The sequence below is a fragment of the Anabrus simplex genome, chromosome 5 (assembly GCF_040414725.1).
Source record: "Anabrus simplex isolate iqAnaSimp1 chromosome 5, ASM4041472v1, whole genome shotgun sequence".
Taxonomy (NCBI): Eukaryota; Metazoa; Arthropoda; class Insecta; order Orthoptera; family Tettigoniidae; genus Anabrus; species Anabrus simplex.
The window spans coordinates 231,274,640-231,562,997 of record NC_090269.1 but is presented as its reverse complement, the minus strand read 5'-3'; the positions used below and the strand labels follow the sequence as shown (position 1 = coordinate 231,562,997).

General features: G+C 40.2%; 1 protein-coding gene across 1 annotated transcript; it reads right to left on the bottom strand.

Annotated features, from left to right (window-relative positions):
- Positions 1-47,820: 47,820 nt before the first annotated feature.
- LOC136874790 (MICOS complex subunit Mic10) lies at positions 47,821-253,493 on the bottom strand. Its single transcript, XM_067148462.2, has 5 exons — positions 253,337-253,493; positions 78,831-78,921; positions 54,708-54,755; positions 48,187-48,371; positions 47,821-48,098 (listed from the first exon to the last, which is right to left on the bottom strand). The coding sequence occupies exons 1-5, from the start codon at positions 253,343-253,345 to the stop codon at positions 48,093-48,095; spliced, it is 339 nt and encodes a 112-aa protein (XP_067004563.2). The 5' UTR covers positions 253,346-253,493; the 3' UTR covers positions 47,821-48,092.
- Between the last annotated feature and the right edge of the window lie 34,865 nt (positions 253,494-288,358).

The following is a 288,358-nucleotide window of genomic DNA, read 5'->3' as shown; positions in this document are numbered from 1 at the left end:
TTCGTTTAATATATATATTACTATTACGTACTTTATGATTCAGTTATCATGAAGATTATAAAGCAGCAAGACACGCTACCTGTTACCGACATTGTACCACATCTCTTACCTAGTTCTAGTACAACTACAAGAAAACGTCATGGAACGTTGTTTCCTTTTACTGTCCGATGTATTATATCAGGTCCGTCGGGATGCGGTAAAACAAATCTTTTACTCACACTTATTACTTCTGTAAATGGTGTACGCTTCGAGAATATTTACGTTTTCGCAAAGTCACTCTATCAGCCGCTATATACTATTCTACAAACTGTAATGCACGATCTAGTTAAAGATGGAATAAGATATTTTAAATTTAATTCACATGAGCAAGTACCATCACCAGACGATGTGCTTCCTAATTCTCTAATGATCTTTGATGATGTCGCAACAGAACAGCAAAACGTTATTCGTGCATTCTTTAGTATGGGTCGACATAAATATGTTGATTGCATCTATTTGTGCCAAACCTATTCTCGTGTGCCCAAGCAGTTGATACGCGACAACGCAAATGTTATTGTGCTTTTTCGGCAAGATGAGCGCAACATGCGACATGTGTATAACGATCATGTTAACACTGATATGACATTCGATGACTTTAAACGTATGTGTGCTAAATGTTGGTCATTACACCGTTACAGCTTTTTAGTTATTGATAAAGAAAGTGATGTACAGCATGGACGATATCGCATGGGTTTCGATCATTTTATATGCATTAACACAGAATTACAGTAACTACTTGATTAAAAACCACCATCATGTTAACATCTAGCAAGGAGATCACAAAACATATCATCCAAGCTCGAAACAATATTCGACGGAAATTTAAAGAGCTTAAACGTATTCAAGCAGACACGGATTTATTTTTAAAAACACAGCTAAGTACACCACTCAAAGAAATTTTTAATTCTACTTCATTACCGCAGCCTACTTCAAGTTTTGCTTCTATGCAAACATCATATCATAAAGAGAAGCATGAAGAAGAAAAGCATGAAGAAGATACGGAAGAGAAGAAGCAGGATGTAGATCAAGAAGAGGAAGATAAGGAAGAAGAAGAAGAAGAACTTAATGATGCATCACCATCTAAGCGTGTTGAGTTTTTAACTACAGATGTTATTGCAGAAACACCTACTACATCGACGCAAAATCTACCATCTTTGTCTGAGGTTATGATTACACCAGAGTATCGCAATCAGTTTAGAACTTTTATTCAAGATACCTATGGATCTCTCTTTGCACCTTATATAGAAAAACTTTTTACAGGACAAACTGACACTACCTATGGTATTCGCTACGAAGATGACTGTTTCCGGATAGGAAATTCAAATGTTAAGATTAATAGCAACAAACTCATTGTAAAAGGTGTTACCTATAAACCTACGAAAGGACTCTTAGAACTTCTTTTCTCACGAATACCTGACAAGGATATAATTTTACAAGATGATCTTAAAAAGTATAAAGCAATACTTTTTGCTACCGATGCAACACGACGTAATTACAAGAGAACAGAAGCTGTAAATGCGAATAAGAGTTACAAGTATCGTGAGTTTATTTCTAAGCTGTTTCCGACTGCACGTAGTCTAGACGTTATCTACAAGCCTTTGTTGCCGTATGTGGATGTAAGATACTGGAATGACCCAAACTTACTCGTTGAACGATTACAACTTTTAAGAGCATCGCAAGAGGCTGGTCACACTGGTCACGGATCAGAAATTCTAGAAATAGAAAGAGAACTACGTTATGCCGGTATTATTTTGTAATGGCTCGTCAAGAGAAGATCTCACCTGTAAAGGTAAACATCGCACATGAGTTACATAAACCAGCACGTCGCACCTACTGTCGCAGACGCGTTATTACACGAGGAAAAGATGATCTCTGGCAAGCAGACTTAGTAGAAATGATTCCATATGCTTCTAGTAATAAGGGCTATAAGTATCTACTTACTGTTATCGATGTGTACTCAAAGTTTGCTTTTGCACAACCCGTGCGTTCTAAAACAGCAGCTCAAGTTAAAGAAGCATTTAAACATATTGTTGAAGAATCGAAACGCTGCCCAAGGCTTCTTCAAACTGATCAAGGTAAAGAGTTTTACAACAAGGATTTTTCTTCTTACCTCAAGTTACTTGGCATTCAACACTACTCTACGTTCAGTAATCTCAAGGCAAGTGTTGTAGAACGCTTTAATCGTACACTCAAAACAATGATGTGGCGAGAATTTACAGCGCAAGGTTCATATCGTTGGATTGATCTGCTACCTAGACTTTTATCTACCTACAACGATACACCTCATCGCACTATCGGAACAAAGCCACGTCTTGTTACAAAGAATACACCTCGTCTAGATGCTATTCATCTTGTAATCAAAACAGCTGATCCACGTCGTCATCGCTTTAAAGAAGGTGATTTCGTTCGCATCAGCAAACACAAGTCTATCTTTGCAAAAGGATACACACCTAACTGGAGCACTGAAATTTTTCAAATCAGAAGTGTTAAGCTTACTAATCCAGTTACGTATTTACTTCGCGATCTCAGAGGACAGCCTATTGAAGGAGGATTCTACATCGAAGAACTGCAGAAAACAAAATATCCTGATCACTATTTAGTTGAACGTGTTATTCGACGTCGTGGTAATAAACTGTATGTTAAATGGCTTGGTTTTAATAACAGCTTTAATTCATGGATTAATAAAGAGGATATACTTTAAATCTTATGTGTGTTTTCTTTTAATCCTCTACGTTTCCTTTCTTCTAAGTCACTAGGACATGCTGTAGGATTAAACAACACCTGTAATATGTTTTGACAATTCATATTTATTTTAGACTATATACATACATTTTTATCCTTTGTTTATTTTACGGTCTTTGTCACTCAGTTTTTCGTTTTATTGCACCAACAACGACAAGTGCTGCTATATTCTTCTGAGCAGCTAAAGCACTAGGTAATAACACACACACACACACACACACACACACAGCATAACTTTACGAAGCAGATTTTAACAGCTACACTCTATGCAGGCAGCATGTAACTACGTATCAGGCGAATGTGTTCTAGGGCCGCAGGGGAGATGAAGCACGAAGAAAAGAAGATCAATCACTCTATTGATGAGCCCACGCCCAACATGCTTCCTCATCTTTCTCCCAGCACGTTTCTTCACCTTTTCCTTGTTTACTCTCTCCACAGCCATGATAAGTGTTTATAAGCGAAGACAACTCGTTAGTTTTAGGTCCGTGATACAGTTTAATTAGTTGACATGTACGGCACTGTCTCACAGAAGGTCTTCTAGCTAAACTCACGTGTTCATGATGTAAACTACACGTTTGAAGCTCTGACAAAACAGGATCTTGAGTCCACTCACGGGGCACCTTTTCCCAAATCTTCTTTACAGCATTCGCAGCTACATTAACCAAAAATGCCTTTGGTAATGCATTTAACTCTTCTTCAGTAAAAGTGTTTAGTTTCTTCTTGCATGCATAGAACTTTACGATCGCCTTTTCAACTGCGTTACACTTAGTATCTGTTAGAAATGACATGATGTCTTTACTCTACAAATGTTTCTTTTACACTAAGGTTATTTCGACACTGCACTTTACATATGTTGTTCACTTCCCGGCATGCACTGCGACACAACCAATCAAAGAGCATACCTACATGTTGTAAAGACTGTTTACTTGTTTCTCTGCTATGCTCTTTCGGAAGAGTTTTAAATGATGGGCACCCCAATTCATGCATGTCGATAACTTCACATGATGATGGTAGAAAATCACGCAACCATTCTTTCTTTTCACAACCCTTTAAAAGAACAAGATCTGCTCTTGACAAATGTGCATTCATCATTAAAGGTAGAAAACGATAAGGTATTCCTTTTTCTTCCCACTTCAAACCTAAATTGTTTTCAATCCACTGAGTCTGCTTTTTATCTTCATCTGTTTGCAAACAGTAAGGGAACGGTGGACTAAATACTAAACTAACAAGTTTTGGAGCCCACAACACACTGCAATCTAACACAGCCACCTCCTTAAACACAAATTTGTTTCCATTTACTTTAAAGCCTTGCACATCAACTATTAATGTTTTCGTCATGTTTGCACTCTACACTCTATCACTGTTTCTCGAAGACTAAACCTTTTAGTCAACGAACGGGTTTAAACATGCACAATGACGTCATCACAACAGCACGTGCTTACTCTAGCTTGCCTGATGCGTGATTAAACTTGTTCGAATTAGCCGCCACCACATAGAGTGCAGCAGCGAGGTAAACGATGTAAGATGGCGGTAGCTAAAGATGGCAGCACTGTTCTCTCTGTTGATTAAAGATGGCTGCTTGTCAAAAAGATTTTTTCAAATTATCCGCCACCACATAGAGTGCAGCACTGTTCTCTCTGGATTAAAGATGGCGGATGACAGCTCGTCAAAGGTAAGTAGCTAAAGAGGGCAGCACTAAGGTTAGCAATGCAAGATGGTGGATGACAGCTGTGACGTAAAATATTACCCGCAAGATAGCACCACGATGCTGTTTTCATTAAAGATGGCAGCTAGAATATTTCAAATTAACCGCCTCGAAGGTAAGTAGCTAAAGAGGGCAGCACTGTTCTCTCTGGATTAAAGATGGCAGCTTGTCGAAAAGAATTTTTCAAATTAACCGCCTCAAAGGTAAGTAGCTAAAGAGGGCAGCACTGTTCTCTCTGGATTAAAGATGGCTGCTTGTCGAAAAGAATTTTTTCAAATTATCCGCCACCACAAAGAGGGCAGCACGGTGCTCTCTTGATTAAAGATGGTGGATGACAGCTGAAGAGCGAGTAGAATTTGTTTCCAAATAAGAGCACGTAGAATTTGCCGCCACCACATAGAGTGCAGCACTGTTCTCTCTAGATTAAAGATGGTGGATGACAGAAAAGCGCATAGGTTTGTAAAGCACGTGGAATTTGCCGCCCCCGCATAGAGTGCAGCACTGTTCTCTCTAGATTAAAGATGGTGGATGACAGAAAAGCGCATAGGTTTGTAAAGCACGTGGAATTTGCCGCCACCACATAGAGTGCAGCACTGTTCTCTCTAGATTAAAGATGGCGGATGACAGCTGTCAGAAAAGCACATGGGTTTGTAAAGCACGTGGAATTTACCGCCACCACATAGAGTGCAGCACTGTTCTCTCTGGATTAAAGATGGCGGATGACAGCTGACGAAATTGCCCGCATGATAGCAGCACAGCGCTCTATTGATTAAAGATGGCGGATGACAGCTGTCAAAAAAGCACGTGGCTTTGTTTCCCAACAAGAGCACATAGAATTTTTCAAATTGCCGCCACCACATTTCAAAGGTATCTAGCTAAAGAGTACAGCACTGTGCTCTGTTGATTAAAGATGGCGGATGACGGCTGTCAAAAAAGCGCGTGAGTTTGTTTCCAAACAAGAGCATGTAGAATTTTTCAATTTGCCGCCACCACATAGAGGGCAGCACGGTGCTCTCTTGATTAAAGATGACTGCTGTCATGTGGAATTGCCTGCCACCACATTTCAAAGGTAACTAGCTAAAGAGTGTAGCACGGCGCTCAAAGATGGCTGCTGTCAAAAAAGCATTTTTTCAAATTATCCGCCACCACATTTCAAAGGTTAGTAGCTAAAGAGGGCAGCACTGTGCTCAAAGATGGCGGATGACAGCTGTCAAAAAAGCACGTAGCTGTCAAAAAGCACGTGGATTTGTTTATCTCGAGCTAGTGAGGTTAAGTTGGTAGCACTAAGGTTTAGGCCCGCCAAGATGGCAGCACTGCCGATGACAGGTGACGAAAGAGGGCAGCACAGCGCTCTGTAGTTTAAAGATGGCGGATGACAGCTGTCAAAAAGCACGTGGCTGTCAAAAAGCACGTGGATTTGTTTATCTCGAGCTAGTTAGGTTAAGTTGGTACCACCGAGGTTTATTCCCGTCAAGATGGCAGTACTGAGGTTAGCGATGCGTTGTTGTCTGTCAAAAAGCACGTGGCTTTGTTTACAAATCTGTCAAAAAGCACGTGGCTGTCAAAAAACACGTGGCTTTGTTTACCTCATGCTAGTTAGGTTAAGTTGGCACTACTGAGGTTTAGGCCCGTCAAGATGGTAGTACTGAGGTTTGCGATGCGTTGTTGTCGATGACAGCTGTCAAAAAGCACGTGGCTTTGTTTACAAATCTGTCAAAAAGCACGTGGTTGTCAAAAAGCACGTAGCTTTGTTTACCTCGCGCTAGTTAGGTTAAGTTGGCACTACTGAGGTTTAGGCCCGTCAAGATGGCAGTACTGAGGTTAGCGATGCGTTGTTGTCTGTCAAAAAGCACGTGGCTGTCAAAAAACACGTGGCTTTGTTTACCTCATGCTAGTGAGGTTAAGTTGGCACTAGTGAGGTTTAGGCCCGTCAAGATGGCAGCAGTGAGGTTAGCGTTGCGTTGTTGTCGATGACAGCTGTCAAAAAGCACGTGGCTTTGTTTACAAATTCAAATCTCGCGCCAAAATTCAAATTTCCCGCCAAAATTCAAATTTCCCGCGGGCGGCGGTGGCGGAGGCGGCGGCGGCGGAGGAGGAGGCGGAGGAGGCGGCGGGAGGAGGAGGAGGCGGCCGAACTCTCCCATTATACTACTACCGCGGTAAAATGTCGGTAAACTCGAAACCGAGCTTGGTGCAACAGAAATACGACTTTACCCTGGTAAAATTGTGAAGTTTACCGCGGTATTCTCTTTACCGAGGTTGGTGCACTCGGGCATAAATTTTCCACGCATCTTTGTGAGACAAAGAAACCTGAGATGTGCAATAAGGAAAGAGGATAGCCGAAATCGTTTGAATTAGATGTGTAGACACCGTAGTAAATGTTTCAGCCAATCAAATTGCTCCATTTTTAAGTGTCGAAATTTCCCGCTGACAATATTTAGTCTATCGCGGGAGTTTGTGTGATGTTGCACTTCAACTGGGCTTCTAAAGACTGTATCACAGTGTATATAATTTTTGGAGGACTCATTTAAATTAATTACAACTAAATTGAAATACAGCCTTCGTGTGCGACTGATCACGTACATAGCCAAGATAAAAGTAGCCAGTTTGTTTTAAAAACCGTTGAGTTGGACAGGCTAAATCTAGCAGAGACAAGCAGGTAGTAGAATAAATATTTTGGTAAATAACAACTTCTTGTGTATTCACCAGTCTCCAAAGTTCGCTAGCCTGTCCTTGAGCTCATTAAGAACATTCCATTAATCCGACAGGCAGACGACAATGAACGAGAGGGGAAGATTGTAAACAACTGCTAGCCAGTCTGCTAGAACAGGTGTCCCGATGACGAGATTTTAAAGGACCACTTCTTTTCCCCCAAAGCTGACCAGCTGATAGGAAATTATGTAACTGCAGGTCAAGTTCACACCACCATGGTAGAGTGAGATTACCGCGAGTGTGTTAAGTGAACAATTAGTATTACAGCATAGAATTAATTTGAAGAAGAGTGTTACGCAGGTGCAAAAATAAGGCGTGTGTTATCAGTGTATGAATAATGTAAATTCGTTATACACCAATCTTCACCATAAAAACGCCCCTATTTAACATGGCTTAAAACCCTAAAGGTGCCGACAGGACAGATTTGATGATGTGAGCACTAGATTATTCAAATGTTGTTTTAATTAATGTGTAAAACATAACTATATCCGCGACCAAGCTGTCATCCGACAGATATAATTATGCCAATTTTTAATCTTATAATTTAGAAAGAATAGCTAAATTTGCCTTAAATATAAATGTTATGTCACATACCATAAATTACGTGCATGTCATGAATTAATGTTGAGGGCCCGGGATTAAGTCATTATCTGCTTAACGTGATGATTTCAATATATTCGCGTTTTGGAACTAATGTGTCACTTAATAATCTAAAATTATATTTACCGTGTCCCTAGTTTCTAAGTCATATGAGAATTATAATAATAAGAAGTAAAATAATAATAATAATAATAATAATAATAATAATAATAATAATAATAATAATAATAATAATAATAATAATAATAATAATAATAATAATATGTTTTGGTTTGAATGAAATTTTAGTAGTGATGGGTCATGATGATAATAATAATTGTCATTATATTTTTGATGATGTGATTAACAATAACTATTTACGAAATTTTGTGACGTCAGATCAACGTAACAATAATTGTTACCGTATTTTTGTGGTAGGTAGAGGTGAAAGAAGGTGCGGGGGTGAACGGGTCTCAAACTACGAAATTAAAGTTAATGTAAAATTTAAAAAGGTTATATTCTCTTTACAAAATCAAGAAATAACAAGCATGCAAGGTACAGAGTAGCAAGGCAACAAAAGAGCAACAACAGTATTTACAGGCTTTGGGCTTCGAGCCCCGAACTCACAATTCTTGAGCAGTTAGCCCAAGCTTACATGTACATAAGGTTTAACAAAGGGGCAGAAAAACCCCAATCATGCCCAGGAGCACTTGCTCCAAATTACACAGTAAGACCTCCTAGAGGCACGCAGAAACAAATTTCAAAAGAGCGATCCGCTCGTTAAGTTTTAAGCCTATCAAAAGGCCACACCTAACTCGACCTTCAAGCTGTCCTCTAAGGACGTAAACACAGGGGTAAAATACCCAACCTACTGAGGCCTATTAAGCGAGAAAAGGATAATTACATGGCCTCTAAAATACCAATGTGATAGGAGGCGAACTGCACTCCTAATACATTTTGTTTTTTAAAACCTAATCTGGCTCTAGGCCACAAATGCAAGGGCTAATCCCATACTAACGAGGTGACTTTAGAAGGAAACAATTTACATTACGTTAAAGAAGAATTGGTTGTGAAAAGGTAAGTTCACCTCAAAACAATATGAGTGGGAGCTCGAGAGGGTTCAGCACTCTCTATCCCAATATGTAGCATAAAAGAGAATAGATACTAAGAGTCTTTACATTTTAGGGAAAGTTACATGGTGGAAAAGCTTCGGACCCGCCCCGAGAGTTAAACTGCTGAGCTAGCAAGAAAAGAAGTTATTATACGGCCATTACCTGGTAGTTGAACTGCTGTCCGAAGAAAGAGGCGCTTCCCGCCCCCTGCTATGTACTTTACACACTGAAAGATGGTACAGAAGTGGCGCAGAGACCCTAAAATCAGCAGTTTATATACTCTCGCGGAAAGTTCGAGGCGTTTCAGGTAAGAGAACACCCGCCCACAATCATTTATTGGTTAGGGTTAAGCAGCATATCCAATTTGAAGAAGAAACACCTTATTGGTCATAAATTAATTAAAGAAATTCGGGATTGGCTAAATTCAAAACAAGGGGAAAGAAAGGGGTATACAGCCAACTTAAACAATACCAGAAAGAAATTTAACAAGAAACAAACTTTTGAAATAAAAATTTCTCCAAAAAAAAACAAACAGTTATTTCACCTTGCACTAGGGTGCACTATAGTAATTCTTCAGTAGTGTCCTCTAGAAGAGAAAGTTCACACTTCTTACTACAAGCAAAACAAAAATACGTCGAAAACGACCCAGTTCAGAAACTTCAAAATTTCCAAGTAGTGACATCTTCTGGGTAACTAGAAAATTAATACATTAGATAAAGTTCGGACTTCCTCCAGCAGAGGATTTTCAACTGGCGCAAAGTCTGAATTAGCGGCGTGGAGGTGTACCGCCCGGTACAGACCTCCCCCCCCCCCCAAAAGTCCCTCCAGGGGTGACACATGAAATTTGTTTGAAAATAAGGTCCAGGTTATGATGTTGATATGGAGATTAATTGCAGAAGCATTTATAAAATTTTTCTAAATTTGGTTTGATCCAGTTTCAAAATTCTTGTAGTAACCGTTGAAGTAATGTCTTTATGTTTGTAGGAATTGAATACAGAAGAAAATCTTTTAATACTTGAAGGTGAAGAAAAATTTTCAAAGTCCACCAAATATTGCAGTAGAATTCCCAAGTGTAGTCATTGCTTATAGTAACTGTTCATGTAGTTGATGTTGATGAAGTTGGATGGCCAGACCGGCCGTTGCAGCTTGCGTCCAAAGGAGGCCGCTCGGACCCCTCAAGTACCCTGAGATACCGCTCGCCCGCACTATGAGAGGAGTAGTGGAGTTGAGGCACGCCGCGCCCGCGGTGAACATATACAGGCTGCGGGCCGGTAGCAGATCGTGCGCCGCACATCAGCCTTGGCCGGGAGGAGGGCTCCGGCTCGCCGTACACAGGTTGGCCTCACTGGGGAAGGGCGGGCCCATACCCTGCCTCAGGAACGGTACGGCGCCGCGCTGCTGCGGGGGTACTGATACATTAAAGCTCGGCGGCAGAATTTTGTTTGACCAGAATGATTTTTAGGGTACAGTTTCAGTGGAGGAGATGAGTGGCCAGCGGCGTGGTGATATTTATTTCATTCCTCTAAGCCACTGTGTGTTGGGGAGCAGGAGACGGGAGCGTGGTAATGGCCGTGGCAAGGACAGGATGGCAGTTTAACTAATCGGGGAAGGTTTACAATCAATGGTTACAGACAAAGTAAACAGATTCCAAGGGCGGAAGGCCTTAAAGGTGAAAACATTAAAAAAAATAACCTTCATATTCCTTTCAAATTATATGAAGCAACTTAACACAAAAATTACACCGGTTTCACCTGGGACAGGTGAACCCTAAATATCCTCTCGGTGGCTGGATTACTTAATAATAAGGTAACGGGAGTAAGGAAATCGAGAATGATACACGGCCCATGAAATCTGGGGGCAAGCTTGCCCGCGGAACAAAATTCTTGACCATCACCTGGTCACCTACCTTCAAATTGGTGGGTCTCCGTCCACGATCATATCTTTCCCTAACCTTTTCATGAGACACCTTAAGATTGGCTTTAGCTTTCTTCCAAAGATCTTTAATATTATCCGGATCTATTGTCTCGGGCAGAATGTCACTCAGAGACCAGAGGTTAGAGAGCGGCGTGTTGGGAACGAACTTGAACATCAACGAAGCTGGGGTAAACTTGTGAGATTCATGAACCGCCGAATTCAAAGCAAAAGCTAACCAATGCAGGGACGTGTCCCACCTAGAATGATCTTCATGATGATAGGCAATAAGCGCGGGCCTGAGATTACGATTAACCCGTTCAGCCAGAGATGGTTGAGGGTAATAAGCAGAAGTCGTCACATGAGAGATGGACAAGTCAAAACAGAATTTACGAAAAAGATTTGATGTGAACGCCTTAGCATTATCAGACACAATATATTGGCATGGACCAAAAGAAGCAAAAATAGAATTTAGGCAAGTAATGGTGGACTGAGCGGTAGCCAGCTTAGTCGGAAATAACCAGGAAAATCCTGTAAAACCATCTACGCATACAAAGATGAACTTGTTGGCATTTCCCTTTGACTGGGGGAAGGGTCCTACATAATCAATATACAGGCGTTCCATGGGGCGCGAAGCCTGATGCGAAGACAAAAGTCCTACCTTGGTGGACATGGTGGGTTCACTAAGCAAACAAGATTTACAAGCTTTTACTAGTTCACGGATTTCACCGTCCATACCCTTCCAGATGAACCTTCCACGAATCTTTTCACGAGTTTTAAAGATTCCAAGATGCCCCCCTAATGGGGTCTCATGGTAGTACTTGAAGATCATAGGCACAAGAACAGCTGGAACGACAACCTTCATCATCTTATCATGCCTCGAAGGGCAACATAGAACACCATTCCTCAGTACATAAGGGACAACATGTTCCCCAGAAGAAAGGGTTTCCATTATCGGAGCCAGCGTCGGATCTTCACGTTGGTATTTCTCGATATCCCTAAAGAGCATGGGAGCATCTGTTAAGATGGCATTAACATCAGATAGTATGGACTCGGGAGGTGATGAACTGTCGACCGGTTCATGGGTCTCGACGTCGTTGGAAAACATACGGCTGAGTCCATCGGCAACAACATTTTCGGTCCCTCTGATATGCCTGACATCCAATTGGAAGGCAGAAATTCGGATGGCCCAACGGGCTATACGACCAGTACGACGCGGCCTACCTAAGACCCAGCTTAAGGCTTGATTATCTGTCTCCAGGTCGAATTTGACATGTTCCAGATAGAGACGGAACTTTTCTAAGGCAAATAAGACTGCCAAACCTTCGAGCTCATAGATGGAATACTTGGCTTCTTGAGCTGATAGAGTCCTAGATGCATAGCCGATGGGTCGCCTCCCTAATTCAGTCTCTTGAAGAAGGACTGCTGCTACTGCTGACGACGACGCGTCGGTTTGGACGATGAATTTCTTTGAGAAATCAGGCATAGCAAGGACAGGGGCATTACAGAGAGCTAATTTAAGATCTTCAAAAGCGGCTTGTTGAGAAGGTCCCCACTCGAATTTGATGCCTTTCCTACGAAGAAGGTTTAAGGGCGCCGCTCTATTAGCGAAGTTAGGAATAAACTTCCTGAAGAAATTCACCATACCAATGAACCTGGCGATACCTTTAATGTCCTTGGGAGGTTTAAAATCACGGATGGCCTGTGTTCTAGAATGATCGACTGCCACACCATCAGGTGACACAATATGCCCTAGGAATGACATGGAGGGTTTAGCGAAGGCAAACTTGGACAATCTAACAGTTAACCCAGCCTTACGCAGGCGATTGAGAACTTCTCGCAGATGATCTAGATGTTCTTCAAAGGTCTCCGAAAATACGACATCATCCAAGTAGTGATACAAGTACTCAAATTTGATGTCGGAGAAGACCCTATCTAGCAGCCTAGTGAGTACAGCTGCTCCCCTGGGGAGCCCGAAAGGCACGCGGTTGTATTCATACAAATTCCAATCCGTGGCAAACGCTGTAAGATGTTTAGACTCTTCGGCAAGGGGAATTTGATTATAGGCCTGATTCAAGTCCAAGATAGTAAAGAACTTGGCCTTACGAAACCATGAAAAACAAGAATGAAGGTCAGGAAGGGGCACAGATTGTAACACCACCTTCCGATTGAGAACCCTATAATCAATGACAGGCCTGAAGCCCCCTTGGGGTTCGGGACTAGAAAAATAGGCGAAAAATACGCCGACTTAGAGGGCCTAATAATACCATCCTTCAACATCTGATCGATAATTTCTTTCAGAGCCTTCATTTTTGGTGGAGATATCCTATAAGGTGGAAAACGGACAGGAATCGAATCCGTGACCTCAATTTTGTATTCAATAAGGTCAGTAACACCAAGAGTATCAGAGAACACCTCTGGAAACGACTGACACAACTTACGAATACTATCAGCCTGCTCCTCAGGTAGATGTCTAAGGTCTAACAACATCTCATCCTGGGTAGGCGAAATAGATGAACATGATGCAGAATTACATTTTAACAAGGGGATTTTACAATTGGAAGCAAATTTGAATGTGCACGACTTACTCTGAAGATCGAGCACAAGACCAGTGTGAGAAATGAAGTCAGCTCCCAATATGATGGGGCAAGACAAGTGCTTAGCCACAAACAATTTGATTTTCCATGTAAATTTAAAAATACGAATTTTGACCTGTAAAGAACCTAGAATTTCTAATGGGGATGAATTAGCCGAAATATATTGGATCGAAGAGGAACAATAGTCAGGAAGTTTACAAACAGATTTCAATTTTGCATACCATTCAGCCGAAATAATAGAACAAACACTGCCTGAATCTAATAGAGCTGTTATAGGCTCATTATTTAACTCAATTTTGAGAAAGGGGACCGGTGCGGGGGTATCCGCCGCAATCCTAAGACACTCTTTGGGGCATTCAAAAGATGGATTTGCAGATTGAACGTTCCCTGAATTTTCGATCTGTTTACCAGGGGCTGAGCCTCGGAAAGATGGATTAGTCGACTCAGCCGAAGCCACTAGTCACTTTTTATTATTGGCATTGGTGGAATTTGCACCAGAGGTTGAGTAGGAGGGGGTGCTATTTGAATTTGGGCAATTCTTGGCGATATGTGAGAAAGCCCCACATTTAAAACAGCCTTGTGATGAACCAGCTCCATTATTTGCCCTACTAGTTTTGACCAATGGACATTTATTGCGAAGATGGTCAGGCGACCCGCAAGCATAACATTTACGGGGTGTGACTGGTCGGCGAGGTGGAGGCCGAGTATTACTAAACGAAGGAGGGGGTTCTTTCGCGACACGCAAGGAATCGGCGTATCTAACTCCTTCCGCTGAGACGGCCAATGCTTGAAGTTCAGAGAAGGTTTGCGGGCACGCCGCGAAACACAAATATGACCTATAAGATGGTGAAATGCCTTCCACAATAGCTTGTACAATCTGATCCTCAGGGAAGTGAAGAGCAAACACCCTAGTATAGAACTTAATGTCTTGTATGAAATCAGCCAGATTTTCATCCAGTCCCTGTACTCGATAATAGTACTTCTGGATCAGAGATGACCTCGCGCGAGCAGGAATAAAATTTGCAAGCAGATGTGCATGAAAATCTTCAATAGATGACTGTTCGACAATGGCTCTTACTATTTTATCTGAGTGAATACCAATTGCATAAGGATAAATTATCTGTAAAATTTGACACGGAGAAGGAGAAAAAACAAGGGCATGATCCTGAAATTCAACTAAAAACCTTAAGAATGAAATAACTTCACTGGTGGTATTAACAGAAAACTTAGAGATATCTCTGAGCAACATTGCTAATGGATGAGGCAAGCTGCTGAACCCAGGTGACATAGTAGGTAAAGGTTTCAGTGGCAAAGAAGTTAGTTCAGAACGTACATTATTCAACGACGTACGGCGTTCAGACTCGTTGTCCAATAGGGCAGAGATAGTTTGAGCTCCAACGGTTTTCCTATTGACTTCTCCCGTAGGAGGCTCTTCCTCGCTACCTACATTCACCGTAGCGGGTTGATCAGTTTTGGGAGGAACTTCCCCAGTTAACAATTGAGTGACCTTACTAGATAATTCAGAAATATTTTCAAGCACCGTACTAGCTTCCTTCCTCTGAACGTCATTCAACTTCAGAGACAACAGATCGTTAACTCTATTTGAAAAATGAAATAGCCTGGCTTGCACACGCTTAATTTGATTAGGAGAAGGATCATTTTCGTCGAAAAAACTAACTACAGATGCTAGCCCAGTAATATTCTCGATGATCGTGGAAAGAGAGTCGTCAATTTCTTTCTCTCCCAAAGTGGGGATGGAAATGGGCAAATCAAGGGACTCTCTAAGCTTGTTTGTGTCTACCGCAACCGTGCCTCCAGATTGCACATTTCTAATAGTCAATTCATAGATCAACTCCTCCTTGCGCAAATAGTTAAGATGGAGAACATCGCGAGGGCCGGGCATGATGACAGAACAATTTTGAAACAGGAAAAATCAAAAATTCCAGCAACTGAGAAAATTGTTAGAGTTCGGATCAAAGCAATGTTTAGCCGTCAAAAGGGGCTAAATTGAGACCCATTCAACCACGCTCTGCTACCACTTGTTACCGTATTTTTGTGGTAGGTAGAGGTGAAAGAAGGTGCGGGGGTGAACGGGTCTCAAACTACGAAATTAAAGTTAATGTAAAATTTAAAAAGGTTATATTCTCTTTACAAAATCAAGAAATAACAAGCATGGAAGGTACAGAGTAGCAAGGCAACAAAAGAGCAACAACAGTAATTACAGGCTTTGGGCTTCGAGCCCCGAACTCACAATTCTTGAGCAGTTAGCCCAAGCTTACATGCACATAAGGTTTAACAAAGGGGCAGAAAAACCCCAATCATGCCCAGGAGCACTTGCTCCAAATTACACAGTAAGACCTCCTAGAGGCACGCAGAAACAAATTTCAAAAGAGCGATCCGCTCTTTAAGTTTTAAGCCTATCAAAAGGTCACACCTAACTCGACCTTCAAGCTGTCCTCTAAGGACGTAAACACAGGGGTAAAATACCCAACCTACTGAGGCCTATTAAGCGAGAAAAGGATAATTACATGGCCTCTAAAATACCAATGTGAGAGGAAGCGAACTGCACTCCTAATACATTTTGTTTTTTAAAACCTAATCTGGCTCTAGGCCACAAATGCAAGGGCTAATCCCATACTAACGAGGTGACTTTAGAAGGAAACAATTTACATTACGTTAAAGAAGAATTGGTTGTGAAAAGGTAAGTTCACCTCAAAACAATATGAGTGGGAGCTCGAGAGGTTTCAGCACTCTCTATCCCAATATGTAGCATAAAAGAGAATAGATACTAAGAGTCTTTACATTTTAGGGAAAGTTACATGGTGGAAAAGCTTCGGACCCGCCCCGAGAGTTAAACTGCTGAGCTAGCAAGAAAAGAAGTTATTATACGGCCATTACCTGGTAGTTGAACTGCTGTCCGAAGAAAGAGGCGCTTCCCGCCCCCTGCTATGTACTTTACACACTGAAAGATGGTACAGAAGTGGCGCAGAGACCCTAAAATCAGCAATTTATATACTCTCGCGGAAAGTTCGAGGCGTTTCAGGAAAGAAAACACCCGCCCACAATCATTTATTGGTTAGGGTTAAGCAGCATATCCAATTTGAAGAAGAAACACCTTATTGGTCATAAATTAATTAAAGAAATTCGGGATTGGCTAAATTCAAAACAAGGGGAAAGAAAGGGGTATACAGCCAACTTAAACAATACCAGAAAGAAATTTAACAAGAAACAAACTTTTGAAATAAAAATTTCTCCAAAAAAAAAACAACAGTTATTTCACCTTGCACTAGGGTGCACTATAGTAGTTCTTCAGTAGTGTCCTCTAGAAGAGAAAGTTCACACTTCTTACTACAAGCAAAACAAAAATACGTCGAAAACGACCCAGTTCAGAAACTTCAAAATTTCCAAGTAGTGACATCTTCTGGGTAACTAGAAAATTAATACATTAGATAAAGTTCGGACTTCCTCCAGCAGAGGATTTTCAACTGGCGCAAAGTTTGAATTAGCGGCGTGGAGGTGTACCGCCCGGTACAATAGTAATAATAATAATAATAATAATAATAATAATAATAATAATAATAATAATAATAATAATAATAATAATAATAATAATAATAATAATAATAATAATACTGTTGCGGTTTGCCTGAGTTATTTATCCAGCCCTAAATTATGGAGTTTACAAACTTTTCAACTTAACGTCAGAATATGAGGATATTGATCTCCATGGAAGGATCTATTTTTGATGGCCATACAGTAATAAAATAATTGGGAACTTATAAGAAATAAATGATAAAGGTTTTGTATTGTTTACGTAAACAGTGAGTTAATTATTACAGTGCTGACAGAATGGGTAGAAGTGAGTCGAGGTTTGATATAAATATAAATATCGATCAATAAGAAAATCTTGTCTCACAATGAGAAACTAATAAAACCTCGCAAAAGAAGGAAAATGTTGCGTTGAGGTACCAGTTAAAAAATTCTGGTTAATAAGTGACGTGTTACGCACCGTTACCAGAGCGAATGTCTACGAGTAAGAATGAAAATATAAATAAAGCTCCGAGGAAGTAATAAGAGAAGTAGAAATTAGAATCTACGTTGAAAAATAGACATAAAATAAATAGGGAGAAGACGCTTTGTCATAGAAACAAGGCAGATGCCTGCTTATAAAATGCTCAGACACAGGATATAAAGACCATCATAATCAGAACATCCACACGTACTCGGAATAGTTAGTTGATATTTAGTTGATTCCAGATTGTGTCCTCTGATGTGAAGCAGAGTTAAATTGATACCCAGTTATTCTATACTTTAAAATTACGCCTGTGAATAATAATAATAACAATAATAATAATGATAATAAATAATAATCAAATTATAAATACCTGGCACGGAAACCTTTTGCTACGAAGGTTAGATAATACTTATGTCTATGATTTTGCTTGTCCATTCATTCGTAATTTAATCTAGGAAGAATAATTATAGGATATTTTGCGAGGATCTTACAGCCGAATGCATTTTCGGGATGTAGGTTACATGCCTATTTATTTCGGTCTGACCTTTTAATGATAAAATTAACGACATTTCAAACTAAAACTTAGTTATATTGTTACGGTGACTATGATATAAGATAATTGGACTTGGTCACACACCGTCCACAGTGAGATTACCATAGCCACTGTGACGAGTGAAATCATCAAAACATGAAGTAATATTCAGTCATATGAATGATAGGTGCCGTCAGCATCTTAGAAGTAAATAACAATCAGATTGGTACGTGATTGTATTGCTCTGTGTAAATAGTATAGGTTAGATATGATAGGGCGTCATCTCTTTCAGGAGTGTATTCAGATGGTAGAATCAGGAAAAAAGATGCTTAGTGATTCATTCACCTGTCATTTAGTTTGTTTCCTGGTCAACGTGGGAGGATTCGCCCACACCGTAATTTAAATATGAGATCAGTAACCTTAGGGAAAGAATATAGCTTGGTTACTCTTTATAAAACAACATTTCGCTTACAGTATGCAAGCAAATTGCAACTGAATAATTAAATCACTGAACAGACCTCTGTAAAATGTAAATAAATAACACTGCAAATGTAAAAGCTTAGACTTTAAGGCATCTCCTTAGTAACTGGGGAAAATTTCTGCGAATCATACCGACACGATCGGGTTAAGAATTTGAGTGTGTAAAATGCTAATGCGTAAACGTTACGCAGGTCCGTTCAGCTGATCTAAAGGAGTAGTTAATAACAAACTGACCCACAGAATCCATGATACAACACAGTGATCACATGTGCTCTTAAGTGTTTAGAACTTGCTCATATACAAATCATACAGGCTATAGTTAGCTTGTATTCGGTTTATATCTAACTCAGGTCGATTATCTAATGTAATAAGTTGCTGTAATTGCTTGCTGTATTTGAGTATCCATTCGATACCAGTTCATGAAAGGCCAGCTGGGATCATATGTATTTTATACTAATTTAAATAACGGTAATATAACAGGGAGTAGTAAACTCCCAAATTGAGGTGTGCCAGTTATCGGAGTAGTCTTAATTTGTATATTTCAGTGTAAATTTTATTATTTTAATTTTGATAACTTTCAATGCAATTAAAGATAACATTAACACTGCTCAGAGTTACCTTATGTAGAGATAACTCTTTTTAACATTTAAAAATGAAATACAACTAAGATTACGTCAAATCATGTTATCTATATTGCACTCCTTTGGTTTCATCAATCAGTTTCAAATTAGTTTATCATTTTAATTGATGGTGATCTGGTAAATGTGATTAGTTAATATATTTTAGGAGAATTGTTGCTTGCGGTGTAACCTAACTATTGGTTGTTGTCCTACAATTTGAGTAAATTTAATGGTTTTTGTTGTCCACTTAAACTTTTTGAAATTTAATTAATTTCCCGATTATAATAAATTAATTAGTTAAAATTTAATCCGGCTCCATGGCTAAATGGTTACCGTGCTGGCCTTTGGCTGCAGGGGTCACGGGTTCTATTCCTGGCAGGGTCGGGAATTTTAACCATCATTTGTTAACTTTGCTGGCACGGGGGCTAGGTGTATGTGTCGTCTTCATCAGCATTTCATCCTCATCACGACGCGTAGGTCGCCTACGGACGTCAAATCAAAAGACCTGCATCTGGCGAGCCGAACTTGTCCTCGGACACTCCCGGTACTAAAAAACGCCATACGATATTTCAGTTAAAATTTAGTCTGGCCCATTCTCATTTAGTAGCGATAGAGCCCGTAGTATTTAATTCCCTTATGTACGAACTTGTGAAGATGGATCCCGAACTGATCACGCCCAGCGCAGATTAGTCTCCGAGAGGTTTATTACAGAGCGCCGTGGCAGAACCCACGAGCACATTACCGCCTCTTCAACGTTTCCAAGGGTACAATATGTGTGCTGCGGGTCAGTATTTCATCCAAACTATTATCATATAGCGGTTTTCGTAGGCGCAACGACGATGTGTTAATGTATGAGTGGCCACTCACCCTGAGGATGGCCACGGCGAACGGTTCTTGGTTATTATTATTATTATTATTATTATTATTATTATTATTATTATTATTATTATTATTATTATTATTATTATTATTTGCAAGTTGCTTTACGTCGCACCAATACAAGGTCTTATGGCGACGATGGGACAGGAAAGGGCTAGAAGTTGGAAGGAAGCGACCGTGGCCTTACTTAAGGTACAGCCTCAGCATTTGCCTAGTGTGAAATGGAAAACCACCTTCAGGGCTGCCGACAGTGTGTCTTGAACACACTATCTCCCGAATACTGGATACTGGCCGCACTGAAGTGACTGCAGCTATCGAGCTCGGTGGTTCTTGGTTATGAATTTGTGTTTCTGTTTTCTAGTACAGCGCTTGTGTTGTAGAGTCTGAGGTCACTATCACCGAACGTTTATTTATGTGTGTGTAGATACTCTCACACAGTACCAGTGTTAGATGTTTGTGGCGTCGCCTATCCAAGAAGTGGCCGCGACGAGATTATAGAAGTTTGAAGATTTGACGTATACAGTAATTCATTACCACGAATATCTAAAGCTCAGTGCCCAACTACACTCTCTTGAGGGCCTATACAGTCTCTTGCCAGGGTTGGTGAAGCTACTGAAAACTCTGCTGGAAGTCATCTTTCACATTCTTCCAAAACGTCTCTCGCGATTGTGCTCTGGCCTAAGCTGCTGATGTAAAAAGGACATTCTCCCAGTTGTTATATCATCCTGGGAAAGAGGAATCAGTTGCAAGGGCTGAGACGGAATAAATAGGTCGGATAATGAAAGACATTCCATGTTTGGCTAGAAACTCTAACAACAACCAGTAGGAACTGACGTGCAGACACGTTATCATGGAACAGGTACCATTGTTCACTTCCCCCTCGCGCGATAACGTGCCCCAGGAGTGCTACCACGTCTGGCTGGCGCTCCGTCTATCGCTCACCGCTGCGCTACTCGGTGAAAGAGGTCGAATGTATGATGTCTGTCTCGGCAGGTAGGAACAAACGGGAGAAGTGTTTCTGGTGGAATCGGACCTATGAAGCAAAATTCACGATCACAGCCTTCTTGATCAAACATAATATGATGACAAAAATAATATGTATTTTATAATAACAACACTTTGTATCCAGGTACATGTACAGACACACTTTTAAGCAAAACAAAGAATACTATGCCCTCAGTTGGGACGTTTATTTACGTTCGGACTGTACAATGTGTTCTATATTAGGAACAAGGGATCGTGATACTGTCAACCGCGCGGAGTTGCACTGGTTTAATTTCGTTAAACCTGCACGTTGCTGGGACTTGTCAACTTCAAATCCGCTCGCATATATGAAAGGAACCAAACACTGAAAGAACTTCAGCATCTTGCCCGTATAGTTGAGGTTAGAGCCGTGGGCGAAATGCTCTTTTTTTAATACAAAAATGTTAAGAACTTGCTTCCTTATTCGGACTCATTTACATACCCTCTTTGATTTAAAATTTGTTTCCATTTACCGAACTATTGTCAGAGTAACGACTTGATGTTGCTTCATTTGGAAATATTACTAACTGTCACTGTGCTTAAATCGTTCAATCACATACTCTCTTAATAACTTTACATTATTTTCCGTTTGTAGCTTGTGGCCTTAGGTAACTTCCTGGAGATTTCTAGCTTGAAGGCTGCGTAACGAAATAACTGGGTTACTCACGTACGTCAAATGACCTACACGCTGTCTGACTTAAATCGTATATACAAAATATAGATACAACAACAAATAATAATATTAACCTATTTACAATTTGTTACTTAATTCAACATAAATGTGCCTGAAATTAATTGTGGCTTCGTAAATTAGCCATTATTATAATGTGCCACATAATTAAATAGAAATAGAAGCTGAGTCAATTGTTACGTGTTTTACGTTTTACACAGATGTAACAAAGTACAACACTGTGCTCGGTGGAAGAGCTCACGCCTGAGAAGCGCTATCAGACCAGGCCTGCTTTAACTCTTTATATACTGGGCAACATCATCATCATCATCATCTGTTTACCCTCCAGGTTCGGCTTTTCCCTCGGACTGAGCGAGGGATCCCACCTCTACCGCCTCAAGGGCAGTGTCCTGGAGCTTCAGACTCTTGGTCGGGGATACAACTGGGGAGTATGACCAGTACCTCGCCCAGGCGGCCTCACCTGCTATAGTGAACAGGGGCCTAGTAGGGGGATGGGAAGATTGGAAGGGATAGGCAAGGATGAGGGAAGGAAGCGGCCGTGGCCTTAAGATAGGTACCATCCCGGCATTTGCCTGGAGGTGAAGTGGAAAACCACGGAAAACCACTTCGAGGATGGCTGAGGTGGGAATCGAACCCGCCTCTACTCAGTTGACCTCCCGAGGCTGAGTGGACCCCGTTCCAGCCCTCGTACCACTTTTCAAATTTCGTGGCAGAGCCGGGAATCGAACCCGGACCTCCGGGGGTGGCAGCTAATCACGCTAACCACTACACCACAGAGGCGGCTACTGGGCAACATACTGTAGATTAATATGTTGAGAAGCATTGGCATTTCTTGTGTGTCGAGATCTCCGATGTTGTTCAAACTTCAAGTCCAGAACTACAATAAACCGAGCGAGTTGGCCATGCGGTTAGGCTCGTGCAGCTGTTAGCTTGCATTCGGAAGATAGTGGGTTCAAATCCTACTGTTGGCAGCCCTGAAGATGGCTTTCCGTGGTTTACCATTTTCACACCAGAAAAATGCCAGGATGTACCTTAATTAAGACCACAGCTCTTTCCTTCCCACTCCTGGTATTTTCCTATCCCGTCGTCGCCATAAGACCTATCTGTAACGGTGCGATGTAAAGCGAATTGTAAAAAAAAACCCTACACTTTCAGAGAACTCTGTGTTATTTAACTTACATGACTCATAAAGTCAAATACTACAAAATATGCATTTAAATATACGTCCTAGACAAAAAATCAGCGAATCAAGTTACCCTGAAATGAGCTCCATTGCTCTCACGTTAAGGCTCCAGGGCGACCGTCAGCTATGATAAATAATAGCAACAGTATTATTTGTTTAACATCCCTTCAGATGATAATAATAATAATAATAATAATAATAATAATAACAATAATAATAATAAACTGTACCGGAGGTACACCTACTTCGTACATTTAAACCGAGCGTCTTTTAGAAGGTCATCTCTAATACGAACGGTGAACTGCCTATCAGAATAAGTTTCGAACTTCATCTTCAGATTTCACTACTATCGACTTATGTCGATGAACAATTAATTTTCAAGGAAATTTGTAGCTTCTAGATTTACAGAACTGAAATGTTTGTAAATTGTTTTTTTTTTTTTTTTTTGTGTTCTAAGGTTACTACCACTGATATCCCTTCCTTCTTCATCTAATGTATGAGCCAATCAGGAATTTTGGATATTTATTAAATTAGCCAATCAACATTGAGGGTGTGTACAGGGCGGCCCAGAGAGTTCTGGAACCTTTCTCTACGCTATAAAAGCTGGGACCTTTCTGGGCCATGTTGTCTTTTCCATCGCTCCAGTTAAGAGATTTAAAGTGTGTTCTTAGCGGAAGCAGGGGGAAAGCTTTGCCCGTCGTCAGAAGGCTCACCAGCTCAAGGTAATGGCAGACATCTATTAATCATGTAATAGTCTCAGAAAGCTGACTTGAGGGAAAGGTTTCAAAATTATTTCTTAATGTATATCTGTCATCTTATCAATGTAAATATTTAATCAAGTCTAAGAACGTTATTCGAACTTGGGGAATAAGGAGTGTTAACCCTCGTTTAATTCCCATTCAACTTGGTATTGGGCTGACTACGATTTCGTGAAATTTAAACTTTATCTCTTCTTTTGGAACTTCACTTTTCTCCATCTAGTCACCTCTGTAGCATAGGCTTAGCCTCTGTAACCGGCCCGCATGCACATAGGGTTTTAAGTGTTTCAAAGTGTATTTTCAAAGGAGTACAAGTGTTCGCCTCCTAGCATTTTGAATTATGGCCAGTAGGGCCTACCTTAAACCTTTCCTTTTTCACAAAGGCCAGATAGAATAGGCAATTTTGTCTCTGTTAAAAGTATAACTACTTCTATTTAAGTGTAAATCAGACTGTCGAGCGGGGAAGACAGTGAAAATGTTTGTAATAATCTAGTGGTAAATGTTAGATTGTGCCTTGGAGAGGCTTGATTGTAGTAAGTTTGGAGAGTAGTCTCCTAGAGGATCAACTGAATGGAGCAGTGGTGCTCTTTTGAACTTTTGTAACTTTGGAGCTTCAAGCTCACTCTGTAAATTCTTGTGTACCTGATTGTTTTAGGGTTTTTCAAATCATTATTGTTACTAGAGCTGACGAGCTCACCTTTGTCTATCCAACTGTTATTTGGTGTTGTACATCGAGATTTGAATTTCGAAAGAGAAAAAAAAACGGAGAAAGAAATACAATTTAAATTTTAGAGTTTTAAATTAAGATTTGACCTTTTCTCTGTCCACCCATTTACGCCCGCACCTTCTTACACATCTATGCTCCACGGAAAAACCGTAACAATATTAATAATGTTATAGTGTTTAAGTCCAACTAACTACTTTTACCATTTTCGGAGAAGCCGGGGTGCCGGAATCTGGTCCCGCAGCAGTTCCTTTACGTGCCAGTAAATCTACCGACACGAGGCTGACGTATTTGAGCACTTTCAAATACCATCGGAATGGGCGAAGTTCGAACCTGCCAAGCTGGGGTCAGAAAGCCAGCGCCTCAACCGTCTGAGCCACTCAACCGGGCTCCCTTCAGATATAATGAGACACCAGGGTGACAGAATTTTATCCCACAATCAAAATCAAACCGCTATCTTGAGAGCAGAAGGCCAGCAACTAACTGATAGTGCAACTAATCGTGGCCTGGAATAAATAATAATACTAATAATAATAATAATAATAATAATAATAATAATAATAATAATAATAGACCCATAATTATAGTGAGCGAGAGAGTTGGCCGTGCGGATAGGGTCGTGCAACTGTGAGCTTGCACTCGGGAGATGGTAGGTCGGCAGCCCTGAAGACGATTCTCCGTGGTTTCCCATTTTCACACCAGGCTGTACCTCAGTTAAAGCTATGGCCACTGCCTTGCCAATCCTAGTAGCTCTTTCCCACCCTTCCGTCACCGGAAACTGTCGATGAGTTCTTTAAATTTGTTTTACGTCGCACCGACACAGATAGGTCTCATGGCGACGACATGATAGGAACGGTCAAGGAGTGGGAAGGAAGCGGCCGTGGCTTTAGTTTAGATACAGTCCCAACATTTGCCTGGTGTGAAAATGGGAAACCACGTAAAACCATCTTCAGGGCTGCCATCACCTGGATGCAAGCTCACAGCTGCGCGCCCCTAACCGCAAAGCCAACGCGCCCGGTCGTCGATGAGTTAGTGCGACGTTAAACCACTAGCAAATAAACAATGATAAGAAGAAGAAGAAAAAGAAGAAAAGAGGTAATTGCAGAGTGAAAGGACGAAGGAGTACTAGGCGAGGATTGAACCCTGAATCAGATGAAGCTGAATTCGAATTAACGTGGTCCATAGTCAACCAAAACAAAAGAAGAATAGGGGATAACTGAGATATTTTTAACAAACCAAAAATGTTATCCGGAAAAGGTTTCCTCAAACGCTATGAAATCTAATGACACGGATCCCTCGCATTTATGCACTCTAAATTCCCAACCGATTCCGCGGGGAATCGAATTCGCTACCTTCAATTGAGAACGTGAAAGCATAACCAATTACATTACATAAACAATCAATTATAATGCGATATATAATTCCATTATATCTGGCTCCTTGGCTGAATGATCAGCGTGGAGAGCTTCTGTTTAGGTGGTCCTGGGTTCGATTCGCGGTGGAGTCTGAGAATTTAACTGTATTTGATTAATTCCTTTGACTCGGGGATATGGAAGTTTGTGTTTATCCCAATAAATTCTTCTTTATGTATTTAAATCATACTTCACTACCAACCACCACAGAAACCCGCAATAGTGAATATACCAGACACTGCTTCCGCTTACTGTGTCAGGCTCGCACCTTTCTTCCTCCTCCTCCCCACCCCCGTTCGATCTTCTTTGGTCAATCTAATGACACGGATCCCTCGCATTTATGCACTCTAAATTCCCAACCGATTCCGCGGGGAATCGAATTCGCTACCTTCAATTGAGAACGTGAAAGCATAACCAATTACATTACATAAACAATCAATTATAATGCGATCTATAATTCCATTATATCTGGCTCCTTGGCTGAATGATCAGCGTGGAGAGCTTCTGTTTAGGTGGTCCTGGGTTCGATTCGCGGTGGAGTCTGAGAATTTAACTGTGTCTGATTAATTCCTTTGACTCGGGGATATGGAAGTTTGTGTTTATCCCAATACATTCTTCTTTATATATTTAAATCATACTTCACTACCAACCACCACAGAAACCCGCAATAGTGAATATACCAGACACTGCTTCCGCTTACTGTGTCAGGCTCGCACCTTTCTTCCTCCTCCTCCCCACCCCCCGTTCGATCTTCTTTGGTCAACTCTTGTTCCCTTCTGACATTGCTAGCTTCGTGCCAAGGGAGTCTTTCAGTTTCAGATTTCTACAGCCGACAGCTTCACTGTTTGGATTCTGCATTTCTTTCTTATAATTAGTGTAATATTCCTCGCGTTGTTCCCTTAAAGCAACGAAGACGCCCATGCGCCTTAAGGTCCTCAAATCAGCCTTATTTCCCAGGACGTCCGGTATTCGAAAGGTCAACTATCTCGGAAGTTGCAATTTAATTCCCTCGGCAAGAATGGATTTGCCGCTTTATTGGGTGCGAACTTGAGTTATCTAAGCATCAGTTGAATCTGACACAAGGAAATTTGGAGGCGAGGGCTGACAACGCCATGCACCGCATTCTATCGAACCAAACGAGGCAAGAGCAATATGTTAATATCCAATGAGTGTATTATGAAGGAAGAGGAGGGGGGCCTCTGCATTCCAGATGAAGTGCGACGAAGGAATGCTCCATGTCGAGGGACCTCTGGGAGATGGACCAAACTATACTGATCACTTTGGATTCAAGTGTAATTACATGGTCAGATCTAAGTTGCTCTTCTAGAACCTTGTATGGGGACTGAACTACTGAATGTATTAATGAATGGCTGGGCACAGAGTGACAGGAGGTTTGGGAAGTACTTGTGTTTCTGGAGAACGTGGCAGTATAACAAGCAAACCTACAGTAAAATATACAGGTAATGTAAGTGTTCAAGCTTTTGAGGACGACAATATCGTTTACACAGAACAAGTCAGGTTCATTTGATAGCCCGATAATTTATTTTTTCTTGCTATCTTTTACGTCGCATCGACTCATACAGGTGTTATGGCAACGATGGGATAAAACAGACTGGGAAGGAAGCGGTCGCGACCTTAATTAAGGAATAGCTCAAGCATTTTACTGGGGTTAAAATGGGAAACCTCGGAAAACCAACATCAGGGCGCTGCCAACAGTGTGTTTCGAGCCCACTAACTCCTGAATGCAAGCTTACAGCTACCCGAACCGTACCGCGTGGCCAACTCGTTGGTAACCAAACTCGATCCGTCTTTAAGCTATACATTCTTTATAATAATAATAATAATAATAATAATAATAATAATAATAATAATAATAATAATAATAATAATAATAATAATAATGTTATTGATTTTGCGTCCCAAGAACTACTTTTTTGACGATTTTTGGAGACGCTGAGGTGCCGGAATTTATTCCCGCAGGAGTTATTTTATGTGCCAGCAAATCTACCTACACGAGGCTGACGTATTTGAGCACCTTCAAATACCAACGGAACCTGCCAAGTTGGGGTCAGAAGGCCAGCGCCTCAACCGTCTGAGCCACTTAACCTGGCGTGTGTAAATTCTTCCCTGGTCTAGAAAGCCAAGAATAACGTCCTAGAGGATTCGTCGTGCTGACCACAGGACACCTCCTAATCTGCAGGCCTTAGGGCTGAGCAGCGGTCGCTTGGTAGTTCAAGGCCCTTCAAGGGCTGTCGTGCCATGGGTTATTTTGTGTGTGTAAATTCTTCATTAGTAAAATAATCTAGTGATCATGTGTCTTCATTTGTTCTTATTCTCTGGCCAGTACATGAAGACAGTGTGGTCATCATTGCACCTTCGCTGGGTTTAATCCGACATGGAGTTCTTTGATTGTCAAAATGTCTCCAGCAACCATTCGTACAAGACTAAACCGATGATTATGGTTGTGGTGTTGATTATTGTTTTATTTTCGTGGAAGTCGTCGAAGGATAAAAATAAGAGGGAGGTCCACGAAGGTCGTGAACACGAAGCACCCTCAAGATTTCGCAGACCTAATACCAACGCGTTGGGAAGAGAATGAGAATTGACCAAGGGAGTGATGATTGTTGTTTTAAGGGTAAGTACAACTAGGCAATCATTCTCTGATAACACTAATCAGAATAAGGAAGAAATCTGGCCTTCGAAGAATGAAGATATCGGCTAAGGAAAGGGAAGGGCCACGAAAGAATGAAATTGAAAGACTCCCTTAGACTCGCAAATCTCACACTGTCGGGTTCGGCAGTAAACCATGGAGGTCGGGTAGGACAAATCAAAGTACACACTCCGAGCTCGACAGGTGCAGTCGCACAAGTGCGGCCAGTATCTAGTATTCGGGAGATAGTGGGTTCGAACCCCACTGTCGGCAGCCCTGAAGATGGTTTTCTGTGGTTTTCCGTTTTCACACCAGGCCAGGGCCACTTTCTTCCCTTTCCTAGCCCTTTCCTGTCCCATCGTCGCTATAAGACGTGTTTGTGTCGGTGAGACGTAAAGCAACTTGTAAAAAAAAAAAAAAAAAAAAAAAAGGATCAAAGCACAGAGGCTAGCACAGGTAGGTGGAAGCATTGCCAGACTCAACCAAGGTTCCTGTGGTTATCAACCCACGCTCATAGAGGGGTCCTCTTACGACAGGCAGGGGAGACTGCAGATGTACTCTACGCTCCCATCCGCAGGTAAACCGACCAAAGGAGTTCGCATAAGAATGACGAGGAGCCTGGCGCAGGTAAGTTTAAATCAAAGTCAGCCTCAGTCAGAGGTGGTCACCAACTCACACTTCCAAAGCTGAGATCTTGGTTTTATTCACCTCCTACCTTGAATATCTAGATATGCTCCATTCCCCCTTCCACAGCGGTGAGTATCGAACCGTTTTGCCTCGGCCCAATGAGCACGGATCTATTACTACTTAGGACAGCGTGGTCGAAAACAGCCACTGGTAGCTTTTGCTCTCGTTTTGCCACAAGTCTTTCCCACAGCTCATTGTGCCCCGATCTTGACGGCTAGTCCTCTCACCACGCCAGTTGTAAGATGACAGTGTGATTTCCAGTGGTCACAAATACATGTAACGATATATGAATGAAATGAAATAAAATATTCAATCGTCGGACTATGTACTCACACTTAGTACTTACCTGATCACTTACACATACATTTGTCGATAGGCGCCAGCTATAAATAGATGTAACGATAATAGAATGAGAGTCTTGAATATCTCTAGGGTGTGAGGTAATAAGCTTACTTTGACAGCATAACATATAGGTTCTGGGAAAAGGAGATTGGCGTTCGGTTTCCCCATTAAAATGTGAGGTTATCTGATCTACTTATTGAAGTGAAACAATTAGTTTATTTGATACTGAACAAAATACATTCTGTAAATGCCGATTTTAACCAGTGAAATTTACTGCTATAATTCAAAAGATAATATAAAACTGACATTACAACTGAAGGAAACTGTTTTTTTTTTTTTTTGCTAGTTGCTTTACGTCGCACCGACACAGATAGGTCTTATGGCGACGATGGGACAGGAAGGGGCTAGGAGTGGGAAGGAAGCGGCCGTGGCCTTAATTAAGGTACAGCCCCAGCATTTGCCTGGTGTGAAAATGGGGAACCACGGAAAACCATTTTCAGGGCTGCCGACAGTGGGGTTCGAACCTACTATCTCCGGAATTTTGGATACTGGCCGCACTTAAGCGACTGCAGCTATCGAGCTCGGTAAGAAGGAAACTGTAGGCATTACATTTGAAATCCTTTTGACCGGACATTTAAAAGTTGTACAAGAAATTTATCCCTCACTGGTTCACTTAATCGTACCTTGAACACATTGAGTGTTATTACGACGTATTCCTTTGAATTGGTATCAGCTGTAGGTATCTCAAGCCTAATATGGTGATATATCTTTTTAGTTTCACAAACGAGATATAGTATGGCTTGAAATTATATTCACACTTCACAATCAACTTTACAAGTAATTCGCTGATAATTGCTAGTCTGCATTACGACGACTCAATATTCGGCTGTCACCGAACTGGCACAAGAACTGTACCCCTGCCGTTGTTACGCCTACACTTCCCTCAAAAACCAACTGAATAAGTCCTGAGTTTCATAAGATGTCTCCTGTCATTCTATCTCTCCTTCTAGTCAAATTTAGCCAAATCGATCTCCTCTCACCAATTCGTTTCAGTATCTCTTCATTCGCGGTTCGATCCATCCACCTCCCTTCAGCATTTTTCTGTAACAATACATTTAAAACGCTTCATTTCTCTTTCTTTCTGCACTAATTATCGTTCATGTTTCACTTCCATACAATGCCACGCGCCAGACAAAAGTCTTCAAAAACATCTAGATGTTCGTGCGACACCACTCCATTACCTTTCTTTCAGACATATATTTTCATCTTGAACTCCTTATCCAAGATTTCGTCCATGTCATTCAGTAATTTCTCTAGATCTTCATTATTATTATTATTATTATTATTATTATTATTATTATTATTATTATTATTATTATTATTATTATTATTGTTGTTGTTGTTGTTGTTGTACCGGGAGGTACACCTCATCCCCGTGCCCCGTGCATTTAAATGAAGTGCCTTAAGGAACGCTATCTATCATACAAAACATGAAACAGCTAGTGCATGAAGTTGGGATATTGAACGGAAAATGTCACTACTAAATGACAGAGTAATATGTTATTTTGAAGTTTCCTAAACTGACTGTATTTCCTTGTTTTGCTTTGGTGTATAACGTGAACTTCGCACTTTTCCCATAGATGTCTCTACTAAAAAACTGAGGTCATGCACTCTGGTGCAAAGTGGAATAATTAGTGATTGGAAGATATTTTGTGTTTATAGGTTTTCTCAACTGAATTAACTTTCATTATTTTTGATACTTCAAGGTTTGCAACACTTCCTTCTCATCCCGCCAGCTGTGGAGCCTGGCCAATCGCAAATTTTCTGTATTTATTTTTCAGCCAATCAAATGTTTCTTGTACCTATTTTATCTGCCAATGAAAATGAGAGGGTATGTCAGGATTTAGTCCAGAGCCTTCTCGAAGCTTCCCGTCGGGTATAAAAGCTGTAGCTTTTTCAAGCTAACTTGTCTTAATGATCGTCAAATTACTGTGTGTGTGTTAAGGCAGGAGGCGGAGGCCTCTATCTTCGGCAGGCAGAACATCAGCTAAGGTAACGGCCAACAGTTTTTCTATCTAAGTAGTTATCTCCGCAAACTGACCCGAGGGGAAGGTTCGAATCCTTAACTATGCAACCGTCTGTTTTCTAAAATGTAAAATATCATAAAGACCATCTCGAATTCCCCTTCAATTTATCTTGAGGTAACTACGATTTTGTAAGTGTTTTTCTCCTGTAAATTACACATTAACTTGTTCTTCTAATCACCCCGGTAGTGTGGGATTAGCCTCTGCATCATCGGGCCTCAAGCCCAAGTAGGGTTTTTAACTTGGTTTTCAAGGAACGCAAGTGTACGCCTCCATACATTTTTGAGTTGGGCCAGTAATTTAGCCTTTTCCTTTTCACGAAGGCCCAGTAGCATGGGTACTAGATACCCCTGTGTAAACTAAAACGTAATTAATATGGTATTGTAAATTGTAGGTTGTGCCTAGAGAGACCAGAAATTGTAAGGTATTGTGCAAAGTGCCTTGAGTAGGCCGTAAGGATTTGGGAGCGCAGCCTCCTTGGTAGAATTTGTAGAGCATGTAAGCTCTTTTCTGATATTTGTGTAACATTGAGTGGTGCCTTGGGAAGGCCGTAAATTTGTAACTGTTGGAGCGAAGTTCTCTTGAAAATTGTGTTTTGGGAGATTCATCTCCTTATCTATCTAAACGCAACTTTTAGTGATTTTGTAAACTTGTAACTTAAGAGCTTGAAGCTCAAAATTGGTAAATTACCAATCTTTGGGTTTTCTATTTTTGTACCTGAAACTTTGTTTTTTCACCAAGTGAAGAATTTTGTTAAAATTTGAGATCTGAAAAGAAATATAACCTTTATTTTAAAGTTTTAAATGAATCTTTGACTTTCGTAGATAGACCCATTCCAGCCCACACCTTCTTTCACCTCTGTGATCCACGAAACATTGGTAACTATTATTATTATTATTATTATTATTATTATTATTATTATTATTATTATTATTATTATTATTATTATTATTATTAACTAAATAATTACAATCATATTATAGAAGTAATCAGAACTTACTTTTGCGTTTCGGTTTCAGTGCAACAGATGGCGTGGTTTACGTGTATTATTATTATTGTTGTTGTTATTATTCACCACTGATTTGAATTTAGGACTCTCGTCCAAATGGCATATTCCCTATCAATTGCTTATCTAGTCTTTCTTTGAATTATTTTAATGATTTCGAAGCCACCACAATTTTACAAAAAAACGTGATGTAGTTTATTTTGTAACTAAATAACTCATTTATTAATAGACCTACTTTCATAACCTTCCTTATAATTCAAAAGATAATATAAAACTGACATTACAACTGAAGGAAACTGGTTTTTTTTGCTAGTGGCTTTACGTCGCACCGGCACAGATAGGTCTTATGGCGACGATGGGATAGGAAAGGCCTAGGAGTTGGAAGGAAGCAGCCGTGGCCTAATTAAGGTATAGCTCCAGCATTTGCCTGGTGTGAAAATGGGAAACCACGCAAAACAATCTTCAGCGCTGCCGACAGTGGGATTTGAACCACTATCTCCCAGGTGCAAGCTCACAGCCGCGCGCCCCTAACCGCACGGCCAACTCACCCGGTACATTTATTAATTTTTTATAGGGGCTTTACGTCGCACCGACACAGATAGGTCTTATGGCGACGATGGGATAGGACAGGCCTAGGAGTTGGAAGGAAGCGGCCGTGGCCTTAATTAAGGTACAGCCCCAGCATTTGCCTGGTGTGAAAATGGGAAACCACGGAAAACCATCTTCAGGGCTGCCGATAGTGGGATTCGAACCTACTATCTCCCGGATGCAAGCTCACAGCCGCGCGCCTCTACGCGGACGGCTAACTCGCCCGGTACATTTTTTTTTAAACTACGGCTAGAATAGTTTTGTGATCTTTTATACCACCTATCGCTTCAGTTTCTCTACAGAGTTCATCTGGTTTTATCAGCACCAGTACATTCCCTGTAGTTGGTCTCATCACTTTCTGATTCAAGTGTCCTTCATAGATAAACTTACCATTTGTTGGTCATGCTTTGTCATTCGCATTTCCTTCCCGGTTAACATTTGATGAACTGATATCACCCGTAACAATCATGTTTCTTTCCGTACAATTTCCGATATAACCAATTATCCTATTAAATTCTTCCGCATCATTATCACCTCTTCCAAATATATCAAGTTGCCTATTATTTTTATAGCTGAACCTTATACGTAGAGTTTCATGTTTCTCATCCTTAACCTTTTCAGGCGAAGGCCTTCTGAACGAAGAACCCTATTTCTTAACAACCCATTAGCATCTACAAATCTCACTCTCAGCTGCTCCTGGTTTAAATTCCCCATCACCCTCCAGCCAGTATCCCACCTATAACAATCTCCGCTTCCTTAGCCTTTCCCCGCGCTATCATAACCAGATCCCACACATCCCCAGTTATGTTGGTACCTATTCCTGCTTGCCAACGAGAAAAGCTACTACCTTCACCTCCTCCTTTCCTTCTTTCATCACCTGCCTTAACCTAATTCCTGAATGACATTCTATCCTGATTCCATTTCCTCCACATACTTTCCCAACGTCGTAAACAGTACCCCCTCATGATCAGAGTCTCGAAACCAACCACCTCATTTGATCCCCCCGCCTCCCCTACTGGTCTCCTTATTTTCCCTGACAGCTGCCGAATTACTTCCTCCTCCTTTTTCTTCCTCTCATGACCCTATTCCACATCCCTCTGCCTATCCTCTACTCTATGCTTTTTCTTTCTCTTACCTCCCCTACCTCCGTAACACTCCCCTGTTTCTTTTCTTTTATTATTCAGCTTATGCGTAAGTATATCAAATACTAGTTTTCAGCCTTTAGCTCGTTATCCTACGATTATATTTTTTGAAAATATCGGATTTAGCGATGTGGACGTTAGCCTAAACCGTACCTGCTGCACAACTATACTCGCTGAACCTGCTGGTATTGCGTCATCTGTCCTCAGCTTGCACGCTTGCCCTTATGTGCCGAAGTAATTAAAACTCTATCAAACGTGAAGTGAGTGAAATAAATGTTAAACTTCAATGCTCCGCTCTCTTCAGACCTTGACGCCACAGTAAAGAACTCTGTCTGGCAGACAATTCCACGCATTACCTTATTAAATTACAAACTAAGCTACATTTCTGACAGTGAAGATTTAGAAGACAGTGTATTATGTTAATGCCACAGAACCTGAACATTTATGAGAGGATATACGATACATTATTCAGCTCTCGCAAAGGAAATGGCGCGTGATAAAGAGGTAAACTATTATGCTGTTCGGTATCTAATGGCATTCTTTATGTAGCAGCTAAATGACGGAGCAAGGCTCGTGTCATTCGCAGAAAGGACAAGTATCTCACTTCCGGCTGCCGCCCTGAATGGCACAGAGGGTAGAACGCTGACCTTTTGAGCCCAAGTTAATGGGCTCCATTCCGATGGTATTTGAAGATGCTCAAATACGCAAGCTTCGTGTCGGTAGATTTACCAGCACTTTAAAGAACCTTTTGCGGGACAAAATTCTGGCACCCCGGCGCCTCAGAAAATAGCAGTTAGCTGGACATATAATAATAATAATAATAATAATAATAATAATAATAATAATAATAATAATAATAATTGTACCGGGCGGTACACCTCCACTCCGCTAATTTAAAATGTGCGCCAGTTGAAACTCCTCTGCTGGAGGAAGTCTGAACTTTATCTACGCTATTAATTCTCTACTTTCTCAGAAGATGTCACCACGTGGAAAATTTTGAGTTTTTGAACTGTGTCATTTTTGGATGTGGTTTTGTTTCACTTGAAGTAAGAAGTGTGAACTTTCTCTTCTAGAGGACACTACTGAAGATCAACAATAGTGCAACCTAGTGCGGAGTCAAAGAACTATTTTGTTGGAGAAATTTTTATTTCAAATGTTTGTCTTTGCTAATTTTTTTTTCAGTTATTGTTTAAGTTGGCTGTATACCCCTCTCTTTCCCCTTGTTTTGCATTTAACCAATCCTGAATTTCTTTGAGTTATTTCCGACCAATCCGATGTATCTTCCCCCAACTTGGATATGTTTCTGTACCCGAGCCAATAAAAAGTTTGTGGGAGGGTGTTTTCATTCCCCTAACGCCTAGAACCTTCCGCGAGAGGATATAAACTGCTGATTTTAGGGTCTCCGGGCCACTTCTGTTCCATCTTTCAGTGTATAAAGTACATAGCAGGAGGCGGGAAGCGCCTCTTTCCTCGGCAGCGGTCATCAATAAGGTAATGGCCGATTAATAAATTCTTTCTTTGCTAGCTCAGCAGTTTAACTCTCGGGGCGGGTGCGAAGCGTTCCTCCATGTAACCTTTTCCTAAAATGTAACGATCTTTTCTTCTATTCTCTTTTAAGCTACATACTGGGATAGAGAGTGCTAACCCTCTCGAGCTCCCACTCTTATTGTTTTGAGGTGAACTTATTTTTCTCAACCTATTCTTCGATAACGTAAAACAAATTGTTCTTTTCTTAAGTCACCTCTTTAGCATGGGATTAGCCCTTGTATTAACGGCCTAGTGCCAAGTAGGTCTTAATCGAAGTGTATTAGGAGTGCAAGCTCGCCTCCTCTCAAATTGTTATTTTAGAGGTCATTTAATTAACCTGCTTTTCATTTAATAGACCTCAGTAGATTGGGTATTTTACCCCTGTGTTTATGTCCGTTGAGGACAACTTGAAGGTGGAGTTTGGTTTAAATTTTGAGAGCGAGTGGCTCTTTTGAAAATTGAATGTTGTATGCCTCGTGGAGGCTTTTCTGTGTAATTTGGAGCAAAGGCTCCTAGGTATGAATGGGGTTTTCTGCCCCTCTGTTAAAACTCGTGTTTGGGGTAAAACTGAGCTGATTGCCCAAGCAGTGTAAAATCTGGGCGCGAAGCCCAATCCCTGTAAATATTGTAACTACCCTTTTTGATTTGCTACTTTGTACCTGCCATGCTTGTTATTTCTTTGTTTTTGAAAAGAAAATATAACCTTGTTAAATTTTAAATTAATTTTGCTTTCGTAGCTGGAGACCTATTCACACCCGCACCTTCTTTCACCTCTACCTACCACGGAAAACTCCGTAACAATAATAATAATAATAATAATAATATAACATCATCCCTCTGCTGGCAAGTTACGACTTTAGAAATGAGACTGTTAAATATTAACATAATTTACTAGAGAGGAACTAAATATTGAGCTGGTTAGGTGCCCACCTTCCATGTTCAAGAAGAGAGGGATCGAAACTCCACTTAGCCGATCAACATAAGAATTTAAGGCGCGTGGTAGTCGATTTCTTCGTCGATGACCTGACTCGGATATTGTTAAATCATGGACTAATCTGTATTGACAGGCCCACAAATAACAGCCATTCTCATACACTTCTGGAGAGGAAAATCAGCTGTTTATTTTTAAAATAATTAGATCCTCTTGAGTCTTCAACAATGCCCCGTAAGATCACTTTTACTAGGCCACTTCTGACGGTGTGATCAAAGTATTTGGCAATTCGCTGTTTTACTGTCAGTCACAGACTAGCAGCTTTAACGTTGACTGATGAGCTCCCTTGGCAGTCCATGGGATTCTCAGTGTTCTACTCCTTCAGAATATTTACAAGACGTCGATGTGGTGCAGGCCACTCTTCTTTTGTGTCCAACATTCGGACTCGTAGAAACATATGGGGAACGCTGATGTTTTGACGAGGGGCATTTTTTTTCTAATGTCTTTTCGTCGCACCGACACAGATAGGTCTTATGGCGACGATAGAATAGGAAAGGCCTAGGAGTTGGAAGGAAGCGGTCGTGGCCTTAATTAAGGTACATTAAGGCGGGATTCAAACCCACTATCTCCCGGATGCAAGCTCACAGCCGCGCGCCCCTAACCGCACGGCCAACTTGCCCGGTAAGGCGCATTTTAGTGGCGACTAAGGGTACGAACATGCCGAGTGGATTACTCCTCGCTCAGCGCTCATAGCAGTGCTCTGCGCTCATCACTCATCATTCAAAGGTGCACATGCCGAGCGGGGGACCCTCGCTCTTCCTTCATTAACGAGGAAACATTTTCCATCCAGTTAAGATTGTGCAGCATTAACGAGAAGATCGCATTGTGTTCTTTAAATTTAATTTTGTTTTAATGCAACTGATTGTAGTTATCTGTGTGCATAATGATTAATTATAGTAGCAGCAGTGATGATGAACTTACGGTAGCAAGCAAATTGTACTTGATTTCAAGTTCTGACAGAAGGTACAGCGCACATCCAATTAATGAGAGAAGGCAGAAATTCGGTGAATTTCACCATTTATACCAGGAGGTGAAGAAAGATCCACAGAAATTCCACGAATATTTAAGAATGTCAATGCAGACATTTCAGTACTTGCTAATTGGAATTGAAGGCAATATGAAACCACGGAAGTACAGCAACTATCATGTCAACCCTATTTCCATCGAAGAAAAACTGGTTATTACTATAAGGTAAGCGGTTGTAATGTAATATTATTCTCTATTTCAATAAAGTAATCCGTACTTTATCAAAAGATTAAATTTGTAGAGTATAAAGGTAATATTAAACAAGCATCCTACTAATTTAGTACTGATACTGTACTTTCTCTGAACACAGGTACATAATCCATTTACTTATTTGTCACTTTCTTCTTTAAAAGAGACATGTTTCAGTTATCTTGACCACCTTCGTTTTCAAAGATTAGTAATAATTATACCTTCCTTTTAAAATTGATATTAACAAAAAAGTATTGACTACACAACAGTGTTAATTTTAATTGAAAACAAAGCACAATTAAATATTAAAAATTTCATGAAAACATCATAAGCCATTATAGGTACTTACAATAAAGTGAACATACAACGATTAAGGGTAGGCCTAAGTAATTTAATCCACTTTAAAAGTACCGTAATTCATTCTGCTTTTAATTCATCCTACTTACAAGGTGATAACGTTTTTCTGACATGTTTGATTTGAAATTTCACAGAATAAAATAAAAATTACACTATGAAGTACTCATTTAAAGTTTCACTTTTAAACTGGACTGTCACTGATATTGGAAGCTGGAGAACCTGAAGAAGATTGTTTAGGAATAGACTGCTGGTGTTGGAGAGCACTGAGAGATTGTGGAGGGAGATATGTGGGATTATTAAGACTGTAGGATTGTTGCATGTGATGTGATACTGGTAGTTGTTGTGAGGTGGATTGAACAGGGAAGGAAACATTCTGTGCAGCACATGGGTTCAACATATTTGGTAAGGATTGCGGAACAAATTGACAAATATTTGAATGTACTTCAGGGGGCTGATTTTGGCAAAACGACAAGTCGTACAGGCATTTTTGTACTTGCATTCTGAATATCATCTTTTTCTGTGAATCAAGTTTCTTGACAAATGGCATAATAGAGTTGAAAAATCCAATGTCATCGTCATTGGGGTCCACAGAAGACTGCCTTTTTCTTAATTCCAGTCTCTCTCGTTCGATTGATAACAGAGATTGTCCCAACGCAATTTGCGGGCTGATTCTTCTCCTGTAGCCAGTTTTGGTACGGGTACTTGTGGTTGATTCTTCGGAAATATTCGGATTGGGTATCGAGGATGTTGAACGGTGGTCACTTTTGCTGCTCGCAGGGTCTGTAACAGCCTCAGAATATGGTGATTGTGAGTTCACTTCCTCGTTGTAAGGATCCTCTTCCCCGTATGTAGAATCGTCAACATCAATATTTTGACTTGCTGTTTCACTTACATGATCAGCTTCTTGTGTCAGGGAGGTTATTAGATTGCTTTCACTGTCTCGTGGAGTAAAATGATCTTTTAGGAAAAGCAAACTATCAAAATAGGGCCAAGAATGTGGTGCTTCCTCTGGACCAGGGTCACCACTCGTTCGTTTCCTCAGCTTCCTACTAAACTCCTGCCTCAGTAGTTTCCATTGTTTGCTTGCTAAGTCACCTGTTAATGAAAATAAATGTATGTCACTTCAAAGTCACCGACTACCTACAAATATTTAAAAAAAGAAATAAAAGTCGTGTAATATAATCGGTTTTATTTGTATTTTAAAAACTAAGTATAATTTTGAAACTATTTCTCCTTAAGAAAGGCATACATTTATACTTGTACTGACGTTATGTAAAACACTTTATAGGTATTTCATTTGCAGGTTTCTGGCGACGGGGACAAGTTTCAGGAGCCTGGCATTTAGTTTTCGAATGGGAAGTTCTACAGTATCCCAGATTGTAAGAGAGGTTTGCCAGTGCCTGTGGATTGTCTTGCAGCCAGAGCATATGAAAACTCCAACTATTGAGGACTTCAAGCGAATTGCAGAGAGGTTCGAGACTGTGTGGGGTTTTCCAAATTGCATTGGGTCTTTGGACGGCAAACATGTCCGCATTAAATGTCCAGCACAATCCGGCTCAATGTATTTTAATTACAAACATTATTTTTCAATCGTTCTGCAAGCATTAGCAGACGATCATTACAGATTTACTGCAGTTGATATAGGTGGCTATGGGCAACAGAGTGATGGAGGAACCTTCAAGGCGTCTGCTTTAGGCCAACTGTTGGAGAACAATAAACTAAATTTTCCGCCTGATTCAGTATTACCCAACAGTGATGTATCTGTCCCGTTTGTAATCATTGCTGATGAAGCCTATCCCTTAAAAGAAAACCTTATGAAACCGTTTTCCGGAAAAACTTCAAGTGAAAAGGAGGATAACTTTAACAAGGTTCTGTCAAGAGCTCGGAAGACGGTTGAATGTGCTTTTGGTATTATATATTCTAAATGGAGAGTTCTTAGTACTACCATTGAAACCTGTGAATCATTTACTGATGATATAATAAAAGCCATTTGCATTCTACATAATACTATAATTGATAAGGAAGGGTATAGTATGTCTATCTCTGATCTTCCTCCTATTGAGGACAGGACAGCTCTGCCTGCCCGCGGTAGATCATTAAATCCCTCAACGAAAAAAGCCAGGGAAGTCAGAGAAAAATTTAAGGAGTATTTTAGCTTAGTAAAGCAGTAACTGGTGAACTTTTGAAAACATTCAGTTTCTATATTGTTCCTTTATGGTGAATTTTGTTTTTAGCACAATGTAGTCAAACTATTAATTGTAATTGCTATTGGTAAATTAGAAGGCTATTTTAAAAATATTTTTGTGACCTGTTTCTCTTTCATTGAATACTGTTTAATCTCCTATTTAGGATTTACGTACCACTGCTCGGAGGGAAGGAAAAATTATTCTGTTATCACACTAGACATGGGCAGTGGAGGGATTTATCCTAGTGAGGGATCAGCCGAACGCAGAGCTCACCTTCTAAAGACACCGCAAACACATACAGACAACGCATAGAAAGTTTAAGGTACATGGAAAGTAGATTATAATCGAGCCATTCGACTTTGCACGAAACAAAAATCTTACTCAGATTGGTGGGCCTCGGGACCTTCAAAATGCGAGTCCGTGACGTTCCCGCCTCGACCACCGCATCCGGTGTATTTGGTCTTATTATTGCATTAATTCAATTAAATTTGTTCAATAAGAAATTAAATGTCAACTTACCCGACATGCCCATCTCCTTTCCAATATTAATCCATAAATTCTTCAGCACATAACGGTTGTGATGATTTTTATGCCTTTTGTCCCATATTGGAGTACTGTCCCTAACCAATTCAATAAGTTTCTCTTTTAAATCACTCATGTTTTACGGAGCACGGAACCATACAAAGATACAAACGGAGTTCGTATCAGGCTTCCTAGCGATAATATTATGAGTAGGCGGCTGTGGCCTTGAACCAACCAATCACAGAACAGCGCTCAAGAAGCACATCGCTCCAAAATCAAACTGATTTGATTCTTGAGGGAGGAGCGGAGAGAAGAGGGATGAGTGAAGTGCCGGCATGAACGCTACTATTGAAATGTATGGGTTTGTTTTGCATCTCTCAGCTTCCTGTGTGAAGAGAAAGGAGTGATGAGCACTGAGCGAGGAGTAATCCACTCGGCATGTTCGTACCCTAAGATGTCGTGGATCTTCTATGTTTTGGGCTACTGTGTCATTGCGGTATTTTTGTAATTGCAATTCTTCTGATGTCTACAGTACATCCATCTTTACTTGTAACCCGTGACCGTAAGTAGACAAACGTATCCACCACATGCAGATCACCCGCAGATATAGATTTACTGGCACTTAAAAGAACGCTTTTCAGGACAAAAAAAATGAGCGACTCGGTGTCTCTTAAAACTAACTGTACTGGAGATACACTCAGCAGTAGTAGTATTTAATATTATATTTTCAAATTTAATTTCGTTACTAATATTTTTTGATTACTATAGCTAAACATTGTCCTTGTGGCAATCAAGAATGTCTGAAAAGTTGTTGAGTTTTCCAATAAATATATAAAAGTAGTTTGGTGGGTATATTGGAAAATTTCACTCCCCATTTTCTTGTAACAGACATAATCAGAAGCTTCTGAGCTACGCGACCACGCTTCAAAACCTGACCAGGGTTCGCGAGATTATAGGAGTGGAATGTCACAAAAAATTGGCTTTTTAATCAATTGAATGGATGAAAACCATAACGGTATAAGTAGCATTTTGGTAATTCAGAGAAAAACGCATTTAAACATCTTAACACTCATATAAAGCATGGTATTTGCAGTTATACCACCCATCACTAGAGCGCAGAATATTACCGCTATCACTCGTATCTCTTTGCTGGTGAAAAGATACATCCTCCCGGAGTTACATGGTTTTCATCCATTCAATTTACACTGCAAGGTTGCTTTTAAATTCTCTTTCTTCAGCAAAACACAATACAAGAGAAGATAGTTTCGTCCATTTTATACTAATAAAACAAGCCGCTTCTCTGCCTGGTATCAAAGTTGTTTAATACATCCAATCACCACCTATTTATAGATCATGATATTTATAAAAATCCACCTAACATGCTGTTTCCAGGAGGTGGGCATTACTAATATGTGTGTCAGTGTATGCATAAACGATTGACCCATAACTGAGTGTAGTGTAAGTCCATTTAACGACTCGTCTCAAAAAATTAAAAATTAGTATATCTGCAAGTATTTTTAAAATATCACTTTCTAATTAGATCATAGTATTTAGAGTGCGCTATGTCTTTTGGTGTGGAATAGAACAAATTTGTTACCTTCACTGACCCGCCTCAGACTCATCCTTGGCTTTGACGATATGTGACTGAAGTATAATCATTGAACCAGGAGTACGCCTTCTCAGTCCAATTGAACTGCGCGCCTTCTAGCGGGCCATCTGTGGCGTGAATCATAAAACGTATCTGAAGATACTTGGACCTTTAATCTGTAGATATCTCTACTATCGGCCTATGTGCCCCTTCTGGCGGGAGGACGGACAATTACTTTTTTAAGGGAATTTGCTATTGTCTATGTTGGTAAAACTTCAGTGTTTGTAAAAAAAAAATTTTTAATATGCTGAGATTGTCAGCACTACTACGACTTCCTTCTTCCTTAGGTTATGAACCCAATCAGAAATTCTTGTATATATTTTTGTAGCCAATTAAAAACTGGGGGTGTGTACATGCATTCTGCCCAGGTCAAGAGAGTTCCGGAATTTTCCCCTCTGAGTTGCTATAAGAGCTGGGCGCTTTAGGGCCTATTGTCATCTTCATCGCTCCGGTCTGAGTGTGTGTACGGCATAGTAGGGGGCAGGGCAGCCTTGCCGTCGACGGAAGGCCCAAGAGTTCAAGATAATAGCAGACATCTTTTAATATGTGATACTTCCAGGCAGATAACTGGAGGGGAAGATGTAAAACTTCTTTCTCAATGTAAAATTCTAAAGTTTAATATCACCTTTTAAATGTAAATTTTCGGCCAAGTCTGAAGACTTTGTTAAAATCCTGCTGGGAAATATGCAACTAGGGAATAAAGAGGAGTTCACCCTGTATTTATTCCCATTCAACTTGGTATGGGGTGACTATGATTTTCTAGCACTCTAAATTCGTCTAAACTATTTTGGTACTTAATATATCGCCATCTACTCACCCCTCTGTAGTATAGGTTTAACCTCTGTAACTTCGGGCCATAAGCCCATGTAGGACTTTAGATGCAATTCAAAAGGAGTGCAAGCGTTTCGACTCCTAGCATTTTGTTTACGGCCAATAGTCTTAAACCTTTTCTTTTGTACTCGTAGGCCATTCCGAATGGGCACTCATTGCTTCTCTTAAATTCTCATAATTTATAGTCGGGTGTGTAATAGACTGTCGAGCAGAAATGACCGTAAACATAGTTTTTGAAGTTTACAGCGTGTAAATTTGGATAAGAAATTGGTGCCTCTAAGAGGCTGGTTTGTATTAATGTTTAAAGCTCGAAGTACTATACGATGTGAGTGGAGCGAATATGCTCTGTGAAATACGGTACCTTTAGAGCTACAGTGCTCATTCCTTTGTAAACTATTGTGTCTATGGTCTTCTCCCTTGTACCTGAATTTTGACCTTAAGTCATTGTTATCAGAGCTGACGAGCTCATCGTAATTACATTTAACTGTTATTTGCTGTTGTTTATTTAGATTATCTATCAAATTTTAAAATCAGAAAAAAAGAGGAAAGAAAGGAAATGTCAAAATTTATTTTAAATTATGCTTTGATCTTGTCTTTGTCTACTCATTCACCCCAGCACCTTCTTATACCTCTGCAAACCACGGAAATCCCGTAACAATAATAATAGGCTTTACGCCCCATTAACTACTTTGACGGTTTTTGAAGACGCCGAGGTGCCGGAATTTAGTCCCGCAGGAGTTCTTTTACGTGCCGGTAAATCTACTGACACGAGGCTGACGTATTTGAGCACCTTCAAATATCACAGGACTGAGCCAGGAACGAACCTGCAAAGTTGGGGTCAGAAAGCCAACGCCAACCGTCTGAACCATTCAGCCCAGCTGTGACTATAGTGTGAGGGAGGAGGCAGTTTCTGTCAATAACAGTTCGAAAGTGTCTCTAATACGGTCAGTTGGTGTACTCGTTTCAGTTGGTTAGGCAAACTGATGTGTAATAGCCCCTTCTGATGATGATGGTGATGATGATGATTGTTGTTTAAAGTTAAAAGTCCAAAACTCATTCGCTGACCAGAATTCAAGATGATGGATGAATTGATGAATATGAATTTAAACTAATCAGCAGATCCAGCTCACAATATTGAAAGTTAAAAATAATTCCAAAATTAATCCAGAGAATAGAATTTAAAAAATAGACGATGAGCAATTATTATGAACTTAAAACAATGAGTGAATTCGACCTGCAATGCCCCATCTCCCCAGAATCTACCTTAGAACAATAGTATATACGGACCAATGGGCTGCTTCCAAAGGACAAGCCTGAATCGATGATGCTTGTTGTCTAAACGGGCCCGAAATGCAGGTCAACGGCCCCTCATAATAGTACTTATCACTAGGAAAGTAAGAACCATACTATTTCTCATGTAGCGGTACTAATCATGAGTATCGTAGGCTCGTAGGCAACGCAAACCAATGGTGTTCCTCATAGTAATAAGTAATAATGTTATTGGCTTTACGTCTCACTAACTACTTTTTCGGTTTTCGGAGACGCTTATGTGCCGGAATTTTGTACCGCAGGAGTTCTTTTACGTACCAGTAAATCTACCGACACGAGACTGACGTATCTGAGCACCTTCAAATACCACCGGACTGTGCCAGGATGGAACCTGCCAAATTGGGGTGAGAAGGACAGAGCCTCAACCGTCTGAGCCATTCAGCGCGCCGTGGTGTTCCGCATGTAGTGGTTCACGGGTACTGTAAAACGCACACTGATTCACACTCTGTTGCTACTAATCACAAACCTATTGTGTAGGCCTACCTAACATAGTGGTACATATTCGCAAGTAAGGGCGACGACGCATGGTGGTCCTCGTGTGATGGTACTACAAGTAGTCACATGGTTCTAATTCAATTATCTCTGGATCGCCCCTTTTAGTCGCCTCTTACTTTTAAAGTTTTTTACGTCGCACCAACACAGGTAGGTCTTATGGCGACGATGGGATAAGAAAGGGCTAGGAGTGGGAAGTAAGCGGGCGTGACCTAACCCCAGCATTTTCCTGGTGTGAAAATGGGAAACTACGGAAAACCATCTTCACGGCTGCCGACAGTGGGGTTCGAACCCACTATCCCCCGAATGCAAGCTCATAGTAGTCATTTTTTACACATAGAAAATCATGTGTGTTAGCAAGTTTGGTTGAGAGCTATGCTGGTACGTACGAACATTCGTCAATAATCTCGGTCATTTTGGACGTTTTCCCGTTCACCCCTTCTCCCTCCCTGTACCTATGGGGGCTTAACTCTCACTTAAACGGCATTCGGAGTGTCAGCGATCTCAGAGATCTCAACCGCACCATATCATTTTGTGGTACGTTTGCCTTTTCTGAAGTCTTCACGTTCCTAGCGAACTCTTGTACCTATGAACTATTACTCTTTCCCATCATGTATTGTTACGACTATGTAATATTTCCTTATTCCGGTAGATGGCATCTCATACGTTAGCATGGGTTAAAGCATTTCTTTTCTGTCCCGTCTTGTTGGGTTATCTTTTTGATGGGTGGTGTGGAGAGTTTTGACTTCAGAAGATGGAAGGATTGGATTTCCAAGTCGCCTTTGTGGCATATAAAAGATATTTTAACAGATTCAAGATGTCTTTGTACATATCTTGGCCTTTCGAGAATGTGAATTGCTCATATAATTGAGGTATTTAGTTTTCTTTAATCTTCTCTTGGTTTTATTATTGCTTCGTTTTGTGCTCACCATGGTTGGGTTAGAAAGGTTTCCCTCATTACATGTGTTTCTAATTTATTTGTGTGTTAACTTTACTTTTACACGCTTCTTTCGGTATTTTCTTTTACCGATCCATTAGGTTTATTTTGAGAACAGAAGGTGACACAGATTCATGTGTGTGTGTGTGTGTGTGTGTGTGTGTATGAGATTGTTTGCTGTGTGCGGCCGAGACCTTTTACTCATGTCGCTTCATTAACATTCCGCTTGAGCTCATGTTGTATTATTTTATCGCATGTTCTGTATAATTCATGTCCGCTTCATAGACATGGTATGAATACAAGCTAACAACGCGATTGGCCTGCTTCTGTGTGTTTTGGTGTTGGACACACTCCGTCTCTCTAAAATGGACCACTTTCTGGTTCATATTGTCTGAGCTCGAGAGCGGTTGTTTATTTTGTTATGTGCTGTGCGTTGACGTTTTTATACGTCCCCCTATTCAGCGACCTAACCCCTTGGTCTCTGTGTGAGGGTGTGTGGTTCTGACGGTTGGGTCCGTGATACCTTTTGAGTTTAATTTATTTATTGTTCGTTTCACATTGCCGTCATTGACATTTTTTTTACCTATTTTCTATTTTAATTTGTTTTATTCTTTGCTGGGCGCCTTCTGTTTTATCTATGTTGTTTGGCGTGACACCATGGCAACTTCCCCTTTTTCTCTCTGCTTGAAGTTTATGAGCTCGGTGCACCCTTCCCTCTTCTCCCATTTTAAGCTCTTTTACTTAATGATATTGCATTCTGGGGGGACATAATATTTATTGTTGAGAGTCTTATGTCTGATCTGAGGAATTGAAAGGGAGAATGTTATGATTAGGTGCTGTTACTCCCTAAACTTATGGCTGTTTAAACCTGATTATTATAGATGTCAAGTCCAAATACCATACTTTTCATCACGTCTTTTATGAAGGTAAGCGTGTGTGAAGGTGATATAATCAATGAATCTGGTGTATTTTGATTATGGGCCACATATTATTAATATTATCTATTTGATTTTTGGCCCCCTTGTTTTACTTATGCAACCGTTTATTTCTCCATAATACATTTAAGTTCTTGCCCTTATTACTGTTATATTTTTATTTCTTAGCGTCTCATATGTTTGTTATCTGTAAGAGGCCCGGGTCCAGTTCCTGGCAGTTTTTTGCTAGTTTTGACCGAATCCACCACAATGGGTCTTCGTCGTGTTCTTAGTATCAGTTCAGATCCCAGAAACGATGATACTGATCTTGGTCATTTTCGATTATTTTTTCATGTCGCCCCTTGGGCTGTCATACCTCCACAGTAATTTTTTTCCAGATAAGTTATTTATGTACCAAGTTTAGTTGAGATTGCTCCAGTGTTTTAGGAGATGTGAAAAAAAACACACATACATCCATTCTTTTTTTGCTATTGGCTTTACGTCGCACCGACCCAGATAAGTCTTATGGAGGCGATACATCCATTTTTAGATAGAAAAATAGATATTGCAGATAAGATTACTCCCTGTAAAATGTTGTTTTCTGACTTGATCGATTTCAACACAAGGAACTGGGAAGGGTAACATAATCAAAAATCAATTTCCAGTGTAGAGGAAATTGTTTATGCTTCCAACTGACAACAATACATTTATTGGTTTTTCATGTTACAAACACAACTGAAATCCACCATTATGCTTTCTGTACTCTTCAAACACAACAATGCACAAATGTAAAAATGTACACCAGCTCCACTCACTATATTATATTACTTGACTACACGAACCGTTTCACAACGAAGAGACTAACAAGGTGCCTGAAAGTTCCTTTTTTTCCACCACACATGAACAATGACTCAAAGACGATTCCATACTTCATTCCTGTAAACAAAGAACATTTAAAAGAATTACGTATGGTAATCAGACAATTCTAATCCACATAACGCAGTTTATACATGTTCTTTTTTACCTGTAGCTGTCTAGCTTTATGAGCACCCGCAGCAGCAGCAGCAGCAGCAGCAGCACCACCACCACCTCTTTGTTTTGGTTGGCACTCTTTGTCGGTTCTAAGAACGTCATTCAATTCTCTTTCACAGTTATTGTAAGCTACACCCAGAGAGAATCCTCCTCCTAAAATAATGGGCCACGAACGTCCTGTAATAAGAAATAATGAAAACAGAATAATTCGGAACACATTTTTCTCTCAATTTAAATACAATATTGAAAGTGAAATATATTTAATCTTTATTTTGCAGGTAAACTACCACAATAAGCTGCAAGGGGAGGTGAAATACTTCTTAATTTCCGATTAGACAAAATTATGCGCAACTAAGAAATCACTACATTTTGGATATGGTATAATGAAATGAAATGGCGTATGGCTTTTTGTGCCGGGAGTTTCCGAGAACATGTTCGGCTCGCCAGGTGCAGGTCTTTAGATTTGTCTCCTGTAGGCAACCTGCGCATTGTGATGAGGATGAAATGATGATCAAGACGACCCATACACCCAGCCCTCATGCCAGCGGAATTAACCAATGATTCCCTGCCGGGAATCGAACCCGGGATCCCTGTGACGAAAGGCCAGCACGCTAACCATTTAGGCATGGAGGCGGACTTGGATATGGTAATCTTGTATCATCAAAATTAGCACTACTGTATTTGTTCTTTTTTGTTGTCAGAAATACATTTTCTGAATCCCGAGCAGGGAAATAATAACCCCGACAACGCTTAGCAGGGGTACACGAAAGGTTCACTTTTTCCAGAAACAACTGAACCTGAAATGTTTGTTGTGAGTATCCACATGGTTTGTGTCTGCACCGTAGGTACAATATATTTTGACAATTAAAATTAAGTCTGATAAAATATTAAATGCGAGGATCGTACAATACCATGTACTCATTTCTGAGTGATTATTCATAAAGTAAACCCCTGTTTTTTGTAAAAATATTTTGCCTATGTAGTCCGAAAAATATTTTTATAATTGTACTAATTTGGCCCAACTCGAGCGAGCTTGCCAATGAGACAAAGAAAAATATTATTTTTGATTTTCAATCAATTATTCGGAACATTTTATTGCTTCTAGTTTGTTCGAAAGCCGCATAACTAATTTATAATACAAAAACCGAGTCCTTTATAATGACTAGCTACCTGCTTCGCACCGGAGCAGGTATGAATTTTAAGGCGATAGGTTACCTTTAACCGGGAACTTACAAGATTTTCTATAATAATGAACACTAAAAGATTTAGTTTTGATGTAACACGCGAAAAGGACACTAAAGCTGTCCATGAGAAAAAACATTCTCCACTGAGATCAACTTCAGCCACGCTAAGGGTCTGAAACTGTGGTTTGTTTATTGTCATGCTAAAACAGACTCTAACCTGGAACTGGACTCGTTTGAAATTAAAAGGCAAATCTGAAGGAATCATAGGGATTACCTGTATTAAGACCGCTTCTCCTGTGCCACAGCCAGTTAAATTAGTAGTTTTAATCAAACAGGTTTTCAAAAATTTAATTACCAATCGCGTTTCACTGCATAATTTCGGCGGGTATAGATTAAGTAACAATATAATAGGCACCCCCTACTTTCAAATTGAACTTGTGTGGTGGCAAGTCGGAAGGATGTAAATAATTTAGAAATTCTGTACGGAAATAAAACAGCTTTACTATCGACTACTGTGTATACTGCGAAGTATACTTAAACCTGTACAGTGAATTTGGAGAAATATGACATTCGAGAATCCCTTTGCTAGACAGTTTCATTGTTACGTGATAAACGCACTTCTTCCGAATGCAATGTATATTCGCTTTCCATCTCTGCAGGATTATCATGTATTTGATACAGGTAACGAAATATCACTGGAAAACTATTAATTATTGTATCGGAGCATGTTCAAAAATGCCGGCCAAAGTCATTGATAGATCGCACTTTGGCTCGTAATCAACTCGGTCGTTCTGAAGGCTAGTCATTTATTTACATTTCCATATTTCAGAATGGACATTGTGCGAAAAAATGAAAACGACGATATCTCCGAAAGTACACATGAAAATAACATTCAGTAAATTACATTTCATTCTATATTAGTTACTTGAGGGGAATAAACAATTTATTTGGATAAGGATTAGCTCTCCTCTCTCTCTCCCTCTTTTCTGGCGCTTTCCCCATCAAATGGGGTCCGCCATTCGGCTACATTTTCGCCATTTGGCCCTGTCTAGGATGTCTCGAGAGTTAAGGCCCACAACACGCATATCTTCCATAGTGTTGTCAGCCCAGTGCTTCGGCGGTCTCCCTCGTGGTCGGCGTCCACTTGGGTCAAGTTGGAGGGTCGTTTTAATAACTGAATCGTCTTTGCTTCGCATGACATGGCCACACCACCGGAGTCGTGCCTATAGCTGGGAGCGGAGCGAATAGTACTGCTGAGTAATCCGGTTGTAGCGGTAGAGTGCACCACCGATCCCCTCCGCATACAACTGCAAAGTACTCGCGGAGGACCAGAGCATCGTGTTGCGCAAGACTTGTTTAATAAGGGGAGGTCACGACGTTGTGCCACACCTAATTACCTTCATATTTTACTTTCTGATATCGCATTCTTTACGATGTCATGGCACCTCATGTAATGAAGGATTGCCGACGCATTTCTAAGTTACCTTTGATTCGTTTGCACTCTGATTTGGGAACAAGAATGGCTTGGTTTAAAAAGATGGAGACGCTGGGCTACGAGATGGTTCTCATCTCTTTCAACTGGTATTTTAAAAAGATTCATAATTTACCCAGTATGACTCTCTGTTTTGAGACAATGTATATGATTACTTAGAATCTATGGATTCTATTCCTTCAAGCTTCAGGTATTTATCTTATTTTCCTTTCCTTGGCTTGCCATAGTTACGCTGGTTTAGTGAGCTGAGGGATCCCTGTTCTATATATTATTATTATATTTATTTGCTGCAGACTTATTTCTGTGTCTTTCCTTTCCTTCATGTCTGCTTGTTATGTATTCGTTCCCACGTAGGGGCGGAAGGTAACACTGATCCATTTGATCCGTGTGTGGGATGAGTTAGTTTGTGGTTTTTGATTGGATACTTTTTTTATATTCTCTTCGGCTTCGACGCCTGGCTTGAGCTTATGTTCTGCCATATGGTTTAACGCTCATGCTGTACGATTCAATGTTCGCTTTTATATGCGATATGAATATGCCATGTAGCGCGTGTGTTATTTGGTTATCGTGTTGGCTGGGTGAGCCTGACCCATATTGCGGCGACCCAGATATCTGATCTGTGCTCTCAGATCAACTCATGTTGATTTGCTTCCGTAACTATGGCAACTCCTCCTAACCACCTTATGTTCCATACCTGTTCTTTCTTCTGCCAGCTTTGCTTCACTGACGTTTAGATTTCTGGGGGATACAGTCTCTTTGGAGCTTGTTGGGAGCCATGTTCCTTTTAAAATAATTGATTTAAGCCTTGTCTTATCTGGGGAGCTGTAATAATATTCTTTTTCTTGTGTGAAAGCTGCTACTTTCACCTCTTACTAACGTCTTGTCCTTAAGAAAGAAATGCGTTGCATCGAATTTTAATTAGCACTAACTGGAATTAATTGAATATAACTGTCACTTTTCATGATACCTCTGTTGCGACAGTGTAAAATTTCATGAGACTGAGTTTAACGAGTCAAACGACTCGATTGTGATTAAGATACCCTAAGGGACTATGTACGTGTAGCTCCCAATTTTGCTTGTTTTGTGCCCACAGTTTTATTCTTTTGCCACTGTTAATAAACCTTATTAATCTTTTATTAATCTCTGCTTTGGGTACATGCCTTTTATATTTTATTTCTCTAGTCTATGAGGCCCGGATTCAGCCCCTGGCAGTTTCTAGCCAGTTTCGTCCGGTCTACAGAATATTAATTTTCCGAGGGGTGGTGTAATGTTCGGATCACGGATTATCTTCGAAGTTTGTACACTTTTAGTAGTCCAGGACAACGTAATGTGCAAGTAGTAAGGCGTACTATTTAGCCGTTCTGGAGAAAGTCACAAGAGGAGTTTTCTCGTCGAATATGCACCGGTGCGTTGCGCTCATGAGCAGGAGATATACGGGTACGTATATTTTGCTATCTTTTGTGTAAATGGCCAGAACTTTCTGCATAATTCTGTCCAAAGACCGAAAATATTCTCTCTCGTACGAAGCGAATGAGCGAGATTTTAGGCCTAAAAGCGTTGGCGAGATTTTGGGGCAAACTAGACAAAATATTATTATCGCTGTCTTTTAAACGTGGTTAAAAGTGGAAATATGACAACGATTGTGGTTTCAGTCTAATGCGATTTTTTTTATTTAGCTTTTGCTGAAATCTTTGATTTGCTTTAAGATTTTCAGCTGTAAATTGACTTTCCTATGATGGAAATTTAGTGAAAAAGGAGTTTGGTAAATTATATTATTGAAAAAATCTGAAAAATGATTTAAAATAATGTATTGTGCTTGTATATAGCCCAATATGGCATTTAAAGGAAGAATAATTATGTTGATTAGGGAACTGTTAAGCCACGTGCTGTTCACCTCTTGCTCGGAGGACCTGCTTTTGATTCCTAGCTGGGTAGCAGTCGTCTTGGCAGGCCAAGGCCCTTAATTGTATGTACATGCCTTTGGTTCGTTTCTTGGTTACGAAGTGATACACATTAGCACATTAGCTATATGTAATCTAGGTATGCTCTTTTCCAGCCGTCCTCGCGGTGCAGGGGTAGTGTGCCTGCCTCTTACCCGGAAGCCCCGGGTTCAAATTCCTGCCCGGTAGGGAATTTTTACCTGGGTCTGAGGGCTGGTTCGAGGTCAACTCAGCATACGTGAATACAACTGAGGATATACCTGGCGGTGAGATAGAGTCCCCGGTCTAGAAAGCCAAGAATAACGGCCGAGAGAATTCGTCGTGCTGACAACATGACACCTCGTAATCTGCAGGCCTGTCCGGCCCCGCGGTGTAGGGGGCAAAGCGTCCACCTATCACCCGGCGGCCCCGGGTTCGATTTCCGGTCGGGTCAGGAGTTTTTAATTGTAAATGATTAATATCCCTGGCCTGGAGAATGGGTGTTTGTGTCGTCCTTAACGTTCCTTTCCTCACATTCAACACTTTACACTTCCGCCATTTATAAAATACACGCAGGTTCCTCACATATGGTGCAAGTAGGGGCAAGAGATCTTTCTAGGTAGACGCCCCGAACAAATAGCATTACTTTTTTTTTTTTTTTTTTTGCAGGCCTTCGGGCTGAACAGCGGTCGTTTGGAAGGCCATGGCTCTTCGGGACTGTTGCGCCATGTGGTTTGGTTTGATTTTTCTGCCCTTTTTCAAATGGTATCACTTTCTGGCAAAGACCTTTGGCATGCGTGTAAAGGTCATACATAGTCATAGATAGCATTTAACTCCACCTGAAGTGTTTTGTTTATTTCATTCAAATGAAGAGCAATACCAGCCAGAAAAGCTAGTTTCCACAGCCATTCGTTGTCGAACAAGAAGTCCACAGGCTTTCGTTTCTCATCTACAAACATTTCAATCTCTACTCAAAAAACAGAGCATGACATAATTTTACCACAGCTCATCCACCTAAGCGCTGTGTGGTACGGGATATCAGATGCCAGATGTTTTGTCCTCTTCCTCTCATCATCAGATTGTTCCTCAAACTAACTGCCTGGGAATCAAAATACGATTTTAATGTTTAGAATTTATGTTCACGCACCTTGCCCTTAAATTTATCGTCGTAGTTTATACCATGCATTGTTTTGTAGTGGCGACAAATATTGTTCTTACGAACAGCGAAGAATGCATTACAGACCATGCATATTGCTTTTGTTGTTGTTCTCTATAACGAAATATTCCACCAACCATTTAGCATCGTAGATACGACATTCACAGTCCACTTTTTCCAGTGTTTAAATTGATCGGACATAGTGCACACGTAGGCCTTTTCCTGCAAAAACAGTCAGCCGTAATCTCAAATAGATAGTGGAACACGGCCTCCTGGATAACTCGGTAAAAGCCCAGTGATCAGAGTAAGAAAAAGCACTCCATCACAACGCTCTATTCTTCTTCTTCTTTTTTTCTTTTTGCAAATGGGGAACCTAATTGAACTCCTTCGCGGAGAGGATTGATCCCTGCTTTAAAGCACCCGTCGCTTGAGTTGGTTAAAGGACCGTAGACGACACCGGCCTCACGTTGGCATGTATGTACCGTTCGCCTGGTATGTGACTGCCACATCTAGCGTGGGGAACTTTGGACTACCAGTAATTTTATCCAGAAAAAAAAATACCTATACATTAACTTAATATAGCCGTAATTATTTGAGACTAACAATGGGATGTATGTCCTGAGACTTGAAATGACTTACTGTCCCAGCCACGAAGGCGGGTACCGGCTAATGTAGGTAAGGTGATGAATATTGTAGCTCAGGTGTGGAGGAATGTTAATACATCATAAACCTCACAAACCAGAAAAGTAATCGTATACTTACTTTTAAAGAATAGAAGGGAGAAGACTGATCCTACGATCACACCAGCTCCTGCAACAAAGACGCAGACTTGTGAATATTTATAGGACCCAAATATGGAGGGAGAATGAGAAAAGTTGCCCGTCGGTCGCACATAACTAATAATATAAAGGAAAAGTGAAGACATAAGAGCTGAAACAAAAACACTATTAAACACAAGACGATGTCCCATCAACTGGACAAAGTCATCTTCTTCGAATATCATTCAAAATAAAAACCACATTGGAAATATATAAATACCGTGACCGAACGAAATGGAGAAAGCATGTTGAGCGCCAGGAAGATAAACTTCGAATAATATAAAAAATGAATATTATACAATATTACAGTTAATTACTACAGGTCGTAGCCTGTGATTTACAAGTCAAACTGTGATAGGTAGGCCTTCAAGATTTTCAAAGCCACACAATACTTCCCATTCTAACAACTTCTTGTTTGTACATTCTCCTTTTGCTTGTTTTTACTTTTTTTTTTAAGGAGGAGGGTACAGGTACTGTACCTACGTATAACATACTACTTGCAGGAAATGTACCTGCATGTAAAATGCAATCTTCAGGTGCCATACCGACATCAATGGTATCGTTATATAAAATAAATAAAAATTTTATTGTATTAAAATTACCACCATTCTCCGTAATTCAGATGGAGTGACGTTAGAAAGAACATGGAGCCAGGGAACTGCCGCTGACTTTAGGGTTCCAATATTATTCTCATCGGTTCTGGGTGTCTATCTGGTTAACATGACGGCTGTTCTGGCAGAGTACACTAGTCAGTGCTGTTGTCCGCACAGTAGTAGTCTGTGCTCCCCATGTTGTTCCAGCCAGTTTCCTGATCAGGTTGTTCCTGCTGTTACGTTCTCGCGCTACTCCTTTATGGTATTTCTTGTGGGTCAGAGAGCGGTCTAGAGTAACCCTTAAGTACTTGGGAGGTAAATTATGTTTGACTCTGTTCTGAGAGAAGGTGACGACGCTATGCTGGTGATCTGCCTGAGCGTTGTGCAAGTAGAAAGCCCACACTTCTATCTCTCAAGGTTTCAGTCATAGCCTCCATTTTCTGTAGTATTCGTCTAATATCTCGAGGTCTCCAGTGAGAATTTTGTCACCCTCTTGCTTTGGTAGGCAATGGCTGAACCTATGACAGATGGTTTCACGCATCTTGCTGATGCTTACGTTGAACATAAGTGGAGATAATAGGGATTTCTGGGCCAGTCCATTCTGCTCTCTGCTTCTTCGGAATGACGCTGATGGAGCGGCCTCTGGAGTTTCAGTAGTTGTGAGCAGTGTACGGCACATCTCCAGCAGATTTCCTTATTCAGAAATATAATAATAATAATAATAATAATAATAATAATAATAATAATAATAATAATAATAATAATAATAATAATAATAATAATATTGCTTTTACGTCCCACTAACTCCTTTTACGGTCCCCCTGTGGGTGGGGGCGGTAGAATAACACTCACGGTATCCCCTGCCTGTCGTGAGAGGCGACTTAAAGGGGCCTCAGGGCTCTGAACTTAGGAGCGTGGGCTGGCGACCACGGGGCCCTCAGCTGAGTCCTGGCATTGCTTCCACTTACTTGTGCCAGGCTCCTCACTTTCATCTATCCTATCCGACCTCCCTTGGTCAACTCTTGTTTTTTTCCGACCCCGACGGTGTTATTGTATTGAAAAGTTGGAACATTTTTCTCTTGTCACGGAATTCGGACGAGTATTGTAGTGTGCCTGGAGACTTGCCAAGTTGCCTTTTCATCAAGGCTAAATTTGATAATTATTTCGACTCATGGAAATTGATCTTGGAGTGTCTTATGTCTTGAGATAATAGTTACGCTGTCCGCCACTGTAGCGCCGGCTTTCGGTAGGCATGCTGTGGAGTCTGTGCTGCCACCTAGGAGCAACCACGGAACTAGACTCACTTTTACTCCTTGCACGCACGATAATAGGCGACTGGTTTTGTTTTGAAAAGTGAAGACACGACGGAGCTGCTTCTGTGTTTACTGTTGGATTTTGACCGGTTTTAAGTGAAGAAAGAAGAAAGGATGTGGGTTGTAATTGACCCTGGGTGATCACATTGCCAAGGGGCGATGTCCTTGTCGCCGTTCTATTTCCTTTAATTATTTTTTTTTTCTCTACGACCTTAGTACAATCTGTAAGTAAGCATCCACTTTTGTTACCAGGAAATCTAACGATGTGAGAAGGGAACCAGATAAACCCAAGTTAAATTCGTTTGCCTTAATGAAGTACTTAAAAGGATAATATTCTACTGTCTAAAACATATTCGTGCACAAGAAAGGTATTCTGCCGTTACCAATGAAAGACTGTGATCTAGATCTTTTTAATTGTAAATTAATTATCAATTATTTGGGGCTTTGTGTAACTGGTTGTAATGTTGTTCAACGTGTTAATTCCTTACAATCTGAAAATCCCCATCAGGGAAGTCATTATGAGTTGGAAATTGTTTCTTGTCACCATTCGGCTGCGTGTTTTTTTTTTCCTTTCTGGGTGGGTAGCCATTTTGTGGTCCTTCGTCACGCGACCCCGTTGCCATGACAGCAGTGTTTACATGAGTGTGGGCGTTGCCCCTGTTATTTTGACATTTGCCGTCTCTGCTCTTTGTTACGTGCAGACAGCTGACGGGCGTTTTACGGAGAGATTGTTGAATTCGGCTCTTGGGATGAGACGTGATTCTGTAATGCGTCTATTATTTCTCCGTATGCTTGGCTGTCGTGATTTACTAAAATTTTAATGCGGATAATTTTGGTCCTTGACGACTTGTTTTAACTGTGGATCACTTAAATATTTTATCTGTTTACTCCTTCCTAAAGTTTTTGGTGGAATTTATTTATTGTGGATTTCACATGTTACTGCTCGGGTTCTGCAGTTGAAGTGGTTATTAAGGAACATTTTTCACTCTGAAAAATTTTGTTGTGTGAAAACCTGGTTTGGAAAAAGTGATCAATTAAGTACCCCTTTCTTGGGTTCATTTCTTTGGGTTGTTTCCTATTCCCAGTTTACCCTCTCTGAAGATTTCTTGAAAGTACTGGTTTGTGAGCTCAGATTATTTTCATTTTAATTGGTTTCCATGTTTTTAATTTTAAAGAACCAGAAGGTCGTATAATTAATTTAATTCCTTTCAATTTTACTCCATGGAATTTGAAATTAATCTTTAATTACGATTTATTAATTTTATTTCCCTTTATTTTCCTCTCTTAATTTGAGGTTAAGCTTTAATTACCATCTTTTAATTTTATCCCTTTTATTTGCCTGACTGAAATTGAAATTTAATTACTATTATTTAACCTTCTCTCAATAAAGTTGTTGTAATCCGAAAATGAATTCTGATTTTAGTCAGTAAGCATTATTTCTCTTTCTATCCACTTGACCTCTGTTTAGCCTAGCTGTTTCCACGCTTGCTACGATCTTCCTTTGGGAAAATTAGTACTGATTTATTTAATTTGTTTCCCTGGATCGTGCAACTACTGTTGTGAAATACCTAGCTTGTAAGTTCGCGACAGTATTTTGGTATCAGTTCGCGTGGTTCTTTTGTTTTGTTTGAATTTTAATTTTCTCTGTGATTCTATTTCCCTTTTAGTAAACTGTTGGTGGTTTTTTTTACTTATCTTGAGAATTACTGAATACTGACTAAAATAATAACAAGGCACATTTTGAAAGTGCTTAATTGTAAAGAGGAAGGCAAGATTCGACTTGTGTTAATGCAAATATATTTCTGTTCCATGTGCATTTTGTCATCTTGGGGGAGCCCATCGCTGCTGTGTGAGGTATCTGAGGGTTATGTATTCCTGATTCTTTGGCTTGGGAGCTTGGTATGCTAGCTTGCTGCTGGAAATTTGCTTTGATCTAATCATAAGGCTGACAACCGGTGAGTTATTTTATTTGATTTTCTCTTAGTAATTTCTCAGTCTTGTAACTGAGAATTTTATTTGCATGAAGAAAGGTGAAAACATCTCACACTATTATTTGTCTTGGCGTGCATCTGTGTCTTCCTGTCTTGTGTTTGATGATTCTATGGGTTTGGCATACCCTAAATTAACCGGGAAGTAAAGGTTACTGGATCTCTTATTGTTTTCTCGGTACCTGAAGGCTCTTATGCGTCACTCATAACCTTTCTTTGGGGGTGTTGATCGGCCTGTTCTTTAGTGGAAATAAGCTTAGCGAAGGAAGTGTGTATTGGGCGTAATCTTTGTTTCAGTGTTCCTTACCCAAAAACTATGTCTCGTACTGTGATTTTTCCCTATCAGCTTCGAAAGGCTGAGTTGATATATGAACTATCAATCCGGAATTTAGAGGTACCTAGTACCATAGGAGATTGTGCTGCCTTACTGACAGCAAATGTTCATGTTCCCATTGACCTGTCTATTATTGATCGAACTAAGTGTGGGGAATTTTTAAGTGTGATATGTGACTCGTTGCAAGAAATTAACGTCATTAGGGAAGAATTTTCTGAATTACCTCCCTCAAGAGCTCAAGTGAACAGGTTAAAGGCCAGAGCTCATCACTATCTTGGGCGCATTCAGGACATTCTTGCTGTTAAGCCTGAGGACGAAATAATGACAGAATGTATCAAGTTAATAACTATTGTTTCGGGCATTTCAGCCGAACTTGACCTTTTGTTGATCAACAAAGATGTTAGTAATATGGGAATTTCTGAGAAAGTTAACTCCATCACGCCTTCGTCTGAACCTTCTCCAAATACTATTGTATCCTCTCCTTATAACCCATGTAACTGTGGTATCACAACTTCTGTTCTGGAAATTTTGCTAACTCGAGTTAATTCTGCGTCATCTCCTAATTGTTTGAAGGAGATTTTTAAAGGAGTGAATAATTTTTCTGTTAACTCTATTGAGGAAAGCATCAGGTTTTTAAGATTTCTTGTGGAGCTGACAAGAGTCAGCTAATGTTTATTCTGTGGACGACTTGGGTATCTTTCGTGCTCTATTCCCTCACTGTGAAGGGATTTTGAAAAGAGAGATTTCCGAGGCTATATCTCGGAGCCTATCCATCAATGCTTTCCATGAGCTGGTACTAGGGAAGTTCATTCCATCTCTTGCTCTCCAAAGCTTAATTCCCAAACACTGTTTCAGAACTCAGTTTTTACATGAAAACTTGTTGTCTTATGTGTTGGACTTGAGATTTTACTGCAAGGTATTTATGATCTCTGTTCAGGAAAGTGAGATGGTGGCTAGGATTTTAAAAGGCATATCACCCTCGTATCGGTCCTACCTCTCTTTAACCCGATGTCCCACCAATTTCCGAGAACTGGAAGAGGCATGCTCATTCGCTGAGGACGTCAAACATGGTGACTCTACCAGACCTGTCAACCTCCCTCCTCCTGTTAGACCTGAGAAACCTACTGTCTCTTCAGTTGCTAAGGATGGAAATGTTCGGAAATGTTTTAACTGTGGTTCTAGGGGTCATTTGAGGAACACCTGTCCAGTTGTCAAACGTCATTCTGGTGGTTGCTATTCCTGTGGATCCAAACAACATGTGAAGAAAAACTGCCCTTTGTCAGTTCAGAGTAATAATCAATGACTAGAAGACAACGAATGTAACAGGCCTAGCGTTGAAAATCCTTGGACGTCTGAAAAATTTATTTGCCCGCATCAGTGTAACAAGATTTCTGTTCATGTTCCCTCCCAAGGTACTTGTACTCCCGTAGAAATCAATAATGAACCGGTAAACGCTTTACTTGATACCGGAAGTGTGGTGTGCCTAATTAATTCGACATGGTACTATAAAATGAAATCTCCATGTAAATTGCCGGAATTGGAATCTACGAAAGTCAAATGCGTCACTGCTAACTCTCAGTTTTTGAAAATTTTAGGTTCAGTCAAGGTTAAGTTGAGGATTGGCAGATTTACCTGGAAGGTCAGATGTTTAGTAACGCCTAATTTGTCTTGTAACGTAATTCTTGGTTCGAATTTTCTGTCTAGCGTAGGTCTAGTGTTAGACTTACAGAGTAGGAATTTCTTTTTTAAATTTTCTCCAGACGTTAAGTTTGCTTTGGTTGATGCTCCATTGAAGATACCCATTTCTTCGTGTGTAGGTTATCCGTCTCCTGTCGAGGTTAGTGATCTGAATTGCCTTGATCTGGGACATCTAGGGGAAATTGAAGCTGAACAAGTGCGAAACCTCTGTAAAGAATTTCCGGAAGTCTTAACAAGTAAATTAGGATTGACTGATGTCCTAGAATATGACATTGAGTTGTTAGATCATCAACCGGTCAGATCTCCTCCGTATCGTCTGTCTCCACCACGTATGCTAGAATTGAAGAAGATTGTGGAACAGATGGAAAAGGATGGTGTTATCAGACCTTCTACCTCTCCATATGCCTCTCCGGTGTTCTTAGTGCCCAAGTCCTCTGGCGGCTTCCGTGCTGTAATAGACTATCGAGTCCTAAATAGTAAGATAGTACTCCATTCGATTCCTTTGCCTGATCTCCACACTTGTTTCGGTTGGTTTTCTGGGGCGAAGTTTTTCACCGTTCTGGACTTGAACCAAGCGTACTACCAGGTCCCCCTTTCTAAGAGATCCATTCCCCTAACTGCCTTTATTACCGACTGGAACCTGTATGAGTTCCTGAGACTGCCGTTCGGTCTGAGCTGTGGAGCAGCTGTGTTGTCGAGGCTGTTAAATTCCATTCTGTCGGACATAAAGTTCAAGTTTGTGTATAATTATTTGGACGATGTCGTAATTTTTTCAAACACCTTCGAAGAACATCTAGAACATATTAGGGAAGTTTTGGTACGCCTGAAGAAGGCTGGACTTACTGTCAAGCTATCTAAGGTTGCCTTCGCAAAGCCTAGCATGTCCTTCCTGGGGCATGTAGTTTCCTCAGTTGGTGTCTCCATAGATCAGTCTAGAACTCAAGGTATCAGGGATTTCAAACCTCCTAGGAACGTTAAAGGTGTTGCCCGCTTCATTGGTATGGTCAATTTTTTTCGGAAATTCATTCCAAATTTTGCAGAAATTGCTGCTCCCTTGAATTGTCTTAGACGCAAAGGTGTGAAGTTCACCTGGGGTACCGCCCAACAAGTAGCCTTCGATTCTCTGAAAGCTGCCTTGACCAATGCTCCGGTGTTGGCAATTCCTGACTTTAACAAGGGATTTGTTGTGCAAACCGATGCTTCCAATAAGGCTATTGCCGGGGTACTCTTGCAGGAGTATGATGGTGAGCGTAGACCTATTGCCTATGTATCTAGAACTCTTAATAGTTTGGAAAGTAAGTACTCTGTCTATGAACTAGAATGTCTTGCAGTCTTGTTCGCTCTTGAAAAGTTTAGACCATTCATTGGGCATGTGAACTTCGAGTTGGAAACAGACAATCAGGCTCTTTCTTGGGTGCTAAATAGGCCCAAAAGAACCGGAAGGATAACCAGGTGGGCGCTCCGTATTTCTTCTTTCAAGTTCAACGTTCGTCATATTAGGGGTTCTGAGAATGTCATTGCAGATTGCTTAAGTAGAATGTTCGAAGGGAATGACGAGTCTGAACTGAATCCTAATGTGGGAGAACTTGAAGTCAATGCTGTTGGTGTCGGCGCAATCCTTTCAGATTTTCCTCTACTGTATCATGAGTTCGAAGATCATCAGAAGTCGGATCCTGAATTGAAGAAGATCATAGACGCAATTAATGATGGTACGGAAGTAAAACCCTATTCTTTGTCTAAAGGTGTCCTTTGTTGTAAGGGTCGAAAGGACCGTAACCTAAAAATCGTTGTTCCAAAGGTTCTTGTACCCATCATTTTTAAGTACTTTCACTCTTCACCCATTGGTGGTCATCTAGGTACTTACAAAACCAGGCAAAAGATCCGGCAGTTTTTCATTTGGAAGAAAATGGATCATGACATTAGAACGATGATCAAATCTTGCCAATCTTGTGGTATTAGTAAGCCTAACTTGAACAACAGAATTGGATTGCTGTCATCTTCCCAAGCCTCTCGCCCCATGGAACGGTTGTTTATAGACTACGTAGGACCTTTCCCTCGCTCTTCCCTTGGAAACACCCATATCTTTGTATGTATTGATGCTTTCTCTAGATTTTGCTGGATTTTCCCTACCCAATCCACCAACTCCCGTACTTCTATTAACTGCCTAAATTCCATCTTCTCATCCTTCGGTCCTCCCAAGTTTCTGGTTTCGGACAATGCTAGTTCCTTCACTAGTAATTCTTTCAGGAAATATCTATTTGAGTTGTCCATCTCCCACGTTACTACCACCCCCTATTATCCGAACCCTTCATATGCTGAAAGGTTAAATAGAAATTTAAGATCTGCTCTGATCGCATATCATCACGACAACCAATGCAAATGGGATTCTTGTTTGCATTGGCTGGCCCACGCCTTCAACTGTGCTACTCATGAATCTCACCGGAAGACACCTATGGATCTTATGTTCTGTTATACTCCATATTCTCCTATGTCTAATCAGTTGTCTATTGAAGATCTGTTGCCTGAATTCTCTAAACCTAAAGATGTCCAAAAAATTTGGGATGAGGCTAAGAAAAATTTGGCTGTGTCCTACGAAAAGGTTAAAAATAGGTATGATAAAGACAGAAAGTCATCAGATTTGAAAGTTGGTGATCAGGTCTATGTAAAGTGTTACCCCATCAGCAAGGCTGTCCATAAGTTTTCTGCTAAACTTGCCCCCAGGTATCAAGGGCCCTGTACCTTGTTGCAGTTTCTAACTCCGGTATCCGTCTTAGTCAGTGATCCAATTGCTAAACGTATTAGGCGTGTTCACCTTTCTCAAATTAAACCTGGTTAACTGGTAATTTTTCTTGTTGAAACCTTTTGTTAAGTGTAACGTGGGTGGAGAATTAACACCCTCTGTTGAAGTTGTTGTGCATACTACTGATTGGTGAGTGAATTTATTATTTGCCTTGTGTTAAGTATTTTCGGATGGTTCATTTGGTAACTTATTGATGATTTTCTGATTGGAACTTGTTACTTGTGAAATTTTGGTAATCTTTTCTGTTTTAGTGTTCTTGTGTTATTTCCCAAATTATCGTCATTATTTACTTGAAAACTGATGCTTGTGTGGTGTACTTCCGAATTACCATTTTGGTAATTTATGGTGTTTACCTTGCTAGTTGTACTTCTCAGATAGTTTCTATCCATTAGGTGGGTAATTTAACCTAAGGAATCATGTCCTGGTTGTTTCCGCATTGAATGTTGAACACCAGATTAATTTATCGCGATGTGACTTGATCATTGCTATCCTGAAGAGTAGTTGTGGTGATATGAATCGTGTGTGTTTACTGTGTGAAAGATTTCCATCTGTCATCTTTTCATTGTGTGGGTGTGAGTGTGTGGGATTGGTAGTGATTCGAGTGACGTCGTATGCTGTTTATTTTGGAGTGGTTATTAGCTTTGATGTTGTATGGTCGGTTAGTGGTGGAGATAATGGTTCGTTTGTCTAGTGCATGGACTCTGTGTCTTAATCGAGCTTCATTTCCTACATACTGATCCTTGTACTTATCTATAGCTCAATGACCTTGTGTTCTCTCCTTGGTTAGCCTTGTGAACCACTTCTGGGTTTGTTCTAAGCGTGAAACTTACCCTAATTTTTTTAATCTGGTAAATGTATTTACATTGCTTACTTGGATGGAAACTATATTGGAATTCTAATATCTACTTCTGGTGTAATGGAATTGGGTTGTGCACTACTTGAGTATGGTTGTTGAATTTCCTTAACTTTCAACCTTAGTGGTATCTAGAGTTTGTTTTCATTCTTGAGTTGCAGATCACTGCTGGTGTTATGTAATTTACCTATCTTCTGGTTGTTAGTGTTATTTTGGTTTGCTAATGGGATCTTTTCCGAAGCATGTATCTTCTTGGACCTAATCGGTATGCCTAAGGGCATTGATTTATGATGTTTTGGTGGAGTAATTCTAATTTAATGTTTATTGAGATGGAATTATGGCGGAAGATCATGGTGTGAAGGATGTTTACCTTTTAAACTCTAATGAGTTAACCCATGTGTCTTATCTGTGGTCGTTCCTATGGGTATCGTGTCAAGTATTTAGTAGATATGGCACTTTGGTATGGGAATGTGTTTCTTTTAATTGTACCTCTGTGTCTCAGTAGATTTTGGGAGGAATTAAGAGGTGTATCTGCAACTCATAGTGAATTAACTTGTCTTGCTATTTATTTCTTCTTGGTATCGTGTACTTGGTTGCTTCATCTCACGTTTCTCTGCGTTACCTGCTAATCCGACGTAATTTTGAGTTTGTTTTTTTACTACATGGTTCTATTTATGTTATGTGCAACTCTATGGCGTTTTCTTTTCCCCAGTGGTTCTGTAAGGGACATCCGGTAGTGTGCGTTGTGTAAGGTATCGCTCCTTATCTTCCTTCTTGGTTATCTAATCTGAGGTCTCACCTTTGCCTTTTGATTTGATTGGATGTACCATTGTAGGATGAATTATTTAGTGATGCCGTATAATAGGTTGGTTATTAGATTCCGGATTGTATTCCCTCCTGAGTTTTTTTCGCTCCGTTTCTGTCCTGTTAATTCCATTCTTTATTATGCTCAGAGGAGTGTTTGCTGTTGATCTGTAAACTATTCTTGCTTGGTATTTCTTGGGTGATCTGTTGTCGAGGACCGATTATGCGCAGCCCTACCATCTTGATTTGAAAAAGATCTCCAACCGATCGGCTCAGAGCTACTCTTGCTTGAAAATGGTTTATCTGATAGTCATGGAATAGGCTTTGATCTGAATTCTGTGCTTTCTGTGTTTTTCTCTTATTGGTTGACTTGTATCCTTTTCTCCTTTCCCTTCCTGTTTGTGATGCTTTGAATCCGTGAGATGTTGATCCAAGTTTTGAAATGATTCTGTAGTGTTGGTTGTACAACGAAGATTTTGAAATATTGACCATTTAACTCACTGATTGGTAGTGCTTGTGCTATTATGCTCAAAGTATATTAACATTCTTTGTTTTCTATTTAATTGAATTTGTTTGAGACCTGTCCTTGGTCTATGTATTATTTTCTGGGGTAATTTTTTCTTGGTTTCCTATGTAACTCCTTTCTTTGGGGTTTATTTTGAATCTCTTTGTTTCTTCTGTTGGTAACTTGCGTGGAGTGGTTGGATGCCTCATGATGTAGCGATGGCCATGATGCTTCTTGTTTCCCTTTGGTTAAATGATTTTTATGCACTAATTTCTCGGGTTACTTGTTTACTATTTCTTCCTGGGTGTATGTAAATGTTTTTTTTAATGTGAATCGTGCCTTTCTCTATAGTAAAAGCCCCAAATTTTCATTTAGAAAGATTAATTTCTTAGTATTGTTCAAAGATTTTTGAAACCTGGTTCTCGCCGTCGGGAATTTAGTATGAAAACTCGTGCAAATATCAGAAGTGACTATAACGGTTGGTGTATTACTTCTTCAAAATAGACTGTTTCTGTGTTAACAGATCATTATCGTATGGAGTGATGTGAAGTTGTTCTACAAATCTAATTATGGACTTCGACGCACGTTGATCTGCTTCAACTGCCTGTTGAGTTATCACCTTATCATGTAAGCTCAACGATCTGGTTCTAACCGGTAACCTCGCTTCTCCTAGAAACGTCAAGTAAGAAATTTTATTGCATGTATATTTGAAGTGCTCCTTATCTCCGATCATCTTCGTTTCGTCCTACCCCATGTTAGTCTTTCGGGGGAGGAGGAACTGTCACGGAATTCGGACGCGTATTGTAGTGTGCCTGGAGACTTGCCAAGTTGCCTTTTCATCAAGGCTAAATTTGATAATTATTTCGACTCATGGAAATTGATCTTGGAGTGTCTTATGTCTTGAGATAATAGTTACGCTGTCCGCCACTGTAGCGCCGGCTTTCGGTAGGCATGCTGTGGAGTCTGTGCTGCCACCTAGGAGCAACCACGGAACTAGACTCACTTTTACTCCTTGCACGCACGATAATAGGCGACTGGTTTTGTTTTGAAAAGTGAAGACACGACGGAGCTGCTTCTGTGTTTACTGTTGGATTTTGACCGGTTTTAAGTGAAGAAAGAAGAAAGGATGTGGGTTGTAATTGACCCTGGGTGATCACATTGCCAAGGGGCGATGTCCTTGTCGCCGTTCTATTTCCTTTAATTATTTTTTTTTTCTCTACGACCTTAGTACAATCTGTAAGTAAGCATCCACTTTTGTTACCAGGAAATCTAACGATGTGAGAAGGGAACCAGATAAACCCAAGTTAAATTCGTTTGCCTTAATGAAGTACTTAAAAGGATAATATTCTACTGTCTAAAACATATTCGTGCACAAGAAAGGTATTCTGCCGTTACCAATGAAAGACTGTGATCTAGATCTTTTTAATTGTAAATTAATTATCAATTATTTGGGGCTTTGTGTAACTGGTTGTAATGTTGTTCAACGTGTTAATTCCTTACAATCTGAAAATCCCCATCAGGGAAGTCATTATGAGTTGGAAATTGTTTCTTGTCACCATTCGGCTGCGTGTTTTTTTTTTCCTTTCTGGGTGGGTAGCCATTTTGTGGTCCTTCGTCACGTGACCCCGTTGCCATGACAGCAGAGTTTACATGAGTGTGGGCGTTGCCCCTGTTATTTTGACATTTGCCGTCTCTGCTCTTTGTTACGTGCAGACAGCTGACGGGCGTTTTACGGAGAGATTGTTGAATTCGGCTCTTGGGATGAGACGTGATTCTGTAATGCGTCTATTATTTCTCCGTATGCTTGGCTGTCGTGATTTACTAAAATTTTAATGCGGATAATTTTGGTCCTTGACGACTTGTTTTAACTGTGGATCACTTAAATATTTTATCTGTTTACTCCTTCCTAAAGTTTTTGGTGGAATTTATTTATTGTGGATTTCACATGTTACTGCTCGGGTTCTGCAGTTGAAGTGGTTATTAAGGAACATTTTTCACTCTGAAAAATTTTGTTGTGTGAAAACCTGGTTTGGAAAAAGTGATCAATTAAGTACCCCTTTCTTGGGTTCATTTCTTTGGGTTGTTTCCTATTCCCAGTTTACCCTCTCTGAAGATTTCTTGAAAGTACTGGTTTGTGAGCTCAGATTATTTTCATTTTAATTGGTTTCCATGTTTTTAATTTTAAAGAACCAGAAGGTCGTATAATTAATTTAATTCCTTTCAATTTTACTCCATGGAATTTGAAATTAATCTTTAATTACGATTTATTAATTTTATTTCCCTTTATTTTCCTCTCTTAATTTGAGGTTAAGCTTTAATTACCATCTTTTAATTTTATCCCTTTTATTTGCCTGACTGAAATTGAAATTTAATTACTATTATTTAACCTTCTCTCAATAAAGTTGTTGTAATCCGAAAATGAATTCTGATTTTAGTCAGTAAGTATTATTTCTCTTTCTATCCACTTGACCTCTGTTTAGCCTAGCTGTTTCCACGCTTGCTACGATCTTCCTTTGGGAAAATTAGTACTGATTTATTTAATTTGTTTCCCTGGATCGTGCAACTACTGTTGTGAAATACCTAGCTTGTAAGTTCGCGACACTCTTTTTAGCTATTATTAGTTCAATACGGATCAGTGATGAAGTTTTTAACGTTAAATTACGTATGGAGGTCTAGGGAGTCTTTCATTTTCACGCCCTTCGTGGCCCTTGTCTTCCTTTGGCCGATATCTTCATTTTTCGAAGTGTCGGATCCCTTCCTTTTTTCTCTCTGATTAGTGTTATATAGAGGATGGTTGCCTAGTTGTACTCCCTCTTAAAACAATAATCACCACCACCACCAACACCACCTCCTTTTACGGTTTTCGGAGACGCCAAGGTGCCGGATTTTAATCCATGAGGAGCCCTTTTACGTGCCAGTAAATCTATCGAGGCCGGCGTATTGGAACATCTTCAAATACTGTATCACCGGACTGAGCCAGGATCGAACCTGCCAAGTTGGGGGGAAGGGTAGCGCCTCAACCGTCTGAGACACTTAGCCCAGCACTGAGAAATCGTGGAAGGAGAAATGGTCATCTGTTTCCTTCACACAGGTCGTGCACAAGGATCCTACACAACCTACGCCTGGAATGAAGCTCTCTCAAGGAATATTTGACCCAGACTAAATCGCGTTTGAAGCGGTGTTGGGAATGTAAGTAGGAAATCTCGGACTCGGTGCGAAAGTGGAGCTGCTAAAGAGACAGTGTACCACACTGTAAAAGAGTGTCCTTGTACACGCTTCGCAAGAGAGTGGGAAGAGATATAGAATGCCACCCCTAGTGGCCCATGCTTTACATGAACGTACTCGCAGTTTGATGATAAATTTATATTCACATTTTTTAAATCTCAGTACCTCTCGTTTTTTTTATCAATTTCGTTATTTACTGATGTTAATATTACCTTGAACTTGCTCCCAATTCAAGTAGCTCTTCAATCTGGAAGAGTGTAAATCCCCCCTTGGCCTGTGTTCATGTCACAGGTTTTTAATGAAAACTACTTTCTGTGATTTCTTGGCCTGTGGTCATTAATTCATGATTTTCTTATTGGCTACTATCACCTGGACATGCTGCTCACATCATCGGCAACTTTTACGCTGATTGGTACCGATGATGTAACCTTTCGCCGCTGTCTTCCCTTTGATTGGTTATTCTTTTTAATTTATTATTTAATCCTTTCTAAATTATTTATTGAATATTCTTACTAAAATTCCTTCAGGACCTCTTATCGGATTTTTTTTGTTTTTGTATTCTACTAGTATTCTCCGTAGTAGCTTGTTAGTTTTCCCGCGTTACTTTTCGTCTTCCGCTTCTAGAACATTCCATATTTCTACATAATGCTAGCAGGAAACTAGCTAGCTTGCGTTTTCAGCCACATTAGCCATCAGAAGGTCAACCACTCGCCAGCGCATACAGTACTGGTGCTCTCGCTGCAGCCCTGAGACACGCGTACATGTCAAGCGTAAACTTCAGTCGCCACAGTCGCGACAGAGCTTTTCGTGTTCACCGCAGAAACACATCAGATGGCAGTTGGAATTCGTCATTTAACGACGATTTATTCGTCTGCCTTTCTTCGCATTCGCCAGTGGCATTCAGTTCTCATAACTCTTGCATTTAAAATATTGCTGACGACTGGTTCGTTTAGCCGCCGGTGAAGATCTGTTCACCCGGTTTCTTTTCTTCTGCTAGTCATCGAAATTTTATGGCTCAAAGATCTAAATGCTGCTATTTGGTTTTTCAACCATATTATTGGACTTTAACATTTTTCTTGAAGGAGCGCTACAAATTACGGACAAATTTCTTCTTTCAAGATCCTGCCATCTAGTGTTTTTGAACTTTTGTCAACCATTTTTTCTCTATTTATATTTAACTTTTTCTTGTAATCTTGAATTCACTTTAATATTTTCTTGTTATTAAAACTTTTGTAACTTAAATCATGGTTTGACACTGGTCAACCTGCAATGTAGTTTACATGACTTTTTTTTGTTGCTTATGCTGAATGTTTTCTAGTTTCAATAACACATCAGTCTTATTTACGTTTAATATTCAATGTGAAGTACCCGTGGCTGTTTAGCTCAAGGTCTCGCATTTTATTTCTTTGTAAGATTGTACTCAAGGTCACGCACTTAATTTCCATTCAAGATAGTAAAATTTTTACTTCTTTTAATGTGATTATTTATTCTTAATAGGCCTACTGACTGGAATGAAAACCTCCCAGTGGAGTATTAAATGTATGCATTTGTTCACGTAAATATGTAGTTAAACCATTCGATAAATAAATAGTAGTGAATTAACTGTATGTAATGTATAAAGTAAATGTAAATAAATATATGTAAAAATTACCAGGAAATAAACCGGAAAACAGTAATAGCGATAGACATGTTTAAGCTCATATCTTCTTAAGCTGGATTCTAAGACTCTAGGTTCCCTAACTATGTTCAGTAGAGCATCACCTATTCCTGCACGCTTTTTCTGAAACACCTTGTATAGGCTACTGGATTATACCTGTATACCGGGTGGTCTACCAGCCCCCATCCTTCGTCGTGCAGCCACCTACAGAGCACGTCGGAGAGAGCTAACCCCGACGCCCGATACTGGGAACCCAGACTTCCAGCTCACCGCCCGCCAAGAGGACAGTATCGCCGTTTAGCAACCGCTAACCCCGCACAACCAAGGAGACTACCGCCAAGAAGACAGCTTCGCCGCTAGCACCCGCTAGCTGCGCACAGTCAAGGAGACTACTGCAGCCACTAGCCACCCTGGTGGCTCCAGAGCAATTTGTCAGATCAGTTTGGTGTACTGAGATCGTGCCTTGCCCGTGGCGTAATCCACGTACAAAACTAGCCTGACCTGACACGACTCCTCATCTGCCTGCCAGAATCGAACCTGCTCAAACCGAGATAAGTCTCGCCCACAATCCACACTAATCTTCATGTGCTATAACTGTCTACAGTTAAACTGCTCAGCCGCAAGCTGCACAAATCAGACCCGCTGCAACAGATGTGACCACCACCACCACCACCACCACCACCACACCGTCTGCCCAGTCCCACAATACCAGGTCAAACGCGCTAACTGCACAGGAAAACATGCCGTTTCATATCCAGGCTGCCCAATCCTCAAAAAAGCAATAATTCTCACCACATCGCAAACAAACACCTCCGCCAACTACAACCAACTAACCAACAACTTCCATCCCTACTAAACCTTAATCCCCTCCCACACACTATTTAAACCGCACACCACAAACCATCCCAACCATACAACTTCTTAAAAATCTCCTCTCTCTACTAACCAGCACTACATAACCCAAGTATCCCAACCCAAGACCTTTTCCTACCCAGAAACACTGCATGCCCCAACAACCGACAACGCACCTCTAAACAAATCCCTTCTAAACCTCTCAATGAGCCCAACTGATGGCAGCACCTTCCAAAGTGCAAATAAGTCACCTATTCCTAAGTCCCAAACAATGGCAAACAACTGCCACCACCACATTTCAATACCTCCACATTCGTCACTCCACCATTTCCTTGAAATACTGGAAATTAACTACCAAATAAACCCACCAGTCAACGCTCTTAAGAGCCATACGTCAAATTGAGATTAAGGACCCAATCGGTCGGGAATCTCAAACAAATTCACGGCTGCCGCTCCAGTCGCTACGCGAGACTCAGGCTCCGGCAACAAGTTGTAATTATCCAGCCCAGTCCGCGAGTGCGTTTGACCTTTCCAGTATTTCATTCCCACTCCTTTCAACCCTACCCAATTTATTCCCGTCAAGAATATGCCTTATAAACTCAGAAATAAGAACAAGCCCGGTGAATCGAGTAACCGGGCCCCTGTTTATTTCCCAAGCCTATAGAGCGTTCCAACCTTAAATTGCAGTACAGCGTAGATGGAGCGCGCTGTTGCGAAATCGACTCGTGAAGATCACGCTCGAGTGTGACTCAAACAGGGCGTCACAGTTCCACATTTTTCGTTTGTAATTTTGTAATGTTAAGTTCATTCATTCATAAATTAATATTTGTAGGATGGTAAAATAAATACAACATACCTTAATCACTGGCGTTGCTCTCAGACATTGGACGTACACCTTCTATCCTTTCTGCAAGGCCTGATGTTCCCACTTTGGATGAACTGGGTTCGAGAGATTAACTTGAGGATGATCCGGACGATGAAGAAAGTCATATTAAAAACTTTTCATCGTCGACATCGTCCTGCAATTCGTCTGCTTTCCACAAAACTTTTTCATTTTTCTTTACTTCGTTCACGTAATTTGCCCAATTGTCTTATGTTTTTTTGCATAACAATTTTAGTTCAGCATTTGGAACAAAACCATGTTCATTACCCGCGTGGACTAAGGCAAATCACGGTCCTCGGATTTTCGGTGGCCTAAGTCCCGAACTCGCCCCTTCAAAAGCGGCCTGCCGTGCACTTTTCACTGTCGTATCCTTCCATTCTTTTGTCATTGTCTGCCCAATATTTACCCACGATTCATCTGTGTAAATTATAGCTTTATTTTGTGCCCTCAAACGTTTTATCCCCCTGAGATATCTGTGCCTCCAATTAATAATTTCATCGGTTTCAGTGAAAGCTGCTTTATTACCCCGTCTTAAATATCGGAATCCTATATCATGTAAGAAGCGATACAACGTAGTTTTGGAAAATCGTGGCAAAGAATCCTCACCATTTACGCGACTAAAAATCACGTTCAATGTCGGTGGTATGTTAGCAAATAAAAGAGAGTGAACCGCCCGACGCATCCACTTCTAACAATTTCATCATATTTAATTTTTCTGTCGTCCTTCTATTTTTTTTCGAGAGTTCGCAAAGGACCATGTGTGTGTTCCTTCCTTACAGCATAGATTGTTCTTTCGGAACAACCTGTAGCTTTAGCTGTTTACTGATTGCGCTGCTCATATTCATAGTCTTTAAAAAATAATCCAGGACACTCATTATAATATTGCGTTCTTTTCCCCTGAGTTTACCTACGGAACGTTTCTTTTTTATTTGACGATCCATTATACATCCTTCTGCACTTTTTCTTCGAACTAAGAACTATACATACGAGCACGAACTGACAACTACACAGACTACACAAACACAATCCACTTGTCCTCAAGAACTATACATTTATCACTGATCTTGTCCGGCTCCATTGCTAAATGGTTAGCGTGCTGGCCTTTGGTCCAGAGGGCCTCGGGTTCGATTCCCGGCTGGGTCGGGGATTTTAACCTTCATTGGTTAATTCCAATGGCTCGGGGGCTGGCTGTGTGTGTGCCGCCTTCAGCATTAGAATTCATCACAGGTAGGAGCCCCATTCTTATAGACGCGTAGGTCGCCTATGCGGCGTCAACACTGGAAAGACCTGCATTCGGCCTCTTCGGAGGCCACACGCCATTAAATATTATATATATATATCACTGATCTGTATTTAATCAATCTTATAATACTGATTAAATCACCATTGCACACGGCTGCCAGTATATTTAAAAGCTGAGCCAGCCGAGTCACTCGTGAAACGTAAACAAACGAGACGTTCTCCCTGTCGTAAATTAAGAGATAACGAGATAGGGACTTGAGGTATGATTTAAAAATAACTTCCATATTCGAAGAGCGTTTGCTTTGCTTTAACCACGCCATGATCCTTCTGCACATTTTCTTCGAAATTAGATCCCCACGCACGAGCATGAACTCATGAACCACACAAACGAAATACACTTTCCCTCAAGAATTGTACATATGTCACTGATATGTATTTAATCACTATTATACATACTGCTGACAAAATGAGCACTGCACTGCATGCGACTGTCTGGAAATGTTAAAAGCGCATGTTTGGGAGATCACTACCGGTACTTCAGCCAGTCAGCCAGACAGCCAGCCGAGTCACGCGCGAAACCAAAATTCAAGGAGATATTCTTCCTGTCACAAATTAATAACTAAGCAAGATAGGAACTCCGGGATTGTTTTAAAAATAACTTCCAAATCTGAAGACCATTTGCCTCGCTTTGACCCCCCATGCAAATTCAATAGGAAAGACGCTGGCCAGCGACTGACGTTTTCGTGCCTACATATAAAATTCCCTGAACATGACTGAAAATAAACGCATATACTGCTTATTGTTATCATTTAAATTTAAAAATAAACTTATCTACATCGAGCTGAAATGTTTCTTTACCAGCAGTGAAAAAATTCGGAAAATAATGAATATAAAATAGGAGTTATGGCATGATAAGTTCTATGCAATGAAGATTTTGCATTTGGAGAAACTTTCCATTATATTACCATTTTCACACTAAATTATTGTTTTACATTTTTTTTGTTAACGGCATCATATGCGCCTTGAAATTCTGTACATAACACGATATTCAACCATTTTAACCGATAACATTCTTATTCACGGATATTTGGCAAACCCGCTGCATTAGAGTAAGGCAGCGCTACCCGCAAAACATGGGAGAAGGAAAGAGACGGAATTATCCCATTACTGATGTACTGCAATTTAAGGTTGGAACGCTCTATAGATACTGCAGCCATCGATGAAATTTCCAAGACAGTTACCCAGTTTCTTACCTCCCCAAGCTCATCTCCCTCTTACTCCATTCGATCCACGTTGCCCGCACTCTCACAAGTCCACCTCCACAACTCACCCTCACCATGACTTGGAAGACAAACTTTCAAAATCCCTTCAGATACGACAAGAATAAGTCCGTATTCCCTGCCTCACCTAAATGCAGTATAGCCACGATCCCTCTTGGTATCCAATGATCTGTGCTCCTGAACCGGTGCATAATACTTGGCGCCATTTCAAATATCCTTCCAACCCATGTTGCAGTGATAGATGAATCCCACAATAACATATTAATGATTACCCCTATCCGAGACTTTCTTTTGAAAGACATACTTCAGAGACTCACTCCACTCCGAGATATCCGCCACCCTATAATTACACACCCTTCAGACTCCCTCAAGACCCTGAACCAGTAGTATCCGAAGAAGAAGAAGAAGAAGAAGAATAACAATCAGAAGACTATCCTACATTCTGGAAATGCGGCACTCAAACTGACCCTAACATCACTCAACCTGCAGCCACAAAACCTACCCAAACCAATCTTTTTCAGTCAGAAACTTCTCCAGCAACACCCATGTACCAGTCTGAAATAGCCCCCTCCCCTATCAGCAAACCTGCACCCATCCCAAATCGAACCCGCACCACTCTCACCAAACCTCGCCCACAGTCTTCTCTAATATTCATGTGGTACAACTGTCTCCAACTAAATCACTCCGCTTCAAGCTGCCCTAATGAGACCCGCTGTAATCGATGCGGCGATCATCATCAACATCATCACACCGTCTGACCAGTCCCACGAGAACAGGTCAAGTGTGCCAACTGTAAAGGCAATCATGTCGCTTGTGACTCAGGCTGCCCATTCTTTTAAAAGGCAATCAAAGCTCACTACATTGCGAGCAAACACCTGCGCTACCCTTAACCACCCACTAGCCAGGCAGACGGCAATCGCTCCCAACGCAAGTTCTCACACACCCCTCGTCAACAAATCAATGGTCGCCACCACCACATTTCAAACACTCCTATTCTCACCTGCTCCTACCTTCCCTGAAGTACTGGAAGTTAGGGCATAAATGCTCCAATCGCCCGGAGCAACCAAACTTCGCCACAACTCGCTAGATGAGGAAAAGTTGCTCTTGAAAACCAGTTGCAACAGGCAAAGAAATATCTCCAGTTGTATTGGGACAAAGAACTTAAGGAAGGTCGACGCCGGCGGTCGTCCGCTACGCACTCGGATCCACCAGCCCCTTGCGATCCAGTTTCATGCATCCCTTCACATTTACAACAATTCTGAAGGACATAGGTCTCTCTCCCTAAACCGGAGTAATATAACGAGATGTGTGTTTACGGGCTAAAAGACAGCAGAAATCGTGAGCGCCACTATTAATTCATTAGGAGTACCTCGAATGAACCCATAAAACGAGTAAAGATCCGCAGAACACGTACTTTAAAACAGGAGGTGGACGCACAGACCGAGAGAACGGTACTGTATAGACTGGGAAGTGGGCGCCATTGGTCAAGTGTCGCAATAGCACACATGGCAAGCAGGCGGGGAGATATGTCACAGTGAACAGCACTCGAAGTAGGAGGTTCGAATCCCACATACATTTAACTTTTTTTTAACAGCCAGTTGCCTGGGATGTGGTAAGGCTGCATACTTGATAACTTCCAAGGACTGATTTGTTTAATTGACCCTGTTTTTTTGCTAGGGGCTTTACGTCGCACCGACACAGATAGGTCTTATGGCGACGATTAATTGACCCTGTAAAAGACCATATGTGTCGTTGCATTGGGTGTGGTGCCGGGTTGGACGAGGATGAAAAGATGATGGTCTGTGGCCAGTTAGCTACGTCGTACACATTCCAAGCTTTGTAGACTACAGGTACGGCAAAGTATACCCCATCTGAACGATGACAACGTGCGATGGCAGGTAAATATGTAGCTGCACGAATTCACAACACAAAGTTTATTCACTGCCTCGAGAAGTAGGCCTATTTCAGCGACGAGTATGTGGATATGTTACTTATCTATGGAGAAGTTAGACAATGCATACCAGGCACAACGCCTGGACGAAGAACGCTATCCGGATAGACAACCGACGGGCATGACATTTCTGGAGTGTGGAAGGACACCTGCGGGATACTGCATCCCTGGGAAGGACACGGCCTGTTCGAGATCATCCCGTGACGTCTGCTGACAATGAACGGGTCGTGTTTGACGCTATGCGGCGTAACCCTCATACTAGCACACGGGCCATTGCACTGGAGACGAACATCAGCCGAGTGTCTGTTACGCAGATATTGCATACCCACCGGTTTCACCCGTACCATCTACACTTACACCAGGAGCTCTATGGTCATGATTTCGATGCCCGTATGGCGTTCTGTCAATGAATCCTACAGCATGTGGACACTGATCCTGCTTTTCTAGCGACACTTATTTACGGAAGAAGCACGATTCCACAACAATGGAACCGCTAATCGCCATAATATGCATTACTGGAGTATGGATAATCCCCATTGGTGCGACAGACAGCTTTTCAGGTACAGTGGGGCGTGAATGTATGGTGTGGAATTATGGGTGATCACCTCATCGGTCCCCACTTCTTTGAGGGCCATCTGACCAGCCAACGCTATCTGCGGTCCCTCCAAGATGAACTACCACCGTTTTTGGAGTATGTGCCACTCCTTGATCGCTGCAGGATATGGTTTCAACATGACGAAGCTCCACCGAACGCGGCGGTGGTCGTCCGGAACCATCTCCATGCGACGTATCCTGATAAATGGATAGGAAGGAAAGGACCTGTCCCCTGGCCCGCTAGATCGCCCGATCTTTCGCCCTTGGATTTTTTCTGTGGGGCTATGTAAAACAACTGGTGTATGCACAGGAACCGACCAGTCCTTGTCACTTTAGACAGTCCATCACTGAGGCATGCCGACCCGTTTCGCCAGAGATGTTGCAACAGGCCAGACGGTTCTTACATCACGCACACTTCTGTATCGACCACGGAGGTCGTCAGTTCGAGCAGATGCTGCGTTAAACGACGTGGATAACTGAAATCCTTTCACATGTCTCCTAGCTTCTATCAACCCAGCTCCATGCCAACGGGCCTTTTCAGGGCCAATAAACAAACCAGTCTGTGAAAAATACCGGTATTTAGTATACAACCTTGCCACATCCCATGCAACTGGCTTAAAAAAATATTTCCATGGGACTTTAACCTTCTAACCCTCGAGCACTGTCAACTATCACACTACCGCGCGCTAGCTAGGTGAGCTACAGCGACACTTACGTACAGCGCCCACTTCCCAGCCTATACTGGCCACCGACCATCATCTCCATATCCTCGTCCAACCCAGCACCATACCCAATGCAACAACACATACAGTCTTTTACAGGGTCAAATAAACAAATCAGTCCTTGGAAGCTATCAAGTATGCAACCTTACCACATCCCAGGCAACTGGCTGTTAAAAAAATGTTAAATGTATGTGGGATTCAAACCTTCTACCTCGAGCATTGTCCACTGTGACATATCTCCCCGCCCGCGTGCCATGTGTGCTATTGCGACACTTGACCAATGGCGCCCACTTCCCAGTCTATACAGTACCGTTCTCTCGGTCTGTGCGTCCACCTCCTGTTTTAAAGTACGTGTTCTGCGGATCTTTACTCGTTTTATGGGTTCATTCGAGGTACTCCTAATGAATTAATAGTGGCGCTCACGATTTCTGCTGTCTTTTAGCCCGTAAACACACATCTCGTTATATTACTCCGGTTTAGGGAGAGAGACCTATGCCCTTCAGAATTGTTGTAAATGTGAAGGGATGCATAAAACTGGATGGCAAGGGGCTGGTGGACCACCCAGCATTTATATAAGCTACTCGAGAAGTATATAGCCTACTGCCCAAACAGGAACACTTGAAAATGATACAATATAGTACCAAAGTGACCTATGAAAACATCGTTCAGTATTTGTCTGGAGATGCAATGAGAAAACGCAGAACATTCCAGGATAATAAGCGAAAAGAAGTTGAAAGAGTGGTAAATTTAGACAGTCCAAAGGTTATACGTACCGAGTTTGATGGCAGCATCTGCGAAGCACCGATCGTAAATCTGGCCCACAGAGTCTTCTTTCGGCAATTGAGCTCCGGCCATAATTTGATTCTGTGAACAAAAGAAAGGTAGGTTGAATGTAATAACCGAGGAAGAACCCACTTCGTAAAGTCTCGCAAAAATGTTGCGGAATATTTACGGGGGTGAAAAATAAAATATTTTAGAAATGCCTAGTTAACAATCTATTAGAAGACATATATACGTCTTACATACGGTGCTCTAAAATATTTAAGAAACAAATAGTTAAAACTGCCCTTCATAACTCTCCGTAAAGCGTTATGGACTAAATGCAAAAGAACAAAATCTGCTTTGGAGAATGAAAGGGAAATGAGTTCTTGCGATCGACCATGAAGTTACATGTTAATAAATTATTATTACAACTTGCTTTACGTCGCACCAACACAGACAGGTCTTTTGGCGTCGATGGGATAGGACAAGCCTAGGAGGGAGGAGGAAGCGGCCGTAGCCTTAATTATGGTACAGCTCCAGTATTCCCCTGGTGTGAAAATGGGAATCAACGGAAAACCATCCTCAAGGCTGCCGACAGTGGAGTTCGAACCCACTATCTGTCGGATGCAAGCTCACAGCTGAGCGACGCTAACCGCACGGCCGACTCGCCCAGTATATGTTAATAAATGGTCAATATTTCATGTTGTTTCAAATTGTATTTAAAATCAAACTGTCACCAAACCTTCGGTAGGGAGACAAAAAGCACTAAACGACGTAATTCTCTCATGTGCCCTACTTAAAATACCTTTTACAGCGTTTGTGAGATAAAATTATGCAGTTCAAAAATATGACGTCAAAGCTAAGATAATTTTACAAGCTTAGATAGAAGACCTGAGACCATCGTGGTTTCTGATGTGCACCTTCTGGCACAAGAAGTGAAGGGTTGAAAATCTCGAGGTTCACCGAAAGAAAGGTGTAGGTATAATTTTTAGGCTAACTGATATACAGAGGTTTATCTACAATTTGACAAATAAAGGATGCCCTTCTGCTTTCCTAGAATGAGTTTAAATGATAACATTCGCTATACATTGTCCTAAACACTTCCTACCAGCATAATAGAACTAACTTATGAGAGTTTATAGCTAAGTACATATTGGACAAACCAAACCCCATGGCGCAATAGTCCCGAAGGGCCACGGTCCGCCAAGCGACCTCTTCCCAGCCTGAAGGCCTGCAGATTACGAGGTGTCGCGTGGTCGGCACGACGAATCCTCTCGGCCGTCACTCTTGGCGTATTGGACAAATTTAAGAGAAAGCCCCTTGCACGGGAAGAGGTAAACACGTTTGACTCTGATTCTTCCGAACAGGAGTCCGCTCAGTTTCTGTGTAGAAAGTGTAAAGAAAGAATCCTCAGAATTTCTCAAGAATACTAAAAGTCTTTAAAAACATTTCACCCGAGCCACAGTAAGAATCTCTTCATTTCGAATATTGCTCAGCCACTTTTGAGCTGCCTAGCGTGGCAGAAGAAACAAGAAAATGCCCGATAAAAGACAAAACACAATAAATGAAAATTAGTGCATATATGGACTTGGTAATGCTTTCATTAACTTGTCAGGTTCATCCCATCTTTGGACACAAAGGGTCGTAGGCAGGGCTCACCCATTCCTTATCCATCTATCATCCCATCTTTTCCGACATAATTCTCTCGACCAAGTCTGGTTCTTTCTGTACTCCTGCGATATTAGATATCGATAACTAAAACGATTTTTTTCCTATGGATATGCCAATTTCTAAACATTTATTAGAGTTATTAAAATGCCTGATCAGCTCCGTATCCGTGAAATATGGATCCCGATCGAATCAGGGTATCTAAGATCTGCAGTAGCAAATTACGTGTCGCGGTGGTAGTAGTAGAGGTTTTAAGAAACACAGAAGGGCCATACAAGGAGCGAAAGATTCATCAAATTCAGGAAATATCACGAGTTCCACAACGAGATCGGACAGAAATGAAGAAGAAGAGAAGCCCAGTAAGAACAAGTAGAAGCAATCAGAGTCTTAGCTTAGGCCCAGTGATTGCCACACATGTTGATATATTTTACGGGTGTTAATTGAAAGCGTGTTTATTACAAAACTAACAGATCGTGATTTTTTCATTACGTCTCGTGAACATACAATACAATAATCTACTGTCAACTGTTTCGTCATTATCTATATCAACTATCAACATCCAAAAGTAAAATTCTCTAATTTGTACATGGTCATAATCTTCAACACATGTCTCACAAGTTGCGAGTCTCTGGATAAAAAGCAAAGTTGAGTAGCTTAGACGGTAGAGTTCAAAATGGTGAGTTCGATTCTGGCTCAGTCAGTCCGGTGTATTTGAAGATGTTCAAACAGTCAGCCTCCTGTCGGCAGATTTACCAACACGTACAAACTCCTGCGGGACACAAAGTTCTGGCATCTCGGTGTCACAGAAATCGTAAAAATAGTTAGTGGGACGTAAAACGATTATTATTATTATTATTATTATCATTATTATTATTATTATTATTATTACTCTGGAGGCAAATATTATAATTAGTATTACGTCCCTTTAATGATTTTCGCAGCCACCGAGGTGCCGGAAATTTGTCCCGCACGAGTTCTATCGACACGAGGATGATGTCCTTCAACACCTTGAAACACCACTGGACTGAGTCGGGATCCAACGGCCACATTAGACACAGAAACTAGCGGTGCTCTACCGAGTGAACCACTCATCCAGGTGGGAGGCAACTACTGTATGTGTAACGTGTGTACTAGATCCGCACCTGTCACGAACAAGACAGCAGACCAATGTTGTAATAAGCTGTGTCTATATCATTAATCCTAAAGAAAACATTGTACCAAAACTTTCTCCACTTAAGCCAGAGGACGATGGAACGTGGCACTTCTTTTCTAGTTGGACATACAACTCAAGCATGACACAGTGCTTCACAGTCTGAAGGTAAATGGACTGCTTATGACGGATTACGATAAATTATCCTAAAGTAAAATTCATTAAGGTAGAGAATTAACACATCTATGAGTGCTTTTCCAGTTACACCACGTTAAGGGTCTGCGTGCAGACAGAAGCTACACGTGCAATCAATTCCCAACTTTTATTGACGCGAAACGTCATTCAAATTTATGTCAAGAGTCTCTCCGGCGCTTTTCGTGTAACACAGAAAGTTATTATAGCTCAAAAATTGTTACATATACGGGAATGATTTATATATTTTATAGCAGAAGGATGAATGCACATGTGACTGCGGTAGCTGACATGACGTCATCATAAGACGCCCATTAAAGGTATGGTTTTTGTACAGTAACAACTGATAAAAATGGTGAAAAAATAAAAGAGTATGTAAATATTTCAACTTGTTTATTTTATAATGAAATGACATATGGCTTTTAGTGCCGGGAATGTCCGAGGGCAAGTTCGGTTCTCCAGATGCAGGTCTCTTGATTTGAAACCCGTAGGCGACGACGCGTCATGATGAGGATGAAATTATCATGAAGACGAAACATACACTCAGGCCCCGTGCCAGCGGAATTAACCAATTATCGTTAAAATTTCCGACCCTGCCGGGAAACGAACCCGGGACCCCTCTGATCAAAGGCCACCACGCTAACGATTTAGCCATGGAACCGGATATTACGTAATTGTAATACACGACAGACACTTCACGTAAATAACTCCAGTACATCCTCCCATGTCTTTGTCGGCTTTACAAGGATAAACAATGTGTCAATAATAATGCCATTAGTTTTACGTGCCACTATGTTTAGAGTTTTCGGGGTCGTCGAGGTGCCGGAATATGGTCCCGCAGGAGATCTTTTACGTGTCAACAAATCTATCGATACAAGACTGATTTATCGGAAAATCTTCAAATAACAATGGACACAGCCAGGATCGAACGCTTCAATTTGAGCTCAGACGGCCAGCGCCCAAACGTCCTTACTCGTCCATGATGGAATTCCCAATACAATTTGAATTTGTATGCTGGGTAATTATGGACGAATTAATGGCAAAGCCGTACCAAGGTTGCTTCCACGCGTAAAGAAACACAACACTTTCCGACGATACCAGCTTCTTCCTGACATACGCATGTGTTGCCGACGCAACACGACTATCGTTCGGAAGTTTCAGTTTCATTTGGGCAACCTTACACATGTATTTCTCTGAGGAAGAAACTTGTGCTTGTAAATCTGTTTTATCCAACACATACTTATGAAAGCCCTTACATTCAAACAGCAAACCTTTAAGTGATTCAATGTTTAGCTTATTTCTATCTGTCCACTGAGAAAGATAATTGGCTTTATATCCAGGTACTAAAAATAAGATTTAGAAATCCAGAATATATGGTTGCGAGCTCCGTTTATTAAAAGTCCATTTCTCCTGACATGCCATGTTGTAAAAATCTATAGAATATTTAAAATACACACATTTTATGTCTTTCCCCCGACTCCCGGACATAGGGCCAGGGTAGGACATGTCCAGGAAATGTAGGACGTTTGGTCATCCTAGTATTAGGTAGATGTTCAATATTACTTAGTGTTTAAGGTCATCAGTGACGTAGACGGTTTATGAACAATTTCGGAGATCCTAACCATTAGTTCGGTTATAACCAGAAAGAAAAGGAAAGAAAACATATTTCTTTCTAAGGGAATCCATACTCTGTTAAGTAGGCGTGAGATGAAATGCCATTTAATTGAAATAGCCTAAATGTATAAACTAACGCAGTTAATTCGATTAAAGGCAAATGGAAGTTCCGGGGCCCATTCAAGATCATTATTTTCTTCTTCCTAGAAGTTTTCTCTTGCTTTTACGTCGCACCGACATAGGTCTAATGGCGACGATGGGATAGGACGGGGCTAGGACCGGGAAGGAAGCGATTGTGGTCTTAATTAAGGTACAGCCCAACATCTGCCTGGTGTGAAAATAGGAAACAACGGAAAATTATCTTTAGCGCTTCCGATGGAGGGTTTCTAATCCACGATATCCCGAACTGAAACAGCTACACGACCCGTATCGTGCAAACAACTCAATCGTTAAGAAAAATTAAAAATAAAATTACCGTAATTCTCTACAAAAGCGTTTCCCTACTGCGCATAAGTTTACTAGAGGTTACTCAACTAGAGATGCCGATCCAGTTCGGATAAGTCACTTTGGAAAGACCTGGCGGGGCTCTCTGCGCACATGCCACTCCCAACAAAGTAATTTTCGTGTGGCCGTGGGCCATGTATACACAATAGCAGCTGAACTAGGCCGATGTGAGCACCAGAGGGACTTGTTACACCACGCCGAGGAGCACACGACACAATATTCAGATCACACACATGAAACATTTTTTCCTTCTCCTTTAACACTTTTTCGAAGTTTGCATAGGAGATAGCGGAAACATTCTCAAACCTAAATTATTTCCAATGTCAAAAAATCACGAGTGGTTTGCCGTTACTGGGTATGGTTATTTTGAAATGTCTCAATCTGCTAACCTAAATCCTATTCCGCAATATGCTAGTAGCGTACTGAGGACCCGGGCAGAGCAGAAAAAAACAAACAAACTATATCATCATCATCAACATCATCATCATCATTACAATCTGTCGGTTACGGATCCTCCAGTTTTCTGGAACATACTATGATAAAGTAAAATTACCGCTAAAACACACAAGGAATGCTTCCTGTATTCACGGAACCGGTCACATGCGTAAACGGCACCCTGCGTTGGTATGTATGACGGGAAATATAGTACAATGCAGCTTCAAGAGTGTACTGAAGGAAATAACCTTCATGAAACTCCTTATGGCCAGGAAGGGAAGGGGGGAGGGGAGGGGGCGTGATAGTCGAATACTATCGTCACTGACTCCTCACCAAGGCGGCTGTGGTTCGAAATGCCTATGGTCAGGATATCAACCTCCACAGAGAACTACAAGTTGTCTTGCTTGCTTAATTTTTTTTTACAACGTGCAATTCCGAATGCCTTCGAGGTTCCCGATAATGAGATCGGGGAAGGGAAAGATGTGAGAATTTCGTGTTCAGGTCATTACGTCTAAGGACAGAAGGTATAGTGTACAGGTCTAGCAAACCATGAAGTCAATGAAAAAATGTCCAACAGTAACTCATGTCTAAAAGGATAAAGTTTAATGACTGAATATCTAATTTTTTTCATAATACTAAGCTGTTGAACGGACATTTTGATAATACATAACGAAACATTTACTTAGTAATACGGTACCCTTGTCAGGTCCAGAATTTTTAGCAACATAAATACATACACTATTATTTCGCCTAAAGAAAAAAATTATTCAAAATGATTTCGACTACTACTAAGATTGAGAAGTAGAACCTCCAAAAAGATCTACTGGAGATGCTCACTCAGAGACGTTTCTTATGCTACTTGTGCCACAAATTAGGATTTGGATAATATTCAAGTGTACGAAGTCGGTACATAAACTCATCAGAGTAGAGGAACTCAGATTCTTGTCAGGATCAATATAAATACTCGTATAAAAGAACGAACTGATAATTATCCGAACATCGCCACGCAGGAATTGTTCTAGAAGGAACCAATATTGTCAGAAATGAAAAGACTGCGGTTTTGATGCCCGAGAGGCAGGTTATGAAGTAAATCGAGAGCAGAACCGAGCAAGACCACGAGATAAATACAGCCATACAACTGGACTCTAAATGGACAGCAGTTTTCAAGATATGACTCGGATATTGAAGATCCAGACCGAATACTAATATTCACCACATATGAAGCCTTTAGATTTTATCACTTAATCGAGTTATATTTAGAGATAGAGCATTCAGACGATACCGAGTATGTTCTTCCAACTGTACACCTTCCATGGAATCATTGCTCTCCTTTAAAACTTCCGAGGTTTGCATAGGAGACAGAAGAAGAAATGTCAGAATTATAATGAATGGATTGCCGTAGGCTACTGGGTATGATTATTTTGAAATGTCTCAATCTGGTAATCTAAATCCTATAGATGTATAGATACTGAATGGAACATACATGCTGGAGGAACCTAGACTCAATAACGGATCGAATAACACCAAAAGTACAACTGCAGAACGCAAGAGACGGCTAACGGAATGTCACAAACTTGAGTCTGCAGTGCTGGCCTCTTGTAAGAACGAACGACAAAACAAACAAACAAACAAACAAACAAACAAACAAACAAACAAACAAACAAACAAACAAACAAACAAACAGGTATGTACTGCAGTCGGAAATCAGGGGTTCGTGATTTTGACAATTGCTAAATATTATGCAAATGAAAATTTAAATGAACAAAATGTGAAATGTTCAACTCGTTTATTATTTCTAACTGCAACACACGCTTTGAGGTCTCCCGTACATAACTCTAGCGGCCATACCTGGTAGAGCTTACCACGTCTTGTTCTCAGAAGGATACTTCAGAATAACACACAATAAATGAGAGGATCTTACCATTTACAGTAGTAATGTAACTTATTTTAACAACAACAAAAACTAGAATGTATGACTGAACGAGAATTAAAATGAAGTAATCCTATTTAAAAATAAATTATACATCGACCAAGCATCAATATCAAGCTCCTGCTTCAAATCCAAAGAGTTGGTCTGAAGAGAACATTAATTATTTCACAATTTACCTGAAAATTAAAACAAGAATTTGCCTTTAAAAACCGAACCGGTGCTTCAGCGCACAGGCACTCAGAAACAAAACTGGAAGATATATGAAAGAATACCGAAACAAACCCTACAATATGTGCCCACTGGGAAAATATTTACGGGACGTTCGATAAAATTATAGAGTGAGACACATGGACAACATGGTCTGCTACTTGGCAAGACGACGTTGAATACGAATACACAGGGACAACTCTTTTCATCCTCAGCAGCCATTTCCTTTTCTTGCTTTGTTTTAAGAACACAGACCATCAACGGGATGGATCACAAATTTAAATGCCGCACTATATTAATTTCTCTATTTATCAAGTCACATGTTTCTTCTTAGTTGTCTGTGTCCCCATTGTAAATCTCTCACGCCGCCCTGGGGGAACGTCTCCTACTTTGGGAACTAATGACTAACGACTTATCCACTTGCGAAACGTCAGGTATTGTATAGCTGGTCGTGAAAGTACCGACAAAGAGGATGATTATCTAGTTTGTCCAATAATCTCCACTACTAATGCATCTTAGAATACCTGTATCTGACGGTAACATCAGCGCAATGGTAGTAAAAAATGGTACCATGTGATACCATAATAATCTTGATAATAACTAACGATGGCAGAAGTAAGGGCATAAAATATAAACTAGGACAAGCAAGGAAGGCATTTCTTTAAATTTGCTCTCTTCGAACTTTAATATAATAAAATTAGAAAAATGTTTTGAAGACTTTCGTCTGGAGCCTGGCATTGTATGGAAGTGAAACACGGCGATAACTAGCTCAGAAACAAGGACTTACTCTTGTAGCCATCCCTAACGATGGAACGTAAACAAATAGCTTAATTGTTTTCTGTTCTAAGTTAAAATCCCACTTTGCTGATTCCTACTGTTAACCTCATAACTTTAGTTAATATTCTAGTTTCTAGTTATACCATCTAGCTCATCATCATTATTATCTTCGATAACATCACTACCATCATGTATAATTACAGTACTAATGCAGCTTTAAAGTAGTTCGTAAATCATTTTAATTGTAATATTTTAAATACCTTGTTATAATATGTGCATATGTAACTGACTATTTGTAATACTATGTTACTGAAGAAAAGTGTATTTTTTATTTCATTTATGACTTTATTTTACAAGGACTTCCATAAGAGGTATTATAATTTTAATTTAATATTTGTTTTTATCTAATGTAATAGTATATGTATATATGTTTCACATCATTAGGTTTGTACCTGTCTGAAGCACAATGAATAAATATATAAATAGAATTCTGCTGTTGAAAGGAGATGGGAAGATCGAATCACGAATGCAGAGATACTGCATTGAACTGGTGAGAGGAGAACGATTTGACAAAATTTGACCAGAAGAAGAGATAGACACCCTGAAGACACCCAGAACTTTTTCCGTTGGTTTTTGAGGGAATTGTAGGGTAGGGACGGCAGGAGTAGACCAAGGTATGAATATGACAGTGTAGTCGCAGTAGTTATGTAACAATTAAAAAAATATGAGATCCTTCTATGGTAAGGAAACATTATTGCTGTTATCATAACATGGTTGTCATTTCGAACGGCTCTGCTCAACAGCACCACGGGAAGACGGCTGCACGTGAATTTGTGAAAATCAGTATTTAAGTTCAAGATACACGTGGGAAGAAGTTAGGCTGAACATTATTTTTATGAACTCAAGGGGACTGGGGGTTTAGAGGGGGCTCATTCTGGTGTTTACAGCATGGGAAAATAGCGGCGTATACATTGGACAATCAATATTTGGGATCAAGATAAGTACGCACTATTATACCAACTAAAGAAATACCATCTTTTTTCTTTCTTTCATAATACAATATAAATTACATTATAATATTCCTTAATCATGAGGAATTATGGGTGTCTAAGATGGGGTGTGTTCGCTCCTTTTAGGCCCATAAGAGCAATATTTTTTTATTTAACGTGGAATGATCTTACAGCAAAGGATAGGGTGGCATGGAGAGCTCCAGCAAAACCAGTCTATGGACCGATGACCCAAACAAGTTATAAGAAGGAATCGACAGTACCAAAACTAATCAACGTAGGAGCTTGGGATAATTTTGGCTCGTAACTAAGTGTTATTTAGGATAGCTGCTGCAAGACTTAAAATGAATTACTATCCTAGCATTTTCCAGGAGTGGGAAACAGGCAAATTGTCAGTTTCACGATTCGAACCTCGTATCTTTTAATGGTGCAACTTTCCATTGAGCCTATTTGCTCAGCTTCTTACAATAAGTGAATAATGTAATCACTTTAGGCTTCAACGTCCTATTTGTGACAATCTGCTGTTGAGGCCAACGTCACCCATATCGTACATAATGTTACGAACTATTTATACCTACTATTGGTTTCTTGTTACTTCCTTACTTTCAATGTAATACAATAATAATAATAATAATAATAATAATAATATCTGCCATCCTAAAGTTACGATTACTAATACAAGAAGTTTGGACTTTTCTCTACAGGTGTCTCTACCAAAAACTTATGTTATGCCCTCTGGTGTGAAGAGGGACTATTAAGATTGCAAAGTAATTTGTTATGTTAAGGTTTACTACACTGAATTGTTTATTCCTTGTTTTTGGTATGTTAAAGTCTACAACACAGCTATCTCTGTCCGCCAACTTCAACTACTGACCAACAGGAAATTTTGCATACTTATTTTTCCACCAATAACATATATCTTGTATCTATTTAATTACCCAATGGGAATTGTGGGTTGTGCCGGGCCTTAGTCCAGAGTGTTCTGGATCTTTCCTCTCGGGTATAAAAGCTGGCACATTTTTCGACCAGGTGAACTTATTCATCGCTCCAGTCTAGTGTGTGTGTTTATGAAGGAGGCGGGGAGCCTCGTCCATCGCAGAGTAGGCCTAATTCATCAGCTCAAGGTAATGACAGTCCTATAGAAGTGATAGTCTTTGAAGGCTAGCTCGAGAGGAAGATTTCCAAACTTTACTACTGTAAATTTAATTTTCTAAAATGTAACTTTCAAACCAGTCAAAATAACTCAGCCGAAATTCGGAAATAGAGAGTGTGATACCCTCTCGAGTTCCCTATCAACTTGACTTTGAGGTGACTATGACCTCGTAACTTAAATTTTCTCCATCTATTCCCCTCTGTAACCCCGGTCCAGAAGCCCAAATAGGGCTTTAATGGGTTAATTGCAAATTTCAAGGAATGCAAGTGTCCGCCTCCACATCATTTTGATTTTTGGGCCAGTAATTTTAACCTGTTGTTTTCCACAAAGGCCCGGTAGAATGGATATTTGATACCCCTGTGAAATTCAACTTCATTCTTTTACGTTAAGAGGTTAGACTTGAGTGTCTAAGACAGTGAATGCTGTAAAATATAGGTTGAGCCTTTGATAGCTCTGGAAATTTCCGGAAATAGATTTCCAAGTGTAAATTTTATAGAGCATAGATGCTCCTTCTGTTCATGCGGAGTTGTTAGTGTAAATATTGAATGGTGCATTTGGAAGGCCGTAACATTGTTATGTTTGGAGAGTAGTCTCCTAGATAATTTTGTGGAGCAAAAGGTGCTCTTGAAACATTGTATATTTTGAATACTCTGTCTCCTTGGGAAGTAAAAGAAATTGGGAGGTCCGTCTCCTTGTCTGTTTTTTGAAAGGAGCCACAGCGCTCATGGAGAATGTACTGTATAATTACGGAGCTTCAAGCTCAAGGTTGTTAATCAATTGTTTATTTAATTGTTATTCGATATTCTAAATTGTTACCCCATCTTGCGAACTTCTGTACCTGAACTGTAAAGTTATTTTTGAAAAGAAACCAAAAGATAACCGAAAAAAGAAACTCTAATTTTAAAGTTTTTAATTAATCTTTTGACTGTCTTAGATAGACCCATTCATGCCCGCACATTCTTTCACCTCAAACCATGTAATAATAATAATAATAATAATAATAATAATAATAATAATAATAATAATAATAATAATAATAATAATAATAATAATTGTAACCAATCTGCAAGGCATATCACAATTGATTTTCACACTTCAGACAGAGATGATGTTTCCCCTCAGGTCTTCACACTCGTTTTATGATTAAAATCTGCTGCCATTCGGTTAGTGATCATTTGCATACTGTTGCGATGTTGCACTAATTCGGACTAATTTCTAGCAATTTCATGCACCAGCTGTCTGTATCTCGTTTAATTTTTTAATGCTTCACAACCATACTGTCTGTAATGTCTGGATATCATGCAGCATCAGGACATAGGATGTGCAACTTCACGCTATGATTATCTTATTATTCCGTAGGTATGTTCTCACGCCAAGAAGGGATTCGAGCCACGACTCTTCTAAGAGTTCCCAATGATGCAACAAAGGAAGTAGCGGTGAAAGTAATGATATACTGGAAACAAGGGAGTTGGCTGATATTAGGCCGTACATCTACGGTGTCATATATTATTCAACAAAATGTTATTATTATTATAGTAGTCACTTATTCTCCACATGAATCTGGAACTATTGTAAATTGATCGATTAGTTGTAGAGGCAGCATCAACGCGGTTTTCTTTTTTGGTCGTGACTGAGTAAGACTTCCATTCCAAAGGCTAATGAGACTACTGTGTAGAAAAAAACGGATTGGACAGATATCTTTCTGGTGCGAGAGTGGGAATCGGCAGAAAACCAGCATATGCCAGTCGGGTTCGAACCCATTATCTCCCAAATGCAAGTATATAGCTAGTGTGCATGGCTTTCATTGTTAAGAGGGGTTCATCTGGCTGCAAAAGTGGAAAATAAAAGTACATTCTGGGCCTATCAAACTACTGTCGGAGTCCGAGCATTTACAAGATGAGACCCTCCTCCAGGGCAAAAAGCGCGGAGGTAACTAGAGCAATGACGAGGAGGACAGCAAGTCAACATGTATGACGAAATTGAAATATTCATTTATGTAGCATGGTTAAAATGGCGCCCAATACATTATGTTTTGGACTTCAGGTAAATAATCCTCGATGCGAGTTTGATTAAGAATTCCTTCTAAATTAATTAACTATATTAAAAGTGAAGGCATTGGCGTCAAGGTATGCTAAATTAACAGAGTTCGTCGAATTACAACTGACACCCAACAGTTGACGTAGTCTAATTCATATTACATATAATAGCGTTAAAAGCAGATGGCATTCCTCTATTCTGGAAACATAACCAAAGCTATAATACCTCCGCCTTTGATTACAGTTTGTTCAGAGTGTCCCTCCGAAGGACTTGCTCTTGTAGCTATCCCTAATGATGGAACAGGATTTACTCCACTATAGAATTCAAACTTATGAAGAAAGCTGCGGTATATTCAGGAATCAAAACGCATCAAACCCATCCTTCCTACACCACTAATATACCGTGATGATTTTTAAGGAGGCAAATTAAACGGTTGTTCGTTCAAAATAGGAAAATTAAAAATGATCAGATTTTTCTTTATGAGAAGTTCCACAAATGCCATCCACATCCAACGAAGAATAAACGTTTAGAAGCTTGAATATTTTGATACCGAGAGAGGAAAACATAAAGGAAACAGATTGGCGAGTCCGCATTTCAATACCCGAAAAAGACGGAGCAGGGGAATCCCCTACTATCAGGGACTTTGGAACTGCTAAGACGACAGAATAACATGCAAATATATACTGACATGCCAAAAGTTATAGGATAACAGCATTTAAAGATAGTCGGCGCCACGGTACCGTGACGTCTTGGAAGAGCCCAGACCTGTATCAGATGAGATATGACATCTCCAGAGTGAATGTACACACCGTCTGTGCTGGTCGTAGCAAGGTATTTGTTGATATACATGATAGAGGGGGCCAGATGAACGGAACATTCACTGTCGATCGACGGCGTCACGCGTGTATCGGGAATACCTCGAAACATAACAAAAGCTATAATACTTCTGCCTTTGATTACAGTTTGTTCACAGTGTCCCTCCGAAGGACTTGCTCTTGTAGCTATCCCTAATGATGGAACAGGATCTATTCCACTATAGAATTCAAACTTGTGAAGAAAGCTGCTGTATATTCAGGAATCAAAACGCATCAAACCCATCCTTCCTACAGCACTAATATACCGTGATGATTTTTAAGGAGGCCTGAGACGGGGTGGATGTTGGAGGTGTTACGAAGTGAAGAGAAATTCTCTAACGGTGCATCACGTCAAGGTGAACTACTCACGTCATTCATAACCAATCCTTCCTGCGACTTCTTACAACACGCAAGTAATACTGTACCTTGCGTCTGCTCCCACCTCAATACAATGGGAGCTCCTCATTCCTTCATTGTTACGCAGATGACAATTTATTTTCATCACCCGTCTCCAAGAACGTATCAGGCCATACACGTTTCGCTCAGTGCCACGTGTTCTTGACTCGCCTTAATGATTATGTTACACATTCAACCGAATGTCAGTTAATCTGCTCTGCTGCACATGCCACTGTTGGCAAGAATACTGGCTATCACGTGCCAGCCAACTTTCCTTTTCTCCCTAAGTCATAATTCAGCAAGACAATGACCTTAGTTTGGACAGACTAGAAAAAGTGATGGCAATGATCTTGATACGAGGGGACTGAAGGAAATTCTACTGTAGCACATTTCTAAATATAGAAGCGCAGTTTACTCCATTGGGCAGACCACTGACTGACTCTGTAAGAACCGGTGCGTCGTACCGAGAAAGATGACGAGCATTTAAAGTGTGTACTGCCAAAATTTCACAAATAACCGTATACGAGTTCCAGCACTACTCTTCACTATGACGGTCCATGACCTTGAGATTTGGCCTCCTCTTAAACAGCAATATTCATCCACATCATCACCTGCACGGTGTTATACGATCTCGCAAGCTCCTTCCATTGTTCCCCGAAGCTAACAATTTGCTATAAAAACGAGAAGATATCAGCCAAGTTTCTATTATTATTATTATTATTATTATTATTATTATTATTATTATTATTATTATTATTATTACTTTATAACTTGCTTTACGTCGCACAGACACAGACAGGTCTTATTGCGACGATGGGAAGGAAAGGACTAGGAGTGGGAAGGAAGCGGCCGTGGCCTTAACTGCCTGGTGTGAAAATGGGATACCACGGAAAACCATCTTCAGATCTTCCGAGAGGGGGGTTCGAACCCATTATCTCCCGGATGCAAGCTAACAGCTGCGCGCCCCCAACAGCACGGCCTACTCGCCCGGTTTATTATTATTATTATTATTATTATTATTATTATTATTATTGTTATTATAGTTAGTCGCCGGCGCCGTGGACTAGAGGTAACATGCCTCCTTACCAGAAGGCCCCAGATTCGATTCCCGTCCAGGTCCGGGTTTTTTATCTGTATCTGAGGGGCTGGTTCGAGGTTCACTCAGCCTACGTGATTACAACGAGCAGCTATCTGACTGTAAGAAAGCGGCCCCAGTCTAGAAAGCCAAAAAGAACGGCCGAGAGGGTACGTCGCGTTGATCATTAGGCACCTCAATCTGCACGCCTTCAGGCTGAACAGTGGCCACTTGGTAGCCAAGGTCCTTTAGGCCTATTGTGCCATGGGGGTTTGTTTATTTGAGAATTATGATATTAAGGATTACGAGGTCTTGGCGGTCCACTTTCCAGCCTTTTATAGTAGTTTCCATTCTTAAAAATATGCTTTCAATCATCAAAGGTTCCAGCCCCTCCAAATTCTTTCTTCTCCGGTAAATAGTAAGAAGGATTAAATATTTCGTCATTTTGGTCCTAAAAACATCCACCACTATAACCAGAACCTAGATGTTAATTGATGTTCTTGAATGAATCAAGAATAATGAATTTTTTATACACGGTAAGACAAGCTTCTCATCACTTGAATTTATAGGAGAGTGAAACAACCCATTGCACTTATAAACTCTGGGGTATGAAACGATATAAAATATTTGAGTACGGCATATCAGATGGCCTCGTAAATACCAACATTAAAGTGTACATTTACAGAAGAGCGGACTCGTTCAACCACATTCAAAATACTGGGAAAAATAATTGAGTACCCATTACCACACAGAACAGGTTCAACACATATCTACGAAACAAAATTCTATCAGAAAAGTGTAACTTCTTTTTTTTAAAGTCATGGAATTTGCTCTTCTCAGCAACATGAACAGAAAATTCTCTCGCCCGCCTTTTCTGTTAGGTAATGCAATCTGTAATAAATGTGTAATAAATGAACTAGTCCGATTATGGGATTGGCCTGTTGATGAAACGATAGCTAACAGCTTTCGAATTACTCTCATGAACAGAGCATAAACGAGCGAAGCAGAAAAGCTTTATTCAATGATGTTGCCGACAAGGGATTACTCAAGTGCTCTGCATAGAAAGGGAAAGCGAACCGCAGATTACAGATAGAGCAAACCAGCGAATTTCAATAATGAAATAGAAATGAAGTGGAGGAATATGATGATGATGATCTTTGTTGTTTAAAGGGGCCTAACATTAAGGTCATCGGCCTCTAATGGCACGAGATGGACGACATGATATGATGATTAAAATTTTAAAATGTATCCGCTGACTAGAATTTAAAACAAATGATGAACAATGATTGTGAGTTTAAAATAGTCAGTGGATCTAATTCGCTATGCCTTATTTTCGGTAAAATGCTAGATGATAGATTATAGTAGTATAAGACAATGCCGGGCTGAGTGGCTCAGATGGTTGAGGCGCTGGCCTTCTCACCCCAACTTGGCAGGTTCGATCCTGGCCCAGTCCGGTGGTTGTTGAAGGTGCTCAGATACGTTAGCCTCGTGTCGGTAGATTTACTGGCACGTAAAATAACTTCTGCGGGACTAAATTCCGGCACCTCGGCGTCTCCGAAAACCGTAAAAAAATTAGTGAGATGTAAAGCCAATAACATTATTATTAATAAGACAATGCCTTAAAATGCAATAATATATCATGCAAATTATTATTTTAAAAACATTAAAATATACAAACACAAACTAAAACAGAGTCAATTTAATAAAACGTAGTTAACAATAATACAAAGACCAATACGAAACATTACGTTTATATGCGATAAAACAAACTACTACGCCTCATAAAACGGATGACTAGGTTTGCTGACTGCTCGTCATCTCGCAGTAAGAGGGAGATGGTACTCGGGAGTTTTTTAAGGCGCGTACACACTTACGAGCATCTTGCACAAAATTAAATGAACTAGGAAGTTAGGTACAATAGTCAATTTGTCGAATTTTGTACACGTGACACGTATTTCGTGACACCGTTAGATCCTTGCACCAGTCTAACACGCGAGTACTACTATTAGACCCAGATTCTTCATTGTTTACTATTCTGGATATTTCAATATATAAAAGATTAGAGAACTAGAGATTGAGTTTCTCCGCCTTGCAACATGTGAATGGACTCTAGAAAAGAACTCCAGAGGATCAAAGGTTCATGCTGAAACTCCGTATACATTACTTTTCTCTTTATACTGGAGCATAATTTCATATTCACAAGTGTAGACGAAATATAGTCAATGCAGATCACATCGCGTAACATTTCGCAGATAGGAGAGGCTCTGGGAAATATGATCCTGAATTTCTGCCTATAAAGAGAGAGGCAGAGGCTCACCTCCATTGGCGTGAGGGAGTTGTGATACCAGTTCCCAAGCCAGGAGAAGATCCTAAAGCTACTGAACAGCTACCCTAGGGTAGGGTGCCTAACAAATGACTTATGTAAGCTATTCGAAAGGATGATGAACGTAAGACTTGCGTGGGCCATGGAAGACAGAAGTCTCCTGACTAACTGCCAGTGTGGTTTACAGTCGCATCAGTCTGCCACCGATCACCTCCTCAGACTGAAGAGCGCCAGGCAGGAGGCATTTCTTCGGATGGGTCATTTGATCGCTGTTTTTTTTTTTTTTTTGCTACTTGCTTTACGTCGCACCGACACAGATATGTCTTATGGCGACGATGGGATAGGAAAGGGCTAGGAAGTGGCAGGAAGCGGCCGTGGCCTTAATTAAGGTACAGCCCCGGCATTTGCCTGGTGTGAAAATGGGAAACCACGGAAAACCATCTTCAGGGCTGCCGACAGTGGGGCTCGAACCCACGATCTCCCGATTACTGGATACTGGCCGCATTAAGCGACTGTAGCTATCGAGCTCGGTGATCGCTGTGTTTTTTGATCTGGAAAAGGCTTTCGATACTACCTGGTTATCTCCAACCTGCACAAGTGGGGATCCGGGGAAGTTTGCCGACGTTTAGAGAACTTCATGTTCCTGCGACTATTTCGAGTCCAAGAAAGGGTGAGGGGGCAACAAATGTTGAAAATACAGTTCTACATGCCAGCTCAAAAAGGATGGCTGTTGCCGAAACAGCCACAGCTAGCTATTAATCGAGCTTCAAATTATTTTTCATAACGTAAGAAAATGTAAAGGGAAATTGTGTCTCACCACCAAATATTTGCATGCACTTTTACCTGGGAATATCCATTTGCAAAGCCATCTCCGTAGAAGTCTTGGAAGACCCTTGGGGGAGTAGAAGGTAAAGGCTTCCACTATTCTCGACACTAACAAGGAAACTTCACGAAAGTGTCAATTTAGTTTGCAGTTCAGACCGAGACCTTTCAGTAAAGCATTTTAAGGAATATACGTTCCACACACTGCCCGTCCACTTCTTTGATCCCATAACTTAACATGGTACACAAGTTTGGTGCAGGCTGGGTAAACTCCAGAAATCGAAATCACGGTGGGGGTTCATCCCTCCCCCCCCCCCCCTGACTTCCTGACATGAACTCGATACCCCTGTCCTTTCGGATGAACCAAATACACCTCTAAGAGAAAAACAGCCCGCCGCCACCGCCGCCGCCGGTGCACTCCGCCCACCTTAACGTAGTGGTTGACCGCTCCATTATCTCCAGATATCTTGCCTTTAACCCAAGAATGATCATTGCTGACCATTTAGTGCACCATTTTTGACTTGACTGTTGCATGAACTGACCTGTGTATGCACTGTACCTAAAAGGAAATCACGTTAGGTAGAAGTAAAACGTACTTATTGTTTAGCATACCGGTATGGGACGGAAGCGAAGGACATCAAAATATGTGTGATTAAATTACATTAAATAGGAAGAGAAACTCGTACATTAGATTACGTACATTGTATTCTGACGTCAAGGAAACAATTCCTATGAAAATTCATCACGCAAATTGTAAGAGTTACTCGGGAGATTCGAAAAAGTTTTGTACAGGTGTGAGCGCAAAGGATGATTTGCATGTTTACTTAGTCGTTTCATATAAACATAACTGCAATGATTAATGCCGTGTCTCCTGTTGAGATTAATCATCAAATGGGTGCGAACCCTACTCCCTCCAGTAGCATTTGAAGGTGCTCAGATATACCATCCTCATGTCGATTGATTTATCAGTATGTAAGCGAATTCCAGCAGGGCAAAATTATTCTTATTGGTCTTATGTCGCTGTAATTACTTTTACGGTTTGCGGAAACGCCGAGGTGCCAGAATTTTATCCCGTAGGAGTTCCGTCAACTTGGGCATGGATCAAATATGACCATATGATGAACAAGTGTTAATATAAAGGAGAAAATGTAAAAAGGTTTGACTATTTGGAGAATGCAACTATTGGCACAAGAAACGACCATGAAGGGCGTGAAAATGAAAAACTGTGTAAGTTCTCCAAACCTAATATTTTCGGAGCCGGAAGAAAACAAAGAGTGATCAAGGACGGAAGGATAGAAAAGACGAACGTGAGGAGCCTCAAATAAATAACCGAAAGAAATACCAGAATTAGGTAGCCTCACGGCTGTCATTCCACGCTCCCAAGAGAGTATGTGCATATGAACTGGATCAGAAAAACAGAAATGAACTAAATAATTAGGCTATACACTTAACTGATATGTTATAATAATAATAATAATAATAATAATAATAATAATAATAATAATAATAATAATAATATATTATTGGCTTTACGTCCCACTAACTACTTTTACGGTTTTCGGAGACGCCGAGGGTGCCGGAATCTTTTCCTGCAGGAGTTCTTTTACGAGCCAGTAAATCTACCGACACGAGGCTGACGTATTTGAGCACCTTCAACTACCACCGGACTGAGCCAGGATCGAGTCTGCCAAGTTGGGGTCAGAAAGCCAGCGCCTCAACCGTTTGAGTCACTCAGCCCGGCTAGGTAATATGAACTTAAGTTGCGGGAGAAACTGCTGAACAAAATATTGTACATCAATTTCTGTGAGCTAAATAGGTCTAGGTTATCAGATGAAGATTGAACCACCAGGGTGTGGTATTTGGCAGAACAGCAGGAAGATGACTTCCGTAGCAAAAACAAGCGCAACGAAATGCTTTAGCCACTCATCACAGATATACAGGAAGAGACTGATGATTCTTAGTGGAAGTGCTAGCAAATATGACGAGACAGATTCAATTGCGGAGAAGGGTTCGCACCCATTTGATGATTAACCAACAGGAGACACAGTATTAATCACTGCTGTTACGTCTATACGAACGACTAAGGAAACATGCTGACGTATTTGAACACCTTTAAATACCTTGGCCGTGCGGTTAGGAGTGCACAGCTGTGAGCTCGCATCCGGGAGATAGTGGGTTCGAACCCCACTGTCCGGAGCCCTAAATATGGGTTTCCGTGGTTTCCCATTTTCGCACCGACGCAGATAGGTCTCATAGCGACGATGGGATATGAAAGGGCTAGAGTGGGAAGAAAGCGAGCATGGCCTTACTTATGGTACAGCCCCAGCATTTGTCTGGTATGAAAATGGGAAACCACGGAAAACCATCTTCAGGGTTGCGGACAGTAGGGCTCAAACCAACTATCTCTCGAATGCAAGTTGATAGCCACGTGACCAAAACCGCGCAGCCAGAGTAAAAAAAAAAAAAAAAAAAAAAGGAAGACCCCGAACTAGACTGAGGGATGAGATCGAGAGAGACGCAGGAGCAACATGACAGAAATTAACGAGAAAAAGGAAGGCTTGGAAGTTACACTCATGCTCATAAAAACCCGAACACCTCAAATGAGTGAGTTTGAAAGAGGGCACATTATTGGCATGAGAGAACGTGATACATCCATCCGGGAAATTACTGCTCGTGTGGGATGAAGTGTGTCGGCAGTGCAACGGCTGTGTACAGAACATTTCACAGAAGGCCATAGAATGCGACGAGATGGATCTGGTCGCACCACCTAGACCCCCCCCCCCGAGAAGATCGACACCGCATCTGAATGGCTTTGTAGGGCAGATCTGCGTCCTCCTCGGTGGAACAGTGTAACACATCGTACACTATCAGGAGTAACAGACACCGTTTATTACGGTCTGGGTTACCGGCGCGTCGTCCACTTCACCTATCTTTAACTAATGTGAATAAACATGCCAAAGTGCAATGGTGTATGGAACGACGTCAATGGAAACAGAAATGGCAGCAAATGGTGTTTTCGGACGAATACAGGTTCTGTTTGTATGAAAATGATGGCCACATTTTGGTTCGCCGCAGACAGGGGGAGAGGCATCACATTGAGTGCATTCGCACAAGACATACGGCGCCAACTCAAGGCATTATGGTGTGGGGTGCTATTGGATACAACCACAAATCACAGTTGGTGCGCGTACAAGACATAGTGACCAGTTTGACCTACATGAATGACATCCTTGCGACCCGTAGCCATACCCTTTTTACACGACAACCCAGAAGCCATATTTCAGCAGGACAATGCGCGACCACATGTTGCTGCACGAACACGTGCCTTCTTGTTGTCACAGGATGTCAGACTGTTGCCCTGGCCCACCCGATCACCGGACTTGTCACCAATCGAAAATGTGTGGGATATGGTGAAACGACGGGTGCGTAGCTGTGACCCAATGCCAACCACCAAAAATGAACTGTGGAACAAGGTGAATGCAGCATGGATGGCTATACCCCAGGACGCCATTCGCGCCTTATACGCGTCGATGCCATCAGGCATGGAACAAGTTATCAGTGCTCATGGAGGACCCAGTGTCCGACTCGTTGGCTGAACGGTCAGCGTACTGGCCTTCGGTTCAGAGGGTCCTGGGTTGGATTCCCGGCCGGGTCGGGGATTTTAACCTTAATTGGTTAATTCCATTGGCACGGGGGTTGGGTGTATGTGTTGTCTTCATCATCATTTCATCCTCATCACGACGCGCAGGTCGCCTACAGGCGTCACATATAAAGACCTGCACCTGGCGAGCCGATCCCGTCCTGGGATATCCCGGCACTAAAAGCCATACGACATTTCATTTCATTTCATGGAGGACCCAGTGCTTACTAGGCAACAGAACACATGCTGAACCTAGGTGACTGACATGCTAATCATTTCTGCAGATCATACTAATGAATATGTCCTGTGAATATGAACTTGCTATCTCTAGTCTTTCAAGAAGTTCTGTTTTTTATGAACAAGAGTGTGTTTCATTTTAAGGGTATAAGAAGCAGTGGGAAAATAGTCAAGTACTTATTGTACAGGAAGCTTTTATAAACGCCTGTAGTGTATACACCTCTGTATTTGTAAGCTTTGGAAGCTACCTTATTAAAATCGCCCAGTCCCCAAGCCAAAAGAACGGAATGAGCTGCCGTAAGACACAGGCGCAGCGTTTCGTAATAGCTACTTCATACCATTTTCAATAATCGTGGACGTCTCTAAAACGGATGGTGTCTTAAACTAAGTATCCCTTTAAATCATTAGAATATCCTTTCACGTCTCCAAAGCGCAAATAAATCGGTGATATGCAGAGCATGGTACCTTGTTGTAAGCCACAGACTTCGGCAATGACAAATAATACAGAAAAATAAACGTATTTATGCAGATGACAAGTGAATTTAAAAAATTACAACGTTACTTGATTAGTTAGAATAATGCCAGGCTTGCCAGTGAAGCCCAGCTGTTTACTGCGCTCAACGACAGGCTTGGAGAAACCGTACAATTCGGAGATAAAGATTTCAATCTCAGCGTTGACAGCGGCTATTCTGAGTAAAATTGTTCTTGGAGTTCTCTTCCTTCACTATCTAAAGGAAAATGCTGAAGCAATGTATGTTTAAAGTCTTTCGGCGCCTACCTCTAATCTACAGCGCAATTACAGTTGAACTACCATAGAACTTTAAGAGAAACAAAACACAAGGAGCAAACAACATTATAATAATTAAGGACAAAAACAGCAACACACGTATCAGACAGATTGTAAAGTCACACACAAATAGCTTATATTACGAATAAACTACGGTCAACAAGAAAATGCCGAGAGGAGTCTACAATCTTAAACAAGTCGCAATACGCTTAGCCTCTACTAGAACGCCCTGTGGGCACACCCTATGGCGCGACACCAATCAGCCATCTAGGCATGGTGGTGAGGTTGTGTCGTAAGTTCTTCGTGTCAGTAGGTGGGCCGACAATACAAGGCAGTAACATACATTATAGTTCCGGTACTACATTACAGACTCTCATGTTGAGTAATATCTGCCCTACCTACGAAACCAAACATCAACTGAGAAGGAACAATAACAAACCAGGCCACTATCACTATAAAATTATAAAGTGATCCGCATGAGAAACATACAAAATTAGGACCGCTTTATGGCCAAGATCGACATGTTTTAACCATCCCCGAGCGCGCCAACATACGTGCACATGCCAAGACGAAGTTCGGTAGTTCAAACATAAGCCATGGCGACATTCGGTAGCTATTCTGCGTGTGATTTTCGGCCCACACTTACACATTCGAGCCAGCAAATTCACGCTGCCAACTTGAAAAGTTTCAGATAGAAATTTACGATTATTAATGCTGTGTGGGACCTACAGTACCTCTGGACATGACTCTAGGGTACTGATTAGATTGGAACCGGCAAATTTAAATTAAACTTGCGTGAATGATCAAATAACATACACTAAAATTTAATGGTGATAATTATTTTGCCGTTAAATCAACAGTAGTGTTATAAAGTAATAATTGCTGAAAAACAGCTGATCAGCTGATGATGACCTTTGCGTACTTCTATTTTACAGTTACATAAAACTCTTTATACCGAAAATGGTATTTTGACGAAATAAATAGAATTTCACACGCTACAAACTTACTTTTCAAACCAGTATAGAGTATATCAACGTATTAGAATACGGTTTTAATCCTTCTGTGTCATTTATAATAGAAGCTAAAATACAATGCAGCTTAAAATCTTGATTATGTATTTGTTTTTCTGATAGATTCAAATCCAATAATTGCAAACACATGCATATGATTAGAATAGTAATCTACATATAAACGTGCATTATATTAATACAATGCGTTATTAGCAAAAACAAGGAAATTGCCGGATTCCTGTTCAGTCCAACGATGTTTTGAAATCTTAACTTTTCATCCTACTTACTTTCATTGCAATCGATGCTTCTATAGAACACGGTCCATTTTAAACTGCGGCATCGTTCTTTTTAAATAGGTAAATATAATTTTACGGCAGATTGACTATTACCGTTAAGTTTATGATAACCTAAGTGATTAACCTGCCAACTTTCACTGTAATCGGGTTGGTCCAATCCAAACAGTTACTTTGTCACTGTACTTTACTCAACGTTATCAATCTAACACGATTCTTTTTAAAGTCACTGTCTAGTGGACGATAAAGACACCGCCTCATAGAAACATACTGAGGGACGTTATCCATTCTCGAAGCACGAAAATATTACATGCTAAAATGTTGTAAAGAAGATAAGAAGAAGACTGGTTTAATTTTCCCTCTCAATAAAATAATTGCACGGATAGTAAAAGCTGTGGGTAAGAGTGAGATGACTGTCCGAAATAATGCCTGAGAGTGCAACAAGGCCGAAAAAAAAACATAAATTGAAAGTCCGCAGAAGCGACAAGCACATCCCAAAGAAAATCGATCTTGATGAATTTAAAAGACAGTGATTCCCAGGTCATTTCTGGAATTTTATGCACAGAAAAAATAATTCTAACTGTCTAGATATTACTTTATGCAGTGAAGATGAAAATTAATTTTCTCGGAATCAAGTGACATTTTGAGAATATTAAAGGGAATGAGAAAGAGTTATAGCTAATTGTATTTCGAACATTCTATGAAATTTTCGGCTTTACTTCTTTTGACCATACCAGTACCAGAAAAAGAGAGAATGATTTTATGTCCTGTGCTGTCTATCTTTGCTGGCTAATACAGTTCTTTCTTAGTTCCCTCATTGAACCTACTCCTACGGGTTCCTGCTTCTAGCACGTACACGTCGCATCATACGCCTTCATGCACATTTTCAACAACTAATTGGATATCACTAGCGACCTCACATAGAAACGACAATGATTCCTGAAACGGGTAAAGTGATCCAAATTAAACATGTTGGGAAACAAATCAACTTCAATGGGTGCAATGAATGATGAAGGTGGCCCCAAATCCCCCCCCCCCCAACACATTGTGTCCCCACAAGAACAGAATATAATAGAATGGAATGCATGTATATCCTATACTAAATATTTTATGCTATACCGACAAGTAATATACTTTACTAATTTATATGGAGGTGTACTAGTTTCTCTTCAAATTTCTGTGTACTGTAAATGCTGTTTATCGTCAGCTAGTTTTCTTTGTCCTATAAAAGGATTTCCCCGACATTTCTTTTAATTCCAATAGATCTTATTGAAAAATATCATTCCTGCATAATTATGGTATTTTTGGGTTTTTAGTCTAACATGAGAAGAATCTACATCCTTTCTTCTATTATACTGATGTACCTCCTTCCTTAATAGGTGATTTAACAGATATTCTTTGATGCCCATTATGCACTGGTAAGTATACAGTATATGGAGGGAAGAGTCATTATTCCCAGTTCCTGGAAAATAGCACTACATGATTCCTTGTGTGAAATTCCCTGTATCCACCCAATTGCTTTGTTTTACCCTATAAAAACGACCTGAGTTTCTTCAGTTTTCGCATTAAAATATCGCTCGGGACAGTTTCTTACAATGTCGTTGTGTATGAATATTCCAGTTTAATTTTGAGTCTAAAATGGATTCCTATCAGTTTCACTGACTAGTTGCTGTCCTCCCTAGTAGTACTGCATAGACGAAAGAAAATTTCTTCAGTTTTGTTGCCATTTAAGACCAAAGCACTTATTTTTCAACGATCGGGAATGGACAGACATATAAATCTTTCAACATTCGGGAAAGCGAATACCACTGTTTCTGACCTGTCAATAATAATAATAATAATAATAATAATAATAATCATCTGCAAGTCGATCACATCAACGGGCAGTTAACTGGAAAGTACACTGGCGGAAAAAATATCCAAACACCAAGAAGGGGTTGTGCTGGATTTACGAACGTTAGTACGCGTGTTTATACATCTGAAACATGACGTTGATTCAAATTTCCCGCAAATCGCATTAGCGTGGCACTAGTAGCGGCCCCATGACTTTGCACATCAGGTTTGCTTTAAAAACTGTGCGAGAGCGTTAGTTACCCGTGAGATTGGACGGAGTGACTGTGAGTGGATCAAGAATGCCTTAACGATGACGAAGAGGCCAGTATCAACAGCTCACTGCGTTTGAACGAGGCCGTATAATAAGGTTTCGTGAAAGTGGATTTTCCTTCCGCGCTATTGGTAGCAATGTCTCCACTGTGCATACGTGCTGGCAGCAGTGGTCACGAGAAGATACGCTCGCAAGAAGACCGGGTTCCGGACGTCCCCGTGGCACCACAGAGAGGGAGGACCGCCGTATTCGGCGTATGGCTGTGGTGCAGCGGACTGCGTCTGCAGCAGCAATTCGAGCGGCAGTTGGTACCATAGAGACGCAACGAACTGTTCGAAATCGGTTACTTCAAGGACAGCTCTGAGGCAGACGCCCTGCGGCGTGCATTCCACTTACCCCAAACCACCGCCGTCTGCGACTTCATTGGTGTCAAGCGAGAGCTCATTGGAGGATGGAGTGGAGGTCCGTTGTGTCTTCCGATGAAAGCCGATTCTGCCTTGGTGCCAGTGATGGCCGTGTGTTGGTTAGGAGGAGGCCAGGTGAGCGCCTGCATTCCACCCGCCTGCGGGGTCTACACACTGGACCTACACTGGGAGTCTGGTCTGGGGAGCAATTCCCTATGACAACAGGGGCCTATTCCACAAAAGTATGGTCTTGTACATTACAAGTTACTAGTGTGGGTTCTTGTAATGTATGGAGTTGTACATTTCTGTTCCACAAAAGATTGATAGTCTCTTGTATATTACCAGTGAATTGTTACAAGTTTTACAAGTGACGCCATATCAATAAACATACTACGTCATAGCATGAATCAGCTGTTTATCTTCGTATTCCATTCGTTGAATTAGGTTATGCTTGCCTCATTTATCGTAATATCGTATTTTACTGTAACTTTGCAGCAAAGATTGAAAGAACTAATATTCCTGTGAATTTGTTAATGCTACGATGTTATTTTTCAGTTTATTTCTTTGATGATAGGAAATTACTCCGTTATTATCACCCATTCTGTTCTTCCGCGATCCTCGCGTATGTTCTACGAGAGTCTAACATACCTACCTTGGTCTGTCATTAGAAATCAGATGCCGCTAATAACGATATTCGGCCGCCAAACTTAATTGTTACAAAATTGCAAACTCTGCATGAATTGTTAAAATGATGTCAAGAGAAACAAAGTTATTCATTTTGAAGGAAATAGAAGGTAGAAAAGATATTCGTTTCGCTGGATTCAGCGAGAGTCTGAAAAAACAAGACAAAATAAATGGTTGGATGGAAATATTTGACTTGGGAAAAGCTCATGGAGGTTTTGAGGGGAAAAGTTGGACGTATGTAAGAGATATTCTGCTCATTAATGATTCCAGGAATGTCCTTCTTGGAATATGGTTTTTGTTTTTTTCAGTATTTTCAGGCCAACAAACAATTTGAGGAAATTTTATATCATTTATTGCAGCTACCACAGACCGAAGATTTTGCCATCCCAAGCATATCTGCAGTACCATGGTACTGACCACCATTTCCTAGCCAATGTAATGTTGTTAGTAAATGTTGTTTAGCAGAGAGAGATTTATTTCTGTTCGTAGGATATTTTAAGCTATGGCCAATATCTATCAAAAGTTCTTCCACTTGTATTGTGCTTAACCTAAAACGTTCATTGTATTCAAATACAGTGTTAAACTGGAAGTTTATTCTTTCCCTGTACAGACGATAGTTTTCATTTTCATCACCATCACTATCACTACTGCTAGACCACATATTTATCAAAATGTATCCAAAATAAGCGTATTTAAATAGCACTAGTACATTTATATATTATTGTCCTTTCATTGGTAGAGAATTCTTCTCATTTCGCTAGTAAGTTACAAGTACTAGTACTTTTGTGGAACACGCCTATAAAAATTCACTAGTAATTTGTAAGTATGGAGTAGTAAAGTACAACTGTAGAAAATTCTTTTGTGGAACAGAAACTCTGGTATTTGTACAAGTTACTAGAGAATTTACTTGTAATGTACAAGACCATACTTTTGTGGAACAGGCCCCAGGAGCCCTCTCGCGGTTATCCCACGCACCCTAACAGCAGATGTGTACGTCCGTCTGGTGATTCGACCAGTTGTGCTGCCATTCATGAACAGCATTCCCAGGGGTGTTTTCCAACAGGATAATGCACGCCCCCATGCCGCTGTTGTAACCCAACGTGCTCTACAGAGTGTCGACATGTTGCCTTGGCCTGCTCGATCTCCCAACCTGTCCCCAATCGAGCACGTATGGGACACCATCGAACGACAACTCCAGCGTCATCCACAACCGGCATTAACCTTCCCTGGATTGACCGACCAAGTACAACAGACATGGAACTCCACCCCACAAGCTGACATCCGGCACCTATAAGACACAATGCATGCACGTCTCCATGTCTGCATTCGACAGTCAGGCGATAACACCGGTTATTAATGGACCAGCACGGAACCATTTGCGATGGCTTTTCTCGCGTGGATATTAGCCTGTACTCTTATACCGTTAATTAAATGTGTTACATCGACAAATATATTACCAAAATTCCCGTATTCCGCATTCCTTATTTCATGGTGTTTGGATATTTTTCCGCCAGTGTATAAACAAAAACATTCACTTACATTGAGGAAAACCAGTCTGTATCTGGTTATTAATACTGCATAATCACTAACACTCTAAGATCACGTCATACTTAGCAGTACTTAACCGATACTTCCATTCGCTAAGTAAATACCTCTGTGACCATCTACATGAACTTCGAATTGAAAGACACCAATGCACTGCAGCTCAAAATGACCTAGGAACTCCCTATCCGTTAAATATTAAATTTATATAATCAGACACATTACTAATATGCACACTATGAACTGTCACCTTCAATTAAGCCTTCGTAATTTTCCCACTAGGCTGCAATTTTGTCGACGACTCGCAAACGGATCGCACGATGATCTTCATTATTATACAAACAATAAGAAGACACACGAAATAAGCAATTGCCATGCTTAATGTGGCCTTCCATAACAACCCAATGTTCAGGCCTACTTTATTATTTTCCTTTTTGATAGTGGCTTTACGTCGCACCGACACAGATAGGTCTTATGGCGACGATGGGATAGGAAAGGCCTAGGAGTTGGCAGGAAGCGGCCGTGGCCTCAAGGTACAGCCCCAGCATTTGTCTGGTGTGAAAATGGGAAACCACGGAAAACCACCTTCAGGGCTGCCGACTGTGGGATTCGATCCCACTATCTCCCGGGTGCAGGCCGCGCGCCCCTAACTGCACGGCCAACTCGCCCGGTGTGCCTCCTTTAATATACAGATGGAATTTGAAACAAAATACGTAACAGCAAACATAATTCGACTCGCTGATGCAGTAATTACAACGAAATTTCAAACAGTAAATTATAATGCAACGAGAGTGTTATATGTCAGAAGCTGGTAAAAGTAACTATCCAGTGATATCTTATTTACTGAGGTAAGCTCTGTATTACTTGAGGAAAAGGGGTGTTGAGAACAGAAATAATATATATTAGACATTAGCACTTTATAGGCACGAAAGGGAAATTTGGGAACTCGCTGCAGATCAACTTAGTCACAAAGCGTAACCGCTGTGTCAATCGGTGAACGAAGTAAGCACGCACAATTAAAAACGGCAATTTAACATAATATACAAAACAATAATCAGTTTAAAATGATGATTATATATTTGTCGAAAAAAAACTGTAATTTAAGGAAATAATTATGCAAATCGGGTCAGTAGAATCTGCAGGCGGACTATCACAATAATAGCCCTGTGTTTTATATAGATCACCATCACCACTATGTGGAGGGTATCAATTTTTTAAATACCTAAACAGTCCAGGGTTTCCTTATGTACCCTTGAACAAACAGCCAGAATTTTTTTAACGATGTTTGGTCCGATTGAAACTAGAAAAATATTGCTCTCTTAAATTGACATTCTCCGAAGGGACTCAAGGACTCGAAAGTCTAAAGTGGTGGTCATTGGATCCCGGCTGAGTCTGGCATTACTAATGTTTGTGCAAGCTCCTCTTTAATATTGTCCTTCCAATCTCCTTTGGTCACTTCTCGTTCCGTTCAGAACCTTATTGTATTGTGTCATATGCACGGAAATTTTCATTTTCAGTCTTCATAGTCCTCACCTTCCTTTCATAGACATCTTCACTTTTCTGAGGGGTGGCCTTCCTCTTACGATAAAAGCTGAGAGGGCCTGAGTATTCCGTTGTTTTTCCCCTTACAACAACAAATATAACTTGCACCATCGGCAGCTCTACACACATAAACGGAGTTCACCCACATACTCTGCCTACGAAAATATACCAGATAGGTGGTTGGGAAGGATAGTGGGGAGAAGGGTATAAGAGTATAAACATTAGTGATACGTATTTTCTAAAATTGGGTTGGGATATAAGCCACTGCAACTATTTTTTCCGCACGAATGACGAATCTACCAAATGGAAATATACAGATGGGAGTGGGAAGCGTCAGGTGCTGTGGAATGTATGAATAATTCCGAGTAGGTTTATCAGGAGGAAACTGTCTGCCATGAAATCCATATGTTCCATAATGTTTATTCTCAGGGAGAACAGTAAGTTTTACGGTAAAGTCACGAAGCATACCCCTACATTGCTCATAACACGTTGCCAACGAGACGTTGAATACCAAGTGTTAATTTTGCAGTTCAATCACTACTAATCTGCATTTAGGGCAGTCGCCCAGGTGGCAGATTACCTGTCTGTTATTTTCCTAGCCTTTTCTTAAATTATTTCAAAGAAATTGGAAATTTATTGAATATCTCCCTTGGTAAGTTATTCCAATCCCTAACTCCCCTTCCTATAAACGAATATTTGCCCCTGTTCGTCCTTTTGAATTCCATATTGTGATCTTTCATACTTTTAAAGACACCACTCAAACTTATTCGTCTACTAATGTTAGTCCACGCCATATCTCCACTGATAGCTCGGAAAATACCACTTAGTCGAGCAGCTCGTCTTCTTTCTCCCTAGTCTTCCCAGCCCAAAGTTTGCAACATTTTTGTAACGCTACTCTTTTGGTAGAAATCACCCAGAACAAACCGAGCTGCTTTTATTTGGATTTTCCCCAGTTCTAGAATCAAGTAATCCTGGTGAGGGTGCCATTCACTGGAACCATTCTCTAGTTGGCGTCTTACCAGAGATCCTCCCCTTTACATCCTTACTACAACCCCTAAACTCCCCTATAACCATTGCAGAGATCTGTACCCTTTATTTACAATCCCATTTATGTGATTACCCCAATGAAGATCTTCCCTTATATTAACACCTAGATACTTATCACAGTGATCCCCATAAAGAACTTTCACCCCATCAACGCAGTAATTAAAACTGATTCTGATTCACAGCGTTGGCAATGACTTCTCGTGTCCCAAACCGTCTCCCAAGCGGTTTTTTTTATTTTTATTTTTTTTCACTTTGGGGATAAGGTCAAAATCACACAAGATAGGTTCGGCAAGCATGGCGGGTGTTTCAGTACCCCCACGCTGTTCTTGCCTTGTCACATCCATTCGGCACGAAGCCTGATCACTACTACAGTCCCGCAGACCCGTGCGTGGTACCGGTCCAACGCACAGCCATCTCGTGCTGTGTCCATGTACTACGAATGGCATGCTTTCCGGGACATATGGCCATTGAATGGTAGCACCGTGCAAATACGAGGGGACAAAGTAATTGCCATGACTTATGCCTCAACCCTCGTATTTTCATTTGCATGATAAAACAGTTTCAACCCACCACAAGTAACACGACTAGCTATCACTGTGTTTTATTTTACTTCATCGTATTTCTTCCTTGAATAACCAGACTGCTACAAACGGTAATACTTGTACAGTAAGTGCAAACTTTAAGAACTAACATCGGGGTTAGACGGAGTTGAAGTGGAGGAGGATATAATCATACATTATCTACGTTAGGTATGGATAGATATATTTCTGGTCGACACAAGATAGCGATGTTATCGAGTGTCAGTGGAGATGACTGCTGTTTCGAAGACATTATGTTGTGACTCCTGATTATTTTCTTTCTTGTTTCTGAGTTGTCTAAGGAACATCTCACGAACCAAGGTAATGTTTAAAAAAAGATATTATAAAATTAGAACTCTTTTTGAAAATATATTAGCCTATCTAGATTTTAACCGCTCCAAAAAAGGAGGAAACATTGGCAAAGTATAGTTCATCGTCAGTAATAGTAAATGCAGTAAATACATATGGAAATAACTTACAATTTCCTTCAATTTCACTTGAAATTTAAATATAAATATATATTTTAAAAATGGATTCCAGAAGATAAAGTGTTGCCTGGGAAATGTAGGAGTATTGTTTAAATATTAATGCTGATTGTTTGAGTATTGCGAATTTAAGAGAGCAAAATATAACATACCCGTAAAAAATACACATTATTAAACAGAGAACAAAGAAAAAACAAAGGAACCAATCAACAATAACAGTCGATAAACATTGTTATTAGGAAAGCTCGTTCCCCAGGAGTTCACAGTTTTGAAATGTGCGTGGCGATTTTAGGACGCTTGTCTTGTACGCCTTCCCTTAAACTCTCATCTTTCCTGCCACACCTGCCCCAGTTAACTCATGCTCAATTTTAATGTTTTCTTTCTTTAACAGTGTGTATTTTTTACAAGTGTGTTATAGTGTTATAATTGGTGCTTTCGACAGAATGAAAAGCTTCAGAGTTCATTAACCATGTCGACACGGAAGAGTATGGCTTCCTTCTTAACAAAATTTCTACGAGATTGATCATCAAATTTTGGGCTCTGCAGAATTAGATTTATCATTAACAAAATGTGAGCCACAATGAAGCTTACGTCTTACTGAAAAATATAAAAAATATTAAATATTGCAATTAAATTGTAAATTATTTACCTACTGTATACGAGCCCCGGGAAACAACAAACAGAAGAAAATGGATGACATATTGTATGTCATTTGTACCACTTTTTACAAGGTGTTTGAAAATTACAAGTACAACCTGCAGGAATATGCAGAGCACACTGAAACAAAGAGAAAAGACGAACGTAGGTCCGGAAACTGTTTCCGAGATATAACAATCACATGCTTTATATTCCAGGTAGCAAGCACAGTGAATGTGAACAATGTCTTTCACCTCCAGCGGCATTTGCCAGTTGTCATGGCACCTCGACCGTTAACACGTCTATTCATGAAATGGTTGTCGACTATCTCTTCGTCAGAAAATGCGTTATTAATGATTCAAATACCGCTACAAATATCCTATGATGTTCACATCGAATGTGGAGCTTTGCACCTAGAACATTAAGCATGAACAACGTGGTAGCGGTTGCAAATGTGGTTATCATAACTCAAAAACTGTTGGTTTTCGTATTATGCTTATTAGGATTTTCTTCCTCGCTTCCCTGTTCTATTCACATTCCTGCAGTGTGTACCTATAATTCTGAAATCCTTGTACAGTCATAGGAAAAAGGAATGCGTACACCTTACACATAAAGCAATGTTGTCGTTTGTAGTTGACGCATTGCCCATAGGCTGCTAGAAATTTCCCTACTGTTCTATATTTCGGTATTTCGCGAAAGATGAATATGACTACGTACCGGAAATAACAACATTACTTTAGAAATATTTGTTTTAACAAACGTGTCATCCAATAAGTTCGAAATATAGATGCATACATAGTATTCGTACAGATGGTTTATCTCACATCAAAGTCATTGACAACATCCCTTGCAACGCAGGTAAGCAGTAAAAGTCACGTCTTGTACCAAGTCAGTTGTGCTTCAGCCGTTCTAAACAACAAGTGATACAGTGAATCAATAAGATGGGTGGTAAAATGAAAGAAACAGAAGAAGAGAGAAGAATTGTAATCCGGGCTCATAATTCCTGTAAATCGCTCTCGGAAATATCGAAACTTGTGAAGAGACCAAGATATACAATTCAGGGAATTATTGACAGGTATGGTGAGAGAAAATCTATCAAAAATGCACGTAGATGTGGACGTCCATGCAATCTAGACGATCGAACTACAAGACTAATCCTCAGGAAAGTTAAGAATAATCATAGAACCAGTGCTGCAAAACTGAGGTCTGAACTAGGAAATGATTTAAAACTTAATATCTGTGGTTCCACAATTCAAAAGTCTTTAAATACGAATGGGCATCATTGTAGGAATGCCAGGCAAAAACCTTTAATTACTCCAGCAAATAGGGAGAAAAGACTTAAATATGCTACAGATTATAACCATGCTTCTCTAGAATTCTGGGATCGAGTTATATGTACGGATGAAAGTAAATTAACTGCTTTTCAATAATATGGCAAAAATGTGTGGAGGAAAACGAACACAGAACTCGAAGAAAAAATCTGCTTCCTTCAGTGAAGCATGGTGGAGATTGTTTAATGGTTTGGGTGTGCATGAGCTCAACTGAAGTAGGTTCCTTAGAATTCATAGATGGAAAGATGGACCGTAAATACTATATTGAAGTTTTGAAGAAACATCTAGCATCTAGTGCCGAAACAATGGGACGTCTGGGTAATTATGTATTGATACAGTATAGTGATCCAAAGCATAAGGCCCTTGATACACGATTGTGGATTTTATACAACACACTCAAATATATGGTAACACCCCCCAATCCCCGCATCTGAATCCGATGGAACGTATGTGGGCTTAAAGAGAGACTGAACAAAAGAAATATTTCATCAAAGCCAGTTTCTAAAATGACTATTTTGGAAGAATCGGTGAGATTGAGCCTACCTTCACCTCCAAGATAGTTCATTCAATGCCTTGGCGGCTTGAGGCCATTGTAAAATCAAAAGGATTTCCAACAAAATACTAAATGTGCACAAAAATCAGCGGGGAATGAAAGTAAAACCGGACTGTACGAATACTTTTTATGAGTATGAAATCATGGTATTTTCATTTATTTATGTATTAATGACAGAGATGTCTATCAATTGTATGTTTTATGATGTACATATCTTTACATAGTGTACATAAAGCTAAACTATTGATGTTATACAATGAACATGGCAATAATTGTACTAAGTAAAGCATTTCTGTTTCAGTATTAAGTGTACGAATACTTTTTACTATGACTGTATATGCTACCAAATCACGTACTAAAAGAAATGCGTCGAAGTAGCTCAAAACCAATAAAATTAATGAAAATAATTTGTCGGCAATGATAAACGTTTCCGTCTATCAAAATAGTTATTCGATAAACATTGTTGATTGCTGTACTTAGGCAAGTTCGTTCCCCAGAAGCTCACAGCTTTGAAATGTGTGCGGCAATTAAAGGACGCCCGTCGTTTATTCCTTCTCTTAAGGTACAATGACATCTTACCTGCCACACCTGCCTCAGTTAACTCATGTTCCCTTTTAATGTCCCGCCTTTCATGGCTCTGCTCTTTAAGAGACATCACCCTCCTTCAACGTATCGAAGCTCCCCTTACTTCAGTTAATGTTACGGTGATATTCTCATTTTACGATCACCACCATCAGCAGTATGAGACCGCGCAGTTTACTGTTATGACTGTAAATCTTGTGTTTGACAGTGTATACTGCAATACAAGCGACAGCGTAGACGGTGCGTTAGATTGTGGATCAGTTATGTGGTGCTTGATGATGGGAGCTGGCAGCAACACGTCCATTTCTTCGAACCTCAGTCAAGTAGCAGCTATTTAAATGCACTATTTACATGCCATGTAAGGCAGCTTTCAATTTCGACTTATCAAAGCAACACAACCAGTAAATGCTCGAACGAACTGCAATGATTACTCATCGTAGCGATCACGAGCATCTTAGTAATAGATGACAGCATTCCTATGAAAAAACCTGTACATTTGAAACGAAGGAATCTAATTTCAAATGTCCCTTTAACATTTTCCTGTTTGTAGCAATCTTAAATCTCTTCCAGGATAAAAGAGTTGGAAAAAATGTACTGTTAGACCAAACTGTAAGCTACAAATACGAAGATATCTTTTTAGAATCCTGCACTAGAGAATAATTATATTTAGATAAAGAATTAACTGCGACACTCACCAAACAGACCCACGCCTTATTTGACTCTGGGAATATCGGTATGTGGTCATGTATACTGCACAGCAACAATACAGTCTGACCATGTTATTTCTTCAAAAATTAGTACTCAATCAGGGAGCCGCCTCATTTTGCCCAGCATTCATCATAGCGATAAACTATCCACAGTTAAACTCCATCTGAAAATCCTTTTAGTTATTGCTAAAAGGCCCCAAAAGGCATGAACTAATAACATTTCTCGCTCTCTGAGCCACATTTTACAATAATGCACATGTCAGGGTAGGAAGTTCTAGTTTACGTACATGTGAACCTTGATGGATTGCAGAATCATCCGGTAATAGGGCATTCGGACTTAATACGTTAAATCACTGAGGAAGAGCTACAACAGCATACAAAGTCGCAACCAAGTAATTTCTAAAAGAAACGTAAGTGTTGCTTGGCAAATTTATCGGTATTGTTGCAATCATTTCTGATTGTTTTCATATAACATGGAAAAAGAATACAATGAAAAATGAAATACCAGTTTAATTAGGACAGACTTCACTGCAGCTCTTTGGAGATAGGCCTAGTAGATTTTCGCAGTCGCGATAAATGTGAAATGTGGTCAAATGCTACAGAAGTGGATCTGACGATTAAAAGAAATTTACGTGCATCACTATGTTTTATAACTCGCGATAAAGTGCGAAATTGAGTACAAAATTTGAAATTAATTGGAACTTTATGTCTTCTTTTATGAGTGAAGAACTGGAATCACATTAGGCTGACGTTATAATGTATGGAGTAAGAAATAAGTTACAGGACTGTAAGCGACTGCGACCTCGACAATGTTGTGGATGGACAGCAAACAATGGTATGATGGTAAAAAGAGTGAAAAGTGAGGCTGTAAGTTGCACAATCGTTTATCAAAGTAACACAACTAAGTCAACTAGTGAATTCGCGAACTACGTATAATGACTAACCTTCAACGAAGCGGTATTGCGGGAGAATGTGTGTCCCCCATCTAAGAGGAAAGGAAAATAAAAATATCCAGTAAAGAAAGATACTGTCATGGAAAGCGGGAAAATGAAACATGTTCGTCTCCTTACTCCGAAGTCTTCCCAGCTCAGAGTTGGCAACATTTTTGTAATACTATTCCTTTGTAGGAAGTCACCCAGAATAAATAGCGCTGTTTTCCTTGATCTTTACCTGTTCTCGTATCAAGTAATCCCAGTAAGGGTCCCATACACTGAACCAGGGTGACTGAACCACACCCTAATTGGGGTCTTACCAGTGACTTAGGCTACGCCCTTTCCTTTAAATCCTTATGACAACCCCTAAAAAACTTCCTAACCACACAGCACGCCCCTGCATTTAGGTTGCTCTCTTACCATTCCTTTCTGACTTCCGATTCCGAAAGTATTACGTTTGACAGTCTGCGGTGGAATTCAATTTCCAGTCTTTCAGAGCACTTTCCATTTGTACATGTCCGCTCATTCGTTGAAGGATCGGAATAGTTCATCTGATTAATGTTAAGAGGGAGATTACCCTTTTAAAAAACCACCACGTTGCTTCTAAGCAAAAAAAAAAAAAAAGTCATGCTAAGGACGTGACTGTGACGGGTAAAGATTTAAAAATACAACAAAATAATTATCCCTACTCACAACAATTGCAGGAGAAAGTTGAAGAGGCCGGAATTTTCAAATAAGGTACGAGCAAGAGAAAATGGGAATGGTCGGAAGAGAATGAAAGTTGACAGAAAGATGTCAGCATGAACCTGATATACACGTATTTTATCACACATGAAAACTGGAGTCTAACAAATGTAAGCAATAACAATAATTTGGCTTTAACTACCGTGTGCAGGCATTTTGATTCGACGCCATCTAGTCTGCCTGTACGTACGCACACGGCCGACTGGATCCCTCGCTGCGCTCCGGAGCTAGCTAGAGCGACGCATCAAGTCGGCCGTGGCACGCATTTCGATGTTCCGTTTTGGTCTACCAGATGGCAGAGTAAACCGATAAGAAACTTTTCAAGACCCTGATAATCCCGTCACCATACTTGAAGGTTCACCATCCATCCATCATTCCTCCACCAAAGAGTGTTCATGTTATAAAAAATATCGCCATCATACCTCAACTCTTGATCTGTTCTGACCTCGAGAAAGCATCTGTAACCTATGATACCTTCTGATGTCTCAACATCAATAATTCATAATGAATCAATCTAAGAGATCACAGTGCTACTTCGAACGACTTAGAATTAATTGAATAGGAAGCAAAGTAAATAAGTATACAACAGAGGATAAATAACAATCACCAGTCGCCAGTCAGCTCCCAAATAGAGAGAACTCGCTCAAGCCAGACCATGCCTAATACAAAACAAATATTCCTCCAGTGGAGCATTACATCACCACTAATAACCTGCCGAGCCGACTAGGGAGAGAAATGGCTGTTACGGCATCTCCTAACGAGGAAGTATAACCTGCCTGCTGTAGTAATCGATTGCTGACATGTAATTAGTGCAGCATTTTATGACGTAATGTATTCGTTTTTAAACGACTGTGGGTCGCGGAATATAATTTACCGGAAATAAAATACAGCAAGCCACAGATGGAACTTTCCATCAGATCAACGTATTCCTTTTCATCCTTAGTGATTTTCACGTCACACTCGTTCATACAAGTTTTCGATTTTAATGTAACGCCATGTAGGCTACCTGTGAGTCAATTTCGACGTTTTACTCTACCAGATGACAGAGCAACGGATCACTGTTGGGCGGTTTATGGCTGAATGTTAGTTAACTTTTTGGGGAACATGGAGTGCCGAATAAACTTTTTTCCCACCTTCAACAATACGACAACCCTGGGCAGATTTTAACCCACGATCTTGAGACCCGCTACACTCTACCACTCACCTACAGAGAGGACGATGGGAGTACATACATGGCAATAACTGGGAAAGTAGTAGCCGTGGTCTTAAGCTCTGAGATTTGCCTGGCGCAAACAATGGATACGTACGGAAGTACCATCTTCGAGGCTGCCGACAGTGGGGTTCGAGCCCAACATCTCCCAAATGCAAGCTTTACAACTACACAACTCGTACCGTGAAATCACCTCACTCGGTAAATCAGCACTGTAGTTCTGCCATCCCGCCATACTACGTTTGCGACTGTGGATGGGAGACGGAAGAATATATCCACGGTATCCTCTTTCTATATAAGACGAATGAAATGGAAATCCCCACGAGCTCTCAACCTGGGAGCATGGGATGGCAACCACGGGACCCTTAGCGGAGTCTGGAATTACTTCCACTTATGCGTCCCCACTTTCATCTCTTCTTTCCAACCTCCCGTGGTCAACTCTTGTTCTCTTCCAACCCCAACGGCATTACGTTGGCGAGGCCTAGTGGGTCTTCCATTTTCACACTCTTCATGGCCCTTCTCTTTCCTCTGCCTACACCTTCATTCTTCACAGGGTTGGACCTCTTATATTATTTCCGCTGATTAGTGTTAAGAGAGAGTGGACGTCCCTTTGTACTTCCTCTTAAAAAACCACCACCACCGTCTCATTCCAAGTCGAAACGATTCCCATACAGAAACTGAAGAAGATGATGATCTTGATGCTTACGACCTTAACTCTTCACACTGGCCAAGGCCGCTTACTTCGCAATCTCTAATCCACTTTTAAGTATACACGCTGATACAAACCAGTGACATCGCCAATTTCAAACGCATTCAGTACACAGGTGTTAATTCGTTTTAGCTGCTTCAGTCATTATGGTCATGGTCAACGGCTACATAATTACTGAAATCTAGGGATGTATTGAGTGTGATGTAACGGGTTAGTTATGTGCAATCGTGTATAGAGACCGATGGCTATCATTTCATAACTCATAAATTTCTTTACTCAACACCGAGGGATATTCTTAGTGAGAGAACGGTTTGAGAGGTTCACGACCTCTCTCCCCTTCCCCAAATTTGGTACGAAGGTGTTTGAATATCGATCACTATATTCGCACGGGTCGTAAAATTGATTTGAATGCGTTCTCTGCAATGAACATGCAAATCGGGATAATTTGTATTCGTGAATGTTGTAACGGACGTGTTTAGAAAATGAGCAACTGATAAATGGTTTCAAACCAGCGCAGTCAGTTGGTATTTAAAAGTATTTATTTAACAGAGACAGGCGTCAGTAGATTAACTAACATTTAACAGAGACAGGCGTCAGTAGATTAACGAACATGTTACAGAAATTCCTTTCTGAGTTATCAATATAACATCCATAGCAAGCGAAGAGACTTAAAACGTATAGTATGATTTATTAATACTCTGATATGGGGCAGAAATTTTACCGAGTAGGTACTATCTGGGAAGCATAATGACACTGCTTGTTATCAAATAAAATACGGAATTCGACAATTTTGAGACTTTTGAGACGAAGACTTTTATAAGCAGCAATTAAAAGCAAAAACAATGAGACACACACACACACACCGAGAGAGAGAGAGAGAGAGAGAGAGAGAGAGAGACTCAGTATAAATCATTTACTTAAAACTTTAAATGTTATTGTCAACGCAGAGAGCTAGCTGTTTATTTGAAAAAAAAAATGCAATGGCATTTTGTGTCTTTATAGATCCAAACCGTAGTGTTGGAGTAAGCGTGTAAGTTTCCCACCCCGTTGGCACAATTTCATTCGCAGCTTTGCCACATGCAGTATTTAAAATATGTCCGAGGATCTGGAACGGAGATCGCTCAGAGAAGATTGTCTCCTCTTCCTTACTTTCTTACTTCAATGCCAGGCTACGATTGCATTCTTCTCCATCCTAAACCCAATTAACACTCGTCAGCACTAACTTTCGGGGGGTAATTGTGACATGAATAGAAATACAGGTTAAGTATAAGGGTATGCAGACTATCTCAAATGAATCTGAAGTAAAACAGGGTAATCGAACTCCAGTTGGGAGCACCAGATCAGAAAGTGTTTATGTTTGTGTACAGCATAACAAACACTGGGTGTGCTGGATGACTGTCAAAATAGAGAGAGGCAGGTGTGAATACATAGGGTGTGTTGTATTGCTTACTCCTGCACTTTCCTTGGGTCGCTGCCATCACCATTAGGGCGTGGACCTGACCCAAAACTTTCACTCTCACCGCCGCCTCTCATGTTCTGACATAAGCCGGCTAGACCTTGAACACCCGGGACAACCATTCCGCGAAACAAATACATACATACATACATACATACATACATACATACATACATACATACATACATGTGATCAAACTGCTGACCACTTATTATTTCATTGTGAATTACTAGAGAGAAAGAAGCGTTTTAATTAAAGATATTTTAGGTACAGAGTTTTGGCCAGTTAGCAAAAGTACGTTAGTCAAAAATTAAAACAGTCCTTACGTTTCACAACTCCATTGTATTTGAACAACTGTAAAAACGGGATATAGTTTTGTTTACATTACTATTTTGTATACTTATGTACATCATAACAGCCATCGATTTAAGAAAGTATCTCACATGTAATTAGATAATTACATTTGTAATATGATTACTCAAGCATGTAATGTTACTGTCATGTAATGGGGCATTCTGTGAATAAACGGTTAAAAGTAAGTAAAAATGCATACATATTTACATCTTTTCCTATACTAACTTCGTAGACGTCTGCCAAGAGTAGACTCTACGGTACGTTATTTAAATACTTCGTCACAGGTTAGGAGGCAAAGTGGTCATCAGCTCGAAGCAAGCGGACGAAGTCTATCTGCTTCTTCAGACCCCACGGGTATTTTGCAGTAAACAAATGACTCCAGATCAGTCTATCACTGTAACCACATCTTTGAACTAAGTTCCACCTTTTTTTGCGGCTCAACATACACAGAAAAACTTTCGATCCTACGGTACAAAGATCAAAGAGTAGTCCCCACTTTTTTATCTTTCATGGCCCTTAGTTTCTTATTTATTCAATACCCTTATTGTTTGCGAGGAGCTGCCTAACGGATGTTATAACGGAGTGCTCGCTTCATGCGGAAGGACTCTGGTTCCATTCCCGTCAAGAAGAAATACTTAGAAACTGTATTTTAACTTCTGGACAGGCACCCAATCTATACGAAAGTGAGCGCCGGGCTTCATCCCACACAGTGACGAGGTTCTAAACAGTGGAAGCATTTTCCTTCCACTTTTCCAAGGGCCTACACGGCCCGTACGCAGGTGGCTTTGCTTATTCTTCGCAGGGCCATAACTTCTCTTCCTTCACCAGCCACAGACCTAAGAACCGTCACTGTAATGTAATCACTTCTTGTCTGATAGCCAGTGTTTTCATGATGTTTGTATTAAGATAAACAAATGTTCAAAAAAAAGAATATAGAACGACCAGTGCTTCAAAATACCATAACATCGAAGCATTCACATAAAGGGTAAGAAAAATTGGAAATTCATACTTCGGGAAGATACTGAAATTCGCTTTGACCGAAATAAAATTGGTGAACTATCATTATCCAGTACTCTCAGAGTGCGATGTCTACGCACGCACGGTCCTCGAGGTATAGACGTTACCGAGTTATCGACATTACCTGGACGTCTTCTACAGCACTGAGTTTCATTTAGAAACAAACCAGCTAAAAACTGTATAACGCACTTTGATTTCGAGTACGAAATATTGTTATATACTTGACCGCTTCCGAGTGGATCAGAGTAACAGCCGTTAATAAGATGCTGACGGGAGACAATGGGGATAGATACGATCACGGCAGCTAAAAATAGACGGTAGGTGTCACGCGCAGCCGGCCAGGAGCGTGTGACGTCAGCGGACCGTTGACCGTCTGCCAGGCGCTGTAACTTACTGCAAGTCAGCGTGCCGAGCACCCCGCTTATGTTCCTTATCACAATTACGTTAATGTTGTAATAAAAAAAACGCATGAAAACCACTAAGATATGTGTTTGTTTGCTTTCGTAAATATTGCAGATATACTTTGAAATCCAGAATAGCGAGACCCTTTGCTAATATTTTTAAAAATCACTTTTAAATGTTCCAATATACCGGAAATGTTAGTATTTACAGTTTCCAATCCTATACACGTACAGATGAAATAAATCAGAGCTTAACAACCAAGAAATAATATTAACCGAAACAGGCTGTGGATTTTTAAAATCTAAATAAAATACACAAGATTAAACATTGCATGTTGTTAATTTTCCTGAAAATAGTAAGTACTGTACTAACAGTATTGCTTTTTATTGCTAACAAAATATAATATAATACTAAACATAATAATAATAATACTAATAATAATAATAATAATAATAATAATAATAATACTGAATATCCAGTAGAGCATGAAGCCCTATTTTACAAAAGTATATTCGGGCTGGGATGGTTTGTACAGCCTGCCACCGCACAGCACGGCATTTTAACAGCACAAACACTATATGTACACTGTAATTCACTTCATTCACGAACGATATGCACAAGTTCACGACTTTCAAAATATTCGCAAGCCTCGAAAGTAATTAAATAATTAAAGAAACAATGTGCAGATCGCAGACGAACAGCAATGCGCCGAAATTCACTGCTCAGAATGAAATCACCGACAAAAAAGAGTATATAGACTGATATTAACGCGCCAAACAATGCGTAGTGTAATGGGAGCGACGGTCCAGTGACGTCACGACCACGGCAGTCTACTGTGCATCCGTCTCGTGACACCTACCGTTTCTCTTCTAGCTACCGTGGGTACGATGAAAGAAGAGGGACAGAATAACTTCAACGAACAAACCGATTCTTAAAACGACGACGAAAGAAAATACAATTACCTCTTTCCGAAAGGGATTATGCAATTTTAACAGACACATAACAATGTACTTACAAATATAATAATGATAATAATAATAATAATAATAATAACGTTATTTGCTTTACGTCCCAATGACTACTTTTTAAGGTCTTCGGAGACGCCGAGGTGCCGGAATTTAGTCCCGCGGGAGTTTTTTTACGTGCCAGTAAATCTACCGACACGGGGCTGTCGTATTTGAGCACCTTCAAATACCACCGGACTGAGCCAGGATCGAACCTGCCGAGTTGGGGTTAGAAGGCCAGCGCCTTAACCGGCTGAGCCACTCAGCCCGGCAAATATAATATAAATAGGTTTCAGAACGAGTAACACGGTGCAAAATCACACAAACAAATGACTGAAGCATGTGATATCTCTTCGGACTCAAGAGTATATGGTAAAAAATGTTTGGGGACAGCCACACCAGAGGGCGTGGTAGCCGAGTGGCATAGTCACTGGCTTCTCACCAAGGCGGCAGTTTTCGAACCCCGACCGATGCACGTGGGGTGTTTGAAATGAAACAGAGTTCGGATTCCACGAATACTGGAGGACCCATGACTATGATCACGCTGTCAACATAAATGTAGAACTACACGAGCTCGCTTGCTTTTTTGCCTAACTGTAGCGCCGCATGTGAACGTCACATGCAGCACACTTTTTCGCGCTAAGCATACCTCCTGATATAAAGTGATCGGCTGAAAACGTATGAAGTTTCCGAGTATGAACACTACTGAAAAGAAGGGGTATATCATTACAGAGAATCCTTAGCCTGTTAATACATGGAGGTTTATCTATACTTTGTCATTAGATCGCCCATGTATTTGGAAGGAATTGAAACTATGAAATTCACTACGAGATGCCCTAAAGTTTGTCACTTTCCTAACATAACAAAAGTTACTAAAGAAGTGTGTATTACACAAATGTATATCAAGTTTCATGCCGATTCTTCCGCACAAGACTCTGTTCAGTTTTTGTGTTAGGATGTGTACGGTACAAAGAACACAAGAATGGGGGAAAATATATTCGGCAGTAGGCGAACATCCATAATGATTTTTCACAAAATTGGCGTATGGCTTTTAATGCCGGGATGTGTCCGAGGACTTCGGCTCGCCAGGTGCAGGTCTTTTGATTTGACGCCGTAGGCTACCTGCGCGTCGTGATGAGGATGAGATAGTGATGAAGATGACACGTACACCCAGTCCCCGCGCCAGGAGAATTAACCAATTATGGTTAAAATTCTCGACCCTGCCGGGAATCGACCCCGGGTGTGAACAAAGGCCAGAACGCTAACCATTTAGCCACGGAGCCGGACATGATTCTTCACAGATTCGCAAGGATTAAAAAAGAAAATACTACGAGAATAAATGTTAACTTTCAAACTATCAGAAAGGGCATAGAAATTCACTTAACCCAGACACGAAACTAGCTACCGTCAATGAAAACAAGCACACCTGAAAAACTGTCTCCTTACTCACTTTGATGTCGAAAAGTAATGAAGTGTATGCGGTTAGTCCGGTTTTGGGAAGAACAAGAGACGTATATTCTTTTCATGGAAGAAATGTCCGGCTCCATGGCTAAATTGTTAGCGTGCTGGCCTTTGGTCCACAGGGTCCCGGGTTCGATTCCCGGCCAGGTCAGAGATTTCAACCTTAAATGGTTACTTCCCTTGGCTCGGGGACTGGGTGTTTGTGCTGTCCCCAACATCCCTGTAACTCACACACCTCACATAATATCCTGCACCATAATAACACGCAGTTACCTGCACATGACAGATACCGCCCACCCTTACAAGGGCTGCACCCGGCTAGAACTAGCCACACGAAATTATTATTATGGAAGAATTTTGAAATCAATTCACCGAACGAGTTGGCTGTGCGGTTAGGACCCCGCAACTGTGAGCTTGCATTCGGGAAATAGTGGGTTTGAAACCCACTGTCGGCAGCCCTGAAGATGGTTTTCCGTGGTTTCCCATTTTCACACCAGATAAATGCTGGGGCTGTACCTTAATTAAGGACACGGCCGCTTTCTTCCCATTCCTAGCCCTTTCCTCTCCGACCGTCGCCATAAGACCTATCTGTGTCGGTGCGACGTAAATCAAAAGTGTAAAAAAAAAAAGTAAAAAATTCACACTTATTCTATCCTCCTGAGGATTACAGTCAACAAGCATTGAACTGGAAGGCCAGCCAAGTTGAGTGGATAAGGCCAAAAGTTATCGCAGGCCATGCCTGTTCCAAGGGAAGTCTTCGAAATATCCCAGGGTACATCGCATATCTAAGAACGCAGCATTTATAATTTATAATTTATAATTTATAATTTTCACCCTCTTATGGCGTGTGTGATAATTGCTTGGCCCAATTAAATTTGGTGTTACTTCCTCTTACACTTGTCTACTGCATCTTTCCTTTACTAACTCCTTAGATCATCTCTTATCCTCTTTTGACTGCAGCTTCTAAAATGTATGTCTTCCGTTCTTCAATGACACCTTCCTTTCTTTAATAGACACACCCACATCGGTACTCATTCTTCAGACTTGGTTGTCTTTATTGTGCACGAGAAGTGAAATTACATTAATCCTAGTTCAATATTGGAGGTCTATTCTCAAATAATTTTAAATGACACCTTATCATAAAATATCTATAGAGAATGCGCTGTCTAATGTTTCAAATACATACGGTGACGCTTCTGGAACATTTATGAACGACAGAGTTTCAGCTAATGCCGAAGCAGGAATCTGATATCTTGTGAACACATTCCAGGCAAGACGATCCTCACGCAACTCCTCTACCCCACGTTCCAAACAGCTCTAAAATCTCCTCAGGCATCAAAGTACGGGTGGGAGGGCCAGGCAAACTCATCATCCGCCAAACCTCCTCAGGGAATATGACCGACCACTTTCTCCAACGACCGCTCTGTATGTTCCGTTTCCTCAAGCCATTAATCTGAAGAACAGAGAGCTCTAAAACCACAGTATTTCCAAGGCAGAAAACTAGTAAATCGAATCGTAACTAGAGGTGGACTGATGTTGGAGTGGCTTAAATATTTATTTATTAGCCGTATTTATTTTTATGCCTTTGTTAGTGGCGAAGTTAGGGCTCTGGTCCCCTCTTACACTTGGCCACTAACAGTAATGCATTATCAAGTTGGTACATTATGGATTTAATGACAAATATTGCCAGAAACTACAATAACAGTATCACAATAATAATACGATACTGGTGATAAGTCTTTGTATAATTTGACTTCATGCAAACAATATCACATATACTCTCTTATTTGCTCTGATAGTCTAGCTATATATTTAAGAGGAAATCTTGGAAAGACCACTTAAATGAGGCTATCGAATTCCAATTTCTAATATCGTTAGTAATAGACACCAGAAAGGGACGAGAGAGAGAGAGAGAGAGGACTAAAACAGGTAAGGGAAGATCGGGCAAAGTGAATAAACTAATTTTATATCAGTTTATTTCTGTAATTACGAACGACAATGACATGTTCCTTGTTATCTTTCCATTTAATTGATAAAAAACAAAATCAATTGTTAAACTATCCATAATTAAAATTCGATATTAAGTAATTCTATCAAATTATTCACTTTGCCCACACAGCCGGGCAAAGTGTTTACAAGTTTGTTACAAGTGTTTAATGAAACGGATCTCCGTGTATATGCTATTACAGAATAAATCATAACTAGTTTATTTCAAATCAATGTGGAGGTTTCATTTAAGATTTAGTTACGTGGCAGCCCCGTGGTAGCCCCTTTCCGTACTTCCAGGATGGGGCTAGTGAGTCAGACGACCAGGGATATCCTAGCCGGCCTGGAGGACGGGACCACTCTTTACGCATACTGTTCTCGTCGGCTGGTTTAACTGCGATTTCTGGGAGATCCGCCTCTAGCCACATCGCGGACAGTCAGTCAGGGTTGGACTTCGTGGTGGACTCAGTGTGGGACTCAGTGTGTTGGGGGTCGGTGGCTGGGCTGAGGGGGCCAGAGCTGTCGGTAGTGTCCCACCGAGGTCTGAACGAGAAGTTGTGGTACCGTAGTTGTGTCGGAGTGTCAAGCGAGTAGCTGGACTGCAGACGACGTACGGGACAGAGGACTGTGTACTGCCTTAGAATGTGTGTTGAGCTTCTGTGAACTGCCGTGGGTAAGGGATTGAAGCAGTTATCGTGTGAGGGTAATTAGAAATGGGTTAATATTCGCTTTTGTATCATCCTACTGTTGAATACTGTTGCTGTTTAGTTGTTCACTGCATGCGACTGCTGTGTGAATTACTGGACTATCTCTAGAGTCGAACCAAGGAGTCATTGTGTGTTTTGTAGCCAGGAAGCACTGTGTTCAAACCCAGCGGTCTGCACACAGCTGTTGTAAGAGGTGACTGGACTTGGAGAAGTGAAATTAAGGACTATAGCCGTATCCAGGTAATATCAACGGGCCAGACCGCCTGCTGTATAAACAACAGAGACTTACAAAAACAGACAGCAATTAGTAAGTGTGGCCGTTCATGGTTGAATATAATAGTGTGTATATATATATGTGTGTGTGTGTGTGTGTGTGTGTGTGTGTGTGTGTGTGTGTGTGTGTGTGCACGCGCATTTATTGGGTCATCCTGAAGTAAAATACAGTAATAAAACAGACGCTGTTTTATTCGTTACAACCTCAGTGGAATTCCCACCCTTTTAGACATTTTCAGAGGGTTAGGTAAGGCCCGAAGCAGATGTACCAAAACAAAGTCTCATGTACATGTGTTAATGTGAATTCGAGTGATTCATTTTGGTTAACTCTGGCGCCCAAATTCATGGTCAATTTTGATCATTTTTTATTATACTGTACTGTATTCAGCTTTTATTAAAGGAAGTAAAGTTACAACACGTGAGACATCAATATCGACTACGATGATACGCTTCAATTCTAGCAGTTATTCATGGGGAGGGCTAGAATTTCTATGTAAATACACGTTTGCTTTTACATTACCTAATTAAAGTTAAAATTTCGTTAGATGTTTACGAATTAGGACATTAGGAATGGTCTAAGACACACTTGATTTACCATATATGTCCATATTTCGATGTATAGTACATATTTTAGAAAAACTCGCGTGTGTAACGTTTTATTTCAAATATTTTTCATATTTTGCGGTTTCAAACGTATTCCTGTCCGACCACAGAAGGTCTGGCACGAGAAATTAGCAGAGCATTAGCACCAGTGTGGTTAACTTGTTGTATTCAGTACTTCAGAACCATCAACAGTCGTATATGAACTTTGAGTGCACCATCAGTGTGGTTTATATATTTACTTATTCGGTGTAAATACTGAATATAACACCAGATCGTAAGTCCTCAAGGGTAAATTCACGATTGTATGTATAGTAAGTGATTTTCCAACAAAGGACTATCAACAGATTGTAAAGATGGTACCCAGTGTCTTGTAACACACTGCTTTGCAAGTAGACAATTGCTTTTCTTATCTTAACATTAAGATACCCCCTCCCCCTACCCTCACTGAAATATATATATTGTTGTAACAGCACTTATTTTTGTTTTATGATTTCCCTTTAAATTGTTGTGCGGCATGTATGTAGTCCATAATTTGAGAATTTTTATCCCATATGTACGTCGTAAGTCCTTAAGGTCTTAAGTTTCCGAATGCTATATGGACCTTTGCTTGCTATCCATCATGTTAATTTCTTTGTACTGGATGGATTCTATAAGAATTTTTGGAAGTTTTACCCGTGAACTAATTCGACGAGCTTTTGTTTCACGACGTGTTTATGTCTTCCGCAAGATATGGGTCCAGTTTTTAAAACAATGTAGGAAAATTAATCTACTGCGATACACGTAAGTATTACTGTATGTATTAAAATCGTTTGAGTTTCCGCAATATGAAAAATAACAAACAACATTATGAGGAAATCACAGGAAGTTCACGGATAAAAATGGTGCATGCACACCTTACGTCATTTCTCCTCATAACTCAGCAAAAGACAAAGGAATTCTAACAATGTACAAGAAAGTGCAAATAAAGAAACTGCATAAAACAAATATGCACAAACGAGACCACTAGGTCAGTTTTTTTCTATTTTTTGTATTTGCAGCTTCATTTCCTGATGCTGATTGCGATTATAGCCCTAATTTTAATGCGGCCATGAATTCTGATTTTCTAAACAACTACAGTAAAACATATCCGGCTCCATGGCTAAATGGTTAGCGTGCTGGCCTTTGGTCACAGGGGTCCCGGGTTCGATTCCCGACAAGGTCGGCAATTTAAACCTTAATTGGTTAATTTCGCTGGCACGGGGGCTGGGTGTATGTGTCGTCTTCATCATCATTTCATCCTCATCACGACGCGCAGGTCGCCTACGGTAGTCAAATCAAAAGGCCTGCATCTGGCGAGCCGAACTTGTTTTCGGACACACCCGGCACTAAAAGCCATACGCCATTTCATTTCAGTGAAACGTTTTTTTTTTCTCTACAATTTGCTTCATGTTACACCAACACAGATACGTCTTATGGCGACGATGGGATAGGAAAGGCCTAGGAGTGGGAAGGAAGCGACCGTGGCCTTAATTAAGGTACAGCCCCAACATTTGCCTGGTGTGAAAATGGGAAACCACGGTAAACCATCTTCAGAGCTGCCAACAGTGGGGTTCGAACCCACTATTTCCCGGATGCAATCTCACAGCTCCGCGTCGCTAACCGCACGGCCAACTCCCACGATAATACACAAGCCAAGCTGTATATTAAAGACATAGTGTATTCTAACACAAAACACTACACAGTAGTTTGAATAAATAGCTCTACCAACTTATAAAAAATACTAAACAATATTAACAACACTTAAAGTGAATAACAAAGATCGTTGAAATGCAAGTGCTGAGACGTTGACAAAGTCATAGGAAGGTCAAGGAAATATCCACTTTGAGCAGTAGTGGATACCATAGTGGATGGATTGTTTGCTCTCCGCAGTCACAAAGGGAGATCGCATTACTCATTTTTTTTTAAAAAGGAATGAACTGCATCGGCCATGGCCAGTCGAACCCTGTCAGGAGTGTTCCAAAACTTAAAACCCGACATAGGATGACTAGCGTCAAGCTTGCTAATCCCATGAAACCTTACTGATCCAAGAACTAATTTTTTTAGAACTCGGAGCAAATATGAAAGAAAAACAAGTGGTTTCTAACGGCCATTTAATAAAAATATTTTTTTTAAACCAGAATAATTCTTCGTACAAACATGTGAGAACAACGGGAGGTACGTGACCACAATAGTATGAAGGAACACGATTCCGTTACCCTAATCTGTACAATGGCTAAAGAGAGGTTGTTACATTATCGACCTATATCATCCACGAAATAATGAAACTAACACAATTTAACGCGATAAATTATGTGTCGTGATATGGCTGAAGTTAAAGGTGAACAGTTCGATTCCAAGTTACGGCAACTTTCGATAGTTACGAAACAAAACTGTGTCATGCAGTCAATCAATATTTCAATATCCCATTGTGCTGCCGTAAGAGAGGTTTGTGGATTAATTAGTCTCTTCAATGGAACAATATAGTTCAATGATATACTACAGAAGTTTGAGAAAATGATCACAAATGACCCTGACATTGTAGCCATGACAATGAAAATATAGTACCAGGGGCGATTAACGAGTATGTGAACAGTAACTCGGCAAACAGTATGTGTACATGAAAGTTGCACAAGTGTGTCCCAACAACTACTCTACATAAGAAGTTCACTGGTATTTAATTATGACTCGTGAGATAATGTCATGTTGTCGGATCATTTATCTCTCCAACATCACTCACATAAGGAGGACAGGAGGCGGTATTTCACAGAGAGAATGCATGAAGTACAGAATATATCCATCACTCAGAAAAATGGCTAAATCTCAACACAATTTCACTTCATTAGTGAGATAAGGCAGTGTATTCATTTTGCACAGAGTAGAGTGAATTTAAGCACTTCCTAAACAAGTAAAAGGAGCATTACGATACTTCCAAACAGTAATCTACGCAGCCGAATTTACTGTATTATTGCTCGTATTTTTCGTTTATAAGAAGAATTTTTTTAAATATTTTTAGTAAGGTTGTTCCCTCCTCAAATTCTCTGATTCGATTTATGTAAATTTCTCCTTAGCGAATTGGCGAATTGTTGAGAAACTCTCGTTATCATAGAGTGCGCCTTCAACTGCCACATCGCTACGAAAATTGCACTGGGAAGTTAATGCTTCAGAAAGCGGCAGTAATCGTCAACCTGACTATCTGTATTAACAGGAAAGGGAAACGTGGAGAGATTTTACACCCGACAGTATGAATTAAACAGGACAACCAGTACCCAGTTCGCGATGACGGGAAGGAGGAGGCTATCTACTATCTATGCATAATGATAGATACAACCTAAACACAAAGCCACGGGCGGTAAAGGGTCTTCCTTTCGGAGTTCGGTGAACAACTTTCAAACAGGTGGTAGCCATCCTGAAAGAATTCGACATTACTGAAAATGAGACTGATAAAATATGTACTAATATTTTGAAAGATTCGCTTAATATTTTGCATTACCATTTGTACGGCACCAAATATATTGTCAGAGTATAAAAATGGAGAGTTCAATTTTAGGTAGCCTATTTACATATACCATGTGCCAGTCTCTTATGAACACCTGTGGTCATCCGGAATGCCAGACAGATGTTCTTTCTCTTAGAAGTATAATACAGATAGGAGGTCCATCAAATTCTGCTTCTTGACTGAATGGTAAGCGCAGTAGTCTTCGGTTCAGAGGCCCACGGGTTCGATTTCCGGTCGGCCAACGGATTTAAACTGCATGTGTTAAAATTCCCCTGACTCGGAGACATGGTGTTTGTGCTCGTCTTAATGCACACCTTCATTTGCACTAACATTCTATCAACACCAACAGAAACACGCAATGGCGAACACACAGAATTGGCGACAGAAAACCCAACCGGCCGTAAAAGGCTAGGTAAAAGAACATTAGGAGGTTAACCATATGGTATACAGTAAAAAGCTGTCTGTTTTACCAACTTTAGAGAAGATTATTCCCTTTAAACAAGTTCATTACAGGGAACCCAGGCTCTCAAGGTAACAAATTATCAGACTTTAGATCCACACCTCTTATTAAATCATCAAAAACTGTGTCTAACCATCGTCGCCTAGGTCTCCCTCTACTTGTCTTACCCTCCATGACCGAGTCTATTATTGTCTTAGGTTGACTGTCCTCCTCCATTCACTTCACATGCTCCACCACCGAAACGGTTTCTGCGTACGACTTCATCCACAGAGTTTATTCCTAACTTAGCCTCTATCTCCTGCTATTGTTCCCAGCTGTTTGTATCAGCAATTAATCTCGCTACTCGTGAGAGTTACTTCCAAGGTGTGTGTGCGCATGTGTGTGTGTGTGAGTGAGTTCGTCCGAAGGGAATCGATAATTAGAATCTGATTAGTAAACTCGTCCAGATGGAAAAGAGAGACCAAGAGATTGTCATTCCCAATTTATCCATGCTTGGTTTTAAAATGCTTTAATATTCATTAGATAAATTATTCTTTTTGGCTGGTTAGTATGTGATGCAGATCTTGAATTTTAAACATCTTTTTCCTTTTCGTCTCCTCCTCCTCCCTTTCTCCTTTGGGAGAGAGTGGTGGTAATTTCCTCCTACGTGCATATTTTGTTTAACGTACGAGATCCAACGGTACATTTGCTACTTCGGATCGTAACATTTTCGTCTCCCTGGCACTTCAATGTTGCCGATAACACATCTTATTTCATTGTTGCTGTGTCAGTGGGTGGGTGGATACGAGCAACATTATTGTCTTCAAGTGTATACAAACTCGTTGAATATTTCAATTTGGTCCTACCTTTCCATTTTTTTATCCACTGGACAACTTCCAATGAAACGAATACTTATAATAATCCATTATCAATGATTGTCAAATTTTTGGAGTCACTATAATCTCGTGTGATGCTTGCTTACATAAAACACAGTTGCTGCTCATCCGGCCACCAGAAAGGTTGGTTAATGAATGTCGCTCGCACTGGAAATACCGTAATAGTGCCTTTTCGTCACCCATACATGTTCGTCACCGGCGTACTGGTCATCGATTAAATTTTAGTCATCGATTGGATGTTTCACAAACTTTTCACACGATCCATTAGGGCCATGAAAAAATAATATATAGAGGTCATATTTACATCAAACATAACATCTGATAATTCGCTTTTGTTTGGAGGTGTAACCACTGCGGGAGATGCTAGGCTACAATAACATACCTTTGAACAGAAGATTTACTGCCATGGACATTTACATACATTATATCCTTTACATACATAATATTCATGGACCAAACTAGGAAGCGCTTACCCCAATGAACGCGTTAAATGAATGCAGGAAATGGAAGGAACAGTAGATGCGCATCTTCAGTCATTATTCAGCGTCACGCGAGAGGTGTTTCAAATGAAACAAATGCTAATCTCCCATGGTAAGAACAAGGAAGACAACGCTGCGTAAGATACGAAGAGAAAATTAACCGCCAGAGCCCCAACATATAGACAATTTGGAAGACATAGTTGATAGATATACGAAAATCCTAGAAGGAAGGGCATAGTTTCTGCATTTCGAAGGAGCTATTTTCTCAACAAACTAATAGCTAAGGATGTTGCAAAGAACACATTCATGGATAATGGACGACACATTCAAGTTCCCACACACAGCCCCCCCTTCAGCTATACACGATTTGTGTTCATGACCGCGGAGAGTGGCTGCCAGCAGTACTGGCACTTACAAAAATAGAAACTAGACAGGCATACGAAAAACTTTTTCCACACTTAAAGAAAAAAAAAATCACGAACATTTGCATCATCGGTTTCAACCTTTACACAGAGGATGTGATTATGAAGCAACTGTAATTAACGTTGTAGCAGATGCGCTTCCTGGAGTCCACTTATCTCATTGTTGGTTTCATCTGGATCAGGCGTTTTTAAGGTGTTTGCAGGCAGAGGGGCTATGAGACAAATATGCAGCAGAACGTATTATTGAGCTCAGAACACACTTTCATTCTCAAATTGCACTGGCGTTCGTTCCTGAGGAAAATTATGTAGAAGCATTTGATGACATGCAAGCCACTGCCATGAATAAATTAATCCCGGTCTTCGAATCAATCAATCAATCAATCAATCAATCAAATGATTTCAAATAAATTGGGAAGTTATTCCAATCCCTAACTCCCCTACCAATAAACGAATATTTGCCCCAATTTGTCCTCTTGAATTCCAACTTTATCTTCATATTGTGATCTTTCCTACTTTTAAAAACACTACTCAAACTTATTCGTCTACCAATGTCGTTTCACACCATCTCTCCACTAACAGCTCGGAACATACCGCTTAATCGAGCAGCTCGTCTCCTTTCTCCCAAGTCTTCCCAGCCCAAACTTTGCAACATTTTTGTAGCGCTACTCTTTTGTCGGAAATCACCCAGAACAAATCGAGCTGCTTTTCTTTGGATCCTTTCCAGTTCTCGAATGAAATAATCCTGGTGAGGGTCCCATACACTGGGACCTTACTCTAGTTGGGGTCTTACCCGAGACTTATATGCCCTCTCCTTTACATCCTTACTACAACCCCTAAACACCCTCATAACCATGTGCAGAGGTCTGTACCCTTCATTTACAATCCCATTTATGTGATTAGTAGGTGTCTTGATGTGTATCCTTCCTGTTACATTACTCACGGAATGATATAAGGACGGATGAGGCTTTCACGCAATAATGTTTAGCCGCCTGTGCCACGTCATTACAGGCATTAATATTGTTGGAAGGAAACTTCTCTAGTCCTTACGTAACAATTCCATACGGTCGGAGGAAACATTGGCTGTTGTCTGCCTCTAAGCGACCTTTATGTTTTCTTACTTCCTTAATCTGCTTACCCTCCAGGGTCGGTTTTTCCTTCGGACTCAGCGAGGGATCCCACCTCTACCACCTCAAGGGCAGTGTCCTGGAGCTTCAGACTCTAGGTTGGGAGATACAACTGGGGAGGATGACCAGTACCTCGCCCAGGCGGCCTCACCTGCTATGTTGAACAGGGGTCTTGCGGGGGAGGGGGGGATGGGAATATTGGAAGGGATAGACAAGGAAGTGGGAAGGAAGCGGCCGTGGCCTTAAGTTAGGAGGAACGGGAAACTACGGAAAACCACTTCCAGGATGGTTGAGGTGGGAATCGAACCTACCTCTACTCAGCTGACCTCCCGAGGCTGAATGGACCCTGTTCCAGCCCTCGGACCACTTTTCACATTTCGTGGCAGAGCCGGGAATCGAATCCGGGCCTCCGGGGGGGGGGGTGGCAGCTAATCACACTAACCACTACACCACAGAGGCGGACTATGTCTTCTTATGTATATAAATGATTTGAGTAAGAAGTGGAATCAGAGATAAAGCTTTTTGCGGATGGTGTTATTCTGTACAGATTAATAAATAAGTTACGAGATTGTGAGCAACTGCAAAATGGCCTCGATAATGTTGTGAGATGGACAGCACGCAATGGTATGATGATACCCCCCTCCCCCCCATGACAATACAGCCCTGAAGGGCCTTGGCCTACCAAGCGACCGCTGCTCAGCCCAAAGGCCTGCACATTACGAGGTGTCATATGATCAGCACAACGAATCCTCTCGGCCGTTATTCTTTGCTTTCTAGACCGGGGAGTGTGATGATAAACGGGGTTAAAAGTCAGGTTGAGGGTTTCACAAATAAGAAAAGTCCTCTCAGTTTTAATTACTGCGTGATGGGGTGAAAGTTCCTTATGGGAATCGTAATTTCAACCAAGTGAATAAACGATTGCTTTTATAAGCGACAACGTGGTCATTCCCCTCTACGTATGAGGAAGAAGCAGAATAAGAAGATGAGCATGATCATGATGATGAGGAAATTTGAGAATCTGGATAGAAGGATTTCAAGCATCGTTGAAAGATACCCTGATTATAAAGATGATGACATCCTAATACACCTGTGAGCCCTCTCATAATTTTGGTGGATTCTTCTTAGCATAAATCACAGGTGGCTTTATACAGAATACCTACACATATTTACTAATTAGATCATTTTATTGTTACACACACCACGATTTACCTTTCATTTTTGCTAAACATGTGACTAATATGCCGGTTAAAAAAGTCAAAGTGACCAAACTGCTAAGGTGACCAAAACACTGACTGACAAGATGGTCGTGATGACGAAAATACCGGATGATAAGAAGGCCGTGTCAAATTGGTACAATGACCAGGCTTTCGGTTAAGAGAATTCCGGATCCCGTTGTAAGCAAGTATCTTACCTTTGAAATGTTATGTATGCTCTGGCTTCCGGATGAGTTTACACGTTCCCATTCCAATTATGAATAACATATCCACAGTCAACCCAGCTTTCACTTCTATGCAATGTGTAATATGATAAAATACTCTGTTCGAAATACTGGAAGCTGATTATTGGGTATTTTTATGTGAATGACCATAAATGATAAATAATAAAATTCCTTGTCACCTTAATGATTTTCCCAAAATTAACAGACACAAGGCAATATCCATCCTTAACAAAAGAGCTGTGGGCGAAATTCCATGGAGAGGACTATACCATATGGAGTCCCTTTTTAACCCTAGACTCGGAAATATATGTTTAATACCTCCCTAAATCTCTCCGAGGTAAAACATTTTTTTCTTACTTTACTTTTGTCTACTACAGCGATTTTGGTGTGTATAAGTTTGATACCGGGAAGTTAAAATGGTACAGATTTATAGCATTAGAGCCCGGTTTCATCACACATGTTAGTACTTAACAAGGTGTTAAATCATTTTAACATACGATTTAAGAAAATTTGCGTTTCATCAACAACAGTTCACGTTAACATATGTTAAACTGCATATTAAAGTTAACATCAGCCATTTCCAATGCTAAATGCCTAACATTAGCATTTAGCAACTTGTTCCAAAATGGCTGGTGTGAATCTCCCTTTAGATGCGGAACTGCTCTATTTAGATATTTTACACAATAATCCTGATCGAAGAAGAGCTCAGCGAAGTGACGGCTTTGAAAATTTGACGGATGCAGAATTTCTTCAGAGATACATGTTATCGAAAATAGTCGTTACTAGGGTTGTTGACGAAATTCGAGTGAGGTTGGAATATCCTACGAAGAGAAACTTACCTCTTTCTCCAATGTTGCAGGTACTGATAATATTACGATTTTTTGCTACTGGTTCTTTTCACATAATGGTCGGAGACAATGCTGGAATTTCTAAAGCCACTGTTAGTCGAGTTGTTTATCAAGTGTCTGCAGCAATAGCATCCATGAGGAGGTATGCAACATTCAATAGAAGAGCGTCAGCAAATTAGCCGCGACTTCTATGAAATAAGCCGTTTTCCTGGTGTTCTAGGTGCAATAGATTGCACACAAGTAAGAATTCAATCAACTGGAGGCAATAGGGCCGAAAGATGTCGTAATCGGAAGGGGTATTTAGTGAGCCTAACCTCCGAATCAGGGTTTTGTTGCCAGGTGGCCTGGTTCTGTACAAGACAATACAATACTTAATAACTCCCATATCGGAGCACAGTTTGAAGTGGGGACAATTAACGGAGTGATTTTGTTAGGTGATAGTGGATACCCGCTAAGAAAGTATATATATATATATTTACTAATTCAATTAACAACTCTTTTCCGAACGAGGAAAAATTAGAACTAAGACTCCGTTTCACTTCACGCGCCATATTTAACAGCTGTACTCACACAAAAGCGCATCGGAGCGCGCTGTAAAACAGCATGTTCGTACCACTGCCTCCTTGATTCGCACCAGTTCGCAATGATGGGAGAGTTAACAGTCGATTAGTTAACATTTCACAAGAAACGTTTGATGAAACGCAAGAAACCTAAGAAGATGTTAAATTTTTAACTCCGTATTAACTAACTACTTGTTAGTATATATTTAACATGTGTTGATGAAACCAGGCCTAGATAAGTAAACACTCAAATTAGTAATATATAACAGAGGATATATCACTAATGCTTGTTGGTGGTTCTGGGGAATAATTAATTTCATTCAAAAAACTATCGATAAATGAAGAGCATAGTCTTATTCACACACACACTTGAAAATCTTCGAGCGGTTGATTTGAGGAATGGAGATTCTATTAAAAAAAACTATATTAATACGCAGAAAATTTTAACCAAGAGAACAAACGATTGCTTTTATGAACGAATACATCGGTTACATACGCCATACTGAAAAGGAATGGGAGGAAAATCAGAGCATTAATTCTATTTCTTTTTCTACCACTTTTCCCACATCTGTGGGGTAGCGGGTGCGGACTGTGGAGCACATGTGGATTTGGCCCTGTTTTACGGCCGGGTGCTCTTGCTGACACCAACCCTATTTGGAGGGATTTAAGAACTATCGCTTGTTTCTCTGGTGGTTGGTGGTGTAGTGTGTTGTCTGAATATGAAGAGGAAAGTGTTGGGACAAACATACACCCAGTCCCCGAGCCATAAGAATTAATCAGACGCGATTAAAATCCCCGACCCAGCCAGGAATCGAACCCTGTTAACCGAAGGTCTCAACGCTGACCATTCAGCCAATGAGTCAGACGTCAGACAGCAGCAATTATATTAATCGGAAAATATTAATAAATGTTAAGGTAGGGACATTATTATTATTATTATTATTATTATTATTATTATTATTATTATTATTGGATAGCATCCTGGATTATAATTTTACAATTGGCTTTACGTAGCACCGACACAGATAGGTCTTATGGCGACGATGTCCAGCTCCATAGCTAAATGGTTAGCGTGTTGACCTGTCGTCACAGGGTGCCGGGTTCGAATCCCGGTAGGGTCGGGAATTTTAACCATGATTGGTTAACTCCCCTGGCACGGGGATTGGGTATATGTGCCGTCTTCATCATCATCAAATCCAATGACCTGCACCAGGCCTCTCCGGAGTAGTGTTGGCTACTGAATGCATGATTCGAAACAGTGTATCGATTCATTCAAGTGTCCGAGTGAATCGATTCACAGGAACGGCGAGCTCACGGCTCACTAGCGGGACGCTGGACGTTGGCGGGAAGCCGAGCTTCCGCTGCAGCGAGACAGGGAATCATGGCACACCGAAAAAATCGTGGGTGCAAGCACGGCTCAGTGAGAAACAAGATATACACGGCTCCTTATCGGCACACTGGACACTGGCGGAGAGCCGAGCTTCCGCTGCAGCGGAACATACAGTGAGCCATGGCACACCGAAAGAATCGTGGGCGCAAGCACAGCTCAGTGAGACACAAGATACACACGGCTCCTTATCGGCACACTGGACACTAGCGGAGAGCCGAGCTTCAGCTGCAACGGGACATACAGTGAATCGTGGCTCACCGAAAGAATCGTGGGCGCAAGCACGACTCAGTAAGACACAAACATACACACGGCTCCTTATCGGCACACTGGACACTGGCGGGGAGCCGAACATCCTCTGAAGCAATACATACAGAGCCATGGTACACTAAGAATCGTATGCTATAATGGACTCTCGAGCTCAGCTCATTTGAAAATAATACCCATTTGCATTCACTGTCCTCTTCTTACAGGGAGGTTTAAATAATAGATGGATTTATTAGCAGTGTTAAAACGGTAGTCAAAACATAATTCTAAAGTAGCTCGTAAGTAGGTAGGCTATTAGGTTATACTATTTATTAATTTAATGAATCTTAGTATTATAACTTAGTTGACATTTTACAATTAATTAACTCGACTCTAGCCTACCCTATGACCATGAGTCATGCTCATGACCACTCAAAAGTACCTGTTTTATACTGGGAAGAACGGCTCAGTATTCTCTCAGTTCGTATATCACATCGTTGCACAAGACTTCAGTCATATGTGGACACTAAGTGAGCCGACTGACGCAAGAACTTAACCAACAGTGTGTTGAATCAGAAAACCAGTGCACAGTGGGCTACTGTACATATCGGGTAGCCTATACAAAATATGACAATTTAAAATATCCTCCGCTGATACAAAAATACATATTTCCAAAAATGACTGAGCGAGTTGGGCGTGCGGTTAGTATCGCGTAGCTATGCGCTTGCATTCGGGGGATGGTGGGTTCGAATCCCACCGTCGACAGCCGTTAAGATGGTTTTCCGTAGTTTCCCCATTTTCACACCAGGAAATGCTGGGACTGTACCTTAATTAAGGCCATGGCTGCTACCTTCCTAATCCTAGACCTTTCCCATCCTGCGTCACCGGAAACCTTCGATGTATTAGAGTGACTAGCACTTTTTTCTAAGAAAGGAGTTCATAGTATGAAGACCAGATGGCAGCAGCGAGCACTGAATGCTGTTGCTGCTGTCTTACCAGTACATACTGCACAGATGCAGTAGGAGCATTGACTTTAATGTGCCATGAATCGGATCACTGTATCGATTCATTAACGTGAACGGAATCAAATGAATCGATTCAGTAAAATGAATCGAATGTCCCATCACTACTCTGGAGGCCACACGAAAAAAACGGCGACGATGGAATAGGAAACTGTTAGGAGTGGGAAGGAAGCGACCGTGGCCTTAACGTACAGCCCCAGTATTTGTCTGGTGTGAAAATCGGAAACCGCGGAAAACCATCTTCACGGCAGCCGACAATGCGATTCGAAGGATTGTAATTTTAATAAAGAAATCAGACACGTTCAATCTTCCGTATGAGATAATCCTAATCCATATCCATTCTCCTCAAGATATCAGTTTAACAAGATTAGATATGAAGACAGAGAGTTGGGCTGTAGCATACATTAAGAAATAAATGTCGACTGATCTTAACATATATCGGGATTCCAAATTTTACAATCTACATAAATATTATGTCTAATCTGTCGTTTAGAAGTCCGAATAGTTCATGCTTATCATACTCTCAACCACAAGCCTCGATAATCATCATGTAGGAAGAAAACTGTTACTACATGACACCAGGCGAAGTTTTGAATAGTGTTTTTCCTAGAAGACATTGAATTATTCTACCGAAGTTAACGCCCAATTGAAGATTGCTATTTACATTTGCACCTGAGACATCAGGTTCCGAAAAAAACGGCGACGATGGAATAGGAAACTGTTAGGAGTGGGAAGGAAGCGACCGTGGCCTTAACGTACAGCCCCAGTATTTGTCTGGTGTGAAAATCGGAAACCGCGGAAAACCATCTTCACGGCAGCCGACAATGCGATTCGAAGGATTGTAATTTTAATAAAGAAATCAGACACGTTCAATCTTCCGTATGAGATAATCCTAATCCATATCCATTCTCCTCAAGATATCAGTTTAACAAGATTAGATACGAAGACAGTGAGTTGGGCTGTAGCATACATTAAGAAATAACTGTCGACTGATCTTAACATATATCGGGATTCCAAATTTTACAATCTACATAAATATTATGTCTAATCTGTCGTTTAGAAGTCCGAATAGTTCATGCTTATCATACTCTCAACCACAAGCCTCGATAATCATCATGTAGGAAGAAAACTGTTACTACATGACACCAGGCGAAGTTTTGAATAGTGTTTTTCCTAGAAGACATTGAATTATTCTACCGAAGTTAACGCCCAATTGAAGATTGCTATTTACATTTGCACCTGAGACATCAGGTTCCGAGTCTATATGCAAGTGGGGCGTGCCCGCGTGCATTGCATAGATGCAGGCCTTGACATCGCCAGGACAGAGGAAATGAGAAAGGAGTCCAAAGGTGGGGCCAAGGATTAGTCGGACACCTTTCATACAAGACTAAATAACCAAGTTAAGCCAATGACCTCTCTCAATTGTGTACTGTATTTCCCTCGGATTGTGGTGGGCATTTTAATATTCATGAAAAAGATATTCTGATAAACCACAATATATGGATATAAAAATAACTGCAATATTGCTAAATATTTTTGATGGTAATGCATTGAGCAAGCTTATTCTAATAAATGTCACTTTGAAATTAATTCATGTCAGACGTCGGTCATAACTAGACACAAATATATATATATATATCCGGGGTGTTGCAAAACTTTTTTTTTTTTTTTTTTTTTTTTGCTAGTTGCTTTACGTCGCACCGACACAGATAGGTCTTATGGCGACGATGAGACAGGAATGAGCTAGGAGTGGGAAGGAAGCGGCCGTGGCCTTAATTAAGGTACAGCCCCAGCATTTGCCTGGTGTGAAAATGGGAAAGCACGGAAAACCATTTTCAGGGCTGACAACAGTGGGGTTCGACCTACTATCTCCCGAATACTGGATACTGGCTGTTGCAAAACTATCTGTACAAATGGATACAGTAGAGAGTAGACAGAATACTCCTATGTGATTATATTTTCGGAGGTATACGGACCCGCAGCACATAGATTTTGAAAAGCGAGAACAAATACAGTAGAGATAATACGCGACACTGAGCGAGATATCGAGGGACAGCTACTGGAGCTCACTCTAGCGGATAGACCTGAACAGTACTGATTCTCTCATAAGAGCACGTGTATTTTTGTGTGAAGTTTTTGGTGTTATTTATGCGTTTTCAGTGAGTTGACATAAATAAATAGTAGTGTGTGTCATTCCTTGATATCTCCTCTCAACATGAGGGGAAAGGTATGTGCTGTGTTTGGCTGCAGTAATTACGAAGTAGAGAAAAATGCGCGGTCGTTCTTCAGGTTCGCTCGTGACAAGAACATTTAAGTAATATTGTGTTTGCATATATATTCTTCCAGTGACAGAGATTTTTATAGTAGCCTACTTCATAATCTTCTGACCTCTTCGACCCATATTTTAACTGGCATAAAATGTAATACGCATATTTTATTCTATAGTGCAGCAGTTAACCTTCAATACCGATGTGTTGTTGTAGGTGTGATCTGTGGGTTTTGAAATGTCATAGAAGCGATTTGGATACGGTGTACAAGAAAGAATATAAGAATTATAAGATCTGTTCAGATCATTTCCAGGCCAGCGACTTTAGAAATCCTCGACAATACAGCCAAGGGTATGTTACATTTTTGCTCTAATTGTATGTAAATATTCCTTAAAGCATCACTATCGACAACATTTTCATACTATTCTTTCCTTATCCCTCTTCTCAGATTAAAGCCGGGATTTTATAGATTATCTTTCTGTTAGTAGGCTTCATGTTAGGAGGAAAATTGTCCAGCTATTAAATGTTAATTCGCCGGGCTGAGCGGCTCAGACGGTTAAGGCGCTGGCCTTCTGACCCCAACTTGGCAGGTTCGATCCTGGCTCAGTCCGGTGGTATTTGGAGGTGCTCAAATACGTCAGCCTCGTGTCGGTAGATTTATTGGCACGTAAAAGAACTCCTGCGGGACTAAATTCCGGCATCTCGGCGTCTCCGAAAACCGTAAAAGAGTAGTTAGTGGGACGTAAAATAAAAAAAACTATTATTATTATTATTATTATTATTATTATTATTATTATTATTATTATTATTATTATTATTATTATTATTAAATGTTAATTCATTGCATCATATGTGTAAGGAGTATCTTTCTGCTAGTAGGCTTCATGTTAAGAGGAAAATTGTTCAGCTATTAAATGTTAATTCATTGCATCATATGTGTAAGGAATGTGCCGATATTTTTATTGACAAGTGTCTTAATGTGATGATACAATGTTTTTAAATGCGAAAAAAGACAAATCCAACCGTAAGAGTTCAGGCAGGAATGCTAAAGCTAAAAAAGTAATGCATAAATGAAAGATCAAGCCATTTCACACCAGTCCATTTCACTTCTTGTTTATATGTCTAATTTCAGTCTTTGAATAATAACCTTTTAAATAATTCTTCATTCATTTATCCAGAATTCCTTTAGCAACTTCGAAGTTAATATCTCAATAACATTTTCTTTCTAGACGTAATTTATTTATCCATTTCCGTATATACATTTCCATTGATATTTGAATTTAGCGCGATTTGTTCAGGTCAAGTCACTAGGAGCGCCACCGTCGAATTGTCTCCCATTTTAGCAAGGCGAAATTCGTAAGTGTCGCGTATTATCTCTACTGTATTTGGCGAGAATGCCATGACAATATACATACACAAGCCTCCGTGGCTCAGGCGGCAGCGCGCCGGTCTCTCACTGCTGGGTTCTGTAGTTCATGCATGTGCACAAAAATCAGCTGATGGCGGTAGCGGGCGTTTACAGAGTTATTCACAGAAGGTGTGACCACCAGCATAAATGCATTCAGAATAACGTCGAGGCATTGATTGTTGTATAGGTTCAAAGACTCATGTACGTTATTACAGTTTCAGCGACGACAGACGTTCGTCGACGAGACCTTCCACTGGTTCAACGGTTGCGTCATTCACGAGCACGACAAGTCCCAAGAGAAATAAATCGAAGCATATATGATCAGGTGATTTTGGTAGCCAAGCGATGGGTTAACCCTAGCCTATTCATCGCTTCCCAAATTTGGCCTTCATATGACCCTTCACAGCATTAACGTTCATCACAAAGCGGTTGCTGTATGATGCAGCGACGAAGAGTGTAACATATCGATATTAACGTACTTCTTCACGTCACCAGTCGAAATAACACTAATCGCCTTGAACAGGTTCAAGTGGAAGTCTTTGTACACATCTCGCGCCAACTGCTGACATCAGCGAACATACATTTCGATACAAAGTATCTTGGTCTTATCTGTTCCCTTTATTAATTCGAACTGATGATTTAGCAACATCTCCCATATGACCACTCAAGATTGAAAATGAGATAATTTATGGCCAATCTTGCCTTACTGCTCCTTATGGATCAAGACACAAAAATATGTTGACAGCAAGTTATATCGTATATTTTTGGAACTATACTGACCCGCAGCACGTACATTATGAAGAGCGAGAATGCCTTGACAATATTCACACAAGCCTCCGTGGCTCAGGCGTCAGCGCGCCGGCCTCTCACCGCTGGGTTCCGTAGTTCAAATCCCGGTCACTCCATGTGAGATTTGTGCTGGACAAAGGGGAGGCGGGACAGGTTTTTCTCCGGGTACTCCGGTTTTCCTCGCCATCTGTTATTCCAGCAACACACTCCTGTATCACTTCATTTCATCTGTCAGTCAGTAATCATTGCCCAGAAGAATGCGATAGGCTTCGACAGCCGGCATATTTCCTATACTTGCCGTTAGATGGGGGCTTCATTCCATTCCTGACCCGGTCGAATGACTGGAAACAGGCTGTGGATTTTCATTGAATCTTAGATGACAGAACCTTACCGGCCAAAGTTCTAAGCTAAAATATTTCACATAGGAGGTTTGTCCCAACAGCGACGATATTATTCCTCTCCTGCACCCTTCAATCATTCACGTCTGTTTTAGAGAGGTTGACAATCACTCGTGTTCACGAATGAGTGGTGCTGATGGATTCTTGCGTTTGATACATTTTCTTATTACAATTATTCTGGCAGACACTTTCCAGAATATCCTCCTGTCTACCACCCCATGCGATTACTTTTATTTTTGGCAAGTTCTTCTGATCTGTTTTCGAATGTTATTGGAGCTTAGTTTGCCTTACTTTTAATACAATGTGAGGATTCAAATCAGGGATGATCCAAGACAGGGTATCTAGAGACTTCTTCTGCAATGTCCAGTTTAAACACTGTACCAACCGAGCTCGATAGCTGCTGTCGCTAAAGTGCGGCCAGTATCCAGTATTCGGGAGATTAGTGGGTTCGAACCCCGTCGGCAGCCCTGAAGACGGATTTCCGTGGTTTCCCATTTTCACACCAAGCAAATGCTGGGGCTGTACTTTAATTAAGGCCACGGACGCTTCCTTCCCACTCGTAGCCCTTCCCTGTCCCATCGTCGCCACAAGACCTATCCGTGTCGGTGCGACGTAAGGAAACTTGCAAAAAAAAAAAAAAAATCACACTGTACCGAATACCGGCCTTGGGAGTGTCAACAGATGGAGCTGGCATTTCTAGTGCAGGGTTTCTCCATTCACATGAAACTTTTCGCTCTTTAGCCCATACTATTTGTCATATCAACCGCCATGTTACTTTCAGTTGCTAAAGAATGGAACCCAAATATTGGAACTCAAATTGGTCCCAGCAGCATGTCGTCATATGAAACAAGGAACATATTTCTGCCATAAATAACACACACTCAAAATAAAACTCGCCATCCTGTTACAGAAACCGCGCTGGCTATGCTTCAAGAAGAATATGAGCACTACTTCGAGAGGGTCTGCATGCACTGTTACATGCTCGGTCCGGAACATCCTACTGACAGAGGAAGTGGGGAAACACCTCAACACTGTCACGTAATATATTAACATCGTCATCATAATTTGTACACGTTCTTCCAACACAAATTTGTAATGGATTATATTATGTTTCCTTCATCAACATGTGCGAAGTTCCATGACTCCATTCACATGTTTAATACGCCATGTTAAACTGATATATTTCTCCGAAAGCACGTAGAAATAACGCGAAGTACGCTAAAGCTTAACAAAGTCCAGACAGAATGAGGACGATTTCCTAATTTATAGGACGGTACGATTCCTCGTCGGAAGTTCTGCGAAATTAGCCCCACTTCTCATTTACATACAGTATTTTGTTTCTCTGACCACAGGCGTGGCGCTGTGACAAGACGAAACGCATTGGTAATGATACCCCCCCCCCCCCCTATTATCTGTTCTATTGGAAAAGAGTAAAATGGCTGTTTTGTTTTTCCCGTTAACTCAGTTTGAAGTGACATGGACCAAGTGTCCCACCCGACTTGGACTTACAATCCAACTTTCGTAAGCATTTTGGTTATTATCCGTCGTACGATCATCCGAACGGGAATGACATATTCTTAGAAGTTTATTATATACAATTATTTGATAGAACTAATGTTAATGAAGATATTCAAGAATAATCTTCCTGTAAACCCCTACTCCATGCGATGACCTCGACGTCAAATGCACTTGGTAACAGAATCGTGAATGGGTAGATTCCAAATACGAAGTTTGGTTGTAATGTCCAGCAGTTTTCCAATTTTAGGAACACAAACACCATAAGAAAAACCGTTCCGATGATCAGTATCACGTGTGAAACAAATAATTATAAGGACATTTTGCTCATATAAGGAATGTACAGACACGCGAGCCTTACGATTTTATATATGTAGATAGACTATTGTTATAATTACTACCAATATCATCATCCAGGTATTGTCAGGTTTCCTCGGTGTTCAGTTACATTAAGCGGGATTAATTTCCATCAAACCGAGAGAAATATTATGCACCTTCTGATTTTTACTCGTTATGGATCCTTTAAATCACTATTCAACACTTTCCTCACAATACTGCAGTTTTCAGAAATCATTATCTTCCGCAGTTCAATGTACATCTTCTACTTGAGGTTTAGATGATAAAATGCATTACGTGGCTGGTGAGAAAGTTGTCCTAGTTCTCCCACGACTACTTTAACAATAACAGGATGTCTCTGATTATCAGACACTTCTCCCAATCCATTCTTCCTAATAAATTAGTTTCCAAAACAGTTGTCCCTAGCTAATGTGGATTCCTGAGAGAAAAAAATTGTAATAAAGAACTGGATGATGGCGTCCAACAACAGTTCGTAGGCGATTATACTACCCCTCGGAAAGTTTGGTGAAGTACTGTATCATATTGGTTCCATCGTTCAGGGGCGTAGCCAGAAGAAGTGTGTTACTGGGGGTTAGACCTCCCTTCCCATGGAATGTTTACAAAAAAGAAAATAAACAGAAACTGGCAAACAAACTAAATAAACATTCAGATATAATTGTAGAACCAGCAGATCTGTTGAATCTACTTTCTAAGAAACCTTGAAAGTTGGATTTTAGATTATAAACTGAACATACCGTTCGCTGCAACACTCTTGACCTTGAACGTGTTGTTCTTGTTCTGTATTTTAACGTACGATTTTGTAGACTACTGTAATCTGAATATCAACATAATTCACTTCTCTCAAAGTCTTTATAATGACAAATCTTGCATGCGCGCACCACACACGTACAGTACAAAACGTTCTTTGTGTTCTATCATTTGTAACTATAATCCCCCCACCCCCACCCGTAGGCCGATCCTGGCCAAGCTACTGCTATCGTTGTAGTATATATCGAGGAGAAATTGCTAGTTGGCATCCTCTTGTTATACGAATGTAATTTCAAAATTATCACCAACTGGAAGGCATTCCTGGGGATCATGAAGAAAAGTTTTAAAAGTTTTGGACAACTTTCGATTGTGGCACAAACGCTATATCACTCATCATTTCCGCTCTGTCTGAGATACCCATCATTGACTGGAAGGCACAGATTTCCATACAACATAGCTGGAATAGATATACATTTTAAAGTAGTCATATGGAGAAATATCAGTCTCACTGAAGACCCTTTGATGATAGACCCGTAACGTCGGTTAGAATACTATCCATGCTCTACAGTACGTGACTTAATGACACTCAAAAGCTCTATGGCATTACCATTTCCTGAGAATTCAACGCTAATGATCTTGTCAATGTCGGCAGTTAATACCTTAACCTCGGTCCGTAACAGTACAGGCAAACCTCGCATCTGCCACTCAGCCCAGGACGTAAAACAAAGAGTTTGTCCAAATAATTGACCTTAGTTTAGTATGTCCATGCAAGCCTTCAATTTCAAGTGAAATACATATTACCATTGGGTGACTAGTCGTTTTAAACGATATTTCTTCCCATTTCGGGTTCATTGTAATTGTGATGGAAAAGTCAGATCGGGAATATATACACATGTAACATAGTGGGTTTATTCATATACTCATATATATCAAAATCCTCCGGTGAACCTGCTTGAAAAAAAGCTCTCTCGTCTTAGAATATCCTTACGGTAAAGATATCCCTTAGACCTTTTGTTGAGTTCTTATATAGACTGATCTTACAGTCTCTGTCTTCGGAAACATGTCTTCCCAGAACTTGTCAGACAGTTGACGAAATAAATGCCAGTAGCTCATCTCGTCTTGCCGTAACATAATATCATAAGAATACGAAGGACAAATGTTTTCTTTAGAGGAGTCTTTCGTTCTCTGAAAAGCCGCACTTGTACCATTCCTTCTACGGCAGCAATATAACTACGGTACCTTGTCGGCTGTCGACTGCTTATAGCGGCCTCAATGACAGTCTTGTGGATCCAGCGTGGCTTCTAGTCATCTTCAGCTCCTTCACGTGCAGGCGGCCGGTGGCTTGGATTGTATATTGTAGGATCTCACTGGCTGAAGGAAATGTTCGAAGTTGGCATATGTCCCTTTTGGTGGAGAAATTTGAGATTCTGGCAGATGAACCATAGGATCCAGTTAATTTTGCCACAGGAATAGGAAATTACTTCTGATTCGCGTATCTCAGTTCCATTTTTTGAGGTGCTGACTGTAATCGATGAAAAGATAATATGCAAATGCGCTTCACTGCTTTTCATCTCATAGTAAGAAATCTAGCTTTAGTTGAAGTTGAGTTTAATTTTGTAGCAATTGCAAGTCTTGCTGTATCTGCTTTTAAACGTTTGTGAATGTAATCAGTGGACTCTAATCTGCGTTACTGAGCTAGTGGTCTTTCCTATTTTACTGAGCATTCTGCATTTCGTTTGACAACTTATAGCTAATTCGTCGTTCTGCTAACGCCTGCAAATATTCCTCAGTGGTTGGGTTTTCTCGTCTAATAAAAGGAACTTTCTACCAGCTTTTATTTGATCTATCCAACGATGTTTCACTTAAACGGTACTATCAAATCCCTTGAGAGCAGAACGTTACCTCACCATCAGCTTCACACACTGAACATCGAGCAGCGCTCTCCGTAAGTCTGTCGGCAGAGAGCCTGGCATCACGCTCCTAAGCAGTTTTGGTGTGCTAAATGGGTTAGATAGAGCGATCGGCATCGCTTTCCAAATGTCTGCCTAAGTCTATCCGCATTTAAACCGGCTGCACGTTCAGAAGCATTCCCAAACGCCCGTTGCGTGGACTGATGTTTTTAAACTTTGGAAGATAATTCTTCCAAAGGTAGTTCGCTTTTTAGTGGCTATATTAAAAGGTACCAACTCTCAAAATGTCACACTTACCCACCGACTCTAAACAAGTTCCAGTTAACGGTACGTTGTGCGACTTGATATACGAAATCTGACTGCGAAGGAAAAAGTTCACGAAGAAATAGTGCTATCACCACTCAAAGAAAGGAGAGTCCAGGTTTCGGAATTACTATTCTAATACATGTGGAGAAATTATGACAGGTAACTAGAAAGTTCAAAGTAATTGAAAATAGGATAATATATGATGATAGCGGGTTAGAGCATATATGTAAATACCATGTGGCTGTATTGCAAAAATGAAATGCCCCTCATTAAATACTGATCATATGAAAAACAGATTTTTGAAAGCGGTAACAGAGAAGACGATTAAGCGCAGGGCTTGTTAAGTATTCAGACACGAAAATGACTGATGGTATAGGAAAAATTGAAGCAGGAAACGGAAGTAGAGGAGAAATACAATAATAGCAAATGCCAGAAAACACCTTACAGTGCGAGATACTATATTATAAATATTAACAACCACGTTTAGCACTATTCCAAGACGACTGCAACCTCCAACAGTATTCCGCAAATATCCCGCAGAATGGCAGCCTGACACCGCTCTCGCCTTCAACCCAACGAATAATCAAGAGTTTACAGGAATTGTGACGAAAATAGCATTACGTTACTTCCCTGCTGGAAAGTAGACAGACGTTGCAATGGCAACCGTTAGACTTGCTGTATGTGTGCAAGGATGTCCGTCTCTCGCGGCAGAACATAAAATCCATTGAAAACAGTCATTTTCTCCGTCATTTAAAAAATAAAATTATGTGCGGAACAAAAATAATTTAAAATGAAGCGACGTTTTACATATAGTCTTCAGATTTTTCAGAAAATCGACAGTGTATGAGAAAACAATTATTTTGGAATTCCTATAAACCCTCAGTCTGTTAAGTGATTTTTAAATCATATGCATATTAAAACCTGCTCCTGGATGAGTAGACTAGATATGACAGTCGAGATCTATCCAGCCGTTTCCCCGAGATGGTGGAACAAACAAACACGAAAGCTAAAAACCACTTATACGGTCTTGAATTAACCTAAGACGGATAAACGCCTCAAAAATGGCTAAATAAACGAAATTACAGGCAGTGGAACTCATACATCTTTATTTGTATAGATTTTCATAACTGAACTCTATTAGGTAGATAGTATGAGCAAAGGCTATCACAAGTGACTCTCGAAACCAGCATTTGCACAAAAGCACTTTGTAACCGTTCAATCCTTCAGTACTAGAGCGCACATGAGAAGACTAAGTCCAGCACAGTTATAAAAGACAAATTTTGATGGAACCAGTCATTTTTAGTTGATTCCACCACCGTTCATTATTTTTTTCTGAAGGAAAACTTTTAATTGGCCGATAGAGAAGTATAACAAAACTACCGCATTCAAACACAAATGAAACTGCGGTCAAAATGCTTTGACATTTCCGGAAGGCAACTTTTGTCCATGTCAGCTAGCCACTATACTTGATTAGCAGACCACTGGTCAGAAAATTCTTGTATGATACAGTAGTTACGTAAACTGTAGAAATACGCTTAGACTATGGAAGTCGTTCATACTGAAATTCTAAATGCGTTTCATAACGAAATCGTAAGGCTCTTGCTTTGTTTTTGTTGTTTTTAATGAGAAAAATAGTCATCTGAAATGCCTTCTGTATCAAATGGTTGATATTTGATATATCATGACAGCACTCCCAGCGGTGGTTACCTGAACGACATTGGTGAATTCGTTCGTTATAGAGTAGACGTCACACGTGGGTATCCTTCAGCACGAACTAGGTATTAGGAAAGGAATACATTAACTATACGATACATTATATGCAAATTTCATTGCATGGTCGACCAAGATTACGTAACTTTATAACAGCGTAGGGCCAACACATCAAATTACGATGTAACGAAAAGAAGTCGATGCCATTTGATGAAGTTTTAGAAATTAGATCATTCTGACATTTGCCAAACGAAGGATAAGAAGGGGGTCGTGTAATTGTTTTACATCAAACATTTCTTTCACTACAGGTTTGAAACTCCTGAAATACTGGATATAACTGTCGAATAGATCATTCAGTAGACTAAAAACATATCTGTTATCAAACTTATGAACATGTTCGAAACCTGTAGGATAATTTATATTACGTAAGGCGACAAACCTAAATTATATAGATCTAAGTTAGGATGGTTAGAACACCCCCATAGCTCCAAAAAAAAGGTACAAATAAGTCCTCCAAATATTAACTCCAAGATCACACACAATAGAAAAAGCAACTAAAACAACACCGTCTACCAGATATCTATCTCATACACTTACAGAACGAAATACTACTTGTTTCCAGCTCCGAAAAAAGATTAGGAACTTGTAAGAGTCTAGAAACATACCCAACGCTTCTCACTTCGAATCCAAAGTCCTGATGTTACTAAATCTGTAAGCAGGGTCTAAGGACTAGCAAAGCAATTTCTCTCCTAGTTGACCCAGATCTGATCCTAGGTTCTTATTTGAAGGATTGTAATACGGTGCACTCGGTCTTAGGATAAACAACCGAGAAGAAAAGTGTAACAATACCTGCCCCGCCCCCCACAAACCATTTCAACTTAACGCGAATGCCGAAATTGTACATACGAGGTATTAAAGGCCACAACCCCATCTCTCCCTATCCCAGATCCAACTAGGAACAAATATGCATACATTGTGTTGACACCACAATCACCCAGATGGGACTGTTTAACAAGAATCGTCAAGTGCCTAAAATCAAAAGAAGAGTTCTTCTCACACACCAATAGGGTTGATGCCGACCTGAGTGGTTTATCTGCTATGGTCCAAGTCACAGGATCGACTTCAGCTCAAGTCATAGTATTTTCGACAGTCTCATATCTCAGATTTATCGTTTGGTCAAACCTGTAGGAACACGTAGAATACAAACCTTCAGTAATGCAATTCTTTGGAAGCCGCGGCCGACTGATCACGTCAGTGTCATGGACCCCTTCGCTCTTAATATTGGACTCCGAGAAAATAGGCCACTAAACTTCTCATTTAATGGCTCCAGAATATTAATAATAATGTTATTGGTTTTACACCCCACTAACTGTTTTTATGATTTTGAAAGGCGTCCAAGTGCAGGAATTTTGTCCCGTAGTTCTTTTCTGCATCAGTAAATCTACCGACATGAGGTTGACGTATTCGAGCTCCTTCAAATACCACTGGACTTAACCGGGATCGAACCCGCCAACTTGGCCTCAAAAGGTCAGTATACAGAATATTGTGCTCAGAAGGAAAAAAGTCCAGAGAAGGGCAGCGGTAGGACGGCTAATGGCAGCCATGTTATGTTCTACGTGAAACGTATTTCGATGTCGAAAAGGACTAGCTGTAATAATAATAATAATAATAATAATAATAATAATAATAATAATAATAATAATAATAATAATAATAATAATAATAATAATAGCCAGATGCCGTCCTCGTACGCCAGACCATCCAATAACGTACACCCCTTGTGCAACACGCATTAATCGTACGCAGTTAAAAAAATGCTGCGGCCGAAATCGAACCTGAACCTTTGCGTCCGAAAGTCAACAACGCCGACAATTAAGCTACGGAGTCACGTAGTAGTATGGGAGCGAAGTTCAGGTATTACATAAAGTACGACTAACACACGTGACATTAGCGTCAATATTTACGAACAGATGTAAACACTGTACTGAAATATGCGATAAGTATTTTATTATTATTAAAATGGCTTCGGTGGTGGGGTTATATGCGACGAACGGGAGCAAGATAGATTACGAAAGAAAATAATGGACTGAGCCAAAAGACAATTAGAGGAGACCAAGCGACGATGGTTAGAAATTCAATTCTTTAATGATTTAATGATAAGAGGTGTGAAACCAAACTAGGCCACAGAGCTCGTTGCAAATAGAGGAATATGGAGGAACATAGTTAATTCACAGACGCTTGCAGACCGAACGCCGAAATGCATAAGTCTCTTATGAATATGTATGTACGTTTGTATAATATTTTGACGAATTTGACGCGAAATCCCCTTAAGCATTACTCACTCTTCTTCAAAAGATAGACCACTGTAACCAGAAATACTTCAATATTCTCACATGCTAGCTCCTGACCGTGAGAAAGAACACATCCCAGACCTTCCACAAAAGTAAATACTTCACGTGAACACAATTCAGCATATCCGTTGGAGCACGCAATTCAATAGTAAAAATGGCCTTGAGCACTGCTACAATTTATCTGCACGTAAGGAAAGTGCGGCAAAGACAAGTGAACTGGAAGTCCTGAGAAAAGATTTCTCCTGGATGCATCATGTGGGTAGTCACTTTTACCTCGCTAAATACGGCGGCTCACGCAGTCGAAAGTATGTCACATAATTGTCATCTTTTCCTTTCCCAGAAATTATCTCCACGGAACCACATGGCTCAGATTTGTGAGTATGGAGGAGGTGAAACGAATCGAACAATTGTTTTCTTTACTTCCTATTTAGACAGTCTATGGTAGGCAAGCCATTAAAGCGCGGATAATTTTTGGGGAGTGCTTTGAAGAGGTATTAAAATTTCACTTCAAATGAGAAATGAGGTTCACAACTGGTTTTCGCTCGAACGATTAACGTAAAAAATCTGAACACTATCCGTTCAGAAAAGAACAGAACAGAGCAGAACAGAATATATGGTACAGTATATACAATAATTCCCCGAATATGAACTTTGTTTCAGAACAACCGATCAGAGGGAATTTAGCTTAGTTCACAAAAGTGAATGAATACTTCACTGTGTTTTACTTTTTTTTTTCTTAGAACACTGAGAAAATAGGTAACTGATGAGCAGGTTCTGTACATCTGATAGACTATGCACTTCAAAGTATACACGTCCATTGCGGTGTACGGTCCACGTTCAATCCAACTCAACTTCACAAACTATCCGCAGTGTCACGTATACCGGAGACCGCGTCATATACAGTAAAATGTGAGCCAAGATCAGTGGCAGAAGTCATTTGATGACGAGAAAGGCAGGTTCACTTTTTAGACTTGCCAAATTTTTACTGTAGTAACTGTAGGAACGTGAATTCATTCATTCCTTTTTTTCATTGCTGCGTGTAATACTTTTCATTGTTCGGTCGAACTAAATGTCCCCTCGGCCTTCATTTGTCTATCCCCCTCCCCTCCCCTCCCCCCCCCCGAAATACGTACATATCGAGTATAACCATAATCTAGTAGGAAAAAAGTGAGTAATGTAATTCTCAATCCATTCAGTCAACAACTCCAGAGATGGTTAGATCTCTCGAGGAGCCTTTCCAGAATCATGCACAATTTGCCACTTCTACCTCGACCCCCCACTCACCCCTCCCCTCTAACTCATAATCCAGCTAACAGACTGAAGTACTAATACAACCACCAACACCGCTCACAATTGCGCAACTTAACTGCTCTTAAATCCCTACACTAGCAACATCAAGAAAAAACTGGCCTTTCACATACTATCGATCCCTCCACAATAACCGAAGAGCGTCATGTTGGTCCAAGGCACTAACAATGCCTTGTGCTTGAGTTCTAGCAGCATTGGTATATACTGTACTGAAGTAAATCCATGCATCGGTATATACCCTATGTACATTTCCCTTTATTTAGGAACAACCTCCTATATTTACAGGCTGCCACTAAGGACAAGGTAAAACATATCAAATTTCTGTACAGATCTATTAATTGAAGAAAATTATAAAGGAACAGTACAATTAGTGTGGCATTTCAGAGCTGCGGCTGTAGAGGTGGTGTCTCAGGATTTTGATGGAGATTCGGAGGACGAGGGTCGCAATTTCGGGGATGAGCTTCACTGGGAGTTGGAAGCGCTTCCATGTGGCGACGAAGTGACGAGGTACGGTACCGCGGGCTCCGACCATTATCCCTATTATTTCGATTTCCTGAAGGTGGTATTTATATTTTTAGTAAAGGATAGTGGGTTTGTATTTGTTAATCTTTTCTAGATTAACCTCCTCTGGCTGACCGCTATGGTGCTCGAACCTGACAGTCGGATCTAATATGAATCCTTGACAGCTGCTGTCTTTAAAGGCTATGATGTCAGTTCTCTGCGAACTACCGTTTATGGCCAGTCCGTATACCTCATGTACATTGAATCCCTTCTTCCTCAGTTCTTCGGCAATGAAGGATCTGATCTGGTGGTGCCACGTGTTTCTTAGGAGCTCCCCGCGTGTGCAGAATCCCAGGACATGACCAAGAGTTTCTTTCTCTCCGTGGCAATGCCGACAGAGCTTGTTGTCCAGGGATCTGCCTGCCACCGACAGTTTATGTCATAGTAGTTCCCCAAGGAATCTTAGCTAGTGAGGCGGTGAATGGCAATCACGATGCTTCGCCGATTCGCCGACCATGGCATTTCTTAATGGACACAACGAAAATGTTCCCAAAGGTAAGCTGCATTTTAAATGTGTATGTTTATTATGCTATTTAACAGTAACGTAGCCATGGAGGGGGGTTGGGGGTTACAACCCCCCCCCCTGATAAATAAAATGTAAAAATGAAGAGCAAAAATAAATTCGTCAAGATAACGCCATCTTTTTTAAGTCGGCGGGAGCGAGATACTTTCTAATCGTACCACTGTTAGCGCTATATTTATGCCACATGTCTCAGTAATATTGTCAAGGGTGACAGCACCAGGCATAGAGTTAAACCCTCCATCCACATAATTTTCTCACTACGTTACTGCTATTTAATAAAGACGATTTTAAAATTAATTGGAAGGAGATGAAAGATATAAATAATAATACGATCAATTATTATTTTAGGTAAATACCCCCCAAGAAAAAGTGGACCGTTATGCAATCAGGCCGTGGATGAGGAAGTATGTACAAGAGTCTGGAGATCTTGCAACTGTAAGCCGCTTGAGCAAAGGTGCGCCGCGGAAACTAGGACCAATATTGCTGAAGATCTTACAGACAAATAAGTGATTAAACGACCGATTCTAATGGTAACTGTGGGTTTGCGGTACTTACTGGAACTACAGAAGAGAAATCAGTTCAGAAACTGTATCTTGGTTCGTGTTCATTTTTAGCAGCAGCAAATGCCACTACAACGAGCCAAGAGGTAGTAAAAACAATATGTACAGATAGTACCGCTTACACGTTGAAACGAGTTAAAACTCTTAAAACACTAATAGATCATTTGATTAGTTTCACATGCTGGTGTCATAAATTTAATCTCCTACGAGAAATATGGCAGAAAAACCTAAAATATCTTTATTGTGTTATTTCAGGTCTGACAAGTGTCTCGAAAAGCAAAGAAAATCAAATCACAGTATAAAATATTTGTTGTGGAAAACTATTCTGTCATCACATCAAAATTGTTTCCTATTCCTGTTCTGACAAGATGGTCAAGTTGGTTGAATTCCGTGGAATGACTGAGTATTTTGAAGCAATTGTATATTTTTTCAATCAGTACTATACATTATCACCTCAGGGTCAAAACTTAGTTGAAGAATATTTTTGTAATCCAGAAAACTGTAAAATTCTGAAAATCCAGACTTCCTTCGTTGCTTTGAACTGCAACTTTATTACAAAAACCTACTTTAGAATATCAGGCACGTAAGGAACCTGTAGCACATTTAATAATTTCACAAACAATCTCTAAAAAGCAAAGGTAAACTAATGCAGTGAGACCAGTTTGATGATAAAAATAAATTTAAAATTTTGATTCTTGGAAATCGAACTGCAGTCCAGAATTCATTATAAGTATGTCCTGAACTAACACTTAAAAATGTAGAAGCCATGCTATTGAATGATGAAAGTAATATTGAAATATTTCAAGCACTAGATTATACTGTATGTTTGAACCAACAAGGTTGGTATGAATAATTTTGATAAACTTAAGGCAATGTTCAGTAAATTACCGGAATTTGCAAATGTTTGTGAACAATGTGATTTGCTTTTAGGTTATGTAGAATTATACAGATTAGCTAAGGGTTCATTCGTTGATAGTAATAAATGTTCGCTGAATGTAACCGACATACTGAAAGCATTAAAAGCGAAAGGTGGTACGTTTAAAGAGCTTGTTGATAAATGTATGCAGTCATTGTGGTTACCTGTTTCAAACGTAGATAGTGAACTTTTTTCTTTTTCTACCCCTACCCCCTCCTCCCCCACAGTACAATCTTGTAGTGTCAGATATGAGAAGTAGTATGAAGGAGAAAAATGTTGTCATATATACACATTTATTTTAAAAGTTTGTGAAGAGATTGAAAAGAAAATGACACACAACATTCCATATATTTTCAGATGGTACAATTTATTATTTTTATAATACTAATATTGGCTTGATGTCCCACCAACTACTTTTAAGGTTTTGGAGGACGCAGAGGTGTCAGAATTTAGTCCCGTAGCAGTTTTTACGTGCCAGTAAATCTCCCGACACGAGGCTGACGTATCTGAACACCTTCAAATACCAACGGACTGAGCCAGAATCGAACCTGCTAAGCTCGGGTCAGAAGGCCAGCGCCTCAACCATCTGAGCCACTCAGCCCGACGTGTATGGACAGTTAGGGAATCGAACAATATGTTGAGGATGGACAGGAAGGAATACAGTATGAATATACAGTGCACGGGTCCGTGCGTTGCGTCACTAGCACCAGCTCTGTGCCTAAAGGCAGACCTAATTTCACTAACACCGGGATTTCCGGAAATGAAACATGCGTACCATTTCTCTACACTTTAGTGTGATGCAACTACATGTCAAAGACACGTAATAACCACTTTACTTCAGTTCTGCAAGACACGCCATGATGTTCACGAAGGTGCATGCTGCAGGAAGGAAGTCAATAAATCTCCGTATAGCGCATTACATGCCTTTTACAATGCTGTAGGGAACACCCGATCACAGTAAAGTAATTGGTCTGAAAAATCTGTTCAGCGCTGCTAATGGCCAAAAGATAAAGGATCATTTTTGTTTGTTCTTCCATATCAACCAACTGGGATGAAATCCCCCCCCCCCCCCACGTTCATTCAATGGTATTCTCTTCCCTCGGATCCCCATTCTCTTTAAAATTGCTTCTTCGAACGTAAATCTTCCTATGCTTCCTTCTGTTCTGATAGTTCCCATATACGCTGATGCGTTCCTTTAAAAAAATGCATTCCTTTAATATTATATAACATATGTAATTTGGCCAGCACTAAAATAATAAATAAATAAATAAATAAATAAATAAATAAATAAATAAATAAATAAATCAAGCAACAGAAGTACAAATACACTGCCGGAAAAATTAATAGTAACTCGTGAATTTTCTCCTCATATAGAACTATTTCATGTTTCAGTGTGACAGGTCATTACAAAGTAATACAATCTATATATTTTCTGAAAGCTTGTTTTATTGCCTCTCTAATACAAGATAACTAATTTATTGCCCTTCACATAGCAGTCTGTGTAGCATTTCTTAATTGAAGGGAAAAACAAAAATTTTGCACTTGGTACATGCTAGTGTGTATTGAACCGCCAGATAGCAGTGAATGCTTCTACTAGCGTTACTGACCGTCCACAGATGCCTCTGTTGTTATAGTACTACTTCCTGTTGTGCATTCCTACTTCTTATCTGTTAATAATCCCTCTGAATCCTCATAGAAGTTTTCGTGTTTACCAGTTTGTTTCTTTTTGCTTGAAAGAGTTCGAGTGCCAAATTGTAATAAAAAATGGGTAGAAATATGATATATCACCAAGAAAGACTGCACAGATTGTGACATTAAGTGAATGTAGTAAAACTAATTCTGAGATAGCTCAAATTGTGGGAGTGCATAAAAGTACAATTGGGAGACAATTGGCCAAGTTTCGAGAAACGGCTGGTCTTATGAGTGGTAGAGTGGGAAAATGTGGTAGAAAACTGAAAACTTCACCCAGGTCCGACAATGCTTTGCATCGTTTATGTCTGGAAAATAGATTTGCTACCTCGGAAGTACTTAGAGACAAATGGAGGGAAACGTCTGGGGTTAATGTTTGTTCTAGAACTGTAAGGAACAGATTGCGAAAATTTGATTTGGTGTCCAAAATGCCTGTAAAGAAACCAATGCTCACCAAACAGCAACGTATGGAGCGTGTTCAGTGGGCTAAAGAACATCAGCACTGGCGAGTTGAGCAGTGGCGTAAGGTTCTCTTCAGTGATGAATCTGAAGTCAATACTGGTGGAAGTGAGGGGGGTTGTCGAGTGTTTCGGAAAACAAGTGAAACACTGAATCCAGCCTGTACTCTGAAAACTGTGAAGTTTCCAACTAGTATTATGATGTGGGGTTTTTTCTCATACAATGGTGTTGGGCGTATTGATGTCCTAGAATCCACCATCAATGGGCAGAAGTACAAGACAATTTTGGAGAAGAAAATGTTACATCAGGAAGGGATTTATTTGCAGGACAACTATTCATTTTTCAGGATGATTCAGCACCCTGCCATCGTGCAAAAGTGGTCAAAGACTTCTTAGGTGAACAAGAAAATGTCACGGCGCTGTCTTGGCCTGGAAATTCGCCAGACCCAAACCCAATAGAAAATTTGTGGGCGATTCTGAAGAATAAAATAAGAGAAAGGAAGCCCCGAACAAGACTGCAATTGATTGAGGCTATTGTTAATATCTGGTATCATGGAATACCCATTGAAACTCTCCAAAATCTAGCAGATTCCATGCCGAGGAGGTGTCAAGAAATTTTGAGGTCAAAAGGCTATCCCACCAAGCCGAGATAAAGTAATTAGTGAAGTGTAAAATTCTGGTTTTGTCCCTTCAATTAAAAAATGCTACACAGACTGCTATGTGAAGGGCAATAAATTAGTTACCTTGCATTAGAGAGGCAATAAAACAAGCTTTCAGAAAATATATAGATTGTATTACTTTGTAATGACCTGTCACACTGAAACATGAAATAGTTTGATATGTGGAGAAAATTCACTGAGTTGCTATTCATTTTTCCGGCAGTGTAGGGCCTTTTAACACTAGCACGTTAAGTAAATGTGCGTAATATAGTTACTTCATTTACTTGAGTAGGCCTATATCTTCCTTGACTTGACCGGAACCAATTCAGAAACGGCATATTTCGCTGTTACTTGAATTTCCTTCACAAAAAAGTTCATAATAAATTAGATTCTCTGCATGGCTTATCTTGCAGTGCCTGATAAAACCGTATGAATTAACACACCGCTGTTGTTTTCACTTAGGAACAAAATTATTTTGATAAATGGATTCACCGCCAACTTCAAACTTGTAACGAGAAAATTTTTATAATGCTGTTTTGATTCAATATGGGACTGTAATAGAAGAAAACACTGAATGATGCACATTCGTAAAATGCATTTTTTTTTTTTACTCTCGTGTGCTCAGTGTCTTTCTGTAGTACGACAATATTTCAACTGCTTACAAATCGAGAAAAATGCAGCCAAAAGCGAGTTGAAAGATAACTGCAAAATGTATCGGCAAGGAAGAATTCTCCAATAATCCATCAGGGACCAACGTCAGGTGACCCCGACTATACCAAAACACAACTTCCAACGGCATATTCAGTCATCTTTATTTTTAAAGTTTGTGAAAAGATTGAAAAGAAAATGAAATAAATCAAGCAACAGAAGTACAAATACACTGCCGGAAAAATTAATAGTAACTCGTGAATTTTCTCCTCATATAGAACTGACTGACATTCCATAATCAGAGGTTCACCTCCCATTACTATTCTACCTACTGACACAACAAGGCAGGCTTGAAATTACGATGCAGCATACATATGCGGGCAGAACGAAATGGATTTCGCATATTACGTGCTAACCCAACTTTCACCTCAACTGGCCCGTCCCTACTGAGCAGTCCGACCGAATTCCTTACCATGATCTCAACAGGTTAGTCTGAAAGTGAAAACAGAGCGATACACACCGCATGTCTCCCGGACACACACATTGTCTGGCACTGGTCGTCAGGACTGGTTCTTGAAATGTGAACTCATTAGGTCACTGAGAAATAAAGAGCTCACTACACTGTATCATACATTACGAGAGATCAAAATGCAAGCAAGCTCGTAGTTTCACACGACTGTTGACGCCGTGGTCACAACCACGGGAAATCCACTTTGGAATAGAAACAGAGCCACTGAAATACGACTTCACATTTTTTTTAAATCTACGTGTATTGAGCATAATTCGAACCGCAGCCGCCTTAATGAGAAGCCAATGCCAATGACACTCAGTTATCGTTCTCCCACTATAGGCATTCCGGTAGCGGAATTACTGTGGTTGCAAAACCGTTATTTTGCACCAACTGTTCTTACATCGCTCTTCTATCAGACTGAATTTGCTGTGTGAGAGTGAATATTGGGTAGACTCAGGTAATCGTATGCATAAAATCAAGACAACGGACATGAAAGTTAAGAGAATGATCGGTTGTACGAACAGGTCAGATGAATGCCAGGATGGTGTTAGTACCACTAGGGCTCATGCGTGCATAAAGCAGAGAAAAGGCAAAAGGAAAAATGGTTAAATTCGTTATTTAATTATTTCAAAGCAAGAAGTGTAGAAACCAAGGGTTTTATATAGGCCGATATTCACCGGTACTGACTGCCGGTAGCTCAAAAAACATGCTAAATGAGAATCAAAAGTTTCCGTACAGGTTATAAAGCGGTGGTATGCAACGGCACTCAAATTTACAGAAATATGGTAGTCAATTTGTAATCGAAATGGCAGAAAAGTAGATGACAAAATTCTGACAATTTCGAGAAGAGTGTCTATGCTAATCACTTAAATGTGCTGTATCCATCTGAACGGCCGGAGTGGAGAGAACAGTGTCGGGTATTTGCGTGGTGCTCAACTAAACATTCAAGAGTCAAGGAAAATAATCAGGGCGTACAGACAGTACAAAGAAGACGAAAATGAAGAAAAAAATTTATTAACTCTCCCTCTTATCAGCAGCTAACACCATTGCAGTATCTACAGCAGCGTGTGAACTAGCCTTCAGCTCCTATTGGGAGTGCTTTTTTGGTGACTCAAGCAGCACATTTTATGTTTATTAAGCTTATAAGACCGAGCTCGATAGCTGCAGTCGCTTAAGAGCGGCCAGTATTCGGGGTAGTAGGTTCGAACCCCCTGTCGGCAGCCCTGAAAATGGTTTTCCGTGGTTTCTCATTTTCACACCAGGCAAATGCTGGGGCTGTACCTTAATTAAGGCCACGGCCGCTTCCTTCCCACTCCTAGGCCTTTCCCGTCCCATCGTCGCCATAAGACCTATCTGTGTCGGTGCGACGTAAAGCAACTAGCAAAAAAACAAAAAAAAACATTAGCTTATAAGAACCACACTCCAGCAGTTTGATTCACTACCATACGTGAAGACTTGGTTGTCATTTGGAAAAAGTTTAGAAGATGACCCCAACTCCAGAAAAAAGAAGGAAAATGCACGGAACTTCACCCATATGAATCAATGTGGAAAATATTGAAACGGTCGGGGAGTACTCATTCACCGGTACCGAGTGCCGGTACCTCAAAAAAAACATGCTAAATGAGAACCAAAAGTTTTCATACATATTAGAAAGCGGTGGCATGCAGCGGTACCCAAATTTACAAAAGTAAATTTCCAACAAAAGCCATGGTAGAAACATAGGCTAAGTTGCAACAGCTTCGACTGTACAACACAGCGGAACTGTCCTGTGCGCCTAGTCCTAATGAGAATGCAACCTGCACACCAACTCTTCCATGTGCTCGCACGTTGCACGGTTAGCAGAAAGAGTTCGCATCCTCTTGCAAATACTTGTAAAACATCACGTTCGTGAGGAATGGAATATCATTATAGTACGATTTTTTTATGGTTGCTTTACGTCGCACCGACACATATAGGTCTTGTGGCGACGATGGGACAAGAAAGGGCTAGGAGTGGGAAGGAAGCTATTTTTTTGCTAGGGGCTTTACGTCGCACCGACACAGATAGGTCTTATGGCGACGATGGGATGGGAAAGGCCTAGGAGTTGGAAGGAAGCGGCCGTGGCCTTAATTAAGGTACAGCCCCAGCATTTGCCTGGTGTGAAAATGGGAAACCACGGAAAACCATTTTCAGAGCTGCCGATAGTGGGATTCGAACCTACTATCTCCCGGATGCAAGCTCACAGCCGCGCGCCTCTACGCGCACGGCCAACTCGCCCGGTGGGGAAGGAAGCGGCAGTGGCCTTAATTAAGGTACAGCCCCAGTTGCCTGGTGTGAAAATGGGAAACCTCGGAAAACCATCTTCAGGGCTGCCGACTAGTACGAATTTAGAATGTATTATAATAAAACACGATGCCATGTTGTACCTGTCGGAACTGAGGGGATGGTTACCTAGGTCTACTGTAGTTCCCCTTAAAACAATAACTAGCAATTTCCCGCTGGCTCCGCCCGCAATGTGCAAAGTATGGTGTTGTTCGTTACTATCCTCACGGTTGTATTTGCAAAGTTTCGAGTTCATGAAATAAAGCACATGATCTGCGGTGGTAATAGAATGTAATACTATGTCAACAAAACACTTGAAAATACATCACACAAAGAAATTGAATTAAACGTTCCTTGGAACAACACTATGCGCCGAACTGTTAAATAGTCCTCCAAAAATCTTCGTCAAGGAGACAAATGTACTCATAACTTTTCTCAGAATCTACCTATTTAAGTAGTTATTACCTCAAAAGAAAGCACCTTATCTACTGAGTGTTTTTAGACCAAAACGAACTGCGTACCTCAATTAGAACGAAAGATACGATTGCTTCAATGAGAAAAAAATGTTGAAGAAATGAGGTCAAATTGAATGTGCACTCATAACTTTCCTCAGAATCAACCAATTTGAATAGTTAAGAGCTGAAATGAAGGAAATTGATCCACTGAGTGTTCTTAGGCCAAAACGAACTCCGTACCTTAATTAGAACCAAAGATATTTGCTTCAAAGACACAAAAAATTGAAAAAGTAAAATAATTTGAGGAAGGCGGAAGTTAAGTGATTTATAGTACCTGATGACAAATCTGTGCATGAATACCTTTCAGTTAAAAAAAAGAATGAGGGAAATCGACCGGATAGAATGGCCGGACTGACCGACTTCAGTTTTCGTAATTTTTTTAAATATATAGATTGCCACCACTAGCGGACACGTACAAGTTTCAATTGTATGTAACATTTACGGTAGCATAAAGGTTCATTTTCAGTGGTAAAAGCAAAGGTAGCCATCCTCCATGCATTTCTATCTTGAGCAAGTTTTGAGCATTCGCATGTAGTACCAGAGTTCGACAGCTTAAAGCTTGCACTTTTATATTCCCTCACTGTCCAAGTCTCACATCCTTACAAAGCTATGCCCCAGATGTATTAAGAAACTTTTTCTTGACCTCAACATTTAAGGATAATTTTCTTTTTGATGAATGCCTTTTTGACCAGCAAGAATAGACTACCGATATCAGCCTTGCTTCTCCCAGGTAACAAGAATTTTTCACCTCCTGAAGATCATGATTTTTTGCTGGATTTATTGGTGGTATCTCATACCATTCATTACCTTAGCTTTTCTGGCATGAACTTTCATGAAATAATTGGAGAATGACTTCGACATTCGACGAAACTAACTTGAGGTCATCTTCACTTGTTATTATTCCCACGTTATAAGCATATAGCATATCACTGACTTTCTCACGAGTTTATTCAATGCTGCTTGTATGAATGCACTGAATGTCACTGGAGACATCGAACAACCCTGCATAAACACCTTTCCTGATCTTTGCATCTTTAAATAATGGCTAGCTGGTCCTTAAACAGTTCGCATATGAAAACTCTTACCCTGGTACCAATCTCTTTCAGGATACAGAATATTTTACCCCAGTAAACATTGTCAAATGCCTTTTATAAGTCAACGAAGACTAACGTACCTGTGCTTATTTTTCTGATTCTCTATTCTATAATAAGCCTTAGAGCTCATTCCTGTTTGCTTCCTGAAATCAAACGTATCCTCTGCTATACAAATAAACAAACAAACGCACGTTTCTACGTTAGTCCAGGTACCTACTGAGTGCAGTATTGCAAATAAACAGGACGTCGTGTACAGTATGTAGGGCCTATGCGTAAGTAAGAATGTAGTCGAAAGTCCTCTTATCGGACGCGTTTGGGATTAAGGGTTATGGAAGCGCTTAGTTCGCTAGCAGAAACTGTCAGACAGAGCACTGAAAGGCCTATAAAGAAAAGGTATGTTACATTCAACTTTAGTATTCAAAGACAACTGAAAGTACTTTTTAACACTGTACTTTCAAATATTTTAGTTTTGTTGTTTCGTACACTAAAACGTCGCTGCTTCTCAAAATGTAAAGGCTTATGTAAAGTGCACATGGAGAGAGAGAGAGAGAGAAAGAGAGAGAGTGGTGGTGGTGGTGGTGATTATTGTTTTAAGAGGAAGTACAACTAGACAACCATCCTCTATTTAACACTAATCAGAGAGAAGAAATGGAAGGGGTCCGACACTTCGAAAAATGAAGATATCGGCCAAAGGAAGACAAGGGCCACGAAGTGCGTGAAAATGAAAGACTCCCTAGCCCTCGCAAACCTAATAGCGTCGGGGTCGGAAAAGAACAAGAGTTGACCAAGGTAGGTCGGATAGGATAGATGAAAGTGAGGAGCCTGGCACAAGTAAGTGGAAGCAATGCCGAGAGAGAGAGAGAGAGACAATAAGGTACGGCCAAATTTCAGAGCACAATGTAGAAGAAGAAAATATATTATACGGAAATAGGTCCGCAGACGCTTTTCTTTTTTCATGTTAGAATTCACTTTTTACAACTATACATAGTATATTAATCAAGGGCAACACAAAAGAACAAAACGTACAAGCATACTACATGAAACTCTTTCTTGTAATTTTCAAAATGCCCTCCGTTAGCATTGATACAAGCATCAACCCGTTTCGAGTAGAAACTGATACCTGTGATATTGCACAGTCTGTGTAGAGAGTATGATCCAGAGAGAAGCGATTAAAACGAAACCTGGAATACAGTAGGTAATCCTACCTTACATGTTTCGAGATCCGAAAGAGGGATTTAATTTTTTCTTTTCGCTGATTTTGTTATAATTTGCTTATATTCTCAAGTAACACACCGGAAACGTCGGTGCTTTAAAAAATCAAGGTCAACTTTGATTCTCAAAGAATGGTGAAGAGGCAAAAATACCTCTGTTTGTAGTAGTACCTCAGCATAAAGAACTTGCTGTAGGAAAATTCTGAAATAGCCAAATCGAAGTACACTGAAGAAAATGGAAATTAAACACCCAGAAGACGCGGTGCTACATTGCTGTAATTGAACATGCAGGACGAGTGTTCGGTTGTGCTTCGATGATTACACTTTCAGGTCCCTCTGACCGCAAGTTTGGACAACAATCAATACAGGATGTGCCCACCACGAGCTGCAATACACTGATGAATTCGTCGAGGCATGGAGTCAATAAGGCCCTGGATCGCTTCCTGAGGAACTGTGGCCCATGCTTGCTGCACTGCACGGGTCAGTTGTTCCAGAGTTGTGGGTGGCTGAGGACGGTTGGCCAGTTGTCGACCCATCATGTCCCACACATGCTCAATAGGACTGAGGCCCGGGGATCTGGCGGGCCATTCTAAGGTTGTGATGTCGTGGAGAGCTTCTCTGGAGATGCGTGCAGTGTGAACTCGGGCATTTTTTTTTTTTTTTTTTTTTTTTGCTAGTTGCTCTACGTCGCACCGACTCAGATAGGTTTTATGGCGACGGTGGGACAGGGAAGGGCTAGGAGTGGGAAGGAAGCGGCCGTGGCCTTAATTAAGGTACAGCCCCAGCATTTGCCTGGTGTGAAAATGGGAAACCACGGAAAACCTTTTTCAGGGCTGCCGACAGTGGGGTTCGAACCTACTATCTCCCGAATACTGGATACTGGCCGCACTTAAGCGACTGCAGCTATCGAGCTCGGTGAACTCGGGCATTGTCCTGCTGAAACATCCCATTAGCAATGTTCGCCATCATAGGGACAACTACTAGATTGAGTACCCTATCAACGTACTGTCGAGCAGTCTTAGTGCCTCAACAAGCACTAATTCTGTGGCTTGGTTCTAAAACGGCCAATGTCATTTTTGAACGAAATTGAGATATTAACTGATACAAACGCGTATTTTCCTGGTCACAACATGTTAAAAGGGCCAATGTCTCTGTTAAGTACTAAACGAAAAGTTAACGTTTAATTAAATAAGCTCTTGCCAATAATGTTAAGATTACCAATAAAGATTAGAGACCTGGCAATTTTTAAACAATACGATAGAAAAAATTGGCGTTTAATAAGGTGACTTCCACAAAGAAAGTATAAAGTTATTTAAAGTTAGTTGTTGAAAAATAATTGGAAAACTATAAGCAAAACTTCAAATGCTCATAGCTCAAAAACACGTTTTTTGACATTGGTCCTTTTAGAACCAAGCCACAGAATTGTGATTTCGCATTAAATCCAATAGCTCCCCAGATCATAATGCTTGGTGTTGGCCCTGTGTGCCTCTCGACAATAAGATCTGGGCGGCCCCTCTCCCCGGTACGTCGGCGCACACGATTCCGGCGATCAATGCGGCCAAGACAGAAGCGCGATTCATCGCTAAAGACGACCCTATGCTATTCGTCGACCCACGTCGATCTTCCTCGGCACCAGGACAGCCTTACACGTCGCTGCTGTGGGGTCAATGGAACACCTTCTGCAGGGACACTGGCTCGTAAGCCAGCTGCACACAGGCGATTGCCAACTGTTTGTTGTGTAATGTGGGGTGCCACAGCTGCTCGGATTTGTGCTGCTGTTGCATGGGGTTCCATCTGGGCCATCCGAATGATGCGGCGATCCTCTCTCACAGTTGTCTGTCGCGCTGGGCCTGTGCCAGGTCTACGAGTGTGGCTACCTTCATTTGACCACTGCTGCCATACACGTTGTACCGTACATGCCTGTCGGCCAACACGTGCAGCGACAGTCCTTAGCGATAATAAAGCTTCGCCTACTCTAATTCTCTGAGATCTATTTCTAGAAATATAGCAACCCATTCAGTCACTCTTTTGTCTAGTCCAATTGCACTCATTTTTGCCAGTAGTCTCTCATGGTCCACCCTATCAAATGCTTTAGACAGGTCAATCATGATGCAGTCCATTTGACCTCCTGAATCCAAGATATCTGCTATATCTTACTGGAATCCTACAAGTTGAGCTACAGTGGAAAAACCTTGCCTAAACCTGAATTGACTTCTATCGAACCAGTTATTAATTTCGCAAAATATCTAATATAATCAGAAAGAATGTTTTCCCAAGGCTTACATGTAATGCATGTCAAACTGACTGACGTGTAATTTTCACCTTTATGTCTATTACCCTTTCCTACATACACAGGGGCTACTATAGCAACTCTCCATTCATTTGGTGTAACTCCTTCATGTAAACAATAATCAAATAAGTACTTCAGATATGGTACTACACCCAACCCATCGTCTTTAGTATATCTCCAGAAATCTTATCAATTCCAGATGCTTTTGTATTTTTCAACTTTTGTATCTTATTGTAAATGTCGTTGTTATCATAGGAACATTATAATGCTTCTTAAGTATTAGTCACCTCTATTTGGACATTATCCTTGTCACCAAAAATCTTTACATACTGTTGACTGAATACTTCTGCCTTTTGAAGTTCCTCACATACACACTCCCCTGGTTCATTAATGATTCCAGGAATGTCCTCCTTGGAACCTGTTTGTCCGTTACCTATTCATACCTTTTCATTTTTCACTAAAAATTGTATGACTGCCAATTATGCTTGCCATCATGTTATCCTTAGCTGACGCCCTTGCTAGATTCAATTTCGTACCAAGTTCCTTCAATTTCTCCTTACTTCCACAGCCATTTCTAACTCTATTTCTTTCCAATCTGCACCTTCTTAGTCTCTTTACTTCTCTCTTATAATATAGAGGGTCTGTACCATTCCTTACCACCTCTGAAGGTACAAACCTGTTTTCACATTCCTCAACAATTACTTTAAACCCACCCCACAGTCTGCTTACATTTGTATTTACCGTTTTTCACCGATCATAGTTACTTTTTTAAAATTCCCTCGTGACTGCTTTATCAACCATATAGTAATAGTCCTGCTTTAAGACCTTCCTTTCTATCACGTTTATTTTTAACTATGACAAAAACAACTTCGTGATCACTAATACCATCTATTACTTCAATTTCTCTATTGATCTCATCTGGTTTTACCAGCACCACGTCCAGAATATTCTTACCTCTAACTGGTTCCACCTCTTTCTGAATCAGCTGTCCTTCCCATATCAACTTATTTGCCATTTGTTGGTCATGCTTCCTGCCGTTCGCATTACTTTCCCATTTCACATTTGGTAAATTGAGATCTCGCGCTACAATTTCATTCCTTTCCATATCGTTTCCCACATAGCTGATTATCATATGTAATAATTCTGAATCACATTTCCCGGTTTGTAAACTCCAAATACATCAAGTTGTCTATTATCCCTAGAAAAGAGTCTTACACCTAGAATTTCATGTTTGTCATCTTTAACTTCTTCGTAGCTTACAAATTCTGCTTTCACCAGAATGAATACCTCCCCTTCTCCTCCTACCATTCCTATCCTATCTCTACGATATACACTCCAGTCCCGTGAGAAAATTCCTGCATCCATTATATAATTTCTCAGCCATGATTCAACTCCTTTTACAATATCTGGTAAGTATATATCTATTAAATTAATTATATTCCTTTCTTTACAATACTTCTACAGTTCAACACCAACATCTTTATGTCATCCCTACTTGACTTCCAGATCCCTATACAATTATCACCGCTCCCTGTGGCGATACCGAGAGTAGTTTACTCCCGGGATATTTCACACACTGCAATAAATGCTGTGATAGTTACCTTCTTCCAAGTTCCGGGCCACGTATCCAAATCACAATCATAATAACAGCTACAGTACACACGCACTGGGACCAATCATCACTGTGGTCATCAGGCACCTTTCGAGACACTCGAGTACACGGATGTTGTAGCCTACGATACTTTAAAAGCCCTAATAATGCAACATAACCTTATAATATTAACTGACGAGTACTCTGTCTCTCCTTTTGTCACTCATCTCCACTAGAGAGCATTACTGCTGCAAATGTATCAAAACTAATCAGTCGAAGAACCTAGTTACAATAAAATTTGAACTATAAATTTCGAAGTTGATCGGCATGTATTATGGCAAAGTGCACCAAAGTTCGCAATAATTTCCGAGCTCTTCATCTCCCACAGCAGCGACTGGCTAAGAGCAGTAAGTTTACCAACAGAAAAAATTAAGACGATCTACTCGTTAGGAATTTGAAATGTAGAATGTAGTCATTGTACCAGCCTGCGCTGATGGGCTCACCACGGCAAGGAGTATGTTAGCTGCATAGAATGATTCGAAATTAAGAATATCATGCGAGCTATTCACGTACACTGCCTGGACTCTGGATGGATCCAGCAGCAGCTGGGAGGAAAATTCCGACGAGTTAGAAAATAAGTTATAACTGCAATCACCATATCATAGACAATGTTGACTGTACAGTACGGTTGCGAATTAGCAGGTGACAGGTGAGATCCAGAATAACAACAAACTCGCTCACGCACTACACAGAGTGGTCGGAAACAACGCGAACCGGGTATATGATCGTTAGAGGGTTGGTCATACTAATGAATAATTTGAAAAAAATATTTTGATACCTCGCGCCGTTGTCATTTTATCAGATAGCTTCGCGGGCGAATTCAAATCGACTTTGCGAGGCAGTGTTGCTAAATCTGCAAGTGGCTTAAGATCGGCCTTAGAGCACCCTTCGAAGGAAAGGAATTTCGCCAGGGGAGTGGTATCGAGATATCGATTTTTCTTTTTCAAATTATTTATCAGTATAACTATCCCTCTAACGCACATATACCCGGTTAATGTTGTTTTCGACCACCCTGTAGACTGCATCAATTACGATGCACGTAGGAGAATGCGAGAGAATCAGACATGAAGATGACTCAGAGAAGGTATCAGCTCAAGGATATACAGTATACTGTATTTAAAAAATAATCATGCTACAAGACTTTAAACTAGAATACGTAACTTCTACAGTTGCTCAGATTCGTTTCAATGCACAGTGAATTCAGGTTTTGGGCTAGATCAAGTTTGTTACTTTCACTTGTCTGTCCCAGTCTCATCCTTGACTTTGACAGTATGAAAGTAACAGGGCAACGAGCAAAGCTAGTAACAACATTCCTTCTTCAGCCAGTCTCTGTAGTGAATAGTGTGAAAGTGTCCCTCTTGCGATTAGTTCAAGTACTGTATGAATTTCAGTGGACTGAGCGAATTGGTATGTAACAGAATATTTTGAAGTGACGAGAGTAATGCGAAACTACCTCACCCCTCATTTCTCTATCAATGACAGATAATGGTGGATCTGTTGAGGACCTAACCAGTACAAGGACTTATCATGCGTACCTTCTACAGTACAGAATCCTCTTAGAAACGGTCCATCCATTTTCAGGTGAATTAAAATTATCACAGGCATTAGAGACAATCATCCACCATCAATGAAACAGGGCATTTGGAGGACTACTACTAGGAATGGGAAAGGATTGTGAAGTCTTTGCTGAGAGAACAGAGAATTATAATTACGTAAGTTGTCTTAACTGACATATGAAGCCTGTCCAGATATCTGAGGAAGAATTTGAGGAATATTAAGGTCACTTCTGAGCACACAAGCACTGAACTGGGAAACATGAAAAAGGAATGATCTTGTAAGAGCTCAAATTACTCTTGTCGCTTTGCTTTTAGGAGCTTGTGGAATCTTCAGGAGTAAACTACTAAATGATGTGAGTGTGGATATAGTCTTATAATGTGTAGTGTGGGTCGGTGACCTAGCTGTTAGACCCTTTTAAACAACAAATATCGACAACAACAAACTTCAATGTGCAGTGCTGTCAGTAACTGTGACTGACATTTAGAAACTGCACTGGGAAACATACCCTGGGGCTTCGTTGTATGGAGTCACAGACGACAACATGAAAGCCACTCAGTATATCCACCCTCACCCCACCCCGCAAAACAGTAAGCGAAAACCACTTTTAGAAGTACCACTACCTGTCCACAAAAGAATATGGTTTCCCCTATCCTAGGGAGTGATTTTAAATCGCGTATTTCTCGTTCTTATTCGTGACCTTTTCTCAATTACGCAGGGTCGACACTATGCATAGATTTAGCCAAGTTTAAGGCCAGATGTCCCTATGAGGAGCGATAAATGCATTCACGGTTGCGTGTGTCTGTGGTACTTTGCAGTGTTGTATGAAAATGTGTAATAAGACGAACAAAAATCAAGTCCCCAATCTAGAAGAATTAACCACAAAAAAGTTAAAATCCCCAACCCAGCCGGGGATCAAACCCGGTTCCCTCTGAACCGAAGACCACTACACTAACCATTCATAACAGATATTCCATATAACATCACTCATCTTTTCAATAGTGAACTCCGTTCGAGCGCTTTCAGTCGTGTGAGAAGGCCCATCCTCAGCAAGTGCTCACTGATAATTATCTGCGGCAGCTGATGATGATGCTAGTTCTTTAATGGGGCCTAACATCGAGGTCATCGGTCTCAATAATTATCAATCGTGCAGCTCCAAGTATAGATATGAGTAACTTATATTATGTATCGTTATACTGCAATTTACCTACCAGATACTTACCAGATATTGTAATAGGAGTTGAATAATGGATGAGAAATGATATAATGGATGCAGACATTTTCTCACGGAAGTAGGGTGTGTATCGTAGAGACAGGAATGATACGGGAAGGGGGAATATACATTCTGGTGAAGGAAGAATTTGTATGCTATGAAAATGTTACAGATGACAAACATGAAATTCTAGGCGTAAGGCTCATTTCTAAAGATAATAGGCAACTTGATGTCTTTGCAGTGTACAGACCGGGAAAGGGTAGCTATAACGTTGATTCAGAATTATTTGACAAGATTATCAGTTATGTGGGAAACGACATGGACAGTAATGTAATTGTAGCGGGAGATCTCAATTTACCAAATGTCAAATAAGTTAATATGGGAAGAATAACTGATTCAGAAAGTGATGGAACTAACTAGAGGGAAGGATATTCTGGACGTGGTGCTGATAAAACCAGATGAGCTCTATGGAAAAACCGAAGTATCAGATGGTATCAGTGATCACGAAACTGATTTTGTCGTAGTTAAAAATAACTGTGATAGAAAGGAAGGTCTTAAAAGTAGGACTATTAGTCAGTACCATAAGGCTGATAAAGCAGACATGATGGAGTTTCTAAAAAGTAACTATGATCAGTGGAAAACAGCAAATAAAAATGTAAATAGGCTCTGCGATGGGTTTAAAGCTATTGTTGAGAAATGTGAGAACAGGTTTGTACGTTTAAATGTGGTACGGAATGGTAAAGACCCAATTTATTATAACAGGGGAAATAAAGGGACCAAGAAGGAGGTGTAGACTAGATAGAAATAGAGTTAGAAATAGCTGTGGAAGTAAGGAGAAATGAAAGGAACTTACCAGGAAACTGATCTACCAAAGAATCAGCTAAGGACATGATGGCACGCATAATTGGCAGTCATACAAATTTCAATAAAAATGGAAGGGTATGTATAGAATCTTTAAGGCAGAAATACGTTCCAAAAGGACATTCCAGAAATCATTAACGAACAAGGAGAGTGTGTATGTGAGGATCTTCAAAAAGCACAGGATTCAGTCAGTAGTATGTAAAGATTGTTGGTTACAAGGATAATGTCCAGAGAGATGAGGTCACTAATCCTTAAAAAAAAGTATTAAAATATTCCTGTGATAACAACGACATTTACAATAAGATACAAAAGTTGAAAACTAGAAAAGCAGCTGGAATTGATAAGATATCTGGGAATATACTAAAGACAATGGGCTGGGATACAGTGCCATATCTGAAGTACTTATTTGATTATTGTTTGCATGAAGGAGTTACACAAAATGAATGGAGAGTTGCTATAGTAGTCCCTGTGTATATAAAAAAGGGTGATAGACATAAAGCTGGAAATTACAGGCCAGTCAGTTTGACATGCATTGCACGTAAGCTTTGGGAAAGCATTCTTTCTGATTATATTAGATACTAGCTGATGTACCCGTGCTTCGCTACGGGATTCTCAGAAAAACTTACTTGGTGGTTTTCCTAACTGAATTCAACATAGGTCATTACAAAAACGTCAGTAGGAATGTAGCGATTGAAAGTAATGTTATCATATAAAATACTCGATCAAATGAAAAACCGCACACTTTCTCACTTTCAACGAACAGTACTACGGTGCCGATCTAACAGTCCAAAGTTCCAGAGCTGGAATAACCAGGTCGCAGACTGCCGTGAACACTCCTCTGTCATTATTCCGTTAAAAATGGATACTACTCATTCCAATCAGTGCCTCAGAGTAGGGACTGAATAGCTCGAATGCTATGAAGAACCAGTGTGTTACGTATCAGTAATATCAGAAAATGTATGAACCAGAGGAATGGCATGCTAAAGAAGAAACTTTTCTAACTCCCCAGCTTCACCCCGCCAATATACAGGCAGGCTGTTACCCTCGGTACGACCAGGCGAGTCGGCCGTGTGGTTAGAGGCGCACAGGTGTGAGCTTGAATCCGGGAGATAGTGGATTCGAACCCCACTGCCGGCATCCCTGAAGATGGTATTCCGTGGTTTCCTTTTTTCACACCAGTCACACCAGATTGTACATTAATTAAAGCCTAGGCTGCTTCCTTCACACCCCTATTCCTTTCCTATCCCATCGTCGCCATAAGACCTACCTGTGTCGGTGCGACGTAAAGCAAATTAAATAAAACCTCGGTGCGCTGCAGTAATCCTATCTATCGGGGATGAGTGGAAGCAGAAGACAAAAAGCACATCACCACAAACAATGGTCAATGTAATGTTATTGTTGATAAAGTTTATGAGCTTTCTATATTGCAGGCCTTCACATTAGTTTTCTTTCGACTCTGTGATATTAGGGCGTCTTACAAAATTATTTATATCATAGACTGTAGTTCCTTATTTTCAGACTTTACATACCTATTTTCACTAAATTCGGTTTACTATTTCCTCGTGACTCGGCGCTGATAGGAACTTAGTAACAAAAATCCAAATTCATGAATATATCTGCCATTATATGCGGTACGGTGACAATGTATAAGACATAAGTGATCGGAAATTTAATAACTTCTTACATAACTACTACTAACTTACGTCAAAACTAAAGTTATGTTCATTATGTTGTATTCATCGATACGACCACTAATAAAATAAATAACTTATTTGAGAATTACATTTCAGGCCTTCCCCTAAATTACCATTTCACTCAGCGTGAGTAAAATAATTTATAGCCTAGAGTGCAGTGGTTCATCACCCGACCTTACATTCCGATTTTCATTAAATTCCCTTCAGCCGTTTTCTCGTGATGCGTGCATACACATACAGACAGAAAGAAATTACGGAAAAGTAAAAAATGCATTTCCTTATTACTGTGGACATGACCGATACAGAAACACCATTCTTTTCAAATTCTGAACAATGTACAGACAAAACTCTTATTTTATATATTATATAGATTACATTTCAGACCTTTCTCTAAACTACCATTTCACTGTGAATAAAATTACTGATTGCCTAGATTATAGCGACTTATTTTCCGACTTTGCATATCAGTTTTCGTGAAGATAATAAATATAATAAATATCTGAGAATTAAATTTTAGGCCTTCCCTAAACTACCATTTTTCTCAGCATGAATACAATTATGTATAGTCTATATTGTAGCGTCCTATTTCCCATCTTTGTCTACCGATTTCCATTAAGACACGACCACTAATAACAAATATTTGAGAATTAAATTTCAGGCCTTCCCCTAAACTACCATTTAACTCAGCGTGAATAAAATAATTTATAGCCTAAATTGTAGTGGTTCATTACCCGACTTTACATTCCGATTGTCATTAAATTCTCTTCAGCCGTTTTCTCGCGATGCGTGTACATACATACATACATACATACATACATACATACATACATACATACATACAGACAGACAGACATGACGGAAAAGTAAAAAATTGTATTTCTTTGTTATTGTGGGCATGACCGATACAGAAATACCATTCTTTTCAAATTCTGAGTAATGTACGGACAAAACTTATTTTTTATATATAGATTACATTTCAGGCCTTCCCCTAAACTACCATTTCACTCAGCGTGAATACAATTATTGATGCCCTAGATTATAGCGACTTATTCCCCAACTTTGCATATCAATTTTCGTGAAGATACGACCACTGATATAATAAATATTTGAGAATTAAATTTTAGCCCTTCCCCTAAACTACCATTTTTCTTAGCGTGAATAAAATTATGTATAGCCTATATTGTAGCGACTTATTTCCCATCTTTGTTTACCCATTTCCATTAGGATACGACCACTAATAATATAAATATTTGAAAATTAAATTTTAGGATTTCCCCTAAACTGCCATTTCACTCAGCGTGAATACAATTGTTTGTGGCCTAGATTATATTGACATATTACAACGACTTTGCATACCGATTTTCATTAAGACACGACCACTAATAACATAAAATATTTGAGAATTAAATTTCAGGCCTTCCCCTAAACTACCATTTCACTCAGCGTGAATAAAATAATATATAGCCTAGATTGTAGTGGTTCATCGCCCGACTTTACATTCCGATTTTCATTAAATTTGCTTCAGCCGTTTTCTCGTGATGCGTGTACAGACTGACAGACAGACATTACGGAAAAGTAAAAAATGCATTTCCTTGTTACTGTGGACATGACCGATACAGAAATACCATTCTTTTCAAATTCTGAGCAATGTACAGACAAAACACTTATTTTATATATATGGATGTTTGCGAAATCAATAACTGCTTCAATAGAAGGCAGTTCGGGTTTAGGTAAGGTTATTACACTGAAGTTCAACTTGTAGGATTCCAGCAAGATATAGCAGATATCCTGGATTCAGGAGGTCAAATGGACTGTATCGCGATTGACCTGTCTAAGGCATTTGAAAGGGTGGATCATGGGAGACTGCTGGCCAAAATGAGTGCAATTGGACTAGGCAGAGTGACTGAATGGGTTGCTATATTTCGAGAAAACTGATCTCGCAGAATTAGAGTAGGCGAAGCTTTACCTGGCCCTGTAATAATTAAGAGAGGAATTCCTGAAGGCAGTATTATTGGAAATTTATGTTTTCTTATATCTATCTATATGAGTAAAGAAGTGGAATTAGAGATACATCTGTTTGCGAATGATGTTATTTTGTATAGAGTAATAAGTTACAGGATTGTGAGCAACTGCAAAATGACCTCGATACTGTTGTGAGATGCACAGCAGGCAATCGTATGATGATAAACGGGGTTAAAAGTCAGATTGTGAGTTTCACAAATAGGAAAAGTCCTCTCAGTTTTATTTACTGTGTTGATGGGGTAATCACATAAATGGGATTGTAAATAAAGGGTACAGATCTCTGCACATCGTTATGAGGGTGCTTAGGAGTTGTGGTAAGGATGTAAAGGAGAGGGCATACAAGTCTCCGATAAGACTCCTAATAGAGTATGGTTCCAGTATATGGGACCCTAACCAGGATTACTTTATTCAAGAACTGGAAAAAATCCAAAGAAAAGCAGCTCGATTTGTTCTGGTTGATTTCCGACAAAAGAGTAGCGTTACAAAAATGTTACAAACTTCGAGCTGGGAAGACGAGCTGCTCGACTAAGCGGTATGTTCCGAGCTGTCAGTGGAGGGATGGCGTGGAATGACATTAGTAGACGAATACGTTTGAGTGGAGTCTTTAAAAGTAGGAAAGATCGCAATATGAAGATAAAGTTGGAATTCAAGGGGACAAACTGGGACAAATATTCGTTTATAGGAAGGGGAGTTAGGATTTGGAATAACTTACCAGAAGAGATGTTCAATAAATTTCCAATTTCTTTAAAATCATTTAAGAAAAGACTAGGAAAAGAACAGATAGGGAATCTGCCACCTAGGCGACTGCCCTAAATGCAGATCAGTAGCGAATGATACAGAATTCAAGAGTGTGGAGAACTATTGTGCACCTATCCTCTCCCTTTTAATGAAATTGACTACACGTTTATAAATGTACACATGTCAGTGGTTATAAACTGCTGGAAATTCTGTGTACGAGTTGTACATGGTATCACAAACATCGCTGAGAAACAATTCGGCGGTGAGCGTGTTCAGTATATAATTTTAGTCTTTGTATTTTGTACATGCATAATAATTCAGAAATCCTTTATGGCCGTTTTAACACGACTTTTTTTCACAAAGAAGGTACATCTTTCGCACGTACAATGATAAGGAATTCCTATTTTGACATTAAAATTACTGGGTGATAATTAACCCTTTAGTTTTGCATATAGTCGATCGTTAAGCGCCTGGTATGTTTTATCCTTTGAGGTGAATGAACCTTAGCAACAAGGTTGAATTGTTACAGACTTGGCTGCAATACCTGACTCGAGGCGATTAATCAGCATTCAAGGCAAGTCAGTTTATCTGTCTACTTCAATTATTCTTTGCTAAGTTTGCACAACATATCATTTTTAAAATTTTTATTTACATCTGCTTTACGTCGCACCGACACACACAGGTCTTATGTCGACGATGGGATAGGAAAGGGCTACGAACGGGAAGGAAGCGACCGTTGACTTAATTAAGGCACAGCTTGGTGTGAAAATGGGAAATCACGGAAAACCATATCCAGGGCTGTCCACAGTGTCCAACATACCTGATATTTTAGATTTATCCATCGAAAAATAATCTATAAATTTATTTCAATTGGTGATATGGACGTAAAATAATAAACGGAGCTGGCTATGGGGCTTTCTATTATATTGCGTTGAGCTAACGTTCGTAAAAAAACATGGTTCATGATCTCGCCTTTGAAATTTAAATTCAGATTTCGGCGTGTACTGCGGTAAATATTCAAGAAGTGCGATAAGGCAGGCTATGACAGTGTAACCTGCATACCACCCTAACACTACTAATTTCTATACATTCTATACTGATTTCTATACATTTCATCATTTTTTCAGCCCAAATCCGATAATTTTGGAATATTCCTATAGATGTAATGTCAAAACAGACGTCAAAAAACAGAAGAAATCGCAAAATGAACAAATGAATACAGATGAGATAATTTGATCAAACATTTCATATACTTCAAAATCTTACACAAACTGAATAACTCACTTTCACAGTTCATTAAAAACTTAAAGACTCGACACGGTGTCAAGCTGCCAAGTATACGGGGAAAGCGAAACTGGCTAGACCCTGGCACACAGTTCTTCCTGTCATTGAACTTAACACACACTCGCACCGCCTCTTTCCGCATTCTAACAATGTCCTTTTTTATTTCTCGCAACTCAGAAACTAGAGCGATTTCTTAAATTATTACAGACAATCGATTCCTTTTTTTTTCTTCCTTACATAACTTAAATTCTGAATGTATAAGCAAGAAAATAGGAAGAACAATTATATAACACAGCGTGCCAATTACCCCATCGGCATGTTTATTCCGTAGCAGGGGATAATGCATTTTTGATATGGGATGAGTGTACTAATTCGGAGAAAAGTCATGTATGAAGTGGTGGTGATTGTTTTAATGATAGTATAGCAGAAACATTGTTCTTCTCTCGGAACAAAAAGTTATGAATGAATCTAACCCACGCGTGACTTCGGCGTCACAGGTCTCGTGCAGTAAAACACAGGTACTCATACTGACCAAGTAGAGTCCTGTTCATGAAACTTGAGCAGAGGAAGTGAACGTCGTAACGACTGCGCTACATATCCCATTCGCGTTATATATTGTAAAAAGTCTGTTAAAAATTAGTAAATATTTTTTAAATGTTTTGGATTTCGTAAATAACTGTGTAACCTTTTAAGTACTCTCGTCCTTTATCAATACACGTGTGCCAAGGCAAATGTCACTAGTGAAAACAAACAAGGTAGGCATTTTAAGGGATCATTCGTGGAATCAACTGTGAATTCTCTCTGATGGCTTCAGTCGATTGAAACTGTCATTCTTCCCGACTAAATCACAGTTAGTCAAACAGAAAAATTTACCTTGTCCAAGTCACGCAGGTTTGGCGGAAAGGAAAGCACAGTACTCCTTGTCTTTGCCGAAATTCACGAATCATTAGTTGAAGTGTGTCATGCTTATGATGCATCAACATCGAGGTCATCAGTCATTACTTCAAGTCTTTTGTAGCATAATCCACCCCGGGGTGGGACAGCCAAGCCACACCGTAAAAATGTGTTAAATTCACCCGGAAGAACGTGGGTTCCATTCCCTGTTAGGAAATCGAAAAAATTAGAAACGAGATTACCTTTTCTAGAAAGACAGCGTGCATAAGACACAAGTACCTCCTAGGAGCAAAGGCGGTCGGGCATAAAGATAATCACTAACGTTACGGGTAGCGGAAGCCTTTATCTTCCACTCTTCCAGGGGCCTTTCATACCTGTACGGAGATGGCTTGGCAGTATAATCAACCAGTTTTACTAGTTACGATTTATCTACAGTGTAGTGAGGGGTGAATGTCATAGAAAACTGTAAGACAACGATACATTTAACCGTGTACAAGACAATGTAAGAGTTAACTGAATTGAAACACGTTTTGTAATGACTGCTTTATCGAGTATACGTAATATTAAACCGAGACTAAATGTTACAGAGTTTCACTCATTTACAACATAGTAACAGTCTTCCACAGTACTCGCTCATTAGCTTCAAATAACTTCTCACAAATCCCTTTAAAAAATTAGTGCTAAATTGACCTTTTTATCGCTCATTCAACCAAATTCATGCACGAAATATCACCAACTGCATTTGTTGACTAAGAAGATTATATCATTTTCTGATCTATGCATAAACTGAACGCTATCCGCGTAAGATAGAGCTTTATTACATCAACCTGAAGATGAGATCACTCACGTATAATGTCAAAGGAGTAAATGACGGCTGAGAACTGATTTGGCAGTCTTGATTCCAAGATGTATGTATGTATGTATGTATGTATGTATGTATGTATGTATGTATGTATGTATGTATGTATGTGAAGTACATGCAACCAGCAATGACGTAGAACGACAAAAATATGCATGTATTCTAACAGAATAACATAAAAAATTATTTTTTAAAAGATGAAAACTTTAGCTTTATCGGAATTCAAGAGATAACGGAGTGATTCATCTAAAACACGAAACAAAATGCACAATTGATGCCCATAGAGAGCTTCGAACAATGATTAGAAAATTGTTTTCTAGCACGAAGTTTACGTTCATCTGATTGAGACAGTGCCTACTGACACTAAGAGTTTAAAATTAGATAAGCTCAGAATCACAACGGCGTATTTCGCGTCAAAATAATTTATCGTTTTAATTTTTTAGTGCCGTCTGTTCCACTATTGTGAATTTTCAAAGAACGTCCCACTAAGTGCATACTCCCAGTACTGTTCCATGAATATCATGCCCATTTCGATAAACTTTGTGAACAATTTTACAAGTAAACACAAGAGTATTTTCCCTAAAATCGCACAGTGAATTCATACCGTAGTGCCGATCGAATGCAGAATTATATGAAGTTTATTTTTATCTGATCGAGCAAGTTGGCTGTGCTGTACGTAGTTGTGAGTCTATATTCGAGGGATGGCAGGTTCGAATCCTACCGACGGCAGGCCTGAAGATTACTTTCAGTGGTTTCACATTTTTACACCAGGTAAATGATGGGGCTGAACCTGCGACGTCAAAACACCAATAGGCTATATTCTTACATATATACTGTATAGTTTATGTTCAACGTGTAACAAGTTCGGGGGTTATGAGTTAGGAAAATCCTTGGATTTTGAAGGTACCAGTTAATTACGCTACAGTCTGGTATGGAAATGGAAACTAAACAAAACCATCTTCAGAGCTACCGACGCCGACGGTAGGATTCGAAACCACCATATTCAGAATGCAAGCTTACAACGGTATAACGCTTACCGCACAGCCAACTGGCTAGGTCCATGATGGTGAACATGAGGGGTCCAGGCAGTATTCCATAAACTTATGCTGGATAGTGATAGGTGATTTTTGCTTTTTGTTGTTGTTGTTGTTGTTGTTTACGTCGCACCGACGGAGGCAGGACTTAATTGCGACGTCAGGATAACCCACGGAAGGGAGCGACCGTGATATTAACTACAAGCAGGAAAAAATAAGTGACAAGTGAGATATACCAATATCGGTGATTAAGTTTAGATATAAGGGAATATGAATAATTATAAGTTTAGCCGGCCTATTTTTCAATGTTGTATAGGAATCATACCGGCCCCGTGGTATAGGGGTAGCGTGCCTCTTTCTTACCCGGAGACCCGGGTTCGATTCCCGGCCACGCCAGGGATTTTTACCTGGATCTGAGGGCTGGTTCGAGGTCCACTCAGCCTACGTGATTACAATTGAAGAGCTATCTGACGGTGAGATAGCGGTCCCGGTCTAGAAAGCCAAGAATAACGCCCGAAAGGATTCGTCTTGCTGACCAGATGACACCTCCTAATCTGCAGGCCTTTGGGCTGAGCAGTGGTCGCTTGGTAGACCCCGGACCTTCGAGGCTATTGTGCCATGGGGATTGGTTTGGTATCGGAATCATTCTTCCTCTTCTAGCCATTACGACCAATTTGGATACTTTGTTCAATACGCTACGCGCTTCACGGTAGCTAACTCCCTCCTCTTGGATATCAAGACGTGTTTCACGTTCAAGCATGAACTTGGTGAACTTGCCCTTCACAGAAGCAGTTGTGATGAGATGTGAAAGTCTAGTCGAAATAATAACGGGAAGATTTCGAGGTCAAGGTCACTGAAGAACAAGTTCGTTCATCAAGTGACATTTACTGAGAACATGTCCAGAGAATCGTTAAAGAACTTGTGAAAGGAAAGCGAAGTTCAATGAAACCTTCTAAGTAAACACAACGAACATTCGCGTTTACCTCTGCACGAGGAGTTTTCCCTCGATACAAACCGGTACTAACGATGTTTATGTCTGACTCCGAGGATGAATGGTGAGAGCCTTAGCTTCGAGGTCCCGGTTCAGATCCCGGCCAGGTGATGTGATTTAAACCGTGGGTGGTGAATTTCCTTGCTTACCTTGGGGATTGGATATTTGTGCTAACCTCAATATTCCTACACCATACACAGTACCATTACTAACTCGCAGATTTCTACACACAGAAGACGCCATCCACCGTCATCTGAAGACATGCATTACAAGGGCTGCACCAGGCTAAAAATGACTGTACACTATAATAATAATAATAATAATAATAATAATAATAATAATAATAATAATAATAATAATAATAATAATAATAATAATAATAATAATAATAATAATAACTTATTAGTACGCTACAAGAAAGTCTAAGGAGAAAGAAAACTCAAACCCAAAGATACGTCAGAGAGCACGGAGATAAAAACAAAGAATTTATAAAATCGACGAGCCCCTCAGGATTCCTGGGTTAGATTTTCGACTCGTCCACGTCCGATAGAATGACGAAGTATCTAATATGAGAAATAGCGAACCCGTCTGTGAATATCAGGCGACACAACTCATTCCACACTTCCTCTAGGCCAGCAGCAGTCGTATGGGCAAGCCTGAGAAAATTTATCGGGTGCCATCCCCGGCCGGCACGAGGGATTTTCATCTTAAAATGGTTCATTCCCTTGGGGTCTGGGTTTGTGTGTTGTACCCAACATCCCTATAACTCATACACAACACACTTCACTATCTCAACCACACAGTAACACGCAGCTTCCCACACACGGCAGATGCTGCCCACTACACTCATCGGAGGGTCTACCTTACAAGGGCTGCATCAGGCAAACAATCGCCACACGAAATAATAATAATAATAATAATAATAATAATAATAATGTCCAACTCTTTGGATGATTGATCAGCAGTGAGGCCTTCGGTTCATAGGACTCGGGATTCGATTCCCGCCCGGGTCGGCGATTTTAATCGAGTCTGATTAATTATTCTGGCTCGGGGACAGGGTACTTGTGTTCGTCCCTATACTCTCCTCTTCACATTCGCACAACACGCCACACTACCAGCCACCGCAGAAACACGCAGTAGTGAATACATGCCTCCACAAAGAGTGGCGTCAGGAAGAACATCTGGCCATAAAACAGGCCTAATCCACATGTGCGACGTAATTCGCACCCAAGACCCTACAGGTCCGGGAAAAGCGGTACGATGATGATGATGATGATGATGATGACGATAATAATAATAATAATAATAATAATAATAATAATAATAATAATAATAATAATAATAATAATAATTGTACCGGGAGGTACATCTCTACTCAGCTCATTCAAAATCAGCACCTTAATAAACTCCTCTATCGATCAAATAGTGAAACTGATAACACAAGTTGGAACTTTAATCAGAAGATGTCACTACTAAAATACTAAGCAATTTTGTTATTGTGAAGTTTCCCATACTGAATTAATTTCTCCTTGTTTTGTTCTGCTATACATCAAGAAGTTTGTACATTTTTCCACAAATGACACTACTAAAAACTCTGATCATGCACTCTGGTGCAAGGTGAAGGAACTTATAATTTAAAGAAGTTTCATATTCCTAGGTTTTCCATAAATGATATACTGTATGTTCATTTATTTTTGGGTTGGCAATACTTCCTTTTCTTTCCGCCCGTTTTGAATATAACCAATCATGAATTTTTGTAATTAATTTTCAACCAATCCCGCATTTCTTGTTCACTTTGAATTTGCCAATACAAATTAAGAGGGTGTGTCCTGATTAAGTCTTTAATGCTCTCGAACCTTCCCTGAGGGTTTTGCGGCCTTTCACGTTTCCTGGTCAATTGATCGTCGTCTTTTTAAGTGTGTGTGTTAAGGCAGGAGGAGGGGCCGCCTCTTTATCCGGTCAGCAGAACATCTATAAAGTAATGGCCACATAAAATCATTCTTTCTTGTTACCTCCGCAGTTTAATTCGAGGGGAAGGTCCGAGTCTTTAATTATGTAACCATACTTTTCTAAAATGTAACTTTTCTTTCGGCTAATGTAAAAATTTCATAAAATCTATACTTGAAAATCGGGGATAGAGTGTGAGTTACCCTCTCGAGCTCCCCTTCATCTTGTTTTGAGGTGTCTGCGATTTAGCAACCTTTCTTTCCTGTAATGTATTACAGTGATTTCCATGCGCCCCACCTCAAGTAGCTTGGTATTAGCCCCTGTTTCATAGGCCGAGAGCCCTGTAGGTTTTAAATTTTCTTTATCTGGGAGTGCAATGTACGCCTCCATGCAGTTTGTGTTCGGGCCGTTCATTTAACCTGTTATTTTTCGCAAAGGTTCTGTAGGTTGGGTACTAGATACCTTTGTATAAAATTATTTTCAATCTGTAAGTGTGCCTCGAGAAGCCAGAGATTGTAAGTTGATGTTGCCTTGAGTAGGCCTGAGAAACTGAGAAACTGAGAGCCTGTTAGCTCTTTTTCCAAAATGTTGTAAGAGTAACGAATGCTTCTTGAAGGTTATATGTTGTAATTTTCGGAGCAAGTGCTCTTTGATTAGGGGATTTCTGCCCTTGACTAAATTAGTTCTCATTTTGAATTGTAAATTTGAGCTGGGAGCTCATGAACTGTAAAACGAGGGGCTTGAAGCCCAGAATCTGTAAAATTCTCTAATCTTGTATTTTCTCTGTCTTGTTTCAAGATTGCTATTTTGTTATGTTCACTCAGTGAAAAATATTGTTAAGTTTGTTTTTGGAAAAGAAATATAACCATTTAAAGTTTTAATTCAATTTTGATATTGTAGATAGACCCATTCACCCCGGCACCTTCTTTAACCTCTTTCTGCTCCAAGGGTAACCCCGGAACAATAATAATAATGTCACACCATTGCTATTTTCCTACATAATGATATTTGCTTTACGTCCCACTTACTAGATTTGTATGGTTTTCGGAGACGCATTTCCTACATTAAAAACTGCAATATAGAAATAAGTCCTTTTTGTGATGATGATGATGATGATGAGGAGGAGGAGGAGGAGGAGGAGGAGGAGGAGGAGGAGGAGGAGGAGGAGGAGAATAGCAGCGAGTGACATCAGTAACTTCCTAAGCCAGCAATTATGCACGTTTATTCTGGCTGAAAACGGATTGAAATATGTGACCGCGTGAATATGCTAATATATGTGAATATGATCTCCAACAAAACTGCCAAACTGGTAAACGATGCATCCCATTTCCTTTACTATTTCTGATTGGGTACGACTCCAGCAACTTCGAAATGAATTAAAATACTGCCATGTATTAGAGGAGACAATTCCTTTCTTCACCGTAGCAAACTGATCATTAATATTTCTCTAGACAATGAAGAACAAGTCGTCATATTGAAAATCAGTATGACAATTACGATTTTACTGTATACTTTACTGATATGGAAACAAGGAATTAAAATGTGAACTGAACTATAGAAAAACATGTCCATCACAAGTGCCATTCTACCTTTTCTTTCCAATAGTAACTGTACCGGGAGTTACACCTCAACCCCGTGCAAATGAAGCACATGGGAGAACGCTATCTAACACAATGCTTTCCTCCACAGATGTCCCCATTAAAAAACTGATGTCATGCACTCTGGTGCAAAGTGGAACAACTAGAAATATAAAGAAATTTCGTGTCTATAGGTTTTCTGAACTGAATTGACTTTCTTTGTATTTGATACTTCAAGGTTTGCAACACTTCTTACTTATCCCGCCAACGTTGGATTCTAGCCAATCAGAAATTTTGTGTATTTATTTTTCAGCCAATCATAGTTATCTTGTACCTATTTTATCTACCAATGAAATGAGAGGCTGTGTCTGGTTTCAGTCCAGAGCCTTCTCGAACCTTCCTCTAGGGTATAAAAGCTGACGGCTTTTCGAGCTAACTTGTCTTCTTGATCGTCGCGTTACTGAGTGTGTGTGTGTTAAGAGAGGAGGCAGGGGCCTCATCCACCGGCAGGCAGAACATCAGCTAAGGTAATGGCCACCATTTTTCTATCTCAGTAGTTATCTCCACAAGCTGACTTGAGGGGAAAGTTCCCAATCTTCAACTATGTAACCGTCAATTTCCTAAAATATAAACTTTTCTTCCTTCTCATGTAAAAGTTCAAGTAAGTCAAGAGTACTTAACTGAAAACCGGGGATAGAGAGTGCGTTACCTCCCGAATTCCCCTTCAATTAATCTTGATGTGACTACGATTCTGTACTTGTTTTCACTATTGTAAATTGTTAACTTGTCCATCTAGTCACCTCAGTACTGTGGGATTAGCCTCTGCATCGTCGGGCCACAAGCCCGAGTAGGGTTTTAATCTTTGATTTCAAGGAGCGCAAGTGTCCGCCTCCATACATTTTGATGTTGGGACCTGTAACTGAACCTGTTGCTTTCCATAAAGGCCCAGTAGAATGGGTACTCAATACCCCTGTGTAAACTTAAAAGACAATTGATACTGTCTTGTAAATTGTAGATTGTGACTAGAGAGGTCTGAACGTGTAATTTTATTGAGCAAAGACGCTCTAATCCTAAATTTAAAAGTTATAGGTTGCCTCTGTGTAGGTTGTAAGGGTTTGGGAGCGTAGTGTCCTTGGTATAATTATAGAGCATAGAGGCTCTTTTCCTGTAAGGCAAAAGATATTTGTGTAAATATTGAATGGTGCCTTTGGAAGGCCGTAACCTGTAACCGTTGGAGCAAAGTGCTCTTGAAAATATCCTGTAAAATAAATTGGGAGATTCGTCTCCTTGACTATCTGTCTAAACGCAACATTAGTGATGTAGGGACTTCTGTAAATAGGGAGTTCAAATTGTACCCTTTTCTAGGTTTTTGTGTTTTTCTATTTTGTACAAACTAGCTTTGTACCTGAAATCTTGTTGTTTGTTAAAACTTAATACCTGAAAAGAAATATAACCTTAATTTTTAAAGTTTTAAATGAACCTTTTGACTGTCGTAGATAGACCCATTCAAACCAGCACCTTCTTTCACCTCTATGTTCCACGCAAACACGGTAACAGTAACAATTATTATTTCATGGGGTTTGAACAATAGCAATTTAGAAAGTAACACGAACTATCGTACTACCAGGTGAACAAAGAGACATTAAACTTGTTCAAGCAGAAATCTACTCTGAAAAAGCCGTCCGTCATGACGAGGAGATTTGCAATGGATTAGTGCGTGTTCGTTTGTTATGCCAGAGAAGTCTTTCTGACACTAGCAAACAAGTACATGAATAGAAAACAAACAAGTACACGAATAGAAAACTAAGTTTTAATTCAAACAGCTGAACATTTCTAGTCTAAAAATCCTAAATAATTCATTAACGCCACTGAACCACAACAGATCTGTAACTTCAGTTGTGCTGAGGTGATTTCAATCATGTAATCCACTTGTCAAGTGCGCTCCTGTATGTCAGAGAGCATAAGCTTTTCAAAGACTTTCGATGCTTAAAATTCGTAATATAAATCTAGTAGTATGTTTGTCCCCCCCCTCCTTTTCAATGTTTACATAGAACAGGCAGTGAAGGAAATCAAAGAGGAATTTGGAAAGGGAATCACAATCCAAGGAGAGGAAATCAAAACCTTGAGATTTGCAGATGATATTGTTATTTTATCTGAGACTGCAGAAGATCTCGAGAAGCTGCTGAATGATATGGACGAAATCTTGGGTAAGGAGTACAAGATGAAAATAATAAGTCCAAAACAAAAGTAATGGAGTGCAGTCGAACGAAGGCAGGTGATGCAGGAAATATTAGATTAGGAAATGAATCCTTAAAGGAAGTAGATGAATATTAGGCCTATTACTTGGGTAGTAAATTAACTAACGTTGGCAGAAGTAAGGAGGACATAAAATGCAGATTAGCACAAGCAAGGAAGAGCTTTCTTAAGAAAAGAAATTTGCTCACTTCAAACATTGATATACGAATTAGAAAGATGGTTTTGAAGACTTTCGTGTAGAGCGTGGCATTGTATGGAAGTGAAACCTGGACGATAACTTGCTCAGAAAGAAAGAGAATAGAAGCTTTTAAAATGTGGTATTACAGAAGAATGCTGAAGGTGAGGTGGATAGATCGAATCACGAATGAAGATATACTGAATCGAATTGGTAAGAGATCGATTTGACAACATTTGATGAGAAGAAGAGATAAAATGATAGGACACATCTTAAGACACCCAGGACTCGTTCAGTTGGTTTTTGAAGGAAGTGTATGTGGTGAGAACGGTAGGGGTAGACCAAGCTATGAATATGACAAGCAGATTAGAGCAGATGTAGGATGCAACAGTTACGTAGAAATGAAACGGTTAGTACAGGATATTGTGGCATGGACAGCTGCATCAAACCAGTCTATGGACTGATGACTCAAACAACACGGTAAGAAAACAATGTATGTTTTGTTGTTGTGAATTTATTTCGAAATAGGGAGCAAACCAATACAATTTGATACGTACTGAGAGAAGCACATCCCCACACAAGCAACGTGAATTATCAGTAGAATTCCAAAGAAAGTTATTAAGAAGTTGTTTTGACTCTTGCATTTTACAAAATGGCATTAATGCATTACACTGGAATTCAAAAACAAAACAAAAAATACTTTAAGCCTGCAGTGCAACACTACATTACGTACTTCAACACATCCCCACACCAACTCTCTCTTTTTTCCCCCTGGTATTAATCGTTTATGAAGGTAAGCATTACTACGTAAATTTATGAAATAACAGAGAGAATGATGTGGAGACATGTATTGCTCGTAGTTCTATCTAATAAAGAGTTGCTGAAACGATAACTTAACAAAGAGCAACTTACCGTTCAAAGAAAAAAAGGAAAAAGGTTCTATTTCTGATCGAAACAGCAAATAAAACAGAGCAAGCCTGTAGTTCAAAGTGTCTACTGATATCGTGATCACAGCCATAAGACCTCCAGATTTACGTAAATTCCTTTTTTTTTTAAGCCACATGCAATGATCGGGATTCAAACAATGGCCGCCTTGTTGGGAAGTCAGCAACGATATAATTTGGCCGTCATCTGTCGACGAAATAATAAACCTAACAAAGTGACAGTTCATTGCTCATTACAGCCGCTTCAGCCGACAGCAGAAAAGCAAAGATACAAGGAACGCTCGCGAAGGAGTCCTAATACAGAGATCTCGTAAGCACGAAAGGCGGGATATTTTATCATATCTCTCCTGTGGTGAAAATAAATTCTTGATTCATTTCCACTCTATCAACAAAAACTGTTTCCTATTCCGGATACATATACACCATTCCGCTGGCTGGTGCAAATCCATCGGCTCAACCATTAAATATTTATATTTTGGCCATGGAAAATGCTCATCAATTGTTATAGCCCACTTGGTCGCCATTATCGTTAAGGCATCAAGTCCTTAATGGTGTGACACCGTGAGTAACCGGTTCGAGTATCAATGGTGAAAAAAATATCACCGTCAGAATGTTGGTCGCCAACAGATTACGTGCCAAATCCTGTATTCAACTGCAAACCTCTCCGCGGTGTTCGTGTGGAGTGAGGGCATATGACACTATTAATGGTGATTCGTCCATCGGATGGAGATGTTAAGCCTTGAGCAGACCTCTTGGTGTTATTTTCAATAGGAATAGACTATGTTCACCCTCTCCCTACATCATCATCATCATCAGCAGCAGCAGCATCTCAAACCCAGACGTGCAGATTGCCATTTGGCGTCAAATAGGAAGAACTGCATCAAGCGAGCCTATAACGCATCCTCGGACACACCCCGCACTAAAAGCCATACACTAAATAACCAAACTTTTCGTGTGCAACCTTTGTTGGACAAAATGATATCGACTTCCAAGGTCGTGTTACCAACCTTCATACGTTTATCCATCAACAGTTCAGCGTCCCAATATTCAATAACGTAATTAAGCACACTATGAAAAAGCTTAATTTCCAATCTTTCTATGTTTTTACAGTCATGAGAAAGCTATTTGGAAGACTGAAGATTCATCCAGTGTGCTTATTGTCGTATGCATTTATGCTTACTAGATTCCTTTAACAAGACCCGTTATAGAAATGTGTTATTAACTGCCACTATGGTCAGCTAAAATTTGTACAACAAAACAAAACACTGCTTAGGGTCGAACTTTCGATCTCATTAAATATTGCAGCATACGCCTGTCAATATTTGTGAGGAACTTCCCGACAAAGCCAGTTTGTACTGTTGAATGTAGTGGATATTTTGCACTCGTGTTAATCGTTGTCTACTAGTCAACCGCAAGTATTAGTTATTTAGGGCCACAATGGGAAATTACATTATAAATATTAATTACCAATAAATACATGCTGTGTCTCAGTCGAGAAATGAAATTATGCGAGATATACTTATTTAAATAATGTTCTTTTCTTTTAAATCTGTTTTACGTCCCACCGACACAGATAGGACTTATGGCAACGATGGGATAGGAAAGGACTGGGAGTGGGAAGGAAGCGGCCGTAGCCTTAAGGTGCAGCCCCAGCATTTGCCTGGTGTGAAAAAGGGAAACTACATGGAAAAACATCTTCAGGGCTGCCGACAGTGGGGTTCGAACCCACTATCTCCCGGAACAGCCGCGCGCCCTTAACCGCACGGCCAACTCGCGCGGTTTATCTAAATGACGTGTAGCAGGAAAGTACACTAATATTTTATGTGCTACACAGTTACTTCCTGAGGAATGCTTGCGAACCATATTTCTGTACTTCAGATATCAAGAATCGTAACTCCATGTTTAGTGATTTTCAGGTTCTGGCATCTTAGGAATTGACAGAAGGAAATAAAATTGATGGCAGTACCCAGTAGTACGTCCAAGCTTTATTCACAAACATTATATGCGACGCACAACTAAAATTTCCGGAGAAATTTGACATTTACTGTTTGGGTCCCCATAATATTACACCACTGTACACTGATCAAATAACAGATAGCCCACAGCACTCTCCAGATATCTCTGAAGTTCAATACGGACATTCAAAAAATTATGTCCAGCCGTTATCCCGCGATGTTGAGACGAACATACAGACAGACTTAAACAGAACTGAAACTGTATTCGACTTTTGTATGTATAATCCGAAATATATACGAAGTATGGGGTCCAAAATCGGAAGTGCACATACCTAATTGTATTTATATAGACTGCCAACTGGCCAACCACAACTGCACTAGGACTCACAACGGAATTCAATAGGACCAAGTTGTAACGATTTGCATTATTTATTGAGACCAGTGCGGAGACCTTAGAAAGACAAGTTATATTTAATTTTGAATTCTTGAAAGAAAATGACCATATTAATATGATCCTGAAGTAATTTACTGACTAAAATTATCCTCAACATCCAAAGTAACCCATTAGTTGTATTGTACGACTGCTAGTAAAACATACATATGAAGACATTTTTCGATGTAACTCTCGAGAAATCAACTCTCAGAATTTAGTTAAAACAATTTTATCTCGAGTCCAGTAAATGCACAATGTTCGTTTGTGTTTGTTGCGGCAGAATACTTCCTCATATTTCGTTTCAAGTTAGATATGCTTATCGTAAGTTAAATGTGTAACATCGCGACTTAGCTTTCTCCTTCCCTAATCCCGAGAAATTGTGTGCCGGCCACGACACCTTGCTTGTGTTTTGTTCACGTAATAGTCGACCTATAGGTGCGTTTGGTGGCTTGTTCCGGTGTCTAGTCGTGTAAGTTACTTCCGTATCACAATTACTTTATAGCCAGACTAGTCTCCCGAGGTGTTACTGATATTATACTTTACATACTAAATACTTCGTTATGACACCGACTTGTTATCCTACTTCCTCTTTTAAGTGAATGAACTATGATTACGTCAACAGTTCAGTAATCCCCACTAAAAGTTATTTCTTACTCAACTACACGAAAATTCTGAAGCTGGACGTCATTTACAATCCACATAGGCCTATTTAGTTTTTTTAGCTGACCTTCAATCATCATACTCATATAATGCATGCTAGTTCTCAGCTTTGATGCTTTTACATTTTTCATTTATGTATTGTATACCTTGTCCATTGCTGGCAGCCCGTACGTACGGCAAGTTGATGGTTTAATAAACCACATTTCTCTTTAGAACATAATAAAATCTACAGCGGTGACAAATGTTGTACTGTTATAATAATGATGGTCATGACAACAATAATAATTGTAAATTTCGAGTAACCGGGCGAGTTGGCCATGCGGTTAGGGACGCGCGGCTGTAAGCTTGCACCCGGGAGATAGCGGACTCGAATCCCACCGTCGGCAGCCCTGAAGATGGTTTTCCGTGGTTTCCCATTTTCACACCAGGCACATGCTGGGGCTGTACCTTAATTAAGGCCACGGCCGCTTCCTTCCAGCTCCTAGGTCTTTCCTATCCCATCGTCGCCATAAGACCTAACTGTGTCGGTGGGACGTAAAGCCACTAGCAAAAAAAAATCGAGTTAATGGGCTTCAAAGAACACATCGAACCAACTGAAAGAGAAGATAAACTATCCAAGGGAAGTATCAGAGAAGATAGACAAATCAGGGGAAATATTTGAATGCTGGAAGACCACGGCCATGAGTTAACATTATAGTACAGGATAAAAATAGGCAGCTGGTGTAAGAGAGCTAAGGATATCCTGATCTCATTCACATAATGTTCTTACTCAGTGCGTTTGTTAATTCAATGACGACGTTTGTTGTTTGGAGGGGCCTAACAGCTTGGTCATCGGCCCGTTCGTTAATTCATCCAACGTTACGAGCTATTGCGATTACTGAGAAAACTTGTTATAATGTGGGTCTAAGAATAATAAATAATTGTTGAAGTTAAGTAGCATCCGAGCAGTCTACAAACAAACAGGTCAACTTCAGCGTTATGTAGTACTTTTCGCAGCACTTAATATTTAGTGGATACGACAAAGATGATAAAATGTGAAGAGAAACCACGCAAGAGTCACAGGAGAAAATAAAAAGGTGCGCCAAATTACGTTATTATCTGCAGAGTCTATGCGATTCTTTTTCACATTCATTCATATTTGGCAGGTGACGAATGTAGTGGGTGTTTGTTTAAACCTTCCACCCAAACTGAAACACGTCATGACGATAAAAATCACAAGGATGAAATAATACTTCCGCACTCACTGAAGTAACAAACTTCTATTATTTTTAGCTGGTGTGAACAACTCAATGAGCATACCGGAAACAGAGAGTCGGCCTCGTACTTAACACAAAAATAGATCACCTTCCAAGTTGGAGAGAAAGTTATTCTTACCGGGAAAGCTTTGGGCGATTACAAAATCTACATCACGTCGTGTCACAAACGACGTAGCCAGAAGGTCTACGTGTAAGAGAACCGTACAGCTTCGTCACTGTTATTGTGAGGCCTTAGCAGAATAAAATATCCAGAATACGTACGACTGCAGCAGTCAACATGTAAAATATCGTAATAGTGTAAATGAACTGCCTTGATGGATCAGAGATAGTGTGTAACGCTTACGATTCCAAGTTCATGGGTTCGATTTCAGGTACGAATGCTTGGGGATAGCAGGAAGTACACGGCACAGCCGCTATCAGAGACAATGTTAATAATAATAATAATAATAATAATAATAATAATAATAATAATAATAATAATAATAATAATAATAATAATAATAATTGTACCGGGAGGTACACCTCTACGCCGCACATTCAAATCTTGCGCCTAAAAGAACTCCTCTACTGGAGGAACCGTGAACTTGAAACTAGACCTACTTAAACCTCTACTCACAAGATGTCACCAGTAAAATCTGATATAATTTTGTTATTGTGAGGTTTCCTGTACGGTGTGAATTTCTACTTGTTTTGTTTGCCCTTCATCAAGAAGTTTGGACATTCTTTCACAGATGTCACTGCAAAAAAACTATCATGCACCCTGGTGCGAAGTGAAAGAATTTTTGATTTAAAGAAGTTTGGTATTCATAAGTTTTTTTTTTAGTAATTGATGTTCATTTATTTTTGGGTTGGCAATATTGATCTTTTCTTCCCGCCAGTTTTGAATCCAACCAATCAAGAATTTCTGTAATTAATTTTCTACCAATCACAGTCTTCTTCTTCGATTTAGAGTGTAACTTTTAAATCCACCAAGAAAAATGAGAGGGTGTGGCTAGTTTAATCTTGAATGGTCTCGAACTTTCCCCGAGGGTTTATAAACTGCGGATTTTCTAGTCTCTTGGCCAATTGATCGTCATCTAACCTAGCGTGTGTGTCAAGCAGGAGGCGGGCGGCGCCTCTTTCATCAGGCAGCAGTACACCGACTAGGAAATGGCCACATAAACTTCTTTATTTCTTGCTTGCTCCGCAGTTTAACCTGAGGGAAAGGTCCGAATCATCACCTATGTAACCTACTTTTCTGAAAATGTAACTTCTGCCGGCTTATGTATTAACTTCATAAAATCTTTAACTGTAAATCGGGGATAGAGAGTGACGCACCCTCTCGAGCTCCCCTTCATATTGGTTTGAGGTGACTACGTTTTGTAACTGTTTTTTTTTTTCCTTTCCGTAATGTCTTTATTTTTATACGAGTCACCTCAGTAGTTTGGGAACAGCCTCTGTTTCACCGGCCTAGTGCCCTTTAGGTTTTAAGTATTTTTATCTAGGAGCGCAAGCATTCGCCTCCTTTCATTTTGTATTCGGGCCATTTATTTTACTGTTATTTCTTTTTACACGAAGGCCCTATAGATTGGGTACAAGATACCCCTGTTTCAATTTGTAGGTTGGGCCATAGACGGCCAAAAGGTGTAAGATATTTTGGGTGTTGCCGTGAGTAGGCTTGAGAACTGAGAGCACGTTAGCTCTTTTTCTAGTGCTGTAAAAGTGCCTCTCGGAGGACTGATATTGTATATTGGGAGCAAGTGCTCCATGAATCTAGGGGATTTCTGCCCTTTGAACAAATTTATGCTCGTCAGTAAAATGTGAGCTGGGAGCTCCAAAAATTGTAAAACTAGGGACTTGTAGCCCGGGAGTGTTAAAGTTCTGAAATCTTGGATTTTTCTAAGTCTTGTTTCTAATTTTGGACCTGAAATGTCATTGTTATCGCACTAAGTGAAGAGTTGCTTTGTTGTTTTTCGAAAATATAACCTTCAGTTAAGTTTTTAAGTTATTTTCTTGACATTGTAGTTAGAACCATTCATCTCGGAACCTTTCACCTCTTCTGCTCCACGGGTAAGTCCGTAACAATAATAATAATAATAATAATAATGTAGTAATAGTTTTACGTCCTACCAACCACTTCTGCGCTTTTCGGAGAAGCAGAAATGCTGTCCCGCAGGAGTTCCTTTACGTGCCAGTAAATCTACTGACGCAAGACTGACGTACCATCAAATACCACCGGACTGAGCCGGGATCGAACCCGCCAACTCACGTTCATCTAGGTATCACAATTCAAACAACGGGAAAGAGTTTCAGTTTACATATAAGATCTAGAGCAGTGGCGGCCACTAGGGCTATGAATGAAATCAGAAACATCACACAACTATCGATCAGCACAGCTATGGACTTGTTTAGGTTAAAGATACTACCTGTTCTGACGTATGGCCTAGATTTAGTGGCAGAATACCTCACGTACAAACAGCTGGAAGAATTGGAGCGAGTAAAGGCTAGATACCTGAAGAGAATTTTAGGAGTCCCGCAGAATGCAAGATCGAGGCTAGTGTATGAGCTTACCAGGGAGACCTTCTTAATAGAGGATCTGAGATGCGAGCTCAAACTTCAAGCTAGTACCAGCTTCAAACAGCTTATACAAGATCTGCATGAGAAGAAAAACAACATACCAGAGGACTTCTATACAACATCTGCTATGCAAGACAGGACCTGGATGGAAGCTAATCATGATATGCGACACGTGACGACGAGATTGGCGATCCATGGTTTCCACCACAAGGTGTGCTGCAACAAATTATTTCACGAACCAAATGACGAATGTGTGTGTGAGTTGTGCTTGGAATTCTGTGATAGATACCATATTGTAAAATGCAGGAATAGACAGAAATCCATCGTAGCTTATAGCAATGAAAAGTAATGTGTATGTAATGTAAATGTAATGTAATGATATTCTGCACGGCATGTGCGCATTTTTCAATAATAATAATAATGTGTCTTATTATCTGAGCCAATCAGCCCGGCTGAGAACGAGACAAAATTCGCATACACCACAACAATATAAGCATATGGCATACAGAATGTAGATTTCTACCGATGAATAATAAACTGAGGTCTTAAATCGTTCCCCGAAGTGGATTTCCTTTCATCTTCCCTCAACACAATCATAAGACTGTTTTTGAAAGTGTACTTGTGCATTCCTTGATGCAGTTTTACTTTCATAAAAAATAAACTATTTTCAAGAAAAAACTGCTATGGCATTAGTTAAACATTAAAAAAAAACAGAACAAATACAGGAAGTCGTGGACAGTTGCGACGGAATTACAATATCGAAGGTCTCAAAAAGAAAATACAGGACAATAAAAACAAAAGAAGAATAAGAACACACGTCAAAATTATATAGCTATGACTCCCTGCTACGACATGTTAACTAACAGAAGCGCGTGGCAAAATTGCCCGAAAGGAAATGTAGAGAACATTACTGGAGCTCCAGTTATCCCTCCAATAACTAAATTCAAGAATAACGTTTTACTTTATTTTCAAACAGAGCTTACAGTCTCACTAATGTGGAATAAACAGGAGTATATATCTGTAATATTTAAACCAGCTAACTAGGGGCGAGGGGCCAATTATTTGGGAAGCCAGGATCTCTGCCTATCACAAGCCAGGACAAAGAGCGAGTGACAGAGCAGTAACATCTCTTTAGAGAAACCTTAGTCCAGCTGGCGCAGCTGGAAGCACCTTGTAAAGGCTCCAATTCAGGGTTATGGAAGAAGGCTGTGAACGGTTTGGAAGGCGGAAGAGAGCCCTGCATCCCGACGGCAGAAAAAGAAGAACCATCTTCATTTAGCAGCGTCTGTACTTGAGGGAAGCGGTTGCGGGTACATTCTCTAAGGGTACGAACATACCGAAGATGCATCGCAGCCTGCGGTCGCGGTCGAGGTTTACGTCGTGGTCGCGGTTTACGTCGCGTTCGATGGAAGGTGAACATACCGGGGAGGTTTACCTTTCCGTGTTCTGCGGTGTGTTTACAGTAAGTGGACGTAATGTTTAGAACTCCGCGTTCAAGTTAAAGATAATTTATCCTCTATTGCTGAGCTTCTAAAAGTATAGAGTATATATTCAAGTAACAGTGGAGATAGTGATTCATTGTGCATAAGCACACGAATCAGTCAGCCCGTCAGTGGAATGCTCATCCTATGAATCAAAGAAGGCAGGCGCTGGGGGAATATCACAACTTATCTGAAGAACTGAAACACCACCCGGACAGATTCCATTCATACACGAGAATGTCCCTTGAGACGTTCCAATACATATACAACAATGTGGAATAAAAAATAGATACTGTGAAGTACAATAACTACCACACGAATACACACGCGGGCTCTGTGAACACCTGGATCAAGGGCACAGTAGAACGGGGAGATATACCACGTGATCTCAATCGGGACAAGCCAATCAGGAGCAAGCTACATCGATGCCTCCCGTTCTACAGCGATGAGAACACAAACTTTGTCATCGCGCTAGACCTCCTGGTAAATCGCGATGGTGAATGGAAGCTAGCATCTTTGACATGAACTGTTCCATTTAAACTGTGTTTGTGTTACCAGGAGGTGACATCGAGGCATCGACCGCGATGTAAACCGCGACCGCGAGCTGCGATGCATCTTCGGTATGTTCGTACCCTAAGAAGAGACCATCACGGCTGATCACCTAAAACAGTGGAGGGAACACAACTCAAATCGACTGGCTGATCCGCCGACGGGACCTGGATTTTGTGACAAACGAGAATGTTATTCCATAAGACTGCATTGCCCCTCAGCATCGTCTGCTTGACCTGGATATGCAGCTGAACGTAAACCACCAGCGAAGAGTACAAAGAAATGTAGTGGATAGGATCAAGTGGTGGCAGTTAAGAAAACACGAACAATGACTTGTAGATGCCCCAACAGAAATCGAATCAGTGACATCCCCGTGGAATAACTTAGCCACCCAAAAACCACGCAGCAATTCGCGAAGTGCTATGGTTTTAGAGAAGCAGATATGGTGGTGAAACGAAGTAGTAGTTCAGAGCCGTTAAGGAAAAGAACGCGGATTTAAAGACATGACAGACATATCGTACTGAGGCAGACCATCGGCGATGTAAGTCCCTGAAGTCGGCGGCAAAGCAGGCGGTCGCCGTAACCGAAATCAGCACACAACGATCGACTGCATGAAGAGCTGGATACACCTGAGGGAGCAAACATGATTTAGTGCTTGGCCAGTGCGTGGCACCGATCAACGCAAGGGTCAGCCTTCTCAAAAACATCAAAGACGACAATGTCCTTCAAGATCCTACTGCGATTCTACAGCGTTGGGATGAATACTTCTGAACAATTTACACACCCAGCTATATGGAGCATTGATCCAGTTCTTGGACCGATACCATCCATCACCAGAAAATAAATGGAAACTAGCATCCGAAAAATGAAGGCCGGCTTATAACCCGGCCGAGGTATGGAACATGCTTAGTAACTGAGACACTTCCATTCCCACAAACCTCGCATTGTGGAGTCTTCCAGTCTAGATGAGCAGAATAAGTGTCCGTCTGGAAAGAAAAGGCGGTGTAACTGAATGCTCAAATTATCGTCCAATCCATCTCCTAGGCCACACGTTAATGATCTACAAAGGATTTATCGATGCCCAGCTTCGCAACATTATCTCCATAACGCCAAACCAATGCAGGTTTGTTAAAATGTGTAATAGACTACAACAGATACTATCCAGGCGGCTCGCTTACTCCCGAACGACAACGTGAGAAGAACAAGACTGTCCACAAGGCATTTTTCTTTGTTTACAATCGGCTTTACGTCGCACAAACACAGATAGGTCTTATGGCGACGATGGGATAGGAAAGGGCTAGGAGCTGTAAGGAAGCGGCCGTTACCTTAAGGTACAGTCCCAGCATTTGCCTGGTGTGAAAATGGGAAACCATTTCAAGGCTGCCGGTAGTGCAGTTCAAACCCACTATCTCCCGAATGCAAGCTCAAAGCTGTGCGCCCCTAGCCGCACAGCCAACTCGCTCGATCACATGGCATTCCTAGACTTAGAAAAGACATTCGAAAGGATACCCCACGATCTTATACGGCATGCACTATAATTGCACAGTGTCCTTGAAGCCCACATTGAACGGATAAAACTTCTGTATCACAATGTCAATAACGCTGTTCGTTGACAATGTGAAGTTTCGGCAATCTTCGCTATCAATGAAGGAGTCGACCATTGTTCAGCACTCTAGCCACTACTCTGTATTGACAATTATAACCGCCGAACTTCAAACACCACGGTCATGGGTCTCTTCTCCATGATGGCGATGTCCTTCTATGATCAGAAAGTCGCATTACTTTGCAGCGCACGTACAACTGTGTAAGACACGCTCAACGCCAAAAAAATGAGGTTCAATACTCGAAGAGACAGTACATGAAAAGTGGACTGTAAATTATTGACAACCTTAGCACTGGCGATGAACAACTAACGAAGACCGTGAAATTCAAGTACCTTGGTTCAGTCATTAGCTGTACAGGTGACATTCTTCCCAATGTCCGCAATAGAGTTAACGCAGTCAGGATGAAATGGTAAACAAGTCACTTTAGTCTTCTGTGATCGATGGATGTCTTGAAACGATCAAGTCCAAAATATGGAAGACTATCATTCGTCCTATTGCCCCCTATAGAACAGAGTGCACTCACGAATAAGCACTCCATGTGATGGAAATGCAGATGCTGCGTTGGAGCCTTGAGTTGACACGCTGGATCACATACCAAATGAGACTGACCGTTGCTCTGGGAGGTGCGGCTGAGATGGTATAGGAACGTTGTCCGAAGTTCCGTGGATTCAATCCCTAACGCAGCCTTGAAACTGGACCCTGTCGGAAAACAGTCACATGGAAGATCCAGGAAACGCTGGTTAGAGTTATGCAAGATATGAGAAATGTCATCGTCACACCTAAAGACATAACAAATGGCGAATCCACCATTTCAAACGTATGAACCCTATGATTGTGTGGGAATAACTCAACGATATATATATATATATATATCTGAGAAAAATTCAACAGTTTTCCTGCTTCGGCTCAGCCGAGATAAACCCTCCCAAACACTACATGGACTTTCACCTTCAACTTGTATGGTGCGGGTCAAACGGCTGATGAGCTCCATACTGGGTTGTAATTTCTGCACTTTTGACACCAAAAACATCCAGTTACGAACAGGTGTCCGTGTCAGTTAATAGCGCGCCTGGGTCTGTTTGAGACACTCCTTAACATGAGACTTGTACTTTTTTCTCAGATGGGTAGTTCGTTTTATGACCCTCTTTCTTTATTTATTTATCTGATTACGTTTTGTTTGTGAACGTTTTTCTCATGGTGAATGAATATTTCTAGCGACTATGACGAGTAGTTTAAGAGACAGTGTGGATTTCGATTAGGAACAAATCCTTCCTGCCTAAGAAAAAATTTATATAGATGCCGGCATTATCAGCGACGCACTGGCTTTGAAGACAACGTGGTCGACAGTGAAAATTACACATAAAGTGAGCAGTTAGCAGATGAAGACGAGAAAGTCTTGTAATGCCAGCGACCGATATGTGGAAAGTGCCGTGCAAATACTACACAAACTGTGACCTAAGATAAGCCAAACAGTACAAAGAGACGTCCCACTTACAAGCCTAGATCTGTTTGTACTTATCACACATTTCCTCCTAATAACATCTTGTGTAAAATCCTTAATTTCAACAAAAAAAAATATCAGAATTTTTCAAAAAGATGTTTTCTATTTTGACTATTTGACTATCGTAAGACATAATTTTGCGTCAAAAAAATGAACGTTCAATGTGCAATACATTTGTAAAATAACAGGATTTTTACTAATGGCATTCAGCTACTAAAATATGTTTTCAAAACGATGTGGTCGTATTGACAGGTGTCTGGCTCAGAACATGGCAATTTTTCCTGGAACTGCAAACTTTCATCCCCCTGCCTAGTTTATGACAAGTACACAGCAATAAAATAGAACCTGGCATTGCCAAAAGTGTGGCGGTGGTGTGTCCTTCAGTCTGTTCACAGTGAACTGCTTACTAAGCGTTGTATTCCCGGTTTTACTGTGTGGCACGTGAGTATTGTGTGCGTGTGTGTGTGAGAGGGGGGGGGGGAGTGTTGTTGTTTTGTTCCGAAACAGACTACACTATACTAGTTACGTGACTAGGATCCACCATACCAGTTAAAGGTTAAACATCCTCACTTGAAAGTCATCAAACGGTTTTGCGATGATGGAATTAAAACACATTAAATGTTTCTAATACTACGAGATAACTTTAATAATGAGACAATATCAGCAATAATGACGGGTATATTGTGCCTGCCTTGTCTGGAGTTTCTTCTTCACACAATTCAAGAATCAAGCCAGACGTAGAAGGAGTTCATTAGCAATTCAAACATCCTAACAGGAGTTTCTTCAAGGAAATGGCAAGAGACGAAAGTTAATGAGATCTCTCACATCCGTCGCTACACATCGGAATCAGAGACCACAGAATGAAACCTCAGTGAGAACACCAAAATGGATAGGCGGAAGAAATTCGAATGACCCTCCTGAAGTACAACAGATTGCTAAACTGGAACCTATCAATATTACACCATAACTACGACACCGATTACACTTGAAAAAAAGTATTATATACAGTATTTAGGTCACTTGTTGTGATCAACTGAAAATTATAATTCGAAATTGCATCGCAAGACCGGAAAGAGAATCACAACAGTCAACTCTCTGAAATAAGATAGCTTGACTCACGAACGATTTTAGAAATCAGACGAGGGGAGAGGATCATTTGTTGATAAGTTGATATTTTGCTAAATATCGCGGATTCGGAATGTACTCGTTATGCTATCTATATTATTTTTATTATTATTTGCCTCATGGAAAGAATGGCCAGCGCAACGGCCTTCGCTTCAGGGGGTCTCGGATTCGATCTCCGACCGGGTAGAGAATTTTAGGCGCATCTGATTAATTCCTCTCACTCGGAGACTGACCTCTTCCTTCACACTATCAAACTCCACAGAAACACGTAATAGAGAATACATCCCTCCACACACGATTGAATTCAGGACACTGGATGGTGACAATCGGTCAAAAAAATCGATTTTTAAAAATGTGTTGATTAAATTATCCAGTGTTTCCCGCATCCAACGATATATAACACTATAATATTTTCTGGATTTAAAGGTCCTAAACGAGCAATTTAAACATGGCGTCATTTGGAACACGTCCACTCTGTAAGTATAGAATGCTGTATCTATGCCACTGTGAAGATTAAATGAGGTGAAAATGAAAAATGAAAATAAAAATCCACAGCCTGTTTCCAGTCATTCGACCGCGTCAGGGATGGAATGAATGAAGCTCCCATCTAGCGGCGAGGAGAGGAATTGTGCCGGCTGCCGAAGCCTGACCCACTCCTCTGGGGCAATGATTAATGACTGACAGATGAAATAAAATGATATAGGAAAGTTGCTGGAATAAATGATGCCAGGAAAACCCGGAGTACCCGGAGAAAAACCTGCCCCGCTTCCGCTTTATCCGGCACAAATCTCACATGAAGTGAGACCGGGATTTGAACCACGGAACCCAGCGGTGAGAGGCCGGCGCGCTGCCACCTGAGCCACGGAGACTCTAATTAAATGAGATAAATAGCATTTCAATAGTTGGGACCTCTGCTGTCATAGAAATGATCAGGCCAATCTACAGAGACCTCTGCAGAAAGGATTTGCTACAATAATACCTTCATGCTAACACTCAAAACCCTAACGAGAGTTTCAACCATTGTATATGAGAGCGTATACCCAAGACTGTGTTTGTAGGGGTAAATACCCTGAAAGTTGGTGTTTTGAATTCTGTAGTGTGTTTTAATAATGGCTGAATAGGTAGGATTACAGTTCTGGAAAAGTTGGGCATATAGGTGGGCTGGAATACTAGATCTACTTTCTCCACCATTGATCTCAGGCGAATCACCGGAGGAGAAAACATGCTCAGCAGCTAGCAAAGGAAGCTAGGAGCAAGAAAAGGAACCTTAAGAATGAAGAGAGAAGGTTAAGAATTCCTGAAACAAGATTATGGTGCAGAAATGTGTTTGAATTATAGTGAGCAAAGCATTGACACACATCCATTTAGGTTTTTTTTTTTTTTCAAGTTATTTTAGAGATTCAGGTGTACTTATCTCAGGACCTACTTAAGTTACAGGCCTGTTCTTTTGTGACGTGTTGGTAACCATGTAGTTTTATAGAACGACCGAAAAGATATCTAAAATAATCATATTTTCAATTTATGATTTAAAAATTATACATTTTAAGAGGCAAGAATTGTTTTGAGTTTGTTAATTTTTAAACGGCACAAAATAATTATTCCAGATAAACCAATCCGTTCATTTTGTCAAACCACATGTTTTTTACATTCTAGGAAATAATTAAGTATCTTTGACAAGAAAGTTTCAAGAAAAGTGTACCAAACTTGAGAAATGTATATACTAGAACTGTTTTCTGTGACCTTGTTTTTGAATACCCAGTACAAAATCAGACAATAATATTTTACATTTATTGTTAGCATGTGGCTTAGAAAGATTAGATCTTTGTTTGTGTAGAATTAACAACCACTGACCAAACGGAAATAACAGAAACTTGTTTTTAAAATTCGTCCATTTAATTGTTAAAAAAAAAAAGCCATTGCCAAAACCCAGTGTCCTTCAGGCGTTGCCTAAGGGGGATACAATGGACTGGACTCGAAGTTTACAATCTCACCGTAGACGTCAGTTTAGGTGAGAAGTAATTTTGTGAAAACAGCATTCATAAGAAGCGCAATTGATCTGCTAAGTTTTCTTTAATGAAAATTTGTGAATATGGCGATTTACTGCGTCCCGAATTGTAAATCAGGCATTGCCAAGAAAGTACTACAGGCGGTGTTACTTTCCATCAATTTCCCACAGATTCAGTTCTAAAATATAAATTGTGGTTTGCTATTTACAGACAGGATGAGAAGCAAGGTTCTCTCTGTTCGCCTAGTCTCATGATTCACCGGCAGGTATTTCCGGAGACAATAAAACAGAAATGTAGGAAATCAGTCCAGTAGAACGGACGGAAGGATTTGCCAAAGTTGTGTTTAGTAAACTCTTTTAATATAGAGATTATTCAAATGTTCTTAATATTATAAATCGTTATAAGATTATAGAGATAGCGCCAATTGTAGAAGATTTAGGTTAGTGACTTATGGCTGCAACGTGAAACAGCTGTAAATAAATCGTACTTTCAAAAAGGCAGACTATGTTTCTTTAGGCCATTTTCCTTATTGCTACGGATCGTGATCTTCCTCGATAATTTTGTGTTCTCCATGTTCACGCCTAAGCTTTCCTATATGCACTAACAACTATAAGACCAAATCTTTTAATTTTATGAGACCAACGTAGTGGAACTCCGTCGTCTTCCAGGCATCTAGCCGAACACCACCACCATCTCCAGAATTCTCTTCCTCTACGTGCAGTGTGACAAAAGGACTGCAATTTTTGTTGGAGGCAGGAAATTGAAACTTTTCCTCAATTTTCAGTTCGTTTTAAACTGAGTCGTTGGCTTTATGTTATGTCCAAGAAATACGAAGCATTCTTCCTTACCATCACATTTCAAAAGCATCTATTTTCTTCATATATAATGCGCTAACAGCCCACACCTCCGCACCGCTAACTTGTCGTATCTTCACTGACTGAGAACATTTCCAAATGAGATTCAGCTATGACTGTCTTCACCACTGCCATTCTGCGCTTTATTTCCTTGCTGCAGTTTCCATTGCTGGTAATATTTGATCCGCAGTATATACTGTATACATTCGGGCACAGTTTCAATACTCCCAAAAACACGTCATCCAGAAAGTTGGTTATTCCTGCCCACTTTCATAACTTTTGTTTGCCGGTGGCTGATCGCCAGACTCAACTCCTGAGTAGAATGGCTAATTCTCCCTCGTCTGCTATGATGAGGGTGGTATCTTCGGTGAATCTCAAGTTTCAAATTTTCAGACCACCAACTGTAACTCCTCCGTTCCATCTATCAACGGCAGCCCACATTACATATTCCTCATATACCGGGTGGGCAAAATAAAACTGCCCCGGAAAATATTTATAAGACTGACGCGGAATTGGCCCTTGTTAGTGAACAGGAGAACTGCCCATCAAGGAAATGCTCGTTACTGTGATTTCGATGCGCCAATCTGTTATCATATCCGCTCGTGCGCACCTCCCGCTTCGCCGAACTCCTTTGTGCAATTTAAAATCATCAGAATGTATTTTTTTTTAATCTTTTTAGAACCCATACTAGATACTTAAGTATTACCATTTCTCCAAAGACCGTCCACGGTTTTTGCTAGTTGACAGAATCGAAGGCATTTTCGCAGTCGAACAACAGTTTCTAAATGCATCCTTCGTCTTGACTCTCTTCAAATCATACATACATCTTCGTAATATAGACTGTTATGCCCTTCAGCGTTCAGTATGCAAGCCTCTGTAAATATACTTAACGCCACTACAATCCTCTATTTGTAAGTAGCTCAGTGGACTCGTTTACTTCAATACCTCTTATCTTTAAATCAGTGGTGGACAAATCCCAGCCACCCGGTTGCCATGACGACGAAAAGAAATGAGTAGGCACCTAACATTTTCACATTGTATCCAGTCGGAGGAAAAACAATAATTCGGAATTTGCGGTATTTCTACTCTAAAAACAGCAATGTATAAAGCATTAACTTGGTGGCATTTTAAAATAAGTAGACAGCAAAATTCGTTCCTAAAGTTATTTTTGTTGTTGTTGCTGCTGCTGCTGCTACTGTCGTCTCTCTACCGTATCTAATGCGGAGATTATAAGTTTTAGAAGCACCGGTTAAACTGAGCATCGATTTGAATCGATATGAGCTTTCGATATATCTCGAGATCGCTCGTAACCATTACATCGACAAATTAAACCTTCGCTTTTCGCCGATCGTGGCGCCTGAATTTCTCCGTTATGGTTGTGTAAAGTACTACAATGAAATAAGCACAGCTTGGGGTTTAGAATATTTGAGCCATTAAATGAACTGCTTAGAGTAGTGAATGTGATTTAAGCGTGGTTACGATAAAGTGAAAGATCGACCTGGTTAATAATATAGAGATAAGAAAATTATTTTATTATGTCTGGCGCCCAAGAAGTTTTACTGGTTCCTAGAATTGTTTCTGATTTGTAGCACAGTCCTGCTTTAAATCATTAGAAACTGAGTCTAACCAACGTCGCCTTGGTCTCCCTCTACTTCTCTTAGCCTCCACGACAGAATCCATTATTCTCCTAGGTAACCTATCCTCCATTTGCCTCACAAGATCCCACAACCGCAACCGGTTTATGCGTACCGTGTCGTCTCAAAACTCACGAGTCGCAAAACTCACGAATTCCAGGAAGAGGATTAGTAAGAACAGGTTTCTCTACCCGGACCAGTCTCAAAACTCACGAGCAGGGAACGTTTTCCTTTGAATGGATAAATGTCCACCCTATTAGTCATGGGATAATGGAATACTTTTAATAATCAAATAACTTCCATCCAATTATTTAAATAATCGAATGAGTTTCAAATATCATTCAGTTATATCGCACAGAAAAATCGGATGCGTCATGAGTATTTTTTTTTTCCTTTTTATGTGTGTTTATCTATTGAAATAAGTGAATAGATGAACTCTTACTAAGAACAGAAATACGCCCTTTTTTCCCGAATGAATCTGCTGCAAGTGTTGAAACTAAATGAGTGAATTAATTCTTTTGATCTTTAATACCTCTAAATAAAATTCCTTATTCAAGTAAATGCCGCCTTCTGGTAGCATAATGGAACTAAGCCCCAGTACTACCAACTGACAGTTTCTTTTAACTAGCAGCAGGCAATATACCTACTTTAATTTTATGTCGTCCGGCTGCATGTATAAATTGTTAGCATGCTGGCCTTTGGTCCAAGAAGTCCCGGGTTCCATTTTCGGTCGGGTCGGAGACTTTAACTTGCATTAGTTAATTCCTGTGACTCGGGGACTGGGTGTTCGTGCCGTCTTCAGCATTAGCCTTCATCTTAGGACGGGCCTCAACCTCACAAACGAGCAGGTCACTTATTCGGCGCCAACTCTAAAGACCTGCACTAGACCTCCACGGTGACCACACGTTATTATAAATTTATGTGAAAGGAAAAGATGCATAATATTAGCTTTATGACAACAGCAAAATATAATAATAATAATAATACACCTCGGTCTCTCTCATTCACCAGCCATTATTTTCCCCTGTGGGTTGGGGTGGCAGAATAACAACCACAGCATTCCTGCTCCTCGTAAGGGAAGTGTGAGTCCCTCCTGCGGTCATCGCAAGCACCTGCTGTCCGGAGTCGTGAATTTTGAGACTCATTAGGATGTTTACTTTAGCTACTAGTTTGTAGTCGTGAGTTTTGATACTATTTGTAACTAATTTTAGACCGTGAGTTTTGAAACTCATGAGTTTTGAGACGTAACCATGCGTACAGCTCCATCATTCCAAACTTGCCTTTATCATCTTATTCCGAGAACCCTCCTGCGATTGCTCTCACCTGCTTTTACTAGCGATCATTCTCGCTACTTTCATGTATGTTACTTCTACCTTACAAATAAGATATCCCGAGTACACCCAGCTTTCATCACCGTAAAACAAAGTTGGTCTGAAAAGCGACCGGTGTAGAGATAGTTTCGTTCGGGAGCTCATGTAAATGAAATAAAATGGCGTATGGTTTTTAGTGCCGGGAGATCCCAGGACGGGTTCGGCTCGCCAGGTGCACGTCTTTCGATTTGAGCCCGTAGGCGACCTGTGCGTCATGAGGAGGATGAAATGATGATGAAGACAACACATACACCCAGCACCCGTGCCAGGGAAATTAATCAATGGTGGTTATTCCTAACCCTGCCGGGAATCGAACCCGGGACCCCAGCACGCTAACCATTTAGCCACGGAACCGGACGGGAGCTCACGTATTCCATACCGAATACTGTTGACTGCAAATGCGAGCTCAGTGCACCTTGATTCAATCTCACTACACTACCATCCGCAGAGAATAAATACTTGAAATGATTTACCTGTTCCAGCTTTGTAATCCCAACCTGACATTCAATTCTCTTAGGTTCCGTACCTACTGACATCACTCTAGTCTTGGAATGGCTAATATCCATATCATATTAATTGCACCAGATTTTAGACTGCAGGTTTTCAGCACAATCTGCCATTAAGACAAAGTCGTCGGCATAGGCCAAACTGCGTATTTCATCTACCTGAATCCCTCCCTGCCACGTCATACCAGTACGTTACACCGTTCAGCAGAGGCTCCGTGTAAACTATGAACAACAGAGGTGAAAGACTACAAACCAAAAACTCATTCTACCATCAATTCTCACTGCAGCGCAAGTCAACATAAACGCCTTTAACTGCGTTTACTCCTCTGTCCTTAACATAATCTCCCGTACGGCTAACATTTTCCCTCGGTAATCTGTCATATGGGAGGCCCCGTGGTGTAGGGGTAGCGTGCCTGCCTCTTACCCGGAGGCCCCGGATTCGATTCCCGGCCAGGACAGGAATTTTCACCTGGATCTGAGGTCCACTCAGCCTACGTGATTAGAATTGAGGAGCTATCTGACGGTGAGATAGCGGCCCCGGTCTCGAAAGCCGAGAGGATTCGTCGTGCTGACCACACGACACCTCGTAATCTGCAGGCTTTTGGGCTGAGCAGCGGTCGCTTGGTAGGCCAAGGCCCTCCAATGGCTGCAGTGCCATGGGTTTTTTTTACGTTTTTTTTATCTGTCCTTCTCTAGATCTACGAAACAAAGAATATAACTGTCTATTCTTCTCGTAGTATTTGTCAATTACGTTGCGCATTTTGAAAATCTGGTACTGACAGCCCCTCTATGGTCTGAAATCACACTGGTTTTCATCCTACTTACTCTCAACCAGAGATCACATCCTCCCTTCCAAAATGCCACTGAACACCTTGGTTGTTTTTTCTTTTTCTTTTTTTTTTTAGTTTACATCGCGTAGGCAGATAGGTCCTATGGCGACGATGAGATAGGAAAGGACTCGGGTTGGGAAGGAAACGGCCGTGACCTTACTAAGGTACTGCCCGGTGCCTGGTGTGAAAATAGGAAACCACGGCTTGCATACTGATAAGTGAAATACCTTGATAGTCGTTGCAACCCTGCCTGTTCCGTTGCTTATAGACGGGTGGAATTACATTTTTGTACAATTGGAAGGTACCTTGCTAACATTTCATGTTAATCGTATTATTCTATGAAGTCATTCGAACACTGCTTTCCCACTATATTTCACCTAATGTCATCTATTCTCGCTGCTTTATAACAAAGGTTTTTTTAACCATCCTTTCCACTTCGCCAAGCGTAATTTCGCCAACATCAACGTCCTCAGTTGTTCGCGAAGTCACCAGAAATATTTCCTTTTACGTTGAGATTTTCAAAATATTCCTTCTACCTTCCAAGTGACTCCCTGGTATCTATGAGTTCACCTTATTTACCCAAGATGCTGTTCACTTTATTTTTCCCTGTCCAGAAAGGTTTTCCTACTGTCTGACCATGTCTTTTCACGTTATTACCAATATGTTCCCTCGGTTTTTTCTTGGATTTATTATTTGTTTCGCTCTGTTTCTTTCATCTACATACGATTCCCTGTCGCAATAGTTCTTGTTTCTGTTTCCCTACAGCATCCCTGTATGCCACCCATTCTGTTTACATATCCTGAACCTGCTTATTGTCACTTGTTTGGAACTTTTAACTAACCATATCCATGTACTTCTGTCTTATTTCCTCGTTCTGGAGATTTTCTACTCTTATTCGTCAGCAGACAGATTTCACTTTTTCTATCCTAGGATTAGAGATACTTAGCTCACTACAGATCAGATAATTGTCTGTATCATCAACATATCCCCGGAATATCCGCACATTCCTAACAAATTCCCTGAATTCAAAACAGGTTATGACATAGACTATTATGGACCTGGCGCTCCTACTCTCCCATTGAAGCGCTGTATACACTTATGTTTGAAAAATGTATTCGTAGCTGCTAATGCCATACTAGCATAGAATATAACTGTCTATTTCTCTCGTAGTGCTTTTCAATTACCTGGTGCATATTGAAAACCTGGTACTGATAGCCCCACTACTGTCTGAAATCACACAGGTTTTCATCCAATTTACTCTCAACCAGAGATCGCACCCTCCCTTCCAAAATGCCACTGAACACCTTGGCTGGTATACTTTCTTTGTTTTGTTTTTTACAAGTTAGTTAACGTCGATTGGCACAGATAGGTCTTCCCATTCTTATTAGCTTCTATATCTACCAACATTTACCAATCACCTTTTCGTACCCGTAAGTTTTATTTCCAACTCTCGCATTGAAATCGCCCATTAGTACTATCTTATCCTTGCTGTTGACCCTGACTGCGATGTCACTCAATGCTTCATAAAACTTGCCTCCTTCATCCTCATTATTTGCACCCTCACATGGTGAATTCAATGAGACGATTCTCGTCCTAATCCCTCCAACAGTTAAATATACCCACATCATTCGCTCATTTGCATGCCTAACAGAAACTAAGTTGCATGCAATAGCATTCCTGATGAACAGTACTACCTCACACTCTGCCCTTACCTTTTTAACACCCGTCAAGAACACTTTATAGTCTTCTATCTCTTCCTTGTTACCTCTCCGTACTCGAATATAGTCCTAGCCGCCTGAGCACAAAGAAGGCAATGACTCTGAATACGTCCGAGAAGCCCATTCCCATTCCGTAGCAACTGGTATCCCGATTCTCAGGACCACTCAGGCCATTATCCGGAGGACGCGGCTACAGTAAGCCAAACAACGAACCACACTCTTCAAGATACTCAAAAGCACCAGTATGCACAGTCTCCCCCCCCCCCCCCCCCTCCAATAAAGATACAAATGTACACAGTCGCTCAAAAATATGACGAGCGTATGGTTTCGTGGAAGTTTCTTGCCAGTATACCTTTTTCAGAATCAAGTGAACCTAGCCTATAGATAGAATATTGGTTACGGGTATCCACAAGGTTTGTACCCATATTGGGGGAGGGGTTGTTTTACATTTATATAACAATTAAAAATTAAGTCTGAGAAAATATTAAATGCAAGGGACATACAACAACATGAAGTCTTATTTTTTTTTTAGAGAGACTATACAACAGGTCGGCCAGTTACGACTAACAAATATCCTGAGGAAGAAAGAAAATGTATACCGGAGCAACTTATTTCTCGTTATAGACCTCGTGCGAATGGCGAAATTTTACCTGCTGGCGCTCCTAGCGGCAACTCGCTCAGAACATTCATGTGACGACTGTGTGTAGTGGCTTGTGCGGGAGAATCAAGTGTGACAGTGAAGGAAGCTATTTAAAGCTGAACTGTCGTCGTCCATAGAGATTTGTGTGGACTTTCAGAATATTCGTTGGGATAAGTCATATTTCAGTAATCACATATTCCAGGTGAAGGAACGATTGGGAGAAGAAATATCCAGCTTCTGTTTGAGGGAAACGAGCATTAATCAAACGCCTTATGCAGTTAAACTTACAGTAATAGTTACCTTTCTTTTTGCACCATAAGTCATATGTATATACAGACTATTAATTTCAAACATAACTTTAATATACAGTACACATTTTCCGTCTCCATTGCCGTTGTAAATTATTTTTTCATTAATTAATGCTAGTCTTGTTTTAACATTTAACAGATCGATTGCAACAGGAATATTCAGCCAGCCGAGTGTGAATGCAAAGCAAGCCTTGCCAAATGCTGTAAGCACATTGCTGCGCTTTGCATTTATATTAATACAGAAAGAGATTCTTCAAAGATTTCCTTTCTGCAACAATGGGAAAAACCGAAAAATGTTGCCGCAGAATATTCTAAAGGTGAACATTTAGGAGAAATGTTCAAGGACAGGTTAAGTAAGCGGCTAGTTTGTAGCGTACTGGAAAGTGAGGGATTTGAAACAATCAGCAAAACTGAACTATATGATTAAATTAAATTTATAGACTGCTTTTACAAGAATTTTGAAGGCCGAGTGTGAAGGTGAATCCTTAATTATCTCCAATTCCACTGTTGAAGCTACAGTGGATGATGATGTAGAACAGAGCGAAACAAGACTTTTACTTCAGTGTCTACAGCATTTAGACCTTCAAAACGTTAATAAACTGTTTAGATGCTATGGAATAAATTACTTATCAAGTGGCAAGATATCAATAGTGCCAGACAATTATTATGAGTGCACGTTGCAAAGTGACGTCCTGAATTTTTATTATGACAGCGTAAAAGTCACAAAATCGTAGACGTATGCTATTGCGATTGAGACTAGGGTTCAGTCTAAAAATCCTGCGTGGTTCGATCAAAGAAAATTACACGTATCTGCCAGCCAGAGTGTACACAAGATCATGACACTGCAGAGTGGAGATTTTAATAAACTGGCAACTCAACTTCTCATTTCTAAGGACATAAACAGTCCTGCAGTGAGATATGGCAGAGATAATGAGCAGAGGGCACTTCAGGAGTTCTGTTTATCGTCCCAATGTTGCGTGTCACAGCTGGGTTTGTTAATAAACGAAGAGCAACCCTAGTGGCCTGGATGGGATAGTGCTAGGTCAGGACTGACCCTCTCTTTTGGAGATTAAGTTCCCTTACTCGCGTTGGGAAAAGCCCGTGATTGATGAGAACATGTGTAATGTTCCAAATTTGTATATTGACACTGATGGTGATATCAAGTTAAGGAAACTCACGTATATTACACCCAGGTACATTGTGTATTTTGAACCTCAACTCCCGTGACTTTTTGTATATTCTCCAAAGAAAAGTGTGAAAGTGGGTGCCTCCAGAAAAGAAGAATTCTTTTCAAATATTATTCTCACGGCACGGAGGTTTTATTTCGAACATTACCTTCCACTAATTTTCAAGCGTTATGAATAGTGTTACATTGTTACCATACTCAAGCATAGATTTTACCACTATTCAGAGATTTCAAACATGATATAATTTCTACCTGAGTTAGAAGTTTAAAAAAAAATTAAAAAATAGTTAACTAAATCGATGTAATCATGTACAATTCAATAATTATATAATCATGTTTAAGTTTAGACCTTTACCTAAAATATACTAGTCGTCTGTTTTATTGATCGGAGGACTGAAGTTCACTAAGACACCTACGAGACGAACAATTTTGTCTAAAAGAGTTAGGTACTAAATGTGTGCTTATTGTTTGGGAATACGAAGAATTTCGTTCCATGAGGATAATTTGTATAGGAATAGTTACATCCAACCACAGACCACTTTGTTCTATTCTTTGTAGAACTTTCTTCCATCTCGAATTTGATTTCGTCTCTCAACAAACGCAGCCTGATAATCGCGTTGCTTCACTTCACTGACGAGAGCAAGTCACATGAACTATTCGAGCAACTTGCCGCCAGAGCGCAGCAACATCCATGCGCACGAGGTCTATAGTGTAGACCAAGCAGCAGTGCCCACACTTCCCTCTGCCAAAATTAATAAAACGCCCTCTTACACTGAAAATATTTCTGTTTGTCAAATAACCGAAATATCAAATAATTCTTGCTTAGTTATTCCGGTTTTATGTTCATCTCAGCTCCGGAATCCTACAAAAATCCGAGAACATTAACAAATATTTATTTATAACAGTAAATTCAGAAAATATTATACAAAAACTTAAAAAAGTAAGCTTACTTCTGTAGACAAAAGGAGTATCTTTATACAGGCCTGCCAAATTCATCATCTTGTTGGACCTTTTGATTTCTGAATCCTGCAATCGTATTTTAGCTGTCCCACTTGTTTCATTCATGTTGTCTTACATACATACATACATACATACATACATACATACATATACTCTTACTTGTAACAAATACTACATGAAACATCATAGAAGAGGAACGGAAAAACATACTACACAACATAGAGATGTTTACTTTACAACCAGAATGGCCACCATATAGCCTATCGTCCAGGTAAAAAACAGAAAATATCGCTAAACAATTGACACGATCTCCATAATGACCAACGTACCACCTGTCGCCGGGATAAGCAGGAGCTAAAAATTAGTAAACAGGAAAAACGAATTTCTCCCTCCTCCTCCCCATTCCCCGGCTACATAGGGTTTTGCGGTCGGTACACCAGGCTTGCCAAGCAGAAAGACAGCGAACAGCATAAGACAGGGAAATAGGAAACAATGGCATTACCTGAATTAGCAAAGTAAATTATGAATACAAACAACGCAAAACCTCTACGAACTTGGGAAGGACGAGGGGCAGAGATCAGAACCCAACTAAATACAAAAATTCAACAACTTTTATACTGCCTTTCAACTATCTTTTAACATCATTCGGTTACATTTGTCATTATCTTTCAAGTAACAACTGCTCTGCAAGTAACCATCTCACGAAAACTCAAGCTGACTGACGAATGACGACCGTAGCGTTAATATCTGCCATCTGTATATTCTAACATGTGGTAACCCATTTCTAAAGAAAAAAACTTTTACACATAAAACTTTCACTTCAGTCTTCACTTTCGTGACGTGACATGTTGTTCTGACCATGCAGTATGACATGTAAAAGCTAGCAATGTCAAGGACACTCTTCATCGATGACCTAGAAAGGAAACAGTACAACACTTGCTTTCAACAGCGGTCACATCAGGTGTTTCGTGGTCGAAGTAAAATCAAGCAGATCTTAGCTTTAAACAAAATAGAAGTCTCCAAACATATATTGAACCCTTTTCGCCCACACAACTGCCATAAAACGTACAATATAAATGTATATGGCTAATCGCTTCAAAGTTCGACCAGCGATGTTTCTCGCAATTTGGTGATCTTATATAAATCATTATCACAAACATGGTACTGGATGTAATTGTAGTGAAACTACGACTACTCAGAGTGCTAAAGAGAAGAACCCTTTGGATTGGTCATATGAGACGCGAAAGACATAATATACATCATTCTTGAGGTCACACAATCAGTACAGGGAAGTATGGGCAGATCTAAACGGGATTACATCGGGCAGCTGATGAAGGATCTACGTTGCCATCCGTACACAGAACTGAGAAGACTGGCCCAATACGTAGAGGGAGTATGGGCAGATCTAGACGGGATTACATCGGACAGCTGATGACGTTGGCATTCATACACAGAACTGAAAAGACTGGCCCAAGGCCGAGAGACAGGGGGAACTACAGCAAATCAATCCTAGGATTGCAAATAGAAGAAAATTTACAATGATTATTTGCTGTTGAGATATAATATAGCACCAGACAATACATTTAAAGACTAATTCAAATTAATGTTAAATATCATCATCTTGAAATTTTGCCTGAAAGAACCGATTTAATATTATATACACTGGATCAATGTATAAGCATAACAGCATATGTAAAAATAGAACAAATATATTTCCATCTGAATCAATCCTCTTAATTTTCTTGGCAAATTAAGCTATGTATGAATATACCAGGAAAGTAGGTTAATTTGCCAAGAAAATCTAAGAGGAGTGATTCAGATGGAAATATAGTGATATGGAGCCAATATTACACTTTCTTCCACTTTTGGGCTCATATAAGTCCCACTTAGTTGCGGTCAGGGAATTTGGAACGGGGTCCTAACAGAGACATAAACCAGCTCTTCGCTGACGTGTGTGTGATTTAATTTTGAATCATTATCGTGGCGTTGTTAAAGCCATTTCGTTTTACCATTCTCCAAAGCGATTTGCTTCCGAGAGGTTGACATAGTACCTTTTAGCGGTTCTGTCTACACCAGCTGCAAATATATAGAATCAGATTACACCATACTGACGTGTGAAAATCACGGATAACAGTACAATACAACGCAATGACATACACGCTCAATTTTACTTGCGATTTAAGTCTGATCTCTTCAAATGACTGAAACCGCTGTCCATTCAGGGTGAATTGCAATTTGAGGAACAGAAAAATACCTGCCACGGCCACAGGTCAGCATGGATGGGGAAGCACAGTTGACTTCGTGTTCATCAAAAATTACCGAATCAACAGCATGGTGAGCTGCCACGTTATGGAGGAAACGCCATAAGCTGTCTCCGTAAATGTATTCCCCACTTTGAAGCAAAAACGAGTGTTAATAAGCTGTTCGTAATATTCAGACATCTGGATAATCGTAACTCACACTCAACACACTCGCAAGCTATCAAGCTCCTGAACGTCCCGCACTGTGGCTAACTGGCTAGTACACTGGTCTTTGGTTCAAAGGGTGCGGTGCCCAATTCCCGACCAGGTCGAGGATTTTAAACTTCATTTGTTAATTCCTCTGGCTCGGGGACTGTGAGTTCGTGCCAACGTCAATATTAGATATCCCAGATAGGGCCCCAACTTGAGGATACTACTACACAGCGCAATTTATCGGATACCGCTGAGACTTCCCATTTCCGCGGTATTTTGAAAGTTTTCTGTTATATTTCCAACAGGTTTCGTATATCATTATGAAACAAAATATGGAAAAGCATTAGGAGGGATGATAAATTCTACTTATTTAGAAAACACATACCGTCAACTGGGGATACTTTGTGCTTTCAAGGTATACTTTGTGCCACTGTGTCAACTTGTACATTTTTCGAATGTATTCACCGAGGCAGTAGTTCCCGAGAATTGTAAGATGCTCGAAATTCTCGTTATACTCGTAAATTTCTTTTACGATAGCAAGGAACTTATATAAATGTACGATGTACATTCTCTGGAGCGAGAAATTCTGTGGTTCAAAAAAGGCGCCAAGAAGTGTTTATTTTTGATCACATATTATAGGCCTGGGAAGACAGCCGTAATCACCTGTAAACTTTAGGTAAGTGTTAACCTAATCATAATTTAGTCTGTAATCGCATGGTGATGTTAGTTTGGTTGAATGTATGTACCTTAATTTATTTTTCTGTTGTAAATGAAAGAGGTTAGGTCGGTCTAACTTTGTGCCATCTTGTTTTTTCGTAGATATTGGTTTAAAATGGCAAGGATCCATAAAAGGAAGATTGGAAGTAGAAAATACAAAGACTATTCAACAGAATTATTACAGAAATGCATCAATTTAGTCCGTGAGGGTGCTATGACACAGCGGCAAGCTGCCAATGCTTTCGGAATTCACCGGAATACCATAATGAACAAGCTTAAGATGAATCATGGCCTGGAACCTGGTAAATATTGCTCTATATTGTCTTATAAAAGGTGTATTTTTGTATTATTGTCAATCATATTTGTAGGTACCAGTACTTACGTGATTAATAATACCTATTACGGTATGTTGCTTTTTAGGTCGTCCTCCAGTTTTCACTAAAGCTGAGGAAGAAGCATTTGCTGATTACTGCATCACCATGGCAGAGTGGGGGTATCCATTAGATCGCTTTGATTTGAGGTGTATTGTCAAATGTTACCTTGATCGAGAGGGAAGAACTGTTAGCAGGTTCAAGAATAATCTTCCAGGGGAAGACTGGGCAAAATCGTTCATTTCAAGGCAGTCGGAAATCCTCAAAGAACGACTTGCCGCTAATATTAAGAGAAACCGTGCTGCGGTGTCAAAAGTCACCATAAGTGAGTATTTCGACAACTTGGAAGCAGAAGTGGAAGAAGTACCTCCAACTAATATATGGAACCTTGATGAAACCAATTTGTCAGATGATCCTGGGAGAAAGAGTGTGATAGTCAGACGCACATGTAAATATCCCGAGAGAGTCATGAACTCGACTAAGGGCAGTGTGTCAGTCATGTTCTGTGGTAGTGCTGCAGGCCAGTGTTTACGACCATATGTGGTGTATAAGGCGGAAAGGCTGTTTGACACATGGACAGCTGGTGGCCCACCTGGTGTGCACTACAATGCTACAAAATCTGGCTGGTTTGATGTCAGGATGTTTGAGGACTGGTTCGAAAGTACTTTCCTTCCAGCAGTGAGGAAGTTGGAAGGGAAGAAAATTTTGATAGCAGATAATTTAACCAGCCATGTTTCGTTGAAGGTGTTTGTACTGAGCCGGGAGAATAACATCAATTTCGTGTTTCTGCCACCCAATTCAACCCATATCTTGCAACCTCTGGATGTAGCCGTTTTTGGCCCACTCAAAAAAGCATGGAGAAAGGTTCTGTCTGAATGGAAAATGACAAGCGAGGGTAGGCATTCATCATCCATTCCAAAATCTAAATTCCCAACTCTTTTGAAGAAGTTGATAACACAAATTTCTTGTAATTTGAGTGAGAACTTAAAGTCAGGGTTCAGAGCAACAGGCATTTTTCCAATGGACAAGAAACATGTTTTAGATAAATTGCCATGTGATGATGTGCAAGTTATGAATAATTCAGTTTCTCAGGTGTTTATAGACCACATTAAGAAGATGAGATATCCAGAAGAGCATGGAAAAGCACAGAGAAAAAAGAGGCTCAATGTTCCCCCAGGCAAAAGTGTGGCACCAGAAGATTTGCTGACTGAAGGTGATAATGAAGAGGATGCCCATTTCTCTGGCAGCATGAGGAAAGCGGATAAGGTGCAAGAATGTAATGGGCTTTCTCAATTAGAATGTGATGAAGGAAATGAAAGACGATCTGCCTCTGCTGGGAAATCCCATATCCGAGCAGAGGATTTGTCAGTAGGGTGCCATGTTGTAATAGACTATGAAGGAGCATTGTTTCCAGGAGTGATTTTAAGTGTAAATGCAGCACAACAGGAAATAGAAGTGAAGTGCATGCAGAAGAGTAAGAAAAACTGGAAGTGGCCAGGAGTGGATGATTTAATTAAGGAATATCCTGTAGAGGACATTGTTATGAAAATTAATGATCCTGTCATAGTGAACAAAAGGGGCATTTTCAGAGTGAAGGAATTGGAGTTCATGTGGGGAGAATAGACCTTTGTTATGTTCCATTATGTATTGTCATTGGAAGAACTTCAAAAGTGTATCAAGGAGCACATTTCTGAGCATTGCTAGCAAGTCTGTATTTATTATTATTATTACTCCTTGTTTCCCTTAGATGTTGTAATAAATCTTATTTGACAACTGGAGTCACATTTAAATTTATTATATAAATAAAAATGGCACAAATTAAACCCATTTGTGGTATACTTTGTTCAAACAGTGAAATTATATAGGTGGCCTAAAGTTACCCGAATCCGGGGTATCATTAGGCCACTATCAAAATCCACCATAATGGGATATTTCTAACAATTAGATGACAGATATTACTTGATATGGAAAGCACAATATCTAAGCTATATTTTAACATAAAATTAAGTTAACTTATCATTTATCTCGGTGTACAAAAATTATGACAAAAACAAAGATGTGAAATATATGGCACAAAGTATCCCCAGTTGACGGTATATTAGTGTCCCCATACTAGACATACGTGGTCAAAACAGAATAGTTTGAAATTAACATTTCTTTCTAATTACCCATATTTTATTGTAGTACTGTTAGTAGAAATGTGAGTTGCCTTTAGTATTTATTATTGTGATGGATATTATGAGGGCAGCAAAAGCAGTATATATGAAGGTACTAGAATGAACAGAATGAGTAATCAATTGTGGAGAAAAGTTGAACTATGATGATGATGATAAAAGGAAAAAGAAGCAATGAATATCGGAGGCAAAGATATGAAGTTGTAGAGAACTTAAAGAACTTACTCACGAAACGAATTCATAGAGATTCAAGCCTGGAAATCAACACAAAGATACATATTGAGTGTGTTAAGAGAAGCTTGAAGTCGTGAGACTTGTGGTTGAAGCCAGGAGCACAAAAAAAGATACATCAATGAAGGCAAAAGATACCATAATAATTTCCTGTATGGTGCAGCCTTTGTAATGCAGACCCTCCACCTGCATGTTATTGTAGTGGAATATAGTGTTTGTGGTGTATGATTTGCAGGGATGTTCGGGAAGGCACACCAGTCCCCGAGCTATGGGAAGTAACCATTTAGGATTAGTCAGGAATCGAACTCGGGGTCCTCTGAACCGAAGGCCATTACACTGACCATTCAGCCAAGCATTTGGACAACGATACAACGAGCAAAGTAGATTACATACTATGAGATGTGCAGCTTAGACCAGGCTAGTGACAATGATGAAAATCAGCAAAAATACATTTCTTTAGGAGCATGTCGTCAGTCATTCAATACTGATATGAAAGACAAATAGAGGAGGTCAATTAATCTGAAAATTTAATGTATGTTTTATAAACTGAGAAGACCAGGTTAATATCATTACTCAAACTGGGCAACACTTAGGGCTATGGCCTCCAAGTCTTGCCCATCTATACTAATGTTTTGAATTTTTAATAAATACCAGCAAGGACTAATTTATGATCAGTACAGAACTCTAACAGCTGTCTTTTCTCTTTCCTTATTCCTAGTGATCAAGTTATTCCTCATAAAATATTCTGTCATCTACTGTAACTACCGCTGTACATTCCAGACTACAATCACAAGTATGTTTTCACATTCACGTGAATACTTCACATTATCCTTTAACTCTGCACATATTCATTCAATTTCTTCATGAACCACACTACTGGGGTGAGTAATGGAATTGAATTCATCTTTACAATGCTCTGTTCACTAAAGTATATATCATAGTTTATAATAATAATAATTATTATTATTATTATTGTCCGACTCCTTGGCTGAATGGTCCGCGTTGAGGCCTTCGGTTCGATTCCTCGCCGGGTCAGGGATTTTAATCATCTCGGATTAATTCTTCTGGCCCGGCGACTGGGTGGTTGTGTCTGTCCCAACACTTCCCTCTTCATATTCCGACAACACAATATACTACTAACCACCACAGAAACACACAATAGTGATTACATCCCTCCACATAGGGTTGGCGTCAGGAAGGGCATCCGGCCGCAAAACAGGGTCAAATCCACGTGTGCTATACAGTTCGCCCCGCGACCCCACAGGTGTGGGAAAAGCGGTAGAAAAAAAGTATTATTTTCTTGGTTTTAATATCCCACCAATTACTTCTAAAGTTTCAGAGACGCCTAGGGGCCGGAATTATGTTCCGCAGGAATTCTTTTATGTAGTGGTAAATTTGTCACAAGGCTGGTACGTATTTGAGCACCTTCAAATACCACAGGACTGAGCCGAGATTGGACCAACTTGAACTCAAAGCCAGCAATCTAATGTCTGAAGAACTGAGCCTAGTGACAGTGAAGCAATGATTAACAAAAAAATTAATGTTACGGGCCAGCTACAACACCCAGATGCCAAACACATACCTTTCAAAGCAAGTGATAAATTCTCAATCAAAGGATGGGCAACATAACCAGGGATGATGGTAACAACGATACCAGGGCGTTCTAAATACTAAGAAAAGCCGAGGTGGCATCATCAACAGGTAGGATGGAACATACTGGACTCGCACGATCGGCGCTATACCAGAGATAATTAGTCCGGCTACGGTACTTATTGGAATGTTAATCAATCATTTACAGTATACACTGCAAAGCACAATGTGCTCAGCAAATATTACCAGCACTTACCATATTAAAGGAGTGTTCTCTTTTGGTACAGTCTTTCAGCTGATGTGTCATTCATTTCATGTTGCACGTTCGGCATTTACAAGTATCGTCTGAAATATAAATCTACTGGTGGAGTAGTTCTTTCCATGGAAACCGTGGATGACAAACTTCGTGTATATATGTCAGCTTTGAGTCTTTCCATATGTCTATCTAGAGGGCATATGTGTCGGAGATTTCCTCTATGCTTGTTTCACATTCACTACCCTTTCCTGGATGACTGCGCGGCAGGCATCTTCCAGTCCAAAGACTGTTTTGATGTCTTGGAGAAAGAAGTTAGTCTGTTTTCAGAAAATATGGGGATCAATAGCATTGGCTTCAAATATCTTGCTTTTACGTTTTCATGGGTTAGGTACAGCGAGTCTGTGGCAAATTAGTTGCATTCCGTTAGTTGCACGTGAGACTACTGGTAGCTTCTGTATATTGCTTTTGTTGCTGCAGCTGTCCTCTTTATGTGCAGAGTGAATGTTGAACCAGTGGTCTGGAGTGTTATTCCTCGATATTTGAAGCAAGGCATTATTTATAATATAAGAGTTCTCGCATATAAAATTGTCTTTTTTGGGATAATTTTCCTCCTCTTCTGAACTTCATAATCTCGTTTTGGATTTGTTAATCTTCGGGGATTTTTTGTTAGTCCATTCTGTGGGAGTTCAAATGCTGTTTGTATATCTGTGGGATTCCTAGAGAGCAGTAACATATCTCCATACATAAGGAGTTTGGTATTAGGTTAAATAGCAGAGGACTTGTGGGATCCCCATTAAGACATCTCTTATTTGGTTTGGTAATGTTACTAACACACTGTAATTCAATCTCACATAATTGATTTTAAGGATGTCCTATCACCTCAAGTATGGGTTCTTCATACCGAAGTAACCTTTCTAACTTCTGGATAAGAATGCTCTTGTCAATGTGGTTGAAAGCGTTGGTATAATCTACCATGGTGTAGAGAGGAGTTGCTTATAGTATTAAGGCTTGTCAATTCCTTGTAGGATTGAAGCTACTGCCTGTAATGTTCACTTGCCAGCTATGAATCTAAATTGATTTGATTGTATTGTTTTTAAGATTTGTGGTTCTATCCAGTTTAGTGGTCATTTAGAAAATATCTTAAGACGTGTTAAATTCGAGGGCTATTCCACTAAAGGTGTATCTAAACATTTATAACAAACGTCGAGAAGGAGGGGGGTGGGGATGATCGATTCCTGTGATAAAAACAAGAAAAACATCCTTATGAACATACTGCACTCTTACCGGATTACATACATCAGAGTTACAGGACGAGATGCTCAAAGTGTCCACCATAAGTAGTGCATCAACACAGATTAGCGAGCCGCTCAATGATAACTAGGCCCTGTTGAACAGCTGCTCAGGAGTCACTGATACACTGTTCCAGCTTGCTGATATTGTTAATCAGAGTAGCGTACACAACACTTTCACATTTTCCTACAGTAATAGTCCAGCAGATTAAGGTTAGGAGGCTGGACCTCAACACCCAATCTATCTTCATGGAAAGGTGTCGTCCAAAACTGGCGCACATAACATACAAACTGAAGTGCGCTGGAACCCCATCACAAATGAACACATGGTGCAGCAAACTGCTAGGAGCACATGTTCCAGTAGTAGAGGCATCCTATCCATCAAGGATGTCAGATACGCTAGGTCATTCAATCGTCGGGGTTGCATGTATTGAGCCCCTCTCACGTTTCAGATTAAAGATCCAATGACATGGTAGACATATGATAGTGTTACAAACAGACCATGTGATTCTAAGTTATGAATCGAAGGCAGTTTAATAAGCAATCTTTGAAGGTGTAGTACAATGAATGAAAATCCACAGCCGGTTTCCAGTCATTTGACCAGGTTAGGAACAGAATGAATGAAGCCCCCATCTAGCAGCGAGGATAGGAATTGTGCCGGCTGCCGAAGCCTGTCGCACTCCTCTGGGGCAATGATTAATGAATGACAGATGAAATGAAATATTGGAGTGTTGCTGAAATGGAATATGACAGGAAAAACCAGAGTACCCAGAGAAAAACCTGTTCTGCCTCTGCTTTGTCCAGCACAAATTTCACATGGATTGACAGGGATTTGAGCCACGGAACCCAGCGGTGAGAGGCCGGCACACTGCCACCTGATCCACGGAGGCCCTTTTAGTACAATATATTTAGAAGCTATTTAGAAACTATGCGGGGAAATTTCAATAATTTAAAGAGACTGCAAAATATGAACAGATAATTCATGTACTGAAATATAATATACTGGAACATTTGGTATTTTGTTGGAAATAATGAAATTGTTAGACATCAGTTCTCTGCACGACTCCCATAGTACAAATTAGTATGAGGTATTGCCCGGCAAGTTAACATGAGGAATTTATTAAAGAAACTATTTAAAATAGTTTATGTTGGGTCCACCTCGTCAAATACAGTGTTATTCCTTGATTTGACTGATGAAGGAAATGAATATTGTTCCTGAAACATGTATGATAGAATAAATAATTTTCAATCATTAAAAGTGTATCTGACAAGGTGGATCTATTATAAACCATTTTAAATAGTTTCTTTAATAGATTTAGACAAGTCAATGCAGGATCAAATAAAATGCCTATTATGGTTAAGTTTACTAACATGAGGAGACAATGTAAGAGAGACTAAACTCTCAAGCTTTTATCTAGAGATATAAAGAGAGAATTTTGATTATAAAATTTCACTAATTAAAGTTGTGATGTGGAATTTAGGTCGCTGTATCGTTACCAAGACAAGATGCAAGACGTACTGTAGATAAACACAAATGTCATCGAGGGACAGATGCAAAACACACAGTATCATACAGAAGTTAATACACTTCTTTTAGACGCCAACCATGCCAGAAGCAATTCTTATGAACGCTAACCAAGCCAGATGTAAGCGAACTGTGGTAAAGTGGTCTGGCTGAATGAGTCACTTGCCATTTTGTTCGGAGTGCCTGATTTGCCTTGAGAGTACAGAGTACATCACAAGTGTGGTTGTGAAACCAGATTCACACGCGATTTCTTAAATGTTTATGAAATGATATACGGAGAGAACAGAACACAGTGGAGGCAGAATTATCTTAAACATGCACAGTCATTTCTGCTTTAGGGAAGTACTGTTGGCTGGTGGTTCAGTCATACGGCCATGTTTGTCAGGCAACATATCCAATATAATCTCAGAGTTTCAATGCCCAAACAACGGAGACCAGCTGTAAGTGTGTATAGACCAGGAATCCGCCATGATGCTGTAAACGGAGAGTGACCCGACCGTTGAAATGATTCCTCGCTAACATCACCAGCTGACAAAATGGGAATACGATCAAAGGAAAAATGTCCATGATTTCTTTAATTAACAGGTAAATTTCTATACTTTCTCTTTGCAGGTGCAGATCTAGTACGCTATAGAAAAGTTAGAACATGTGAATAATGATACGAGTCTCTAAGATATGAAAGCGATAGCAGGATCTTCCGGATATACAATTCCATTATAATTTTGATTGCTAAAGAATCATCTAAAACCTTACAAAAGGTACTGAAGTAATACATTTCTCTAAATGAGTGTATTTATATCTGTAATAGTTTAATTTAGAACTCCGCCATTGTCCGGTCCCAAGTCCGGAATGAGAAAGGAGGAGGGTTTGCTGGTCTGGCACCCAGCTGTAAAATTGCCAACGCCGAGTGTTGGGCGGCGGGAAATAACCTGACTCCCTAAGGGGGGCAACGGCTTCGGGCGAATGAGCCCCTTTGGGTGGGGTGATGGTCCCCACAGTGGAGGAAATGCCACTGGAATCCATTATGCAGCGTCTGTTCTCCAGGTTAGGGGCGGCTGCACAAGGCGTCTGTACTCCAGAGGAGCGGCCTCATTATCACCTCACTGGATCACATCCAGAGTTGTAATTCGGGACCTAGTCCCACACAGGTGACACCTTGACAGTCAACCATGGAAGGTCTTTTAAGGAATACTCCACCGGCTGAACCAAGAGTTCAGAGAAGGCAGCATTCGGATACGGTGGGCTGCCACCTGAAAGATACCGTGAAGTCGGAGGCACGGAAATACCCCAGTACTACATACACGAATGAGACAAAATCAAGAATCAAACCAAAGCAGATAACATACTTCTCTACACACAACATAAACTCACTCATGCAAACCGGTAAACTAAAAGTGATCACCGACATAATGGACCAACACAAAATTCTTATCATGGGATTACAGGAAATTAGAAACACTGACCAGGATGCCTTGGAATCTCAAGGGTACAGACTTTATAAAGGTATACCAGGGAAGAGAGTGATGAAGAATGTCCCACAATTTGGAACAGGATTTTTGGTCAGCCTTAAAATAATAAACTCAGTTCAAGAATTCAGATCACAGTCTCCACGACTCTCAACGCTCACCTTAAAGGCATCTAATAAAATCTATACTATAATAAATGCCCATGCTCCCACTAATGATAAAAACAACTCCTCAAAAGACCAGGAGGAAACAGGAGAATTTTGGGACCTATTGGACCAGACCATAGATAACATCCCCAAATACCATATAAAATTATTAATAGGCGACTTCAACGCTCAACTAGGCAGAGAAAGAAAATACCGTGACATCATCGGAAAATGGCCAGCACACAAGAAAACAAATAAAAATGGAGAGAGACTAGTTGACCTGTGTAGAAACCATAATTTAATCTCAAAATCTACATGTTTTAAGAGGAAACCTCAAAAACTCAAAACATGGAAACACCCTGACTACACTAAAGGAGAATGGCAACTGGACCACGTCTGCATGGACAAATACCACCACAAAGAGATCTATAACGTCAAAGTCCTCCGAGGAATAGACACAGGTTCAGATCACTACGTAGTTAAAATTAAAATTAAACTCACTCCCCAGAGGAGACAACAAAAGCAAGCCCTTAAAACTAAAAGAAAAATACATCCTACCCAGCTAATCAACAACAAAAATTACCAGAAAGCAACTGAAAAAATAAAAATCACAGACAAACTTGAAGACTTAGTACACAACCTTAAACAAATTGCAGAAGACCTAGCTCCAATTAAACCACGTAAAAAACACCAATGGTGGAACAGTGAATGTGATGAAACAGTGGAGAAAAGACATCAGGCATGGCTATTACATCAGTCCCAAAAGACAGAAATATCCTATCAAAAGCTAGTAAAACAGAGAAAAGAAACTACCCAAGTCTTAAGAAGAATAAAAAGACAACATCATAAGGACACCCTGCAGTTAATTGAAGAACAGTTCAGTAAAACTAAATCAAGGGACTACTACAAAACCTTCAGAAAGCAGCTCCAAAAATATGAACCCCCGACCCTACTGATGAAGGATGAAGATGGTAAGCTGGCCCATAACAATAAAGACAATGCAGAAATTCTGGCTAAACATTTCAACAAGCTTTTAAATTGTGAGGAACCTACAGAACTCCTTCAATTGGACACCAACACCCCGATAAAAACATCACCAGAAAACATCAATCCCCCCCACAATAAAGGAAGTCTACAAAGCTCTGAATAAATTAAAAAACTACAAAGCGCCAGGAGAAGATCAGACCTTTGCGGAAATCTGGAAATATGCAGGAACCTCAGCAAAAGTTGCCCTCCATCAACAACTTGTCTCTATCTGGATTAAAGAAGAACTACCAGAACACTGGACAACAGCCCTCATTCATCCTCTGCACAAAAAAGGGGACAAAACCGACCCTAATAACTACAGGGGAATCTCTCTCCTAGACATAACATACAAAATATTTTCAATAATCATCCTTAATAGGATAAGTTTACAACTTGAGAAAGAACTAGGAGAATATCAAGGAGGTTTCAGACCCTGGAGGAGCTGTCCTGATCAGATCATGAGTCTTAAGTTGATAATGGACTATAACAGGAGAAGAAACAGAGATATGGTGATAACATTTGTAGATTTCAAGAAAGCTTATGATTGCATCCATAGAGAATCTCTGTTTAAAATTTTAAGACACCTTGGACTACACCCCAAATTAATAAACATGATAAAATTGACTCTCACCAATACCAAGTCAAAAGTGAAGTTTAGGGGTGAAACATCAGAGACATTTGAAATTAAAACTGGACTACGGCAGGGAGATGGGCTCTCACCACTATTATTTAACTGTGCTCTAGAAATGGTAATGAGGGAATGGTTTAGAAAATGTCCCCCCAAAATAAAGATTGGCCGAAAAATCAAAACAAATTGCCTGGGTTTTGCTGACGATTTAGCATTACTAGCAGTGGACATAAAAGAAGCAAAAACCCAGATATCAGAACTTCAAAACATTGCAAATAAAATTGGCCTCAAAATATCATTTGAAAAAACAGAAATTATGCCCCAAAAACCAACACAGCTAAAAGAAGTCACCATAAATGGTAATAAAATCAAAATAGTAACTCAGTTTAAATATCTTGGAGAAGTAATAACACATAACTTAAATGAAAAAATCTCAATCCAAGTAAGAACAAATAGATTAGCTAAAGCACAAAAATTAACATGGGATATCTACAAAAAGAAATGTCTATCAATAAATACAAAAATAAAACACTACAACACAGTTATAAAACCGGAAGCTACATATGCAGCAGAAACACTCTTTTACCTGAATAAACAATCAAAGACTGACAGACTTCAGAAAATTGAAAGGAGGATTGGAAGAACCTGTATCAACAAAAAATATCAGAAAGATGGACAGTGGCGGTTAATACCTAACAAAGTCGTGTACAAAGAGCTAGAACCCATTACAGATACTATGCGTAAGAGGAGACTGGGATTCTTTGGACATATCATGAGGATGCAGGACTCGAGACTTCTGAAACAACTAGTACAACACAATCTCGTCTCAAAAAATACCACAACAGGATGTAAATGGATCAGAGAAGTAAGAGAGGATCTGAAGGAAATAGGCCTTACAACAGAAGACACCAAAAATAAGATAAAATTGAATACAAAACTCAAGAATACAAACCTCCGCTTTACCCTTACACAAAACAAACCAACAACACGCACATTTTCAACTGAGGAAATGGCACGAAGATCGGAGCGTCTGAAGAAGTACTGGGAGGACCGCAAAGCCCGAACAATCCCTTCAAAGAGACCTGAACGACGGACTGACTAAAGTGATCCTATGTGGTCATAAAAGAAGAAGAAGAAGAAGAAGTTTAATTTAGGCAAACTATATGCTAAATTTAACGATTAGTGTGATAGTGTAAACGTATTTTGCAATTAATGGTAAAGTTTCTTTTGCGTTTAGTGAGCTTTAGTCTCATACTTCTTAAGGCTACGATATTGCTGTATTAACGTGAGTGTCTTAGATATTCAAGATCCAGGCAAATTTTAGACCATGAGCAGGTAACGGTTGCAATAAGAATGTGTAATATAGTGATTGTGTAAATGGGAAGCATGTCTTCTATAACAATGATATATGATACTCAATAGGATGTATTTCTTTAAAGAGCGTAATTCAGTATGGTAGAGTCTTCGAATAATAATAATCATAATAATAATAATAACAACAACAACAACAACAGATATAGGAGTTTACGATAAGGATATTGACACGAGGTCTTCTAATAATGATAAAAAGAAATGTAAGGGAACCTGACATTTATATGAGTGGAATGGATTTTAATAGAGGATATTGTAAAGTTAAATGATCTTCGTTAACATTTAAATGCGTGCAAGTTTATTGGAATCTAAGATTATATGTACAACGAATAATCAGGATCTTCATGTCTGTATATAAATTTCGATAGCACATGGTCTTCAAACTAATTACGTGGAGTAGTACCGTAAAATTTACGGTGATTATTCTTGTGCTTATCCAGAAGTAGACTCATGAGATAGTCATATGTCATGTTCATCACAGATATTAACCTACTTGGTAACCCAATATGCTGCCTCATAATTTTTTGCGTATGGAAAGTATGTCTGTCTTGAGTGTTAAAATCCTCTGACAATGTTCATATAAGCGCATGCCAGTGATTTACCCAGTAGCTTAGAGATCTTTTACATGTAACCAGAGACCATGACGTAGGAACCAGATCTTTGAAACTTTGTTGATTTAATTTAAAGCGATTTATTTGTATGCCAATATGTGAAGTGCATCTTCTATTAGATTGGTATGCCATGTGATGTGAACGTTCCGTATCCTATTACTGTATTTGTTTCACAGGAAGCTTTTGCCACGCGCATGTATATCTTTTTCAGGTTGGATGCTGTGTACAGGTCCACATTCTATTTATGTACTGTATATTTCCATTGTTGTTTAGAGGACATGTTCAGCAACAGCATTATATCTTGTGTCTAGACCTGCTCTTGTTGTGGAATGTCGGCAAATTTCATGGCAACATTTCTCCCATGTGAATTATAGAATCTTTTTCAGATGTTAGAAACCTTACTTTTATTTAAATTTTGATGACCTTGTTATTTTCTTACTTGACCATACAAAGAGGAAATACACAAAATGACAGACTTATAATATTTTCAGAGAAAGGAATTGAAACTCTTAAGTGAATGAACAAGAATTAACTGCAAGATATATTCCAAAACAACTTTACTTAATTCCATTTTGAGATTATTAGTTGATCCCTTTTTTATAGGGTTGTGATTTCAATTGAAAGTTTAACTCTCAATTAATTGCACACAAGATTTTCTCCAGGTATGTTATACTTCGCATGGCAGAATTCGTTGCCTTCAACTTGCAAAGCTGTTTACCCTTACCCTCATTCATTTGGAATCGCCCTGTGTGGAATTCGTCATTGCAGCTTATCTGCTGAGGCAAGGAAGGGACATTTCTGAGACCACTGCCTAAGCCTGGAAGTTTCCTCCATGCGCAGCTAATATTTTCCATGTATGTGGTTTTATTTTCTTTATTATGTATTTACAATTGTGATTTGCTGCCAAAGACCGTTGGTAAGCAACACTTTATATGTAGCAGAATCAATTTTAAGAAAACATACCTATGAGTCATGGCACTTTTCAGGACAGTGTGATGATAATGAGCAGCTAATAAGGATTTGTTTCTCTTTACTGAATATTTCTTTGAATCCCACACCTAACGTTATTCGAAGTCTTTTTCTCGTGAGTCAAACCATAAGAATATTTTTGATATATTTTTTGTAGCAAGGCCAATTTACGAGGGGAGGAATGGGTAAGAAACTTACATGAAAAAATTCCAGACGAATCAGATGTTTTGAGGTTTTTCAGATGACCATGAGGATGGTGTTTTAGAATTGAGTGACCACACTTCAGAAAGTAAACAATACAGCAGTGAACTAGTCTTCATTCCAATTTTATATGTAAAATAGGGTAGAAGGGGATTTATACTCAGTAAGGAATGGCCTCTATCACTCTTCTTTGCTCTCATAAGTATTGGAGCAGTAGAAGCTTATGTAATTTTCCTGGCAAACTGAAAAGATAACACGAACCGGGAGGGTACTTCTGAAGAATTTGTCTCGTGAACTCTGCAGGAATTATTGGAAGATGCAACACTTGTTACTCTACATTCCACAACAGATGAAGACAAAATTAAAGCAACTTGCTGGAATTTAAGATGAAACAACAGTGCCCTGAAAACGCAAACCAAGGAAGTAGACGCAGCGCTTTTTGTACTTACAAACAGAGACAATGGGGATTCTCAAGTGAACGAGAATTTCAATGAATGAAATTAAATACTTTAATTCAAGGCATGAACTTAGGTTTCATATGGAGAAAAGGGTGTAAATATAAATATGACTAAATCAGTGACTACATTGTGGACATTCTCACATTTTTCTTAAGAGTGGAAATTGTATATAATTTTCAGTGAATTTAGAACAAACTTCCACGATGTTCTCTTGGTATTTTCAATTACACAGATTGTTTTATCATTTAAATTTTGTTGCCCTTTATAGTTCAGATGACCTCTTTTTTTCTATTCTAAACATACGTTCGCTTTCAACATTCTTATTTTGACTTCTATGGTTCATTTCTTTGGTATGGGATAAATCACATTGCTACAGCATTCTAATGGTTGGTTCTTATCCCTTATTTTATACCATTACTATTTCATTTTAATAAATCACAGATGAATATTGTGCATTTGCTTTAAAATTGGCTGCCAAACATGTATAGGGACACAAACGTTTCTTTGTTAAATAAGACGAATTCGTGTGCGACTTTTTGAAGGTTACCTTAACATTTGGGTGAGATATGTTTAAATCATATAAGCTGTAGAATATAGCAGCCATTATTTGTTTACCAATTCAACAATGAGATAGAGAACATTGGTACTTTGAAGTGGGACATATGGCATATTGGAGCCCGAATGTTAGGACTGAATTTGTGAAGTAATTAGAGGCTGAAGAAAGGAAGATATGGATATACTGATTTTGTAGGAGAAAGAAGAAAGATTGAAAGCAGGACATGGATCAGAAGACATGGATATACTTCGATCAGGAAGAGAGCATGCAGATTGAGTATATGATGAAATGTTGATACAGGAGGAGTATGATACTGGTCATTATTATGGGAGAATTACAAATCCCTCTGTACAGTAATTAAGCTGGAATACTAGATAGGGTAGTAACTAATTATCAGGAGAAGTAAGATTTTTCAGCAATATTTAGACTTGTTGCTGAGGTATTTTCGGTCCTTGCGTGGGACGATTATGTGACGCATTAAAATAATACACTGATTATTCAGCCGACTTTTTCTTCTCCAACAGTTTCTTCTCTCTTGGATTCAATGCTCTTCCCAGGGTCAAGCAGGATCAAGGAAAGGACAGATTCAGATTTGTAAATATAGCAGGCAGGTAAGAAAGATATGCGGCCTGAGACATGCATGGACAGTCTCGTGCAATGGCATGTAAATAATGTCAGTATCAGGCAACAGAATAGATGTAGAGTCGCAAAATTATACAAGAATAATGAAACGTGTAACCTCTATCACATTCTTTCAAAATCATGGCAAAGATGCAGGCAGACATTTAGGCTGACAAACAAATATCTCATCCTAATGTTAAGTTAAACTTACAATTGAAACCACAACCATATAAGGAAAATAATCCACTAATAAACTCAAAATGGAATTATAAAATTGTTCTGGAACATATATCACATTTAATTCTTGTTCATTTAGGAGTTTCAATTCACAGCTCAGAAAACAATAAGTCTGTCATTTTGTGTATTTCTTCCTTGCATGGTCAAGTAAGAAAATAACAAGGCCATCAAAATATAAATAAAAGATTCCTAACAACTCTGAAAGAGATTCAATAATAAACAAGACAGAAACATGGGCATGACATTTGGCAACATACCACAGCAACTGCAAATCTAGACACAATAAGATACACTGCTGTTGCCGAACAAGTCCTCTAAATAACAATGGAAATTACACAAACAGAATGTGGACCCATGCACAGCATCAAATCTGAAAAAGATATCTATGGGCATGGCAGAACCTCCCTGTGAAACAAATAAGATATGGACAAATATATCACATGGCATACCAATCTAACACAAGACGCATTTCCTATATTAGCGTACAAATATCATCATTTCCTGTTTCCAGCTTCCCGGCAATGCTACCATACAAATATATCACCTTAAACTAAATAAACATACAATAAATTCAAAGATCCAGTTCCTGTCTCAAGGTCTCTGGATACATGTAAAACAAATTTAAGCAACTGGTTATATCACTAGCATTTACTTAAATGAACACTGTCAGAAGTATTTAACACTTAAGACTGACATACCTTCCACAATAAAACTTAGGGCGCAGCATACTGGGTTACCAAATAGGTTAATATCCGTGATGAATGAGACATGCTTATCCCATAAGCTTATTTGACGACACACACAACAATAATCATGATAAATTTTTTTCTAATCCACGTAATTTGTTTGAAGACTCTGTGCTAGATAAATTCAATAGACACAACATCCTAACAATTCATTGTACATATATACCCTAATCGTAGATTCCAATAAACTTGCACATATATAAATGTTAACGGAGATCATTTAACTTCATAATATATTCTAGTAAAATATTTTTCACTCATATCACCATCAGGTTCCCTTATAAACTTTCTTCTTATCATTATTAGAAGACCTCGCATCAATATCGTTATCGTAGACTCATATCACATTCCTTTATTATATAATAATAGTAATAATGTTATTGGCTTTACGTCCCACTACTTTTACGGTTTTCGGAAATGCCAAGGTACCGGAATTGTGTCCTGGAGGAGTTCTTTTACATGCCAGTAAATCTAATGACACGATGCTGACATATTTGAGCAGTTTCAAATACCACCGGACTGGGCCACGATCAAACCTGCCAAGTTGGAGTCAGAAGGCCAGCGCCTCAAACGTCTGAGCCACTCAGCCCGATCTTTTATTATACATATATCTTCATTGTAGACATTTATGCCTTTCAGCATTCAGTCTGCAAGCCTCTGTGAACTTACTAAATGCCACCATAATCCTCGAATTTGTAACTACAGATGAAATTGGTTATAACGATCCTTAAGGGACCACCTATACAGTCAAAATTAGTTATAACAACCCCAAAGGGACTGCCAAAAGACGGTCATTATAGCCGTTTGACGCACAAACTGGTTTTTGGTTGTTGTTGCTAAAAAGTCATGTCTGTATGTTTAGGCTGCACACTTACATAATTAATTAACAGCTTTAAGTTAAAACTTACTGTTTCCAGTACAGTATTTGTGGACTGAGACTGCCAGGAATTTCATTGGCTTTTGCTAGGAGAATAGGTCCATTGATTGGCACATTATTTGTTGTTTGCTACTTAAATCATCTAAGTAAAGATTCAGCAATTTCCTTGTAAGAGATGGTCTGGTTCGCTTGATTTTTATAGGATTTTCTTTGAGAAGAGACTATTTTTTTCCTCAGTCCTTCCAAATTATAGAATTAATTTAGTGTGATACACCCAATTCCTTTACAACGCTGATGTTTATTTCCCTATTTTCTAATCACCAAATAATATGCGATTTTTCTTCAGTATTCAACACACTCCTTTTGTGACATCTTCACAGCGATGCTTGCCTTGACAATTTAAAAGACAGACTGATATGAAATCTACAATAATAAGCGTTATATTGTGGTCAGCAACCCCCAAATCTGTAATGAACAAAAAATATCACTGCATGTGATCAAAATAAGTAGTTTTATACGGTATGTTATAATAAGCGACTTTCTAAATACAGTGTTTACATAGGATATAGACTGGACCATTAGATTTTTCTGTTATATCCAATACATCATTAAAAGCAGTCACAATAAACGGTTTCAACCGTAGTTATGTGATTTTGTTTGGTTCTATACCTCTTATCTAAAATCGTTAGAAACAGGCTCTAATCATCATCGTCGTCTTCGTCTCTCTCTAATTCTCTTACCCTCTATAACAAAGTCCATTATTCTCTTAGGCAACCTATCCTCCTCCATTCGTCTCACACCCCACCACCGATGCCAGTTTATGCGTACAGCTTCATCGATCGTGTTCATTCCTAACTTAGCCTTTATCTCCTTATTCTAAGTATCCTCCTGCTATTGATCCCCCCCTGTTTGTACGAGCAAACACACTCGCTACTTCCATGTCAGTCGCTTCTAACTTATGAACAAGATATCCTGTGCCCACACAGCTTTCACTCCATAAAGCGAAATCACTGCATTAGCATAACTACACCTTGATCCAATCTCACTATACTACCATCCTGCAGGAACACGCTTCCCAAATACTTGAAATTATCTACCAGTTCCAGCTTTGTATCCGCAATCTGACATTCAATTCTCTTGGATTTCTTACCTACTGACATTGATTTAATCTTGAAAAGGCTAATTTTCATACCATACTCATTGCACCTATTTTCGAGTTCCAAGATATTAGACTGCAGGCTTTCGGTACAATCTGCAGCAAGACCAAGTCGTCAGCATAGGCCAGACTGCTTAATACATTTCCACCTCACTGAATCCCTCCCTGCCACTTTATACCTTTCAGCACATGTTCCATGTAAACTATGAACAACAGAGGTGAAAGACTGCAGCCTTGCCCTTTATGTACCTTGAACCAAGAACTCATTCTACTGTAAATTCTCACTGCAGCTCAATTTTCAAGATAAATGCATTTGATTGATTTTAATAATCTACCCTAAATTCCATAGTGTCCCCCCCCCGTACAGCGAACATTTTTCCCTCGGTACTCTGTCACATGCCTTCTCTAGATCTATGAAACATAAATATGACAATCTATTCCCCTCAAAGTATTTTTCAATTACCTGGTGCATACTGATAATCTGATCCTGACAGTCCCTCTGTGGTCTGAAACCACACTGGTTTTTATCCAACTTCCTCACAACCACTGCTCGCACCCTCTCTTCCAAGATGACAGTGAACACTTCGCCTGGTATACCTTGATAGTTGTTGCAAATCCTTCCTGTTCCCTTGCTTTTAGAGAGGTCCAATTACTGCTTTTGCCCAATTAGAATGTATCTTACTAACACTCCATGCTAATCTTTTTTTTTTTTTTTTTTTTGCTAGTTGCTTTACGTCACGCCGACACAGACAGGTCTTATGGCGACGATGGGATAGGGAAGGGCTGGGAGTGGGAAGGAAGCGGCCGTGGCCTTAAGGTACAGCCCCAGCATTTGCCTGGTGTGAAAATGGGAAACCACAGAAAACCATCTTCAGGGCTGCCGACAGTGGGGTTCGAACCTACTATCTCCCGAACACTGGACGTACTTAAGCGACTGCAGCTATCGAGCTCGGTCTACGCTAATCTTATTATTCTATGAAGCCATTTCATCCCCACTATATTTCACCATTTCAGGTCTAATTTCACCTATTCCTTCTGCTTTATGACATTGACCTCACTTCATCAAGCACAATTTCACCAACATCGTCCTCCTCCCCGCGAGCTCGGTTGTTCGCAACGTCACAAGGAAGATTTCCTTTTACGTTCAGATGATTTTCAAAATTATTCCTTCCACCTCTATAGCGATTCCCTGGGATCAATTATGAGTTCACCTAAATTACCCAAAACACTATTCATTTCATTTTTTTTTTTTCCTCCCTTCCTAAAATTTTGTATTATTGTCCTGAAAGGTTTCTCTGCTGTTTGACCTAGCTTTTCCAGGTTATTACCAAAATTCAAGAACTATCTGTTTTGCTCTGTATCTTTCATCTATATACAATTCCCTGTCTGCATTAGTCCTTGTTATGAGCCATTTCTGATAGGCTTTCTTTTTACGTTTACAAGCTGCTCTCACTTTAGCATTCCACCAAGATGTTCATATTTTCCCACCTTTACACACAGTTGTTCCGAGGTATTCCCTTGCTGTTTCTACTAGAGCATCCCTGTATGCCACCCATTCTCTTTCTATATCCTGAACCTGCTTCTGACCATTGTATGGAACTATTCACTAATCATATCCATGTACTTCTGTCTAATTTCCTCGCCTTGAGATTTTCTACCCTTATTCGTCTGCAGACCAATTTTACTTTCTCTGTCCTAGCCCTAGAGATACTTAGCTCACTACAGATCAGAGAGTGCTCTGTATCATCAATAAATCCCCAGAAAACCCACACATTCCTAACAGATTTCCTGAATTCGAAGTCGGTTAAGATATAGTCTATTATGGGTCTGATGTCCCTACCCTCCCATGTGTAGTGGTGAATAGCCTAATGCTTGAAGAATGCATTCATAATTGCTAAACTCATACTCGCACCCCAAGTCCAGCAAACGCTTCCCATTCCTATTAGCTTCCATACCTTCCCCACATTTACAAATCACCTTTTCATATCCTTCGGTTTCCAGTTCTTGCCCATTAGACTATCCTATCCATGCTGTTTTTCCTAACTTTGATGGCACTCAATGCTTCAAAAACTTGTCACTTCATCCTTATCTGCACCCTCACATGGTGAATAACTGAGACAATTCTCGACCCAATTCCTCCAACTGCCAAATCTACCCACATTATTTGCTCATTTACATAACAAACAGCGACTATGTTGCATTCAACAGTATTCCTGATGAACAGCCCTACCCCACACTCTACCCTTCCCTTTTTAAAACCTGTCAAGTACACTTTATAATCTCCCATTTCTTCCTCGTTATCTCTCCTTACCCGAATATCATTTAGTCCTAACACATCCAGATGCATCCCGTTTGCTGAATCAGACAGTTCTACTTTCTTTCTTCCATACATACATACATATCCCACGTCGTTCCATCTTAAACGATGGGTCGGCAAACGAGGCTTCTCCACCAGTTGCGGTCCCTGAACTTCTCTCCTTCTTCAATGCTTTCCAAAGTATGTCCTCTCTGTTGAATGTCAATCTTCACCATGTCCTTGTACCCGAGTCTTGGTCGCCCTCTTGGTCTTTTGTCTTCAAGTTTTAGGTCGAGGCTGATGACCTCGATGTTAGGCCCCTTTAAACAACAAGCAAGCAAGTTTTAAATCGTACATTTTTTTGGTAATCTGTTATCACCCATGCGTCGCATATGTCCATACCATCTCAGTCGCTGCACTGTTATTTTGTCCTACAGTCTTACAACTTGAGCCTGCTTGCGGATTTCCTCATTACGGACTCTGTTCCTCCGTGTTTTGCCAATCATGCTACGGACAAATTTCATTTCTGCTGCCTGGATTCTACTAACATCTTTGTTTCTCATGGTCCATGTTTCGCAACCATAAGTCTTCCATAAGCACCATTATTACTGATAGCTCCCCATCGAATTCCATTTTGTTCGCCAAGTTGTTTCCAAGGAGTCCCTCGCCTGTCAAATGGGAGTGGGACTCCGTTACTTCCATAGGTCTGAGGCTTGCTTAACTTTTTGAGTGCCAAGGGATGATTTATCATTCCTCCGTGAACTCGCCGAAAGTGCCAGGAATGATATTTCATCCCTCTTGCAGACTTGTTTAGAAACCATCGTCGTTCATCCTTTTTCGTTAGATGGCAGCACATATCAGTATATTTTTATCAAGGAAGGTGTGTAGTCTCCAAATTTAACACCAGGAGCCGAATAAATTATTTGCTTTCGTGTGACGAACATTTAAAAAATGTGAAGGCTGTGTCCGCACATCATGTGCACATGTCAACAGTGATGGCGGACTTACGGGAAGACGTATTTACAAATAATGATGGTCTAGCTGACTACATACATAGTTTAGGGAATGACAATAATTATTCCGAGTCAGAAAATGAATTGGACTTCATAACAGTGTTGAAAATACTTCTAGTGAGGTTATAATCAGCGAGAGTGATTCTGAGAACGATTTTGTACACACCGCCAATTGCCGAGGTTAGAAATAATTCGGAATGTAACGAAGATTTCCACGGTAATATTTCTGTTAACAATATCATACATTGCCATTATTTAGTGAAGTTACCCGTGATAGTGATTTACCATACCAATCACCTCACACTTTCCTCGAGTTACATAGACCGAAACATGCCCCTCCTCATGATGCTGTATCTGTACCTTATATTTTGATTTTTAAGATATTATCACTCTAAATAACATAATTTTATCTAATACGACAGTCAAGAGTCTGTGCTACAAAAATATACCACCAGTTAGTGTGTCATACTGATTTTTAGAACCACATATTTGCCTTAAAATGTGGATTTTCATTAATTGTTTTTAAAATTTTTAAATTTGTGACTTATTTTAATTTTAATTATGAATGATTTTAGGTATAAACTGCCATTAATTCAAAGGGACATTACTTCTATATAACAGAAAAAAATTTCACTGAGAATGGGTGTAAATTGAGAGAGTAATGAATTTTTTCCTAGAGATTTGCAAATCGGACAAAAAGTGGGTGGCACTCTTGGCTAGTACCTAACAAATACGCGTGGCACTGGGAGGGTTAAAACATTCTGAGTGTGCTCAGTGAAAATTCTATGAAGTCAGACACTACCCTTACTTACACATAGTCCAAGGGAGGATCTCTCCTCGAACGGGTTAGGGACCAGTGATGGGAGCAGTCCTAGCTATGTGAGCACAAGGAGACCCATGACTCGGAAAATGTTTAAGACGCCCACTCCCATTCCATAGCAAGTGGTATCCCGAATTTCAGGACCACTTACTAGGCCACTCAGCCGTTGCCCATGGTTCACAAATTAGGACATGACTACTATTATTAGTATTATTTGAAGATTCTATCTAGCACACTGAATTATCCACTCTGAAGAATTACATCCTATTCAATATCATATATCATTATTATGGAAGAAATGCATCCCATTTACACAATCACTATATTACAGTACCAGTCAAAAGTTTAGGACCACACAGATAATTCATGAAATGTCATCTAGAACCTAAAATTGTGCTACTAGACCTCTGCATTTTTTTCCTGAACTCTTGCATCTAAGATGATTTCATTGTAGAAGTTACTGTATACGTTTTTAACTGTTGGAAGGTCACCTCGGAAAGTCAAAATTTGTGGAAATATTATGTATTAGATACTCTAATTGGTTGCAAGTAACATCACCAAGATTCTCTGGTAGACTTAGCAATAGCTGGGGGTCATTTTAGTATAAATATAAAAATTCCAAAAAAATGCAGCAGTGATTTTTGCGTGTTTATTTTCTTTCAAACCAGATGGTATGTTTTTCCTTGTTCTTGTCATAGGACTCGGTGTGAGCTATCAGTACCAGAAATGTGTTCATGGATGCCACCTCCAGAATGCAAATGAAACTATCACGGCAGATAAGTTTCTTGTCATAGGTCTCAGTGTGAGCTATCAGTGATAGAAATGTGTTCATGGATGCCACCTGCAGAGTGCAAATGAAACTATCAGGGCAGATAAGTCTCATTCCAATAGCTTTTCCTGAGACCTTAGTCACACATGACAAAGAAAAATCATTCACCTTGGAGCTGTTTTAAAAAAAAACACAAAAAACCGATGCATATTTTTGGAATTTTTATATTTGAACTAAAATGGAACCCACCTATTAAGTCTACAAAAAAAAATCTTGGTTTTGGTACTTGCAACCAATCAGAGTATAAAGTACATTATATTACCAAAATGTTTATTTTTTTGTGTGACCTTCCAAGAGTTAAAAATTCGTAACTTCTACAGTACTAGGACTAACTCAATGAAATCAGGCGACATATATCCTATTAGATGTGAGAGCTCAGAAAGAAAATTACAGAGGTCTAGTGGCACAATTTTAGGTTCTAGATGACATTTTGTGATCTCTTTATGTGGTCCTCTACTTTTGACTAGTACTGTCCACATTCTCATTGCAACCATTACCTACTCGTGGTCTAATATTTGACTGTATCTTGAAGAATACCTAACATGCTTCACATTAACAAAATATCACCATAGCCTTAAGAAATATGAGACCAAAACTCATTAAACGCAAAAGAAATATTACCATTAATTCTAAAATGCATACTTCACACTGTCCATTAAATTTAGAAGATAGTCTGACTATTACAGATATAAATTGACTCAATTAGAGAAATACCTTTCATAAGATTTTAGATTACTCTATAGCAACCGAAATTATAATGGAATTGTATGTCCGGAGGATCCTACTATCTCTTTCATATCTTAAAAGTCTTGTATCATTATTCACATGTCCTAACTATTCTATGGCATACTAGATCTTCACCTGCAAAGAAAAAGTACAGAAAAGAAAAATTACATAACAGAAATCTACATATTAAAAACGCAGACATATCTCCCTTTGCTCGTATTCCCATTTTGTCAGCTGGTGATGCTTGCCAGCGAGGAATCATCTCAAGAGTCAGGTCACTTTCCATTTACAGCATCATGATGTCAGATTCCTGGTCCATACACACCGAGAGCTGGTCTGCGTCATTTGGACACTGAAACTTTGAAATTATATTAGATGCGTTGTCTCACACACACACAAATATATAACTGAACCACTAGCAAACAATACATTCTGACGCACTTTTAAGGTAGTTCTACCTTCGATTTCAAGGCATCATGTACCTTAGAATGAAAGAAAAAATTGATAAAATTATTCCATAATAGTACATTATGCAACAAGCCTACAATGGCAATAATTAAGACATGAGTATGTTTATAAAACGAACGAAGCGAGTTTTATAAATTCCATATGAGTGTCTTAATTACCATCATAGGCGAGTTGCATAAGACTGTTTAATGCTCGACGATAATTATAACTCTATTTTCTAAATATTCATAAATTTCTGTCGGGATGTCGCTTGACAGTTGAGTTTATTGAAGAGAGTGCAGAGCGCATGCGCTGGGTTATTGATTTTCTGAGAGTGGTTCAGAGGCCTTAACAATGTGACAATGTCATATGTTTTCAAAGCTTTGATAGAAGGTTATCATAACCAAGCTTTATTTCAAATAGGCTACAAATTGTTTATTATACAGTTGGTGAAGTGAATTTGCGGGAATGTGCCGTGTGGTTGTGGAATATTGGAAGTAGAAGCTGCACTGACGTTAATATGCGTGTCCGACATGTTTGATTTTACAAGTTATAAATCTCATTTTTCAACCATATTGGAGTACAGAGTAATAAATTATTATATTTATAATATATTTGAAGAACCACCTTTCCAATACACAAAATCCTTATGTTTAGGATGAAACCGTTAAATCACAAATTGGACATGTTTCGCTCAATCTTAGTGAGCATCATCAGCAATAGAAAACCTAAAACATTGGTAGGTTTTGTTTTGCAAACAGGTGCGAAGCTACTGCGTTGAGCGCAGGTGTGATGCTATACTTACCTAATTGGTCAAACGAGTTCTATCATAATGAAAATCTGAACTCTGATTGGTGGAGAACCTGTATCATAATAAAACCTGAACTATAATGAGCCTCATTAAGATTCAGTTTTGTGGCATACAATATTTATATTTCGACATCATCGAGCATAAAATATATTTTTGAAATCTAGACAGTGAATCAATCTGAATGGACTCTAGCAAAATAAAATGCTTTTAAATCACACCCCATCTCTGCCTTCAATGAAAACTTAGATCTCATGAAACTAACTTTCCCTCCATGGATCATACTCTGATTAACCCGAGAGTAGGAATGTGGACTGCTGCCAGACCCCCATGACGAAATCTGTAACTACTGCGACCATATTTGGTCAGTTATACTGCTAATACTTTGTCTACTTTCACTCACACATTCTCTAACAAGTTCCTGCATGCATCTCCCGTGTTCTTTGTCTTAGGGAAAGAAAACTGACAATATGTAACTGGGTTATCCGTGGATCCCATGTTAGTATTACTGGAATTAGCGGAATTTTTTGTTTACTTAATTCTAGGACATTCTGTTGTAAGTGCTCATGACATCTGTATGAAGCACATGAAAAATATTTGTGAGCCTTGTGTTAATGCTGGAGAACCCACAAATAGTGAATCTGAATGTGACTTACAATGAAACAGAATTGCAATGAATAGTCAAATTATGATAAATGGAATTGTTTTTGTGTTTCTAACTTGTATATGTTTGTTGACATGTCAAAAAAGTACTTTACATAACAATGTAGTTCTATTCTGTGTTAAACCCTGTTTTACTGTTTATTAAATAAAGACTGGTTTCACATTCATTACAGTATGACAGAAGATAAGAGGTGGATGGGTTCCTAGGACACCCCACGTTACTACTGCCATTACCAAAGAGCCACTACGACCAGCATACTGAAAGAATTACTGTCATCAAGATAAACACCAAACCAATGCCCACCACCATAGTGCAAGTCTATATGTCTACTAGTTCAGCGGATGATGAGGAAATCGAAAGAATATAAGAAGAGATAGAAGATTTAATACAATATATAAAAGGAGACGAGAATCTAATTGTGATGGGAGACTGGAATGCAGTGGTAGGCCAAGGAAGAGAAGGTAATACAGTAGAAGAATTCGGATTGGGACAAAGGAACGAAAGAGGAAGTCTGTTGGTTGAATTCTGCACTGATCATAATTTAATCCTTGCCAATACTTTGTTCAAACACCACAAACGATGGCTGCATATGTGAATGAGACCTGGAAACACTGCAAAGTATCAAATAGACTCCATTAAGATTAGGCAGAGATTCAGAAACCAGGTGTTGGATTGCAAAATTTTCCCAGGAGCAGACGTGGACTCTGACCACAACCTGTTGGTCATGAAATGCCATCTGAAGTTGAAGAAATTGAAAAAAGGAAGGAATGCAAGGAGATGGGATCTACACCAAGTTGAAAGAAAAGAATGTGAGGGATTGTTTCAAGGAACATGTTGCACAAAGACTAAATGAAAAGGCTGAAGGAAACACAATAGAGGAAGAGTGGACAATTATTAAAAATGAAGTCAGTAGGGCTGCTGAAGAAATGTTAGGAAGGAAGAAAAGATCAACTAAGAATCAGCGGGTAACTCAGGAGATACTAGACCTGATTGATGAATGACGAAAATACAAGAATGCTAGAAATGAAGAAGGGCAGAAAAGAACACAGGTGATTAAAAAATGAAATGGATAGAAAGTGCAAGGTAGCCAAGGAAGAATGGCTGAAGAAGAAGTGCAAGGATGTCAAAGGTTGTATGGTCCTGGGGAAGGTAGATGCTGGATACAGGAAAATCAAGGAAACCTTTGGAGAAAGGAAATCTAGACATATGAATATTAAGCGCACAGATGGAAAGCAACTTCTAGGAAAAGAACACAAAGCAGAAAGATGGCAGGAACATATCCATGTTGCACAAAGACTAAATGAAAAGGCTGAAGGAAACACAATAGAGGAAGAGTGGACAATTATTAAAAACGAAGTCAGTAGGGCTGCTGAAGAAATGTTAGGAAGGAAGAAAAGATCAACTAAGAATCATACTGTATCAAGATAAAGATGTAGATGATTTGGTTCTGGAAGAAGAAGAAGAGGCTGTTGATGCTGATGAAATGGGAGACCCAATTTTGAGGTCAAAGTTCGACAGAACTGTGAGAGACCTAAACAGGAACAAGGCACCTGGGATTGATGACATTCCCTCGGAATTACTGACTGCCTTAGGAGAAACCAGCTTACTGACTGCCTTAGGAGAAACCAGCATGGCAAGGTTATTCCATTTAGTGTGCAAGATGTATGAGACAGGAGAAGTGCCATCCAATTTTCGGCAGAATGTTGTTATACCTATTCCCAAGAAAGCCGGTGCTGACAACAGTGAAAACTACCGCACCATTAGTTTAGTAACTCATGGCTGCAAAATTTTAACAGGCATTATTTACAGAAGAATGGAAAGAAAAGTTGAAGCTGAGTTGGGAAAAGATCAGCAATTTGCTTTACGTCGCACCGACACAGATATGTCTTATGGCGACGATGGGATAGGAAAGGCCTAGGAATTGGAAGGAAGCAGCCGTGGCCTTAATTAAGGTACAGCCCCGGCATTTGCCTGGTGTGAAAATGGGAAACCACGGAAAACCATTTTCAGGGCTGCCGACAGTGGGGCTCGAACCCACTATCTCCCGATTACTAGATACTGGCCACACTTAAGCGACTGCAGCTATCGAGCTCGGTGGGAAAAGATCAATTTGGCTTCAGAAGAAGAAATGTAGGAACACGTGAAGCAATCCTGGCTTTACGTCTGATCTTAGACGATCGAATTAAGAAGGACAAGCCCACGTACATGGCGTTTGTAGATCTAGAAAAGGCATTCGATAATGTTGATTGGATCAAGTATTTCAGATTCTGAAGGTGATTGGGATCAGGAACGAAGAATTATCTACAATCTGTATAAAAATCAGTCTGCAATGATAAGAATCGAGGGCTTTGAAAAAGAAGCAGCAATCCAGAAAGGAGTTAGGCAAGGCTGCAGTTTGTCCCTCCTCCTTTTCAATGTTTACTTAGAACAGGAATTAAAGTAAATCAAAGAGGAATTCGAAAAGGGAATCACAATACAAGGAGAGGAAATCAAAACCTTGAGATTTGCGGATGATATTGTTATTTTATCTGAGACTGCAGAAGATCTCGAGAAGCTGCTGAATGATATGGATGAAGTCTTGGGTAAGGAGTACAAGATGAAAATAAATAAGTCTAAAACAAAAGAAGAAATCTTGACTGTCCATGAGAAAGGCTTCTTAAACAATGGCTCAAAACTTTACGTCTCCATCTGACAGAACGAATCGCCATCAACAGCAACATATGACGTCACTCCATATGAACACTGCAGAGAGGTTTTGAATTGAATCCAGGCTTTTGGCATGCAATCTAGTTATTATAAATTGTATACCACCACCTCTCCTACCCTGCCGACTAACATTCTGATGTTGAACTTGATTTCGAATAACGGGACTCAAACCGGCTAAACACATTGTCAGACCATCTACACTTGATGCCTTAATGATCACCAGGCCACCTTATTATGGTTAACAATTGCTTTATAAAGTAAATGCAGCAGAACTACACTGAATCATTCTCAAAGTTATTACAATAATAATAAATTTATGTCTGAAGTTTATATCTTATGATCAAAGTCATTAGATAAAATGCTACAACATTTAATTTAGAAACTAATAAATAATATGATAAAGATTTTGATTTCCATCGGAACTTCAAATATTTGTCCTGAAGGAGTAAATTTTATCTGCATCCTCTAAGAAATGTTGTTGTATTGCTTTGGTTAGATCCGCTTTTAAGGGATACAAAAGAGGGAGATAGTGATCACAACTAGAAAGGGATTATGCTTGGAGGGGAACAGCTTAGGAAGGTAGAGAGTTTCAAGTACTTAGGAAGTATCATAGAGGAAAGTGGAAGAAATGATCAGGAAATAATTGAGCGTGGAAGACAAGCAGGAACATTCCTGAAAAGTGTCAATAGCCTGGTTTGGAGCAAGGATGTCCCTCAGGGAAGCAAAAGGGTGATATAAGGATGTACTATATACCTATTCTGATGTATGCAGCTGAGACTTGGGTAATGAGGCAGAGAGCCGTGAATAGAATACAGGCAAGTGAAATAAAATTTCTGAAAAGCAGGATAGGAGTGACAAGATGGGATAAGATGCGAAATGAGAAGGTTCGAGATATAGTAAAAGAAGAGCCACTACAGAATAGGATAGAGGCATCTAGACTTAGATGGTATGGACACATGAAGAGAATGACAGAGGAAAGGATACCGAGGAGGATGCACAAAATGGAGATAACAGGTAAACGACCAAGAGGAATACCAAGAGACAGGTGGATAAAAGGAGTGGAAGAGTGTGTACAGAGAAGAGGTAGGAAGACAAGAGGAGATGGAGAGGCTTATGTTCCAAGCAGACTGCCAACAGCTGGAAGCTGCAGATGATGATGATGATGATGATGATGATATGGGAGACAGAGAAATTGAGGCATTTAGTATCCAGAACTTCTGGTCTTGTTGAAGGAGTGGAGGATATGAATGATCCTTATTTACCAACTGATGAGCCCAAATTGACATACTGGGGTGAAACGCTGACAGCCAAGAACGAGTTAGCTGGAAAGTGTATAATTTCCAATAACGGACCAATTATATCGGCCGATATGAAGTGGTGCCATTTAGGTGGCTTGCCTACCAATTTGGCATTCCCACTGTGCTATCTAGTAACAAAAAAAGAATTCTACTGGAACGGATACTATGGCTGACTTAATTTAATTCTGTCAAGTGACACGTAAGTGCTACATCAGGGATCTTTAACATACCAATGATGAGATAAGAGAGCCAAGATTTTTGACTGTCCAAAAATTTACTACCTCAGCCAGAATCAAACTTGCAAACTTGGGATCATGAGTTTGACACTCTACTACTGATCCACCAAGGCAGCTTAATAATGAAACTGATGATCAGAGCAGGGAACTTAGGCAAAATGCCCTTTTATAACTTATATTTTTCTTTTACAATTTGCTGTAAGTCGCACCAACACAGAGAGGTCTTATGGCAACGATGGGATAGGAAAGTGTTAGAAGTGGGAAGCAAGCAATCATGGCCTTAATTAAGATTCAGTCCAGCATTTGCCGGGTGCAAAAAAAAGAAATCGCAGAAAACGATCTTCGGGGCTGCCAACAGTAAGGTTCAAACCCACAATTTCCCAAATGCAAGCTGACAGCTACATGACCCAAACCACGCAGCCACTCACTTGTTCCTTTTATATTTAAATAGTCTTAAATCTCCATTATGCAACCTTTTGTCAGTGAAATACTGAAATTTCATCATTTTCATTTTTTCTATTAATTTTTCCTTTAAAAAATGACAAATGCCTATCGCTTAATTTCTTACTTACCTCTTCTTCATTAAAAATCATCTAGATTTATATTTTAATTTACTTCGCTACAAGACCACAGTGTCTGCAAAAGAGATTAAATATACAACTTGTAATCTATGAAGGATGCATATCCAATATGCACAGATGTAAGCCTACATATGATTGGTTGATTATATATTAGAACACGTTTGTGATAAACAGTAGAAAGACAGAGTAGTGGAGCAAGTATTATCTGCGCACTTTTTAGCGATAGATTTACACCCTAGTGCTGAATCGGTTGACTTTGGTTATCTTCGAGATTCGTATTGGCAACCTTTGGAACACAAACTAAGAATCGCTTATGATTGCTGTGCGACATCTGGCATACACTTTATATACTAGTACTGTTGTTTACACAGCAAAGCCAAACTATAGAATTCATGCCAGGAACAAGTTTCGCATCGAGAAATGTTATATAGTGTTATATATTGTGTGTGTGTGTGGCACAGTTGTTGGCGTAAGATAACAAAGGTTTAGAAAATTCATATCGATCTATCATATTATCGATTCAATTCAGATTTCTTTGCCATTCAGTTGGCAGTATTACCGGAACCGGCAGTGCTCCCTCCTTACTCCCCAACCCAGTACAAAAATCTATCACTAAAAAGTGCGCGTACAATAAATTCCTTGTATCAGTAAAACTTCAGTACAGTATTGTCCCAACTTAATATGTGGAATCTTATAAATTTTACCTCGTATACCATGTAGGAGAGAGAAAGTGTTCAATGCTATGACTGAGGAGCTACCAACCTGCCCTAAGTAGTAACTAAACTTTTGTAGTAAAATATCATAAAACTACAGACATTTTCCAGAGAAGGCAGGCGAAAGAGCACTGCTATTGACTGATACAAACTCAGCATAGCGTCACTACAGACATACTGTATTTCATTTCCAACTGTGAAACAATAAAAAATTGTAAACAATACTTATGAATAACTGCGTTATGTGCTAGGCCTATTATTATTAATTAGACCAATGGTCCGTCACCCAACAGTGGTGTCATGTACAGGGCCATACTCCCTTTGAGAGGCTCTTTGATAAGCACCACTAACATATTAGTACAGTGGATTATTTGGCAGTGAGCTGGGATGTGCACAGACCAATAGAGAAAGAAAGAGCTGCTCCCCACTCTCCTAGGATTTACCTGAACAGGTGGTAGCACAGTCTGAGTGAGTGAGTTGGCCAATGACAACAAAAGTGTGTCGTTTTCTATGCCTAGTACAGTGTACTCTCTAGTGCACAATACCGAAGTTCCACCCATTTGCGGCCCAGTTTTGAGTGAACCTTCATATAAAGAAATAGGGCAAATTTAAATCATGTCAATTAAAATCGTAGATGATGCAGTGCAACTACAACAAAACAGAATACATCAAGGAAGGACAGTGCACTGTCTGAAGGGAAAAATGTAGCCTACAGTATAGGTGTGTTTTCGCAAAATATTGTACGTGCAACTTTTAGTGATAGCCGGTGTTACAGGGGTGAGGAGTAAGGAGGGAGCACTCCTGGTTCTGGTAATACTACCAACTGAATGGAAATGAAATCTGAATTGAATCGATAGTATGATCGATCGATATGAATTTTCTAAACCTTCATCTTCAGCCAACAACTGTCACACACACACATTATATAACATTATATAACATTTCTCGATGCAAATCTTGTTCCTAGCATGAATTCTAGAGTTTAGCTTTGCTGTGTAAACAACAACAGTACTAGTATGTAAAGTGTATACCAGATGTTTCACAGCGATTCATAGTTAAGTGTTTCAAAGGTTGCCAATACGCATTTCGAAGATAACCGAGGTATACCGATTCAGCACTAGGGTGTCCAAATATCACTAAAAGTTGCGCGTACTATACTTATTTAGATCAATTTTTATAACATGACACTACATACGACGATAATACTGCAGTAGATATTTAGTCATTTATTAATTCAAAATCTGAACACACCGGGCGAGTTGGCCACGCGATCAGGCGCGCGCAGCTGTGAGCTTGCATCCGGAAGATAATGGGTTCGAACCCCATGTGAGAATAGTATATTAGAAAATAATTGTATATGCATCTCTGGTAATATTTTCTAGCCTTTTAACAGATGATACAGGTTTCCTTTTTTCTGCCTATTTTTGTTTTTAGTTAGTTAGTTGCTAGTTGTTTCACGTCGCACCGACACAGATAGATCTTACGGCGACGATGGGACAGGAAAGGGCTAGGAGTGGGAAGGAAGCGACCGTGGCCTTAATTAAGGTACAGCCCCAACATTTGCCTGGTGTGAAAATGGGAAACCACCGGGCGAGTTGGCCGTGCGCGTAGAGGCGCGCGGCTGTGAGCTTGCATCGGGGAGATAGTAGGTTCGAATCCCACTATCGGCAGCCCTGAAAATGGTTTTCCGTGGTTTCCCATTTTTATACCAGGCAAATGCTGGGGCTGTACCTTAATTAAGGCCACGGCCGCTTCCTTCCAACTCCTAGGCCTTTCCTATCCCATCGTCGCCATAAGACCTATCTGTGTCGGCGCGACGTAAAGCCCCTAGCAAAAAAAATGGGAAACCACGGAAAACCATTTTCAGGGCTGCCGACAGTGGGGTTCGAACCTACTATCTCCCGAATACTGGATACTGGCCGCGCTTAAGCGACTGCAGCTATCGAGCTCGGTAGTTTGTTTTTAGAGTCAAAATGACAATCTCTATTGATGACATACAAGAAGTAAAACAGAAAATACAAGAACAAAGTGGATTTCATTGCTCTCACCAGATACGAAACATTACATATAAAGTTATATTAATTTCGGCCAAATCATAACCTAAAAGTATGCTTCGAATGTTAAAATGCTTTTATATGCAATCCCAAGATTTTTCCGCACGATATCAAAACTTCATATATTATACGTGAAATTTGTATCTACTTACGAAACATGTTTTGCGAATTAAGCATTGAATATCTTTTATTTTCACTCACTCAACATAACCCTATATAATCAGGGTGAAGAATATTTTCTTTGAATCTGAGTAAATACATAATGTTAATTAAACATAAGTTACCTGAGCCATGCTTGAAGTGTATTTACTTCTTTCCCTGTATCCTACTCAAGAAATCGTCAATAACAGAACGATATACGATATTCTTTTCTATCTTCACCAGGATTCCACAGCACACATCTCCTTTCCTAGAGCGCAGCCATATTCTCTACGCCACGAACACTCCCTACAGGGTATGGTGGAACTACACAACGGAGCGCATTTCAAATCGTGAACTAGCTACAGCACACAACCCCATGGGCGCGAACGGCCTATTACGGGCCTCTGTGTCCCAACAGCAAATTTCATCGTTTTATATCTGCGAATCAAAGTGATTAATCGAGGTAGCAATATAATGGAACATTATTATTATTATTATTATTATTATTATTATTATTATTATTATTATTATTATTATTATTATTATTATTATTATTATTATTATTATTATTATTATTATTATTATTATTATTATTATTATTATTATTATTATTATTATTATTATTATTGCTGCTGATGAAATGGGCGACCCAATTTCGAGGTCAGAATTAGACAGAGCTTGGAGAGCCCTGTACAGTAACAAGGCCCCTGGATTTGATACCGGTAACATACCCTCAGAATTACTGACTGCCTAAGGAGAATCTGGCATGGCGAGGTTATTCCATTTAGAGTGTAAGATGGATGAAGCAGGGGAAGTCCCGATCGATTTTAGACAGAGTGTTGTTATGACGTTATGACCATCATCGACATGCTAGCCCAGGAGAACATATATAGCATGTGGAGATGCATTTCTCCCCTAGTATGTCGGCACTGCATTGTGCTTATCACAGGTTAGCTTACGGTCCTTTTTGGTCGTGCCACTACCAGCGTGCTAGCCGGCGAGAGTCGTGGGAAGGTGCGGTATCCAAGTGATAAGCCCATGCCGCACTGGGGTGAAACACTGGTAATTTTTGACGATTGAGTTGCCTGAATTTTATTTAGAATGTTGTTACACCTATTTCCAAGAAAGCAGGTGCTGGCAAGTTTGGAAACTACCGCTCCATTAATTTAGTGCGTGTCTCATGCTTGCAAGATGTTAACTTGCATTACTTACATTTTTTAATGATTGGCTTTATGGCGCACCGACAGAGAGAGATCATATGGCGACGAAGTGATAGGAAAGGACTGGGAATGGAAAGGAAACGCCCGTGGCCTTAATTAAGGTAATAAAATCAAGGCCTGGTGTTCTCAGCTAGAAGTCTTATCTAAACATTCAAGGCTTGTTGTACCTAGAACACTGTACAGGAGGCCTTGCCAAAATAGCTAAGGCCTGTTACTATTTATCTGTAACACACTAGAGGAGGCCTTATTAATATATTGAAGGCTTGTTATACTCTACTGGAGACTTTGTATAAATATTCTAGACTTGCTATATCTAGAACACTCTACTGGGTGCTATGTCAAGATAGCCAAAGCCTGTTCATAGTACACACTACTAGAGTCCAAATCTAGATAGTCGAGGGCTATACCTAGAACACACCACTGAGGCCTTATCAAGACATTTAAGGCCTTCTGTACCTAGAACTTTATGCTGGACGCCTTGTCACGGTAGTCAAGGCCTGCTGATCAACGAACACTAGATTGGATTTCTTGTCAAGAAACAAACAACAGAAAACCACCTTCGGGGCTGCCGACAGTGGGGTTCAAATCCACTATCTCCCGAATGCAAGCTCACAGCCACGCGCCCCTAACCACACAGCCAACTCACCCGGTTGTATTATATCTATATAGGCCCTACAGTATATAAAATAAGAGTTTTGTCTGTGCATTGCTCAGAATTTGAAATGAATGGTATTTCTGTATCGGTCATACCCCTAGTAACAAGGAAATGCACTTTTCCTTTTCCGTAATGTCTGTCTGTACACGGGCCAACCGATAAATACTACATAACTAAAGTTATATAGAATTAAATTTCCGATCATTTATGTCATACATTGTTACCATACCGCCTTTGATAACACAGATATTCGTGAATTTGTATTGTTGCCAAGTCCATATCAACGCCGAGCCACGAGAAAATGGGTTAACAGAATTTAATGAAAGTCGGTATATAGAGTCGGGGAATAAGTAACTTAAATTATAAACAATGTTATTCGCCCTGTATTAAATTGCAGTTTAGGGGAAAGCGTCCAAAATGTAATTTTTAAATAGGCCCTACCTATGTTATTGGTCCTATCGAAAAGTACAACATAACAAAAGTTACAGAGAATACAATTTCCGACCATTTATGTTTTATTCAATTTTACGGTACCGACTATAATAAGATTGGTATTTTAGAGTCGGAAGAAAACTAAATGTGAAGGCCTACAATATTGAAAGCGCATAACATTGATCAACAATAACGTTACATTGACCATTGTTTGTGGTGATGTTCTTTGTTCTTTACGCCGCACCGACACAGATAGGTCTTATGGCGACGATAGGAAAGGAAAGGTTTAGGAATGGGAAGGAAGCGGCCGTGGCCTTAATTAAGGTGCCTGGTGTGAAAATGGGACCACGGAAAACCATCTTCAGGGCTGCCGACAGTGGGGTTCGAACCCACTATCTCCCGATTACTGGATACTGGCCGCACTTAAGCGACTGCAGCTATCAAGCTCGGTAGATGGGGAGTTAGAAAACTTTCTTCTTTGGCATGTCAATCCTCTGGTTCATACATTTTCTGATACCGTACTGCTGGTACGTAACTCACTGGTTCATTTTCACACCGGACAAATGCCGGGGCTGTACCTTAATTAAGGCCACCGCCGCTTCCTTCCACTTCCAAGGCCTTTCCTATCCCATCGTCGCCAAAAGACCTATCTGTGTCGGTGCGACGTAAAACAAATAGCAAAAAAAATGGGAAACCACGGAAAACCATCTTCAGGGCTGCCGACAGTGGGATTCGAACCTACTATCTCCCGGATGCAAGCTCACAGCCGAGCGTCTCTACGCACACGGCCAACTCGCCTGGTGATCCCTACTCTGACGCGCTGTTTAGAATGAGCAGTCTGCACTCTTAAGGCAGAGGCTCACTCAGTAGTAGTAGTAGTAGTAGTAGTAGTACCTGGTCTAGAATTACAATTTAGGCATACGGTATTCCAAATTATAGCACCACACTTCACTAACTCAAAATTCAATCCTGAAAAGAGCTGTTTCTTAAAAAGAGCTTCTACCTCTTCACTTTTATTAAATTCTACATTCATTTTATTTAAAATTAGCAGTGAAGAGGGGGTTTCACCTCTGGCTTGGAGAAAAAAATTGCCTCTAAGATAGATTTTGCCGACGCCAGTGTAGTGACTTGATATTTTCCGACTCCTCGGGTACTCCTTGGAAACAGATTAGTAAAAGGGCATTGTTTTTGCCCTGGGACTCTCCACCATTCAAACACCCCCCACCCCCCTCCACCTCCGAAAAAAGACTACGAGTGTTCGTGGATCACAGCTGCCTGCGCCCTGGTCATTCCAGCTCTGGAACTTTGGACTGTTAGATTGGCAGTGTAGTAATATTCGTTAAAAGTGAGAAAATATGTGGTTTTGCATTTGATGGAGTATTTCATGTGAAATCATTGCTTTTACTCGTGCCATTACTACTGACGTAATTGTAATGACATATATTCATTTGAGTTGAGAAAACCACTAAGACATTATTTCTGAGGATGTAAAAAGGCAGGTGGAGAGTGAGTGTATGCCATTATAATGCAATTCTCCAACCTGATCGTGGCTGATGGTAGACAAGCGGGCCTACCATTACAATGAAAATACCCTAACGTAGTCTTCATATGAGAAAAGACGATTGGTGATGTCTCCATCGCGTTTCCAGGGCAACGTTAAGAGCTATGCAATTTAATACAGTCTTGCTCACAACGTGTACTCTACCTAACCTACAATTCTGTAGACAATGTAGAATTCCGTTGCGAAGCACGGGTACACCAGCTAGTACAAAATAATGGAAAGACGAGTTGAAGCTGAGTTGGGAGAAGATCAGTTTGGCTTCAAAAGAGCTGTAGGAACACATGAAGTAATCCTGACTTTACATCTGATTTTAGAGGATCGAATTATAAAGGACAAGTCCACATACATGCCTTTTGTAGATCTTGAAAAGGCATTTTATGACATTGATTGGAGCTATTTGAGATTCTGAAGGTGATCAGGATCAGATAGAGAGAAAGTAGGCTTGTCTATAATCTGTACAAAAATCAGTCCGCAGTGATAACAACTGAAGGCTAGGAAAAAAGAAGTAGCAACACATAAAGAAGCATGACAAAGCTATAGTTTGTCCCCTCTCCTTTTCAATGCCTATATATAGAACAGGCATAAATGAAATCAAAGAGCAATATGGAAAGGGAATCACAAACCAAGGAAAGGAGGTTTGCCAATTTATGTTAAATAATAATAACGTTATTTGCTTTACGTCTCACTTTTTTGGTTTTTGGAGACGTTGAGGTGCCAGAATTTAGTACCACAGGAGTTCTTTTACATGCCAGTAAATCTACCGACACGAGGCTGAAGTACTTGAGCACCTTCAAATACTACCGGACTGAGCTAGGATCAAACCTGCCAAGCTGGGGTCAGAAGGCCAGCATCCCAAGTGTCTGAGCCACTCAGCAGTTTTATTTTATTTGGGTAATAGCATAACTAATAATGGCAAAAGTAAGGAGGACATAAAATACAGACTAGCACAAGCAAGGAAGGCCTTTCATAAAAAAGGAAATTTGCTCAATTCTGACATGTTTTAATACTTTGATCTGGAGTGTGACATCACATGAAAGTGAAACATGGACAACAACTAGCTCAAAACAGAATAGAAGCTTTTGAAATGTGGTATTAAAGAGGAATGCTGAAGGTGAGATGGGTAGATCTGAATGACGAATGAGTATCTATGTTCAGTCCGTCAGCGATACCGCTGGTGGGATCCTCAACAGCTCTGCCATCAGCTGTCGTAGATGGCCTAGGCATCACTGAAGAGGCGTACTAGGGAAATGAGGAGTGAGGTAGTTTCCCGTTGCTTTCCTCGTCAAGCCAGATTTGCTATTACATATCAGTCTGCCAAGCCCACTGAAATGCATACACCAACCGACCCTATGAGCAACATTTTCACACCATTCATAGCAGGGACTGGCTGCATAAGGAATGGCATTACTAGCATCGCTCATACCTCAGTCACTTTCATATTGTCAAAGCCAAGGATAAGACAGAGACAGATCTATGAAAGTAACAAAATTGCTCTAACCTATGCCAGAAGACATAGTGCACTGTAAACACTAGGTCCTGCCAGCAAAGGCATGACGAAGGAGTACTGAATCTTATTGGTCAGAGGAGAACAATTCAATACAATTTGACCAGAAGATGAGGTACAATAAAAGAACACTTCTTAAGTTGCCCAGGACTTGTTTAGTTGGTATTTGAGAGAAGCGTATGTGGTAAGAACAGTAGGGGGTCAACCAAAGCATGAATATGACAAACAGATTAGAGTAGATATAGGATGTAGTACTGTACTTATGTAGAAATGACAATGTTAGGACTGAATAGGGCTGCATATAACCAGTCTATGATCCAAAATTATTATTAATATTATTATTATTATTATTATTATTATTATTATTATTATTATTATTATTATTATTATTATTATTATTATTATTATTATTATTAATACACTTCTCCACAGGAAATATGGGTAGTAACAGGGCACAGGATGCACCAAGTGCCTCACAATAATTGAATTATTTACACAATAATACAAATATTGATGTACAGGTATATACAAAACTCTAGATCGCGGGAACTTCATTCTTGCAAGAGGAAGGATCGCACAATGTTGCATGTTGACAGGAGGACAGAATGTTGCATAACTTTTTAGATGTTCGGTGGAAGACCCAGTTCTTGCAAACTTTTGTGAAGTGTGTATGGAATGAGGCCGTTGACTGACAGAATCACAGGGACTATCCATGCCAGTTTCTATCTTCCAGATCCTCTTGATCTCATCTGCAAGTTCTTTGTACTTGTAGATTTTTTCATGGTACTTCCTGTCAATGTTGGTGTCATTGGAGATAGCAATGTCAATAATGAAAGTTGTCCCAGTTTTCTTGTTTACCAGTATGATGTCTGGTCTGTTATGGTTGACTGTTTTGTCTGTCACTACAGCAGTGTCCCAATAAAGCTTAATCGACTCGTTCTCCAGGAGTGATGTTGGATGGTACTTGTAATAAGGGATACGCTCCTAAATTAAATGGTTTTCCTGAGCAAGTGATTGGTGTATAATTCCCAAGACATGATTGTGTCGTCTCGTGTATTCTATGGGCGCAAGTACTGGGCAGCCTGCAGTCATATGGTCGATGATCTCAAGATGAACAGCATCATCTGCATTTGTCGGAGAGTACGCTGGTGTCTTTGATGATGTACTTTTTGCAATTGTTTTTAGCTATTACTTGGTCTTGCATAGCAACTGCAAATCCCTCTGTCTCCACAAATAAGTGCCCACTTTGTAACCACATGCACAACGCATTCTTGTCTATGGTCTGTTGGTTTAGATTGCTGTAGTATTTTCCGTGGAGGGTCTTCTCTTGCCAGGTCCTTTCTTTCTCCTGCAAGGATACTTGGTGATTTGTATGAGGGTCAGAGGCATTGTATGGATACAGCACAGTGTACTTGTCAGCAAGTACTACGGCTTTATGGAGTCCGGCCCCGCGGTGTAGGGTGCAATGCGTCCGCCTGTCACCCAGCGGCCCCGAGTTTGATTCCCGGCCGGGTCAGGGGTTTTTGATTCTAAATGATTAATATCCCTCGCCTGGGGACCGAAATTTATGTCATTCTTAACGTTCCTTTCCTCACATTCAACACTCTACACTTCTGCAATTCCAATTACACGCAGGTTCATATCATATGGTGCAAGTAGGGACAAAAGATCTCTATAGGTCCACGCCCCGAACAAATAGCATTTTTAAAACAAAACAAAGCTTTATGGAGCAGGCTGTTTTTTGATTTATGGAAGTAACTCCTTAGGCTCTTTATCTGATTCAGGAGCATCACTTGAAAATCCAGTACTCCTCAGCCTCCCGAGTTTCGTGGAAAAGTGACCCTTTCCATCCATGAATTTGGATGATGTAATCTATAGGTGGTGAGCAAAGTTCTCATTTTTCTTTGTATGCTTTCTATTTCTTTAGCAGACCATTTCAGAATTCCAAAAGAATAAATAGCGTTGGAATAGCGTACATGTTTATTGCTTTAATTTTGTTCTTGGCATGCAACCTCGATGAATATTTGTCATTGAGTTCCTGTTTGATTTTCTTGTGCTCCAGAGTTGCATTCTGAGCAAATCCAAGGTACTTGTATGTCTCTGTTTGTGTCATTCCCTCAATTAAAGATCCGGTATGAAGCTCATATGGTTGGGAGTTCGTGTACCAACCACGTTCAATTGTTACCAGCTTACAGTGCACTTCTTTAATCCCAACGTCATTCCCACATCAGATGAGTAAGAGTCTATTATATTCAGCAGGGCGTTCATTTGTGTTTTGTTGTGGGCATACACTTTCAGATCATCCATATAAAACAAATGGGATATTCTGTGTTTCCTATTGTTAGATTTAATATCAAATCCAAAACCAGTAGCTTTTAGAACATTGGATAGGGGATTCATTGCAAGACAAAACCAGATAGGACTTAATTAATCTCCTTGAAATATTCCATGTTCAATTTTAATTGTGTCAAACATGATACATTTATTTTCTGTCCTAGTGCAGAGCACTGTCTTCCAACTGTTCATAGTAACTTCAAGAAAATGAATTATGGCAGGATTGATCTTGTACAAATGAAGTACTTCTTTTAACCATGAGTGGGGAACTGAGTCAAATGCTTTCTGATAACCTATATACACAGTATACAGGTTCCTTTGTGAGTGTATTGCCTGTTGTGTTATAACAGAGTCTATGATTATCTGTTCTTTACACCCTAGTGATGACTTTTTGCATCCTTTCTGCTCCTCAGTCAGAATGTTATGGTTGCTGATATGTTTATACATTTCTTCTGTGTGTACAGTATGGATGTAAAAAGTTTGTAGATCGTTTGTAGACAAGTGATTGGCCTGTAAGCTGATGGATCTTTAGCATTTCCACCTTCCTTAGGTAGGAGGTATGTAATTCCTGATGTAAGAAATTCAGGACACTCCTGAGGATGATGCATAAGGTAAGTGAATTGATGGGCTTTTCCTTGTGCACACAAGTGAAATGTTTGTGCCAAAAATTTTGTATCTTGTCTGTTTGTCTGTACCTGGTGCTTTCCAACTTTGAGTTCTCCTGGCAGCATTACTCACATGGCTTTCTTCTATGGTATCAGAATTCATTTCTGCATAACCATTGGTGTTTTGCTCTTCCTTAATCCAACTTTTGTTTGTATTGTGACTGTGTTGGTACACCAAATACGTTTCCAAAAGTCTTCTGTGTCCTGAATACTTGGAGGTTCTTCTGCCATAGTGTGCCGGTTTTGCTTGAGCATTCTGTAGAATTGGCCTTCATTCTTGGAGAAAAGGTTGTTTGGCAATTTCCTAGCTCAAGACTCTTTGTACCCATCTCCTGAAACTTACTGCTTTTGCACAAGACTTTTGTTTTTGGGTGTCAATGTATTCTTTGACCATTTCTCTGTGCTCAGGTTCATTTGTGTGGGTGTTGATTTTCCTGAACACATTCCTCAAGTTTCTGTTTGTTTTCGTTTTTGTTTTGTTACAGAGGTATGCAGAGAGTTGACCAATGGTTTTTCTTGGCTCTTGGATATCACTTTGTAATCGACGTTGCCATGGTGAATGTACTCAAGATAAGTGATTTTTATTGTGAATCATAGACGCAGATATATAGTAAATAGACAGGCAGCACCGTATCTCATACATTTGGTGCTAGTGAAGCCAAGAACTTGCGACCAGCGCCATCTTACATCACTACCGGTATTGTAATTAGGATACGTCTGAACATAGTTTAAAATTATTGTAGTGGACTGTACAGTAGCATGCAAGTAATATCTTATTAGAATTTAGCGAGCTTATTTTATTATTGTAAAATATTTGTGTCGTACCGGTATAGCAGACGTATCCTTAGAAACTCTTTTACTAAAATTCTGTTGATGTAATTAGGAGAGGCTTAATTGCAGTTTAGAATTGAGTAATTCTTGTGTATTGCTTATGGTATTCAGTAATTAACAGCAGTTTTTATCCTGTTAGGGTGTTGTAGGATAAAAATAGAGTAAGACTAAGTAGTATTGTAGTGTAGTCGTATATTAATTACCTTATTGTCGTGTAATCTTTGAGTACTATCCCAGACAATATATCCCTCCGTTCACTTTTTTTTTGCACGTAGGTTATTTTATCTTTATTTTTATTTTCATTTTTTCCACGAAGAATGACTAAGGAGTGCAAGTGCAGGAACTGTGGGTGTGGCAAGGCATTGAGGGGTATGATGGAGGAGTTGGAGAGTTTGAGGGATATAATTAGGTTGCTCACAGAAGACAGGAAGGAAGATAGGCCTCCCTCAAACAATGTACAGGTTACAGTAGATGTACAAGAGAGAGGGGAAGGAAAGGGGGTAGTTATAGAAAACAGGTGGTCTAATGTCCTAAGGGGAAGGAAATTGCAGGCTAAGGGCTCTATTCAGGATCAGAATTCAGGACAGGTGTCTGTGCAAAATCGGTATGAGTCACTCCAGGTAGAATAACAGAGGGAAGATGAGGAACAGGGAACTGTTGCTGAGATGTGTGGAAGTAGGAGGAAGGGAAACGGTAGGAAAGGGAAATGTAGAGTAGAAGATAGGAAAAGACAGGCGGAACAGGGTCATGTTCAAGGACAAAAGGGAGGAGGAAGTATCTTCTGCAGCAGTGAGAGAAGATAGGGCTGACCAGGAGGGGAGGGGATCAAATGAGGTAGGTAGGGTTGAGGCTCTGGTCATGGGGGATTCCATCGTTAGACATGTGGGGAAAGTGTGTGGAGTAAAGGGAACCAGGGTAGAGTGTTATCCAGGAATTAGGTTGAGGCAGATGTTGAGGAAAGTAGAAAGGGAGGAGGGGAAGGAGAAAGTGGTAGTGTTTCACATTGGTATCAACAACATAAGGCAAGCTGATATAAGTACCAACATAGTTGGAGATGTGTGGGATCTGGTAAATGCAGCACAGGCAAAGTTTAAGGAAGCGGAGATTGTTATCAGTGGAATACTGTGTAGGAGAAATACTGACTGGAGGGTGATTGGGGATTTAAATGAGACTATGGAGTGGGTCCGTGGGAAACTGGGAGTGAAATTTCTAGATCCTAATGGATGGGCAGGAGATAGGGATCAGCGCTCAGATGGCCTTCACTTAAACAGCAGAGGTACATATAAGTTAGGAAATTTGCTTGCAAGGGTTATAGGGAAGTACATTCAGGGAAACAGGGTGGCCTAGGGAGCAGTGATAAGGGAACAGGGAAATGGAAATCAAGTAGGGAAGTCATAAAAATGTTAGTGTTGAACTGTAGAAGTATTGTTAAGAAAGGAATAGAATTAAGTAATTTAATAGATATATACTTACTTACTTACTTACTTACTTACTTACTTACTTACTTACTTACTTACTTACTTACTTACTTACTTACTTACTTACTTACTTACTTACTTACTTACTTACTGGTCGGCGCTACAGTCCTTGTAGGTCCTTGGCCTCCTTTATCACCTGCCTCCATTCATCTCGGTCCTCAGCTTTTCTTCTCCAACGTTTAACTCCTAACTTTCTAAAGTCATCCTCAACATCATCAATCCATCTTTTTCTGGGTCTTCCTCTCCTCCTCCTTCCATCAAGTTTCCCTATAAACACCTTTTTAACGGTGCAGGTTTCTGCCATTCTCTGAACATGACCGGCCCACCTAATTCTTCCCTGCTTAATTTTAGTAACAATATCTGGCTGGCCAAACAGTCCTTGCAGCTCTACATTTGTCCTCATTCTCCACCCATCCTGTTCTCTTACTGCACCGAATATCTTTCTCAATATCTTCCTTTCCCACCGTAATAGCCACTGTTCTTCTCTGGAGGTCATCACCCAGCATTCTGATCCATACATTACTACTGGTCTTAATACTGTTGTGTATATTTTAATTTTTGTATTCCTGCTGACATTCCTGGATTTAAACATATTTTGTAAGGCGTAAAAGCATCGGTTTCCACTTGTTATCCTCTCCTGTATTTCCACGGAGGTTTTATTGTCCTCTGTTATTATAGAGCCTAGATATCTGAAAGATGTGACTCTTTGATATTCCTTCCCATTTAATCTTACTGGGGTCCTTCCTCTTACTCCCTCTGTATCTCCCATCTTCATATATTTTGTTTTGTTTATATTCACTTCTAGTCCTAGGTCCTGTGTTTTCTCTTCTAATACTGAGTAGCTCTCTTCAAGAGCTCTTTCATTTCTTGCAATTATTGCTACATCAACAGCATATGCTATCACTTGTACTAATCTGTTCAAAATGGTTCCCCGTGGGTTGTTGGGCAATTGACGGATTACTTTTTCCAATGCTAGGTTAGAAAGCAGTGTGGAAAGTGCATCTCCCTGTCTTAGTCCTTTCTCCACTAAAAACTCCTCTGACAGATCTTGCTCCACTCTCACCTTGCATACTGTTGTTTTCAAAGTCATTTCTGTTAATCTAATCAATTTCCTTGGGATTCCAAATTCTTTCATAATCTTGTAAATTTTACTCCTATCTAGACTGTCATATGCCTGTTTAAAATCCACATACAGCTGATATAGCTGTTTGTCATATTTATAAAATTTCTCTAACACTTGTCGTAATATAAATATCTGATCCAGAGTAGAGCGATGTTTTCTAAAACCTGCTTGGTAATCCCCTAATATTCTTTCCATCCATAATTCCAATCTTAAGGCTAGTACGTTACCAAAAATCTTGTACGTTCCATCCAGCAAGGTGATCCCTCGATAATTTCCACATACTGCCTTATCTCCCTTTTTATGTATTGGGTAAATTATACCCAATGTCCAATCCTTGGGTATTTCCTCCTTTGTCCAAACCTCCTTAATCAATTCATAAACAGCCTTTTCTATTCCCTCTCCCCCATATCTCAACAGCTCTGACTCCATTCCATCTTCACCTGGGGCTCTATTATTCTTTAATGCTTTAATTGCAGCTTTGACCTCTTCTAAGTCTGGCTGTTTTACTGATTCCTCTTCCAATTCTCTTTCTTCCCCATCAACATTTATATTTTCCTCCTCTCTATCATCTTCATTATTTCCATTAACTCGTAAAAATACTCCTGCCATCTTCCAAGCACTTTGCTTTTATCACCCAGAAGGTTTCCATCTTTATCCTTGAAGAAAACAGCTCTTGGTTGAAATACTCTCTTAAGGTCTTTTGTTCTTTCATAGAACTTTCGTACCTCGTTTTTATCCTTCATTTCATCCAGTTCTTCGATTCTCTTTCTTTCAAAAGCTCTTTTCTTATATCTACATATCTTATCTGCTCTTCTTCATTTCTCTCTATACTCTTCTACTGTTTGTCTTGTTCTCCTTTGAAGCATTCTGTTCCTAGCATCATTCCTCTCTTGGATTAATGTTGAACATTCCTCATCAAACCATTCTGCTCTCTTTACCAATTTCTTCTTTCCCAGGGTACTATCTGCAACTTCACTGATAGTTGTTTTCAGTATCTCCCATTTATCTTCCACTTCTCCTTTCTCCCATAATTCCCTTTTTTTTATTTCCAAAGATTCAGCCATTTTCTTTTTGTATTTCTCTTGCAATTCCTCATTTTTTAGACCTTCAATATTGTGCTTTGCCTTTCTTGTTACTTTTTCCGTTCTTGCCAAATCTATTTTTTGTCTGTACTTGAATCTAACAAGATAGTGGTCTGTATCTGCATCAGCACCTCTGCAGCTTCTAACATCCATAATATCTGATGCATGTCGACTGTCTATGATAAGATGGTCTATTTGATTTCTTGTCACACCATCTGGTGAAATCCAGGTCTCCTTGTGAATGTTTTTCCTAGGATGCCAAGTACTTTTAATTATCATCTGCTTTCCACTCACAAAATCAATCAATCTCAATCCGTTATCATTACTTACTTCATGCAGGCTTTCCTTCCCTACTAAGTGTTTGTACACCTCTTCTCTTCCAATTTTTGCATTTAAATCTCCAAGGATAATTTTCACATCATGCCTTTGAACTTTATTAATTTCTTCGTCCAATTTAGTATAAAATGCATCTTTCTTCTCATTTTCTGCCTCCTCAGTAGGGGCGTACACACAAAACACACTTATGTTGAAGAATTTTGCCCTAATTCTCACAGAGCACATCCTATCATTGATTGGAGTAAAATTGATCATGCTTTGCTTTACCGACTTATGTATGAGGAATCCTGTGCCATTACTGCCTGCTTTCTCTCCACTGTACATCAAGATATGTTGTCCAGACATCATCATCCCTTGCCCTTTCCATCTCAGTTCCTGTAGAGCTGCAATTTTCACTCCATACTTATCCATTTCATTCCTTAATTCTTTCAACTTGCCAGGTCTCTTCAATGTCTTAACATTCCACGTTGCTAATATAATATCCTTTTCCTTCTCTTTAGCCATTTTTCTCGCCGGTTCATCACCAAGTTTTCCAGTCCTGCTTTATTCATTCTTAAGGTGTCTGTAACAGTTGTTTTTTTTATGAGGTAGGAGAGTTAACCCTACACTCAACCCCCAACCTGAAGGACCAGGGTATCACTCTTAATCTGGATCATCACCTTAGACCTGTCCGGCTTGGGTGGCCCTACCAGGAGCAGATGCTCCCGCCGGCATAGCTCTAAGGATCATTTGACCACGCAAGCCTCCAATAAACACCTGGCAAAATATATTTTGCCTTCGTCAAGGTGGTGATACCTTCGGGAGGAATAGATATATACTTACCAGATATTGTAATAGGAGTTGAATCATGGCTGAAAAATGATATAATGCATGCAGAAATATTCTCACAGAACTGGAGTGTGTATCGTAGAGATAGGATAGAAATGTTTCGAGGGGGAGTATTCATTCTGGTGAAAGAAGAATTTGTAAGCTACGAAAAAGTTAAAGATAAAAAACATGAAATTTTAGGTATAAAGTTCATTTCTAAAGATAATAGGCAACTTGATATCTTTGGAGTGTACAGACCGGGAAAGGGTAGCGCTGACACAGATTCAAAATTATTTGATAAGATAATCAGCTATGTGGGAAATGACATGGAAAGGAATGTGATTGTAGCGGGATATCTGAATTTACCAGGTGTCAATCAGAAAGGAAATGCAAACGACAGGAAGCATGACCAACAAATGGCAAATAAGTTAATATGGGAAAAACAGCTGATTCAGAAAGTGATGGAACCAACTAGAGGGAAAAATATCTTGGATGTGGTGCTGGTGAAACCAGATGAGCTCTATAGAGAAACCGAAGTAATAGATGGTATTAGTGATCATGAAGCTGTTTCTGTCATAGTTAAAAATAAATGTGATAGAAAGGAAGGTCTTAAAAGTAGGACTATTAGGCAGTACCATATGGCTGATAAAGCAGGCATGAGGCAGTTTCTAAAAAGTAACTATGACCCGTGGATAACGGTAAATAAAAATGTAAACAGACTCAAAGATGGGTTTAAAGCAATTGTTGAGGAATGTGAAAACAGGTTTGTACCTTAAAGGTGGTAAGGAATGGTAAGGACCCTCCTTATTATAATAGAGAAATAAAGAGATTAAGAAGGAGGTACAGATTGGAAAGAAATAGAGTTAGAAATGGCTGTGGAAGTAAGGAGAAATTGAAGGAACTTACTAGGAAATTGAATCTAGCAAAGAAGGCAGCTAAGGATAACATGATGGCAAGCATAATTGGCAGTCATACAAATTTTAGTGAAAAATGAAAGGGTGTGTATAGGTATTTTAAGGCAGAAACAGGTTCCAAGAAGGACATTACAGGAATAATTAATGAACAAGGAGAGTGTGTATGTGAGGATCTTCAAAAGGCAGAAGTATTCAGTCAGCAGTATGTAGAGATTTTTGGTTACAAGGATAATATCCAGATAGAGGAGGAGACTAATGCTAAAGACGTATTAAAATTTACATATGATAACAATGACATTTACAGTAAGATACAAAAGTTGAAAACTAGAAAAGCGGGTGGAATTGATATTTCTGGGGATATACTAAAGGCAATGGGTTAGGATATAGTACCATATCCGAAGTACTTATTTGATTATTGTTTGGTTGAAGGAGCTATACCAAATGAATGGAGAGTTGCTATAGTAGCCCATGTGTATAAAGGAAAGGGTGATAGACATAAAGCCAAAAATTACAGTAAGTTTGACCAGTAAGTTTGACATGCGTTGCATGTGAGCTTTGGGAAGGCATTCTTTCTGATTATATTAGACATGTTTGCAAAATTAATAACTGGTTCAATAGAAGGCAGTTCAGTTTTAGGAAAGGTTATTCCACTGAAGCTCAACTGGTAGGATTCCAGCAAGATATAGCAGATATCTTGGATTCAGGAGGTTAAATGGACTGTATTGCAATTGACCTGTCTAAAGCATTTGATAGGGTGGATCATGGGAGATTACTGGCAAAAATGAGCGCAATTGGACTAGACAAAAGAGTGACTGAATGAGTTTCTATATTTCTAGAAGATAAATCTCAGAGAATTAGAGTAGGCGAAGCTTCATCTGACCCTGTAATAATTAAGAGGGGAATTCCTCAAGGCAGTATTATTGGACCTTTATATGTTTTCTTATATATATATAAATGATATGAGTAAAGAAGTGGAATCAGAGGTAAGTATTTTTGCAGATGATGTTATTCTGTATAGAGTAATAAATAAGTTACAAGATTGTGAGCATCTGCAACATAAACTCGATAATAGTGTGAGAAGGACAGCAGGCAATGATGGTATGTTGATAAATGGGGTTAAAAGTCAGGTTGTGAGTTTCACAAATAGGGAAAGTCCTTCAGTTTTTTACTACTGCATTGATGGAGTGAAAGTTCCTTTTGGGGATCATTGTAAGTTCTAGGTGTTAATATAAGGAAAGATCTTCATTGGGGTAATTACATGCCGGGCTGAGTGGCTCAGACGGTTAAGGCACTGGCTGTCTAAACCCAACTTGGCAGGTTCGATCCTGGCTCAGTCCGGTGGTATTTGAAGGTGCTCAAATACGACAGCCCCATGTCGGTAGATTTACTGGCATGTAAAAAGAACTCCTGCGGGACTAAATTCCGGCACCTCGGCGTCTCTGAAGACCTTAAAAAGTAGTTAGTGCGACGTAAAGCAAATAACATTAATTATATTGTAATCACATAAATGGAATTGTAAATAAAGGGTACAGATGTCTGCACATGGTTATGAGGGTGGTTTAGGGGTTGTAGTAAGGATGTAAAGGAGAGGTCATATATGTCTCTGGTAAGACCCCAACTAGAGTATGGTTCCAGTGTATGGGACCCTCACCAGGATTACCTGATTCAAGAACTGGAAAAAATCCAAAGTAATGCAGCTCGATTTGTTCTGGGTGATTTCCGACAAAAGAGTAGCTTTACAAAAAAATTTGGGCTGGGAAGAACTGGGAGAAAGAAGAAGAGCTGCTTGACTAAATGGTATGTTACATGTTATAAGTTGTATTTTCCGAGCTGTCAGCGGAGAGGTGGCGTGGAATGACATTAGTAGACGAATAAGTTTGAGTGGCGTCTTTAAAAGTAGGAAAGATCACAATATGAAGATAAAGTTGGAATTCAAGAGGACAAATTGGAGCAAATATTCATTCATAGGAAGGGGAGTTAGGGATTGGAATAACTTACCAAGGAAGAAGTTCAATAAATTTCCAATTTCTTTGAAGTCATTTAAGAAAAGGCTAGGAAAACAACAGATAGGGAATCTGCCACCTGGCGACTGCCCTAAATGCAGATCAGTATTGATTGATTGATTGATTGATTGATTGATTGATTGATTGATTGATTGATTGATTGATTGATTGATTGATTGATTGATTGATTGATTGATTGATTGATTGACTACAGATTCACTGTAAATATGCATGTTACTATGTTGTGCGCAGTTTTGTTTTATGTTGTGTTTATGTACATTTCACGTTATTTCTTCAGATAATTACCATGTGGCATAATGATGAATACCCATGTAGTGTTTGGGTGTGGTTTTTCCTATTCATGAAGAAAGAATAAGGAAGGAATAGGAGTCTCAATACACCGGTAAGAGGTGTACTTGTGCTCATGTACACTTGTTGCCTACTTATTAATGCAATTACATTTCCAATTAAAGATGTTAATTCACTTCCATCCGGTGTATATTTGTTGGCATTACCCTGCTTGTAATGGAGTGTGGCATACGGTCTAATAATAATAGTAATAATAATAATAGTGTTACCACAACATTTGGTTATAAGTTACGGTAAGTTTTTGTTTTGCTTGTGTTAGTAAGTTAATTCAATAACAGTGGTCTCGATTTCTTCTAACCTTTAAACATATATTATGAGGATGACAAAATTACTGTTAAAATTAGAGTGGAAGGATTGGTAAACTTGCATCAATCAAAGTATGGTGTTAGGTTTATTATCACAGAATATCTATATATATATATATATATATATATATAAAAGTCATTGTAAGTATGTGGGTGAGTGGATGGGTTTGTACCACATCTCCTTCCAAACCATTGGAGCGATTTCAACCAAATTTGATACACTTATGACTTGGTATCAGGAGACAAACCGCGTGGGGGTAAGACATCCCAAACACCGCAGGGGGCGGGGGGGCGAGGGGGGTCATATATAAAAATAAATGAAAATAGTGTCGAATCCATACTTTTCGGGGTCGCTGAGATGAATAGTGACACTCCAATTTTTTTAAAGTCCTTTTTTCCTTTGGGGTGGGGGCGAGGGGCGAGTGATATATACAAATAATCGAAAATAATGTCGAATACATAGTTTTCGGGGTCACCAAAGTGAATAGCGACACTCCGAATTTTCAGTATCAGGAGACAAACCACGTGGGGGTAAGACACCCCAGGAACCCTTAGGGGCGGGGGGCGAGGGAGTCATATACAAAAAATAAATGAAAATAGTGTCAAATCCATACTTTTCGGGGTCGCTGAGATGAATAGTGACACTCCAATTTTTTTTAAAGTCCATGTTCAGCCCCTTTGGGGTGGGGGCGAGGGGGGAGTGATATATATAAATAATCGAAAATAATGTCCAATACATAGTTTTCGGGGTCGCCAAAGTGAATAGCGACACTCCGGATTTTCAGTATTAGGAGACAAACCACGTGGGGGTAAGACACGCCAGGAAACCTTAAGGGCGGGGAGCGAGGGGGGTCATAAATAAAAATAAACGAAAATAGTGTCGAATCTACACTTTTCGGGGTCGCTGAGATGAATAGTGACACTCCGATTTTTTTAAAAGTCCATGTTCAGCCCCTTTGGGGTGGGGGCGAGGGGGGAGTGATATATACAAATAATCGAAAATAGTGTCAAATACATAGTTTTCGGGGTCGCCAAAGTGAATAGCGACACTCCGGATTTTTGGTATCAGGAGACAAACCACGTGGGGGTAAGACACCCCAGGAACCCTTAGGGGATGGGGGCGAGGGGGGTCATATATAAAAAGAAACGATAATAGTGTCGAATCCATACTTTTCGGGGTCGCTGAGATGAATAGTTACACTCCGAATTTTTTAAAAGTCCAAGTTTAGCCCCCTTTGGGGTGGGGGCGAGGGGGGAGTGATATATACATATAATCGAAAATAGTGTCGAGTCCATACTTTTCGTGGTCGCTTAGGTGAATAGTGACATCCCGGGAATTTTTAAATTCCAAGTTCAACCCCCTTTAGGGTGGGGGACAAGGGGGGAGTGATGTATAAAAATAATCGAAAAGAATGTCGAGTACTCTTCGGGTTCGCTGAGATGAATACTGACACTCCGGATTTTTACTATCAGGAGACAAACCACGTGGGGTTAGGGCACCCCAGGAACCCATAGGGGCGGGGGGCGAAGGGGTGAGATATAAAAATCATCGAAAGTAGTGTCGAATGCATGCTTTTGGTGTCGGTTAGATGAATAGTGACACCCCGGGATTTTTTTAAGTCCAAGTTCATCCCCCTTTGGGGCGGGGAGCAAGGGGGTGAGATATAAAAATAATAGTATTTAGGGGCCGATGACCTCGAAGTTAGGCCCCTTTAAACAACAAGCATCATCATCATCATCAATAGTATTTAGTGTCAAATATACAGTTTTCGGGGTCGCCGAGGTGAATAGTAACACTCCGGAATTTTAATATCGGGAGACAAACCACGTGGGAATAAGACACCCCAGGAACCATTAGGGGTGGGGGGCGGGGGAGTTGAGATATGAAAATCATCAAAGTAGTGTCGAATACATACTTTTTGGGGTTGCTGAGATGAATATTGACACTCCAATTTTTTTAAGTCCAAGTTCAGACCCTTTGGCGTGGGGGCGAGGGGGAAGTGATATATACATGTAATCGAAAATTGTGTCGAATACGTAGTTTTCGTGGTCGCCAAAGTGAATAGTCGACACTCCGTATTTTTAGTACAGGAGACAAACCACGTGGGGATGACACCCCAGGAACCATTAGGGGCGGGGGCAAGGGGGGGGGTCATATATAAAAATAAACGAAAATAGTGTCGAATCCATACTTTTCGGGGTCGCTTAGATGAACAGTGACATCCCGGGGAATTTTTAATTTCAAGTTCAGCCCCCTTTAGGGTGGGGGGCAAGGGGGAGTGATATATAAAAATAATCGTAATTAGTGTCGAATCCACAGTTTTTAGGGTCGCTGAGGTGAATAGTGGCACTCTGGACATTTAAAGTCCAAATTAAGGCCCCTTTTGTGGTGAGTGGTTAGGAAGGGAGTTAGATATAAAATAATCGAAAATAATGTCACATCCATGGTTTTAGGTGTCGCTTAAATGAGGAGTGACACTCCGGTTGTCGTTTAAGTCCAAGTTGATCCCCAATTGCCAGGCGGGTGAGAAGGAGTCAAGAACAGAAAATATCCAAATGACTGAGATTAAGGATGTTTTTTGTACGTTCCAGTATAACTGTCAGCAGAACTTAATACAAATATTACCTACTACCTGAAAAAAATACTAAGGTGGAAAGACACCCCTTGAAGCCTTAGATAAGGGTACGAAATATAATTAAGACTGAAAATGGCCGATATTAGTGTTGAATCCATACGTTTCGGGACTACGGGAACAATTTCAAACAAACTTGGTCACTTATGACTTATTATCAGGAGACAAAGTGCGTGGAGGTATGACAACCCTAGCACACCTACGACGGGATGAGATGTAGAAATAATCGAAAATAGTGTCGAAACCATTCTTTTCGGGGTCGCTGAGATGAATAGTAACGCTCCAATTCTTTTTGAAGTCAAATTTCTGCCTCTTTTCGCATAGCGGTGAGAAAAAGTGAAAAACAAAATTTCGAAAATGACCGAGAGAATGGACGCATGTGTGTATACTGGACCTACTGTCTGGAGAAATATACCCTAGGGGTAAGAGACTCCTAGCCTCTAAAGTAGGGGCGAAATGTAAATATTAACCGAAAATGACCGAAATTTGTGTCTAATCCATAGTTTTCGGGGTCGCTGAGATGAACTGTAACACTCTGGATGCCGTTTAAGATAAAGCTCAGTCCTAATCGGCAGGCGGATGAGAACTGGCAAAAAATTGAAAACGTCCAAAGGGACAGAGTTTAAGGATGTGTGTATGTTTTAGCATATCTCTCAATCAAACTTGGTATACACATGACTTACTATATAGAAAACATTACTGTGGGGTTCAGATACACCTAGCCCCCGCTGGTGTTGGGGATTGAGAGGGGCTGACTTGCAAAAATAAGGAAAATAACCAATATTAATGTCGAAATCCATTGTTTATGTGTCGGTGAAACGAACTGTGACACTGTGGATAGCGTTTAAGTCCACGTTCAGCCTCCATCGAGGCAGGAGCTGAGAAGGGCTTAAAAGTAAATAGTATAAAATGACCGAGATTAGTGTTTACTCGATAATTAAATAATCTAAAACTTGAAGTCAGATACATCTAAATAACTATAAAACTACATAATAAGTCGTAAAATCAACATCTCAAAAAGAATTCTATAAGCATTCACTTCACACTCAACTAACTGGTAATACAAATATTAAATGTAAACATTCAAAAACTATCCGGGCAACGCCGGGTACAACAGCTAGTATTGAATATATCTCAGGATTTGTGGTAAAGTTGTCAGCCAATTCTCTACAATGTGATACTTGTCAGGAAGCTGTTGTAAAGAAAGAAAATCCTTAGCCGGGTTGAGTAGCTCCGACGGTTGAGGCGCTGGCCTTCTGCACCCATCTTGGCAGGTTCGATCCTAGCTCAGTCCCGCGGTATTTAAATGTACCAGTATTCAAATATTTCAGCATCATGTCGGTAGGGCCTACATTTACTGACACGTAAAAATCCTACGGGACAAAATTACGGCATCTTGGTATCTTCAAAAATCTTAAAAGTAGTTAACAGGACGTAAAATAAATAACATTAAACATTATTATTAGGAAATCCCTATCCACTCATTTCTTTCCAGAATAGAGGTAATCTATATGTTCATATGTGCAAACTTACTGAGATGTATTTAGGAGAAAAATATATGTAATGGTTTAAGCTCAGTCATGAAAGCAAACATACCAAATGAAGTCACAGCTCAGTTATATGTAACACTTTTCTTTTCTTCAAGTTAAAGCTCACATACTTTAGACCTAAACTTAAAGGACACGCACTGTTTTCGCCTTATTACTTTAATTTCATCACTGTACTGAAAATACCTGGGAGAGCCCGCCTGGTGGCCATGATTGTTAAGGCGGTGAAGTCTAAACGGTCTGTCACCGTGGTTAGCCGTTTTCAGTCCAACTGGTCGAAAAAAATTTCACTGTCAGAATGTTGACCGGCAGGGTAGGGGAGGTGGTGGTATACAATTTCTAATCACTAAATTGCGTGACAAAAGCCTGGATTAAATTCCAAACCTCTCCGCAGTACTCATGTGGAGTGAGGGCATATGATGCTCTTGATGGTGATTCGTCTGCCGGATGGGGACGTTAAGTATTGAGCAGGCCCATTTGTGCTATTCGACAGAAGTAGGCTATGTGCCGGCACCGGGTTTCACCCTCTCCTTTCCTAGTATCATATATCACTTGATTCATTTCATCTCATTAATTCCTCTGATGAGGTTGAAGTCAGGAAGGGCATCCGGTCATAAAAACTCGCCACTGCGGATTCATCGCACCTCATTCCCGACCCCATAGAGAAACAGGACAAGTACTGGATGAACAAACAAACCTGAAAATACGTGTAAATCATGCTGTAAGAGAGTTGAATGGAAACAGGGTTGACCAAATGTCAGACTAAAACAAGTTGGTACTTTTAAGCATTGGAAAATTGATACACTAGTCCTTCTTCCTTTCTTTCTTTCTTTCTTTCTTTCTTTCTTTCTTTCTTTCTTTCTTTCTTTCTTAATCTGTTTACCCTCCAGGGTTGGCATTTCCCTCGGACTCAGCGAGAAATCCCACCTCTACCACCTCAAGGGCAGTGTCCTGGAGCGTGAGACATTGGGTCGGGGATACAACTGGGGAGGATGACCAGTGCCTCGCCCGGGCGGCCTCGCCTGCTATGCTGAATAGGGGCCTTGGTGGGGAATGGGAAGATTGGAAGAGATAGACAAGAAAGAGGGAAGGAAGCGGCCGTTGCCTTAAGTTAGGTACCACCCCGGCATTTGCCTGGAGGAGAAGTGGGAAACCACGGAAAACCGAACCCACCTCTATTCAATTGATCTCCCGAGGCTGAGTGGACCCCGCTCCAGCCCTCGCACTACTTTTCAAATTTCGTGGCAAATACACCTTCTTCCAGCACCTGATTGTCACTCATGTCCTTGAATGGATATTCAGGCCTTGGACAGAAGACAGACTCTCAGATATGTGATGTTGGATGTACTTTCCAGTGCACTGCCCTAATGCTTCCGGTTCTTGAGTGGCGATACAGGCAACGTCGCAGCGAACTTCTCCAGGGATCCCTAAAATTTGCCAGGCAGGCCGATGAGATCATGATCTGGGTGGCAGCAGTCCAAATGTCAGTTCAACCACCACCCTGAGCACATACCAGAGTCTCCCCTTCCAAAGGACCTTGGAATAAATCGGGCCTTCGGGGGTGGCAGCTAATCACACTAACCACTACACCACAGAGGCGGACATTTCTTTTTTAACAGTAAAATAGGTCTAATTAATCAATGTTATTGTTATTATTTCGATGTGCTTTTAATTATCTCCTGTCCAATATTCCCGTTTCGGCTACGGTACCTACTAATTTACATTAGTGCATCGGGGTAGTGTAGTGACGTAAGATGGCGGCGGCCACACGCTTTTGGTTTCAGAATCCCGCTCCTCATTGCCAAATCTATATGTTTGTGATCATAGACTACAGCAACCGACATCTACGAGTAGGACAGTGAATTATATCAACGGTCGATGACTTCCTGCTTTCACTTTCTCTCACAAACTGGTGTACTTCGTTGAAGAAGTTGCTGCAAACGCTCAAAGATAGCAGTAGCAGTTCTATTTCTGATTTAAATACACGAGTAGGACGCGCCGTTTAAAATAAATAGTTCACTCGTTATTTAGCTATGGTGCGAAAAAGGTAATAGGTAGGTTTCATTCTGTTATCACGAAAGAGTATACTTTCATTCTAAAGCGGATAATAATTAGACGTGTCTGATTTTGCCCGTTCACCTTCGTAAAGTAGGCGTGATTATTGAGTAGGCTACCTATTGAGTAATGACTATAGACATGTAAATAGGTCGGCTCATTATTAACTATTACAGGAATCCTTCTCCTTCGTCCAACAGAACCGCTAGTGAATACTTTTCGTGATTAAGGCCATCACCATGTTGCACCAAACGCTACGACCGAGTGCGTTGATTTTAATACGTCGTAAGTCAGTTGGACTGAAACGCAGTTGCGGTGTTCCTCCCCAGGACGTTTCAAACCTTTTCTTTCTCGGGATTTCATCACCATCAGTGGTTTCAAGCCCTCTCCTCATCAGGATTGACTGGGTGGGTTGGATGGGATTTCTCCCTGTACGAGGACTGGGTTCGCACCTGTTTGGGGGTCTCCCTCCCCCAGTTTTCATCATCACCCCTCTTCAGCCATCGAGCAGGAAGGAACTTTTCTTCCTTCTAGGCGTCTTCGACTCTCGTAAAAATGTATGTGTTCCCCCTATGTTGCAGTCCCCAGCAGTACAACTACCACTAGCACCATCGTTACTACCTCCACCAGTGGTGTTATTCAAACTGCCGCCGTGCTTCATCACTCCGCACTGCTGTCCTACCTCGACCCGAACTGCCGGTACTAACCACGTTACCTCTTTGTGCTGCCAGGCCAGCCGCACACCGGGAAGACAGACGCACTCAATAAAACCGAACCGCTCCGAAACTTCCCGGAATAGAACCAGCAATACGCTACCTTGTAGTGACACCAGGTTTACCACAAGCCGTCACCTCTATACATCTGGAACCGACCACCCTGGACAGAGAGCCCTCGCACCATAGCCTAACCACCTACCACCACCACCACTTCTGGTCTTCCCATCTCCAGAATCCTCCGTTCCACTAGTAATACTTGTACCCTCCACCGCCCACCACACCAGCGGGAACCCATTCCTTTCTTCTACTAAAGCTCTCCAACGAATGCCGCTCACCCTAAGCCATCTTGTCTACCTTCCTGCGGTTCAACATGTGCCACGGGGAGATAGTAGATATTCGTAAAACATGGAATGACGCTGTCATTAAACTAACGGGCAAGTGGCAGCGAAGAAACTCAGTCAGTCAAAAGGGCAGCCCATTTGGACTTCAGCATCTCCTTCCTACCGCTGACCTAACTACAACTTAAGATCTCACCTCCCGCTACTTAGGCACCACTTGTTTATCTTCGTCGTGCTTCGGGGTGAACCCTACCACCATCCTAGCCGAAGTTAATGCGAGGGCATTCCAGTCAGGAAAGCCTTCCGCATTAGGGATACATCTGGGCCCACCTACAGTGTATGGTGCGAACCCTTCTGTGCAAATTAGATGAGGTCAACAGGGTGTCAGTAGTCAGTACATAGCAACCGTCATAAAGTTGAAGCCTCAAGTGCCCTTCCACCACTGCCATCTGCTGAGAGCGAAGTCTCGCATACGACCTCCACACCATCGCTCAGTGCAAAGTTCGGAATCCAACTTGCTGGCATTGCTCGTAACAACACCCAACCTCCGGATGCTCAAACACCCAGCACCCCCAATACACGGAGACACAAACCCAACGTACGCTCGTCATTGCAAGGCTTGTCTTGCCCCACCCAGAAACCAACCACTATTAGTAGCACCAATTCGAACAATAGATACTCTCAATCGTTCACTTTTACCCTCCCCCCTCCCGCCTCCTGTAAGGTGTTTGGTCAGTTATCACCATACCACTTTTAGACGCTCACTCCGGCCTTAATACCCACTTTGACTTCACCCCCTACCCTGTCTAAACCTATACACTCAGTTATCCCTCTTCTCTCCACCCCCATCCTTATAACTTTCGAGCGTTCGAGCAATGTGTCTACCAATTGGGTAATGGGTGGCGAGGGATAACAATTCTTATTTTCGGGTTCTAATTCAATTCCGAAGGATCAAACGTATCTTTCATTTTTCATTATATATCCCGTTTCCCTTCTTCTTCTTATTCTCTCATAATTATTCATCAGGTCATACACTAATTGAAGGGGCTGCCTGGCTGAGGCGGTAAAGGCGTGCTCGGTTCGCCCGGAAGGACGTGGGTTCGAATCACCGCCAGGATGTCGTAAAATTTAAGAAATGTTATTTCCGCTTCCGGAGGTGCATATGGCCCTGAGGTTCACTCAGCCTACACCAAAAATGAGTACCAGGGTAATTCCTGGGAGCAAAGGCGGTCGGGCGTAGAGCTAACCACTCTACCCCATCAAGTGCCGAGGATACGGATAGTGGAAGCCTTTACCTTCCACCCCTCCAAGGGCCTTCATGGCCTGTACGGAAATGACTTTGCTTTGCTTCATGCACTAATTGACTGATTCATATATTCTACTACTATTCATCATTCTAGTGGTTTCAGGGAAAATAACAGCTTTCCCTTAGCAATGTAAAGTTTAGGGTCGTGCCGTACCAAATTCAGTTCTAATGTAAGGTTTTTAATAACTCAAATTTCTGTATCATGTAGAATTTTTTAAGCAATGAAGGTAAACCGTCCTAATGGGTGTGTTGTCTTAAAAGGAGATACTAGTGTGGAACCTCGTTTCCCTTCGTCAAATTTTGTTTCTAGTGATTAGGATTTTATAAATTGCATCTTTCTCTTTTCTGTCGTTAATTTTCCTTCCTTTTAATCACAAGGTAGCATGGGGTTATCCCCTCTTTCACTGGACCTCGTGCCCCACTAGGTTTTATTGTAGGTTATGTTATGGGATGGCCTGGTGCTTTTCAGCATCCCCTCTCTTTGTGTGTTGGCCTATTTTCCAAATTTTTCTGATCTTTTGGGAATTTAACTTGTCCTTGGACTATATTTGTAACATGAACTCAGCTCCTGATTAGCTGCGGAGTCATTCCCTTTAATGTGTGTGTGTGTGTGTGTGTGTGTGTGTGTGTGTGTGTGTGTGTGTGTGTGTGTGTGTGTGTGTGTGTGTGTGTGTGTGTGTGTGTGCTTTTTTGGCTTCCCTGAGAAATCAAAAGACAACAAGCGTTCTGTGGAGTTATTGGCATATTATGTGAAGGCTCGTAGGTCTTGGAAATCGGGAGCTCAATCCTCTCCTGGTGTTGATGGAGCTCTGAGAGCTATCCCACTGTTGTGAAATATCTATTATTGTTATTAAGGTTGATAGATCACCACAGTCTGGCCATGATCACCATTGTCAACTAATTGTTTGTTGTTGGTGGAAAAGAATAAAAAAGAGAAATAGAAACGTAAGATAGAAAATTTATTAGAGTTTTCATTTATGTGGTCACTTGTTTGTTTCACACCCTGTGGACCGCCGTAACAGTTATTATAATAATTTTATTATTATTATTATTATTATTATTATTATTATTATTTTGCTTTTTGCTGGTAGTTTTAACTTTTAACTTATGATACGTTACCTGGTTTTGGTCACACTGGGATAGAAAAGAGCTGTGACTGTGAAGGTTAACTGGCGTGAGAGATAGCTGTCGATGAATTTGCTGTACGAATTTTTGTATTGTGCTTATGTCATCAAATTAGTAATAAGATTCACATTAGACGACTCATCTTTGTTTTCAACCCGTTGTCTGATTTAAGAATTACACACGATTAGAAAATGATAGTTAAAACTACACGCCTGAGGGTTGTTGCCACTGATATTTGTATGCATTGATCAGTCTCTTATAATTCTTCTTTCCACATAGTATATATCATAGATAGTTAAAGTGTTACGCTTGGGTCACGATATTACAGTATATTCTTGAGAGAATGTTCAACATACTTTTCTTCTTTCATCGCTTTCCCCCCTCCTGGTGGGTTCGTAGGGTGCAACCTGTGTCGCACATGTGGACGTAGCCCTGGTTTACTGTCCTGACGCCAACTAAGAAGGGCCTTGGGAGCGTGGGTTGGCGACCACTGTGCTCTTAGAAGAGTCCCGACATTACTTCAGCTTACTTGTGTCAGGCTCCTCGCTTTCATCAATCCTATCCGACCTAACTTGATCAACTCTTGTTCTTTTCCGACCCCGACAGTATTAGGTAATAAGGCCTAGGGAGTATTTCATTCTCACGCCCTTCGTGGCCCTTGTCTTGCTCTGGCCGATACCTTTATTTTTCGAAGTGTCGGATTCCTTCATTTTTTTCTCTCTCTGATTAGTATTACAATAGGATATAGAGGATGGTTGCCTAGTTGTACTTCCCCTTAAAACAATAATCACCACCACCACCACCACCACCACCACCACCAACCTTGTGTGTTTCCATGGCGGTTGGTAGTGTGGTGTGTACTGTGTACATGAAGAGTAGTGTGCTGGGACAAAACGAACACCCAGTCCCCGAATCAGAGGAATTAACCAGATGTGATTAAAACCCCTGACCCGGCCAGAATCAACCCGAGGCCCTCTGAACTGACCATTAAGCTAAGGAACCGATCGTGGGAATGGTCAGTATAAGAATATAGATTCTATATGAACTCAGCTGACATTCAGGATCAAATCACTCAATAAAATGTACTGATCCTCCTGATAGTAACGTTGTCCGCATGCTTGTTACGACCACTATGCAGTGGTGGCTGGTGTAATCTGAAGCTGGGTATTGCACCAACATTTTCAATTTCACATTTTTATATGAGAAGTTTACGGAAATAACAATAACGTCTATTATCGTTAAGCAAAAAACTGCATTCCTATTCAAACTGAAATATATCCGGCAATAAAAACAAAGACAATTAGAGGCAAATTGTACAGAATAATTACAGTTATTCTTACCTCACTTGAATTGAAAATTTGCCCTCCTGTTTATCGTTGATGCTAACTTGTCAATCACCCGTCGATTAAAGTATGCGATCGTCTCCCTCACTAAATCTCTTTCAATAGAAAATATCGCCAAAGTCGACAATCTTTCCTGAGTTAGAACGTTTTTATTCTTTACAAAGTAGAATATCACCTTTCTGCTTCGACAGACAACATAAAAATGGTAAGAATTAACTTCAATAGTTTCAAGCACTTTGAACGCATTCTCTAGGTTGTTGGTTGTTATAACTCCACTAGACTAACAGCACCCAACAATGATCTGAATTCTTGTGTTAAGTAGATGAAAGATAGTTCATGGCATAGTTGCAGCTTGTCCAAAAAGCGCATACACTGAATATAGTGTCTTTAAGATACCTTCATGGAGCGTACAACAATACAAAGTGAACTTATCTGGAAGAAACAATGAGGCAAGAAGATGACATGAGAAGCTGAAACGACCATTAGCCTGGAAAATTATCACATCGCACACTTCCTTTGTTTCTCTTTTCCACTCAGACTTGTCCACTTTTCTTCAGTGAGCAGTCAGTAGGTTTATTACCGCTGATGAGGTCAATTTCTTCTCTGATCTTGGTGATATTTACTGCAAATACTGAAGTGTCCTTATGTGTAGAACATTCACCAGTGTATCCATGCTGCAGCTGACCGAAGAAAACTTCGACTAGTGGCATAACTTCTGATATTCCAACTGATAATTAAAAATACAACTGGAAAGAACCCTTTTACGACAAACAGCCTGGAAAATTGTAGTTTCACCTATTATAGAGTCACCTTCCAATATCTGGTTCATACACTCAATAAGGTCTTTCTTGCAGTCACAAACTGTGTTCATGCATCACGATTGAAAATTCCACCTAGTAGGACAATTGTGTGGCAAATGCTTTCTGACCATCTCATCAAGTATCGCGGTCCGCTGTGGGGCTGTTGGAGAAGAATGCATTCATTCCTTGCAATTAGAAAAAAAAAAAGATTTTTCACATTGTGCTTGATTGATACCGACTTGCTCATACAAGTTTAACTTGATGAGTATTGCAAGACACTTATTCTTATTAGGATTTTTTCGCAACAGCTAGTACTCCACCAGAGGAAGCAGCCACAACGGATGCACCGACAAACGACAGTGCAATTAATTTTTGGGGAGTTTCATTTACTTTGCACCGGGCGAGTTGGCCGTGCGGTTAGGAGCGCGCAGCTGTGAGCTCGCATCCGGGAGATAAATGGTTCGAACCCCACTGTCGGCAGCCCTGAAGATGGTTTTCCGTGGTTTCCCATTGTCATACCAGGCAAATGCTGGGGCTGTACCTTAACTAAGGCCACGGACGCTTCGTTCCCAATCCTAGGTCTTTCCTATTCCATCGTTGCCATAAGACCTATCTGTGTCGGAGCGACGTAAAGCAACTAGCAAAAACAAACAAACAAAAAAACTACCTTGTGCTTCTTCAATTATTCCAGAAAACATGCAACTAACATCTGCGAGTCATATTTTGACGGAGACAGGAAATTCTAGAACCTTTGTATCGATTTGCCTCTTACTGCTTATCGGTATGCAACAGTCATCTGAATTATATTTGAAATATCACTGGTTTCATCTGCTATAATAGCTAAAAATTCAGATTCCCTTATTTGTTTTTATATTTCTTCTTAGCATACCTCCAAAATAATTTGCAGAAGTTCATCTTGTATTGTTTTGGGTGTTCCTTTGAAAACAGTTTCCTCCTTCATGTAACCTTTTAGCACAGAATCCAATTCAGTGCTAAAATTAATTACAGTTCCTAAAACATCTGGGTTTGATCATTATTCAGTTCTAATAATAATAATAATAATAATAACGCATAGCAGCTAAAGTAGGGCTGAAGATCGCTGTCACTAAAACAGAATTTCTGACCAACATCAGAGAAGCACCCAACTTCATTTCTTTGGGGGACAAAATACACAAGGCCAACTCGTTCAAATATCTTGGACAATGGATAACCCCAAATGTCAATGAGGACCTTGCAATGAAGAGTAGATGCACTAAATTAGAAAGAGCTTATCATCTTTGTAAGAACATATACAAGTCTAAATCCCTCTCCTTGAATCTTAAACTTAGACACTACAGCACCGTAGTAAGACCATCTGTACTGTACGCCTCAGAATGCCTAAACATGACCCGGAAAGGACAACTCAGAAAACTGGAACTGAAAGAGCGAAAGATCCTCAGAAGGATTATGGGTTCCATTAAAGAAGGAGATGGGTACAGAATCAGGCACAACAAGGAATTGTACAGTAAAATAGAGAGCGTTACAACAGCTATGAGGAAGAGAAGATTAATGTTCTATGGTCACGTAGTCAGGATGGACAGCCAAAGACTCACATCAAGGATCTTCAACACTGTATCTAGAGGGAAAGCAACAAATGCCAAATGGACAAATTTAGTTCGGAAAGACCTACAATACCTAAACATTGATCACATTGACATTTACAACCGAGATAAGTTCAGAAAGTTAGTCAAGACATCTGACTCTCTCCAGTCACTAACAACTAAATCACTGCGTTCAGGAGTCGGAGTGAAATGGACTCAAGAAAGAAAAGACATCCGTAGCGCTAGAATGAAGGAATACTGGGCTAAGAGGAAGAAAAGAGCTCACCAGAGTTAAGAACCACGTGGTCCACCGTAGGCCTAAACAAAGAAGAAGAATAACGTTATTGGTATTTACGTCCCACTAACTACTTTTACGGTTTTCGGAGACGCCGAAGTGCCTAAACTTAGTCCCGCAAGGAGGATTACGTGCCAGTAAATCTACCGACACGAGGCTGACATATTTGAGCACTTTCAAATATCGTTGGTCTGAGCCAGGATCGAACCTGCCAAGTTGGCGTCAGAAGGCCAGCATTCCAACCATCTGAGCCACTTAGCCCGGCAATTGAGTTTCATCATGACCCCTTAAGGTCAGTTCAAAAGAACCGCACAAACGAATACAGTTTATTAAAATATTTAACAATACCAATTAATTATACAGGACCTAACTTCTTAGTTATACTCCGCAATTTTACTTGTATACGCACTATCCAATTCTGCAGTTACGTTGACAGTTCCTAAAAGTGACAGTCGTAAACAGTTCTGTATGTGAAAAGCTGAAGATCATGTTTCTTTATCATCATCATCATCATCATCTGTTTACCCTCCAGGTTCGGTTTTTCCCTCGGACTCAGCGAGGGATCCCACCTCTACCGCCTCAAAGGCAGTGTCCTGGAGCTTCAGACTCTTGGTCGGGGGATACAACTGGGGAGAATGACCAGTACCTCGCCCAGGCGGCCTCATCTGCTATGCTGAACAGGGGCCTTGTGGAGGGATGGGAAGATTGGAAGGAATAGACAAGGAAGAGGGAAGGAAGCGGCCGTGGCCTTAAGTTAGGTACCATCCCGGCATTCGCCTGGAGGAGAAGTGGGAAACCACGGAAAACCACTTCGAGGATGGCTGAGGTGGGAATCGAACCCACCTCTACTCAGTTGACCTCCCGAGGCTGAGTGGACCCCGTTCCAGCCCTCGTACCACTTTTCAAATTTCGTGGCAGAGCCGGGAATCGAACCCGGGCCTCCGGGGGTGGCAGCTAATCACACTAACCACTACACCACATGTTTCTTTATATGGTACTTAAGTGGTATGTGTCCGTAACTCCTACGTTGGTTCACGAGGGTTCCCCATCAAACAACAGACACAGGAATCAGAATAACGAAATTTTAACTTCGGAGCCACATAACGAATCACTATTTTGTTTATAAATAACCCTTTTAAACACCCTCTTAAACTGTCGGTATTAATATTTTGTACAATGTTTAAATCCGGTAATGGTCTTCTGGAAGCCTCCGTGGCTCAGACGGCAGCGCGTCGGCCTCTCACCGCTGGATACCGTGGTTTAAATCCCGGTCACTCCATGTGAGATTTGTGCTGGACAAAGCGGAGGCGGGACAGGTTTTTCTCCGGGTACTCCGGTTTTCTCTGTCATATTTCATTCCAGCAACACTCTCTATTCTCATTTCATAGCATCTATCAGTCATTAATAATCACCTTGGGAGTGGCGACCCCATTGTAATACTAGCCTATATATGTTTCATTCATTACATTCCTGACCCGGTCTAAGACTGGAAAACAGGTTGTAGGTTTTCATTTCAATGGTCTTCTGAGTGTATTTGCAGTTAGTACAGTACATGGAGCGACCACGCAATGCTGGTTGATTTGTAACATATTTTAGAGTACGGTATATGTTAGGTTAATTGAACTAGAAGAAAAAACGACAAATGCAGTGTACAATTATTTGGAGCTGTGTAACGCTACAACAATACCGTGCACTGCCAGTGCCGCTATGACCGGGCGAGTTGGCCGTGCGGTTAGGTGCACGCAGCTGTGAGCTTGCATCCGGGGGATAGTGGGTTCGAACCCCACAGTCGGCAGCCCTAAATATGATATTCCGTAGTTTCCCATTTTCACACCAGGCAAATGCTGGGGCTGTACCTTAATTAAGGCCACGGAAGCTTCTTTCCCACTCCTATCCCATCCTTGCCATAAGACTTATCTGTGTCTGTGAGATTTTTTATTACAATACAATACAATACAATTTATTGATGAACATCACAGGCGTTTAGCCCCAATACATGTTCACAATAGAGTCTTACCTAAGCCACCCTACAACTAAATAAATAGCTGAATAAATAAACAAACAAATAATATAATAATAATAATAATAATAATAATAATAATAATAATAATAATAATAATATAATAAAATAATAATAAAGGAATAATAATAATAATAATAATAATATAATAAAATAATGATAATAAAGGAATAATAATATTAATAATCAACTGGCCAACGGTAGATTCCCTCTATGAACCGTTTGCCTTACTTGCAATATATCACATATGTGATCCCGGAGCAAGATTACACCTTCCACCAACTGTCCTTTCTTACTCAGCACATTCCCACACCGCCATTGTTTTTTTTCTGTTTGACCTACTCTGCTTTGGTGTGCTCAGGCCAACCATGCCTATGTTTACCTTCAGCATTTACATCAGCTTTATTGTTCCCTGACCTACTCCAAAATAAACTACCACAGCAACATTACGCGACTACATACCAAACCAGCCAAAATAACAACAATATTCCGTCATTACATTCCAATCCACCATACCACAACTTTCACAAAACCTCGGTAATATTGCTTCATTTCATTTCATTCCGTCATACCACTCCATAATAACATTGAAATTTCGACACCTCTCCCACAACATATTTCTTCGACCCTTCTGCACCAACAAACCAAAATTTACAAAATGATCATAAATCATCTCTCTCCAACTCTGAAAAATTCAATACTCATACCAGACACAATACCACCTCCTAACTCCTACGAATTCAGCCGTAAATAAACCATCTCAATACCACACCATACATCACCTCATAACCACATTTCCAACACCTCATTTCTATATATACCACTTCTACTTCTCCGACAATTACACTCACCTTCTGCTTTCCACTATCTCATATCACCACTTCCAACTTCTCTAATTTCAATCCATTTAACAGACATATCACATATCATAACTTATTCAATTTACCATACACTCATACTCCTCCTATTACCCATCATAATTACCTACCGAAAACTCCATCTTCCACCAGACCAAAATTTACAAATAGCCAAATTACATTACTACACTTCATACTTTTCCAACACCACATTTCAACATCCACAAATACCACCCACTCATATACCATCATCACATTCAATACAACTTACTCATGAGTACACCCCCACTTCTCCATACCTTTCCAACACCACATTTCCACATTTACCACCTCTACTTCCAACACCACATTTCAGCCCTAGCACACACTCGTCATCACAACATTTGCTCGCTATATTACAAACAAACCAAAAATTTACAAAATGATAATAAACTCGCCTCTCTCCAGCTCCAAAAATTCAAACACCAATACAATATACCACCTCCCAACTCCCACGCAATCATCCGTAAATAAACCATCTCAATACACATAATAGCAAACCATACATCACCTAATCATAAATACTAGGCTATCAGCCCTAACACACACTCGTCTGCCATCACTCCGCATTTATACCAGTCACCAATACAATACAAAATGATAATAAACTCACCTGATTCCATCTCCAAAAATTAAATAGCCATCAACACCACATTTCAACCCTATAACATAGCATAACTTAAATACTAAGCCTTCAATACTTCCAACACTACACTTCACCCTCTTATACCACCATTTCTCCCACACCACATTTAAACTCTGTAACATATCATAATTTGCTCAATTTGCCATACACTCATATTCATCCTATTACCCATCATAATTACCTCCCTAAAACTCCATCTTCCACCGAACCAAAATTTACAAATAGCCAAATTACAACACTTATCCA

Coding starts and splice junctions, on each gene's coding strand:
- LOC136874790 (XM_067148462.2), bottom strand. Junction 54,756..78,830: donor AGATGCTGCCATCAAACTCG/GTACGTATAACC, acceptor TCTTTGTTGCAG/GAGCTGGTGTGATCGTAGGA. Junction 48,372..54,707: donor CTCCCTTCTATTCTTTAAAA/GTAAGTATACGA, acceptor TTCTTATTACAG/GACGTTCGTGGCCCATTATT.